Raw genomic sequence first — 288358 nt, 5'->3', positions numbered from 1 at the left:
CAATGATCAATAATTACTAATTTGCTTTTCACCAAATTTCTTTTACCAATGTATTACATTTATAACATGCTAACATATACTTATATATACCCACTCCTTCAGAATTAGTGTATAAGAGCAAATTTGAAGGGAGTTTAGCAGAAAATATGCTCTTTTTCAACAACTTTTACTCTTAAATAATGTTAGCACAGGTGGAATAACAATAGCGATAGGAACGATAGTAATAAAATGCTAAAAATGTTTAAAAGTATGTTAAATTCCCCCTTAATAAATCATTAATTAAAAATAACAAGGCATTTTTATTTCTATTATACAGATGGAAAATTTGAGGCTCTTAGATTCTCAGTAGTTTATCCAAGGATGCAGAACATGCATATTAGTAAGTGATGCATATAGGATTTTAATCAGAAACTTATTAACATCAACGCTTTAGGACTTGCTACTCACAATTTCTCTACTACAAAAACTTGTTTAAAACTTTAAGACTGTTGGTAGCTCTGTGTGTGTGTGTGTGTGCGTGTGTGCGTGTGTGTATGTGTGTCTAGGGGAGGTGGTGCGTGGTTGGAAGGGAAACATCTAAACTGGATCTAGCACCTCAGTGGGGCAACAGCAAGGCAACTCTTAATAGGGTTTGTTCCTGGGGAATACCCAGGCATCTCAGTAAATGTGTCTCGTCCCATTAAGTGGTTAAAGATTAATATATTACTGAAAAGCTTTACCAATTGGTGCTCCATCTCCCAGTTGCTATGACTGTTGCCTGATAACAATTCACTGCTGTACCTTTCCCTTCACTCTACCCCACCCATGGGGTGAACCTCAGCCAGTGAGTAATGCTGGGGTGCAAAATTTGTCCCCTTTTTCCCAAGTTGGGACAATTCTGGTATAATTTATACTCTAAAGCTCCCATACCCAACTGTATTTGTTCAACCAGCTCCCCCACCCACAGTTGCATGAAGTCAATAATATGCAAGAGTTATATCTAGGTAGAGACCGTGCAAATATGGACATCAAATAGAAAGTGTCGTTATAGGTTTATTTCTTCATTCTTGTATTCATTTATTTGCTCACCCACTTGCCCATTTATTCATTCATTGGATTGTTAGTTTGTTCAAACTATTACCTGTGTTGTTTTGTTTATTTGTTTTACTGTACAAGTATTTAGTGTACTGAGTCCTGAGAGTACAAAAAGGACTAATACAGAGTCTGTCCATACAAAGGACCCGGGGTCTAATGAAGGAAACAAACTTGTAAGTATATCAGTGCACTAAAGGGTCTGCTGTTTTCCGGGAGAAACTAGGAGTGACCAAAGAGCAATATGGTTGGGAGAATCCAATGCCATCAGAAAGGCTTTATAAAGGAGGGAATGCTTGATTTATTTTTTGTTGAGGAGGGGATGGCGTGGGTGCTTCTCAAAGAAGAGAAGAAAGGAAGGAAGGGGCATTCTAGACAGATAACAGGTGAGGGGAAGAGTGATGACACAGTCAAGTTAATTGGAACAGCGAGAGCTCAGGACATGGAAGAAGGGTCAGGAAGGTTCCAGACAGAGGCGTCAAGTGCTGTTTTAGAGCTGAGAATTCACAGGGCACAAACAGCCACTCACTAAAAGGCTTTCTCCGGGAGATTTGGCAACCGTTCCACACGCCTCTTGTCTACTGCACTGTAGAGAGTAGGGTGGAGGGCTGTTGCAATAGTTGAGGAGAGAGGACCCTTCATCTTTCACCTTGTCCTGGGAGAGAGGAAACAAGGGAAGCAGTATTGGCAAGACATGGTCTCCATTTGGAGGTGGGGTGAGGTAACAAGGGAAGAGGATTAATTGAGGAAAAAGAGAGAAATCAGGTTCTCTGTAGAATGAGTGACAGAGCCTTAGTGAACTGGCATCATGTTCATACACTCTTTGAAAACTTTTCTCCTGAAAGAAAGACATTGTTTAAATTCAAGGCAACTTTTTTTTTTATAATAAATGTTTGATAATCCATTAAGTAGGGCAGTGACCATCCTGAGAGACACTGTACATCTCCCACGTCAGCAGGTTTTCAGTGAATTTGATCACAGGATACAAATATCTCCCTTTGTGTATATTCTCACTTTTTAATAGGTTAGCAGTTTTGAAGCAGACTTTTCTACTCACTCAGCCTTAATTAAACCTGCAAATATAAAAGTGGGATATTTCTAAAGGTTGTGTGATTCCATCTAAATACCATAGCTTAATGCTCTTTCTAGCTCATGAATAATAAAGTATAGAGATAAAAGGAAAAATCTTTAATATATTTGAGGTATATCAACAAGGAAAGTTGTAGATATAATAGTTCACTCAATCCAAAACTCTATCTTTAATATTTTTTAAGGAAAACTTCTGTGGAGTGTTGGGGCGGGAGGGAGGAGTGACAAAACTGTCCTCTATCATCGCATGAAAATGGTCCAAGATGTATGCACCCAGAGCATCAGCAGTTAATTTTAACAAGCAATTATTAAGCTTTTCTTAGTACCCAGTACTTATTCATGTATTCAGCCTACCTTTTATAGTAATACAGGGAAGGGAATAAATATTTTTAAGTACCTATTAAATGTCAGATATAATCCCGGGCAGCTTTGCGTGAGACACTTCAACTAATCCGCACAACAGCTCAATGTGCTCAAATCTTGCAGGTGAGCTGACAGAGGCTCAGCGAGGGAAATGCCACACAGAGCAGTGCCAGGATTCCAAAGGGAATTCCAAAAGGACTTCCCTCCAGGGCCAAGGCTCACGTCCTTGTTAATCTGCTTGTGTCATATTTCAATGTATCCCAAACTATCCTCTCGAAGTTAGATGGACCACTCCTCCTGCTGGGATTCTGTAGGTGAAACATACTTTCTACTGAGAATCAGATTGTTGAAAAGTAAATAAGAAAAATAAACTGACTTGACTTTTGCCATTGTTTAAAGGAAGACAGAAAATAAAGACTGCAAATGTCAATTCCACTTTTGCTTGGAGAGGGTGGGATTGCTTACTGGAAATGAGATGATCCTAATATGGGGAAATAGTTTGAAGCTGAAGTGAATAGTTAATGACAGATGCCTAGAAATGTGCTGAAGACATAAGGAGGTCTCTGAGCTTCCTGAGGATATGTTTAATTAATGGCCATCTGACCACTTTTTAGCTCAGGGGCTAGAAGACCCCCTCTGACATCTTGATTACATACATATAACATGCAAGTACACATACACATGTACATCGACACACACATATATACATGTATTTCTGTTTATTAAGAGCTATATCTTTTACATGCCTTATTTAATCCCCATAATCATTTTTCTTTCTTTCTTTTTTTTTTTTGGTGAGGAAGATTGGCCCTGAGATAACATCTGTGCTATTCTTCCTTCACTTTGTATGTGAGATGCTGCCACAGCATGGCTTGATGAACGATGTGTAGGTCTGCTCCTGGGATCCAAACTCGTGAACTCTGGGCCGGCGAAGTGGAGCACACAAACTTAACCACTACACCACGAGGCCAGCCCCTTCATCATCTTTTTTGAAGTAATTTTTGTTTATATACTCCCTTTACCAAAGAAAAAAAAAAACAGCACTTAGAAAGATTAGCTACTGTTTTGCAAATACAATAAAGTTAGAATATAATGGACTCTAATGCAGAAGTGTCTGATTCCAAAGCTTGTGATTCCAAAATTCCTTGATATTTACCGCTAAATTTTCCTGATTTAAATAAATTAATAACAATAATCACAGCAAACACTTTTTATGTGTTTTATGCACTTACTATGTTCCAACACTACTTTTAAGAGCATTTTTTAACTCATTAAGTCTCAATAATCATGATATATTACTCATCTCCTCCTTTTCCACAAAGTGCAGAGAGATTCAGTAATGGAGCCAGGTCACGATGCCAGTAAGTGAAGGATCCAGGACATTAACACACGCAGTGTCTCTGGGGTCTGTCCTTTATCCCTTTGCTTCACAGCATCTCCTGCATGTCACAGAAATCACTTGAAAGTTACATGTCACACAAAAATATCTGTTATTTAAATATTAAATAGTAGTCTCAGGCTTTGAGCCAGAGTCTAACACCAAAGCCAGTGCTTTTTCTGCTAAATTAGTGTTTCTTAGACTTTTGATTTCAAAGATTCATAAAATAAGATTTAAAAATTACCACCTAATAATACTTGATTGCGTATTTGAAAGTTGTTGAGAGCGTAAATCTTAAAAGTTTTCACCACAGGAAAAAAAATTTTGTAGCTATGTAAGATAACGAATGTTAACTACACTTATCATGGCAATCATTTCACAATGTATACAAATATTGAAACACTATGTTGTACATCTGTAACTAATATAATGTTATATGTCAATTATGCTTCAATTAAGAAAAGAGTAGATCAGAGTCTACAACTAAATGTAGATTTTAGGGGTCACTTCCAACAGCCTTTCTTTGAAAACAGAAATTTGCAATGTTATTCTATTAGTTTAATAGATGAGATTTTGCATCCTCTTGAAGCTTCTTGCCCTGAAACGGCTGGTTTCTTCCCATGTGGCTGCTGACTTTCTACGTGGATTTCCTCCCAGTTATGAGTTGGTCATCATTATCTTAAGAGACATCCTCAGGATGAGCAGCTCTTGTCCACCTGTGTGAGGCCTTGGATGTGTCTCCATGACTAAGCAGGTCAAATATCCACCTGTGGTCAAGGCATGAGCAAATTAATTTCATTTCAAATGGTCACTCCAACGGGTTCCTCTTAAAGACTGAAATGTATGAGGACAATTTATTTGTTCTTACTGCCTTTTCTCTTTTTAATTAGGTTATTAAAGGGACAAAATCGTATCAGCCATTTCTGTGCCCATTGTGATAAAGCTGGCAGCAATCAAATCAATTTTAAAATTGCCAATTAAAGAAACACAATTCCTAAGTTCAACACAATTTAAGTAGGGGCCACTGGCTTGCATAATAGAAATAATCTAATTGTTACTTTTCTTCACATCTTTTTTAATTTAATAATACTTATAGATATTGTTCTAAGTGCTTTATGAATATTAACTCACTTAATGTTCCTAACAGCCTCATTCCTATGGCAGTCCTAAATTATTATCTATTTTGCAGATGAAAAACTGAGTCACAGAGAGTTAAGTGACTTGCTTAAGACTACACAGTTTGTAACGGATGGGGTACAGATTTAACCCCCAGTTAGTCTGCCCTACCCCCATCAGTGAACTAAGGCATTGGTTTCATCCCTTCTAACACCTTTATTCTTGTCTCCTTCCCATAGTTGTGCTAAGAGTGAAGAGAGAGAATACAAAGACTTAGTCAAGCACAGTTGACCTACACTGAAAAATGTGCAGTCCAGATGAAATTCTACCCAAAGTCATGATGATGCCAGACACATAGAGGAGAGAGACACTCCTGCAAAGGAATGTAGCAAGAAAGTGAAGGGAGGAGGTGCCCTTTTTAGTAACTATATTGGGCAAACATGGTGCTGGTTGAAACGCAACTGTGTTAGCAGTAAAAACTACTTCTATCATGTCCTGGACCGGTTACTTGCTAAGGAATAAACTTGGATTCTTTCTAACTGAAGGAATGAGCCAACATAAATTTCCATTCATTTCAGAGCATAACAGCAGTGTTACATGAAGGGCTGAAATCTATTCACCTGATGACCTCATAAGGTATATTTATTTTTCATGTCCACCTTCCAGATGGGTCCACTGAGCTTTAGAGATATGATGTTGTTGCTTAAAGGTACACAAGCCTCTGAGATAAGACTGAAATCCTAATATAAATGTAGAGCTTCTTTTTTGGAGCTATCTCCTTATATGCCGTTTTGAAAACAACCAACATGAAAGCACAGTTCACTAAGGAGAGGATGATTTTCCATATAAAGTTAAGTGATAGATTACCTTTGGTTACCTTTCATGGCTTCTGCTTTCGTGTCTATAATTATAAAAGTAAAGACATTACGTTTAAAATTGACTCTTGGCCAATTACCACCATTCTGTGCCTATATTCAGTTTTGAATTATCCTAACGGGAATGTACAGCCAGCCCTGGTGGTCTAGAGGTTAAGAGCCGGCACTCTCACCATGGCTGCCAGGTTTGTTTTCCGGTCAGGAAACCACATCACCCATCTGTTGATTGTCATACTATGGCGGCTGCAAGTTGCCAGGATGCTGAAAGCTATGCCACTGGTATTTCAAATACCAGCAGGGTCACCTGTGGTGTCCATCCACGGTGGACAGGTTTCAGTGGAGCTTCCAGACTAGACAGACTTGAAAGAAGGAGCTGGCCACCCACTTCCCAAAAAATTGGCCATGAAAACTCTATTAATAACAGCAGAGCATTGACTGATATAGGGCCAGAAGGTGAGAGGATGGCACAAAAGACCAGGCAGGGTTCCCCTCTCCTATGCACAATGTCACTAGGAGTCAGAATTGACTCGTGGGCACCAACAACAAAGGGAGAGTGGGTCAAAGGAATAATTTTCCCCAAAGTCTTGTAGTTTTGTCAGAAGTGTAGTTTTCAGCAAAGCTATTGTTTGATAAAATACTCCCCTTTTTTCATACATTTTTCCCCTTGACATTCATCTGTGCCCTGAAGCTAGACTATAAATGCTGCATCTACTTTGAGACGTTGGTTCCCGATTATATCTGCAATACTAAAAAGAAAGGAAAACTCATTAAGAAGCTTCACTTGTGATTCTGTCATTATTCAAAAATTACGAGAGGTAATGCAAACAATTTCAGCTAGACATTTTCTTTTTATCATCTTGAATGCGTAATTAATTACAGCGAACTTGAGTTATATAAAAGTTGAGATTTTCATAGTCTTTTTTTTTTTTAAGCAGAGATTACTAAGACTTGAGTATTATAAAAATGCCTACCATTTAAAAGATCGACATGTAATTTGGCCAAACTTTTCCGATTCTGAACAATAATGAAAGGAATAAGAGGTAAATAAACGGCAGATAATGTCTATGGATTTGTCTTTTAGAGCTTATACTAATCTTTTCTGGGTTGATAGGTACTTAAAAATATTAGTCCAGATAAACATATTGCCAATCCTGCCTTTCATTTTAAATGAATCCCATTTCTTTTGTTTGCATTTAAATCCACTGTAAGGAGTCACAAATAAAATATATTATATCATAAGAGTCATAAATGCAGGTGTTGGGATGAAAGAGCATCTTAGCACCTGCATTTTATGGGGATATAAAGGAGATATATATTACAGTTAAAAGAAAGTTTTCTTTGCCTTTGTTTCTTCTGAGAAGGAATTTTAAAGTATTTGATCCATCTAGAAAGAAACAAGTGAACTAGCCATGTGTTTAAAAACAAAAAGGGAAAAAAAGAAAGCCTTACTTCAAAGTAGGAACAGCCGTGTATGAATGCTGTAAGATGCTTTAATAAATGATATTATAAATACAAAATATGAAAATAGTTAAGACTGTGCATGCCATAACTGCCACTTATTACTTTCTAGCTTGTTTGTGTTTCTAAGAAATCAAAGTGAGCTACATATCTAATGTAGTCACCACACCCAGGACTCCTGCCTTGGCTTTGTGCCCCTGAGTTACAGGTGTACTTACAAACCCTGTGGAGAAAATGACAGATGAGCCCTGGGTCAGCTTTGGCATCCTCCAAGACTCCAAACAAATGCAAATTTGTGGATCAAAGGCAGCCGCAATCAATCCAAGTCTGTTGCTGGCAGCCAGGGCATTAAAGTAATGTTAAGAGAACGTCTCCAGCAAAGCAAAGTCTGCTCCACCAGAGGGGAAGATCCATCTGTCCTTGAAGGTGCTTGACACACAGAGTCAGGCTCAGGGACCAGGTAAATATCTGCGGGCTTTTGAAGTGGATGCTTCCCTTTGAGTTTGCATTTATTCATACCTTGATTTCAAATGGCTCTGAAGGCTCACTCAACCTTTTCCCCAGACAAGGCAGGTAGAAATGGGCTGACACTGAACTTTCTTTAGCTCCAGGAAATGGTGCCTTCACAAACGGCTTTTCACACTTGCTGCCGAAAGTCTCCAACGTTTTATGTGAAAAAGCGACTGGCAGAACTCATCTTCAGTCCATTCTTCAACTGAGCTCTTCCAAATTTGGTGCTTAAAAATGTTCAACAAAAAAGTTCTCTGCTAGAATAGTGCTTTTCTTATTCAGAACAGAATTTATTTACTAACAGAACTGATTCAAGAACAAAATTGCAAAGCTACTGCATTTGGTCAGTAAGACCTTTTTCTCCAAAGATGTTCTCATTGGGGGCCTTCAGATGTCCTACATGCCCTGGGCAACAAACTGCCAAGGATCAAATGCTATAGGGGAGAGTGGTAGCAAGGGCTAGACTAGACAACTTTTCAGATGTGAAAAAAGCAGTGGAATAAAGTCAGCGTATTCAGCTTACTTTCTGGAGTAAGAGGACCATTAGAGAGGAAAGTCACACTTTAGGGTCGAAAATGACTGTTTCTAAAAACTAATGAGAAGAAAATGGGGGGAGAAAAACCCAAAGGAAAGGTGAGTAATTGTGCAACCAGGACCTGCCAAGCCTTTCCCTGTGGTTTGTTTCTGTTATCTTCTCTAACGCTCATGGCCATCCTGCAAGGTACTGCTATTATCTCCTCTTACAGGTGACCGTCCTGAGGTTCAGTAATACATATTTTAATTTCAGCTGAAATTAAGTTCTGAAAGAGGATTGTGTATCCTTTCTTGTGCACGACTTTTACCACACTGCACTTTGGTTGTGTTTACTCATGCAGGAGTTTGCATTTTCCTAACAGCCACACTGGTGCTCACTTTCTACATGAAGGAAAAAAAGGCTCATTCTCATGTAGCTTATCATTGTCCTACCGCTTAGACACACTCTCAAAATTCTAATTTGTAGCTCTTGCTGATGTTCATATTTGGGTCACAATGGGCCTCATATCATTTCTAATGCGTATTCACTAAAGAAAAATAAAATAAAGTCAATCACATGATAGTAACTGAGTGAACATTTCTCATCTGTCCAATTGTGGTAAAAACATTTAAAATGTAAAGATCTAAAATCTCTTCTTGAAACAGTTACAGTCATGTGGCTTAGCATTCAGAATGAATGAAAAAAATAATTGTGTTCCCTGGAGCCCTGAAAATTTAATTTGAAGTTTGATATATTATTTATATTTTTGTCATACCATTCTAAACATTACCTCCAAATGTAGTTAAAATCTATTAATCTATTCTCATGTCATGAGGTAACAAATGAATAGATATTAAGACAGAAACATAATTTTATCTCTATGCTTTGGCATCGAAACTCTCCAAGACAATAAAATTCAGCCAGATTATTTTGCACGAAATAAAGTGAGACCTTTTATTTTGGTTCTGAAGATAAGGAGAGAGAAGAGATGAGAGGAAAATTTAAAAGTGAAATAAAGCCAGAGAAAAAAGTGAGGTAAAGAGGAAACAGACAATTCCACAATGGGATTGCAAAGGATTTTTTAAGCAAGATGTGGTCCAGTGCTCCATTTGAAGCTGCTTGTCTTGCTTTCCAGTCACCAGATCCACTTTGTGATAATGTTGAATTCATATTAATGAGGGGACTGAATTATCTGTTTGGGGTAAATGCAGCATATGATGATGAGACGACCCTAATACAGGAAGGTAGCTTGAAGCTGGGTGAACAGTTACAGAAAGAAGCCTAGAAATGTGCTGAACACCAAGGGGGGCTCTGAGCTTCCTGAGGACGTGTTTAATTAATGGCCATCTGACCCTTTTTTAGCTCTGGGGCTGGAAGACTTCAGTTGACATCTTGATTACATACATATGACATGCAAGTACATATACACAATTACATCCACAGGCACATATATACGTGTATTTACATGTTTATTAAGAGCTATGTCTTTTACATGACTTATTTAATCCTTGTAACCATTTTTAAGTAATTTCTGTTCATATCCTATGTTTACACACGAAAAATACAGGGCCCAGAAAAATGAGTTTTACAAATACATATAGTTAGAATATTATATACGTACATATATATATATATGTTACATGACAATTACACTTCAGTAAAAAAAAGAGTAGATTGGAGTCTCAAACTAGATGTCGAGTTCAGAGGTCAATTCCAACTGCCATTCTGGTTAGCAAGAGAGAGATCAATATTTTTATTAAACTTCAATCTTAAAATTCATAACAATTTAAAGTCTGAAGCTTTTAAATTCTGTTTAATCCAATCAATTCAAAGTTAATACATTAAATGTAGCTAAGAGACACCTGACACAGAAGGGAATAAATTCTAATAATGTTAGTATCAATAACAGTCCTTTAATGCTACTATTCTCTTCAAAAGGTAGTGAAAGAGCTGATAATTTTCAAATAAATGTTTTCCTCCCAAAGTACAGTTCTGTGGTATAGCTGGCTATAACACAAATACAAATCTAATAGAAATTTAAAAAACCTTCCCTGTCACTTTTTTCCCTGTCAAATTTAAACAGAATTTTAAGTAAATTCTAAAAATGAATTTATAGGAAGAAAAGCAATAGTATACAACATATAAATATCCCTCCCACCATCTAAATGGACTATTCAAATACTTAAATCAAGAGTCCAGAAACAAATTAAAGTACTATATGGTAAATGTAATAAAAAGAACAGGAAACTTCTCTTTACTGCAGCCTTCTGTCTGCACTAAAATAGGAGCACTTCATCTCAAAACAGAAAATATAAATCCTTCACTGTTAAAATAGTATTTTAATGTATAGCTTAATGTTGCAGGGATTTTTCAAACCTAAAAAAAGAAAATACCACCATCTCTCTCAATAATTATGTAAAAGAAAACCACTTGAACACCAAAATATGTGGAAAGGCATTTCGTTCCTTGTATTTTTCTCATTTCATTGTACACTGGTATTCTTGATCATCAACTAGCCTTCTTTAGAAGCGAGCAACTTGATTAATGTCTGCTGATTGCAAGGGGAGGTGACAGACACCTGGTGGAATATCAAGAAGCACAAACAGCATCCTTGCCCTTAGAAGACTCTCTCTGAGACTAAGAGGACGATGCATCAGATGTGAAAAGTAAGCTAGCGTGATGGCAGTGGGAAAGACCCTGAGGAGGGGCTTGAAGAAGCGAGAAAAGGAGGGAGCAGAGTGTGGACGCTGTGAAGAGGCCCTGAATCCTCAAGGACGTGCATTTTAATTGTCCCCCATTTATAGCCCTCCTTTTCACGTGCTTTAAAGCAAAATGTGGTTTAAATGTAGTAGATGGTCAACGGGCACATGGAAAGATGCTCAACATTGCTAACCATCAAGAAAATGCAAATCAAAATCACAATGAGATATCACCTCACACTGGTAAAAATGGCTATTATCAAAAAGACAAAAAATAACAACTGTTGGCAAGGACGTGGAGAAAATGATCCAGCAATTCCACTTCTGGATATTTATCTGATGGAAACAAAAACAGTAATTCAAAAAGATATATGCAACCCTATGTTCATTGCAGCATTATTTACAATAGTCAGGATACGGAAGCAAACTAAGTGCCCATCGATAAATGAATGGATAAGGAAGATGTGGTATATATAAACAATGGAATGTTACTTAGCCATAAAAATGAATGAGATCTTGCCATTTGTGACAACATAGATGGGCCTAGAGTGTATTATGCTAAGTGAAATGTCAGACTGAAAAAGACAATTACTGTATGACTTCACTTATATATAAAATCTAAAAAATAAAACAAACAAATAAAACAAAAACAGACACATAGATAGGGAGAACAAATTGGTGGTTGCCAGAGGGGAGGGGAGTTAGGGAGGTAGGTGAAGGGGATTTAGAGTACAAACTTCTAGCTATAAAAGAAATGTCATGGCATTGTAATGTAGGGCATAGGGAATATAGTCAAGAATATTGTAGTAATTTTGTATGGTGACAGATGGTAACTAGACTTATGGTGGTAATCATTCCGTGATGAATATAAATATCAAATCACTATGATGTACACGTGAAACTAATATGATATTGTATGTCAATTATACTTCAGTAAAAAAATTTTAAAAAGACAGTAAGCAAACATCATCCTGCTGCATCTTAGACCTTTTTCTGGAGAAAACAAGTAGCGCATTTGCTCATCTATGTCTTTGCACATGTTCAATCTGAGGTCTTTGAAGACAATAGGCATATTGATTCCTCTTCAAAGAAGGTTCATTCATTACCCTGTGGGTTTGATTATTAGACTGATACCGCAAATTCTGAAGTTTGTTTATTAATTTTTAAAAAGAGTATTTCTGCTCAGCTTTAGAGTAGAGAAAATTCTTTTCACTAAATGTCACAGGAGAATGGGAAAAAAGAGGCATAATTTTTAGATCGCAATGCCATAATTATTTTTTCTCAAATATAGATTTCTTAGAAAAAAAAATTACATGGAATTCTTCTCTTTTTATGTTTCCTTTCAGAAACACTAAATTTAAAGAATTTAAAGGGAATGAATTTAAACATTGTTCATTAAACCAAAGAAATGAATACCTGTAAGTGTTTAATTTTCAATTTTATGAGTAATACTGCTATGTTCTTCTTTTTTTTTTCTTTTATACATATAAAGAGTTTACTCAAAAGTCGTTAGCCATAGATTTCCATAAACACTATTCTCCCATTCGATACTAAATGTCTACCTTGATCTTTATGTAGCACACATTCTGTTCTCCTTTTTTATGAGCCCTCTTCATCTAATCCTTTGGATTCTCCCGCAGATCAGCACTGTTTTGCACATTGTGCTGATGAGATTACACAGTTTACCACTTTTGAAAATAAAAGTCACATTTTGATTGGGGTAACAATTGAAAGAAATTACCTTATTAATGAACCCTGTGACAGCAGATCCTTAGGAACACCAGTGCTTAACTCCTCATGTCAAGTATCTGATGGGAAATTTACGTTCAGTTACAGAGCCCTCTTAAAAATCCTGAAGCCCCTCTGCCATCTTTCCCTCGTTTTGAGCTCCAGAGTAGAATTAAGTGACAACTAGAGATTCCAATTCAATATCAGTTTTGTGGGAGAATTGCCCTTATAATAAACTGTGTCTCTTTCACTTATTTGTTATTATGTGTTCATGAAAATATCCGTCCACTCGTCCATCCATATATCCTTCTATGCATGGTAATAAGACTTGATCTGATCTTCAAATATAGTAGAATCAGGATAAAAATGGAGAAGCCCAACTTTCTACTTGTAAAAAATAAATCTTTATTTTATAGCCAGGACAGACTTTTTGCTCTATGTAAACTTACATTTTAAGGAGACATAATATCATATCCTTGAAATGTCACACTCTATATTGTTATTTGTACATCGTCTTAAATGTAATGAAGTTTTGCAGTTATATCTTTATGCCACTTCCATGATAATAATCTCCAGTGTTTTCCTCATTATCGACTATGTTTTCTGCTGGGTGGGCAGTTTTGTGTGCATCCATTCATTTGTTCATGTATTCATTTGACATGTATTTGATATGAATGAATGAATGGAATAATTCAAAAACCACACACTGAGTTGCTACTGTGTGCCAAACATTATCCTAAACATTGGGAATATGATGGTAAATGATATGCCATCTCAAGAAGCTTTGGACTAGTGGACACAAGACAAGTGATGATTAAATTTTACGTGTCTGCTGTTATACTCTGTGCAACTCAAGGCTTTTTGGGAAGTGCTTCTCCACTATCAGAAACCATAGATGACTTCCTAGGAGAAATGAATAACACAACCTTGGACCTTGGAGTCACAAGGTCTAGGTTTGAATCCCGGCTAACCAAACATCTAGTCTTAGAACTATCTGAGCTTCCTCATCCGTAAGTAGTTGTTAATACCATCTGTTTTAAGAAGATATTCTGAAGAGCAAATGACACAATTGTAATTAATTCCTCCTTTTAACAATTCTTTATGGAACCCCTAAACATGCCAGGCACAGCAACGAACAAAGTCCCTGCTCTCACACTCTAATGGGGACAAAAAACAATAAACAAACAAGCAAATAGTTATACAATATAATGTTAGGCAACTAAAAGTGCTATGAAGAAAATATCAATGGATGAGAGCTAGAGAGTAAAGAAGGCAATTTTAGATATGTAGTTAGAGACCTCAATGATAATGTGACACATGAGCATAGACACGAGTGACTCCTCTATGTATAAAAGGTTCTAAGATTAAGTCATTTTAGACAAATTCAGAAAGGTCCTGGAGTGTTAACCTGTTTAGTCTCTTAAAGGAAGAGTAAAGAATCCAGTGTAGTTGAACATAGTGAGTGGAAGGAGAAAAAATCAGACATAGGCAAGTGTGCATCACATATGGCCTGGCAGTGCTGCCTTTCAATGCTTTTTTAAGTGTGATGGGAACTATTGGTGTGTACTGAACATGGGAGTGACCTGATCTGACTCAGACCTCTCTGGCTGTTGTGGGGAAGAAAACTCTAAGGATGAGGGGCACAGTGAAACAAGATGAGTTAGGAAGCTATTGCACTTAGGTTAGATGAGAGGTGATTGTGTTTTGTAAAAAAGGTCAGTGATAGGAAGTGGACACTTCAAAGTGTGTTTGAAGGTGGTGTTTACAAGATATGCTGATGTGTTGGATGTGGTTTGTAAGTAGTGGTTTGCTGGTAAATGTTTAACAACTCTCTGAAGATGAAAAAGTCCTTATTTGTCACATTTGCCAGTTTTACTGGTGTGCATACTCCCAACATGGTTGATTTCAAGCTATGAATGTGGCGTCACCGAACACAGTCGGAGAGAGATGTGCACAATCCACTCTTCTGAGTCAATGCCAACCAGGGGAGCACACCCCTTGTGGTAGGCAGCCTTGAAGATGGCCTTCAATGATCCCCATCTACTGGTATTAGTTGTGGTGGAACAATCCCCTCCACTTGAGTATGAATAAAATGTGGCAAAAGTGATGGGATGTCACTTGGAAATTAGATGGCCAAAAGATTGTGACTTTGATCTTGGGCACACACTCTTGTTCTCTTACTGGCTCTCTCTTGACATGCTCGCTCTCCCCTTCCATCTCTTGTGTCACTCATATTGGGGACAGCAAGCTGCCATGTTGTAAGAGGCCTGTTGGAGAGGTTCAAATGACAAGGAAAGGATTGAGGCCCTCAGTCTAACAGCCCATGAGGAATGGAAACCTGCAAAACACCACAGGAGTGAGTCTGGATGCAAATCCTTCAGTCCCAGTAGAGTTGGAGCTGACGGCAGCCCTGGATGAAAGTTTTACTGTAACCCCATGAGAGACTTTGAGCCAGAGATCCACAGCTAAGCTGTACTCTGACTCCTGACTCACAGAAACTGTAAGATAGTGAGCCATTTAATTTACACCATTACATTTGGGCCAATTTGTTATGCAGTAATACATGAGTAATACATACTGTTTGTAAAAGAAAGAGAGAGGTTAGGATAACTCTAAGTTTTGGTGCCTGAGCATCAGGGTAAATACTGTGGTCATTTAGTGAGTCAGGAAACACTGACTGAGGAAAAATCAGGTTTAGGGACAGAAATCAAAGATTTGGTAAAACCAGGACAAGCTTGTGACATCTTGTAAACATCCCAGTGGAAATGTCAGGTAGATAGTTGTTTATCTGAATCTGATGTTTAGGGAAGGCATTATGGATGAAAATACAAATTTGGAGACCATCAGCTGACATTTAACTCCATGCAGTTAGTTGATACCACGTAAAAAGTTAGAGCAGATTGAGAGGAGAGAACGTCAGAGGATAATTCAGTGAGGAGAGAGGAAACAAAAGGAATGTAGAATGTGTGAGCCTGAGCGAAGGAACTGTTTGAAGGAAAAGTGTGGTCAACTGAGCCAAATATTGGCTCGGAGGTGAGTGAGCTGAATATGGCGAATGCATCATTAGATTTGCCATTGTTGAGGTAGTTAGTGACTCTGATAGTGTACTCGGAGTGTACTCGGAGTAGTGGTAAGAACAAAGGTTCAAGAGAGAATGAGGTGAGCAAGAGAGGAGGAGGTGAGCAAATGGAGGTAATAAATACTGACTAATTTTTTAAATAGTGTTGCTATAAAGATGTGTTCAGAGAAATGGAGAAGTAGTAGTGGGGATAGTGCATCCATTTTAAAGGATCATTTTAACGAGTCGGGGAAAGATTTAACTGTGAAGATGAAGAAGGTACTTTCTGTTTGCTTTTCCTTCCTCAGTGAAACAAGAAACAAAATCAACAGCTGAAAATGAGAAAGGGTGATGGGTGGTGGAAGTTTGAAGATTTGTTCACAGTGTAAAATAGCTTTCTTCAGAAACTGGGACAGTGTTTTGAGAAGAGATATATATTAGACTTGTTGGGAAATGCAGAGATCCCATTTGAAGTTTTCCCGTCAAGCATTTTAAGTGACAGCAATCAGCATTTTTTGGTTTGTTTTCACCCTCATGAAGGCACACGGTACACAAAGAGTGTATATAACCAAAGGTAGTTTTCTTGGAGAATACGATAAAAGGAAAGGTTATTAGGGTGTGGGAATGGTAGATTATTTGGAAGGACTGGCAAGGAGTACCCCACTTCCAGTGACAGTAGAGAAATAGATGTCCCAGAGAACATGAATAGCCTCTTCTTTAAGTAGAAGCACTGTCCTCAGAGTCAGTTAGACTTATGTTAGAGCAAGAAGGTGTAGGAACTACTTGGAGAAAAGGTTAAAGAAACAAGGGATATTGCTGATAGACCTGAGTTCTAGAAGCACAGTTGAAGAATTTAAGGGCATTGGAAGAGATGCAGGGGGGCCCAATTAGAGGGTGTACATCCCTGTGCAGATGATGAAGATGCATGGATTTATTGTGTTGTCTGAGACAATAGAGATGAAGGACATGAGAGAATTAATTTTGATAATGTGTGTGTGTGTGTGTGTGTGTGTGTTGAGGGGAGGCTGTTATGTGCGGACGGTCAGTTCCAAGTTTTACCTCCTCCTAGGGAATGTTTCTGGAGGCAAGGGGTGGGGAGATGGGATCTTGCCAGAGGAACAGCGAGTTCTGTGAACCCCTTCAAACTTGCCAGTGAAAGTATAAAGGGACCATATTTTAGCGCGCCTAGCACAGTAAAATAAGTACCTCAAATATAATACCAGCGTGAAACGTTTGTAGAGGAGCATGCACTCATCTTTGAAAGAATCCTGCTTAACTCCTTATGTGGGTGGAAGATAAAAAAGGACTCAGCCTGTCTTTTGTTTTAACTCGGATGACGAAGGTCTCAGGCAGTGCCCTTCAGCAAATTGTGTTTGTGTTAAGAAGACATGAGACACTCTCAAAATGCCTTTTCCACACATTTGGTTCTCACTGAAGTAAAAAAACCAAACAAACATCATTTTGGAAATCTTATCAAGTTTCTATCAGCTAATTAATATTCTTTAATCTTCCATTTTCTGCAGTTTAATTTAGTTGATGTTTCTAATTTACAGAGAGACAACATTCTTAATTGATTTAATCCCAGTTTCTGTCTTTCTAGCAAGCTTATTGCTATTTATTGATTGTTGTTAATATATGCAGACCTAAGATTTCAGCTTTGAAAGCCAAGAGGTCTGCTTTTGGGTGGTCTTTCCTTTTGAACTGGATTATAACAATTTTCTCTCTTCACCTGCTTATGGCAGCCTAACCTGAATTCATTAATTTATTCATTAATTTATTCAAAATATTTGAGTACTTATTATGTCCAAAGCAATATACTGTGTTTGTTTGATAAGAGAAAATGATAATAAGCAAATAATCGCAAGGGAAAGGGAACCTCCTTATATGGAGTGGTGAGTGAACATATCTCTGATGAAATGACATTTAGGCTGAGACCTGAAGACTGAAAATAATCCTTTATAGAAGAGTAGAATGCGGGTATCCAACAGGAGGGAACTACACATGCAAAATTCCTTGTCATATATAGAGGCTGGTGAAGCACAGGGGGAATGGAATGGACAGTATTGGAGAGGTTGGCAGGGATCCGTGTACGTGGAACTATAGAGACCATGATGAGGAGTGTGGACATTATTCAATATGCAAAGGAGATAAATGGAAAAGTTTTAGACAGGAAAATAACATGATCTTGTTTATATCTGACGAAGAATGCTCGGAATGCTAGTTTTCCTGTCAGTGATCACCACATGTGATAGCACATGTGCTTTAGAGCCAGAATGACCTAGTTAGAAACCCCAGTCCCAATACTTACCATTAAGATGTATTTAAATCATTTGATCTTTACATATATTGTCTACAGAAGGTGAATGATGATATAATTCTTGGTGTTGCTTAAATGATTGAGGGTGTTGTAAAGAACACAGCATGATGCTGGCACAAAGTAGACAAACAATACGTGAATTTTCTTTACTTTCTGGAAATTTCATAATTTATATTAGCTAATTCTAGCTTTTAAGGATGTAATGTAAATAATGAATGCATAGGACATTTTATTTTATTCAGGGAGGAGAACAAAACACATTTATTCAGTCCTTTAACCACAATCAAAATATAAAACAGCCCCATCACACTAGAGAAATTACCTCATGTCTCTTTTTAATCAATCCCTTTCCTCCACCAGAGGAAGATCCTGGCAACCTGACTTCTGTCTGTATAATGCTTTTGAAATGCATCCCTATTGTTGCATATGTCAATGTTCATTTACTTTTATTGCTGAGAAGACTACATTGTATGGATATACCATAATTCCATTCACCAGTTGATGAACATTTAGGCTATTTTCAATTTTTGGCTCTTTTGAATAAGGCTGTTATAAACATCTGTTTATAGGTCTTTGTGAAGGCATATGTTTCTGTTTCAACTGAGTAAATTCCTAGGCGTGAGATTGCTGAGTCTTATGATGATGTTTAACTTTATAAGAAACCGTTGGAGTGCTTTCCAAAGTGGTTATATCATTTGGCATCCACACAGGTGCTGGGTGAGAGTTCCAGTTGCTCTGCATACTCACCAGCACTTGGCATTATCTTTAAAAAAAAAGTTTTTAGTTTTAATGAATCTGGTGGATTTGTAATGGTATCTCATTAATCCAGTTAAGATGTAGGTCAATTTGTGACCCTGCCAAATTTAATTATTTGAGTCAAACTACCTAACACATTCTCCTTCCTTTCTATTCATTCTAACTTTTATTCATTCTGTAAACATTTACTCAGTACCTACTAAGAGTTCCTAAAGAGTTCATGGTCTAACAATAATAGAATGTGACAATTGCCAGAAAGAACCAATGGCTTTATGAGAATATAATAGTTACACAAAAGAAATTTGCCTAATTCAGACTAAGCTAAATCTTAAAAGATGACAGGGAGTTTGTCTGTGATGTAGGAAGATGAAGGCAATCCAGATAGATGGTAGCAGCGAAATGTCCAAAATCATTAGCCTTTTTTAAGCTACGTGTAATTAAGTTCAAAATTGAATAGTATAGATATTGCTAATGGTGACTTGGTCCTTTTTTTCTGAAATGTGGGAGTCTGGAGCAGTTGAACATCTCCTAAAAATGGGAATTATCCTTGCAAAATATCCTTCTAATGTATATGCCTTTTTTCATATTACAAAAGAGTTTTCCATTATAGAGTAGTTATGTATTTCTCTCAGTGGCAGTTGAAAGAAACTGGCATTATTCAATCTCTCCTTACTTTCCAAAATTTGATATCTGATGCAGTTTATTCATAGTGAGAATAGAGTCCCAGATCACCAAAGACAGGCTAATACATTTTCTGTTCCCACTTGACTGATTTCCTAATCGCCCACCGCCCACCCTCAGACTTATTGAACTCATTCCAAGTTGGCTTGACAATTTGAGCCACTGTCGATCACTTCTCTGCTTGATAGTATACAAACCTTTTGGTTATGATCTCTTTTAGATAAGCAATTTAATACAATGGGTAAATTATTTATACAAAGTTCTTTAATTATGCCTGTAAGCCTCATCTCTGAAACAGGAATATAGACGAAACTCACAACTGTAGAGGGGGTAGAAGGACTTAATTAAAGTCAGAAGAAAATTGGGCTAGAACAGTGTCCAGAAATGTGATAGACAAGACATCAATTGAAGTTAGATATAAACAGAAATCAAAATTCAATCAACTTATCTTATGGAATTTTGAGTATATAAATTCACAAGCATATGCTAAATTTAGTAATATCTTTCAATTCAATTTACTTCAATTACTAAATTAAATTAAATTAAATTAAACATACTCATGGGAAAAATGGTAGCATAGAAAATCTTGCCAAACTCCTCCCTAACACCAACAGTGTAACCAAAATAAAGCAAATGTAGAGGAAAAACTCCATCAACACTGATGCTGTATCAGTCAGATTAGGCTGCAGTAACAAACAACTCCCAAATTCAGTGGCCTACAGCAACAAATATTTATGTTCTCATTCACATTAAATATTGGCTGCAGTTTAGTGTGGCTCTGCTCCACATCATTTTTACTCTCTAATCTAGGCCCATGTCTGGAGATAACAGAGGAAAAGATCAAGAGAAAGATCTGCCATGATAGTGGGAGAAAAATTTTATTATGGCTTCTTAGATATCTGCTTAAAAATGGTCTTGAGACAGTTACTAAGCTAATAATCCTTTTATTTTCATTTCATTGACTAAACCAATAAGAAAGTCAATCTAGAAAATAGAATATTCTAACAACCATGGGCCTGGAGAAAGGAGGGTTTGGGAGGATAGTGAATATATTGAATGAATACTCTACCACAGACACACACACACACACACACACACACACACACATCTTCAAAATTCAAAGAATTTTTTTTTCTAAATATGGTAGAGATGGATCCAAATTGAAAATCTCAGGATTCTTTCAACTGAATTCTTTCAATTAAAAAAAAATTCTGAAATCCTAAGACACAACTACTATCACTGAAAGGGTAATTAACTATTATAAAAAAAATCAAATGTAGAAAATTAAAAATGCCACTCATTACCTGTAGTTTGGAGGGGCAAATAAAAAAGAAAAAAAGATTTTAGGAAATACTGAGGTCATTTCCCTTGAAACAGAACTAGATGTTTGACGAAGTTGCATTGCTCTTTTCTGATTAGGATTCTTAATATAGGGACAAAATACACTAACCTTAATAAGGAACATTTTCTAATCTAGAGGACCAAGATCAGGAAGTGAGGAAGACCATGACAGAGGCAAGAATTCTGAGCTTAGAGTCATTTTCACCTCTCTCAACTGATGATAGTGCAGGGAAATTATTCTGTCTTCACCCAATGGAAAACCGGCTGGCTAACGGGCTTTCCAGCAAACAAAAGAAAACCACGGAAACAAAGTTTCCTTGTGGAAAAACTCACGAACCCATATCATTCTCATTCTTCTAGATTAATAAATTTAAAATATAAACCCAAATCATTCAGGCCTTCGCATTAAATTCAAAATGAAGAAGTCTAACAGTGACCAGGAAAATAGAAAGGGGGGTCCAAGAGGAAACCACCAATATTTTGGGACAAATAGTAAGTTTTGTTAGGCCTGGGCAATAAAAATTTGAATAAACAAAACAAAAGCATGATCTTATGGAGAAATTTTATAGCGTAAAAGAAGAAAAAATAAATACGTATGCAAGAGACAGATGAAAAGAACTCTTGGAGATGAACTCCATAAATCAGAGTAAATTTTTACACAGAAACTGCTTGACATATATATCCAAGAAGCATGGCCTTGATGATTAATGAGACAGGACAACAAATTGAGATGAATTTAAAGTCAACTGAGTTTGAAAAAAAAATAAGTTATGAAAATATTTCCAGTGAAGAATTTACAACTACCTGAAAAACAGTAAAAGGTGGACTTGACATGGCAGAAAATTGAATTAGAGATGTGGAGAAGAAGGACGACTTGAAAGAAGATAGATTCTAAAACTCATGTTGAAGTGTAAACCGATAGATTGAGAAGTTATGATGATGACATCATTGCTTGAGCATGTGCAAAGTTAGCCACGTATCTAGCGCACTAGCATAGACTTTATGAATCTAGGAATGGTTGATATAACTGACTGATATACTGAAAAGGACCTATTGCCCAGGACCAGATACGTATCTTGCAAAAGCTTTTGACGTAACTTTCAAGATAAGTTAATATCTTGCAATATGCAATTCTATTAAGAAGAAAAACCAATGAATTTAATCAAATACAAAGTCAAAGATCCTGCAATATGACTCTAACATAAGCTTGTCCTTTGCTAAGATTTTAAAAGAGAACAAAATCCTTCGTCTATATTTAAAAAGGCAAAGTGCTACATTTGCCCTGTAAATTACTGCCCATAGCTTATTATGATTCAGAAGACACTGTATACTCTGAATCTGAAGAAGATTTAGAAACCTGCACGTAGGTAATATAATTTGAGAAAGTAGTATGTAACTGTAAGATTTCTTTAAAGGCTAGGTAATTGTAAGATAAATGCCTGTTATTAAAGATCATTTGGTAACTCTTTTTTTGCCATATGCATTGAATGTAGTAGAGTGTTTTTCTTTTTTATTTTTAATCCATTATAAAATTAATGAGATATTAATTGAAACACTATGAGTGAGAAGAGAATGCCAACATCTACAGATTCCTGAGGAAAATAAATCTGTAAGCCATGAATCCTAGGTTCAGCCAGTCTAAATTCTACCCTGAGTTCCAGGCTCATACATCTAACTGTATGTTTGACAGTTTCCTACTTGGATGTCCAATAGGCATTGCAAATTAAATATGTCCATGGTAAACAAATAATCCTTCCTCCTATGCTTGCCCACCCACAGTTAATAACAACTTCATTTCTCATTTTCTTGGACCCAATCCTTGGAGTTCTTCCTGACTCCTCTCTTTCTCTCATACGTTATATCCAACGAACCAGAAAATTCAATCCTTTCTTCCTTCAAGATGGATTTAGGGTCCCACCATTTCTACCACCTCCACTATCACCACCATGATCAAATTACCATTATTTCTCATCCAGATGACTGCAATATCTTCTTAATTGTTCTCTTGCTAGTTACCTTATATTCTTTCTCTCTGTTTTCTATTTGGTGGCTGGAGAGATCCCATAAACATGTCTGATCATGTCATTCCTCTGCACAAACATAGTCACTTCTCATTCAAAGTAAAACCCAAGGAGCTTATAATGGTCTCTGTGACTCCACTCGCTGTGACTCAGTTTTCACTGCTTCTCCACCATCGTTGCCTGTTACTCTCCCCCATACTTCTTATGCTCCAGCCCACTGACATCCTTGGTATCACTCAGCGTGCCCAGCACTCTTCACATGGAGCAGGACCTTCATACCTGCTCTCCTCCTCCTTCTGGAACACTCACCGATATTGGTGACTCTCTCCCTCATCTCCTGCAAATATTTGCTCAAAGGTCATCTTCTTAGCAGCAATGTCCACAATCACCATATTTAAAATAACCACTCCCCAATACTCCCTGAGTCCCTTTGCTGTTTTATTTTTCTCCATTGTACTTGTTGGCATCTGCCCTATTTAACTCTTCAGTTGTTCATTTAATTTCTGTCATAGACAATTAAAATATATATGCTAGAAGAACAGATCATTTCACCCATTTTGTTGTTTGCTATACTCTCAAAGCTTAAAATGGTAGCTTGCACATAGCGGTACTCAAAAAAAGTTGAATTGAATGAATAAATAAACTTTTGTAAGGCAAACACAGCCAAGTTTTAGACCTGCAATGCCTCAAAAGAATAAACTTCATGTTCTTATCTAAAAAAAAAAAAACACAACCTGTGTTCACCTTTCTCCCCCAATTTAGTCCACACGAACTAAAGGTACTTGAGACCAAGGTAAAGAGGATGAACAAGAGAGGAAAGAATAGTAGAGAATTAATTATGCTAAGACTAAAAATATGATAAAAATTTCGTTAGGAATGTGCAATATAAATGCCAAAAATGAGTTAAAGAACATGGGAACCTATTGTAACATATGTTAATAAGAGCTGAATATAATATTTTAAATTACTCAAGCAAAATACATGAAGTTAGAAAGTGGGAAAGTTAGTGAGGAAGTAAACGTTACACAAATATTTCATCTTAGACCAAGGGGAGAGTTGAGTAAATAAAATATAAGCATAGTATATAAACAAAGTATAAATATAGACACACAGTTATTTTATGTCATTGTGATCATTTGATCTGAAAAGTCAACAACTACTAAATTTTTCAAGCACTGTACGATCTCAAGTTAAGAGGCAAGAATGGTGTTTTCATGTGTGTGTGCAGGCGGTAGGGGAGTCCTTGATAGGGGAAGAGGAGAAATTGAAGAAATGAATTGATCATGGAAAGCTAAGTAAGAAAAATAAAACAGAAAGATACAAGTTAAAAAGTGTAATAAATATCTACTATAAAATAAGACAGAGGAGACAAAATAAAATATTTCAGTCATATTAAATATGAAAGGATAGAATTATTCCATTGAAGATAAGCATACTGAGTTAAAATTATAACTTGTGTATGTAGTTATAAAAAATTATAAATGAAAGATAAAAATAAAGGATGAACAAAGCTACAATAGACCCAATATTAAGATCAGAATATAGCTTAAAATCTCCAACTATGAAAAGTAATATATTACAAGGATAGAAAACAGAATTCACGAAAAGTTATAACAATCCTAAATTTTAACACGTCAAATAACAGGAGACCAAGTATATCAACTAAAGGAGACTTTGATTAAAAAAGAAAAGTGACATTAGTAAATTTTCAAATAAATCTTCAAGAATTTGATAAATCATGGGGCTGGCCTGGTTGTATAGTTGTTATGTGTGTGCGCTCCGCTTAAGCTACTCAGAGTTCGCAGGTTTGGATCCCAGGCGGGCACTGATGCACCGCTTGTCAAGCCATGCTGTGGCGGTGTCCCATATAAAGTAGAGGAAGATGGGCACAGATGTTAGCCCAGGACCAATCTTCCTCAGCAAAAAGAGGAGGATTGGCATCAGATGTTAGCTCAGGGCTAATCTTCTTCACAAAAAAAAAAAAAAAAGAATTTGATAAATCAAAGATCCCCACAACAAATATTCAAATGAATGTTTATAGGTTATAGGCTTGATGATAAAAAAATAAAACCAGAAATAAACAAGGGAAAAGGGTAAACTAAAATTGAGAAACAAACAAACAAAAAGTGGCCATTTGGAAATTAAGGAATATTTTCCTTAAAAAAATATTCAAGGGCAAATATTACTTGAAAAGTTAAAAAATTAGATCATTTTACAGGAAAACCTTCAGGACAGAGCCTGAATTTTTGTGGAGGAAAATTCCTCATTATAAATATTTTCATTACTAATATAAAAAAAAATAACAAATTTACATAAAAGCACAAATAAGACAAAAGAAATTCTAAAGAGAATTTAAGGAAGATAAGAAATTGTTAGTAAAATTAGGAGAAAAATATTTCAAAGGATAAATAAACCAAGAGCTGTTTCTTTGAAATGGCGAATTAATAGAAAAACTCCTAGCAAGACTATTTAAACCACGGGAAGGATGACAAAGAAGCATCAACCATGTATTTTGAAGAGAAAATAATAATTATAAGAGACTTCAGTGTCCTGACAAAATGAAGAACAAACTCTAGCTGTGAGGGCTGCCCACTCCTCACCCTCCCCACTCCACCCCAGCTGAGTCCAGGGAAGGGAAGGACAAAGATCTGGAGTAGCAAAAACACTGTGAGAAGCCAGTGGTCTGAAGAGAAAACACAGTCTGGGATAAGGGACATAAATTGGGGGAAGCCTTCACTTTGGCATCTTTCGTTTGCTGTGGAACATCACTCTCCTAGGTACTGTTAAGAAGTAGAGAAACCACAGCTCCTGCTCAGCCTGATAAAGGAAGCTTCCCTGCTGCAGTCAGGAGCCCTTTCTTTCCTGTCCAAATACCAGGGGCTGGGGGACTGCCCCTTGGAAAAGGCTAGCATTAAGGAGGCAGTAAATAGGAAGCCAGTCGTCTTATTGAGGAAAGAGCAAATTCCATCTGCCCAGTCTGTCCTAATGAGGGCTCTCAGAAGCTGGCTATGCCCCTTCCTTATGTTGCTTGGTGCATACTGCCAGCCAGTACAGCTCTTAGTCTGGGTGAACTTGAATTCACAAGGAAAGTGATCTACCCACTTATAAATAAAATAAGAAACTAAACAACTGTTATAAACCCAATAGAATTAATGCCATTGATACACAATTTAATTAAACAGAATGCATGTACTAAAATAGACATGGAAGAAAATTGTTACTATGAAGCAGAAACATGCAGATAAAAAGAGGAACCAAGTGGAAAAACTGAGGCAAATACATATGTTAGCTTTAATAAAGAGGCCTGCAGCTAGAATTAAATAGCAGAATGGAAAGAGCTGAAGACTACATTATTGTACATGAAGACCAGATCAGAAAGTTCATCAAGAAAACACGAGAGGAGTCAAGATGGCGGCGTAAGCAGACTCGGAACTCACCTCCTCCCGTGGACACAGCCAATTTACAACTACTCGTGGAAAAATTACCCCTGAGACAACTGAAAACTGGATAAGAGGAACTCCTGCAACAACGGACAATCCTAACTGAGGTGGAAGAGGCAGAGACTCCCTTCTGGAGAGGAAAAATGCCACCTTCACAAGCCGCCAGCTTCACGGCCGCCGGGAGCAGCCCACAGGTACGCAGCCTCCCTGGAGGTGTGGGGCCCTGAGCTGGGGAGCGCCCTCGCTGTGGGCATTTTGTGGACCCAGCACAATCGAGACCAGCGGCATAATATCTGACTTTGCCTGCTACTAAAGCATTGGGGAGTACCCCCAGAAAACCCGGTTCACAAAGAAACTAAAACTGGCTCTTAAAGGGCCCACGAGCAAACTCACCCATTTCAGAAAGCATCCTAAAATCACCAGAAAGAAAGGTGCACAGTGCTGTGGTGAAAAGGGACTCACCTAATAGGCCCTGAGTGCATCTTGGTGAGGGGTGAGACCTCTCCAGGGACTGGGACATTGGCGGCAGCCATTGTTGTGGCCTGGTGTGGGTGTGCCAACACAGACACCATTGGAGTTCTTCCTGGGGCCTGCTAGCCCAGGGCTGCCCCACCTGCTAGAGCACCGACTTAATCCAACTCAGCCAGGGCAGGCAGCCCACCCTAGAGACTGGCCCCACCCAACAACAAGCCCTCAGGCAACTTGTGGGCCTGCATAGATTGGTGACTGGATTCTCTGCAGCCTGGCAACTGAGCTGACCTGAGCGGGGCAGGGTGTGCACAAGGAGCTGGTGGAGAGTGTCAGGTGGTGGTGGGGTGTGTGGGGCTCCTGCCATGGAGAGACTGGGTCCGCTTGGGGAGGTCGAGGCGCTCACACGGGGCAGGACTGTGTTGACTGTGTGTGGACCTGTGGGCAGCAGAGCTTGTCAGCTGCAGAAGACTTGTGCTTCTCAAAGACCCACATAGGAGGTTTGCCCCACCTTCCAAAGCCTGAAACAATTGGGTGCTCCTGTGCCTGAGGCCAGCCCCACCCAGCTGCAATCCTCAGAGAGCTGACCAGAGACCTAATAGGCTAGAAGCTTACAGCAATTGTAAGGCCCTGAGCCTAACAACCTGCCACGCTGGGGGCCTACTCACTTAAAAGAAATACTGCAACACAAATGTGGTATTAGAACATGCAGCCAACTGTGCTGGGGCTCCCCACACCTGATAAAGAGACTGAAGGGCCCACAACAACTACAAGCAGCTGAGCATTACAACAGCCGGCCAGGAGCATAACTCGGCCTCCCTGGGTGCCTACAGGGAGAGCAAACAGGCCACAACAGAAGGACACACGTAGCCCACATAGGGGTCACCCCTGGAACATTGAGAACTGAGGGAAGCACACTACAGGCCTCCTAAGGCATCACTTACATAAGGTCACCTATCCAAGAGCAGGAGACGTAGCTGATGTACCTAATACGTAGACACAAGCACAGGGAAAGAGGCAAAATGAGGAGGCAAAAGAATACATTACAAGTAAGGGTAAAGGACAAAACCCCAGAAAAGGAACTAAGTGAAACAGAAATGAGCAACCTACCCGACAGAGAGTTCAAGCTAAGAGTGTTAAGGATGCTCACTGATCTGGGGAGAAGAATAGAGGAACTCAGTGAGAATGTCAACAAAGAAATGGAAGATGTAAAAAAGAACCAATCAGAAATGAAGAATACAATACTGGAAGTGAAAAATTCATTAGAGGGACTCAAAAGCAGAGTAGAGGGTACAGAAGAACAGATCTGTGAGCTGGACAGAAGACTAGAAGAAATTACCCAAGGTGAACAAGTAAAAGAGAAAAGAATTAAAAAGAGTGAGGACAATCTAAGGGACCTCTGGGACAACATCAAGCACACTAACATCCGTGTAATAGGTATCCCAGAAGGAGAAGAGCGAGACAAGGAGGCAGAGAATCTATTTCAAGAAATAATAGATGAAAACTTCCCTAACCTCAGGAAGGAAACAGACATCCAGGTACAGGAAGCGCAGAGAGCCCCAAACAAGATAAACCCAAAGAGGCCCACACCAAGACACATCATAATCAAAATGTCCAGAATTAAAGATAAAGAGAGAATCCTAAAAGCCGCAAGAGAATGTCAAGTTACACACAAAGGAAACCCATAAGGCTATCAGCTGACTTCTCAGCAGAAACCTTACAGGCTAGAAGAGAATGGCACGATATATTTAAAGTGCTAAAAGGAAAAAACTTACAGCCAAGAATACTCTACCCAGCAAGGTTATCATTCAAAATGGAAGGAGAGATCAAAAATTTCCCAGACAAGCAAAAATTAAAGGAGTTTGTCACCAAGAAACCAGTGCTACAAGAAATGTTAAAGGGACTGATTTAAGGGGAAAAGAGAAGACCACAAATAGGAAAAATTATCTATTTCCATGATTAGAACGTAATGGATACAAATCCACAAAAAAGAGGTTAGATATGATATCAAAAACATAAAAGGAGGGAGGAGGGGAGTTAAAGAGTACAGCTTTCAGACAGAGGTCAAACTAAAGTGACCATCAATTCTGTATAGAAGAAGAAAGGAACAGAGAAGGACTGCTAAAACACTGAGAAAAAAAAAAGTTAAAAAATGGCAGTAAGTACATACTTATCAATAGCTACTTTAAATGTCAACGGACTAAATGCTCCAATTAAAAGGCATAGGGTGGCTGACTGGATAAAAAAACAAGACCCATATATATGCTGCATACAAGAGACACACTTCAGACCTAAAGACACTCACAAACTGAAAGTGAAGGGATGGAAAAAGATACTCCACGCAAATGGCAATGAAAAGAAAGCTGGGGTAGCAGTACTCATATCAGAAAAAATAGACTTCAAAACAAAAACTGTAAAAAGAGACAAAGAAGGGCATTACATAATGATCAAGGGAACAATACAACAAGAGGATATAACACTTGTAAATATCTACACACTCAATGTAGGTGCACCTAAATATATAAAGCAATTATTAACAGACATAAAAACAGAAATAGACAGTAACAAAATAATAGTAGGGGACTTTAACACTCCACTTACACCAACGGATAGATCATCCAAACAGAAGATCAATAAGGAAACATTGGCCTTAAACGACACACTAGAACAGATGGACCTAGTAGATATATACAGAGCATTCCATCCAAAAACCGAAGAATACACGTTCTTTTCAGATGCACATGGAACATTCTCCAGGACTGATCACACATTAGCCACAAAACAAGTCTCCATAAATTTAAGAAGATTGAAATAATACCAAGCATCTTTTCTGACCACAGTGGTATGAAACTAGAAATCAACTATAGGAAGAAAATCAGAAAAGACACAAATACGTGGAGATTAAACAAAATGCTACTGAACAATGACTGGGTTAATGAAGAAATCAAAGAAGAAATCAAAAAATACCTCGAGACAAATGAAAATGAAAATACGACATGCCAGAATTTATGGGACACAGCAAAAGCGGTTCTAAGAGGGAAGTTTATAGCGATACAGGCCTATCTCAACAAACAAGAAAAATTTCAAATAATCTAACAATGCACCTAAAGGAACTGGAAAAAGAAGAACAAACAAAGCCCAAAATCAGTAGAAGAAGGGAAATAATAAAAATCAGAGCAGAAATAAATGAAATAGAGACCAAAAAAACAATAGAAAAAATTAATAAAACCAAGAGCTGGTTCTTTGAAAAGATGAACAAAATTGACAAGTCTTTAGCTAGACTCACCAAGAAAAAACGAGAGAAGGCACAAATAAGTAAAATCAGAAATGAAGGAGGAGAGGTTACAACAGACACCTCAGAAATACAAAAGATTATAAGAGACTACTATGAAAAACTATATGCAAACCAATTCGACAATCTGGAAGAAATGGATAAATTCTTAGAATCATACAACCTTCCAAAACTGGATCAAGAAGAAGTAGAGAATTTGAATAGACCAATCTCCAGTAAGGAGATCGAAACAGTAATCACAAACCTCCCAAAAAATAAAAGTCCAGGACCAGATGGCTTCCCTGGTGAATTCTACCAAACATTCAAAGAAGACTTAATACCTATCCTTCTCAAACTCTTCCAAAAATTTGAGGAGAAGGGGAAGCTCCCTAACTCATTCTACGAAGCCGACATTACCCTGATACTAAAACCAGACAAGGACAACACAAAAAAAGAAAATTACAGGCCAATATCACTGATGAACATCGATGCAAAAATCCTCAACAAAATACTAGCAAATCGCGTACAACAATACGTTAAAAAGATTATACACCATGATCAAGTGGGATTTATTCCAGGGATGCAGGGATGGTTTAACATTTGCAAATCAATCAATGTAATACACCACATTAATAAAATTAAGAATAAAAATCACACGATCATCTCCATAGATGCAGAGAAAGCATTTGACAAGATACAGCATCCATTTATGATAAAAACTCTGAATAAAATGGGTATAGAAGGAAAGTACCTCAACATAATAAAGACCATATATGATAAACCCACAGCTAATATCATCCTCAATGGTGAAAAACTGAAAGCTATCCCTCTAAAAACAGGAACCAGCCAAGGATGCCCACTGTCACCACTCCTATTTAACATAGTACTGGAAGTCCTAGCCAGAGCAATCAGGCAAGAGAAAGAAATAAAAGGGATCCATATTGGAAAGGAAGAAGTGAAACTGTCACTATTTGCAGATGACATGATTTTATATATAGAAAACTCTAAAGAATCCACCAGAAAACTTTTAGAAGTAATAAACGAATATGGTAAAGTTGCAGGATACAAAATCAACATACAAAAATCAGTTGCATTTCTGTACACTAACAACGAAGTAGCAGAAAGAGAAATTAAGAATACCATCCCATTTACAATTGCAACAAAAAGAATAAAATACCTGGGAATAAAGTTAACCAAAGAGGTGAAAGATCTGTACACCGAAAACTATAAAACCTTTCTGAAAGAAATTGAAGAAGACACAAAGAAATGGAGAGATATTCCCTGCTCTTGGATTGGAAGAATTAACATAGTTAAGATGTTCATACTTCCTAAAGCCATCTATAGATTCAATGCAATCTCTATCAAAGTTCCAACAACATTTTTCACAGAAATAGAACAAAGAATCCTAAAATTTATATGGAACAACAAAAGACCCCAAATAGCTAAAGGAATCCTGAGAAAAGAGAACAAAGCTGGAGGTATCACACTCCCTGATTTCAAAATATACTACAAAGCTATAGTAACCAAAACAGCATGGTACTGGCACAAAAACAGACACACAGATCAATGGAATAGAATCGAAAGCCCAGAAATAAACCCACACATCTATGGACAGCTAATCTTTGACAAAGGAGCCAAGAACAGACAATGGGGAAAAGAAAGTCTCTTCAACAAATGGTGTTGGGAAAACTGGATAGCCATATGCAAAAAAATGAAAGTAGACCCTTACACCATACACAAAAATTAACTCCAAATGGATTAAAGACTTGAATGTAAGACCTGAAACTGTGAAACTTCTAGAAGAAAACATAGGCAGTACGCTCTTCGACATCGGTCTTAGCAACATCTTTTCAAACACCACGTCTGACCGGGCAAGAGAAACAATAGAAAAAATAAACAAATGGGACTACATCAAACTAAAAAGCTTCTGCACAGCAAAGGAAACCATCAACAAAACGAAAAGACAACCTAACAATTGGGAGAAGATATTTACAAACCATACTTCTGATAAGGGCTTAATCTTCAAAATATATAAAGAACTCATGCATCTCAACAACAAAAAAACTACCAACCCAATTAAAAAATGGGCAAAAGATCTGAACAGACATTTCTCCAAAGAAGATATACAGATGGCCAACAGACACATGAAAAGATGTTCAAAATCACTAACTATCAGGGAAATGCAAATCAAAACTACAATGAGATATCACCTCACGCCCGTCAGAATGGCTATAATTAACAAGACAGGAAACAACAAGTGTTGGAGAGGATGTGGAGAAAAGGGAACTCTCATACACTGCTGGTGGGAGTGCAAACTGGTGCAGTCACTATGGAAAACAGTATGGAGATGCCTCAAAAAATCAAGCATAGAACTACCATATGATCCAGCTATTCCACTGTTGGGTATTTATCCAAAGAACTTGAAAACACCAATGCATAAAGGTACATGCGCCCCTGTGTTCATTGCAGCGTTATTCACAATAGCCAAGACTTGGAAGCAACCTAAGTGCCCATCAAGGGAAGAATGGATAAAGAAGATGTGGTATATACACACAATGGAATACTACTCAGCCATAAGAAATGATGAAATCCAGCCATTTGTGACAACATGGATGGACATTGAGGGTATAATGCAAAGTGAAATAAGTCAGAGGCAGAAGGTCAAATACCGTATGATTTCCTTCATTAAGTAATAGATAATAACAACAATAAACAAACACATAGGGACAGAGATTGGATTGGTGGTTACCAGAGGGGAAGGGGGGAGGGAGGAGGGTGAAAGGGATAATTCGGTACATGTGTGTGGTGATGGGTTGTGATTAGTATTTTGGTGGTGAACATGATTTAATCTATGCAGAAATAGAAGTACAATGATGTAAACCTTAAATTTTTACAAAGTTATAAACCAATGTTACTGCAATAAACAAAAAATTAAAAAAAAAAAACACGAGAAGGGGTATATAGACGTTTTTACAAGCTAAGACATAAAGAGATACAATAAATGGAAGCATCTATAAAACAGGAGTGGAAGTAACTGAATATATACCAATGGAATTAAAAGAGGAGGAGAAATATTTTAAATAATATTTTTTAATTAAAAAAAGTTGAGGGAGAGGCTGGCCCGGTGGCATAGTGGTTAAGTTTGCTCACTCTGCTCCTGTGGCCTGGGGTTCACGGGGTGGATCCTGGACGCAGACCTACACACCACTCATCAAGCCATGCTGTGGCGGTGTCCTACATACAAAATGGAGGAAGATTGACACAAATGTTAGCTCAGGGACAATCTTCCCCAACAAAAAAGAAAAAAAGTTGAAATACCTCAATTTGAAAGGAATCATAGAATATCAAATATAATAAGAAAAAGATATATCCAGTGAAATTTAAGATGATTAAATACAAAGGTAAAATTCTAAAATCCTCCAGGGAGAAAAAATCAGATCTCCATGAAGGTTCAATAATCAGATTTAATCAGACATCTCATCAGCAATATTAGATGTAGGGGGAAAAAATATAATACTATCTTCAAAGTTAAAATATCTTTAAATCTAGAATTGCACATTCAGTTACAAAATATTTTAAACGAGGGGGAAAAATAAAGATATTTTCGGGAATTCAGCACCTTAGATTGTTCATAATATAAAACCTCACTTTGAAAATGCTTTGGTGACATTTTTCCAGCAAAATTAAAAAAAAAAAGAAGGCTCTGAAAATGTAAGAATGAATAAATAAATTAGTAAAACATGTTGTTATTTAAAAGAGCAAGGATTTAAAAATGTATATTGTGTAACGTATAACAATACATCGTAAATCAAGCAGACAACTCCCATGTAATGGTGGAGTGGAGAGGGTGGGAGGAGGCAGTGCAGACTGAGAAGAACACTCTGAAGTGCTTGGTATGTTTAGGACGGAAATATAAAGTTTATTAAATATAACAAATCAGCAAGGAAAAGATAAATAGAATAACCACTGAAGAAAAGAAGCAAAATATAAAGCTTCCAAATAACCACAGTGAAATGTTTCTATCTAATGAAAGTCATAAAGGGAAAGAGAAAAACATGACAATTCAAAAATATATGCAACAAAAGGGCAGAAATGAGTTCTAATAGTAAGAGAAATTACAATAAGTATAAGTGGGTTTAACTTACCTCTCAAAGAACTCTCAGTATTATATTGTTTAAGAAAAATAAGATACAACATGTTGTGTACAAAAGAACATTTAAAAAAAGAATACAGATAATTTGAAAAGAAAAGATAAAGTAACTCAGTAAATATGAAATAATTTTAATATTTTATGAAATAGAATGCAAGCAAACATTATAAAAATGGGATTGATAAATATATATTATTAAAATAGCACGTATGTACCTAACAATATAATCTTCATAGAGTGATAACTGACAGAATATATCAGTAAACAAACTATTTGAATATGGTACTAAGATTATAAGATAATCTTAGAAAAGGAGAGAGAAACAAAAAATAAGCAAATGAAATTGAAAATTACAATAGCAAGTATAGTAAGATTTAACCAAAAACTATAGAAATTAATATACAATAAATAGAGAATATAAGTTCTTTTTGAGCACATGATGAACATTCATCAAAAGGAACTATATTCTAAAACAGAAAAAAAAGTCGCAATAAATTTCATAGACTCACATTCACAGAGAATATATTTTCAAACCATAATTTAAAAGTATAAATTAGAAACAAATGAAGATATAAATAATCCTCATGTTTGAAAAGTAAAATGCATACTAGAAAGTAACTCTTAGTTTAACAAGGAAAATTATAATGAAACCTCTTCTCATACAAATACTGAACCACAGCTAAAACAGTCTTAGGAAAAAATATATATATACTGTAGTTTTAAATATTATATTCATTTATCAGAAAAAAAGAAAGTCTGAAAATAAATGAGCTAATTTTGAAGGAGACTGCTAGTTTTCTAACAAAATTTGTTCTTACCTTTGTAAGGACAACAGAGAGGTAGTTTGAACATGACTCCCCACTGGGACTATAATTCCTGATTCCCCTGGCAGATCATGAGTCATAGAATGTGAGTGGGAATGACCTGGACTATCAAACCTTGTGGTTTTATACTTAATTTTTAATTTATTCTTTATTATTATTCATTTTATCCTTTATTCTTGTTTTCTGTCAAACCCACTCCTGTCATTCTTTTGAGCTCACAGATGCACCAAAATTGTTTTTGCTGTGGTCCCCAATACCTTCCAGATTGATAAATCCGATGGTCGGTTTTGTGTCCTCATATTGCTTGAGGTATCGGTAAAATTGTCAGTTGATCACTTCCTTCTCTTGCATACACATTCTTCATTTGCATTCCATCTATCACTTGTACTGCACTGGCCGGCTCTGCGGGCTTTAGACACTCAAATTCAGCAAATTTATGAGGAGTCTTATGAAGTGCATCTAAGGACCATTCATCTGGGAGATGTTGCCCAAGAGTGGTCTCTTTTGGGTTCAGCACGATGAATGCAGACGTAGTTCCCAAAACTATTTCAAGCTATGAAGGTAGAGAAGTCTCTGGAGCATGAATTGTGAATTATATGGCATGAGCTTTAGGCAACACACTGCCAGGTTGCACACACACAAAGATGGTTGAAATATGCATGGAACTGGACACTGCAGAAGTGGCTGGAATAAGACGTGGACAAAGCAGATTGAAATGCGGACAAAATCTGTCTAATAGACCTTCCAAAAAACAAGACTAAAACTCACTTTGATCTTCTACAAGATCATAACTATCCCCATCTCAGTAATGGCAACTCAGTCCTTCCAGCTGATTAGGCAAATATTCTAGCCAACACCCTTGGAACATTCTAAAATTATATATCCATCAGGAAATCCCGTTGACTTTACCTTCAGAGTGTACCCAGAGCCTTGTCACTTTTTACTGCCCTCCGCAGGCTGAGCCATCCTGATCTACTAGAGAACTCCGCCGCCCCTTCAGTGACCTCACTGCTCCCACTCTTGCCCTCTGACACTGTATTCCCAACACAGCATCCAGAGTGATCATTTTAAAATACAACAGTCAAATCAGGTCACTCCTGGCTGAAAACCCTACAGTGACTGCCCATATCACTTAGTAAAACAGCATCTTTGCAGGGGCCCAAAGGACTCACATGTTGTAGCCCTCCCCTTCCTCCATTTCCTCCTGCACCTTATCTTCCTGTCTTTGCCTCCTTTCTCCTTCTATCTCTGACACTCTGGACTGTTATTTTTTCCATATAAAGAGCAAGCATTTCCTTGCTTTAGGACTTTTGAAGCAGCTCTTCTATCTATAATGTTCTTTGCCTAGATATCTACATCTTTCAGACTTTTGCTCAAATTTTATGTTTTAGGGAAACATGTCCCAGGCACTCTGTCTAAATTGCAACCTAAAGTGTGTTGTCCAGCTTAACTTCCTCTTATTTTTCGTAGCACTTACCCTGTCTGACCTGCTTTATATGGTAATAATTTACTGTGTTCACTGTTTACTGTATGTCTCCCTTCACAAGGACATAAGTTCCATTAGGAGCAGGATTCTACCCATTTTGTTCAGTGGTTTATTCCAAATACCTTAATATTTTCAGTAATATAAATGTAATATCTGAAACAGTTACTGGCACATAATAGGTAATTACTAAATATCAGCTGAATGAATAAGGAAATGGTAAAATGTGCAGCTTCAGGAAATAATGTTGGGGAAGTTGGTTATTAACATGGAAAAAAAAACCCAGGAAATAATACTGTGACTTCACACTGTTCCAAAAGTTAATTACCATTGGATTAAAGACTTAAATATAAAGAGCAAAACTTCAAGAGTTTTGATAGAGGATATAGATATAGGATTTCCTAAACAAGACAAAATTGCACTAACATAGAAACTGAACTATAGAAAAGAAATAGGCTCCATTAAAATTTAAAAAAAAATTAAAGAATAAAACAGAACAAAATTAAAATCTAAACCACAAATGGGGAGAATATTTGCCATGAACACATCCTGAAGCAGGGTTAGTATTCAGAATGTGAAATAAATTCTTACAATTCTATAAGAAAACAAACAAAAAACATCAATCCGATATAAAAAACAGAAAGCCATGAATTGGAATTTCACAGATGATCCACGAAGGCCCATAAATGCATATAAAGATGCTCAACCTGACTCATAGTCTAGAAAATGCAAATTAAAACAAATTAATATCATTTTAAATACTAGTCTGTCAAATAAAGAGAAAAATATGTAAAATAGAAAGCCCACAACAAATGCTGGCCAGGATGCAGAATGAGGGGAACTCGCAGGCAGTGTTAGTGGTTATATATGTAGCTGATTTTTTTAAATATCCATGTTACCTCATTACACGAAAATAAAAGTTTCAGAGTGATGAGAATTATGTAATCAATTTTTATTCTTAAAAGTGTCGGAAAAAGCAAACAGAAATAACAATGACAAAAATCCTATAAACTCAAAATACCAGAAATTTTAATTTGATGGGTACATTCCAAGCAGTTAACATTGATACCTGTACTAGATTAGGTTTAAAGCAGGGCGCAGAAGAAGAGTTAATTTTTTTTGTGTGCAGTTTTGTTTCACTTGCTATATAAACTTATTTTTAAGAACAATAAAATGTATTACTTAAATTTCTTCAAAACATTTTATTTTCGTACTTAGAGAATAAATTAAAACAGTGGCTTAATATATGAAGAAACACAGATTTTTAAGGAAAATTCTTTGAAAATTGATGCATTAGCTGGACAAAGTCAGCATATACACAAATATGAAGTTTATCACATCTATTTAACTTGTAATGAATCCAATATGTATTTATAACAAAAGTATAAATAAAAGACCCAAACCATTTGAAAATTAGGATTCTTTTAAGTAATTCTTGCATCATACAAGAATTTGCAATTATAGAATATTTAAATTATATATTATAATTATAATTGGAACAGCACTTTTGGAATTGGAATCAATACTTTTGTTATGTGCTCCAAACTATACTGTAGTAAAACCTATATCCTAAATTCTTTTAGTGCTAAATAAGATGTAATTTGAAACATAAGTAAACTAACTATCACATCTATGACGTTAGCAAAAGAACAAGTGAAAGTAATTAGCATAGGTGAAAGCAGGAATTAACATGTTAGAAAACAAAATAACATTCAAATTGATAAATCTGAGTAGTTAAACTTTGACAAAAGTCAAGAAAATAGACAAGGAAAACCTAGTATAAATAAGTAAAAGAAAAACTAGAAAAAATACAAAACAATAATCAAGATAGAACAAATAGATTAATGGAACAGAATAGAGTCCAGAAATAGACCTACACAAATACAGTCATGTGCCCCATAATGTTTCAGTTAACAACAGATCACGTATACAATGGTGACCCCATAGGATTAGTACCATGTAACCTAGGTGTGCAGTAGGCTATACCATCTAGGTTTATGTAAGTATTGTAGAAGTGGAAGAAATTTTCCTCTACCCTTCTAGATTCTTCCGAATGGTCTAAGAATTAACATGACATAAGACACATTCACATGTGAAAAAGAAACAAATATTTAATAACACATATACATGGGAAAAACCCAGGAAAACTGAATAACTCACCAAAATGGCCAAAGCCTTCACCTTAAATACCATCCTTAGCTAAAGACAAAAGAAGATGCTGGGGGTGGGGAGAGTCAGGGACTTCAAAGGGAAGGAAGGCAACTCACAGGTAGTGAAAATGAGTAAATGTTTGGAAAACAAGTGTTTGCCCACACAGAAACAGAACACAGAGAGGAGCCCAACCGACAGGCTTTTCTAGGTTTCTCCCCATGTACCACCTAGTTCATGTTATGCTAAAGGGATAGCTTGCTTCCTGAGACAGGTTTTTTTATCTGAATTATTGTAGGCAGTTAAGGGGGAGGTAACAAGAAAAACTTTCCAAGTCTTTTGTGTCTTAAAAATAATCAGCCTAAAATAATCCTCATGTTAAACAGATGCATTTTGGGTTGGCAGATTTTGTTCCTCTTCATACACTATGTGATGTTCACACAACAAAATCATGTGAAGATGCATTTCTCAGAATGTATCCCCATTGTTAAGTGACGCATGACTGTATAGTCAACCAATCTTTGACAAAGAAGCAAAGGCAATACAACAGAGAAAACACAGTCTCTTCAACAAATGTTACTGGAACAACTGGACATCCACATGCAAAAAAAAATAATAATAATATAGACAGACTTCACAAAAATTTACTCAAAATGAATCATAAACCTAAACATAAAATGCAAAACTGTAAGACTTCTAGAAGATAACAGTGGAGAAAACCTAGATGACCTTGGGTATGGTGATGCCCTTTTAGATAAAACACTAAAGACACAATCTATGAAAGAAGTAATTGATAAGCTGGACTTCATTAAAGTTAAAAACTCCTGGTCTATGAAAGACAATATCAAGATAAATGGAAGACAAAGCACAGACTGGGAGAAAATATTTGAAAATGAAACATCTAATAAAGGACGATTGTCCAAAACGTACAAAGAACCCTTAAAACCCAACAGTGAGAAAACAAACAACCCTATTATAAAGTGAGTCAAAGACCTGAACAGACACTACACCAAAGAAGATATACAGATGGCAAATAAGTATATGAAAAGACGCTCCACATCATATGTCATCAGGGAAATGTAAATTGAAACAATCATGAAATACCAACACATATCTATTAAAATGGCCAAAATCCAGAACACTGACAATGCCCAATGCTGGCGAGAATGTGGAACAAGAGGAACTCGCATACATTCCTGATGAGAATGCAAAATTTTATAGCCACTTTGAAAGATAGTTCAGCAATTCCTTACAAAACTAAACATAGTCTTATCCATAGGATCCAGCAATCACGCTCCTTGGTATTTACCCAAAGGAAGTGAAAACTTATGTCCACACAAAAAATTGCACATGGATATTCATAGTAGCTTTGTTCATGATTGCCAATACTTGGAAGCAACCAAGCTGTCCTTCAGTAGGTGAACTGACAAATAAACTGTGGTACATCCAGACAATGAAATATTATTCAGTGCTAAAAAGAATTGAGCTATCAAGCCATAAAAAGATATCAAGGAACATTAAATGCGTATTACTAAGTGAAAGAAGCCAATATAGAAAAGCTACATACTGTATTATTTCAACTATATGAGATTTTGGAAAAGGCAAAACTATGGAGACAATAAACTGCCAGGACTGGGGTTGGTGGGAGAGATGAATAGGCAGAGCACAAAGGATTTTTAGGACAGTGAAAATACTCTGTATGATATTGTAATGATGAATATATGTCTTTATACTTTTGTCCAAATGCATAGAATGTATAACACAAAGAGTGAACCCTAAGGTAAGCTATGGACTTTGGGTGATTATGATGTGTCAATGTAGGTAAATCTTTGGTAAAAAAATATACAATTCTAGTGAGTGATGTTGATAAATAGGGGAGGCTATCCATGGGTCAGGGCAGAGGGTATATGAGAAATCTCTGTACTTTCCTCTCAATTTTATTATAAAGCTAAAATTGCTATAAAAAGTCTTTTAAAAAATATAACTAGAAGTTAATATACAATTAAATGATAGCACATACTATCAAATAAAAATATTCAAAAGGAACTTTTCATACTAATTAATGTTAATGAATTTTAAGATTGATATGAAAAGAACTACTCTATGAAAAATATAAACTATTTACGCGAAGTGAAGAAAAAGTGGAAATTCTGAAAGAAATGTAACCACAAATGAATTGGAAAAAAATTAAAAACTAACTCCCAAGAAGCCTTGACAATTGAGTTTTTATAAGCTTTTAATAAAAATAAATATTAATTTAGTATTTAAGAGTTCCCAAGTATAGAAGTTAACTTCATATCATTTTTTTGAAGCTTGTAAAATCTTATGCCACAACCTTACAAAGATGTGGAAAAAAGAAGAGAAAAATATTACACTATTTTATTTGTTAATAGAGATTCAAAAATTCTAAATAAACTAGTAGAAAATAAAATCCATTAATGTATAAAAGTAATAATGTTTATTCTGGAAGAACAAATGATTCATTATCATAGGATCTGTTAATAGCCTTCGTGATATCTTCAGGCCAAAGAAGAAAGAGCAGATGTTATGATTGTCCTAAGAGATACTGAAAAAGCATAGTGACATTCAATATCTAATCTTATTTTTAAAATGCACTTGTAGTAAACTAGTAAAGTGTTCCATAATGTGATTTAAAAAATAATTATCTAAGAAAATAATAATAATAATGATAATGATAATTAAGATTGAATAATTATACAGAAGTGCTAGCCAATCCAATTACACAAGTAAAGTTAAAATAAGAAAAACAATATAAGCAAATAGAAGGAAACATTATTATTTAAAAGAAATGTAATTCCCCATTGAAATAAACGGAAAATCAAGTGGATAACTGATACACAATTACGACTTCAGCAAGGAAGTCAGTTTCAAAGCAGAAGTACTCAAAAAATTCTATTTCTGACGTGTCCTTAATAACTAAGCAGACAAAAAAATGATAGAAATAGACTATTTTTAATATAAACTAAATTATAAATTTTTTTTGAATCTTTAAAAATATGCAAGACTTAGAGTTATGTTCATCTAGCTTTTTTTCTGAGGGCATGCTTTAGAACATGCGTTACAGAGCCCTTCTCTGGGGCTGCCAGAAAGCCGTGAATGAAGAGGTAGAATTCCAGAAAAGTAGGAAGCCACAAAGAGAGAACACCTGAAATCTGTGTGTAAACTGCTCTCATATCCATATCTGATCCATGAACCGTGCATGCATGGGGAAGACAACAGAGAGCCTGATGGAAAGTAATAGCTGGAAAACAAAAATACGAACAGAGACTTCAACTGTCACCCATCAAAGAGAAGATAGAATTTGTAGTTTTAATCTCAACAAGTCAGAGGAGCAAGTTGCCAAGCTTCCTACTGAAATCCAAGAAAAGCCACACTTAATGAGTAAAGAATATATCCTATGCCTAAAGATTTTCCCTGAGACAAAGGGCAAACCTAAACATAGCCTCACTAACAACATAGAAACCAAGCATCCAGAAGTTCAAGGTTGTCAGCCAGTAATTTATCTGCCTATTTAAACAAAAAGCAATATTATTCAGGGAACAAAAACAGGAAGCAGAAACTTTATAATATATATAAGTATAATGTTTATCATATAATCAAAACAACATATATGAGAAGAAACATGAAAATACAAAGTATAGTTAAGAGAAAAAGAGTCAGCCAATACAAACAGATCTACGGTTCACACAGATGTTGGAATTACCAGGAAAGCACTTTGAAGAACCTATTACAAATATGCTGTATAACACAAAAAGATAGTATAATGAATGAACAGACGGTAAATAGCAGTGTAGTAATGCAAATGATAAAAAATAGACCAATTTTGAATTCCTAAATTAAAAAGTAAAATATCTGAAATAAAAGTTCAATGTTTTGGTGTAACAGCAGATAGATGGCAGAAACAAGAATCAAGGAACTAAAAGATGGAACAATAAACATTATGTAATCTGCATCACAGAGACAAATAAAATGGCAAAATAAATTATCAGAGCCACAGTTAGCGATAGAACAACATGAAGTCATCTAACATATGTGAACAAAGTTCCAAAAGGGAAGGAAAAGGGTAGAGAAGGAGGCGGAAAACATACTTGAAAAGAAATTGCTAAAAATTTGTCAAATTTTTTCATGAGGTAAATAATTAATACATCTAAGAATTTCAGTAAACTCTGATAAATCCAAAGAAGACCGTTCTGAGACACATCACGGTCAAGATGCTGACAAGCAGAGATACATACAAGGTAACAGTTATAAGAATGATGGTGGTTTCTCACCAGAATCAATGGAGGCCAGAAGATAATATATGACGTTTTTAAAGTTCTGGGGGAAAAAAAAGAATTCTATATCCCGTGAGCCATTCTTCAAAAATGAAGTTAAATAAAGTAATTTTCACATAAAAAATGTAAAAGAGTATTTTCAGTATGAAGTAAAGTGACACTAAATGGAAACTTGGATCAACCAGAATAGATTAAAAAAAAAACAGAATTGTTTTGTTGTGATGAACTAAAGAAACTAAAGATCTACAGGTTTCACCAGTGAATTACATCAAATATTTAAGGAAGATACTAATAGTATACAAACCCTTTCTGTGAATACAAGCAGCAGAAATATTTCCAACTCATTTTTAGAAGTCAGCAGAATTTGATATGAAAACCTAACCAAGACATTATAAGAAAAATAATTATAGACCAATATTCCTCATGAACACAGACACAATTATCATTAATAAAACATTAGCAAATTGAATTCAGCAATATGCAAAAAAGAGTAGTGCAAAATGGCCAATTTAAATTGATACAAGGAATACAAGTTATCTTTAACATTTGAAAATCAATTACATTATCCAGTCTAATAACAAAATAATTTTTAAAATAATAGAATATTTTAATGTTATTTTTAATTTAAATAATATTTATATTGAGAAGAGTACTATTTGAGAAAATTCAACACCTATTTATGATAAAAATTTTCAGCAACTAGGAACAGAAAAGAACTCCCACAATCTGATAAAGGGTTCCTATGAAAGCCCATAGTAATACCACAGCTGATGGAGAAATACTGAGGAGTTTCTTTTCCTCACGACTTTTATTGAGCATTTTAGTGGAGATCACCATCAGTGAAATAAAGAAAAAAACCCACAAAATGCATTAAGATTTTAAATAAAAAATTAAAACTATCCTTATTTGAAGATTACATGATTCTTTTCATAGAAAAACTTGACAATTATGTAAAACAACCACTAGAAATACTCAGTAAATTTAGAAATGTCACAAGATACAAAGTCAACATACAAATAATAATTTTATTTTATACTGGGAGAAAGGATTCAAAAATAAAATATAAGAAATATATTTCTTGGATAGCATAAAATAAACTGGAAATTAATAATCATGCAATACCTGGACCCTGAAAGATAGGAAATTTACTGAGAGAAATTAAAGAATGTAATTTGGATTAGAGTGTAAATTGGCATGTAAGACTCAATATTTTCAAGATGTCAGATTTTCACAAATTTACCTATAGATTAAACACAATTTGAAACATTATATTGAAAGGTTTTAAAAATATAAATTGACATGAATATTCTAAAAACCATATAGAAATGGAAAGGACATAGAAGAGCCAAATCAATTATAAATAATAAATTTGGAGGACTATCTGATTTCAAAATAATCAAGACGAGGTTATACTAGTACTATAAAGATATAGAAATAAGTAGACGAGACAGTATAGGAAGATAAAAAATAGATCTACATTTATGCTATCAATTAATATTTTAAAAAGAAGACAAAATAATTCTAGAGGAAGAGTAGAGAAAGAAAAGAAAGAAGAGTCTTTCAAAAATTAAACTATAACAACTATATAAATGTACAGAAAATAATGAACCTCAATACTCTCCTATTAACACACATGAACATTAATTTACAATAGAGTATAGATCTAAATATAAAAGCTAAAAGTATAAAGTTTCTAGAAGAAAACAGAAAAATATTTTTGGGAACACAGGCAAAAAAAGTTTTCTTAGACAAGACACAGAAAGTACTAAATGTAAAGAAACAAAAATTGAAAAACTGATTTCTACAAAAGTAAAAACTTCTGATGATCCCAATTTACCATTTAGAAAATATGAAGGGAAATCAAAGAATGGGCAAAATATTTGTGATACATATATCTAAAAAAGTACATGTATCCAGGGTGTAGAAAGAACACACATAAACTAGTAACAAATAGCAAAAATTAAATAATTTAAACAAAATTTTTAAATGGGAAAAGGGCATGGAAAAAGGACTTCACAAAAGAATATATAGAAATGATTAAGAAGCACATGAAAAGGTTCTCAACGTCATTAGTCATCAGAAAAGTTCAGAATAAACTTTACCGTAATGATAAAGCATTTCATACCTACAACAAATCTTCATGAAGCAGTAGAGCACCCAAATTTTCATACATTGCTAGTGTGATTGTAAAACGATGCAGCCTCTTTGTAAAAGTTTCAGCAGTTCATAACAAAGTTTGATGCACATTTACCCTATGACCCTAATTTAACATCTAGATGTTTTTTCCAAGAGAAATGAATACATATGTACATGAAAAGACTTGTCCAAGAATATTCACAGCAGTTTTATTCATAATAGCCCAGAACTGGAAATAATCCAACTGTCCAACAAGACAAGAATAGATAAACAAATTGCAGTAAATTAAATACAATATAATTCTACTGACCAATACAATTAATGGAATATTGATACATGCAACAACATGGATGAAGCTCAAAAAGATTATACTGTGTTAAAACCATAAAAGGAGTATATAGTCTATAATTCAACTTATAAAAAGTTCTATAGCAGGCAAAAATAATCTATAGTGATAGATCAGAGCAGTAGTTGCCTGTGGAGGGTTGAGACTGACTGACAGGGAGTATGATGGAATTTTCCTATATTTGACATTTCATATAAATGGAATCATACAATATGTAGACTTTCATAACTGACAATTTCACTTAACATAATGTTTTCAAGGTTCATCAATGTGATAGCATGCACAAATACTTGTTTACTTTTAATTGCCAAATAATATCTGTTGCATGTATATATTATATTTAATTTATCTATTCATTTGGTGATGGAAATCTGAATGATTTTCAACTTCTTGGCTATTAAGAATAATGCTGCTATGAAAATTCATGTAAAAGGTTTTGTATGGTTATATATTGTCCTTTCTTTTGGTGATATACATAAGAGTGAAATTGCTGGGTCACATGATAATTCAACTTTTGAGGAACTGCCAGAATGTTTTCCAAAATGACTGCATCATTTTACAGTCCCACAAGCAGTGGATAAGAGCTCCATTTTCCACATCTTTGTCAACACTTTCTACTCTCTATTTGATTATAGCCAACACTTGCTACTATCTATCTTTTTGATTATAAGTACCCTAGTGCGTATAAAGTGGTATCTCATTGCGGTTTTGATTTGGGTTTCCCTGATAACTAATGATATCACACGTCTTTTTGTGTGCTTATTGACCATTTGTCTATTTTCTTTGGAGAAATGTATATTTAGATCATTACCAATTTTTAAATTTATCTGCTTGTGTTTTTATTATTAAGTTGTAGGAGTTATCTATATATTGTGTATGGGATGCAAGTCCAGTATCAGATATACAATTTTTCAATATTATCTCCCATTCAGAAAATGGTCTTCCCACTTTTCTATCCTTTAAAGCAAAAAGGTTAATTTTAAATACAATTTATCTATTTATTCTTTTTTTTTAATTTACCATTTTTTTAAAGATTTTATTTTATTTATTCCCCCCCCACAAAGCCCCAGTAGATAGTTGTATGTCATAGCTGCACATCCTTCTAGTTGCTGTATGTGGGACGTGGCCTCAGCATGGCCGGAGAAGCCATGGGTCGGTGCGCGCCTGGGATCTGGGCCCAGGCCGCCAGCAGCGGAGAGCATGCACTTAACTGCTAAGCCACGGGGCAGCTCTTATCTACTTATTCTTTAGTTGCCATGTACTTTTGCTGTCGTATTTAAGAAATCATTGCAAAATCAGAGGTATTGAAAATTTATCCCTATATTTCTTCTAAGAATTTTACAATTTTGCCTCTTACATTTAGATAATTTGTTCAATTTAGAGTTAATTCTTGTATACTATGTGAAGTAGAGGCCCAAACACAATTTCTTCACATGTGGTTATTCAGTTGTGACAGCACCACTTGTTAAAAAGCCTATTCTTTCCCCATTTAATTGTTTTGGCACCCTCATCAAAAACCAACTTATCACGAGGAATTATTTCTGGATTCTCAATTCTTTCCGTTGATCTATATGTCTATCTTTGTGCCAGTAATACACTGTCTTGACAACTGTAGCTTTGTTTAAATTTGGCTGTGTAAGTTCACAAAACTGTTCTGTTTTTTTCAAGACTAATTTAGCCATTCTGCATCCCTTGGATTTCCAAATGAATTTTAGGATTAGTTTGCCAATGTCTGCAAGGAAGCCACCTGTGCTTGTAATAGGTATTGTGTTGAGATTTTTGATCAGTTTGGAGAGTATTGCCATTTCCATATATTGCATCTTTCAATTCATGAGCAGTGGGTATCTTTCCATTTATTTAGGTCTCTTTTAATTTCTTTCAAGAATGTTTTGTAGTTTTCAGAGTATAAATTTTGCATTTCTTTTATTAAATTTATTCCAAAGTATTTTGTTTCATTTCCATTATAAATAAAATTGATTTTGAATTTCATTTTCATTTTTATCATTGTTTCTGTAGGGAAAAACAACTTTTATGTTGATCTTGTATCTTCATTTCCATTTAGCTCAAAGTATTTTCTAATTTTTTTTTTCACATCTTCTTTGACATATCGGTTACATAGAAGTATGCTGTTTAGTTTCCACGTATTTATTAATTTTCCTAAAATGCTTCTGTCATTGATTTCTAATTTTATTCCATTGTTGTCAAGAACATACTTTACATGATTTCAATCCTTTTAAATGTATTGAGGTTTGCTTTAAGGTCTAACATACGGTCTATCTTGAAGAATATTCCATGTGCACTTGAAAAAATTATGATCTTTTGTTGAATGGAGTGTTCTAGAGATATTTCTTAAGTCTACTGAATTTATAATGTTATTCATGTCTTCTACTTCCTTGTTTGTCTTCTAACTAGTTGGACTATTCATTATTGAAAGTGAGGTATTGCAGTCTCCAACTGTTATTGTTGAATTGTCTATTTCTCCTTTCAATCTGTCAGTTTTTGCTTCATGTGTTTTGAGGTTCTGTTTCTAGGTGCAGCTACGTTGCTAATTGTTGTATCTTCTGGTAGGATTGACTCTTTTATTATTGAAAATGTCCCTCTTTATACCTAGTAACATTTTTTGTAAAGTCTATTATATCTGATTCGTATAGCTACTCCACCTTTCTTACAGTTGCTGTTTTCATAGCATCTTTTTTCCATTCTCTTACTTTCAAGCTACTTGTATATTTTAATCTAAAATGCCTCCTTTAGACAGTGTATAGTTGGATCAAGTTTTGTTGTTGTTTTTTAACCCAGTCTGACAACTTCTGCCTTTTAACTGGACTATTTTATTCTCTTACATTTAATATTATTGTCAATATACTTGGATTTATGTCTGACATTTTACTTTTTTTGTTTTCTTAATGTCTTTTTGTTCCTCTATTTGTCCTTTACTCCTTCAATTCAAGTGAATATTTTTTATATAAATATTTTAATTGCTTTAACGATGTTTCTCTTTCTTAAGGTATTTTTTAGTGGTTAATTTAGGACTTTCAAAATGCATCTTAACTTATCACAATCTACTTAACCTTTATATTAATTTAATTCAAGTGAGGTAAAGAAACATTAGTCTTATATGGCTCTATTCTCTTTTCCCCATTTTAGTGCTATAATTAATATGCATACTACAGTTATATATGTTACTAGCCCCAAAATATATTATTTTAATTATTACTTAATATAATTTTACATTTTTTAAAGAAATGGAAAGAAGAAAGGAAATCAAGTATTCATGTATAGTGTTTTTATATTAACCTACTTATTTATCATTTCTATTTTTCTCCTCTTGTTCCTGTAAATTTGACTTACCATCTAGTGTTATTTATTTACTCTAAAACAACTTTGCTCCCACCTTCCTTCTTTTTGATGTTATTCATCAATATATTCATAGGCCCAACAATCATATATACATATATTTTATACAAATGTTTTTTAAGTTAATTAAGAGAAGAAAGGAGAAAAAATGTGCATTTATATTGTCTTTTATAATTACATAATTTCCTTTACTGGTGTCCCTTTTATTAATGTGAGTATATTTGAATTACTGTCTGGGGTTACTTGATTTTAATTTGAAGAATTTCCTTTAGTATTTCTAAGATGAATCTGCTAGCAAAGAATTCTCTTATTTTTTGTGTATCTTTGAATGTCTTCATTTCACCTTCATTTTTGAAAAATAGTTTTGTGGGATATAGGAATCTGAGTTGACAAATTTCTTTTCCTTTATCTTAGTATAAATGTCATCCCACTGCTTTCTGGTCTCAATTGTTTCTGATGAGAAGTCAGCTGTTAATATTTTGTTTTCTCTTGTATGTAAAACGTTGATTTTTCTTGCTACTCTTAATATTTTATTTTTGTCTTCATCTTTCAACATTTTCACTATGATATGTCTCTGTGTCGATCTCCTTGTATTTATTCTACTATGAGTTTGTTGAGCTACTTGAATGTATTGATGAATGTTTTTCATCATATTTGGGAAGACTTTAACCATTATTTTTTTTTAATACTTTTTCTTCTTTCTCTCTCTTCTCTCCTTTTGGTATTCCTTTCATGCATATGTTGATGTACTTAATGGTATCTCACATTTCTCTGAGACTTTGTATTCTTCCTCCTTCTTTGTTCTTTGAATTGCGTAATCTCTATTGATCTATCTTCAAGTTTGCTAATTCTGTCTTCTGCCAGTTCACAACTCCTCTGAGCCCCCCTAGTAAAATTTTCATTTCAGTTGTACTATTCAACTCCAGAATTTCATTTTTTAACAACTTTTATCTTTATTGATATTATCTATTTTATGAGACATTATTATAAATTTTTAATTATTAAGCATGGTTTCCATTAGTTATTTGAATATATTTATAGTGTCTACTATGAAGTCTTTCTGTGTTTCTTCATATCTGGACCTTCTCACAGGGAATTTCTGTTGATTTCTTGTTTTTTTTTTTATTTTCCTATATTTGTGTCAGACCTTCCTGCTTCTTCACATACTTCATAGTTTTTTATTGAAACCTGGACATTATAGATAATATATCGTAGCAATTCTGATTTCTTGTCTTTCCACTTCTGCCTTCTTATTTTTCTGTACTTTTTTATTTGTTTAGTGATTGACAGCTACTTTAATTATGTCTATTTCTTCTCCATTGTCAATCTTCTGCTGTTGCTCCTCAAAGTACACAGACGGGGATATTTGCAAATTCACCCTGGGATGACAGTGGTTTTAATAGGACTCTTTATTCCTCTCTTTTTCTGACCACATCCAGCTGTTAAGTTCCACTAATTGCCAGCTGATTGCTCTACTATTTTCAACAATACTCTGTGGCATAACTTGTTCCATAGTCTATTTGGCATCCTTTGCAGTGGGAGTTTTTCAGATCAGTCTCTGTGCTTTCTTCTTAACTCTGGGGGACTCTTGTTAGCTCTCTTTCCCTGTTCTCTCTTGTAAACTAGCTAGTTCATGATTTAGATTGCTTACTACCAAAATCCCCATTGTTTTTTATAGTTCTCTAGGCCTGAAATTCCCATTATTTGGCTTTAAATAAGTTTAGCTTCTTAGGCGAGAACTTCAGAGCTCTCTGTTTTATGACCTGCCTCTACCCTTCATCAAAATATCTGACCCAGAGCTCTGGAGATTATGTTAGGGACAATGGCACACTTCTTTCTGATTGACACTCCTGCTTTAGGTCCAGGTTAGGCCAGAGGCAGTAGACCCTGGTCTTTTCAGCTTTTCTCTCGTGTGTAGGACAGTTCCCTATAAATGCATTAAGTACTTCATGAATGCACTAAGTGCCCCTTGAATACATTAAGGTGAGAATGATTTGGGTTCCAGTATTCTCACCCTGCTGCACCTCGGGTGGAACTACTGCCATGTGACTTGCCAGGGAGTCGTCAACCTCTCAGCCTTACTACTAATTAAGCCTCTGCAACTCAGAGTTGAAAGGAAGAGGAATTTGTGGAGGCACCCCCTCTGGGGAGGATACAATAGCTCTTGCCTGTGAGCTGGGGGTAGAGGGAGTGCTGTGTTCTTGGCTGCACCCACCTGGAGTAGAGTTTCCGTCATACTGATCTGGGAGGAGGAAAAGGAGGGAGTGAGTCATGGTTTGAATATCATAGACTCTTGCTACTTTATTGAGTTTTAGTAGATTTTCTTGAATAAATGTTTCTTCATTTTCTGTGGGTCCTTATGACAATTTTCAGAGACTTTAAGTGGTTGGTTTTTAAATAATTTTCACCAGTCGTGCTTATTTTACTGGAAAGTGTATCTGCAGAGCCTTAGAACTCTGGAACTTTCTGGAGTGAAGAAATGTTCTATATCTTAACTGGAGTGGTAATTATAAAGTTGTATACATTTATCAAATCAATAAATTGTAAATAATATTTCTGCATTTCTCCATATGTAAATTTTACCTCAATTAAAACCATGCAGGGTCTATATGAAGACTGATAAAATTCTACTATAAAACATAAATGACACCGTGAATACACAGAACAAACACACTATGATCTTGGTTGTTTTTTCCGGCTGCAAACAGGGGAAAAGACATTACACATAAACAAAAAAACAAAGGGAATTTAACATAGGGTGTTTTTTTGCCAAAGTGACATAAATGCTGAGAAGCCAAATGGCAAACAACAAACAAACAAAACCAAAAGTCCCTACTACCTCCAGATTAGAGGGAAATGATCCCAAGATGGAAGCTGGGAACACAACGGGCTCTTGACACTGGACCTGGGGCCAAAGAGGAGATATAATCTTCACCAGACATACAATCTAAGGTGCAAAGAACTAAGAGAAATATTCTGGCTTCTCTCTTCTTCTCACTGCCCAGTTTTCCACCAGAGCCTACCATTGGCAGATCCCAGAAAGAAGTTAAAATGGAAGCTTGGGACACACAGCTTGCAGGGATTAGTTCTATAGAAATGAATAGAAAAAGACGTTAATATTCAAAATATATAAAGAACTCCTACAACTCAACAAAAAGTGAAATAACCCAATTAAAAAATGAGCAAAAGGTGGGGGCCGGCCCAGTGGCAGAGCCGTTAAGTAACTGCGCTCTGCTCTGGTGGTCTGGGGTTCGCAGGTTCGGCTCCCAGGTGTGCACTGATGCACTGCTTGTCAAGCCATGCTGTGGCAGCATCCCATATAAAGTAGAGGAATATGGGCACGGATGTTAGCCCAGGGCCAATCTTCAGCAAAAAGAGGAGGATTGACATCAGCTGTAAGCTCAGGGCTAATCTTCCTCACACACAAAAAAAGAACAAAAGTCTTGAAGAGACATTTCTAAAAAGATGATATACAAATGGTCGATGAGCATACAAAAGGATGCTCAACATCCCTGATCATCAGAGAAACACAAATCAAAACCACAATAAGATATCACTTTGTAACCATTAGGATGATTGATATTAAAAAAGGAAAAGAAAAACAGAAAATAACAAGTGTTAGTGAGGATGTGGAGAAATTGGAGCCCTGGGCACTGTTTGTGGAATGCAAAAGACGTAGAACTGCTCCAGAAACTATGGAGCACCCTTGAAAATATTAAAAATAGAACTACCATATGATCCAGCAATCCTTCTTCCAGTTATATATCCAAAAGGATTCAAGGCAGGATCTCAGATATTTTCACAGTCATGTTTATAGGAGCACTATTCATAAGAGCCAAGAGGTGTAAGCAACTCAAAGTATCCAAATGAATGGATAAAAACCTGTGATATATACATACAGTGGAATATTATTCAGCCTTTAAAATGAAGGAAATTCTGACACATACTGCAATATGGATGAACTTTGATGACATTATGCTGAGTGAAATAAACCATTCACAAAAAGACAAACGCAGTATAATTCTGCTTACATGAGATATCCAAAATAGTCAAACTTACAGAAACAGAGAATAGAATGGTGGTTAGGAGGTCCTGGGGGGAGGTGGAAAATTGTCATTTAATCGGTTTAGTTTCAGGTTGGCAAGGTGAAAAAATTCTGGAGATATGCTTCACAACAATGTGAATATACGTAACATTAATAAGCTGTACATTTAAAAATAGTTAAGATGTGCTCGCTTCGGCAGCACATATACTAAAATTGGAATGATACAGAGAGGATTAGCATGGCCCCTGCGCAAGGATGACAAGCAAATCTGTGAAGCATTCCATATTTTTACAGACATCCAGGTACAGGAAGCACAGAGAGCCCCAAACAAGATAAACCCAAAGAGGCCCACACCAAGACACATCATAATTAAAATGTCCAGAATTAAAGATAAGGAGAGACTCCTAAAAGCTGCAAGAGAAAGACAAGTTACATACAAAGGAAACCCCATAAGGCTATCAGCTGACTTCTCAGCAGAAACATTGCAGGCTAGAAGAGAGTGGCACGATATATTTAAAGTGCTAAAAGGAAAAAACTTACAACCAAGAATACCCAGCAAGGTTATCATTCAAAATGGAAGGAGAGATCAAAATTTTCCCAGACAAGCAAAAAGTAAGGAGTTTGTCACCAAGAAACCAGTGCTACAAGAAATATTAAAGGGACTGATTTAAGGGAAAAAAGAAGACCACAAATAGGAAAAATTATTTATTTGCATGATAAGAGGGTAATGGATACAAATGCACAAAAAAGACGTTAGATATGATATCGAAAACAAAATGAGGGAGGAGGGGAGTTAAAGAGTAGAGCTTTCAGACAGAGGTCAAACTAAAGAGACCATCAAATCTGTATAGAAGGAGAAAGGAACAGAGAAGGACTACTAAAACACTGAGGAAAAAAAGTTAAAAGATGGCAGTAAGTACATACTTATCAATAGCTACTTTAAACATCAATGGACTAAATGCTCCAATTAAAAGATATAGGGTGGCTGATTGGATAAAACAACAAGAGCCATACATATGCTGTATACAAGCGATACATTTCAGATCCAAAGACACTCACAAACTGAAAATGAAGGGATGGAAAAAGATACTCCATGCAAATGGCAATGAAAAGAAAGCTGGGGTAGTAATACTCATATCAGAAAAAATAGACTTTAAAACAAAAACTGTAAAAAGAGACAAAGAAGGGTATTACATAATGATCAAGGGAACAATCCAACCAGAGGATATAACACTTGTAAATATCTACGCACCCAATGTAGGTGCACCCAAATATATAAAGTAATTATTAACAGACATAAAAAGAGAAATAGACAGTAACACAATAATAGTAGGGGACTTTAACACTCCACTTACACCAACGGAGAGATAATCCAAACAGAAGATCAATAAGGAAACATGGGCCTTAAATGACACACTAGAACAGATGGACCTAGTAGATATATACAGAGCATTCCATCCAAAAACCGAAGAATAAATATTCTTTTCAAATGCACATGGAGCATTCTCCAGGATTGATCACACATTAGGCCACAAAACAAGTCTCCACAAATTTAAGAAGATTGAAATAATACCAAGCATCTTTTCTGACCACAATGCTATGAAACTAGAAATCAAATATAGGAAGAAAATCAGAAAAGCCACAAATACGTGGAGATTAAACAAAATGCTACTGAACAACGATTGGGTCAATGAAGAAATCAAAGGAGAAATGAAAAAATACCTGGAGACAAATGAAAATGAAAATACAACATGCCAGAATTTATGGGATACAGCAAAAGTGGTTCTAAGAGGGAAGTTTATAGGAATACAGGCCTATCTCAACAAACAAGAAAAATCTCAAATAAACAATCTAACAATGCACCTATAGGAACTGGAAAAAGAAGAACAAACAAAGCCCAAAATCAATAGAAGAAGGGAAATAATAAAAATCAGAGCAGAAATAAATGATATAGAGACTAAAAAAACAAAAGAAAAAATTAATAAAACCAAGAGCTGGTTCTTTGAAAAGATAAACAAAATTGACAAACCTTTAGCTAGACTCACCAAGAAAAAAAGAGAGAAGGCACAAGTAAGTAAAATCAGAAAAGAAAGAGGAGAAATTACAACAGTCACCTCAGAAATACAAAAGATTATAAGAGAATACTATCAAAAGCTATATGCCAACCAATTCGACAATCTGGAAGAAATGGATAAATTAATAGAATCATACAACCTTCCAAAACTGGATCAAGAAGAAATAGAGAATTTGAATCCACCAATCACCAGCAAGGAGATCGAAACAGTAACCAAAAACCTCCCAAAAAATAAAAGTCCAGGACCAGACAGCTTCCCTGGGGATTTCTACCAAACATTCAAAGAAGACTTAAGACCTATCCTTCTCAAACTCTTCAAAAATATAGAAGGGGGGAAGCTCCCTAACTCATTCTACGAAGCCGACATTACCCTGATACCAAAACCAGACAAGGACAACACAAAAAAAGAAAATTACAGGCCAATATCACTGATGAACATCAATGCAAAATCCTCAACAAAATACTAGCAAATCGCATAGAACAATACATTAAAAAGATTATACACCACGATCAAGTGGGATTTATTCCAGGTATGCAGGGATGGTTCAACATTCGCAAATCAATCAACGTAATACACCACATTAATAAAATGAAGAATAAAAATCACATGATCATCTCCATAGATGCAGAGAAAGCATTTGACAAGATACAGCATCCATTTATGATAAAAACTCTCAATGGTATAAACTGAAAGCTATCCCTCTAAGAACAGGACCCAGACAAGGATGCGCACTCTCACCACTCCTATTTAACATAGCACTGGAAGTCCTAGCCAGAGCAATCAGGCAATAAAAAGAAATAAAAGGAATCCAAACTGGAAAAGAAGAAGTGAAACTGTCACTATTTGCAGATGACATGATTTTATATAGAGAAAACCCTAAATAATCCACCAAAATACTTTTAGAAGTAATAAACAAATACAGTAAAGTTGCAGGATACAAAATCAACATACATAAATCAGTTGCATTTCTATACACTAACAATGAAGTAGCAGAAAGAGAAATTAAGAATACCATCCCATTTACAATTGCAACAAAAAGAACAAAATACCTAGGAATAAACTTAACCAAAGAGGTGAAAGATCTGTACACCGAAAACTGTAAAACATTGCTGAAAGAAAATGAAGAAAACACAAAGAAATGGAAAGATATTCCGTGCTCTTGGATTGGAAGAATTAACATAGTTAAGATGTCCATACTTCCTAAAGCCATCTATAGATTCAATGTAATCCCTATCAAAGTTCCAACAATATTTTTCACAGAAATATAACAAAGAATGCTAAAATTTATACGGAACAACAAAAGACCGCAAATAGCTAAAGGAACCCTGAGAAAAAAGAACAAAGCTGGAGGTATCACACTCCCTGATTTCAAAATATACTACAAAGCTATAGTAACCAAAACAGCATGGTACTGGCACAAAAACAGACACACAGATCAATGGAATAGAATTGAAAGCCCAGAAATAAACCCACACATCTATGGACAGCTCATCTTCAACAAAGGAGCCAAGAACAGACAATGGGGAAAAGAAAGTCTCTTCAACAAAAGGTGTTGGGAAAACTGGACAGCCACATGCAAAAAAATGAAAGTAGACCCTTACACCATACACAAAAATTAACTCCAAATGGATTAAAGACTTGAATGTAAGACCTGAAACTATGAAACTTCTAGAAGAAAACATAGTCAGTACGCTCTTCGACATCGGTCTTAGCAACATCTTTTCAAGCACGATGTCTGACCGGGCAAGAGAAACAATAGAAAAAATAAACAAATGAGACTACCTCAAATTAAAAAGCTTCTGCACAGCAAAGGAAACCATCAACAAAACGAAAAGACAACCTAACAATTGGGAGAAGATATTTGCAAACCATACATCTGATAAGGGCTTAATCTCCAAAATATATAAAGAACTCATGCATCTCAACAACAAAAAAACTAACAGCCCAATTAAAAAATGGGCAAAAGACCTGAACAGACATTTCTCCAAAGAAGATATACAGATGGCCAACAGACACAAGAAAAGATGTTCAAAATCATTAACTATCAGGGAAATGCAAATCAAAACTACAATGAGATATCACCTCATGCCCGTCAGAATGGCTATAATTAACAAGACAGGAAACAACATGTGTTGGAGAGGATGTGGAGAGAAGGGAACTCTCATACACTGCTGGTGGGAGTGCAAACTGGTGCAGCCACTATGGAAAACAGTGTGGAGATTCCTCAAAAAATCAAGGATAGAACTACCATATGATCCAGCTATCCCACTGCTGGGTATTTATCCAAAGAACTTGAAAACACCAACGCGTATAGATACATGCACCCCTGTGTTCATTGCAGCGTTATTCACAATAGCCAAGACTTGGAAGCAACCTAAGTGCCCATCAAGGGAAGAATGGATAAAGAAGATGTGGTATATATACACAATAGAATACTACTCAGCCATAAGAAATGATGAAATCCAGCCATTTGTGACAACATGGATGGACATTGATGGTATTATACAAAGTGAAATAAGTCAGAGGGAGAAGGTCAAATACTGTATGATTTCCTTCATTAAGTAGTAGATAATAACAACAACAAACACATAGAGACAGAGATTGGATTGGTGGTTACCAGAGGGGAAGGGGGTCGGGGGAGGGCGAAAGGGATAATTCGGCACATGTGTGTGGTGATGGGTTGTAATTAGTATTTGGGTGGAGAACATGATGTAATCTATGCAGAAATAGAAGTATAATGATGTACACCTGAAATTTATACAATGTTATAAACCAATGTTACTGCAATAAACAAAAAATTAAAAAGAAATAGTCAAGATGGTAAATATTATGTTATATGGGTTTTTTTTTTTTAAATCACAATAGAAAAAGAGCAGGAAACAGGCTGGGAGGAGGGTAAACAGGCCAAGGTCAGCAAAGAGTGACATACAATTTTGAAAATTTCTACCATTACTTTGATAATGAGCCAAATGAAAACTAAATAAAATTCACACATGATTATATAATATCTCTTTCTCTTTTTTAATGGAAGAATAAACATACATGAATGTCTGAGATTATACCTAGTTTCCTATGAAATCTGCCTTGTTCATCAGTCTTCACTTAATGTTTTCATTGTAAGAATTTCTGCTTTGCTGCAAGTTCTGTTTTGCTGTTGTGTCCTCTCTGCAGTGGTTAGGACCACAGCTCTTCTACTGAAAGGCAAAGCGTACAGTAGTCAAGAGGGCAGTTCTGGAGTTATACCTGGCTGGGAACATAGCCAAGATCCATCACTGACCAGGTCTGTGAATTTACATGTAATTTATAACCTCTGTGGCTTATTTTCTCTCTTCTATGAAATGAGATTAATTATAATGGCAGACTCAAAGAGCTGTTTGGTAGATTTTATGTTTGGGGTTCATTTTTTACTTATCATTCTAAGTTAATTTCTTTTTTAAAAAATATGACAAATACATTATTTAATTAATATTTAAATTGTATTAGAATAGAGTATTTGCTATCATCTGTCATCTTCTCAGAAGTCTCACAGAGCAATATCATTTAACATTTAATTAAAAATTTAAACTTTGACTTAAAAAACATCTGTATAAACTTATATCACTCATAAAGAAATTTTATATTTACCTGTCCTTCATTTTGTTTGTGTTCAATTTTAAAATTTTATTTTGTTTAATTTTTTCCAGGTTTATTGATAAATAATTGACATGTAACATTGTGTAAGTTTAAGGTATACAATGTGTTGATTTGATACACTTACATATTGCAAAATCATAATCACTATAGCATTAGCTAATACCTCCATCATGTCACATAATTACCATTTCTTTTTCCTGGTGAGATAATTTAATATATACTCTCAGTGACTTTCAAGTTTATAATACAGTATTATTAACTATAATCATCATGCTGTACTTTAGATCCCCAGAACTTATTCATCTTATAGTTGGAAATCAATACTCTTTGACACACATCTCCCCACTACCCCCAACACCTAGCAACTGGTATACACTTCTTCTCTCTGTTTCTATGAGTTCTGCTTTTGTAGATTCCACAAATAAGTGACATCACACAGTGTTTGTATTTCTCTGTTTGACTTATGTCACTTAGCATAATGCTCTCAAGGTCCATCCATGTTATTGCAAATGGCAGAATTTCCTTCTTTCTCATGAATGAATAGTATATGTATGCCACAGTTTCTTATACACTTATTCACTGACAGATTCTTACATTGTTTCCATATCTTGGTTTCGTGAATAATGTAGCAATGAACACAGGTGTGCAGACTTCTCTTCAAGATCTTGTTTTCATTTCCTTTGGATACATACCCAGAGGTGGGAATGGTGGGTCATATGGTAGCTCTATTTTTACTTTTTTTAGGATCCTTCATACTGTGTTCAACAGTGGCTGCAACAATTCTCATTCCCACCAAAAGTGCACAAGTGTTCCCTTTCTTCCGCATCTACTCCAGTGCTTGTTATCTCTTATTTTTTGATGATAATCATTCAGACAGGTGTGAGGTGATATCTCATTGTGGTTTTGATTTGCATTTCTCTGATGATTATTGATATTGAGCAACTTTTTCATGTATCTTTGATCATTTGTATATTTACTTGGAGAAATATCTATTCAGGTCCTCTGTCCATTTTTTAAATTGTATTGTTTGTTTTTTTTGCTATTGAGTTATATGAGCTCTTTTTATATTTTGGATATTACCTCTTCTCAGGTATATGATTTGTAAGTATTTTTGCACAATTGGTAGATTGTCTTTTCATTTTGTTCATTGTTTATTTTGCTGTGCAGACGTTTATTTTGTAGTTTATTTTGTAGACGTTTGCTGTGCACTGTTTATTTTGTAGTTTGACATAATCCCACCTATTAATTTTTGCTTTTGTTGCTTGTGCTGTTGGTGTCATAAAAAAAAGTTGCCAAGACCAATGTCAAGGAGGTTTTCCCCTATGTTTTCTTTTAGGAGGTCACAGATTCCATACTTATATTTAAGTCTTTAATCAATTATATGTTAATTTTTGTGAGTGGTGTAAGGTAGAGGTTTAATTTAATTCTTCAGCCTGTAGTTACTCAGTTTTTCCCAACACCATTTATTTAAGAGACTACTCTTTCTCTATTGAGTATTCTTGGCTCCCTTGACAAATATTAGTTAACCGTGTATGCAAGAGTTTATTTCAGTGTTCTCAATTCTGTTCCATTGTTCCCTATGTCTGTTCTATACCAGGATCATACTGTTTTGGTTACTGTAGCGTTATAGTACAGTTTGAAATCAGGAATTGTGATGCCTTTACCTTTGTTCTTTTTCCTCAGGATTGCTTTGGCTATTTAGAGTCTTTTCTGATTTCATATGTTTTTTCTATTTTTGTGAAAAAATGCTATTGGAATTTTGATAATGATTGCACTGAATCTATAGACAGCTTTGGGAAATATGGAAGTTTAATAATATTAATTCTTTGAATTCATAAAAAGGGGACATAATTCCGTTTGTTTGTCTCTTCTTCAATTTCTTTCATTGAAGTCTTGTAGGTTTCAGTGTTTCATTGTACAGATCTTTCACTGCCTTGGTTAAATTTATTGCTAAATATTTTATTGTTTTTGATGCTACTATAAATGAGATTTTTAAAATTTCTTTTCCAGTTATTTCATTGTTATTGTGTAGAAATGCAACTGATTTGTGTATGTTTATTATGTATATTTCAACTTTACTAAATTTCTTCTGAGAGTTTTCTGGTTGAGTCTTTAGGATTTTCTCTATATATAAGATCATATCAACTGCAGAGAAAATTTTACTTCCATTCTGATTTTTTTTTTTTTTTTTTTTTGTGAGAAAGATCAGCCCTGAGCTAACATCCGTGCTAATCCTCCTCTTTTTGCTGAGGAAGACCGGCTCTGAGCTAACATCTATTGCTAATCTTCCTCCTTTTTTCCCCACAAAGCCCCAGTAGATAGCTGTATGTCATAGTTGCACATCCTTCTAGTTGCTGTATGTGGGACCCGGCCTCAGCATGGCCGGAGAAGCAGTGCGTCGGTGCGCACCCGGGATCTGAACCCCGGGCCGCCAGTAGCAGAGCGTGTGCACTTAACCGCTAAGCCACGGGGCCGGCCCCACTTCCATTCTGATTTGAATGCCTTTTATTTACTTTTCTTGTTCTGGCTAGGAATTACAGTACTATGTTGAACAGGAGTGGCTGAGAGTTAGCACCCTTGTCTTGTTCCTGATCTTAGAGAAAACACTTAATCTTTCACTGTTGAGTGTGATGTTAGCTATGGGCTTGTCACACATGGCTTTTAATATGTTGAGGCAAATTCCTTCTATACACAATTTGATGAGGATTTTTATTATGGAAAGATGTATTTTGTCAGATGCTTTTTCTGCATCTATTGAAATGATCATACAATTTTTCTCTTTTATTTTGTTTATGTGGTATATCGCACTTATTGATTATGTATATTGAACCATCCTTGTATCCCAGGGATAAATATAACGTGATCATGCTGTATGATCATTTTAATGGGTTATTGAAGTAGGTTTGCCAATATTTTGCTGAGAATTTTTGCATCTATACTCAGGGATATTGGTCTCTTGTTTTCTTTCCTTGTAGTGTTCTTATCTGGCTTTGGTATCAGGATAATGCTGGCCTCATAAAATGAGTTTGCATCTTTTGGAAGAGGTTGAGAGGCATTGGCGTTAATTCTTCTTTAAATGTTCAATAGAATTTACCAAGGAAACTATCCAGTCGTGGGGTTTTCTCTATTGGAAGATTTTTGATTATTGATTCAATCTCCTTACATATTATTTGTCTGTTGAGATTTTCTGTTTCTTTGATTCAGTCTTGGTAGGTCGTATGTTTTGGGGAACTTATCCATTTCTTCTAGGCTATCCCATGTGTTGGTATACAATTGTTCATAGTAGTCTCTTCTCATCCTCTGTATTTCTGTGGAATCAGTTGTAATGTCTCCTCCTTTGTTTTTGATATTATTTATTTGTGTTTTTTTTTTTTAGATCATCTAGCTAAAGGTTTGCCATACTGTTTATCTTTTCAAGAAACCAGCTTTTACTTTCATTGATCTTTTCTGTTCTTCTTCCAGTCTCTATTTCCTTTGTTTCAGCTCTGATCTTTGTTATTTCTTTCCTTCTGCTAACTTTGGGCTTAAATTGTTCTTTTGCTAGTTCCTTGTGGTGTAAAGTTAGGTTGTTTATTTGAGATATTTATTTTTTCTTGAAATAGGTATTTATGACTGTAAACATCCCTCTTTGAACTACTTTTGCATCATCTTATATGTTTTGGTATATTATGTTTCCTTTTTTGTCTGTTTCAAGATATATTTTTATTTCCCTTTTCATATTTTCTTTCACCTATTGGTTATTCAGGAGCATGTTGTTTAATTTCCACATATTTGTGAATTTTCCAACTCCTTCGATTACTAATTTATGATTTCATACCACTACAGTTGGAAAAGATATAATTTTAATCCTCCTAAATTTGCTAAGACTTGTTTTGTGACCTGTAATATGATCTATCCTTGAGAATATTCTGTGTGCACTTGAGAAAAATATGTATTCTGCTGCTGTTGAATGGAGTGTTCTGTATATGTCTGCTAGGTACATTTGGTCTAAAGTATGGTTCAAGTCCAATGTTTCCTTGTTGATTTTCTTTGTTCATTGTTGAAAGTGGAGTGTTGAAGACTCCTCCTATATTGTAATATTGTCTATTTCTCCCTTCAGATCTGTTAGTATTTGCTTAAAATATTTAGATGCTCTGATGTTGAGTGCATATTTATTTGTGATTATTACATCTTCTTGACATTTGACCACTTTATCGTTATATAATTACCTCCTTTTCTCTTGTTATCATTTTTAACTTAAGGTCAATTTTTCCTGATATAAGTAGAACTATCCCTGTTCTGTTTTGGTTTCCACTTGCATGGACTATCTTTTTCCATCCCTTCATCTTGAGCCTATATGTGTCCTTAAAGCAAAAGTGAGTCTGTTTTACAGAGCTTATATTTGGGTCTTGATTTTTATCCATCTAGCCACTCTATGTTTTTTGACTGAAGAATTTAATATATTTCCATTTACAGTAATTATTGATAGATAAAGATTTATTAAAGCCATATTATTGTTTTCCGGCTTTTTTGTAGTTCCCTTATTCCTTTATTCCTCTCTTGCTGCCTTCCTTTTTTAATTGATGATTTTCCATAGTGGTATTCTCTGGTTCCCTTCTCTTTATCTTTTGTGAATCTACCATACCTTTTGGCTTTGTGGTTACCATTAGGTTTATATAAAACATCTTATAGATATAACCGTCTATTTTACACTGATAACAACTTAACTTTGCATGTAAAAACTCTAAGTTTTTACTCCCCCCTTTTATGTTTTGTGTGTGTGTGTGTGTGTGTGTGAGGAAGATTGGCCCTGAGCTAACATCTGCCAATCCTCCTCTTTTTGTGCTGAGGAAGACTGGCCCTGGGCTAGCATCCATCCCCATCTTCCTCTACTTTATATGGGACGCTGCCACAGCATGGCTTGACAAGCAGTGTGTCAGTGCGCGCCTGGGATCTGAACTGGCGCACCCCAGGCCGCTGCAGTGGGGCGTGGGCACTTAACTGCTTGCGCCACCGGGCAGGCCCCCCCTTTTATGTTTTTGACATCACAATTTACATCCTTTTGTATTGTGTATTCACTAACAAATTATTGTAGCTATATTTATTTTTAAAACTCTGATCCATTAACCTTAATACTAGAGTTAAGTAGTTAATACTCCATCACATTACAATATTCGAGTATTCTGAACATGAATACATACTTACCTTTACCAATGTGTTTTATATTTACAAATGTTTTCATGTTTCTAATTAGTAGATTTCCATTTCAGCTTGAAGAATTCTTTTCAGCATTTTATAAGTCAGGTCTAGTCATGGTTAATTTCCTCAGCTTTTGTTCATGTGGAGAAGTCTTTATCTCTACTTCATTTCTGAAGGACAGCTTTCCCAGGTAACATTTTCTTGGTTGGCAGTTTTTTTCTTTCAGGACTTTCAATATATCATCCCACTGACCTGTAATGTTCCTGTTGAGAAATGCACCAATAGCCTTATCGGTTTGCCCTGTAAGCCACAAGTTTTTTGTTTTTTTATTTTTTCTCTCATTGCTTTTAAGATTTTCTTTCTGTCTTTGCTTTTGACAGTTTTATTATACTGTGTCTTGGAGAGGACTTCAAGTTGATTTTGTTTGGTGACCTATATGTTTCATGAACTTGAATATCCAAATCTCTCCCCAGGTTTGGGAAGTTTTCCGCCATTATTTATTTAAATAAGCTCATTTGCAAATTGTTTCTTTTGATTGTATCCCATAGACCACATAGACTTTCTTCACTTTTATTTATTTATTTTCTTTATGCTCCTCTGATTGGATAATTTCAATTGATCTGTCTTTGAGCTCACTTAGTCGTTCTTCTGCTTCATCAAGTCTGACGTTGAAACTCTCTGAATTCTTCTGTTCAGTCGTTGTATTCTTCTGCTCAAAATTTCTGTTTGGTTCTTTTTTATGTTTCCTATCTCTAGGTTGAACTTCTCATTTTGTTCTTGTGTTGTCTTCCTGATATCATTAACTTGCTTATCTGTGTTCTCTTGTAGCTCTTTGAACATCTTTAGTATAATTATTTTGAATGTTTGATAAGATAATTTCTGGATCTCCATTTCTTTGAGACAGCTATGAGAGGTTTACTGTACTCCTTTGTTGGAGTCATGTTTCCCTGATTCTTTGTGATCCCTGGAGCTTTGTGTAGGTATCTGTTCATTTGAATAAGCAGTCACCTCTTCCAGGCTTTATGGATTGACTTTGGTATGGGAACACTTTCACCTGCAGGTGAGGGCATGCTTGAGTGTGATATGACCAGAATCTAGTGTTGCAGGGCACCAAGTGTGGGGGCATGTAGCAGCACAAAATCCAGGAATGCATGGGTCTCTTCAGCTCAGACTGCTGGGGTCCACAGCATCAACAATTGTCTGGTCCTTGGTGAACACTGCAGGGGGTCCACAGTGGCTGCAAGGGCTGTTGGGTTCCTTGGTGGCATCCCTAGGTCCAGAGTCTAGGGACAAGGGCAGGCATCAGTGTTGGCCAGAGGTGATGGTGTGCACATACTAGGCTGTGGGGGCCAGTTGCAAGTGCATGTATAGTGGCAGGGACTGGTTACAGACACACACAATGGTGGAGGCCCTGACTGTTGGTGTGTACTACCATGGTTGCTGTGTCTCACCACATGTGCACAGCACTGGAGGATAGTGATGGAGGTTAGGTTGGAGGTGTGCAGGGCCACAGCTGGAGGGGCTAGCTGGATGTGAGCCTAGTGGTTCAGACTACTGACAGAAGACAGGGCCTGATCCAGGGCCACAAGCAGCTGTGAGGGCCCTGGCTGTTGTGCATGCTATCCTGTGGCTGCACAGTCTCCCTTGGGTTTGGGTACAGCAGTGGAGGCTGGTGATCGGTGTCAGACCAGTGGTGCACAAGTGCACAGCTGGAGGGCCAGCCCCAAGCATGCACTGGCGGTGAGGGTCAGCTGTAGAGGTCTAGTCTGGCATTATGCACTTGCACAGATGCAGAGGCCTGAACTGGCTCCAGTCCCACTCTTCCTTTCCCAATAAGGGGAACTCTTTCCAGTTAGGGAGTTCCCCCTTGGTGCTGAGCAATGTCAGCCTAAGGGATGGGATGGTGCAAGCAAAATGAAGCTGTCTTCCTTCCATTTTTGTGTGGTTACTCTCAGGTTTTGTATTCTACAGTATTATTGAAGTTTCTTAGTAGACTCCAGAGCTCTCCCAGAGCTGGTTTTGTTGGTGGACGGCTGTCTAATGTTGATCTTTGTGGGGGATAAAGGCTGGGGTCTCCAAGGCCACATACTTGGTGACGTCATCTTTGTTTTGCAGATTAAATGAAATAATGCTTGTCAATATTTAACAAAATATCTGACAAATGGAAAGTTCTCAGAAAGGTTAGCTGCTATTAGGATTCCAATTGCTAATGCTTTATCTCTTGATTTAGCAAAACTTCCATGGACTATCTTAAGGATGTTCTCCCCAGCTCCCATCTGAACCTAAGCGCTTTCTACCTCTGTGCTGTCTCTACAGGTAAACTACTAACTTCCCTTTTATCAAACTTGGGCAGTCTGACTCTGACTATTTGTTTGTATACAAAGTTATAGAAAGGTAAGATAAAATATGCTAATATTTTGACCTAAGAAAACTAAGAACCAGAGTATTCTTTCATATGTATTAATTTTAAAATACTAGCAAACAGACATAAACATATGGGCTAAAATAAGCAGCATTTACTTTTTGAGAATGAGAACCATGGCCATGGTTAAATTAACATACAGTATGTATAACATAATACTGCATACAGGAATAGTATCACATTGGTTCCCAGTATAATAATAGAGGTAAATTGTGGTAAAACTTATGTATGAAGGAAAAAAGTTGATAATGTTTCCCAGAGGTGGAGAAGCATGGGATATGTATAAATCTATTTTTCATTTTGTAATCAAAACTTGTGATTTTTTTAAAGTGATAGTTGAATGGAAAACACTGTCATAATCTGGAAAATTTATTTATGAGAAAGTATCTCTCCATAATGCAAAATAAATAACTGTTAGTATATTAAGTATTTATCTTTAAAAGGTAAGAAAAGCTTTTAAGAAAAGCATTTCTTTTACTTGAACAACAAATCTCTGCTTTGTACTCTCTGAACAAGAATCTTTGGCTCTTCTCAGAAAATCATCTGCTTCTTTTGAATTTACAAATTATTGAAGCAACCTAAATTCCCCACTAGCAAGCTCTTAGCCAGCTTCCTCCTGCGCATTTGTCCCCTGTTAGTGAAAAGCATACTGCTTTCATTTCATCTTGATGTTTACGGTTCGCACTTGCGTTTGCCCACTTAACTTTGTATTCCTCGACCTTTTTCTTTTATTTTATTTTCTTCTTTTTTTTCACTACTGTTTATGTATTTGCTTACCAGCGTCATATCCATGTTGCATATTCTTCAGCTGGCAGGCTAATTTAGATATGTACAATTAAAATCTGCTCTGCAGGGGGGCCGGCCCGGTGGCGCAAGCGATTAAGTGCGCGCGCTCCGCTGCGGTGGCCCGGGGTTCGCCGGTTCGGATCCCGGGCGCGCGCCGACGCACTGCTTGGCAAGCCGTGCTGTGGCGGCGTCCCGTATAAAGTGGAGGAAGATGGGCACAGATGTTAGCCCAGGGCCGTCTTCCTCAGCAAAAAAAGAGGAGGATTGGCGGATGTTAGAACAGGGCTGATCTCCTCACAAAAAAAAAAAAAAAAAATCTGCTCCGCAGGGCCGGCCCCGTGGCTTATCGGTTAAGTGCGTGAGCTCTGCTGCTGGTGGCCCAGGTTCAGATCCCGGGCGCGCACCGACGCACCGCTTCTCCGGCCATACTGAGGCCGCATCCCACATACAGCAACTAGAAGGATGTGCAACTATGACATACAACTATCTAGTGGGGCTTTGGGGGGAAAAATAAATAAATAAATAAAATTATAATTGATGTTAAAAAAAAGATAAGCTGGAAATGGCAGCTCCTCCTCAAAAAAAATTCTGCTCTGCAGAGCTCTCATTTGGGGAGCTTCTCCCCACGTCACTTAATCAGCTTCCCTTGGTTGGCCTTATTGTTCACTCACCTGTCCTTTGGACCTACTCCATCTGGAATCCATCAGCCACCCAGAGTCTGCATATTTTAATAGTGTTCAATGCATCCCTCATCCATTATTCATAAGCTTGCTTTTCATCTGCATTTGTTTATTATGTTTATGGTGTGCTAACACAGCTTTGTAGAATCCATGTTTGATCTCCTCCCTTAGTACTTGTCAATCAAATGTGTCGCCTGTCACTGCCCATTTAGGCCATTGTGTTTATGCCAGGCAACTTCCATTTAAAACATAAAAGTAAGCAGGAAGCCTGTTAGGACGAATTTATTTTAAGTAAACCGAGGTCACTTTTATTAATAGTTAAAGAGAAAGTTAATCATCCAGCAGGCGTTTTGTCACTAACAACAGAAGCTCTACAATTGCCTGAGTTTTCTTTCATCCTCTCTGAAGAAAAGGTATAATATACACGTAAAATCTTCAAGTTATTGAGAGGAGTTCTCCCTCAATCTAAACTAGAACACATACTCAATCTGATCTTGGTATTTTACAAAGTCTTATGCATTTGTCCAGTGCCTGAGATTTATACATCATTGAAATCAAACATAAATACATTTTTAAAATCTTGCCTTAATAGCAAGCAAGTTGCATATGAATACAAGAAATTTTGCGTGTTAAGGGAACGGTATTTCAAAAAATACTCTTGCTCTCCATTAATCATCTTCATTTTGTACTACTTTTGTCAGTTAAAGAGAAAAGGATATACCAAATCTTGAAAGGATTGCCCAAGTGGGATACTGATGTATCCACTCGTCTAGAAGTTCTTATAGGAGAAATGGGCAAAAAAATCATAATTAAGGGCCATGTTGATTTGTTGACTGTCCAATAAGCATCCAATGCCCTGAATTTCTTTTTCACATTTTACAATGCACGTTGGACCAGGCCTCTGACGACAAAATAGAGAATACCAGTGCTCATGGCTGCTTTTTCGTGTGAGGGCAGTATGCTTAGCATTTTACATAGATTATCACCTCAGTAATTTATTTCAAATTAAAAATATATATTTTTATTTCTAGGGGACACTTAGTGGTCGAAAGTTTCCATTTAGAACTTTAGACTTTCCTGACCCATTATTTCAACCCTCTAACATGAGCCCCATGGTTACTGTTCCATTTCCCATTAATTATTCCCTAGTGCCTTACAATTTGCAAAGCCTCTACACAGACTGATCATCTGACCCTCATAAAACCTTTGTGAGTAGAGCAAAGCCTCACTTAACTGAAAAAACTGAGGCACACCTAGATGAGATGGCATGGCCAAGAAGGCATGGTTAGTGCAAAGCTGTGGCAAGAGCCCACAGCAAATGACTGGCTGATTCGGGAATAAAAAGGCCCCACTCTATGTTCTGATTGGGAATGCCTCCACCAGACTGTCCCGCTCCAGAGCTTCCTGTAGGATGCTCAGAGGCCTCAGCTGCAGCCTCATTACGGTTCAGCTTCTCCCTGTCTTCCCCCATTCCTTGCCAGTGCATGTCCCGAGAGTTTTCCCCAATAAACTCTCTGCAGGCAATGTCTGGTTTCAGAGCCTGTTTCCAGGGAAACCAATCTAAGACACCGTATAAAACAGTGTCAGAGTAACAAAAACAGTATGGCTACAATGATTTGAATAATAATCAAAAGTTTTTAAAACTTCATTTAAGTCGTTATTTTATTACTCCATGTCACTTTCTTATGAACTCTGTGTCTTCGGAGGGTGGGGATGTGCTCATACTGGTATCCACTATCACTTTCTGGTCCAATTTAGTAGTGATAAGCTTGGTTCGTAAAAGTAAATCTTATTATTTTCATCTCTTTGTTTCCACTTAAGATGTTAATAGAACTCAAGTATATGTAGTAATTTAGGTGAGCTAATAGCACCAGTAAAATCTGAGACTCATGGTCTTCCTCAATGAGGCTGCCTACTTGACCATCTTGAGAGATTCTCTTGGGATGATCAGCCATGAATCACTCGGCTGACATTGTTAATGCTTCTGAAGCCTTCAGACTTGGATTTCAGAGTGCAAAAAGCAGAATGCTTCTAATTTGTAACAGAATGAATGGACTATAGCTAACTATTAGCTTCACTCTACATATTCCATCCCAGGAGATTTATTTTTCTGAGAAAACACGAGTACTTTTTCTTTTGAGTTTTACTGTTCTAACTGAGAGGCCACTTTGCTCTGAGAAGACAAAGAGGAGAAAAGTCTGAGAAAAGAAGCGGCGTTAATTTAACTTGTACTCTCCATGTAAAAGAGGAACAGAGAAATTAAACAATCATCCCCAAAATATAGGGAGATGAATGTAGCACCTGGACCAAAAGCTGTGCCCATTTCCTGATGTCAGGGGCCTCGGAGAGAACCGTCCCTGCACCCCACCCTGGACACCCACCTCCAGCACCTCTGGCCCCTGCTCTAGTCATGTCTGGTGTGCCCTGCACTGTACTCTGCTTCCAAGCCTCTGCTCACTCTGTTCCCAATGCCTAGGAAGCCCTTCCTCCCATTTCTTTGTGGAATGACTTCTCTTTATTAAAGCATGGAACAGAAGTTAGAATTACAAATATCATTGAGTTTGTCATGTAATAAATGTAGTGACTATTCCAAAAGAACTAAGCTTCCTTCCCTTTGTATGAAAGCATGACAGTTTTTTATTTAAAAAATAAATTAATTAAGATAAAAAAGACTTTAAGATTTACATAAATAGAGAAAAGAAAGAACACCTTATCACCTCTATAATCCCGCCTCTCATGGATAGCCATTATTGATAATTAGGTGTCTATCCATCTGCCCGGCTACCTTCAAAACAGAGTGAGTGTGTGTCACCTTTACCAGGAAGCTGTTCCTCAGCCTAAATTTCATGTTCCTCTGGGTTCTCATCTTTAGCTGTGCATACTTCTGTCTTATCCCATATCATAATATATTGAGAGCAATGGTTTCCAGAACACTGATGGTAAAAAATGAAGGCTGAGACCACGCATTATTCATTTTTCTGTCACATGAATCGAGCAAAGCTCTAGACTTATAGTAGGTGCTTAATAAATGCCCTTTGAACTGAACTGAGTTGATGTGGAAGGTTTTATTCCGCTTATATTGTGCAATTTAAGTTGGGGGGATTTGGGTTAAAAGCATCCTGGAAAATGTTACCAAAGTCTGTGAATTCTCTTCCTTATAAACCACGTGGGAGTCCTGCCCAGCCCTGTCGGTCACTATCGTATCGAAGAAAAACTGCAAGAGGAGGAGACATGAGAAAGCAGGGCAACAATTCAGGCCAGTCGAATGATTAAATTAAAAATAAAAGGCTAGAGAGGAAATGCAGAAGGACATTGGATCCTTGGGGAAAAATCTATTATTTCTTCAAACGTCCTGCTTTCATTAACGACAGCCAAGCTCAAACAGCTTCCGCAGATCCGTTTTTCCTCCGTGATCAAGTCTTTACACCTGTGCTGTCTATTCCACGCTCTCGCCTGTTTTTCCAACCTATTGACCCTCTTTCGCAGCCCCAGAGCTGTTGTGGCTTTGCACACCTGTTCTTCACTCATGCTTTCCCCTTTGGAATATCCTCTCCATTAGAGTATCAAACTCCTCCTGCGAGATCCAAATCAAATTCTACTTCATTTGGGGAAGCAGATATTCTGACATTATATAAATGTATTACACATTTGACTCACAGCTAATTTTGACTTGTGCATTACTAGTAACATTTCCTGTGTGTGTACCTACTTGTCTCTTTGCACATCTGTCTTACTTTCCAATTTGATTGTAAATCCCTTGAGGGCAAGATCACTCCTAGTTCTGTGTCCCCCAGAGCTCTCAGCACAGTGCCTTTAGTCGTATGTATTCAACACACATTTCCTGCTTGGTTGACTGACTTCCCTGGAGGGCTCATTTCAAATTAGTTCATTTTCAAATTGGCCTCATTTTGTTGATCCTTCCTTTCCCTCTCAACCTCGATGTTCAAGTACCCCAGGGCCCAGTCCATGCTTGGTTCTTTTCCTTTCTCTATTTATAGGAACCTCCCTTGTGATCTCATCCCATCTCGTGGTTTAAATGCGATGAAAGTGCCAATTTCTCTCAAATTTGTGTTTCTATCTCAGAGCTCTCTCCTGGCATCCAGATTCATATTTCCTACTACTTTATTGACATTCCACATGGATATGATAGACATTTCAAGCTTAGTATGTCCACAAGTCAATTCTTGATCCTCTTCTTTCATGTGTGGAAATGGTCCTTTCCATTCAGTAAATGGTGAATCCATCCTTCCAGTTGCTCAGGACAAAATCCTTAGCGTCATCATTGGCTCCTCTCTTTATCTGTCACCCCACATAAGGTGTCCTATTGACTCCATCTTCAAATATCCAAAACCTGAACCCTTTGTGCCATCTCTCTTGCTGCCACCTGAATCTGAGCCTTTAGCATCTCTCCTTTAGATTCAGCTATAGCCTCTTATGATCCACTCTATCCTTGCTTACTTACAGTCTGTTCTCAACACAGCATCCTTTAGAGACACAAGATAAATCACGCTACTTTTCTTTTCAAAAGTCTGCAGTGGCTCCCCATTTCCCTAACCATCAAGGCAAATCCCTTATAATGACCTACAAGGCCGTACACAACCTATCCTCCTTGACCCTTTCCCCGCACATACCTCTAGTGCTTCTCCAATATCAATTTGCTGTTATTCTAATTCTGCTCCAGCTGCGCTGGCCTCCTTATTATTCCTTAAAATTTCCTCACGTACCTGCACTGTCTGTTGCCTCTACCCGGAAAAATCATCTCCTGGACATCATTACGCCCAACGTTGTGTCTCTAAAGTGTTTTCTCCAGTGCCACCAACTCAGTGAGGCGTGTCTTGATGAATCTAAAATTACAATCAATCAATCCTTACATCTAACACTCCCAAACACCTTTACATTGCTCTATTCGTTTGTCTTTTTTCTCCATAGCATGCATCACCCTCTAGCATACTAACCAATTTCCAATTTATTGTTTTCATTCTTTATTGATCTGGTCTATTGTTAGACTGAAAGATTCACCAGGGCAGGGATCATTGATATTTTTTCACTGATATAGCCTAAGAACGTAGAACCATGGCTGACAAATAGTCCTTTCTTAAAAAATATGTTTGACTGAATGGAATTTTAAAATAAATTGTATGAGCTTTGTATCCCTTACCATTTCTGTTTAGTATGTTTCCTGCTACTACCGAAACAGGAATTGGTTTAATTCTGCTCAAGTTCAGTAAACCTCTTTGCAGACTTACTTTGTGTAGTTATATTTGGTCCTGCTTTCAAGAAGCCTTGGTGGAACTCTCCTAGTGATAAGAAAAACATGCAAATGAGGAACATAGAGCAGAAGGAAGTGTGCTAAAAAATAGACGTAAGCAAAGACACAGAGAAAATGATGGTTAATCCAAATGATGACTGACTGGAGTGTGTGTCACAGGGAAGACAGCATATGAGAGCAATCTTTTTTTTTTTTTTTTTTTTTTTTTGTCAGGAAGCTCAGCCCTGAGCTAACATCCATGCCAATCCTCCTCTTTTTTTTGGCTGAGGAAGACTGGCCCCGGGCTAACATCTGTGCCCATCTTCCTCCACTTTATATGGGACGCCACCAGAGCATGGCCTGACAAACGATGCGTCAGGTGCTCGAGTGAGCTCCGAACCCAGACTGCCAGCAGCAGAGCGCGTGCACTTAACCGCTACACCACGGGGCCGGCCTGAGAGCAATCTAATTTTGATGGAGAAGAAAAGAGAGATGGGGTTTACAGGGACAGGGATGGCATGATTGCAGACTCCATGTGAGGAGCACCTAGCATTTGCTTAGCGCAGTGGTTATATGGAGGTTTCCGTCAGAGATGAAACAGAATGGGGCTGACACAAAAGGTCCTCTATTCCATCCTAAGGCATTTGAGACTCATCCTGTAAGCAGTCAGGGAAAACTGGATCTTTTCAAAACCAGGGGTGAGAACAAAATTCTTTCATTCAAGGAAGTGTGGGATTTGAGCTCACTAACCTAACTCAGGAGTGAAGTCTGCTCACGGCAGCCTCACCCTGGACTGGCAGGTTTGTCCTGTTGATGGGTTTATGTACTTTGACTTGATTTCCTTCAGATGGATCTGAGAATAGGCCATGCTTGTGTGGTCTTATATAAATTGCAGTCTTAAGTTTGTTAATTAAAGAGATGAATTTGTTATGAGAAGACATGAAGCCATTATCACATATCAACATTGAATCAAATGGGTCAGAGGTATTTGAGATTTTTTCCCCCACCTAACGGTTGTCTACTAATTACTTTTTATCTTGATCATAAACAACTATCCCTCAGGCCCCAAGAAATAATTCCAATTAAGCATCACATAATACCAATTTAAAAACTTGGAAACCGGTCTAGGTGCCCTTTGACTGGGGCTGCCTTTCCCTCACTGCCGCAGGGAAACGCAGAGCTTGAGAGGCACTTTCCTGCCCCTGAAGCCCCAGCTGGAAAGAAGAACTGTTTTGAGAAGGCAGTAGGTTGGGCCTGCTGCCAGGTCTCTGTGAAAATGAGCTGTACAAAAGAGTTGTGGGCTGTGGAAACTTCAATAGGCAGGGTCAATGTGGGCTTCAGTATATTTATTCCCGTCAAAAATAGTGCACTTCTTCAGTCTGCAAGGTGGAGTGCCAAGCAAATGTATGTGTGGCACATACACCAAGCAGCTCATTATTTCCCTCCTTGGAGGCTGATCTTGCAGTGGGACAGGCAGTGTGGCCATGTTCATAAAAACAGAGTTTAGTATATAATAAGTACTCTGGTTTCTTATTTTTTGGCATCATGCTTTATTCTGATGTCCTCACAATTGTCTTCGAAATCATCCTAAGGCAAGCCATTCACTGTCAAATAACTTTGCTCCCCTCAGCACAGATCTCATTCCTCAATTCTCATGAAAGGGAAAAAGAAGGATTTTATAATACTAGACAAATAAGAAGGCCAAGTAAGTCATCCTCTGGGACCCTTCTTACACACATTTTAATCACGTAAAAGCGAGTATCAGAAGCATCTTAGAAGGATAAAGAGAGACCTGAAAGTGCAAAATGTGATGAGAGGTCTTTTGGGAGTGGAAAGCCAGTATCATGGGGGGACTAGTGAGCGTTTGTTTGTGGGGGCAGAGGGGCAGACTTGTAAGTGTACGAGCTACAAACATTGACCTAATTTCCTTCCTGCCTGGTGACCTTGTGACTCTAATGAATCACCAACATTGGTTATGCTCAAAATAGTGTCCAAGGTAGAAATTTGAAGACCTCCACCTCATCCCTTTTTTCTTCTGATTCTATACCCTCTCTTTGGATGAACCTATCATATCCTCTCTGATCTAATCACATTTAACTACTGACAACAAAATCCATGTGCAAAATCCAATCATGGCTCAGATCTTCTACTAAATTCCACACTCATAGATCCCATTTTCTACTCTAACATTTCCCTTGGATGTCCAACAGGCAAAATCACCTTGAACATACACAGCTGAGCTGACTTTTGACTCTCCCTGTGTCTCACACCCCTCCCCCACCCTGCCCCATGAAATCTGCCTCTAGATTCCCTTCGATTCTACCTCATTGATGTCTCTGGTATCCATCTCCTTCTCATCACCCTGAATATACCACACTGGTTCTGGCCTCACCTGGATAACTGTTACAATCCAGGGGTTCTCACTGGCCTCCCCATCGTTACCCTTTACCCAGCCCCCAAATTTACCCTTTCATCACTACAGGAGTGATCTTTCAGAAACAGAAATAGGGTCACTGCATTCCTATGCTTGAAGTGTATCCATAGTTTCTTATTACCTGCATGAATGTTGCCCATTTAAAATACAGTTCATGAATCTCACCCCAGGCCAACTAGGTTAGCAACCATTTCTGAAACCACTCCCCGTCACGGTCTCACATGCCTTGCACAATCTGGTTCCGGTAACACTTGCACTAGCTCTCGTCACTCCTCTCCTTACACCGTATCTCCAGCCATATTAAAGTAGTTTCAACTCCCTGAAGATGCTCAGTCATGGACTCATGTTGTCACCTCTGTAAGGAATGCCTTTATGTCTATCTTTGCCCAACTAAACCCATTTCCATGGTGTTGTGGCCTCATTCCCTAAAATGTCTCTTTCTGGTGGCATTTGGCACATAAACTAGCTATGATCTGTTCATCATACAGTTTTCCCCACTAGACAGGGATCTGCGGGAGGACAGAGCTTTACCTGGACTTCCAACTATGCATCCCTAGCATCAAGCACATCACTTGGCACATAGAAGATGTTCAGCAATGTTTGCTAAGTGCATGTCCCCATGAATGCAAGCCTCCCTCTCCTCTTTGCTGGGCATAAGCACAGGGTACATATTGCAAATGCACCCACATTTGGTTTTGCCCTTTTACATAGTCTTCAGCCTCAACTTCTCTCTTGGCCTTTGAGAAACCAAACAGCCTGATCCTAACATCAGTACCTGTTCTGGCTGGCATATCTAAGCTTCTACGTGATCAATGACTATGTGATCATATAGATAACATCATATCTAATTACCATGACAATATCAGGATTACAAACAAGCATGTGATTCTGATTTATTGTTAATATCTCAACATTCAATTTTAAACAGAGGAAAGCACCATAGACAAACTTTAAATGACATCTTCTTATATGATTTATATGGAGAGAGAGTATCAGTCAGATGAATTATTTATCATTGCAAAGAAAATAATTCAACCATTAATAATTACAGTAAAAATGATTAGATTTATGTGCTAGAGTCATTCTTAAGAACTTTGAAATTGTTACAAATGGGGAGAACGAATGATAGTTAAATCTATTAAAATTATTAATGTATTAAAACCATTGAGAGTTTACGCTAACTAGATAACTTTAGGAAGAACATTTTATTCTTTTTGAGCCAAAAAACATTTCTGTAAAGATTTAAAAGTAGTGTAGGATAGAAAAATAAGAAATAAGTAATCTTATAATTTAATATGTATAGAATTGAATGGTGAATTAGGTATTATAACTTTCACCAAAACAATGATGAAGATTATGGTTGTTTGATTACGTGTAAACCAGAATTCAAACAATTAAAAAAAGCTGTTTGAGGCACCTTCCCAGTGGTGTAGTGGTTAAGTTCACATGCTCCACCTCAGTGGCCCAAGTTTCGTGGGTTCAGATCCCAGGTGCAGACCTACACACTGCTCATCAAGCCATGCTGTTGTGGCGTCCCACATGCAAAAATTAGAGGAAGATTGGCAACAGATGTTAGTTCAGGGCCAATCTTCCTCACAAAAAAAAAAAAAGCTGTTTGAGAATTTTATCATGAAACTAATGTCAACTGTGTCACCTTAAAATTTTAGTACTTGTAACAACTCCCAACTCATAATATATAACAATACTTATGGTAAATCATACTTTTAGCTTTGAGTCTAAATATTTAAATAAAATGTTTAATGAAATAATTATTAAAGAACTGCCAATCACTTTCAATAAAGACAAAGCTTTTTTGAATTTTTCTCAAGATATAAGTCCCAGGTAAAATATTCTTTCTAGAAAACATACTAGTAAAACAATGTTTTTATTTAATGATAATATACTGTATACAAAAGACAAGTGATTTATTCAGTGTGCTATTTCTGTCTAATAGATATTTCAGAGAGAAACAAAAATATTTTTTCAAAAAACTTTGGAGCAAATTAATGATTATACTTTTGGTCTACTTGCTTGGCAAAAGATTTCAGAATCTGAAGCCAATGGCAGTATAGTGACTATTTAAAGATATGCTTTAGAATGGCAAATTGAGAGGTAAATGTGCTGTGCAACAATATTGACAATGGAACAAGGCCGTGAGTAATTTAGGAATCCCAAGGATATACTGTCTTCATCACATTTTTCATGGTGTGTTGAGCATTGCTAATATAAAAGAAATACTGACCATAAGCAAAAAATATGCATAGAGCCATGTTTATCATTCTTCTTTATTCAAAGACAAACTACATGATTTTTGACCTTCCTCATCATATACAGAATGTTTAACCAATATGGAACAGCAGCTATTACATTTTATAAAGGCTGCTTAAACAAAAGAAAGCCTTAATATTGTACCATGCAGATAACAGTAATGCAGGGATTGCAGAGAAAGAAATTCATTTTCTGGAGCCTGCTGAATAAGTAATCAAATTGCAGTGCTTCCAGAGTGCAAGTATTTCCTGCACAAAATCTGCTGTAAAGCTGTACAAATCATTCCACTCCTGGGAAGAGACTGAAATTGGTGTCATGCAACAAAGGCTGACATGCGGATGGAAATTCAGAGGCAATATTTTGTGTGCCAGTTACATTGTTTCATCCTCATTTCTAGATATGAGAATTAAGGACAAATTTGCTTCAAGTCATTGTGAGGCAGCAATTGCACACACAAATATTACAAATAAAAAAGATATGAGAGCAACAATCCTAATTCTGCTTCTGTAAATATTCAGACACCAATTTTTTTAAACAGTGCACGAATCTTCTATGTATGGAATGATTTCAATGAAATTATATGGCTACCATTGATCAAAACTTCAAATCCAAGATTTGAAAGTAAATTCATCTTTACTTTAGTCATAATTAGGGAGGAAGAAAAGTTTGATGCCGGCCCTGATGTCAGTTCCCCTTTGTTAAACCCAGCATATACGAGGTTAAAACCAAAAGCACTCATCCCCTTTCCCTGCTGCTCTCAGTTACATTCATATGTAAATATTGGTTTTTTAAACCTTCCTATCCCTGAACTTCATAAGGCAAATAGAAGTTACAAATTGTTAGAGCCCAGGTGGCCTCATGCTAACATTTGGGCTAGTTACAGTCCTTTGAAGTTTTGTTGCAGGGAAACTGACATCCAGAGACTATCAAGAAGCTGAAGCCTCCCAGACCCCAACTCCTTGGCTTCCTGGCACCAGAATCCACCCTCCACCATGGAGGCAGACAACCAAGGACATCCACCTGCAGATTCCCTTATCTCACCCTCCTCCTCCCTGCCAGCAGCCTTACAAGGCCAAAGGCAGGCTGGTGGGAAAGCGCCAACCTGCAAGGTCATAGCTCCCCCTCCCCTACCTAAAACCTCAAATAAAAACCTCTGTCTTTTCTCCTTCAGGGAGGTGGATCTGAATTCTAACTAACTCCCATCTCCTCATCTGGCTGCCTTTTGATAAAACTCTGTCCTTGCCATAAGCCTGCGTTCCTGTTTTTATTTTCGTCTCTCTCTTGTGTAGTGAGTAAAGGAACCTGCGTTTGTGGCTGGTAACAGTTTCGTGACTTGGTTGGCAACAGCACCATCAGCAGTGTCTTACACCAGCCAAGCTAAGACATCATAGTCAGATGCCCCACTGACCTTAGTGGAAATTCTGTTTAGTTTTACAAACATGTCATACCAACAGCGTGGGAGCCATCTAGCCACTGACAGTGCTGAGAAATAGTAGAAAACTTTGATAACATGACTTTTGAAATTATAATAATAATGGTACCATAATAATTATCGGATAAAATTTAGGATTTATCCTCGTATTCCAGAAGTTTAATATATGATGGTGATATGCAGCGTTTGTCTTGGATTTGGCTGAATATTGACTTTAACACTCGATCATTAAGCATTTGATCAAAATATATATTCTTTTTCACTTTCTGTCTCTCTAACAGTTGCTTGATGTATGTAGAAGTAGAAGTAGGCAAGCTAAGCTATGCTCATTTCAAATCATCTCAACAGTACCGTGTTTACAATTTCCTGACAATACTAGATTCTGTAAGTGACACAAAATAAGGAACTAGGTTAACTAGGGAGACCTGAGGCTCTCGTCTGTCATCCTCTCCTCTCACACCATTCCATTTGTACCTCTTTGTTGCCTCCCGTCTTCACTCACTCTAAGACCCATCATCTTTTTCTTATTTTCAATTAAAATTATATTATTTAATTTTTGAACTACAAAATATTGCATGCTGATTGGAAATAATTTGGGAAAGAAGAAATTATAACTTAAAAAATGCAATGTTTCTACACAGGGATAACCCTCTAGTGCTTTTCTTTTTGCCGAACATAGAGACTCATAGATTTGTGTTTTGAGTGTTCATACGTTATAGCTTTTTATTTTCAATTTCTATTAAATCATCAATATTATTCCATGACCTTAAGTATTTCTCAAACTGTTTTTAATGTTTATAAATTATTCCAATATCCACATATGCCATAATTTAAAAAACTTATTACGTATTTTTGGATATTTGGCTCATTTTTTATTATTTTTCTCAATTGAATAATGCTGTCAAGAAATTCTTTTGCCAAAGGCAAACAATTAAACAAACTAGTAGGAACTCATGTCTATATTTCTGTTTTCTCTTAGATTTCAAGAAAAGAAAGTGGGATCAAAGGGTATGAACTTCTGAAATTATGCTTATGGTTATTCTCATTTTATTTTCCATTTTATACACTCCCAATAGTATATTAGAATGCTCAGCTCATTAAGTTCCAACATGTTAAAAATCATATTTGCAATTACTATTCCTTCTCTTGTTTTCTGCTCTCTCTGCTTTATGTTTAAAAAAAATTAATTTAGACCTTGCAAATTCCTCTCATGTTATAGGGCTATAGCAGGCACTTGGACTTTTATTTAGTGATAAAATGTATATCACATGTTGCATTAGTCAGGGTTCTCCAGAGAGATAGAGAGAGAGAGAGATTTCTTTTAATAAATTGACCCATGAAATTGTGGAGACTAGTAAATCCAAATTCTGCAGAATAGACTGGCAGGCTTGAGACCCAGGGAAGAGGTTACATTGCAGCTCAAGTCTAAAGGCATTTTAGAGGCAGAATGTCCTCTTCTTCAAGGGCTCTCAGTCTTTTTCTTTTATGCCTTCAACTGATTAGATGAGGCCTACCTACAATATGGAGGGTAATCTGCTTTACTGAAAGTCTACTGATTTAAATGTTAATAATTCCATTTTAAAAACTAGCTTTGCAGAAACATTCAGAGTGGTATTTGACCAAATATCTAGGTACCATGGCCTAGTCAAGTTGACATGTAAAATTAACCATCATAAGTATTCCAAGAGATCAAACCCAGAACTAGCAAAAAACAAAACAAAACAAAAAGCTATTATTAATTCAATCAAGCTACTAAGAAAAATACTTCTTGTATTTCTTTGAGAGAAAAATTTGGAAACTTGGCCATTGGGCCATGACAAATATCAGCAACCACCTAAGTGATGAAGGTGCTCTATCCTAGAAGTGTCCTTATGAACCAACACGTTCCAAAGGGTAATGTGAGGCTTTCATCTAAAGTTCATCTTAAATCAAAATGCAGTCAAGCAACATCGTAATGATACCACCATAAAACCCCTGACTCCTCCTTTTGGGGCACTTTGGGCCACAAATTTAACTTCTCAACTCTGGGATCCTCAGAGTAGAGGATTCTCACATCCACCTCTTGGATTCTCATGAACTTTACATCATGGAAATCAGGAAAGCTTCTACCATAGCACATGGTGCAGGGTACGCATTTAACAAATTGTATTTCCCTCCCCCTCAAAGTCACCATTCTAAAAACATCTCTCCCTTAAAATTGAGTTAGAAGCAAGCAATATGATTATTTATTAAAAGTTGGCCTAGGTAGGTTTTCCCCTGCTCTCTCTTGATCTTCCTGTGCTTGAGTCAAATGATTAGAAGAATATATTTCCAAGAAATAGTCACTAGTCGAAAGGGTGGGATAACTTTATCTTTCCTTACAACAAAGTGGAACGGACAGGAGGCTAACTGGATATTTTAACTCGATATTTTTTATCATAATAAAATATTATTTATTTTTTCATAACACAGCTAATATTTGGCTACTGCCTAAGCTGACTCTTTAAGTATATTTACATTAATATATAAAATATATATGTATATAACTGATACACACATATAATAAATATTTTCATTGTCCTATAGCCAGGTGGAATCACATAGTAGCTGTTTTAAATCTGTCTCCACTTGGAACTTCATCCTAGAAACACTTTTTTCATCCTTCATTAGAGGTGGAAGGCCATTGTCAGATGACCAACTCACAGTTTAATAACTATGGTGTAAGCAGGGTAAATGGAAGTTATTGAGAGGCAAAACTTTTCGTTGGAAAGAGAGTTTAATATTTGACTTGAAGAACCAAAGATGTGCTTTATTTGTATGCTCCAGATTTACTGGAATATTTTGCTGTTTGCCTCATGAAACAGCTTATAAAAGCGACTGATTAACAGAGAACATTGAGGCCATCCCAACACTGTCCAAAAACAGCTATTTTAGATATATTTGATTTTTTAAAAAATCACTTGCCTGCAGGTTAGTGAGGGATAAGGAAATCTCACATATCCCTTAGGTGCTTGGAGCTCAGGTTACTAACCGATCTAATGGGTACTCTAATATAATATGATTTTGCTGTGGTTTAACCAAAAAAAGTGCTCCTGGAATTTTAGTTCTTCATGCTGATATATTACTCTAAAAAGTAAAAATCAAATTAGATTTGACTTTAGCTAGTGAAGGAAAAAAGTTTTTTAAAGTTCTGTTTATCTGTTGGTGGTACTGAATTAAAAAATAGATAACTAGATAGCAGAATGCATGCTGTTAGACAAAAACCTAGAAAGTTTAAAGGTTATAGAGTTGATATATGTAGCAATTTGTAACAGGTAGTCCAAAAAGTTCCCAGAAAAAGAGAAAGTAGCAAGCAGGCAATAGTAGCATCAGGATCTCAGCCAGGTTAGGAAAGAACACCGATGAAACCCTACAGAGAAAAGCTGGCTAGCTGAGTCAGAAACCAGGTGGCAGGGAAGCAAAGAAACAGATGGCACTACTGGCCAGAGAGCAAGCTAAGTGTGAAGTGATCTAAAGATCTAGAAAATACGTGTAAATTACAAGACAGTGTGTGTTCCGTGCCTGGCCCTGTGCCAATACACAGTAGGTGCTTGTTTTAGGTTGCAGGCCTCTGGAATGTCTCACCTCCTTTCCTGATGGTTGGCCACTTCTCTGCTCAGTCACTGCTGTGGCGAGTGGTCCCGTGGCCTGTGAGTTTCCACCATGTGGAGACAATGGCCCCGAGCTTCTGGCTTCTTCTACCACTTCCTGACACGGAAACGCACAGTACAAGATAGAATGTGGTTTCCTAATCACTGCCCGAGAGGCTGTGTGACAGCACCTGGAAATGTGTGTAGGTCTGTGTGTGTGTGTGGGGGGGGTGTTGTAGTCAGAAGATAAGAGGAACTCAATGGATAAATTGCCTCTCCAATGTTCCCTCCACTGGGTAGTCCTTAAGCTTAATTTCCCATAAACCTGTTAGAAAGCACGCTGTGTCTCCTGATGAAATAAGGACCAACTTCATAACAGACCATCTTGTATTTTTTTTCCTGTCCTTTCCTGCCTCACTTACTTTTTCCCTCATTCTTGCTGGTCTAAGATTTTTCTTTACAATAATGCTTTCACACATAAGTTTTGCTTTGAGCTGTGTTTTCTAAAGAACTTGAACTAACGCAATAGTTTTAGAAGTAGTTCTAAAAAGCAGACCCTGAGGGTGAGATTTTGGACTTGATTACCTACTTGTTTGAGATCAGTAAGATCCCATTTTTGTTGGTCACCAGAGTCATTATCATCAACATCAAAGTTACGAAACCTTTCACCTGTGGTTAATTGGGATGAGAGGCAAGTGAAAGATGGGTTACTGGGAGATCAAGTTTAATCAGTGTGGGGGAAATTTATATTTATTAACCTCCTTTTGACAGCATTGGAGTCTTGCAAAAGGAAATCGACAGGTTTAGGGGAATTACTTGCCAATTTAAGGCACACTCTGCAAGTCAGAGCCCCTTGATGGTAACCTTAAAAGAGGCCCTATTTTCTACAGCTTCAGGAGACACTGAAGCTAGAAATGAAGTCCAGGCTTTTATTTTAAGGATAGCAGGACTGTAAAGGAGACAAAAGTATGCATCCTCAACTTATCTCCTATATCAAAGGCAAAGCTTTAATAGAAAAGAGTGAGACCCTTAGATCTGACATGAGGACATTATAGTGGATGAGCCCAGCTTTATTGACATATAATAAATATAAAATATTACACACTTTAAAGTGCACAATTTCATAAATTTTGATCCACACATAGACTTGTGAAACCATCACCACAGTCAAGAAAATAAACATATAGATCACCTTCAAAATTTTCCTCCTTTTGTAATCCCTGCTTCCTGCCCCTTCCCCATGCAATCATTGATCTACTTTCTGTCATTATAGAAAAGATGGTAGTTTCTAAAATTTTGTAAAAATGGAATGAAATATTATAAACTTGTTTTTTTTAGGCTTCTTTTACTCAGTGAAACTAGATTGAGATTCATCCATAATTTTATGTGTATCAATAATTCATTCCAATTTATTGCTGTGTAGTATTCTATTGTACAGATATGCCATAACTTGTTTATCTATTCACCTCTTGATGGATGCTTAAGTTGTTTTCAATTTGGGGCTATTATAAATAAAGTGTCATGAAAAGTCATGTATAAGTCATTGTATGGACACATGCTTTCATTTTTCTTGAGTAGATGCCAAGGAATAGAAAGATTGAGTCATATAGTAGGAGTATATTTAAACTTTTAAGAAACTGGCAATCTAGTTTTGAAAGTAATTGAATCATTTTTTATTCTCACTAGCAGTGTATGAGAATTCCAGTTGCTCCATATGCTTGCCAAAACTTGGTATAGTCAACTTTTAATTTTAGATATATGTGTGCAATGACCTATTATTGTTATAATTTGCATTTCCTTAATGATAATGATATTGAGTATTTTTTCATGTGGTTATTTGACATAAGTATATCTTCTTTAGTAAAAAATCTATTCAAAGCTATTGTCCATTTTTATTGGGTTTTCTTACTATTGAGTTTTGAAAGTTTTTCATATAGTTTGAATATAAGTTATTTATTGTATATGTGATTTGTAAATGCTTTCATTCAGTCTGTTGCTTGTCTTTTCTTTCTCTTAACAGTGTATTTTGAAGAGCAAAATTTCTTTGTTTTAATAAAGCCAAATTTTTATTCTTTTTTTCTTTTATGCACAGTGCTTCTAGTATTGCAACTAAAATATCTTTACCTGAGCTAAGATTGCAAAGATTTACTCCTGTATTTGCTTCTAGAAGTATTATAGTTTTAGACTTTCATTTAGGCCTATCATTCATTCTAAATTAATTTTGGTACATTGTTAGAATTGAGTGACTTTTTTTTTCATGAAGTAGCCAATTGTTCCAATTCTGTGGAAAAAACTGTCTATTAACCAGTGGAATGTAATTTTTTTCCTTTAACAACAATCAGTTGATTATTTCTATTCAATCTATGGCTGCACACTCCATTCCGTTCCAGTGATCTATTTGTCTATCTTGATGCCAATGTCACGCTGTCTTGATCATTATAGCTTTATAATGAGTGTTAAGTCAATGTGATTCTTCCAATTATGTTACTTTTATTAAATTTTGGTGATTTTAGGTCCTTTATGTTTCTGTAGGAATTTTGAAATTGACTCCTCGATTTTTATAACAAAATCCCTGCTGGGATATGGATTGGCATTATATTGAAACTGAAGATACATTTGAAGAAGTCTGACATATTAAAAATGCTAAGTCTTCCAATCCATGGAATCAGTATATCTCTTTATTTATTTATGTCTTCTTTAATTTCCCTCAGCAATGGGTTTTAGTTTTCAGTGTTCAGGTCTTAAACATATTTTATCAGATTTATTCCTAATTATTCCATAATTTTGATGCTATTGTGAATGGTATAGTTTTTATTTTAATTCAATTTCTGATTGTTTATTGTACTATATAAAAATATAGTTGTTTTTTGTTTGTTTAGTGGTCTAACATCCTGTACTTCTGCATGCTAAACTCAGGTATTAATTCTGGTAGTGCCTTTTTTTGATAGATTCCACAGGATTTTCTACATCAACAATTACGTTGGCTATGAGAAAGGATAGATGTTGAATTTTATCAAATAATTTTTCTGCATCTACTGAGATAAATTTCATTAACATTGTGTGCTCTAGTGATAGATTTTTGAATGTTGAATTCATCTTGTAGCTCCAGGATGAGCCTCAGTTGGTGATAGTGTATTACCTCTTTACAAATTGTTGTATTCAATGGGATATATTTTGTTAAGAATTTTTTAATTTGCGTTCCTGAATTCTTTGAATTTGTGTTTTTGATGCTGATATGTAGCTTATTTCTTTGTTTTTATTTTTCTTGTAATCTTTTTGTCTTATTTTGGTATCAGAATTATGCTGGCCTTATAGAAAGAATTGAGAAATCCTCCCTCCTCTTCCTTTTTTGGAAAAGTTTCTATGGAACTAGAACTATCTATTCCTTAAGGTTTGGTAGAATTGTGTAGTGAAACCATTTGGACTTGGAGTTTTCTTCGTTGGAAAGGTCTCCCTACAAATTCAATTTCTTTAATCAATTTGGGACCTTGAAGGTTATCCATGAAGGAGACTTGAAGGTTACCTCTTTCTTCCTGGGTAAGCTTTGGTACTTAATGTCTTTCAAAAGATTTGTTCATTTCATGTAAGTTGTTGAATTTATTGGAATAAAGATGTTCAAAACTCTCAACAAAAGGGGTAGGGAAGGAAGATACCTCAACATCATAAAGGCCATATATGACAAGCCCACAGCTAACATCACACTCAATGGTGAAAAGCTGAAAGTTTTTCCTCTAAGATCAGGAACAAGACAAGGATGTCCACTCTTGCCACTTTTACTCATTACCCATATTGGAAGTCCTAGCCAGAGCAGTTAGGCAAGAACAGGAAATAAAAGGCATCCAAATTGGAAATGAAGAAGTAAAACTGTCACTATTTGCAGATTTCATGATATTGTATATAGAAAACACTAAAGACTCCACCAAAAAACTGTTAGAACTAATAAATGAATTCAGTAAAGTTGCAGAATATGAAATCTATATACAAATTTTGTTGCATTTCTGTACACTGGTAACAAACTATCAGAAAGAGAATTTAAGAAAGCAATCCTATTTACAATTGCATCAAAAAGAATAAAATACCTAGGAATAAATTTAACCAAGGACATGAAAAGATCTGTACACTGAAAACTATAAGACACTGATGAAAGAAATTGAAGACACAAACAAATGGAAAGATATTCCATGCTCATGGATTGGAAGAATAAATATTGTTAGTGTCCATATTACCCAAAGCAATCTACAGATTCAAGGCAATCTCTATCAAAATTCCTACAGCATTTTTCACAGAAATAGAACAAACAATCCTAAGATGTGTATGGAACCACAGAAGACACTGAACAGCCAAAGCAATCTTGAAAAGAAGAACAAAGCTGGAGGCGTTACACTTCCTGATTTCAAACTACATTACAATAATATAGTAATCAAAACAGTATAGTTCTGGCATAAAAACAGAGATATAAATCAATGGAATAGAATAGAAAGCCTAAATATAAATCCATGCATATTTAGTCAATTAATGTACAACAAAGGAGCCAAGAATATGCAATGGGGAAAAGACAATCTCTTCAATAAATGTTGTTGGGAAAACTAGACAGCCACATGCAAAAGAATGAAACTGAACCACTATCTTACACCATATACAAAAATTAACTCAAAATGGATTACAGACTTGACATAAGACCTGAAACTGTAAAACCCCTAGAAGAAAACATAGGCAGTAAGCTCCTTGACGTTGGTCTTGGCAATGATTTTTTTGATGTGACACCAAAATCAAAGGCAACAAAAGAAAAAAATAAACAAGTGGGACTACATCAAATTAAAAAGCCTCTGTACAACAAAGGAAACCACCAACAAAATGAAAAGGCAACCTATAGAATGGGAGAAAATATTTTAAAATCATATATCTAAGGGGTTAATACGACAAAGGAAACCACATACAAAATGAAAAGGCAACCTATAGAATGGGAGAAAATATTTAAAAATCATATATCTAAGGGGTTAATATCCAAAATATAAGAAGAACTCACAACTCAATAGCAAAAAGATAAACATTCTAATTAAAAAATTTGCAGAGTATCTGAATAGACATTTTTCCAAAGAGGACATAGAATTGGCCAACAGGTACATGAAAAGATGCTCAACATCACTGATCATCAGGGAAATGCAAATCAAAACCACAATAAGATATCACCTCACGTCTCTTAGAATGACTGTTATCAAAAAGACAAGAAATAACAAATGTTGATGAGAATGTGGAGAAAAAGGAACCCTTGTTCGCTGTTGGTAGGAATGTAAATTGGTGCAGCCACTTTGAAAAACAGTATGGAGGTTCCTCAAAAAATTAAAAATAGAAGTACCATATGATCCAGCAATTCCGCTTCTGGGTACTTATCTGAAGGAAACAAAAAGACTACCTCAAAAAGGTATACGCCCTCCCACTCTCATTGCAGCATTATTTACAATAGTCAAAATGTGGAAACAACCTAAACATCCATTGATGGATGAATGGATAAAAAAATGTGATAAATATATACACACATGCACACACACACACATACACACACACACACACACACACTCACACAATAGAATATTACTCAGCCATAAATAAAGAAGGAAATCTTGCCATTTGCAACAACATAGATAGACCTTGAGGGCATTATGCTGAGTGAAATAAGTCAGACAGAGAAAAACAAACATTGTATGATCTCACTTATATGTGGAACCTAAAAAAAAAAAAAAAAAAAAAAAAAATCCTACAAAAATCTGAACTCATAGATGCAAAGAACAGGTTGCTGGTTGCCAAAGGTGGAGAGTAGGTGGGTGGGGGAAATGGGTAAAGGTAGTCAAAAAGTACAAACTTCCAGTTATAAAATAAATAAATCATGATGATGTAATGTACAGCGTGGTGACTATAGTTAATAATGCTGTATTTTATATTTGAAAGAAAGTAGATCTTAAAAGTTCTCATCACAAGAAAAAAAGATTGTAATTGCATATGCTGATGGATGTTAACTAGAATTACTGTGGTGATCATTTTGCAACACATATAATTATTGAATCATTATGTTTACATCTGAAACTAATATAATGTTATATGTTAATTATATCTCAATATTTATTGAAGATCTAATTTATGCCAGGCACTTCTCTCAGTACTGTGGATGTCAAAAATATCTTCTTCCTGTATACCTCTGCATAATCACTTCACTTTCAAAGATTTTTTCAAAATGTTAATTACTAAACCGGCTGTGGGGTATATGGAAACTTTATAATATTTTTGCAACTTTTCTGTAAATCTTGAAACTATTCGAAAATATTAAGCTTATTAAATGTTAAAAAAGATGTTCAAAATAGTCCCTTATTATCCTTTTAATATTCTTAGAATTTATGTTGATCTTACCAAAGGACCAGGTTTTGACTACAGAAATTTTCTTTACTATTTTTCTGTCATCTATATAATTCATTTCCACTCTCATCTTTATAATCTCTTTTCTTCTGCTTTCTTGGGGTTTCATTTCTTTTTCTTTTTCTAGTTTCCTCAAGTAGAAGTCAGGGCTATGGATTGGAGACCATTCTTTTCGAACATTGCGTTTAAGTGCTATGAATTTCCTGTTTGGGTAAATTTTGCTTTACCTGCATCCCACAAAGTTTGACATGATTTGTTTTTATTTTAATTTAGTACAAAATGCATCCTAATTTCTGCTTTGAATTTAAATTTGTTTCATAGATTATGTAGGTGTTTTTTTAGTTTCCAAATATTTGGGGACTAGATTTCTCTCCCTGCTAATATATTTTCCTCTATTATGTCTGACAGCAATATAGCTGTATAAGCTTTTTTCTTTACATTAGGGTTAGTATGGCATATCTTTTGCCACCCTTTTACATTTTTCTATTTCTATCTACATATTTCCTTATATTTCCTTATATCATGTAGACCGTATATTGTTCTTAGTGCCCTCAAGTCAATTCTGGCTTCTAGCGACCATGTGTAGAGTAGAGCAAAACCCTACCCAGTCTTTTTGCACCATCCTCTCACTTTCTGGTCATAGAGGTTTTATGGCAATTTTTTCAAGAATGGATGGCCAGGTCCTTTGTAGGAATTCTTAGTCTGGAAGCTCTGGGGAAACCTGTCCTCCGTGGGTGACTCTGCTGGTATTTGAAATACTGGTGGCAGAGCTTTCAGCATCACAGCAACATGCAGCCACCACAGTAGACAACCCACAGGTGGGTGGTGTGGTTCCCTGACTGGGAAACGAACCCGGGCCTCAGCAGGGAGAGTGCTGAATCTTGACTACTAAACTACCAGGACTGGCCAGAGAGTGTACAGATTTTGTGTAATCTGGCAATCTTTGCCTTTCCATTGGCCTGTTGATACAATTTGCATTTAATGTGATTATCAATATGGTCATTCATGTCTCCCATCTTGCTATTTGTTTTCTATTTATCCCATTTGTTTTTTTGTTTAATTTGTTCTTTTTTTCTTCTGCCTTTTTTTGGATTGATTGATAAAGTTTATTCCCTTTTATTTTTCATTTGCTTATTACCTATAACTCTGTGTTTTATTATCTTAGTGGTTGCTTCAGAGTTTACATTATACATTTTTAATTTATCACATTCTTCTTCAAGTTATATTATCCTACTTCATGTACAGTATAAAAGCCTTATTTTAGCATGCTTTTATTTTTCCTCTCTTGTACTTTGTGCTACTTTTTACAAATAGTTTACTTTTAGATATGTTATAATCCCCACTATAGAATTTTATTAATTTTGCTTTAAAAATCAATTATCTTTTAAAGAGATTTAAACTATAACAAAACGTCTTTTATATTTATTCACATACTTACCGTTTTTAGTGCTTTTCATTCTTTTGTGTAGATCCAAAGTCTATCTCTTATGATTTTCTTTGTGCTCTAAGGACTTCTTTTAATGCATATTATTTTGTGCTCTATATCTGCTGGTGATGCAATCTTTCAGCTTTTGTATGCTGACAATATCTTTCTTTCATCTTTACTTTTGAAAGACATTTTCCTTGAGTAGTGGACTCTAGGTCGCAATTTTGTTTTTCACCAGTACTTAAAGATGTTCCTCTACCGTTTTCTAATTTTCATTGTTTCTAATAAATTTTCTTCATCCTTATCTTTGGTCCCTTGTACATAAGGAATCTTTTTTTCTCAGATTCTTTTTAAGATGTATCTTTATCAGTCATTTTAAGAAATTTGATTGTAATATAACTTGGTGTCTTTTTCTTTTCCTCTTGTTTTTTGTTCTTGGGGTTGAGTTCACTGAACTTCTAGTTTCTGTACAGTTATATTTTTCATAAATTTGGATGTTTTATCCAGTATTTTTCAAAAAAATTTTCTATGCTATTTGCCCTCCCTTGGACACTCCAATTATAGGGATATTAATACAAATTAAAATTGTTCTACAGTTCTATTGCTCTGTTAATTTTTTTCCAATTTTTCTTTTTTTTATTTCATATAGTTTATTTTACTATTTCTTCAAGTTGAGTATTTCTTTCTTCTGCAATGTCTAATCTGCCATTACTCTCATCCGATGGGGTGTTTCATATATATACATGAATTATAAATATGAATCAATTATCAGTCATCTTTTCCTATTTAGCACACCTAGTAATTTTTTACGGCTGCCAGACATTGTGAATTCTACATTGTTTTCTCCTCAATATCTTTGTCTTACTGCAGGTATTCGTTTGCTTTGTTCTGGAGACATTTAAGTTACATAGAAATACTTTTATCTTTTCAGGCCATACTTTTAAGCTTTGCTAGGCAGGACAAGAGTAGCATTTAGTCTGGAGATAATTTTTACCCACTGTTGAGAGAAAACCCTTCTGAATACTCTCCCCAATGCCTCATTAATTATGAGATATTTTACTCTGACTGGTGAGAATCTGAACACTTTTCAGCCAAGCATTCAAGCAGAAAGATATAACCAAAAGTACAATAGAAAAACAGACAATAAAAGCAAACCCACTGTTGATTCAAATAGTGGAGTTGGCAGACAGGATTTAAAATAACTGTCTTCAAGAGGCCAGTTCCACAGCCTAATGGTTAAGTTCTCTGTGCTCCACTTCAGTGCTCTGGGATTCGGTTCTCAGATGTGGACTTACACCACTCATCAACAGCCATGCTGTGGCAGCAACTCACATGTAAAATACTGGAGGATTGGCACAGATGTTAGCCCAGGACGAATCTTCCTCAGCAAAGAGATAAAAAATAAAATAACTGTCTTCAATATATTTAAGAATATTTATGAAAACAGGTACAAAAATGGATACAATATGGATATTTTCAACATAAAATTTCAATAAATATGAGGGGATTAAAGGTACTTTCTATAAATTAGAAATATATCTGAAATTAATAACTCAAAGATGGATTTAACAAGATATTGGGCACAGCAGAGGCCTGGTTTAGCAAATTGGAAACCAAATGAAGCACATATACAACAAATTAAGAATAGAAAATATACAAAATAGCATGAGAGACACATAGGAAATAGCGAAGAGATAAAATATAAGTTTTTGGAGTCTCTGAAGAAGAATAGACAGCAAATTGGGAAAAAGTGATATTTGGAATGGTAATGGCTAAGAATTTTTCAAAATTGATGAAAAAATTTGACCAACAGAATCAAAAAGCCCTCTAAAACTTAAGCAGAATAAATAAATGAAATCCATCCCAATACACATAGTAGTAAAATTTCTAATTCCCATCACTAAAAAAACACAGAAAGAATATAACAGATGAGTTAAATAGGAAATGAGTGGTAAAAAGTTAAATATAAACCCAATTCAATCAATAAATGCATTAAATGTATTTTGACTAAATACTTCAAATAAAAGATTAAATTGTCAGGCTGAATAAAGATTGAAGAAAATAAACAAAATTCCTCTGAATACTGCTGATAAAAGACAAACTTGTAAAAAAGCCACAAAAATATCAAAATAAAGTGTGGTATACCACACAATCATTAACTGTGCAACCATTAACCAAAAGAAACAGTGCAGCTATGCTAGTATCAAAGTATATATTAATTCCATGGAAAGCTGTGCTTACAATATAGCATAGAGTTTTTAATACATATATTAGACTAGAAGAAATACTAAAAATCATAATCAATAATCTGTTTCATTCTCAAAAAACTAGAAAAAGAGCAGCAAATTAAAACCCTATAAAGTAGAAAGAAATTATAAAAATAAAAGCTGAAATCATTGAAATAAAAAATAATCTCAAATATGGAAAATCAGTAATTCCAAGAGCTGATTACTTGACAAGATTAATAAAAGTGAACAACTCCTAGCAAAACTTAGCAATGAAAAAAATGTGAAATACAACTTATCACTATCACTATAAAAAAAGGTACATTACTAAAAATCTTACGAACAACACTATATGAATAAATTTAACAAATTAAACAGAGTTCTCGATAAAATTTACCAAAAATTTCAAGGAGATAAAATATGTGAATATTCCTATATATTTAAGAAATGAAAAACATTACTAAAACCATTCTTGCAAGAAAACTGTAAACCTAGCCACCTTAACTGGTAAATTCTTCCAAATATATAAAGAAGATATACGTATATTTATATATAAACAAGCATATAATACAAAGAATCATAAGTAGGAAGCCAAGACAGGAGATAGAATAAAATACTTAACAAAATTGATTAACTGAAATGAACACAGGAAGTGAGCATCAGAGGATGGAAAGCAGATGGGGAAAATGCTAGAGAAATGGAAGCATGTAGCTTCCCCTCAACCCAAACATATGAATATTCATATTGAGTGTAAGTGGATTAAGCATTCCAATTGAAAGGCAGAGATTGTTTCATTTGGGGAAAATATTTAATAGTGTATATTTATTTGAAATGTACTTTAAATTTACAGACAGAAACAGATGAAAGTAAGCATATGGAAAAAGAGACGCCATAAGTAGAGTGAGCATCAAGATGGTAAGGTAGTATACCAAGTAGACATCAAAACAGAGTATTACAATAGTTAAATGGAATCATTTCGTAATGATAACTTAGAAAATTCTTGATGAAGATATAAAAATTCCAAATATGTACGCATATGAAGAGCTTCAATATAAATAAAATTTAAACTTATAGAACTAAAGGGAGAAATAGACAAACGCAAAAATCATAGCTTGAGACTATAACACTCCATCAGCAGCAGTAAAAGTCGGAAAATTCAGTAAATATATAGGAAATCTGAGCAATACTATTAATCAATATGATCTAATTAGCATCACTGAACCCCACTCTACAACTTTCAGATACATATTCTTTCCAAGTGTACATGGAATAGACATATGCTAGGCATAAAATAAATATTAACAAATTTCAAAAGATTGCAATGTTCAGAATTTTCTCTAAATACAGTAACATTAAATTAGAAATCAAAAACAAGTTGTCTAGAAAATTTTCAAATATTTGGAAATTATATAACACAATTCTAACTAGTACGAGTCAATAAGAAATCACAAGAGAAATTAGTAAATATTTCAAACAAAATGATTAATGTGATACAATTAAGGCAGTAGCTAGAGGGAAATTTATAGTTTTAAATACCCACATAAGAAAAGAAAAATGTTTAAAAGCAATTATCTAAGTTTTTACCTAGAGGAGGTAGAAAACCAAAGCAAATTGAACCCAAAGTAAGCAGAAATCAAGAAGTAGTTATTATAAAATCAAAAACGAAAGAAATAAAAAATTGACAAAATTTGCAATGCCAATAGTTGGGTTTCCTAAAAGATTGAAAATTGATAATCTTCTAACAAGATTGCTCAAGAAAAAAAGAGAGAAAAGATAAATTATTAATATCAGAATGATATCACTATAGATGCCACAGATATTAATAAATGATACGGGTATATTATGAAAAATTTTATTCTAGAAATTTGCAAATATCAAATGGGCATATTCCTTGAAAAACACAACTTATCAAAACTGACTCAAGAAGAAATAAAATATCTGAATAGCCTATATCTAGCAAAGAAATTGATCACATATGAAAGATTCCAGGCCCAATGATTTTTTTTGAATCTATCACAAAATTAAAGAAGATATGACATTACTTTTACAGAAATAACCATCCTGCTTTTCGCCAGGTTGGAAAAGACTGACTGCACGTGACTGGTGGGAGGATGTGGGTCTCTAACTTTTCTTTACTCAGATTTCAGCTTCTCCTTCTGTTTTTATCATCTGTGCTCACTCTTGCTGTTGAGATCAGTAACAACCAAAATTCTGGCCCTTTTTGAGGGCATGTTTATGTTGCTCCCTGCAAGTAGGCACTTTAGGTTTCTATGTTGTAGCTTCTACTAGTATAGATAACAATTTAGTTAAGTATAATAATCTAAGTTATTAATGTTTTAATTTATTTATTTATTTGAAAAAATTATCCATCTCGTTTTCTTTCTCTACTAATGTCAATCATAGTAATATCCTCTTTCTCTAATTCACTCTTTCTTATAATTCACAATTTTAACTTTACTTTGTTAAATGCGATGTTTTTATTCTCCACTGAGTTTATTTCTGTGTCTGTTTTCATTTTTATGTATGTATTAATCTTATTTAGTTTGTTACTTTATTTCTAAGGTTTTGGGTTTCTTTAATATCTTTATATATCTTAAATATTCATTTATTATACATTACAGATTGTTCTACTAATATTTCAGGATCTTGAAATTATTAATCTGTCTTAGAGGGCCTGCTGATATATACTTATATAAGATTGTTTCTTGGTGTACTTTGTGACTTTTTCTTTTTTTAGTTCCTCATCACTGGAGGTCTTCCTGTAGGCATCCCGGAGTGCATGGGTTGTAGGTGTTTTTCTACAAAAAGTTTCACTTTTGCATTTACCAGGCATTACAGGCTTCTCATAAATGCAGAACTATTTGAAATATTAATAATTTGGTGTAGATATTTCCCAGACTTCTGTGTCATGAATATTGCAAGCTAAGAATCTGTACCCCCTTTCCTTTTTTTAGTTTTTAAAAATTTAATAGTATTGAATTTTTTATTGTATCAGTTTATCAATTGATTTATCAATTTATTGTATTGATTTGTCAATTGAAGCAAATATAAAATATTACCATTATTATTGACCTTTTAATTCTTCATTAAGACACTGGTAAGTTTTCATTACTTTAAGTAGAATTAAGAATATCCAGATAAAGACATGGTCCCTGTTCTAAATAGAACACATGTACACAACTATATTCACCCAAATTCGTACACACACACCCAAATATTGTAAAGGCAATGTTGGTTATTAAATAATTAATGATGAAAATGTGTGTTAGAGATAATAGGGATCAAAATTTATTACTACTTAGGACATTTTTCCAAACGGACATATCTGGATCATTAAAAAATGACCAAGATTTAGTTGGTGGTAAGTTTCCTTTTAAAAAGTCAGCCTTAATGGCGAGATTAAATGATCTTGTTGAGGCCTAGCTACTAGAGACAATGTATAGACTCTGAGATTAAAAAGTCTACTCTTTACTCTTAGTCTGTATGTTCAAATAGTTTGTGAATGGTAACAAATTTACTTTTGACTGTGTTTTTATCGAGATATAATTGACATACAACATTGTTTAAGTTTAAGGTATACAATGTGTTGATTTGATACATTTATATATTACAATATGATTACCACCATAGCATTAGCTAACATCTCTAGCATGTCACATAATTATCATTTCTTTTTTGTGGTAGAAACAATTAAGGTCTAGTCTCTTAGCAACTTTGAAGTTTATAATAAAGCATCGTTCTCTATAATCACTATGCTGTGCATTAGCTCTCCAGAACTTATCTATCTACTAGTAGCAAGTTTGTACCCTTAAACAGCATATCCTCCATTCCCACATCCCCCAGCCCTTGATAACCATCATTCTGCTCTCTGTTTTCACTTGTTCAGCTTTTTTAGATTCCATATATAAGTGACGTCATACAGTATTTGTCTTTGTCTGACTTATCTCACTTAGCATAATTCCCTCAAGGTCCACCAATGTTGTCACAAAAGGCAGGATTTTCTTCTTTCTCATGGCTGAATAATATTCCATTGTATAGATATCCCACATATTCCTTATCCATTCATCCATTGATGGGCACTTAGATTGTTTTCATATCTTGGCCATTGTGAATAATGCTGCAATAAAAATGGGAGTGCATATATCTCTTCAATACCCCCTTTTCACTTCCTTTGGATATATACCCAGAAGTGGAATTGCTGGATCATATGGTAGTTATATTTTTAATTTCTTGAAGAACCTCCATACTGTTTTCCATAGTGGCTACACCAATTTACATTCTCATCAAAAGTGTACAAGTGTTCTCTTATCTCTTCATCTTTGCCAACACTTGTTATTGCATATCTTCTTAATAATAGCCATTCTAACAGGTGTGAGGTGATATCTCATTGTGGTTTTGATTTGCATTCCCCTGATGATTAGTGATGTTGAGCATCTTTTCATGTACCTGTTGGCCATTTGGATGTGTTCTTTGGCAAAATGTCTATTTTGATTCCCTGCCCATTTTTTAATCACATTGTTTTTTGTTATTGAGTTGTATGAGTTCTTTATATATTTTGGATATCAATCACTTATCTGATATATGGTTGTTGCCGGGTTTTGTTATTTTTCCTTTGTTGTGCAGAAGTTTTTCAGTTTGGTGTAGTCCTATATGTTGATTTTTGCTTTTGTTATTTGTGTTTTTGGTGTCATATCTGAAACATCGTTGCCCAAGCCAATGTTCAGGAGCTTCTTATCTATGTTTTCTTCTAGGAGTTTTATGGTATCAGGTATTATGTTTAGTCTTTAACCATTTTGAGTTAATTTTTGTGAGTGGCATAAGATAGGGGTCCAATTTTATTTTTCTGCATGTGGTTATCCACTTTTCCCAACACCATTTATCCTTTCCCCGTTGAATGTTCTTGGCTCCCTTGTCAAATATTAGTTGACTGTATTCGTGGGGGTTTATTTCTGGCATCTTGATGTTGTTCCGTTGGTCTGTGTCTATTTTTATCCCAGTACCATGCTGTTGTATTTACTATAGCTTTCTAGTATAGTTTAAAATGAAGAGGTGTGATACTTCCAGCTTTGTTGTTCTTTCTCAGGATTGTTTTGGATATTTGGAGTCTTTTGTGGTGCTATACATATTTTAGGATTGTTTTTTTCTATTTCTGTGAAAAAAAGCCATTGGAATTTTGATAGAAATTGCATTGAATCTGTGGATGGCTTTGGGTAACATGGACATTTTAACAATATTAATTGTTCTGATCCATGAACACAGGATATCTTTCCATGTGTTTGTATCTTCATTTTCTTTCATCAAGAGCTTGTAGTTTTCATTGTACACATCTTTCACTTACTTGGTTAAATTTATTCCTGAGTATTTTATTTTTTTATGCTATTGTGTGTGGGATAGTTATTCTTTATTCCTTTTTCAGATGTTTCACTATTAGTGTATTGAAACACAACTGATTTTCATGTGTTAATTTTATATCTTGCAAATTTACTGAATTTCCTGATTAGTTCCAACAAGTTTTTGGTTGAGTCTTTAGGATTTTCTATATATAAGATCATATGATCCGCAAATATGACAATTTTATGTCTTCCTATCCAATTTGGATGCCCCTTATTTCTTTGTCTTACCAAACTGCTGCAGCTAGGACTTCCAGTACTATGTTGAATAAGAGTAGTGAGAGTGGGCACCCTTGTCTAATTCCTGATCTTAGAGGAAAAGCTTTCAATTTTTCCCTGTTGAGTATAGTGTTAACTATGGATTTCATATATATGGCCTTTAATATGTTGAAGTATGCTCCTTCTATACCCAATTTGTTGAGAGTTTTTATCCCAAAAGGATGTTGTGTTTTGTCAACTGCTTCTTCTGCATCTATCATGATGGTTATATGATTTTTATCTTTCATTCTATTAACACGGTCTGTCACATTTATTGATTTGCATATGTCAAAGCATCCTTGCATTCCAGGGATAAATCCCACTTGGTCATGGTGTATAATTCTTTTATTGTGTTGTTGAATGCAGGTTGCTAATTTTATTTGAGAATTTTTACATCTATATGCACCAGGGATATTGGTCTGTAGTTTCTTTTCTAGTAGTGTCCTTATCTGGCCTTGGTATCAGGGTAATATTGGCAACATAAAATGAGTTTGGAAGTGTTCCCTTCTCTTCCATTTTTTGAAAGACTTTGAGAAGGATTGGCATTAATTCTTCCTTACAAGATTCATAGAATTCACCAGTGAATTTGTCTGGTCCTGGGGTTTTCTGTATTGGGAGGTTTTTGTTTGTTTGTTTGTTTGTTTGTTTTGTGAGGAGATCAGCCCTGAGCTAACATCCGCCAATCCTCCTCTTTTTCTTCGCTGAGGAAGACGGCCCTGGGCTAACATCGGTGCCCATCTTCCTCCACTTTATATGGGACGCCGCCACAGCATGGCTTACCAAGCAGTGCGTCGGTGCGCGCCCGGGATCCGAACCAGCGAACCCCGGGCCGCCGCAGCGGAGCGCGCGCACCTAACCGCTTGCGCCACCGGGCTGGCCCCTGTATTGGGAGGTTTTTGATTACTGATTCAATCTCTTTACTCATTATTGGTCTATTCAGATTTCTGTTTCTTCCTGATTCAATATTGGTAGGTTGTATGTTTCTAGGAATTTCTCCATTTCTTCTAAGTTATGCAATTTTTTGGCATATAATTGTTCATAGTAGTCTCTTATGATCTTGGGTATTTCTGTAGTATTAGTTGTAATGTCTCCTCTTTCATTTCTGATTTTATTTATTTGAGTTTTCTCTTTTTTCTTCATTAGTCTAGTTAAAGATTTGTTGATTTTGTTTATCTTTTCAAAAACCCAGATCTTAATTTTGTTGGTTATTTTCCTGTTGTTTTTCTGGTCTCTCTATCAATTATTTCCACTCTGATCACTGTTATTTTCTTCCTTCTGCTAGCTTTGGGGCCTAGTTTTTCCTCTATTTCTATTTCCTTGAAATGTAAAGTTAGTTTTTTTTTTTATTTGAGATCTTTCATTTTTCTTAATATATGCATTTGTCACTACAATGATGATGGATTTAGCTTTAATCTGAGACCCCTTATTCTGCTTCATGCATTTTACATGTTGTATGTGGAGACAGATGTAAACAATGACTGCACGCTTGGCACAGGTGAAAATAGGAACTGACTTTATCCCCAAAAAACTTTTTGTTTACTTTTTTAAATAATGAAGGAGTTAAACATGCACACAAGTGATATACTTCATTCACAACTAATGAAATTGCATAAGTTACTAATTTCCAAGATTTTTCAGGGTATAACATAAACAATTTAAAGAATATTTTTTTTATAGTTTAATATTCTTCTTAATCTCTAGAACAACCAAACTCCCCCTCTTTTCTCAGGACAGCATCCAAGCTCTTCAGTACAAATCCAAAATAATTATTGAATACTTAGTCCAGAACATGCTGCTGCAAGAGCCCAGGTATGCATGATCTCAGCTCTTTTTCCTGTGGCCACTTTATGCCCTTTGTGGATAAATGAGGATGTGTGAGGTCAGTTGTGTGTGTATAAATATACATAACTGTAAAAAAATTTACTGAATTCAAACTTTTTATGAACTCAGAAAATACTGATGGTGGCAGCGGAAGAAGATTTGAACTGAAAAAATAATTGAGACTGGCCATGAATGAGGAATAACAAGTAGTAAGACATGAGGGTAGAAAGTGAGAAAAGTGATTTGGTGGTAAATGATAGTGAAACTTCAGAATTCTGAACTTAATTGTTGGAGGAAAAGAAAATATGATGATGCTGACTCTTCAAGCAGTCAAGATTCCTAATGAAAACAGCTTATTTGAGGCATCATACAATTGGAAACCATAAAATCAGTCCTGTCTATCAAAATTAATCAGTTTTATGGAGAAATATTCTAATGATTCAATGCTTCTACTCACTGGAGGAGATACTGGCAAGAATCTGAAATAATGCTATAAATAATTCTCCAACTGCTGAATTATTTTTCTAATAAGTTTAGTAATTATTGAACATACTTCATACTTTTACCTTCACTTAAATCAGTTCTGCTCCAAATATGACATGAGGGAAGATAGTGCTGAACATTAGTCATTACTGTGCTATGATTTATAGCAAATGGTGCTTAATATCCCTATAATAGCTAATAAAGCTCTTTTATTTCATTTTTGTATTCCTATGAAAGAGAGCTAGAAAATCCTAATGGGATTGATTGTGAGAGTTATTTCCAAATTCAAAAATATAATTTCTCTAATATTAACTCTCTTTAGTTCTCTATATTTTACATCTTCAGTGTAAAATATAAAGAACTGAAAGTATCATTTTTTTATAAAATTGCCTTTAGTTTAATATTTGTGAAATAAACTCTGTTATGTGAATACCATTTCCCACTGACCAACATTGTGCATCTATATATTAGTTTTCTTATGGATAAAATATTTCTGTAATTTTATTATATTTAAGATGAAATAAGGATTTCTGGATTGTATATTCATACAGGAAAACACCAACTATTTGAGAAACTTGGCTGTAAGATAGCTTTATATCTTCACACTATCAATTCAATTCACTACTATGATAAATATTGACTTCAATTATGAGTAATTCAAAAGTCAATGTAACATAAAAATTCTAGTCTACAAACTCAAAGAAAAGTAACTTTCTTTGTCTAAACTTTAATTTCTATTTTGACCACCTCTACCCCACTCTCCCTCTTTGGGCTTACCCACAATACATAAAGAATCTTCTCCTACCTTCTCAGACCCTAGGAAGTGAGGAAGCCTCTTGCAGAGGGCGAGGCTTGGGCACAGGGGGAGGTGCATTGTCCTTGTTTGTCATCCATCCACCATAGTGTCTCTTGAGATGCACAGTGTTCCCATCAGGCTTCAACGGTCAATTCACAGACACCATTCCTGAGCCCTTCGTCATTGTGATGTCAAGCCTATCCACATTTAGATTTCTTCCAGCAACATTTGCTTTTGTCCTTCTTGGCCACATAGGATTATTCTGGTGCTCCCATGCTGCTTTGGAGGCACATGAAATGCTTAGAGACTGTTTCTGCCCATTTACCTAGACCAGCCGTTCTCAACCAGGATTCCTCATCTGAACTACATACCAATAAATGATTTGAGTGGCTGTTTTCTCAATTTTCCAAGACTGCTACATAATTAGTACCATTCTAGATGTATAGGACATTAAGGCTTAATTCTGTAGTGAAATCACCTATTTCTAGACTACTTAGGGATGTGGTAGTATTTTCAAACCTGTCTGGAAAGAGTATGGGAGCCTGACCAGGGTTAAGGGGACTGTACAATGCCTCTTCTTAGCAGCCCATTAGTATCTAAATCCTCCTGGCTTTCCCTCTGATTTACTCTCTCCCCCTGCCCAGGATTTCATATGTAGTAGGGAAGATTTGCTTTGGTTCATTATTGATACATATAAAACTCTTCTCTATGGTTAAGCCTAAGCTCTTGAACTTGACAAGCCAATAATTTGACACTTTCTTATATCTTTGTTGTGCTGCATCATTCTTTTCCTCTAACAAATGAATGCAAAATGCCAAGTCAGTCTAATCAGGTTAAGGATAATGATAACTGGAGAAAAAGGGGGTGGAATGAAGAGTAAAGATTAATATTTCAAAACTGTTTTTAAACCAGAGATAACACAAAGGTGAAAATATAAAATACTTGTCCTTATGGAGTTAACAATCTAGAAGAAAACACGTAATTTAGTAAGTGGTTCACATAAAGTTGTTTTTAATTGAAATGTGCAAGGAATGAAAATAATTGATACCTATTGAGCCCAAATCATGAAAACGCCTTTTACATTTGGTATGGTGTTTCTGTTTGTTAGATGGTATAACCAGCATGTTATAAATAAGGAGACCAGAGCTCAGAAAGGTTAATAGATCACGATAATTAAGCTAATTAATGATGGAGATTGAAATTGAGCACACATTGTTAGTCTTCCAATATTTTATATGTAAAGACAGAAAATATTTATATGAGCTAATGAAATCAGTATTAAAAAAGAAACGTTTAATTAACATTAGTATTAGATTCAAGGATCAAGTGGGACAGAACACTTGGATGCCCTCCACAGCGTCTACAGATTTGTCCTAAGAGTGACAAAGATTGACAGAAGGACAGCAAATTTTCTGTGCAAAAAAGTGAATAAAAGTTTCTATAGTATAATTGTACACAAATGCACAGATCAGCAACAGAGTGCAGAGAACATAGTGGCAAATACCCCTGGGTACGCACCTCCTGAAGATCCCTCTGATGAAAATGAGGATGTCGTTAAGGGAGGATAGTATTGTCTGGGTGTCCCTTTACCCCTGGTCTCCCTCAGCTCTTTTGGAGACTCAGGCTCTATCCTCAGGTACGGGCAGCAGCCAATGCTTGTTTATGAGAGTGTACCGCTAGGCTGGACCAAAAGACCAGTTTCCCAGGAAACTCAGGCTTGTTTGAAACACATTCCTGCAGGTCCCCTGTCAAATGGTCACCCAGAGTGTCCTCAGTTACTGCCCACAGAGACAACTCATTTTGTCTCCAAACCATTCTCTATTAAGAAATGTTTCTGATATGTAGCTCAAACCTATTTCTCTATAAGTTTGCTGCATAGAGCCTAGAATCGGGGCTGCTGGTCATCTATAATTTTACGACACTCCACAGCACTACAGATAATTCTCTTATGGACTCAGGTTTAAGAATCATTGATATAAAACAGTAGATCATAACCTTGGCTGCACATTCTAATTACCTAGGGAGTTAGAAAAAACGATGACGTCTGGTCCCACTCCAAGAAATTCTGATTTAATTGATTTGTGGTATGATCAGGAAATCTGGATTTTTAAAAACTCCCCAGGCAATTCTAATGTGCAGCCTATATGGTAGACAACAATCTAGATGAGGAGATGAACACTTTGTCCTTCAGTCTAATCCTTCAAAATAGTCTTTCTTTTTTTTCAAAATTAATATTTTATTCATTCTTTTTCCATCATCACATTTGATCCAGTGTATCAGATCAAGTGGGCTGAGATTCAAGATTTAGTATCTTGATTGGATAATAATCAAGAATAATAAAAAAATTATAATAACCATTTGCCTCAATGAATAATACTGAAATGTAAACATGATCCATCTATTTGAAATAAAACGGTCTCGTATTTCAATTCTCCTCCTTCTAGGCTCATGGTAGAATTGCTTTCCTCAAGCCCCTCAAAGTTAAGGATGACCGTAGTACTTGCTTTATCCAAAGAGATGAAGGTTAAAAGGCCTAAATCTTTTCTGGTCTGTGACGTAGTGAGAAATACATATTTGGTCTCTGTCCCCAGTTTCTAGGGCAGAGCTTCTAAAATCCTCATAACTTCCTGAGTGATAGGGGTGAGAGAAACATCTTTCATCTTTCCTAATAAGCCCCTTTCAACTACACCTGAATTTATGCTAATGAGGGGACTCTTGGTGGGCTCCAAGATACCTTCAGGATGGGGACTGGTTGCCAGAAGAATCAACCATGGGATTAGAGAATTGGAACTTTCAGTCCCATCCCTGACCTCAGGGGAGGGAAGACAGGCTGGAGACTGAGTTAATCACCAATGGCTGATGACTTAATCATGCCTATGTAACAGAATCTCCATAAAAACCTCAAATGGCGGGGTTCAGGGTTCTGAGAGCTTCCAAGTTGGTGAACACATCCACAAGCTTGGAGTATGGCACACCTGAAATGCCATGGGAACGGAAAGTTTCTACACTTGGGATCCTTCCAGACCTCACCCTGTGTACTTCATCTGGAGGTTCACTTGTATCCTTCATAATATACCTCGTAATTAACTGATGATAGTAAGTAAACTATTTCCCTGAGTTCTGTGAGCCATTCTGGCAAATTTTCAAACCCAAGAAGGGGTTGTGGGATCCCGTGATCTGTAGCCTGTTGGTCAGAAGTACGATGGCCAGGACTGGTGATGGCATCTGAAGCGGAAGGCAACCTTGTGGGACTGAGCCCTTAACCTGTGTGGTCTGCACTACTAACTCTAGGTAGTCAGTGTCAGGATTGTTTAGTGTGAGAACAATAAAACTCCATGTATTTGGTGTCAGAAGTGTTGAAAGTAGAAAAACAGTTATGCTTTAGGCTGATATAAAACTTGCTATATCTAGGGCCAGCCCGGTGGCATAGTGGTTAGGTTTGCATGCTCCGCTTCACTGGCCCGGGGTTCACAGGATTGGATCCTGGGCACGGAAATGTGCACTGCTTATCAAGCCATGCTGTGGCAGGTGTCCCACATATAATGTAGAGGAAGAAGGGCATGGATGTTAGCTCAGGGCTAATCTTCCTCATCATAAAAAAAAAAAAAATCTTGCTATATCTATTGTCCACCCAACCCCACCAGAGGTTTTCCAAATTGCAGACATTCTTTCAGCCTAGGTCTCTAGTGAAAATGTTGTGAATCAGAGCCCCCAGCAAACTCACAATGGACATAAATCATGAAAAAGAAGTTAAACTTTGTTGTTACTGTAATACAACTTAAACTATACTGACCATTTCACAGATGAAACTTCTAGGTTACAAGGGTATTATTCCATTGATTAGTATCTTTTGCGTATAGACATTGCACCATTGAATAATCCACCCAACTAATTTTTGCATTCAGCTTTACTTATCTGTCTTCTTCACAAAGATACCATGGTACATCTCATTAGATAATTCCCTGAAGTCCAGGAAAGTCTAGGATTTGTACAGCTTTCCCTTACTTGAGTAATCTACTGGTACTCTTAGAGAAAGAAATAAGTGTAAGTTGTTTTAATGAACTTACATTAGACCACACTGACAATTTATTTATTTTGTATGCCAGTGGCTTCTAAACACTGGGTCTTGGAAAAGTCCCCAGGTAGCAGGATTATAGCCACCTGATGAATTTAATAAATATATAGGTTCCTAGTTTATAACTCAGGGAATCTGTTTCAATAGATCAGATCAATTTAATTATATTGCAATCAAATGTTTACCTTTTTTGTTTTTATTTTTTATTTTTTGGTGAAGAAGATTGTCCTGAGATAACATCTGTGCCAGTCTTCCTGTATTTTGTATATGGGACTTTGCCATAGCATGGCTTGTTGAGCGATGTGTAGGTCCATGCCCCGGATCCAAACCCACAAACCCCAGGCCACTGAAGTGGAACGCTCAAACTTAACCACTACACCACTGGGCCAGCCCCACTGTTTACCTTTTGTGCTCTGTATAGGACTGTCACATCTGAGGAGGCTCTGGTATACCAGATGTATAATAGAATGTTGAGATAAAGTTTGGTAAGGGAATGAAGAACAGTCATTTGAAAAGTTTTCTCAGGTAACTCTGAAATCATCTATTTTTTTTCATTAAGGACAAACTTTCTAAGCACTCACAACTATATAGGGCAGTTGTTTTGATAAATGTTTTAGCTGTAAAAAGAAAATATATCATTAATAGTATAAAAGACAGTGATTTCTTTTAGGGTATTTTGTAGCTTATCAAATTTCTAAAGAGACATGGAACAAGATTGAATACTCCCCAGCCAAGAACAGTGCAGTTGACAGAAATGCTCACGGTGGGACTGTGCTGATAAGAATGCCTCCTGCCTCTGACTCTGCGTACGTAGATGCTTGGAGACCATAGGTAGAAACTCTACCATAGCCAGTCCAGAAAATGAAGTCTCTGCCCTAGATCTAGTCTCCCTGTTTCTGGAACTAAGCCAAGCTGCTCGCTTCTACCTTCTAAGTCTCCTACACGTGCATAGTAAAATCCATAGAATTTAAATGAAACAGAATCTGGAGATATGTAGTTCTTTTTTTTTTTTTTTGTAGTTTCTATAGCACAGAAATGACAGCTGGGATATAGTTGGAGAAGGCATTCCCTGAGCTAGTTTGTAGTATCAGCCCTGTCAACCTAGGTCATAGACTTTTGTCCTAGATTGAAATCAAAGAGAGCACCTTTAACATGTATTTATTTTTAAGAGCTTGTCAGTTGTCGGCATCCAGGCTTTCAGCATGGCGTCTCTGTCTTCAAGATGCCTTAGTACCTCAGTCCTCTAACATCTTAAAACGCATATCCTTGGATTATCCAATAATCTTTATAATCAAGGAAACTCATATTCATGTTAAAGAGCTAAATAATGGTGTTTGTTCCCATGCTAGAGAAATCGGCACGTGCTCAGTTTTTAAATATACGTTTACTTACATATGTCACGTTACATGTGTACACATATTGTGTATGATTTAGAACAGTGACCGGAGTCCTAGAGGTTTTGCAGAGTTGCCTCAGTTATTATTATCTCTAAAATTTCAATTTATTTTTTTCTGATTTACATGGTAGCCTTCTTTTAAAAGAAGAAATGGTCCTGTTGCTTAATAAATTCATTAAATTGATAGATTTAAGCTTTTATATGGGTCAAAACTTAGCATATAGCTGAATGATTTAATACTTTAGTCATCTCATGACCATGAAAATATAATCTTTGATAAACACATATGTGAGCAAAAATGGCCCTTCTAAACAGAATTAAATAAATAAATAACTACACCCATGTACATGGGGCCACTGCCCTTTGGTCCTGGCCTACTGAAAGTGGTGACAGGGTGACACAAATGAAATGTGAGGTTTCTATGGCAATCCACATTCCTTGAAACTTTAAAAATCGTTGTTGCTTCTGGGGGTTCCTTTGGTCAATTTCTAATAACTGATAACAGAGTTATGTTCCTGGAATGAATCAATGATGCACTGCCTATTTATGGAGGAGAATAATTTGGTTCTGATGTTGAAGTTGGAGTTATCTAGAAGGTGTCTCTGGTTTACATTCCAGGAAACTTACTTATGAAGGACAATTCACTTTACTGTCAATTTTTAAAATTTTATTATCCATTTTACTGAGTGATTTCTTAGGTAGAAATTTATACAAATGTCACTTAGCAGAATAAGTTGTTTAAAGTGTCCATGGCAACCACTTCCTGTACCAAGCAATCATTTAGTCTAAGAATTTACAGATAAAGAAAAGTGGAAAAGAGAAATAAGTTAAAGTGACTTCTTTGGCTGGTGATGCAAAGCTGGTTAGTTGCAGTAAAATCACCATCTCTTTTGATTAAAAGTTAATTGCGAAAGCAAGACTGTACAGTCAAATGTGAAGGTCTAAATTCAGGAGGCTTTATTGAGAGTGCTGCTTTGTCCTCCTAATGCCTCCTTTTAGATTCAAGTGAATCTAGGGAATTCAACATCCTCAGAAAGGAGAGAGAATTACAGGGCGTTACATCTGCCTATCTTTTCAGAGACATCGTGTTATTCTCATTTGAATGGCACACTAAGCTGGTTTGCAATTAAAGGAAGCCTTTACCAGCTAAGCCCTTTTGGAATGCATGTACTGCATGCATGTCCCTCCAGCCCCATTCTGGTACGTCCTGGATGCAATATGATGTTTAAATCGCCAGCAGGATGACACATGTGGATAGTACTCATGCAACACGACCTCTTAAATGACAGAAAATTACAAAATACTACACTTAAGGTAATTTATGACACTGAAAATGGCCTGATGGAATGACCCAGAAATAAGAGAGACAGGGGCAGGCTGAGATTGAGGGACAGAGAGATAGATAGGCATTGTAGCAACATCTTACGGAGAAACAGAAGTGTGAGGCAGCTGGGACAGCTCGTGCATGGAGGGAAATAGAAAAGGGGTGATTGACTGATTTCAATTGTGTGCATGATTTTTAGATACTCTTTTGAATTACTCAATTATTGATCATACACAAAGTCCCTGACACTTAGTGAGCAGCTCTTTTGCTTTCTTCAAGTTCATCTCATTGTCAGCGTTTAATAACAGATGGACAGTTAGCTGACATGCTGCCAGAGATGAGATGATGTTATAAGTGCCTTAGCTGATAAAATGAAACCCAAACAGCAAAAGTGGGATTTTAAAACCCAAGCCCTTACTTCTCCCTTATTTAACTTTTAATTGGAAACATTTAGCTTTTATTTACTCTAAAAAGTAATGATTTTTGCCAGACAATTATCTATCTCTTTAATGTCAAGGATGACTTTCTTCTTGCAAAAAAGAAAGCAGGAAATATTGGATCTTGGAGCGTTCATTTATTTATGAGATTCAATTTGCTCAGTTCTTTAAAGTGTACTACATTCCTGCTCTGCTCCTGGACATTTACATAAAATTCAAATGTCCATGCTAATTACATTCATTAAATCTTCCTCAAGGAGAAAGTCTGAAACTATTTTCAAGCTTTCAAATTCCAGGCTAGAGATGACCAAAAATTTTCTTTGAAAACTGAGGTGTTTCCGTGTTTGATGTGGTGAACTAAAAGGGAAGATGATCTTACCGTGCTCCTTCCCGATAAATCATTACTTATAAATCAGGCCTTACTTCTGCATCACAAATAATATATTTTCATTTACTTTTCCTTCTTGAAAGGATAGTACCCAAGTTTTGGATGATATGTCTGAGATTTCATGATATTAAGTGCCTTGTTCACAAACACATGCTTAGAATATGAGCCAGGACCTCTGACCCAGTGCATTCTCCACCACTGCCTCCAGGGCAGGATCTGACAAACCTAAACAGCAACTTTGCTTCAGAACGTCATTGCTGGTGGATGACGATGAACCTCCTCACTTGGATTCTGAATATTGTTCCTCTGCTGACCTCAGGTGCCTGCCCACTCTTATCCTTAAGTGTCTGTACCTAGAATTCCAAACTTATCTCTATTACTAGGACAATGGAATTACAGCATTTAGGGTTGGAAATGTCACTAGAGGTTACCAAGTCACACTGATTTTTCGGATGAGAGAATTTAAGTTCAGATGGAAAGAAAGAGTGATTAACCAAGTCACACAGCTCCCTAGAGTTATGGAGAGACCTCTAAGTGTGGTTCTCTCCTCAATGTAATACTTTCTATGAAGATCATGGACCACTTAACACATATTTGTGTTACATAGAAGGGGGGGGTCTGAAAATGTTGCTTTTTATGGAGGAAATATTGATTTGGAAACAAAGTATAACCTTCCCATTTAGCATCTTTTATATGTATGAATACACTTGTGAAACAAACAAGAATTGTATGTGTGCAGGAGGAGTTAAATTTGAGGAGGTTTATTTCGGAAATACTTTAAAAGTTGTTAATTCAAATTATCCATGAATGTGTTCATTTGAGTTCCTGTAGAACTTTAAAGGATTCCAACCTTCTTTATTTTTGCCAGTTTGTGAGAAGCAGGTAAAAGCTTGTAAACACAAGCATTCATCAATACTTTTTTTTTTTTTAATTTTTATTTATTTATTTTTCCCCCAAAGCCCCAGTAGATAGTTGTATGTCATAGCTGCACATCCTTCTAGTTGCTGTATATGGGACGCGGCCTCAGCATGGCGGGATAAGCGGTGCGTCGGTGCGCGCCCGGGATCCGAACCCAGGCCGCCAGTAGCGGAGCGCGTGCACTTAACCGCGTGCACTTAACCGCTAAGCCACGGGGCCGGCCCTCATCAATACTTTTGAATAACAAAGAACTTTGTTGTCTTCTGAATGTAAGGACTTCTATAGAATAAAGCATATACAGAAACAACTCATTTCACAAGGAGGAAAATGAAAGAAAAATACCCTTGAACTTACTAAAAACACGACTTTCCCTCTTGTTGTGGTGTCTCAACAGGAATAAGCCCATAAGCAAAACAGACATGGATACTCTCCCTTCTCCTTCCTCCTGTCTTGTGTTGTGCTGCTTCCTCCTGGGTGGGGGGGTGCCGGAGTGACTGTGCAGGGGAGCATCCCAGTTTCAATTTAAGACAGTAGAGCCGTGACTCAAATTTCCCAAGAGCTGACCCACCACAAAAGCTCTATAAAAGAGCCTCTACTGTTGCTATTGTAGTTGTTCTCAATCAAGATTTTAGAAATTGATTGGGGTGACAAAAGGGTTAGAATAGGCAAACATTATTAGACGTTTAATTGATAATTGTTTAAAGCCATTCTGATTGTAAGAAATACATATTTGGTCTTTGTCCCTGCTTCCTGGCAGAGCTCCCAAAACCTTTGGAAATTCCTGGGAGATAAGAGTGATAGGAGCATCTTTTGTTATTCATAATAAGCCCCTTTCAACCATACCTGAGTTTATGCTAATAACGTGATTCTTGGTGAGCCCCTAGATAGCTTCAGGACAGGAGCTAGTTTCTAGAGGAAGGGAACATGTGATTAAAGGGTTGCAACTTAAAGCCTCACCACCAGGACCTCCAGGGAGTGGAAAGGGGGTGGAGACTAAATTCAATCACCAATGACCAACAATTTAGTCAATCATTCCTGTGTAATGGAACCTCCGTAGAAATCCCTAAACAACAGGGTTTGGAGAGCTTCTGGATTGTTGGTGAACATATTGAAGTGTGCCTGGAGAGGGCATGGAAGCTCTGCACCTATTACCTTGTCCTATGCAGCTGTGCCATCTTGCTGTTCCTGAATTATATCCTTTATAATACACTGGTAAGTATAACTAAAGTGTTTCTCTGAGTTCTGTGAGCTGTTCTAGCAGGTTATTGAACCTGAGGAGGGGGTTGTGAGAATCTCCTGATCTTATAGCCAGTCAGTCAGAAGTACGGGTGGCTGGGACTTGTGATTGGGGTATGGAGTGGAGACAGGCTTGTGGGACTGAGCCCTTAACCTGTGGGATCTGCTAACTCTGGATAGGTAAGGTCATAATTGAAGTGAATTATACAACACCCAGTTGGTGTCTGGAGAGTCGGAGAATTGATTGGTGTGAGGAAAAAACCCACACACTTGGTGTCAGAAGTGTTGAGAGAAAAAAACACTTCAGAATCATACTTTAAGTAAAAAGGTTCTCAGGAAAAAAAAAAGATATTTTGAAACATTTTATAAATCTTCACATCTTGATTTTATATGAAGAAAAACACAGTAGAGTTGTGAAATTTAAATTAAATAAGTCAATGAAAGCATTTTTCTAACATAATAATATTCATTGAATTTTGGTTTATGAAGCTTCTTGGAGACGTTTATTATTCCATTTTTATAATCTTAATCTCTTTCACTATATTTTTCTATCTCTCTGTCTCTCTGACTTTCTGTTTCTCTATCTCTTTCTTTCTCTCTGTCTCCTACATTTAATAAGGAATGACTATGTATTAGTCACTCTTCCAGAAAGAGAGTCTACAGTAATAAGTCCAAATCCCTTAAAAATTTCATAGGTAGAAACAGTGATATGCAAACAAATATCTATAATAGAATGTAATTAAAACAGAAAGTAAGAATTATCTCTACTCCTTAGAGGGATAATAGAAAGCTTGCCATTTTGGGAAGCAGATAACTTTTGAGATGCAATTTAAAGAATGAATGGCATTTTAACAATGCCAAAATTTTAACCAGTGATAGAGACGAAAAAGTGCTTGACAAAATGATGAGTAGTTTGGGCTTCTTCTGATTTGAACTCATGGAGGCTTATTTATGTTGGTAGCATAGGATTGTATAAATTGAGATTGGTAAGGCAATTTGAAATTATATCATGGAAGTTTTGATTAGACTGCCAAAAACTTTGCACCAAGTTCTTCAGTAATGGCAATCTTGTGTGTACTTTTCAGAAAGAGAGTAGATTAATCTGGTTTAGATTAAGAAAACATTCTTTTGGTGATAGAGTGAGGGATGGAGAGGTAAGAGTTTGGGGAAAGGAAAAGATATGATGAGGTATTAATTCATGTAACTGCTGAAGAGTACCAAAAGCAAAAGTGTCATTATGAAGAGTGGAGGTAGAGAACGTGAGGAATAGTTTAGAAAAATAATTTATCATTTATTCATTCATTCACTTAAAAACATTTGTGCTATTGGAGAAAAGGTATGACTTCTTTTCATTGGAAAAGAAGCTAAAAAATGTGCAGACCAGAAGGCATAGAAGTACGCAGGATATTTTCATATTGTAAGACATTTCCTGTCACAAAAGTGGGGAGTGGGAAAAGAGATTGACAATTAGGCAAAAACTGAGTTTGAAGAACTTGGTAAGTCATAGTGAAGAATTTGAGTTTATTCTGTGGTTTATGGGGGATATAAATGGTTTCTAAGCATGAAATGGCTTAATCAGAATAGGGTTTTAGCATGATTTTTCTGGCAGTAACATGGGGGTTAAATTTGAAGGAGTAATGGTATATTTCTTAAATTTATCTTTGTGATTATTTTACCTTGGAGGATAAAGAAAGGAGAGAAAATGTCAGCCTGTGTATTGCAATTTTATAAAAATATATTATAATAATTATATCCTTTGAAAAGTAGTAAACCTTGTCCTTCTGAATATTTTATGTTTAAATATTGAGTCTATTTTTGGTAAAAGGAACTATAATTATTTTGAACTTGGTCAATAAAATCTGGCCATAAAAACATTTTCCTAAATATTACATAATATTGTTTCTCTAAGCAAGATGAATTTGTACCACTACTACGCAGACTTCCCACTCAGTAGAAATAAAATACCAGTGAAAACTAACTCCCACTTCTGATGGAAATGCCTTGAAGGGGACTGAACAGTAATGAGCAAGATTTGCTCTGACAGACACTTCTTTCTTTGTTAAACTATATCCAGCAGTTTTCATTTTTTTACCTAAGGAAGATTAGCCCTGAGCTAACATCTGTGCCAATCTTCCTCTAATTTATATGTGGGACACCACCACAGCATAGCTGGTGAATGGAATAGGTCTGCACCCAGGATCCGAACCCTTGAACCCAGGCCGCCGTAGCAGAGCATGAGGAACTTTAACCACTCAGCCATGGGGCCAGGTCCATCAATTTTTAAAAATTCTTTTAAAATTCCTGTAAAAATGTGTTCAGTAATCAATAGGATAGAATCATAGTGGGTAGTTTGAATCATGGATGTTAGTTTGTTAATTAACAACTAATTAACAGAATTTGATAATCTGTTCATCTATGCTAATTCATCAAAATAATTCAGAGACCTTTTGGAAAGAGACAAATCTGAATATAGGAAAATCTAGTTAGAAATCTGTGCTAATAATTTTGGTGAGTCCTACTGTGTACTTGAAACGAGGGTATATGAATATTTAAGGGACAAAGAAAGATGTTGAATGAGAGGAGGAGTAAGGGTTGAATAGGTGTATTGGTAAGTTTGCAGTGGTGTGCTTGCAAGACGGAGTAGCTTCTGCCTGAAAATTTCTAGTGTCTCAAGAGTGGAAGTCTAGAGTCATCTGCTGAGAATGAGAGGGATCGAGGAAGTTGAGTCATGTGGTGAAGGCTGAAAGTCATCATTATCGGAAATATGAAAACACTCTCCTTGATTCATAGAATTTCCAGGCAACCCAAGATCTAGAGGATTCAATCCATACGGTCTTACCATCTTTAATCTTTATAGACAGACACAGAAATTTAGGTTTAGAAACAATTGATTAAAGACCAAGCAATGGGATTTAATCAGGGATGGAGTTTTAAAGGCAGAGGCAATAAAAGGGGAAGGAAGCTGAAGACATTAGCAAGAGAGCACAGGATAGTAAGGGTATTGAAGATAAATAGGTAGAACAATCATAATCTACAGATCAGAAAAGAACAGGGCTAGGGAAAAAATGGATGTTTGAGACAGAGGGTGACGTTAAAAATGTCTCTCACTTTTCTCACTTAAGTTACTGAAATGCTGCTTATGACATCAGTCAAGATGGGGAGCAGGAGAGGAGGAACAGGTTTGATATGAATAAGATTTTTAGAAGGAATTTTGAGATCCTGTCAAGAAATCCATGAGAAAAAGATAAATAAGCATGGAAATGAGTGATGGAGACAAATGTACATTTGGAAATCATAATGATATGGGTTATCTATGAAGTAATAAGAATAGTTAAGATCACCAAGAAAACATGGAGAAAAAGAAAAAGCTTTACAAGGAGACTGTCATAGAAAAATATTCACGGAAGACAGGCAAAGCAGGAAGTGAGCAAGAAGACAGAAGGAAAAGTTAGAGAGAGAGGAGAATACTCAAGATAAATGGTATTGAGAAAAGAACTTATGACAAAACTGAGTATAAGCATAAGATCAATACTCTAAAGAGTTCAAGCAGATGGCATTCAATAAAAAATAGAATATTTGGTTTCCTAGTAGGCTTAGGTTCTTTCTAAGAATCTCTGAAGCTCTTTTCTAAAACCCAACCCAATGGAACCAAATGAGAAGAAATAAAAACATAAAATTCTTTTTAAAGACAAATTACTTGGATTCTGCATTTGAACAAAGACAAAAGGAAAAACTATACACAAATACACACAGTTATTTAGTCATTCTATGTTTAAATATCCACATCATATTTCATTTAATGATTTTAATTACATGAACTCATAGGGGTTAAGAAATTTGAATTTGAGTTGCTCACATTAAAAAGCTGTGTAACCTTGGATAAACTGCAGAATCTTCCTTATTGGCATTCCTTCCAGTGAAATAATGAAGACATTCATTCTTAATATGACTCAGTTAATTGTCATAAGTTAGAGAAGAAGTTAAGTCAAGTATTCAGGAGTATTACATAACTGGCACATATGCTTGATTAATTTGGCTACATTTTTATATGTCCTTTTAATTGTTTAACACTAAAAAACAAAAGCAAAAATACTCTCAAGTTCATCAGTAATTCTAGATTGTTTTTAAAAAAACACCAAATAGGGGGCTGGCCCCATGGCCTAGTGGTTAAGTTCAGTACACTCCACTTTGGGGGCCCAGGTTTGGTTCCATGGGCACAGACCTACACCACTCATCAGCAGCCATGCTGTGGCAGTGACCCACATACAAAAAGAGGAAGATTGGTGCAGATGTTAGCTCAGTGCGAATCTTCCTCATCAAAAAGTGGAAGATTGGCGGCAGATGTCAGCTTAGGGCGAAATTTCCTCAGCAAAAAGACAAAAACAACAACAACAAAAAACCCCACCAAACAAATAAATAAATACATAACAAAATAAATAAATAAAGGGACACAAAGGGTAATGGAATGGATATAATATTTCTCTTAACTCCTCTTATGACTTTCTCTTAGACCCTTGGCCTTGTTCTGATGCTAATTTACATTATAGAGTTGACAGTTTTCACATGGATCTTGATAGGTCAATCACATAGTCAAAACCCAAAGTATGACAATACTGTATCTGAAATCTATAACCCTTCACAAAGTAGCATCACTAATAAAATACATTGATTTTATACCATGAGAAGTAAAAAGTTCGTCATCATATTGAGATAGATTGGAAGAGGCAATCCATTCCTATGTAGGCAGACATCTGGAGATGTTTGTCTTCACCATACTGATCATCTCTAGCATTGATTATGCTTATTATAAGCATGATCAGAGTACAAAGATAGGGAATATTATTTTAAAGCAAGTCCTTTTTTTTTCCAGAAGTGTAGATACTGCATTTAACATTAAAGAATTAGGCTAGAGGCTGAATTTGAGTTTTATAAAATAAACACCAGCCCTTATTCACCTCCGTCTACTAAATCCAGTTGTTAAGGGAATCAGCAAATTGAAGAACAAGTTAGCATGAAAATGAAATAAAATTACCTTGGCTAATGGTTTGTGAAGGAAGCAAACGCAGGGGCTCATCTGAACCTTAGCTGTGTCAATTACTTAGAAGAAAAGCTAACAGGCTATGTCTCAAAACACTGCAAATGGTGTTAGTGGGCTAAGCAAAGGAAATTGAACTCCAGATGCTGCAGGAGTCAATGACTTTGCCAAAATTTTGATCAGAGGCCTACACTTGGCAATTGGAGTTTAGCATGGGTAAGTGGAATTTGCATAATAAAATTTAAATATTAATTGTATCCTCATGGTAAAAAACAAATAATGCAAACAAAAGATATTAGCTTAATTAAATGAACTTTAATATATTTTTCTTTTAAATTTATATTCTCAAAGACAGCAAATGGATTGGCAAATGGACTCAGAAGAGACAAATCCTAACTAATTGTGTCCTGCATATATTACATTTTTACCAACAGTGTTAACTTTTGTTTGGATTAATTATGTATGGGCTAAATATTTCAGCTCTAATAATAGACACTGATATTTTGACAGGCCTAATAATAAGCCCAATATTTTGAAAGGCAACAAAACATGAAGTCCAAAGATTTTGTATCAGCTCTGCCACGTGTGAGACGTTTGATTTTGGGCAACCTGTTTAACCATTTTTGGTCAGAGTTTTCTCATCTCTATAATGGTAAGTCTGTAAAATATGTATGAGAAATCACCTTACAGATAACTGTCTCTTACTACAAAGCTACAATAATCAAGAAAATCGATAATCAAGAAATAAAGGTACTGGCATAAAGATAGAAATATAGATCAATGGAATCTTACTAATCATCCGTTAAAAAGCTACTCAGATTTATGTTCAATTGACTTTTGGCAAGGGTGCCAAGAAGAGTCAATAAGGAAAGAATAGTCGTTTTAACAAATGACCTTGGAGCAACTGGAGATCCACACACAAAAGAGTAATGTTGGTCCCTTACTGTTGGACTCACTTCATACTAAAAAATTAACTCATCCTGGTTCAGACATAACTGTAAGAGTCAAACCAATAAAACTCTCAGAAGAAAAAATATACTTAAATCTTTGTGACCTTAAATAAGGCAAAAGTTTCTTATATATGATGCCAAAAGTACAAACAACAACAGAAATAGATAAGTTAGATTTCATCAAAATTAAAAACATTTTTGCTTCAAAAGACACCATGAAGAAAATTAACAGACAACCCATAGAATTGAAGAAAATATTTGTCTGTCACATATCTGATATCAGGTTTGAATTTAGAATATAAAAAGAGTACTTAAAACTAATAATAAAATGAGAAATAATTAACAAGTGGGCAAAGAATCTGAATAAACATTTCTCTACAGAAGATGTACAAATAGCCCATAAGCACGTGAAATTTGTTCAAGATCGTTAGCCATTAGGACAGTGCAAAGCAAAACCACAAGGAGATACCATTTCACACTCACTAGGATGTTGATAATAATAAAGACAATAACAAGTGCTTCAAAGGATGTGGATAAATTAGAACACTCACACACTGGTGGTGGGGGTGTGTAAAATGGTAAAGGTTCTTTGCAATACAGTTTTACAAATTCCTTTAAATGTTTAACATAAAGTTACCATGTGATCCAAAAATTTCACTCCTAGGTATATACCAAAGCTAAATGAAAACATATGTCCACACAAAACTTTTACATAGATTTTCATAGCTCTAGTATTTATAATAGCCAAAAAGTGGAAACAACTCAAATGTCCATCAACTGATAAATAGATAAATAAAATGTTTCATATCTGGGGACCAGCCCAGTGGCATAGTGGTTAAGTTTGATGCGGTCTCCTTCGGCGGCCCTGGTTCAGTTCCCAGGCGTATACCTATACCACTCGCCAGTGGCCATGCTGTGGCGGTAATGCACGTACAAAATACAGGAAGATTGACACAGACGTTAGCTCAGGGAGAATCTTGCTCAGAAGGAAAAAAAAAATTGTTTCATATCTGTACAATGGAATATTTTTATAACATTAAACAGAATAAGTGCTAATATATTGCATATATGAACTTTGAAAGCATTATGCTAAATGAAAGAAGCCAGTCACAAAAAACACATATGGTATGTTTCTATTCATAATAAATGTCCAGAACAGGCAAATATATGGAGATTGAAAGCAGATTAGTGGTTGCCAAAAGACGGAGAGAGCAGCCAGGACGACGTGAATTGATTGCTATTGCGGTGATAACATTTTGAAAAATTAGATTTCTTTAGAGGAGAATAAACTTGCATTTCAATCTAAGCAGAGAAGCTGAAGGTGTGCTACTGATCATTTTATGTTTTTGTAAAGTGGAAAGACTCCGTCTCAATAGAAGGACTGCCACTAGTTTGGGGACAGGGAAAGTCCTCATGGATGAAAATCTGTCCCATCCCCATTTTGTGGGAGATTACTTTACCTCAGAGAGCGTTAATTACTTCATTTGAAAAACAGAAATAACAAAACCCTCTGTCAAATCATTATTATGAGTCTTAGAAGATGTTTACATACCTCATAGATTCTAGCAGAATATATACACATCTCATATAGTCTAGTTCCTGGGTCAGGGCCTGGTACTTCACAGCTTTGTGTTTTTGCCTCATCCTTAAATGCTGAGCTTAATTTTTACTCCCTCCAAAGACCCTCCAGACTATCTAGTGATTTCCAAAATCTGCTTTCAGAACGCTTGAAGTATGCAGGATGATTAGTGTAGAATAGCAAATTCACATTTGCATTATTCATTAATTGTTGTAAGTGTATTGTTCTCTCTCAACCTTCCAATGAGACGACACTTGCAGGTACATCATGAGAACGACAGCAGCCATGTTTTACTTTCTCAAGGTCAATATGTGGCTTTGAAGGTAACTAGATAATCACCCAATCAATGTTTCTATCTTCCCAGGTAGAATTAAGTTGTGCGGAGTTAAGTAGATGAGTAATGGAGTTTCAAATTTTCTTCAGTCTCTCACCACTAATTAATTCTGATGCTGCTATTTTGCTGTCCAGGGACTTGTCCTGAAAAAAGCTTAAGAAAGTCAGGTTTATCTTGGAAGAAGGGAGACCTACCTTCTACAGCCATTAGGACTCACGTGCTACAACTTGGTGGATGGACAATGCCTGGAGCAAGTTCAGCTCAAAGGGAAATTCTTACTTTGTCCTCCCACCATCCCCTATTCCCATACACATTTTGGGAAATAGTCTTCATTTTTAAAGGAGAATAATGAGCAAAGTTTACTTATGAGTAATAGGAAATATTCTTGAAAACACTTTGCACTTTCCAGCAAAGCAATATACAGTGTGTTCTCTTAAGCTACAATCTAGCAAGGAGTCTCTGATGCCAGTGACGAGGCTGCCATAGACCCGCTGCAGAGCTGACATCTGGACAGAGAAATGTGAGGCTATTGGTTTTCACTGATTTTTGTAATTCACTTAAAATGACCACTCAGCTGTGCCTTGTTTATAAAATAACTTCTACTCAGCTCAGTTTGAAATCTTTTTCAACTGAAAAGAATATATAGTTTTACACAACCATGCATCTACACTCTTGGGAAAATATTTTATACATGTTAAAACCCTCTCTCTCCTCCATTTTCTTTCAAACCAGTATATATTGGCTCCAATTTATTTTTATGACCTTCTAAGAAAGGTCAAATGGAATGAGAAAATAATTTTCCACTCTTACTGAGGGAGAAATATGTGCTAAAACAAGTTAATTGCAAAGCCAAGAAAATTGCTCTAATTTTATTTAATTACTAACTAATGATGCAATGTGCCCCATAACTTGAAGAAATGTAAATATATGATTATTTTCCCTTGATAATAGAGGAAGGAAGATATGTTACAGAATGGCCAAAAGTTAGATTTCAATATTTATAAATACCTTGTGAATTTTAAGATAGCTGGGTCTATATATTTAACCCTCTCTTTTAACTTCCTACTCTAGAAAGTTTTGGTGGAGGCCGTTGTCGGGAAGAATGATCAAAGCTGCAGGTTGCCACGATAGCTCCATAGTCTGGATGTTCAAGGGTGCGCCTCCAAGCAGGGATACCGACTGTCTGGAGCACAGAGGCAAGGTAAGTCCACTACCCTGTGTTTTGTTTTATTTTATACTTATGCCCTCACCAGTCAAAGGAATGACAGGAATATGCCCTGTCCAAGATGACATCAAAAACACAGACTTAGTACAGCCCCTTTACCCATGATCCAAAGACTATCCCATGTAAGTTCTTTCATTGCCATGTCCACAATAAAACTGGACAGTAGTTTTCTCTTTACTCTTCTTGTGTTGCCAAGTATCTTGCTGACCAAATAGCTCCACCAGTTAAATGAGATATATTGATCGAATAATGAATTCATGCCATTTCATTTCTATAAATAAAGTACAGTTTGTAAGGTATTCCCAAAAACATTACTGATACACAGAACATCTTTCAAGATACGGTCCCCATACATATGACCTAACCAAATAAATTCTCTATATTTTAATATGTGTTAAAGTGATTCTTTCCTTATTAATAAACCTTATCATTATGTACTTACAATTACTCATAAAAATCAAGTCAACTGTCCAAATTTTTACTTAAATAACCTTGTTTAAATTGAAATATCACTAAAATGTTTCCCTTAAGTAAATTACTCAGATATTGGCCCAAGTTGCCATTTCAGGTAATGAGATATCTAAGAAGAGGTCACTTGATTATAAACCAGAGACATTAGTATTGATTTCAATTGTGTCCAAGGGCCTTTCTCTTTGGACCTTAGATTCTTAACTCTAGGATGGAGATGATGATAATAATAACAACAACAGTAATAACTCACATATTGTGTGTCAAATACCATTCCAAGTGCTTGATACAATCCTATTTAACCCTCATAATATCTATGTGAAGTAAGTGCTATTATTGTACATTTTCATAGGGGATTGAGGCTTAGATATGTGAAGAAACGTGTCCAAGGTAGAGTGTAGCAGAGAGGGCCCTTGTGCCAAAATACATTCTTTTATCTACCACACCATAAAGAGAATGAAATCCCATCCACCCTCAGGAACCTCTGAGACTTAAAGAAATATCATCCAATGGTGGCACCGTAGAGAGTATGACAAACTGTGCTGGAGGAAAGTGACATTTTGGGTGAGGTCCCCGGTCATTCTGATCAGTGACTAGACACTGTCCCTTCTTCTTAGACCAGCTTCTCTGAGTGTCATTCCTGAGTCTTCCCTTCCTACCTATGAACTCTGCGAGCTGGGAGGAAGTGAACAGATGTGAAGAGGCAGAAGCAAAGGACACCTGTCAGACCTCACTACTATTGCTCTTCTTTGAAATCAAGAAGCTACTGAGAACTCTGTCATTATTGTGTAATGTAGGGTATCCTTGTTGTACCTATTGATTTGATCCTCTTAATTCATGGTAAGGCAATGCCCCTGGAATCCCAGTGCTTGAAGGACTAGCATGAAGGAAGATATTGTAGATTGAGCCTATGATTTAATGAAAGTCATATTATTACAATGTCTATAAAGAATATTCAGATAGTGCAAAGAACACAAACCATTTAAGAACTGAATTTTAACCTCTATTTGGTCCCATCCTAGGTGCATGTTCATGGGAAAGTCACTGAAGTTATCTGGGCCTCAGTTTCCTCATATGTAAAATAAGAACAATAATGCCTACACTCAGGCTTGTTAGGAACATTAAATGACTAATGGAAGAAAAGTTGCCAGCATCGTGTGTGACCCAAATGTTCTGCTCCCATTAGTTTTATTCTACCCCATTTCCTCTCAATATGTGTGCATGAGCTAATGTCCTTTAGAGAGTAGAGCTGATGCATATGGAATGAAATCATTATTCAAAAGAGAAACATAATAACAGGGAGTGAGGCAGAAAGACTATGGGCTTCCGTGTGAGATAAGCCTTGAGTGGAATATCTGGGTCCTATCTCTTATTTGCTGCAAGGTCTCTAATTCACTGTAACAAACTTCATGATTCTTTGTTGCATATGTTGTTCCTATTAAGGCAGTATTTTCATAAAGTTTCAAAATAATAAATGCAAATGACCCAAGAGGGCCTGGTACACATTACTCTGGTAGACTTCAGCAAATGGTGGCTATTTTTATTAAACATCTCAAGAATTAGAAAAGAGAAGAATTATTGTAGGCTAATAGAGACAGAAGTGGCTTTATGCCAGAAATAAGATTTAAACTAAGACTTGAAAGATCTTAAGCATTTTGCTAGACACAGAAGAATAAACCAGTGTTGGTAAGAGGTAAAGCCTAAGGAAGGGAGCAGAGGTAGAAATGTTGACATTAGTCAGGGTACTCCAGGGAAACAGATCAATAGGATAGATAGAGAGATAGAGAGATAAGTATAAGAAATTGGCTTATAAAATTATGGAGGCTGAGAAGTCCCAAGATTTGTGTTTGGCAGGCTGGAGATCCAGATCCGATGGTGTAGTTCTAGTTCAAGTCCAAAGGCCTGATGACCAGGAGAGCTGACGGTATAAGTTTCTGTCTGAAAGCTGGGAGGCTCAAGACACAGGGAGGTCATATTTCATTTCACGTCCTGGCTCAAACAGTCAGGCAGAAGGTGTCCTCTTTTACTCAGCCTTTTTGTTCTATTACGGTCTTCTGTTGATTGGACGAGGACCACCAACATTAGGGAGGTCAATCTGCTTAATCAGTCTACCAGTTCAAATGTTAATCTTATCCAGAAAGGCCGTCACAGACATAGCCAGAATAATGTTTGACCAAATATCTGGGCATCCCATGGCCCAGTCAAGTTGACACGTAAAATTAGACATCATATGTTTATACCCTCAGTTTGTCACTGTTTGTCTCTGAAAACCTAGTGCTAAATTTGGCTTAATTTTCATATGCATATACTCCCATTGGACAGTGATGCTCAGGGGGTGTGCTAGGGCTGACTTAGAAGCTTCTGAGCCCCGATTGCAGGAATTTTGTTTCCTAGTTGTTAATCCATTGGTACATTGAACCTGAGCATAGACAGAATATTTATACCACAGAATTTGGCAAACACTACAAATCAGAGCCTTTTTTTCACCCAGAGAGCTGATTATTAAACATTATAGCACTGCCATCATGTCTAAGCAGCAGTGAGAGATGAAGATTTTTATGGAATATTTAAGATTTATTAAAGTTTTCAAATATCCCATTTTTGTTCGGTCTGTGATTTTATAATACATGACCTGCTCATTTATATTTCTTATGAACAGATATATCATTATTATTGGTATTATTGGAAAAATTACAAAAAAGATTCATTTTACTCTGGATGCCTAAGTTAAATAAATATATTACCTAGGCAGACATGGATCACAATCAGTGGATGTCACTGTGTAGGCTCATCTTGATAAGATGATTTAGTTTTCCTGCTCACAACCACATTTATTCTTCCAAAAGTAATTTAAATCAAAGTCAATCTTTAGTTACAACTTTGCATGAAATAGGTACACGCTAATTTGGATCTTCCAAAGTGTTTTTTTGTAACCACATGTTTTCAAATAATTCTTAATGGGCCCTTTCCTGCTTATCTGAGGAATAGAGCGCACTTGTCCTAAAATCAGGATGGCAGCATGGCGTTACATAAATGAACCCTGGAACAGGAGTCAGGTGTCAGATGATCTAGATCCATATCCTAACTCTGTCATGAACTTACTGAGTGATCTTGAACAGGTCTTCTTTTTACAAAATAATGAACTGCATTATATTAGTAGATTCCAAATTGGAAATATGGCCATATTTCAGAATCATCTAAAACTTTTTTAGGGGAAAAAAGATATATCCTAAAAACTAAGTCTCTCTTCTACTCTCCTACCACAGACACCACAGGCAACCGCTAAACCCTTCTTGTGTATTCTCCAGATATTGTCTGAAACAGCACACACGCACACACACACACACACACACGCACGCAATGTGTGTGTTTGGAGAGAAAAAGATAGAGTGAGAGAGGAAGAGAAAGAGAAAGAATAATTTAATAAACTGGATTCATCTTTTATTCATTTTCAGTATGCCCAAATATATCCCATCTACATACCCAAACACTTCCCTAGAATATTTTGAAATAATCATCACTGAAATAATCAATCACAATATTATTTCTTCTATAAATATTTCGGTGTGTATGTATAAAGATAAAGTTCATAAAGATATAACCACATGAGATTTAACTCTAGTATTGACAGTGTAGAGGGGTTCCACTGATCCTTTCCCCACTGAGACTAGTAAAAGCTGCATTAAAAAAATTACCACTTAAAAACTCTGAACAATTGCAAGAAAAAGAATAAAATACCTAAGAATAAATTTAACCAATGAGGTGAAAGACACCGAAAACCATAAGACATTATTGAAAAAAATTGGAGAAGACATAAAGAAATGGAAATATATTCCATGCTCATGGATTGCAAGAATAAATATACTTAAAACATCCAAATTACCTAATACAGTCTACAGATTCAATGCAAAGCCAATAAGAATCCCAATGACATTCTTCACAGAAATAGAGCACAGAATCCTAAAATTTATATGGAAGAACAAAGACTCCAAATAGTCAAAGCAATCCTGAGAAAAAAGAACCAAGTTGGAAGTATCGCACTCCTTGAATTCAAAATATATCACAAAGCTATAGTAATCAAAACAGCATGGTACTGGCAGAAAAACAGACACACAGATCAACGGAACAGAATTGACAGCCCAGAAATAAACCCACACATCTATGGACAGCTAATCTTCAACAAAGGAGCCAAGAACATACAATGGAGAAAACAAAGTCTCTTCAATAAATGTTGGGAAAACTGGACAGCCACATGCAAAAGAATGAAAGTAGACTGTTATCTTACACCATACACAAAAATTAACTCAAAATGGATTAAAAACTTGAATGTAAGATCTGAAACAATAAAAATCCTTGGAGAAAACCTAGGCAGTATGCTCTTTGACATTGTTCTTAACAGTGTCTTTTTTGAACACCGTGTCCCCTCAGGAAAGGAAAACAAAAGAAAAAATAAACAAATGGGACTGCATCAGACTAAAAAGCTTCTGCACAGCGAGGGAAACCATCAACAAAATGAAAAGAGAAGCTACTAACTGGGAGAAAATATTTTCAAATCATATGTACAACAAGGGGGTAATTCCCAAAGTATATAAAGAACTCATACAACTCAACAACAAAAAAGCAAACAACCTGATCAAAAAATGAGCAGAGGATCTGAATAGACATTTTTCCAGGGAAGATATGCAGATGGCCAATAGGCACATGAAAAGATGTTCAACATAACTAATTATTGGGGAAATGCAAATAAAATTACAATGAGATATCACCACACTCATCAGAATGGCTATTATTAAATAAGACAAGAAATTAACAAGTATTGGAGAGGATGTGGAGAAAAGGGAACTCTCATACACTACTGGTGGGAATGCAAACTGGTGCAACCACTGTGGAAAACAGTATGGAGATTTATCAAAAAATTAAAAATAAAAATACCATATGATCCAGCTGTTCCACTTCTGGGTATTTATCCAAAGAACATGAAAACACTAATTCAAAATGATTCATGCACGCCTATGTTCCTTGCAGCATTATTCAGAATAGCCAAGACTTGGAAGCAACCCAGGTGCCCATCAACGGATGAGTAGATATAGATGTGGTGTATACATACAATGGAATACTACTCAGCCACAAAAAAAGTACAAAATTGTGTCTTTTGCAACAACATAGATATTGAGGGTATTATGCTGAGTAAAATAAGTCCAACAGAGAAAGACAAATACCAAATGATTTCACTCATCTGTTGAAGATAAGCAAACACATAAATAAGGATAACATATTCGTGCTTCCCAGATGGGAAGAGGGTGAAGGGAAGGCGAAAAGGGGTTAGAGGCACATATGTATGGTGACAGATAAAACCTAGACTATTGGTGGTGAACATGATGCAGTCTATACAGAAGCTGAAGTATAATAATGTACACCTGAAATTTACACAATGTTATAAACCAATATTACCTCAATAAAAAGAAAATTATAAAAAATAAAAATAAATTAAAAATGAAGCTTCTTGATAAGGTCTGAAGGGTAAACAGCCAGTGAATAAACATCCATTCAAAAACATTGACAAAAATTTGGTAAGAAAGGTGAGTGTTTGTAATACTTGACCCAAGACTGCTTTCTTCCTCTCCCATCCCATCTCAGAGAGGTGGAGATGCCACTCCCGGCTGCTTTAGCTAAGAACACAAGGCTCCCTCTCCCCTCATCTCTTTCTGAGTATTTTATTCCTGGGAGGAGCAGAATGGCAGTGTTTCTCACTCTGCCCCCAGCTTCCTGGTTGCTGAGGCTAAATCCTGGCTGAGTGCAGTGAAGAAGTGAGGGTTTCCTTCTGCTGCCCAGTTCCCACTCATATAATGGAGGTTTACATTGAAGCCTCCTTGGGCACAGCATGTTAAGAAGAATAGAGGCCAGATCATCCTTGCCCAGGTGCATGAGGCAGTGGTTTCATGCCAGAAGAGGCAAGCTGAAAGAACTTCTTGCAACCTCCTCCTAGAACGGAGGTGTCACTCAGAGAAAAGCTTGCCATTGTCCTCACACCATACTCCAGAGCTCTGGTTCGGAGATTTTGCCTGCAAGAGAAGGTGGCTGTAAAATAGACAGCTTCCAATCTTCTCCCAAAGGAACTGATTTTTTTGCAACAGAGAATAAAGAAGTTCAAGCTTAAAGGCACTCTTACAAACAGTGGAGGTTATGGTGAAGGACAATTGGGAGGAGATTCAAGGTACAGGCTAAACTCTAGGACAGCTAGTTTGTTGGAGAGAACTAAGGAATGAATTAGCTGAGAAGAGCCCTTCTTGATTCAGAACAAAGATCAATCAAGCACTGACATCAGAAATTATTCCTGCAAAGGACCCACAGTTTGGTTGCATTAGCTTGTACAGCAATCTATGTCACAAGGCAGTGTGGAAAACAGTTGAACAGTCAGTCAGCAATTAGTGGACCCTAAGAGCTAGATGTGATCAGAGAAATAGTGAAAGAGAGCCCTACACAAACCACTCTCTTCCCAGGGTGGCTGTGGGCACCTAAAGCTTTTCCTCGCTGAGGAGCAACAACAAAGGCTTAACACTGTGGGAGGAGAAATAGACTTCACTGAAATAACCCAGCCAAACACACAACAAGGAAACAAGAAAATAACAATAACAAGCCCCCCTTGGCGTGTCAGGTAGTACTCAGAGTTGCTAGAATATGTTATCTAAAATGTTCAATTTCCAACAAAATATTCTGAGGCATGCAAAGAAGCAGGAAATTATGATCCACACACTGGAAAAAAAATGTAGGCAAACTTTAAGAAGAATGGATGCTGGATTTATCAGAAAACAACTTCGAAGTACCCATTATAAACATGTTCAGAGAACTAAAGGAAACCGTAAATAAAGAAATAAAGGAATGTATGATGACAATGTCACACCAAATAAAGAATACCAATAAAGAGATACAGATTACAAAAGATATAGATGCAGATGTGTCTGTATGCATACATACATGAAGGGAAGAGAGAGATTTTATTTTAAGGAGTTGATTCATGTGATTGTGGAGGCTGGCAAGTTCAAAATCTGCAGGGTAGATCAGCAGATAAGAGATCTAGGGAAGAGTGGATGTTACAGCTTGAGCTCAAAGATAGTTTGCTTGCAAAATTCCCTCTGTCTCTGGAGACGTCAGTCTTTTCCTTATGACTTTCAGATGGTTGGATGAGGCCAACCCGCATTATGGAGAGTCATCTGCTTTACTCAAAGTCTACTGATTTAAATGTTAATATTATCTGAAAAATACCTTCATGGCAACATTCAGACACATTTGAACAAATATCTGTGTCCCATGGCTAGACAAGCTGACAGATAATATCAACCATAACCAGACTTTCTGTTGAATATGGAGATTAGAAGACTATAGGGGAGAGAAATGAGAAATAAGGGAGAAATAAGAAATAATGCAAATAGATACAGAAGGGAAGAAAAAACTGAAAATCTGATATTTTTTCTTAGTTGTATATAGAATAAAGAAATTCTCACATAGTGAATAAGAGGATAATGTACAGAAGAGGTCAGCGAAGAGTTGCTCATCATAGTAAAATATTTGAAACAAACTAAATGTTCATCAGAAAGAGAATGGATAAATTATGGTATATTTATATCATGAAATACTACATAGCAGTTAAAGTGGATAAATTTTAACTACAGACATCATTAGGGATAATCTCAGAATAGGGTGAATAAACAGAACTACAGAATAATATGATCAGTTTAATACAAAATGTCTTAATGTTTAAATAGTGTGAAATAATGTATTATTTATAGGCTGACATATGCATAGAAATGATATTTAGCACATGGATAGGAATCAAACACATTAAATTCAGCTTAATTGCTCCATCCTGGAAGAGTGACAGTTGTTTTCTTCAACACTTGAAATATATGGTTCCACTGTCTTCTCTTCTCCGTGGTTTCTGATGAGAAATTCATAGTAATTTGAGTTGCTATTTCCCAATACATAAGATAAAGTGTGTTTTTTTCTGATTGGTTTCAAGTATTTTGGGTTTTTTTGGTTTTCAGCAGTTTGGTTATGATGTATTTGTATGTGGTTTACTTGAGATTTATCCCAGTTTGGCACTCATTTAGCTTTTTTAAAAAATTATTATTATTATTATTATTTATTTTTTATTGAGGTCACATTGGTTTATAACATTATATAAATTTCAGGTGTACATCATTATATTTCAACTTCTGTATAGACTGCATTGTGTTCACCACCAAAAGTCTAGTTGCCCTCTGTCATTATGCACACGTGCCCCTTTACCCCTTTCACCCTCTCCCTACTCCTGAGTTTCTTGAATATATAAACTTATGACTTTCATAAATTTAGAAAGTATTTAGCCATTATTTCTTCAAATAATTTTTGCATCACTCTCTTCTCTTCACTTTCAGAGACTCCAATTCAAAAATGTAAGAAGTTGATATTGCACAGAGGTCCTGGAAGCTGTGTTCATATTATTTTCCAGTCTTTTTTTTTCTGTTTTCTCAGATTCTATAATTTCTATTGACCTATCTTCAAGTTCACTTACTCATTCCTCTGCCATCTCCATTCTACTACTGAGTCATCTCGTATTTTGTCATTTTAGGTACTGTATTTTCCAGTTGTTTAATTTACATTTGTTAAAAATAGTTCATATTTCTTTGCTGACAAGTTCTATATTTCCATTTGTTTCCAGAGTGTTCCCCTTTACCTTATGAACCTGGTTATAATAGCTGCTTTAGAGTCTTTGAGTAACAATTAAAACACCTGGGTCATCTCAGGGTCAGTGTCTGTTGATTGTCTTTTCCCTTGAGTGGTTTTGAGATTTTCTCATCTTTTTATATGTAGAGTAATTCTGAATTGTATCCTGGACATTTTGAATACTCTATTGTGAGACTCTGGTTCCTGTAAAAGTCTGAGGAATATTGATTTTAGTTTTATTTTGTTTCATTTTATTAGGTAATCAATTTGGTTAAGTTCAAACTGCAAGTTCTGCCTTATATTTTGTGGACCGCGGTCTCAATGTTAGTTAAGTTTTCAGACTTTGCTTTGCTGTTTGGTCTGTCTCTTCCATGTGCCACTCAGAGATTGCTCTGGGACTTGTGCAGTGGTTTATATAGCAGTTCAGTTATCAAAGCCCTTGCTGTTGGGTTTTTTTGGGTATGTTCCACACATACGCAGCTTGAGAGTAACCCCAGGATTTGTGTCAGATTATACACAAGATTAGGGATCTGCTTTTCCATCTCTCTGATTTCAGGGAGCCAATAGAATCTCCCTTCCCCAGTTTTTATGTCCATAAATGTGGGTTTCTCTAAGAATTTTAGCCTCTCCTGCTGTCACACATTTCTGCATGAACTGTGGGCTTTCTCTGGGAAGTGTGACAAGAAAAAGCAATGGTGATTCCACTCATACTTTTTTCCTGATTTCCCTATATAGAGGAAAAAGTTTTCTCATAGTGTTTTAGGTGCTTCTGCTGCCGTTGCCACGCAGTGCCATGAAGTGTAGTTCTATGAATGTAGTTGACCTTGGAGCAGGACTAGAAGAGAGAAAATGTTCTTAAAAAGAAAGGATTTTCCTCCATAGTCTATGGGATCACTTTTTCCCCTCTGGCAAGAAAGACACCTTCTCTTAGAGATCTTACCCACTATCTCTATCCTGTATTTCTCTGATTTGGCCTGCCCTCAGAAAACAGCTGGAAAGTAAAGGGAAGGGAAACAGGAAATTCACCAGTACCCTATTGGTCATACTTCAAGTTTTAACTTCTCTTCCCAATCTGTTTGCTATTGTTCCCTTGAAGAGTCCCCAGATAGTTCTTTTTGCATTCATCCAGCTATTGTTTTGATCAGTTAGAGAAATATGATGCAGTGGGCTTGCTCCATCTTGGTTGTAGCCAAAAGCTATAATTTATTTTTTAATAAACTTTTTATTTTGGAATAATTTTAAATTTATTTAAAAAATTGCAAAAGCAGTACAGGGAGTTCCTGTATACCTCTTACTCAGCTTCTTCTAATATTAATATTTTCCACTTCTATAATACATTTATCTAAGCTTAGAAATCCACATTATTGTTAGTACATTAATATTAAGTAAACCTCTAGACTTTACTTGGATTTTCTAATTTTTTTATTAATCTCCTTTCTTGTTCTGGGATTTAATTCAGGACACCACATTGCATTTAGCATGTTATGTTTTGAACACACAAATTCAGAAAGGGAACATGGCTTAATATTCCAAGCACTGATGGGATATTCAAAACCACTATTAGCAGAGGCTGGGGAATACACTTACTGCTTGCTATGGATCCAAGATGGGCTCTGTGCACATAAAATTTTTTGATCATTTAGGCTAGGCTAAGATTACTGCTAGTGATCCTTTGATAGTGTGGGAGATCAAGATTTGGCCACCCTGAAATCTATCTCTTTACCTTGGTTGTTTTCTCTGAGGACATTTGACCTCCCCCACTAACTGCCTAAAGAATTTGACATGGTAGCTCCTTCCTGGAACAGATCTATCATGATGGCTGTAAAGATAACGTAGGGTAAATGTTACAATAAGAAAGGCACCAACAAGCCCCTCTTATCAGAAGTTCTGTCTCTCTGGCCACATTCTCTGGATGACCCTGCGAGGAGTTGCCAGACAATCATTTACATTTATAAGGGAAATCTCCATTTATAAAGGTATCTCCCTCTCTGTTTGGAAAAGAGAGGGAGATGAGCTCATTTCTAGTGACTTATCAATGTGGAAAGTGAGGCCTTGAGCTACATAATAAACCTTACTCTTGTTTACTGTGCTTTAGTGGTAATCTCCTGTAACTGACTCCCCCCACTGCCAAAATCCTCCTTTGTCATTGGCTGCAAAAGATATTTAAGACGAGAATTTCTGCTATTGTGTTGAGAAAACGCAGTGTCCCTGCTTTCTCCCATGTATACATGTTATTAAACTTGGTATTATTTTCTCCTGCTAACCTGTCTTGTTGATTAGTTGGCCAGCCATAAGAACCTTAAGGGAAAGGGCAGAGGGAGATTCTCCCTCTTCCCCCGACAGTTTTGGCGAGCCAGCCAGGAGTCACACTGGCTGGCAAGTTGCCTTCTCTGGCTGGAAGACCTGCCTTCTCCCTGGACTACTGCAGATGATGAGATACCGGAACGCCTGACGAAAGCCGGCAAAAGGTAAGACTTCTTACCACGTCAGCCTCCCGGAATCTCTATCTGCGGAGTCTGGCGGAAGGAAATGGTGAGAATTTTTTCTCTTTCTAAATTTAGATTGGCAGGAGAAAATATTTGGGAAACTAGTTTCTTGGGCTTTTAGTGACTCTTGGTTTAAATTTGGTAGAGTACTCTTGGTTATGATCTTGATCCCTTTTCCTCTCAGAGGTAGTCTCTGTTTTTCTCTTTTGTCTGTGTCTTTTGTCATAAGAAGGAAATACCATAGGGTAGGACGCAGGCATAGGCCCTATAAGCCTGCTGTCCGGGCCGGCCCCACAGACTGGTGAGTTTGCGGGTCTCACCAGACCGGCGTCTACAAACTTTGCTGTGGGTTATTATGCACATGAAGTGAAGGCCATTGCCAAGGGCATCTTGGAAGCCAAAAAGGCCGCAAATTTGGTGGGCGCGGGTCGAGCAGTTAAGAGCCATTAGGGCGCTCGCCACTTTCAGAAGACTCCCGTGTCAAGATAAATTGGGTCACGGAACGGGGTAGATGACACAGGTCCCCCGCCAACTGCAAGAAAATGTCCGTGCAACGACGAGGTACTCTGTAAAGCACACAGCCCCCAACCCCGCGGCACCTCCCCCGCTAGGTATTATTCTGGCTCCAAGAAACCTAAGGCGTGGCTAAAGCTGTCATTGTGCACAGGAAAAAAAAAAAAAAAAAAAACCGGATGAGGTTTTTCCTTCTGTCTTGTTCTGTGTCCTGACAAAACTTGGCTTTGTGACCAGTGAGAATATTCTCCTTGGTCTCCACCATACGGAAGGTGCATTTACCGGGGTGCACGTTGGTGGCCAGTCGAGTAGACTGGGGTTCTGAACTGTCTCTTTGTCCGGCTGTGCCAAGCTCTCAGGGGAGTTTGTCATAAAAGGCCCAGTCCATAAGGGCTTTTGTCGTCTTAACCTTCGTTGCTTGTTAGTGCTGGAAAAATCCCATTCCAGTATCGCCTGCCCGGTGTCACAGATTAGCGGGTCTGTGACTAGAGGTGGGACACCTCTAGTGTCCCACACTATTGTGGGAGACCGGAGACACCATCCTTACCGCCTGTGCAACGAAGGTCTTTACTTTCTCTGAATATCTTTGGGAGTGAATTCTGTGGATCACGGGGGCTACATCATCTGCACCCTCACAAGGGATGCCTCTTTGCGTCCATGGTAAATTTCTTCTAAGCGTGGAAAGTTACCTCCGGGTCTTTCCTTAAAAAGGCTTATTGGTTTGAGTCACTATTGGAATAAATATACAAATGAAGATCCTACTCGTCAATGGCCAGACGACGGATCCTTTGAATTGGAAAAACTTCTAAATTGGGGGAAAAAGAAATGTTTTGAGAGTTCTCACATAATTATTTATTTGGTACCTAAGAAAAGGCCAAAAAAAAAGAAGGAAAAAAATTTGACTAGCCTTAAGACCTTGACTCAGGTTACAATTGAATTGAAAACATGTAAAAGTGTAAGTGTTGATAAGATTATAAAGGTTGAAATGTTTGAGCTAATTTTATATAAAGAGGTTACATCAACTTTGCCTGAGTATGTTTTAAAATGTCTGACTGGGAATGCTTCCCTTGTCCAAAATTAGAAGACCAAGACCTATTGATAAAAATCTTAATGATAACTATGTTTAAAGGTATAAGAAGTGATGAAAATTACATAAAATTGTGTAGGAAAAAACTGATGTTATTTCTATTACAGAACTGGTTAACAAAAATAGTAATTTAAATGATGGCTAATTTTATCTGAAGTCTTATGAAGTCTTATAGGCAATCTAAATAATTATTGGAAACAAGTAAATAGTTGTGAAAAAGATAAATGTTGGATGAACTTTAAACAATAATTATGTGTTATGGTGGTTACAGCTTCCAAACTCTTTTTGGTGACTTAAAGCTTTAGAGTTTTGCTAAATTTTATAAAAAAAAAATTCTCTATCATCATTTCCAAATAAGATAAGATATTAGACATTGATTGCTAAATGTACGTTTGTCTACTTTTGGCTTTTCATTACAAGAAAACTAAAAGGTGTTTTGGGTCTATTGGTAAACATGTGTTTTATTAAAAGATTGTACTATAAAGTAACATGTTTCTAGAAGTTATGAAGTGTTTATAAATTTTCCAAGCCACAAGATACTAATGTAAAAGAAAGTTTATAATTGTTTAGTTTTTACTTACAAATTGAGGTTTCTAAAGGTTAAAATTTCTAATTAGTATATGTGATTGAAGCTACTAAAAATTAAGAAAAATATGTCTGTGTGCAAGGAAAGTAAGATGTATAAAGGGTACAAAGAATGGAAATATTTTGTTTGGTTAAAAAAGATAAATTTGTCCTCAAGTACTAAGAGAGAAAAGAAAGACATGGGACAAATTCTGAATGTAAAAAAAAAAGTTATAGGTTTGTGAAAGAAGAATTCTAGAAGAAGAGTTTTATGCATAGTCAAGTTGGCTAAGATTAAAATGAATTTAATTAAGTAAATGAGTTTTAATAGCAGAAGTAAGCTGGTACAAAATTATAATTTGGTCTTCTGTCTCTCAAAAAGATAATTTGCTTAAACTTGATAAAGACGTTATAAAAGATTTTCTTTACCTTTGAGTAAGTCTACCTAAAAAAAAAACTGTTAAAATAATTTCTTGTGTTCAAAAGAACGAGGTCTCTCTATTAAGGCTTTTTGGACTGTTAATGCTCTGTTTGCTTTGACTTTTTATATTTTTTACAAGCTCCCCAAAACTCATATCTTAAATAAAGTCTTTTTTTTTTACTTTTTTTCTTTGAAAATTTTCAAAGGGCCCTGGAACTTCTCAAAAAAATTTGCTCTCTTCCTATAAGGGGAAAGATACTAAACTTATTAGGCTTATTCAGTATGTTAAACTACGTGAGAAGCATTGTCAGACAAGTGATGATAAGCCTGCTTAGGTGCTATTATGTGGGCAAATGTTATTGACATAGATGTTTTAAAATTGTATATCATTACTGAAATTCTGATCTGTCCTGGTTATCAGTCATAATTCTGGTTATTATTATTTTAAAGTGTTGTATGTCACAAAATTAACCAAATTTCTTTGTCAATTGCCATTTTGAGGTCTTGTTGTTTACAGACATTTCTTTGCTCTAATGCTTTTACAAAATGTTTCAACTTCAGAAAAATTCTTGGAAAGGACTCTGATATTTACACTGGAATACAGGTTTCTGACAAACTTTCTGATCACAAAACTGAACTTGGTAAGAAATTACAGAAACCTGATGGAGAAACTGATGACTTCATGAAGCCGCTCACAAAAAGACTGGGATCGAGAATGGATTACACAAGACTGAATGAACTGATAAGGATGATTATAATTTTCATGATTTTTCATTTGAAGTATTGCTGAATTTTTAATGTTTTGTTTTTTCAGATTTAAGGAAAACTTTTTCTCTTTTCTCCCGAGATAGCTATGACTTATAACAATTTGGTAAATGATACTTTTGTAAGTAAAATGGAAATATTTATCTTTTTCTCTCTACCTGATCCCTCGAATTTAAAAACTCTTAGTAAGTGAGTATTGTTGTTTTCATGGCAATATAGTTATTTGCATAAGTTCAATAAGAATCTGTTCTCCTTATAACAGGACACAATTAAAAACACTGGTTATATTACCAAGGTTGTGACTAGAACATCATATTTGCGATATAACCATACAGCTTTTGAGGAATGAAGATTGGACTTTATAGAATAAAGCCACGTGGAACTATTGGCCTGGTACCTTATGTTCCAAACAGCACTTACCAGGATAAATAAAGAATGTCACTTATCTGGCAGGTACAAGGAACCGCGAAATATTTTGAGAGAACCTCGGAAGAGAGGAATTCACCCAAATCTGTAGGTATTACAGGCAAAGTCTGATGACAAAATCCTTGGCTTGGCTTTCCTGGCCTCAAGAGGCCTTTGAAGTTCAATCTGAAATTGCTTATAAAAAGTTTCAACAAAGCAGATTTAAAAAAGCTTATATGATTAATTGCTATTCTTGCTGTACTTATGTAAATAATTGGGCCAACTCTATTAGAACTAGACTTATTTTGCAAACTAGTTAGTTTTAATTTGGCTATCTTTGATAAAAATGAGGGTGATTTTAGAGAAAAAAATTATGTTTCTGTAAAAACTATAGTATACATTTGCGGATATTAGATCCTAGTTTTGTTAATTGTCTTTTGAGGTTTTTGTTTTATATCTGTTGACTAGACTGGATCCTGATTTCTTCTAGTCTCCTGAAATATCTGGCTACAGATATCCAAACTAACGTTTTTGATTTTTCCCATCATTTTCATTTAAAATCACTGAGAACTGAACCTGCCCTTTTTCCTGAAGCCTTACAAACTGAAGCTGATGGACTTGATAGAAACTTGAGATGACCTGACGACACCATCCGAGATATTTTAAACTGCAAAAGATGCTTTGACGCTGACATCTAAAATTCTTCACTGGCTGTCCTCTGAACTCAAAAACTGCTTTACAACTTGCTCCAACCATTAACCTTGTTTTTCTTTTATAAAAATGCTTCTATTAAATACTTGATTGCTTGCTTCCACAATATAGGCGTAACCTTGAGAGCCCACCTGCATCACCACCTTCCAAAAAAAACATAATTGAACTGATCTATTATCAGGACTAAGAAATGGGCTCAGTGAGATGAAACAATCTACCAACTCAGCTTCTGGACTATGAAACTTCTTTAAGTTTCAAAAGGACTGTGAAACTTTTAGTTTCAAAGGCGGGACTGTGGGAGATCAAGATTTGGCCACCCTGAAATCTATCTCTTTACCTTGGTTGTTTTCTCTGAGGACATTTGACCTCCCCCACTAACTGCCTAAAAAATTTGACATGGTAACTCCTTCCTGGAACAGATCTATCATGATGGCTGTAAAGATAACGTAGGGTAAATTTTACAATAGGAAAGGCACCAACAAGCCCCTCTTACCAGAAGTTCTGTCTCTCTGGCCACATTCTCTGGATGACCCTGCGAGGAGTTGCCAGACAATCATTTACATTTATAAGGGAAATCTCCATTTATAAAGGTATCTCCCTCTCTGTTTGGAAAAGAGAGGGAGATGAGCTCATTTCTAGTGACTTATCAATGTAGAAGATGAGGCCTTGAGCTACATAATAAACCTTACTCTTGTTTACTGTGCTTTAGTGGTAATCTCCTGTAACTGACTCCCCCCACCGCCAAAATCCTCCTTTGTCATTGGCTGCAAAAGATATTTAAGACGAGAATTTCTGCTATTGTGTTGAGAAAACGCAGTGTCCCTGCTTTCTCCCATGTATACATGTTATTAATCTTGGTATTATTTTCTCCTGCTAACCTGTCTTGTTGATTAGTTGGCCAGCCAGAAGAACCTTAGGAGAAAGGGCAGAGGGAGATTCTCCCTCTTCCCCCGACAATAGCTAGAGAACCCTAAGTGTGTGTCCTGATGTACAAGTTCGCATTGTCGCTGTTGCCCCACAGTCTCTCCCTCCCCTATCCTGACCCTATGAGTTAAACTCAGCCTGATGTTACTGAAGTATGACCAGCACCTACATCTTGGACTAGGCTGAGAAAGAGATTTGTAGTAATCAGAGAGCATTAGTGGGAAACCACTTCATATGAAAAGATTCAATGTAATTCTCCCCAGAAAAATATTAAGAAGCCATGGTCTGTGGAAGATGGGACAAAGTCAGGAATTAAATAAGCTGTCTGAGTTCAGAGGACTAAGGATGTTGAAATAGAAGGATGTCTGACCAGGTTATACCCAAAAGGATCAGTATCCATTAGTCTAGTCCAGGTCGAAGAACATGATTAAGAGAGTAAAATCTACTTATATAAAAATAAATACAGTTTTTAACTATCCAAAAGAAATAAAATAGATAATAAATGAAATTGGAAAAGAATATAAAAATTTAAATGGGAAAGAGGCTATGCATACAAAAGCACAACTGGGTTCTGACTTCTGGTGAAGAACAGTCAAGACAGACATGTTCAGGACTCTAAATACACACAGTGAACCATGGGCTCCAGCTCCCTTAGGGAAGCCTTCTAACTCTCATCTAAGATGCACATTAGTGCCTATCTCACTATCCATTTTGTTTTTCTCGTTTCTTTACTAGATTCACATTTGTTATCCCAGTTTATTTTTCTTTCTTTCACTTTGTTTTCAAAACTCGCTTTATTTTCTGTCTTCTGCTATCGTACATCCATGGCCAGATAAACTGATGACACACTTTTCCGGCAAAACTTTCAAGGTCTCCACCCACCTCCCCATCACTTTTTTTGGGCAAGTCTGACCAGGTATTCCTGTCCTGGAAGCATATTAACTGACTCCTGAGGGTGACAATCTGCTAGCCATATTTCAGTTTGATTAGTCTGACAGGACACAGTGAGGAGAATATTGAGGGGTATGATGTGGTTAAATAGCTACTATTTACTGAAGGTTCACCATGGTGCAGGTACTGTTAAGTTATCTCATTGATAGTCAAAGAGCCCTAAAAGGTATCATTGCTCAATTTTTAGATGAGACAGCTGAGACTTAACAGGTCAAGTGACTTGCTCAGGTCAGAGCTACAAAGTGGAGAGTGACTCTACCAGTGCTTTTTGCACTGCGTCCTCCTGAACCTTCCAAATCATTTAGGGAACTCCTTTTACAACTCCGATATAAAAACATCTGCTCTGAGTTTTTCTTTTCTGACAGACCAAAGATGATAATATTCCCCAAATAGAAAATCACTGTAAATTAATTCATTTCCCATGTGACTGTTTAAGAACTATCCATCAGTTTTTCTCACCCACTTGCCATTTAGTCAGACTTCCTGGGATACAATAGAGCAGACAAAACATACTTAAGTGATAAGGCAGGGTGGGTCGTAAGCATTGGGGTATTACTTGCTTTAGGTGCTGCCAGAAGGCACAGTAGCTATAGACTCAGGAATTTTAACTACTTGGAAAGTGTCATAATCTCTGCAGAGAGCTCTGCTTGTCATGTTTTACTGAGATTTTGAAATAGAATTTATAAATTAAAAATAAGGCATACAGCATGCAATGCCACAACATGGACGTGGGCATGACCTTAATGGCAGCCAGCCAATCAGAAACTTCCATTAGGCAATACTTGAGTTCCAAAGACAGTATTCCCAGGAGATCTTAAAACTCTATTTTGAAAAAACTATATATGTATATCATATTCTAGATGGAAAAGAAAAGCATTGGGTCTGAAATAGGTTTTCTCTGTGTCATGCAACTATTAATTTGCACAGTAGCTGTTTAAAACGCCAAATAACTTCCAGACCATGCCTATTTTGTAAAAATTACCCTGCAATTTAATCAAAAATTTGGTTCACAGGAAAACGTGATTTGACTCCAAATAATGTGGTCAATTGTGTCCTTTCACAAATGGCCTTCCAAGCGTTGTCTATCTCCACATCATCGGGTGTACACCCCTTTGCTTATGGATCTCCCTCCTCTAGCTTCCCAACATGATCACTCCTCATGTGAAATACAAATCCTGCATAACATTCAGGTCAGTCCTAACTGTCAGTACTTCAGGAATATTCAATTCCCATTCCCACTTCTGTATCTTCACCTGGGTTTTTTCTCCTGCTGGGGATGTTTATTCATCTTTTAACATAAATACTGAATGAATAAAGCACATATCAATGCCTTCCCCTTCTGTATGTCCTCTGTGTATATCTAAAACAGTCATCCCATGCTTCCCTACTGCTAATGCACTCTCTTAACAGTTCCTTCTTGGAACACGTATTTACTGATCTCCATTATAAATAAAGCTTTGTGGAAGGCAAAAAATAAATTTGACAGCACCTCTCCCTTCAAGAAGACTAGAGTCTAATGGACAATCATCCTTCTCCGAGTATCTTCAGTGTGATGGAGCTTTAGAAAAGGGATTTGGAAGGCAAGAAAGGCTTAGAATTAATTTGTCTACTTTAGTGCTTAATTGCACACTTTCCACTTGATATGCAACCTCCGAGAAAGCAGAAATCAGATAGTGGTTCTCTCTGCATCCACATGACTATACACGCAGAAGTGGAGAGTAACTACATTAAAAATATTGAACAAGAAATTGCACTGATTAAATTAGAAACGGTTGTGTAGTTGAAGCCCTGGGTTTTGAAGAAAAAGGAAAGAAGGGACTTGTCACTGAAACATTAGAGAATTCCTCATGCTTTGTCTGATAGGAAGGGCCTCAAAGGTCATCTGTCTTAGTGCAAATAGGCTAAAACAAAGACGTGGAGACCAGAAAATGTCTAGTGTGTTTTAGTGGCAATCGTTAGGCATTATTGTGGTCGGACTGAAGTATGTCATTCCTTGTAATTCTCTATATTTTTGTCACTTAGAGATCTCACTGGTATCTCAATCTTAATATCTCCAGAAATGAATGTATCTTCTTATTAAAATTTATTCATAAATTCAGTCATCTAATTGGTTTTCCATGCAGTACTAGATGGCACTCATCGCTCAGAAGTCCAAAACTTTAGTTCTACTTGATTTGACGCTTGACTTTGAGTTTCACATCTAATCAGCTACTGAGACCTATGATTCTACCTCTAAAATAATTATCTCATCAGATCTTACATTTCTATTTTTATTAATATCACCCTTGTATAGACTGATAACCTTCACCTAAATATGTACAATTAGTGTTGAAAGAATAGATGGTTGTATGGAGGGATGAATTAATGTATGTATTGGTTGCTGGTGCCAGACTTCTGCCCTGTAAGAGTATAAGCATTGGAGGAAGGGGTCAGTATCTAGGTTTTCTTCGTGCTCCACATACTATTTCCTATAGAGCCTTGTAGATATAATCACTTAAATGATTTTGTTTGTTGCTTTTCTTTGGTTAGCTGAGAATGGACATCATAAGTACTGTATAAATGCACATTGCTTTAAAGAGGATAAATCAGTGTCCTTGAGCACACAGGTGTAAGAGAGAATATGGGAATGTATCCATATTTAAAATGGTAGCACTCTGAATGGGAGAGAAACAAATTATATCCCATGAAATTATGGCTTTAAGTGGTCATTTGTCTGCTGAAATTGTTATTACAATTGAAACAAAAAATAAGCCATCTGCCTGGATTCTTTTAATAAACAAAAGTTATTTAACAACACTATAAATTACATAGCTGTGGAAGGAAAATAGGATTAGCCATGCTGAAATGATCCAGCTGTTTTTGGTTTTGTCATTTTAAAACATTTTGTTTCTATTTCTCCCCACATGTATCTGTATTTGTTTAAATAGAGTTCATTGTGGCACTGATTCAAAGAACAAATTCCAATTCTTTCAACCCTGTGATTACGCAGTTTCTGTGTTAAGTTCTGTTTGGTTGTCAAAGTAGGCAAGACTTTTTGTGTTGAACTGTTTCTGTACTGCAGACTTAGAAAGGATAACATGGATTTTATCAGCTCTGACAAAATGCCAAGCACTTCACATCTCCAAGTTCATCAAGGTCCTATTGTGTAGCATGTCTTAACTTCCAATATATGTGTGTTGCCTTTTCTCACTTGTGTTCCCCCAAAGTATTTCCATTTCTTTTTTCTAACACATGAATAGAGTTGGCTTTAACATTTGCATAATGTCTCCAAAAAGGCTGATGTGATTTGAAACTGATTAATTCATTCTGCCTGTCAGGAAAGACAGACTATGACCAGAAGGGATTGCTCACAAGAGGAATTCTTGGGTTTATCAGATTTAGAGCAGTTTATTCATAAATAAGTAGGGTGTCCTGCAGAGGTATCAAACAGCATCAGAGTGTCAATGGCTTTCCTCATTAAATTATACATAGATAATGTGTCCCCAAACCTGCTCTTTTAATTGAACCTAATGACTAAAATCAGGTTCTCCTACATGGATGGATTACTATGGAGGACTGAACTGAGAGGTTTTCTTCTTCTTTGGAGGAATGTGGCCCATAGAAATCAATCCTTCTATTTGTCAAACATCGAGATAGAACTCCTTAGAACCCACCAGTACTGTCATTTAGAACTCCAGAAATAGTCAACTCTACAGTGGGACCCATCAAACAAATAAAGGCTGAGAAATTGTCAAAATGTGACTTCAAAAAAAAAAAAGACTGGGGATATAGGTATACTTGGCAGGGATGTGAAGCCAAATGTAGAGTGGTAATTAGAGCTGGAGGGAGGGGAAGGTGGAAAAGAAAAAAGCAGGAGTTAAGCAAAAGGGAATTAGGCAAAAGGGAGGAAATATAGAAAAATAGTGACGTAAGGTAAGGAAAACGAGAACTCTCCAGAGAAAGGTATGAACATAGAGCTTCCAGCGTGATATTGCATTTATCATATACAGGGAGCATGTTTCTTAAAAGCTGAGATGAGCATGTAGAGGTGAGGTGAGGGTTCCCTTGGAGTTTCTGTGCTGAGCTGATGTAAAAAGAAATGGTGCTAATTTAAGAATCTCAAAATCAAACCAGGGTCTTCACAACGTTTATCCTACTTTTTCTATAAACAAAGCCACCTCAAACACAATTGACACCTTTTGGTGGGATTTTAGCATCTACTTAATGTTCCTTATTATGGGGAAGAGGTGGACTTACATGATCAAAGGGTACTAAGGCATCTTGATCCAGTTTTTACAGCACTTGATGTAAAGTCTTCCTATTTTAATCTTCCTCTTTGGGAACTACCTACCTTAATTTTGAACAAAATTATTTATCATGTAGTCTTACCAGGAATATTAGAGAAAATGAGTCTTCAGTCTCTAACTGGAAGAGCCGTGAATTAGTTTACATGCAGGAGTGCAGGAAATAAATTATTTCCCCTCTGCCTAACTAGACATTCCCCTACTTCATGCTATTGATGTCATATATTACATTTAAGTTGTTGAAAAGAACAAAAAATGAAGTTACCAACAAAAATTTAAATTATACTAGTTTTTATATTTGTCCATATGTTTACCTTTCCTGGATAACTTTATATTTTCATATGCTTTTGAGTTGTTTTCTAGAGTCCTTTCATTTCAACTTGAAAGGGTCCCTTTAGAATTTCTTGTAGGGCGGGTCTAGGGGTAATAAACTCCTTCAGCTTTTGTTTATTTGGGAAGGTCTTAATTACTCCCTCATTTTTTGAAGAATATTTTTGCTGGATGTAGTACTCTTGATTAACAGGTTTTTATTTTCTTTTACACTTTAATTATATCATCTCACTGCCTTCTGGCCATCAAGGTTTCTGCTGAGAAATCTGCTGATATTTTCTTGAGGATCCCCTGCACATGATGAGTCACTTTCTCTTGCTGCTTTCAAGGTTCTGTCTTTGTCTTTGACTTTGACAGTTTGATTATAAATGTGTCTTTGTGTAGATCTCTTTGAATTTTTCCTGTTGGAGTTCATTAAGCTTCTTATATTGGTATACTCATGTCTTTCCTCAAATTTGAGGAGTTTTTCGCCATTGTTTCTTCAAATAAGCTCTCAGCCTCTTTATCTCTCTCTTTTCCTTCTGGAACTCCCATAATGCATATTTTCGTCAATTGAATGGTGCCCCATATGTTCTTAGGCTCTGTTGCTTTTCTCCATTCTTTTTCCTTTTCCTCTATAGATAGAATAATTTCAAATGATTTGTCTCCAAGTTCATTGATTACTTTTTCTGCCTGCCCAAGTTTGTTATTGAATCCCTTTGTGAATATTTCAATTCAGTTATTGTATTTTTTAGCTCCAGAATTGCAGTTTGGTTCTTTGTTATGATTTATATCTCCTTGTTTATTTTTTCGTTTTCTTCATATATTGTTCTTCAGATTTACTTTTGTTCCTTTTTCTGTATTCTCCTTAGCTTTTTGAGCCTATTTAAGAAAGATGTTTTAAGATATTTGTCTAGTAAGTCTGATTCCCATGATTTTTTTTTTTTTTTTTTTTAGGGTCAGTTTCTGGAGATTTATTTTCTTCCTTTGAATGGGTCATGTTTCCCTGTTTCTTTGTATGTCTTGTGATCTTTTGTTGAAAATTGGGTATTTGAAAAAATATCAGGCACATCTTTGTAGATTGGCTCCATCACTAATCAGCTCATCATGAAGGTTTAATTTCTCTTCAGGCCTTTCTGGGCATGCATCATCTCTGGGCCTGCATGTGTGTTTGTTTTCCCAATTCATCCATATACACAGCTGCTTTTAAATGTCTTAATTTCCCTAAGAGTCTCACTCTTGCTTGTTCTCAGGGCCTTAAATGTTCTATGTATTCCTCTCTGTAATCTCTTACTCTCAGGCACCCATGGGTCTCCAATCCCCCAAGAAATGCAATTTTTCACATGCTGTGACACCTTCCACTGCTTTTAGTGTCCTCCAACCTGATATCCAAACAATGCTTCCATTCCTGTCTAAACTCCAAGTTAGGGGAGAGAGACATCAATCCCTTGGGCAGCCCTGAGACAAGCCAAATATTGCAAGTGAGTTCCACTCTTTTTCTTCTATCTTGAGGGAGAAACAGAGAATTGGATGGCTTTCCTCCAACAGTGCCAAGCTGGGTTGCACTGAAGAGGGGATGGAGTAAGAGTGAGAAAAACACCACAAAATTTCCTACTGTTTTGTGTATGTTTTTTTCTTGCTTGGGACTTCATTTAGTTGCTGCAGAAACTTGACTGGTTTCTAGAGCTCCCACAAAGCTATTCCAGCTAATGCATTTTTGTCTACTGTTTTCATGTGGAAACAAGGGCCTGGAGCTTCAGAGTCTGCCATCTTGCTAAAGTCATTCTCCTAGTGCAAATTACTTCTGAAAGTACATGAGACCTTGGAAAATGAAAGGCTGCCCTTCAAATTGGCAAAAGACAGATTCAGTGGTTCCACTTTTTGTTGAGAGCAGAGAGAGAATTTATGATATTCTATATGACCTATAGTGGAGTAAAATTGAAGCTGCAAACTCTCTTGGACAGAAAAAAAGGAAAAGAGTTAGAACTTCCCATTTTTCAGGAGCTTCAGACAGAATGAACAGGTGGAGTTGTCTGTGCTTCTGATGTAGAATATGAGTTTAAATTGTTGCAGCCATGAAAATCCTTCCCACAAAAAGAGCTTGTTCAATTTAACAGAAAAAATCTGAACCTCTATATAAAGTAAAATTAATTGTGACAATCATTTTGGTGATGGTATATGATAGAATGGGACTCTCATTTACTGAAAATGGCAGAATAAATTACTTTCCCAGTATATTTCCCAGGAAATATACTTTCCTGGGAAACATTTTACAATAGAGAACATTATCCACTGGCTCATCCATTCATTCATATATTCATTCATTTATTAAATATTTACTTATTTCCCTCTGTCGGTTAGGACCTGTACATAACAAGTGGAAATAAATGATCTCCACACTATCCTTATGTATCTTCTTACATGTATCTTCTATGGAAGAGATAGATATATATCAAGTAACCACCCAGTTACATATAAAATTACAACTGTAATGTGTAAAATGAAGGAAAGATACACCACCTGAGAAAGTGTAGAATACAAGTTTCTTCCCTAAACTGAGAGATCAAGGAAAGATTCCCTGAGAAATCTATGAGAAAGCAATGTTTGACCTGAGATCTAAAAGAGGAATCATACTGTGGTAAAGGATTGGGGAAGAATTTGGGATAAAAGGAATAGCACAAACATCCTGAGATAGAAAACAGAACAGCACACTGAAAGATTTTAAAGTGCAGAGTGACTGGCGATACGATGGGGGTTAGAGGAGTTGCTCCAGATGAGACGAGATTATTTGGGGTGTTGTATGATATATTAAGAATTATGGAATTTATCCTAAGGCAAATGATTCAAAGGTTTGAAACTGGGGAGGAAGATAAATGTGAGGGTAAGAATGGACCAAACACAATGAGATTTTCATTTTGTATGCACTAACAACAGAGTGTAGAATGGATTTGATGGGATGTATAGTTAACATAGCAAGTGAAAATAAAAGGAGACTGCCTCAGTCTAGGTGAGACTTATTGGAGACTTAGGTAGGACGGAAACGGTGAAAATGGAAAAAGGTGGACATACTAGAAAGATATGTAAAAGGTAAAATGAGGACGTGGTAATAGAGTGGATATGGGAGCTGTTAAAAAGGAAGTGTCAAGAGTGATTCCTAGGTTTTTGGTTTGCACCACTGATAATATGAAGTTGCCAATTATAAGATATGGGCACTGGAAAAGTACCTGATTAGGAGGAAGAGGTTTACTGTTTTGCATTTGAGAGGCAGCAGCTGAGACAATATATTCACCACATTTCCTTTTCCTCCTGAGAAACTAAGAAAACTACATTTCCCAACATATTAGGGTCTAGGGAATGCCACTTCTGGTTGACGGAATGTGGTAATCCATTTTGGGTGCCTGTGAGGTCCTCTGTGATCTTGCACTGTCTTTTCTCTTGGGCACAAGTTTGAAAGCCTAGAACTTCAAAATAGCAGAGGGAAATTGTGAAAAGAGACTGAATCCCTCAGACATTACTTGAAGGACATCTGTCCATTTTTTTTCAAACTTCACGTGAGCTATGAATAGACATTTATAATGTTAAGTGGCTACGACGTCTAAGTGCACTTGTTACCTCATCATAGACTTAGAAGGGCCTTCAAGACAGTCTTGTCTTATATGCATAAAATGTATACATCAATGAGAATTTAAGGTTGGAAAACTATTGGGAGTTGTCAATATGTGGATGATGATTAAAATTATGAGTTCAGATGGGATGCTGGTAAGGAGAAATAGAGTGAAAAGGCAGGAATTTGTGTTTAATATTGTTGAATGTTATTGCAAAGGCAAGTGAGATGGAGTTTAAAGAGAATACATTACCTTTATGGGTAGGGAGACAATTGATGATCTTTGGAAAAGCTATTACTGTCTGGTAGCTTGGACAAAAGCAAATTGGAGTAGGTAAGGAATGGAGAGTGAGAAAATAGAGACTGTATAGACAATGTTCAATGAATTTTGACTTGAGAGGATATTCCCATTTGTCACATAAGAAGAAAACTAGGGAGATTTAAGTATTGAATATTTAAAGTGAATGTAAAGAACATAGAAGGGATAGTCAATATTTCAGGTTCCTGAGAGAATAGGGAGTAATGGGCTGCAAGGCCTCGTGGAGGAATTGAGTCGGAAAGGAGGAAGAGCAGCTCTTCCACTGTAACCAGGAGAGAAGAGGAGATTGGGCAAAAGCATGACTCCATCTAGGCTGGTTAGCCAAAATGGAAGATGTGCCTCCTCTCTTCTCTGGAGGTTTGAAGGTGTGGACATTTGCTGAGTGGCGATGGAAAGAGAAGCATGATTGAAGACCCTGAAAACAGAGAAATGATGACTTGACCAGAGAAGTATGGCTTATAATGTTCAGGGGGAATAAAAGTATTGATATAACTTCATCTGGAAATTTATCTCTTAAGAACTAATTCAGGGGAAATAAATGCGTACAAAACTTCCTCAATTATGCTTTTATTTTGGTATTATGTATAATCGCAAAAAATGGAAACTATCTAAATATTGAAGAGGATGATTCAATGAAATGTAGTGCATGTGAAATGTAGAACATTATACATTTATTAAAATATATAAGAATGTTGACCAACATAGAGAAATAAGTTTTTTTATTGAGTCGAATGTAAGTTCAGTACTGAAATTTTGTATGAATGTGTGTGTGTGTTGTGAAAAATACGAGACTGGAATACAATTGCTGAAGTGTTAATAATTACTGTATCTTGGTGGTGAGATAATGGGTGTTAATTTTTCTTTTACATACTTTTTATAGTTGAAGTTTTTACAATGAGCATGCACTATAAAAGTCAAAACATGAAAATATACTTCATGTATTTTTTCTTTCAACTTTCATTTTGATGTAATTTCAGACTTGCAGAAAAGTGCCAAGAATAGCACAAAAAATTTTCTTATGCTGGGCAATCAAATGCTCCCAAATTCTAATAGCTTATTCCATTTTCCTTTTCTCTATATATCTGCATATTTTTTCTGAACATGTGATTTCCCTTAATCCCTACATACTTTATGTTTTCTAAAACGGAAACTATACAAAATTAGAGTAAAATTATCAAAATCAAAATTAATATTGATACAATACTACTATCTTCCAAAGAGAGATTATCAAAATTTTACCAGTTGTCTAATGACCTTTATAACAATATTAAATCCTAGTATGTGTTGCATTTAGGTTCCACGTCTTTTTACTTTTCCTTAGAACAGTCCTCCAGTCTTTCTTTGTATTTAATTTCTTTGATTTTTTTTTCAGGGTACAGACAAGTTATCTTGTAGAATGTCCCTCAGTTTGAGAATGTCTATTGTTTCTTCATGATAAAACCAAAATTATATATTTTGGGCATAGATACTACAGAATTGATATTGTGTCTTTCTCAGTGCGTTGTACCAGAAGGCGTGTAATGCTGGCTTAATAACTGGGTTTGGGCAATGTCTGTCTGGCTTCTCTAAAGTTTCTATTTTCCATTTATGATTAATAAACACCCTGTGGAGAGAGACTTTGAGACTTTGAAAATATCTTGTTACTTTTCAAACTTTTACCCATTAGAATAGTACACTGTTGATTCTTGACTCAAACAATTATTACTATGATTGTAGGCAAAATGATCATTTTCTAATTCCATTATTCCTTCTAAATTGCCTATATCCTAAAAGGCAGAATATTATTATCTTATGTATTTATGTATATATGTATATGTGTGTATGACAGTATGGACTCATGGATTTGTATTTTATTTGGTGGATTATAATCTATTCGTATCATTATTTTGACACAATTTTTCCCATATTTGATGAGTGGGAGCCTTTTAAAGAGGTTATATTGGCTCTTGAGTCCTTCCAGCAAGTTTCCATTGTTTTTTAAGCAATCTTCAACTTTCTGGAACAAGGTCTTCCAGACTTGTATGTGCTTCTCAGATGCAAATTGGAGCTGGCCATTTCTCAAAAAGAGCTCTGGTTCCTATTAGTGAAGAAGGATATTAAGAAATTAAATTTTGAGTGTTAGGTGTGCTCGTTGCTTCTAGGCCCTCTAAGCTGACAGAGGTAGGACATTATCTCTCTCTCTATCTATCTATCTATCTAACTATCTATCTTTCATTTATCTAATTTCTATCTTAAAAACCCTGAGCACATAATGATATCTTCAATTCCAATCCAACACCACAACATTCCTTCTTTGCTCTATCCCACACTTTCACACAGGTATTAAAATACGTGTAATTCCCTTCTCTGACAGTACGAGTTTTGTTTCCTTCCTAACCTGTAGGAAGGTAAACATGGGCTGAGATTCTGGTCAAGTAACTACTGGGGGCCTGAATCTCACCCCTTGATGATGGCTCTCATGAGACCCCATCTTATTCTCCTTTGTATGTTCTGGGAGGTCCTCAGGCAGAAGAAACATGGTTCTCATTATTGTGAATAACGTATTTACCTATGTGAACGTTATATATATTCAAATATTTTAATTAGGTAATACAATGGAGAATACCAGAATGGTGTGCAAGAGGTAGTCCTTGGAATTATGCTTGTAAGTGAATAAAGAAACAGAGATCTCTATTTACTAACCATGTTTGAACAAGCTGTGGCATAGATAAGATATCTAATGTTCAGTTTAAGTAATCTGGGCTAGGTTGAGTTGGTTGGGCTAAGCTATAACATATTTTATATCCTAATTTATTCTCCTCTACTGAATTAATAAATATATAAGCATTTCTCAAGATTTTCAGCTCAATTCTGTTCCTCTATCCCTACCATATTCACTAATGGTATCATTATCCATTCAAGTTTCCATCTTACAGTTTCCTCTTTTATATTCCTAATTCAGACCTCTCCTCTAAGTTCCAGACTTTCAAAATCCTACTCAAAAACTTTACCTGAAATTTTCATAGGTAACCAAACTCTATATGTTCAAAGCTGAACTCGTATGAAAGGACAGAAGAAGCTTAAATGCCTATTACTAAGTGAAGAAAGCCAATCTGAAAAGGCTACATACTGTATGATTCAACTATATGACTTTCTGGAAAAGGCAAAACTATAGAGACAGTAAAAAGATCATTGTTGCCAGGGGTTAGGGAGTGGGAGGATGGATGGATAGGTGAAGCACAGAAGATTTTTAGGGAAGAGAAAATACTCTGTATGATAACATAATGTTGGATACATGTCATCATACATTTGTCCAAACCCATAGAATGTACAACACCAAGAGTGAACCATAATGTAAACTGTGTGACTTTGGGTGATTATAATGTGTCAATGTAGATTCACCAATTGTAACAAATATATCTCTGGTGGGAGATATTGATAATGGGGGAGTCTGTGAGTGTGTAGGGGCAGGGATATATGGGAAATCTCTGTACTTCCCCCTCAAGTATGCTGTGAATCCAAATACTGCTCTAAAATAATAAAGTCTTAATTAAAAAAAAAAAAAACTGAACTCATGATCTTTACCCCTAACCCTATGTTCTCTATCTCATTGGTACTCTATCCACCACAGTCTCACAAACCAACAATGAGGCTATGGTCCTTCATATTCTTCTTTATTCTCTTATCCAAAAGGAATATTTACTGTCAAATTTACCTTGTAATGTTTTTCAGTTCTACCCATTTTCTCCATTTCCAGTGCTACATCCTTGTCTAGGATAAAATATTTTCTCTCGCACTGTAGAACTATTCCCTTGTCTTTTTTTCCAGCATCAGCCTGTGCACTTCCCAATTCATGTTAATCTCCATAGACAGTGTATATATTTTTAAAATATAAATGTACCTCAAATCATCAATAAATTAAATTTCATTTGAAATAAAGACCCTTCAAGCCCTAAGCTTGATCTACAAGACCATGTGCAATCTAGCCTCTACCTTCTTTACAACTGTAACCTTGAGTCAGCCATAATCACCACCACCCCTTTCCCATAATCACCACCACCACCATCAACCCTTCTTATGGCTCCTCCAATCGATCCCTGCCCAAGGATCTTATCACCTAGTGTTCCTTCTTAACCGACTTCATCTCAATTTATGCTTCAGAGCATTGTCCAAATGCTACTTCTTTAAGGCATTTATTCCTAACTCTTCATATATTAGCACCCTCTCACTGCACACTGATCTTCTTCATAGCACTTCTCACATTTGTCATCAGATAATTGTGTAATAAATGACATGATGTTTGAATCCACCACAATTAAAAAAAAAAGTTCTATTAGTACAAAGACCAAGCAGTCTGGCTCATCTCTCTAATTCAAGAGTCTAGTACTACACTTGACACATCATCTAATTGTCCAATAAATATTGCTTGAGTGTTAAACTAGATCTTTGTGGGCTGGTGAGATTTAGATAAATATAGAGAAAGGTTTCCAAACAGAAGTTAAAGCATAAGAAAAAATGTTAAGGTAGGAATGAATTGTCTTATTGTCAAAAGAATATAGTTGAGTATGGAAAGTACATTAAAGACAGAATTAAAGGAAATTTTCTTGGTTGATTCAACAGGGATTTTTTTCTGAAGGATTTGTTTAAAACAACAAGTACAGGCAATGGAATCTGGCATAAATATTCATATGCATTTGTCCCTTTTTATGCTTTCTTCTTTTGCACCTCTAGTCCACCTCCACACACACATAGAATATAAAGTTTTCCTTCTTTCAAGATACAGAATAAGTCTGATCACAACTTCCATGATCTCCATTTTCAGGAAAATCTTAGATTATCAGGTTTCTATTTGATGATTTAGCATTTAAGAATAATGTACTCCAAGTTAGATGATATTTTTGTGAGGTGCATTTTGTTTTGTTTGCTTGATTTAGTTTGTGTGTTGAACAGCAGTAAGGAAATGTTTACACTAATATTAAGAATTTCCTCCTCTTTCTCTTATGTATTCTCACAGCCACTGTGCTTCTACCATAGCCCTCATCACAGTGACTTGTCAAACTTGATTCACTTGTCTGTACTTTTCTCAACTGTGAAGTCTTTAAGGATAGACAACAGCTTTCTCTTTACCTCTAGTGTCTAACTTGGTGCCTGGCCCATAATGGATGCTCAGGAAATGTATATAGGCAAGATGGACAAATCGATGAATGACTCTAGTACAGCAAATAGTTCTGATTTATTTGCCAAGGGGATAACTGGAGCTGAGTGGAACAGAAAAAGAAAAGAGATAAAAGCCCATGATAAGGAACACTGAAAAGTAGATTATAAGAATCTGGATGTCATCCATATTGCATGATAGGAGGTGACATGGTCTCATGGTGCACTAAAAAGAGGAGCATAAAATTGTGCTAGATAGATTAACATTCAAATGCCAGCTTTGCCACTTCCTAGCTTTCTAACTAAGCACTCACATTTCCTGATCCTATGTTTACTCATCTAGAGAATTTATTAGAGGGGGTAATGCAGACTTCATCAGTTTATTTACATTGTCAAGGTCAAACATGGAAAGAGGTGATACAGCATGACAGAAAGTACAAAGAAAAATGTTTCACTTTAAATTAATGATTTATTTCTAATGAATATTGGTCATTCAAATAACTGACTAAATTTATTATAAAGTACACACTGAATTAGGTCCCTTTTAAAATGAATAATACAGGAGTAAAGAATTCCTGATCTAATTGCTATAAATGGGAAATGAGAACATGTTTAGTGTCACCCTGAAAGGATCTGAGACCTGATGCAGAAAGGTAATGTCTTCTTCATTCATCTTATGAAATGACAGCAATCTAAGCAGTGTCCGTTTTATGAGGGTTGGAGGGGGGCACGCCCATAATTATTCTTCCATGGACGTGAATTCTAGTTCTGAATTAAATCAAACACAAGACTTAATCCAATTCACTTAAGCTCTTGGTGTTTCATGCTTACTTATATCAATTTCATAGAATCACCACTTCCAGGACTATGTGGAACTTAGATAAGAATGTATTGCGGGTGGGCAAACTTCCGGAGGCTCAGGTAGCACATAAATCCAGAGGGGTGGTGGTCATACTTGCAGCAGGATTAGGACGTTCTGCTAGGAGAAGATTTTGCCGTTTGAGTGCATGACAGAAAGCTGATGCCCAGAAGCAATTTGGGAATTACTCTTAAAGACCTGGTGAAACTATGACCAAAATGACAACTCTTTCACATATATCCATCCTAACAATTTTTTAACAAAACTTCTCAACATATATATCTGATAATCAGTAGCCCCCAACATAAGAGGGTACATGATACTAATGCAACCACGCAGAAGACATACACGCATATAAAGTACCCTGGGATAGCATATCCTAACTATATTTGCATACAGCATTCACTTATCCTACGCTAACCCTTAAGGCTGACGTTATAATTATTACATCCATGTTAGAAATTAGAAAAAAGGGGCTAGAAGGGAATCTTTGGTTCTTTCCTCAAAGCCTCACAACTTGTTGTGACTAAGTAACAGAACTGAGATAAAAAGCCAATTTGCCTGACTCAAATATAATCATTGTACTGAGGTGATACGCTGATATATGAATTGTTTGGTTTTTCTATTTTCCCAAATATATTAAATACTGTAATATTTTCAGTATAGAGTTAAAAAAATAACATAAAAGCTTATCTACTTATTTCAAAGTGCCTCTATAACTCAAAATATTTTGGAATTCCTGTTGACAATTGCATTCAGATTCAACAACATGCCTGCCTAAACAGATCAATGTTATGAAGGAATTTGATTTTGGAAATAGATGACATTTAGAATGAAGACTGGAGAAAAAGATTGGTTGCAAAAGTTAGTGAAACACATTTTGTAAAAAATGAAATGTGACTACAAAGCAATGTCTATTTTTCTTTGTGTTTCTATTTCTCCAATTGGCATATTGTCTCTAAAATCCTGTTAAAAGGGGTGATCACAAATGTTTGAATAAATTTGTTTTGCCAAAGTAACATTCTTTTTTTGTTGTTGTTTTTTCTTTTTTTTGGTGAGGAAGAGTGGCCCTGAGCTAACATTTGTGCCCCTCTTCCTCTATTTTGCATGTGGGGCACTGCCACATCATGGCTTGATGAGCGGTACATAGGTCTGCACCCAGGATTCCAACCTGTGAACCCTGGGCCGCCAAAGCTGAGCGTGCAAACTTAACCACTACGCCAACAGGCTGGCCCCCAAAGTAACATTTTTTAAAAGAAAAATATCCATGGATGTGTAATTTCTGTTTTTTCTTTTTGGGGGAGTGTGGGGAGGGGTGGGGGCAGCAGAATCTGTGTAATGAAAAGAGCTTGGGTTTTTAGACACAGTGGCCTGGGTTCATATCCTGCCTGTTCTGCCTTCTGCCATAAGCTCCAGTTTCATCTGCAAAGTGGAAATAAATACTGTAATGTCTATTTAGAGGCTGTGGTGGAACTTAGTGACGGGACTTGTGAATCACCTAAAACACCACGCAAATATGTGTCATATTTTAGGAAGTTTAATTACAGTATTTGAAGAAAGGAAGACTATGTTATGCTCTTATGCTTGAAAGGCGACCCAGCTGTAGAAACAGTGAGTAATAGAAACTTTTGTTTAACCAAACTTGGAAGTCATTTCATACGGCATCTGGTTAAAAAATGCAACTTGGTTAAAAAATATAACTTCGGTCAATCTCTAAGACAAATGTGATTTGGATTTTTTTTATTCTCTCTCTGGTAAATCTGTTAGTATATTGTACTGAGGGTTAAAAATTGACTGAGCTGAATGTATTGTAATTGCCTATATGAAATTTTAATGGGAATTCAAGAAAATTCGCTTTTCGTTAGCATACATGAAGAAGTTACCTTAGCAATAAGCTCTCCTCAGATAATAAAACACTGAATTATTCTTGGTTGTTTTAAGTGTCTTCTTGATGTCCAATATGAAGTTTTACTGTAGGGCTAGTGCTAACGTTTACATCCCATGAGATTTTCTGATGATGACAATACTGCTTAAGCAAAAGGGAGTTAATAGAGAATCAGATAGCATCACGCCCTTGAGGGTATGAGAAATACTCTTTGCGTCAGAATATAGTAGTATTCTTCCATTCTGCTTAACTTTAAATTCTGGGAGAATTATGCTATCTTTGATTTTAGCTTCAGTAGAAACATGCATGATAATACAGACATGAGATGTAATTGAGACATGAATACATTTGTTAATATTTTCATGCTACACTCAGAATAAAATCCAGTCTTTTCCTAAATTTAATATACATTCCAGTTAAGTAAACATTTATTGGGAGTCTGCTATTTTCCAGACATTCAGTTATAAGTTTAAAATAGAGAAATGCAAAGCCTTACTTTTGTGGTGGGTAGAGAGGGTTAATTAATAGTCAGATATATTATATTCATGATGAAATATCCAAGGAAAGAAGTTCTCAGATGGCTGGAAGAAGTTTGGGCTAAAGATATAGATTTGAAATATTTTATATGTAGGGCTAATTCAAAACATGAAAATGGGGGAAAGTATCCAAGAGATGTAAGAGATGAGAGGAGAAGAGATCCTACGGCAAAACTTGAAGAAAACCTACATTCAGGGGCAAGTAAAGTATATAGAAGTCTAAAAAAACACATTGAAAAGAAATGGTATTAACTCAGTAGTGTGACTTGACAGATTATTTGAAGTGGAAGGAATTTTAAAAATCCACTCCAATTCCTTAATTTGGCTCAGAAATGACCCAAAACCTTAAATAGTTTATGTGATTTTGCAAAGTTCAATCACCAGAAAGGAAGAAAAGGATTAAAACTCACTGTCTGTGCATTGCTAGCCCCGTGTTGTTTTCACTACATCATAAGATCTCAGCTCCTTTTCCTGTCATCCAAAATGTAATGTATCTAAGTAAATGAACTATTAAGGAATCCAGTATCATGAATTTAGTTTAATAATTATTGCATGCTCCAGTTTGGCAAAAATTGTGTCAAATTATTCTTCCTAATCTTTACCCAGTCTTCAGAACCAAGAATATTTTTCAGTTTTCCCCAACATAAAGGCCCTTCTCTACGTAGATTGCACTCTCCGTTGACTCTGTTTAGTCCTCCATCTGAAACATGTCTACCGTTGTTCATCTACCCAAAACCTGTCCATCCATCTCTATCCACATATGCTCCACTTTTCTCCATGCCTTACATCCTAAGACTTTTGTTATCTAGACAACGTGTGCTTATATATTGTGTTTCCTCACCCGAATGTCATTGAGAACAAAAAAACATATTGTCTGCTTCTTCACAATGCATATGAAATAGGATTTTTTTTGCATATTTTGCAAACATGTCTTTTGGGGCTCCAGGTTATTTATTCTCAGCAATCTAATTCCACTTTCTTTTCTTGACGGTCTGAATGCATATTCTTAGATACTTTGGCTTTCTTAGTCTTAGGTATTTTTAAGGATTTAAAACAAATTAACTTCACTTGAAATCCATCTGTTGGTTGCCTCATTCCCATTGCCACAAGAGGTGCCACGGATTTCTTGAGTAAGCTCATGTTACCCTGCTCTATACTGCTTCCACAGGAAAGATTTCCTAAGATGTATTAATTAACAGGGACTTAAAAACCCAACATCTTAAATAAAGCAGGATCTTGGAAAGTCATTACTTTTTAAAACTGAAGTAATATTGAGCAGCAATATAATTGCTCTTTGTTTTCAAAAGACTGGAGCATCATGACCAGCATATCTATCAACACTATAGTCTTAGGATCAAGTGATGCAGGGCTTGTCTGCAAGACTGTTTTATATTTCCATCCTCACTCCATCTCTAAAACATGTCAAGGCAATTAGGCCAACTTGTCAATATTTTCTATAGTTTCAGGCTAATGACCAATAATGAGGACAGCTGAATAATCAGCAGCCTTGTACACATACGTTTGAATATGACTTCCGGGCTGGGTCATTGTTATTGGTTATTGGTACCTACGTAGTCTGTTGCACAGGACTGCATGCTTGTAGGTCCAGGAGTCTGAGTTTCATGAAAACAAGTTTTTGTTCTTTTCTTTTTATATCCCCAAAGAATAATGCAGTACCAGATACTTAGTGTTTCTTCAATGAATGCTTGTGTCATAGAAGTTTATTGAATCAAATTTTTGGAAACAGTTCTGTTCGTAGAGTAATAGGTTTTTGGACTCTCTGGCACTCCCTAGCAATGTCTTAGGTACCCCACTGGTTATGAGCACCTTTTTCCCCAAATATCAAATCAAGGACCATAATGTGTACTTCCTTTATAACACCACTAAAGGTCTTAGTAGAAAAAAATAAGGTTGATTTATAAAATGCAATGTAACAGATATCTTTCTTTCTCCTCCCTCCCTCTTTTCTTCCTTCCTTCCCCCCTTTCTTCCCCCCATCCCCCTTTCCTTCCTTCCTTCCTTCTTTCCTTTACAATTCTTTCATCCTTTCCTTTGCACAATAGTAAGTCTATGATTTCCGTGATTAGGGAATTCAAGACCCAGAATCAAAATACCAGGTGTAGATTTTTGCTCTTTGATCTTAATTATCTGCACGACCTCATCTAATCTCTTCCAGACTGTTTCTTCTTTTCTAACATGGAGAATATATTATTCTCACTTTTAACATGAAGAACATATTATTAACTCACAGGCTATCTATGAGGACCAAAGGTGAGACTATATATAAAAATACCAAATATCTATTAACTTAATAAAAGTTAGAGAATCAAAATAAATGACTCATAAATGTTGAAACTAATACTATGAACAAAAATTTATAATCTTATATTTGTGTTTCAATAAGTTGAAACTCAAAAGAATAAATTAAAACATTTGATAATGTGATATGTTTTTCATTAAACTTATTTTGAGATAATTGTCGATTTTTAGCAGCAGCTGTATGCAGCAATACATAGGGATCCCCTGTTCTCATTATACAGTTTCCCCTAATGGTTACATCTTGCAAAACTGTAGCAGGATATCACAGCCAGGATATTGGCATTGATACAGGCAAGACAGAACAGTCTCATCACCACCAGGACACCTGATATGGCCCTTTTACAACCGTAGCTACATCACTCCTGCCTAACTCCCTCACCTCTGACAACCACTAATTGGTTCTCTGTAAGTTTGTCATTTTAAGAATTTTATATGAATGGAATAATACAATATGTAACCATTTAGGATTGGCTTCTTCTCGCTCTGCATAATGACCTGGAGATTCATCTATGTTGTCCTGTGTATTACGAGTTCCTGTTTTCTTTCAGGGTAGCATTCCACGGTATGGATATACCAGCTTGTTTAACCATTCATGTTGAAGGACTTGTGGGTTGTTTTTGGTTTTGGGTTATAATGAATGAATTATAACTATAAAATGGTAGTTGGATCTTTAGATTATAAGAAATTCACACAAGTGTTTTTCATGTTGGCTGTACTATTTTACATTCCTACCAGCAGTGTATGAATGATATAGTTTCTCTGAATGCTCTACAGCTTTTGCTGTTTTCACTATTTATTTTTGTTTTGTTTTGTGTAGTGATATCTCATTGTGGTTTTGATTTGCATTTCCTTAATGACTAATGAAGTTGAACATCTTTTCTTGTGCTTATTTCTTGTGCTTATTTCTCAACTGGATATTCTCTTTGGGAAATTGTCTTTTCATGTCTTTTTCTCATTTTCTAATTGGATCATTTATTTGTTTTTACTGTTAAGTTTTGCATTCTTCATCTATTCTAGACACTAGTCCTTTGTCATATATGTGGTTTACAAATATTTTATCTCAGTTTTTGGCTTATATGTTCATCCTATTAAGAGAGGTATGTAGAGAGCAAAAGGGTTTTTTTTTTTTTGACTTTGATAAAGTTTAATTTATTAATTTATTCTTTTATAGGCAGTGCTTTTGGTATTAATTTGAAGAGCTCTTTACCTAGCCCTAGATCTCAAAGATATTCTGTTTTTTCTAAAATTTTTATAGTACTAAGTTTTATATTTGTCTGTGATCTATTTGGAGTTAAATTTTCTTTGTGTCAGGTTTAGATAGAAGCTCACTTTTTGTAGACGTGAGTCCAGTTCTTCTAGCACCATTTCTTTTTTTAAATTTTTTTTGTGAGGAAGATCAGCCCTGAGCTAACATCCATGCCAATCCTCCTCTTTTTTTTCCCCGAAAGCCCCAGTAGATAGTTGTATGTCATAGTTGCACATCCTGCTAGTTGCTGTATGTGGGACGCGGCCTCAGCATGGCCGGAGAAGTGGTGCGTCAGTGCGCGCCCGGGATCCGAACCCGGGCCGCCAGTAGCGGAGCGCGCGCACTTAACCGCTAAGCCACAGGGCCAGCCCTAGCACCATTTCTTGTATCTCCTCCATTGAATTGCTTTTGCCTCTTTGCCAAAAGTTAGTTGAGTGTGTATGTGTAGGTCTATTTGTTGGTTCTTATTTCTGTTCCATTGATCTATGTATCCATCCCTCATCTCGTAGTACACTCTCTTGGTCACTGTAGCTGTATAGCATTAATATCAGAGAGACTGATTCCCCCCACTTTATTCTTTTGGTATTTTAGCTATTCAAGGGCCTATACCTTTCCATATAAATTTTAGAATAAGCTCATCTCTCTCATGCCACTGGGGCTCCCACTGGTCACTGCTGACAGCTGAGGACCCTGCTTTGGGGGCAGAAGGAGGCTCCTCAGACTGGGCTGCCTTTTCCTCTAGGTGGGGAAAGGGAGTCTCTAGGCTGTGGGAACAAAGAGCACTTCCTGGACCAGGAGCTTATTTTGGTAAGATCTCCCCTTCCTGTCTGGAATAAAGAGCACTTTATGAGATGGATTTTTTTTTTTTTTTTTGTAGGAGAAGCCCCCTTCCCTGTGTCCCTAGTCCTGCAGTGTCTCTGGGTGGGGGAAGGGAGTCTTGGGCCTAGCAGAGATAAATGTGATGGCTTTTTTGATGTGTCAATTTGGCTTGGCTATGGCACTTAGTTATTTAATCAAACACTAATCTAGGTATTGCTGTGAATGGATTTTGCAGATGTAATTAGACCCCCTAATCAATTGATTTTAAGTAATGGTAATTATCCTGGATAATCAGGTGGATCTGACTGAATCTGTGGGAAAGTGCCAAAGCAAGGCTATTGTGTCCCTGAGAGAGAGACACCCATGCCTATGGGATTCTAGTTCACCCATGCCCATGGGGTTCACTGTGCCCATGGGGTTCACCCATGCCCATGGGGTTCACCCGTGCCCATGGGGTTCACTGCCCATGGGGTTCACCTGTGCCCATGGGGTTCACCCGTGCCCATGGGGTTCACTGTGCCCATGGGGTTCACCCATGCCCATGGGGTTCACTGTGCCCATGGGGTTCACTATGCCCATGGGGTTCACTGTGCCCGTGGAGTTCTAGTCCTGCTCATGGTCTTCCTTCCTGACTGCTTGTGGATAACAGCTTCAGCCTGTGCTGTGGGTGTGAGCTTGACTGTGAGCTTCTCTTCAGACTACCTCTCCAACTAGCTCTGCTTCTCTGGCTAAACCCTGACTGACCTAATCAGTGACTCTTCAATTCAGTACGTTAGGTCAAAATGAATCTTAACATGATCAAACATTCATTTAATGGCTTAAAAAGGAACCTATCTCAATTAAATAAATAAAAAGCAATTGATAAACAATGGATTTAATGACTATATTCCTGTGAATTTGGCCTACAAAGGACCACTGAGTATCAATATGGTGATTTCAGTGTCAAGTGCAAATTTAGATCATTGCACTGTCAGTCTAATTGGTAATGTGACAGGCAGGCGGCCATTAGAACAGCTGAGCAAGTAAATCAAGCACAATTGTCACATTGATGAATCCATTGTTGTCCTGCGCCAGAGTCCATTATCCTTTTTGAGTCTAAGTATCTACCCATTCAATAAGTAACTGACCTACCACTGTGAGTCGGTTCTTTAATAGAGGCTTCCCAGAAAATAGAAGCTAAAAAATAGATTTCTGGCTCCATGGAGATTTCCTTCTAACAGGAAAAGATTTAAAAAGTGCACAAATACAATGCTAAATGATTTCATTATTTAGATAAAAACATGCATTGAGTATTTGCTCTGAAGCAAAAATGTCATTCTAAATGCATAAGTATAATGAGAAAGGTAGAAATAAAATTACACCATACTTATGCACAGTTAATTATTATTTTTAGCAGTGCAGTAAGTTACTGAATCATTCATTCATTCGTTCAACAAACTGTTACTTCTCTCAGATTAATCTTTGCATAGCCATGACACCTGGGGGCTTGTGCAGTATAAAGTAAAAGAGACAATTCTGGGTTTTCAATAGCACAAGAATTTTAATTACCCACATAATTTCTGGTGGAATCATGGAAACTTTATGGTTGCATCAAGCTAACTAAAAAGATAAATAGACCAATATAATTTAAAAATTGCTCTCTGCAACATTTTGTAATACTCGTCCATTTCAGCACACTTCTACCCCTTCTCCCGAAACCCTCTCATCATAGTCAAGCAACTGACGTCATATGGCAGTGGCCAAGGGTGTTATCAGCAGACACAGGAGCATCAATATTGCCAATAAATCTCTGACCTCAGCTTAGCCACGGAGATCTTATAATGCTGTCTTCCTTTGGGCTCTCAGTTTACCCACTAGCGTCCACCCCAGAGTAGCAAAAGGACTCCACATGACTCTGGGCTATACTTAATAACCACCAGGTGACAAATGCAAAAATTACACAAATCTGCATAACCACCAGTGGGGAACAGTGGGTACAAACAGCATGAGAACATGCTGATTTGTCTTGGTGGCCCTAGGAGGGGAGAGAGCTGTGACAACAACTAATCTTAGAAAATATAGTTGAAGAAATATTGATCAAAAGAGGATGAACTCCATGTATTGCCATATGTTTGGAAAGACCGATATAGTTGCCCTAATTCTATGGGAAGCCACATAAACATTTACAGAACACATTTTCAAAACCAAACATTGATCTGATATGTGAGGAATACACAGATTAATAAGACAATTCCTGCCCTCAAGAACCTCTCAGTACAATAGGGGAACGACAATCTAAATTAAGTAATTCGAAAGTGTGAGTGCTGTTATAGGTACGTGCGCAGTGGCAGAACCAGGCGTAGCTCTTGACTGCGTGGCAAGGCTCAGGGGAACCTACACAGAGAAGGAGTTGCTGGACCTGTGTTTTGAACAGTGAGCAGGATTTTGTTGGGAGGATGGTTCAGGCAGAGGAAATGGCATGAACAAATTCACAGAGGTGGGAGCAGAATAGCATTGTAATAATTTAAAAAGTCAAACAGCATAAAAATATTAATTTTCCCCCTTTAAAATTTAAGTAAACATTTTGAAGAGCTCCAAACCTCCTTGAATTAGAGTGTTTGGTATAACAATTTTAGCTATTGTAGGGGAGCAGAATTTGCCATCCCAAAATGTGTCTCTTTGGCTTGAGGATTATTTGGGGCTGATTATTTTTAAGAAACAAAAGACTCAGGAAGAAACTTTGACCTTCCCTCTAACTGCCTAAAAGAATTTAAGATAGAAAACCTGTGCTAGGAAGGAGCTGTCACTATAGATAAGTCTGTCATATGAACTAGATGTGGTAGATAGGGAGAACCTAGGAAGGCCCATTTCATCCAAGTCCCCTCTGTGCCCCCTTGTCTCTACATGGCGCACAAACATTTGTTTACCAAACGTCAACTCTTTTCATGTTCTTGTAAATTGCCTCCTTTCCCTTTGAGGTCCCAGACCCCTGCGCCCAGAATGACATATATACCTCAATTTGCCTGTCTTTGGAATTGTTCATGCTTACGTGAATTCCCCATGAACATACATTAAACTTTGTTTTATTTTTCTCCTGTTAACCTGCCTTATGTCATTTTAATTATTCCATCAGTCATAAGAACCAAGAGAAGAAGAGGGAATTTTCCCCTCCCACACACTATGATACTCAGTTTGATTTTTTTATAAGTTATTTGGCAAGTGAGCTTTATTATTTGTTAAGTAAAATTAATAATTTATGATATTATTTATAAACACATTTGCCAGTCCAACATGAGCGAATAATACACTTAGGCAAGAAGAGATATATCTATATTTAATCTTTCTACCTGAAAGATATAAAGAAGCTCATGAAGTACTAATCAGGTAATACTTTTTATTACTACCAGGTAGAATGTGAATGTGTAGTGTAGTGTAGAATGGTGATCAGTCTCCAAATTGAATATTTATTTTTGATAATAAGAGGAAAGAGTTTGAGAAAGAATAATTTAAAAAATGCACAAGTGATTTGATAATATATAAGTAATAAGTACAATTATAAAATATTCCTGAATTAGAATAATAAAAACAATGACCCCATTTTCAATGATGAAAAGGTATTGATTTGAGAGAAATAAATATAATACTCAGTCCTTGAGAGTGTATTTGAGAAAAATACGCTTAATGCGTTTTTGATGTAAGGAACTGATTGATGAACTCCTTAAGAAAGCAAAATTCACATGCATTAAGATAAAGTAAAAAGAGAATAACTGCAAACACAACAATCTCACTTCAGGGAAACTATCTTAAGGAAGTAATAAAACATAACACAAGTGAAGTGATAGATAATATTTTAATGATAGTTTTTAAAAGTGGAGATTTGATATGATTTACAAGTCTCACATTAGTGATTTGGTTAACTAAATTGTTACACAGTCACAGAATAAAATAGATGTATCAAATAATATTATTTTTTGTGTGTGTGAGGAAGATCAGCCCTGAGCTAACATCCACGCCAATCCTCCTCTTTTTGCTGAGGAAGACTGGCCCTAGCCTAACATGCATGCTCATCTTCATCCACTTTATATGGGACCCTACCACAGCATGGCCTGACAAGCGGTGCATTGGTGCGCGCTTGGGATATGAAACCCTGGCCGCCAGCAGTGCAGCGCGCGCACTGAACCGCTACGCCACGGGGCCGGCCCCTCAAATGGTATTATTTTTAACTAACTTTTACTAACTACTTACTATGTGCCAGGAATTGTGATAAGCATATTATATGCATTTTATCATTTGATCCTCCCAATAATCCTATAAAGAATATATTTATCATAATAAGAATTCTATAAGAATTATATTTATTCATCCTACCAGTATAAAATGAGAAAACTGAAATTTAAATTAGTTAAAATCTTATCCAAGGTTAGGCACAAAGTATATGAGAAAAACTAGGATTCAAACCGAACTTCCTTATCCCCATGGCCTCCACCATTACAGGAGACTTTGACAATATAAAGGAAATGCTTTCGCTTCAATGAGAGAAAAAAACTGGCTATAAACCAGGGTATGTGGGATGATCATAATTTTGTAGAAAATAAACATAGAGAAATACCGAAAGGAAGTAGCCTTAAATGTCAATACATATTGTTTTTAGAGGGTAGGATTATGGATGATACTTTTTTGTCCCTCACTTTTCTTTTTTCAGTATTAAAAATGTGTTTGCTTTAATGGGAAAACATTTGAATGAGTTTCTGTTAAGACTTAGAATTGCGCAATGTCTTTTAAACCTTCCAAACAGATACTCTGGTTCATGCTGTATCATTAGGGCTAAAAGACACGTTTTTTCACTCTATTTGTCTACCTTTCCAAGATTTTGAACCATTCTCCCAAACACTTACCCCAAATTTCCTTTATTTTCTCATTCTCAATCACTACTGTAAAGGCCCAGGCTCTGCCCCTGCCAAAGAAACTCATTTCTGAGCATCTCTGGGCAGCCAAGGGTCCTTTGCCTCTTCAGAGAGTGAAAGGATCAATTTTCTTTCAGAGCTCTGGCTCAAAATAGGAGAATCTTTCCACTCACAAAATCTCAAACCATGCATTCCTCCTCCTCTTTTTCTATTATCACTGAAGCCTTTCAGGGTCATGGGATTAAATACAACGGGAGAAAAGTTGATAGTACCACAGGACGGAAAATGTATTACGTTTTTAATTATGTGTGGAACACGACAGAATTGCCCTGCTCTTGCTGTGTGTATATTTGTTTGTGTCTCTTTCCCCTTTGCAACAAGGCCATCTCCAGAAAATAATGAAAGTAGATGAAATGGATTTTACTTGAGGAAGCATATAAGAAATAAACAAAACTTTTTGGCCATGGAAAGAATTTATTTTATTTGCCTTCAGAATCTAAAATATTCTAAGAATATAAAAAAATATATGTATATATATGTGTGTGTCTGTCTGTATGTGTATACACATATAAATATATATGCATGTCTATATGTACACACGTATGTATACACACACGTACATGCACACACGCGCACACACACATGCGGGCACACACACACACACCAAGGGTCCTGAACATACAAGCATTTTATTTTTTAACGAGCAATGTGTTATGTACTTGTGCAATTAAATTTGTGAGACTCACTGGGGAAATGCTGAATGTCCGGCTTCCCTGAATCTGGAAGATAAACATGAACTTGGATGTAATTTTGTTACTGGAGGGAGATACTATGGTACTATCATGGCGAGTGTGGGTACCACAGAGTTAGTGAGGCTGGCAGGGTAGTGGTCACATGGTGTTCCTAGAGAGAGCCTGGACCTAGCCCTGCTACATCCCCCAATAAAGATGACCTTCACCTAGATTATACATTTCCAAACTTATAAGGGACCTTGTGGGCCTATGTAAGGGTTTTCTTAGCAGTCAGTATCTGAAAGACTAGTGAGGTCATCCTCAATGTCATGCTCAGCCAGGGACCACAGAGATTTTCCCATGAACTCTGGGATTCATATCTATTCAATAGTCTTAGACATGGAAGATACCTTTGTTTCTGTGCAGTACAGTAGTTTTCAAACAATGATTCACAGAATCCTAGGGACTCTGCAAAGTAGCTACGCAGGAGCTGGAAGACCCAAATAGAAGGTGACCACCCTCTATATGAGTCCCCATACCTGCTGGCACACACAGATTTAAAAAAAATCGTTTACTCTATCTATTATAAACACTAGATTTTTTCTCCCAAAATATAAAGTTTTATTGATCTTAACACTTTTTTTCCTAATTGCAAAAGTGTGGATGCTTATTGTAATATTTCAAGCCATACAGAAATGTATAAGAGAAAGATAATGGGCCTTTCTCCAATAATCCCATTCTTGAAGAAGCCAATGTTAACAGTCTGGCTTGTAACCACTTATACAAATGTATACACACATAGTTTACTACGTTTTCTGTCTTTTTCTTCTAATCAGAAATGAAATCACATTGTGTATATTACTCCCGTTTGCTTTTATTTACTAATATAGCACAAATATTTTCTAGATCAATATGAAGATATTTAAATTATTCTTTTTTAATTGAACTCTTTATTTGGAGATAATTGTTGAGTTATAGGCAGTTGCAAAAAATAATACAGAGATATCCCATTTACCCTTTACCCAGTTTCTCCAACGATAATGTAACAACCTGCAAAGCTATAGTACCATACGACAATCCTAATAGTGGCATTGACAATGTCGAGATACAGAACATTTCCATCACTACAAGGATCTCTCATGTTGCCTTTTATATTTATATCCCTTCCTTCTTGCCCTCAGGCCCCCCAACCTCCCCTTAACTGCTGGTACACTGATCTGTTTTATAATCTTGCCATTTTAAGAATGATACACAAATGGAATCATAAGCATGTAACCGTCTGGTATTGGCTTATTTACTCAGCATAGTTCTCTTGAAAGTCATTCAGGTTTGTTGTCTGTATCAATAGTTCATTTCTTTTTATTGTTGAGAGGTATTCCATGGTATGGATGTAGCACAATTTGTTTAGCCATTCACCTATTGAAGGATATTGGCATTATTTCCAGTTTTTGGCTATTGTAAATAAAGATTCTATAAACATTCTTAAACAGGTTTTTGTGTAAACATAAGTTTAAATTTCTCTGGGAATAACTGTTTCCAGGAATGCAACTGTTGGATTTTATGGTAGTTACACGTTTAACTGTATAAGATACTTCCAAACAGCCTTCCAGAGCCACTATACCATTTTACATTCCTACCAGCAATATATATGAGTCATCAATTATCTCTGAATCCTCTCCAGCATTTGGTGTTGCCAGTATTTTTTATTTTAGCCATTTTGATAGCTGTGTAGTGATATCTGATTGTGGTTTTGTTTCCCCTAATGATTAATGATCTTTACATGTGGTTGAAATGTCTCTTCATGTCTTTTGCATATTTTCTAATTGGATTGTTTTGTAAATGTTGAGTCTTTATTCTAGACACTAGCCCTGTGTCAGATATGTGGTTTGTAAATATTATATTCTAGTCTGTAGATTATCTTTTCATTCTCTTAACAGGGACCTACACAAAGTGAAAGGTTTTAATTTTGATGAAGTCTAATTTATCAATTTTAAGGTTACACTTTTCATTTCAAGACTAAGAATTCTTTACTTTGCTTGAGAACTGGAGGATTTTCTTCTATGTTTTTTCCTAAAAGTTTTATAATTTTATGATTTACATTTAAGTCTATGGTCCATTTTGAGTTAATTTTTATATAAGCTGTGAGACCAGGTCAAGGTTCATTTTTTATGGATGCCCAATTGCTCCAGCGCTTTGCTCAAAAGGCTACATCTATCTCCACTGAATTTTTTTTGTTCTTTTGTCAAAAATCAACTGAGCATATTTCTGTGGGCTATTTCTGGATTCAGTAGTCTGTCGTATGGATCTATGTGTCTATCCCTCTGACATGACATGTAGTATTTTCATTTTCATTTAGTTCAATATATTTTTTAACTTCCTTTCAGACTTATTTGATCCATGAATAATTTAGAAGGGTGTTGTTTAGTTTTCAAATGCTCGGAGATTTTCCTGTTTTCTTTCTGTGACTGATTTCTAGTTTGATTCCATCATGATTGGAGAACTCACTCTATATAATTTCAATTCTTTTAAATTTGTTACTGTTTGTTTTTTGACTCAGAGTATGGTCTATTTTGTGTAGTCCATATTCCATGGACACTTGAAAATAATGTGTATTCTGCTGTTGGGTGGAGTGTTCTATAAATGTTGATTAGACCCTATTGATTGATGATGTTGAGTTCTATATTCTTGTTGATTTTTTGCACAGCTATCTTCTCAATTGTTGAGAGAGAGGTGTTGAAATCATCAAAATCATTGTGGATTTGTTTATTTCTCATTCCACTTCTATCAGTTTTTTATTCACATACTTTTCAGCTCTGTTGTCTGTTGCACATACAATTAAGATTGTTATAACTTCTTGATAGATTGACAATTTTATCAGTATATAATGCCCCTCTCCATCTCTTGTAATTTTTTTCCTTGATGTTTACTTTATCAGGTATTAATATAGTCAGTTCTGCATTCCTTTGGTTAATACTTTCATTATCTCCCATACATCCTTTTACCCTCCCCCAATTACAATGTGTTTGCCTTAGAATTTTTATCTATATACATTTAGAATGGTTTCAGACAATATTATAATTTTTGCTTGAACCATCAGACACACAAAAAAGGAGAGTCTACTGTATTTACCTGTATGTTTACTTACAATGTTTTTCCTTCCTTCCTGATATTCCAAGATTTCTTCTCTTATTGTTTCCTTTCTAAAGAGAAACTTCCTGTAGCCATTCCTTTAGGGTAGGTCTGCTGGCAACAAATTCTTTTACTTTTCCTTCATCTGAGAATTTCTTTATTTCTTCTTCATTCCTAAAGTATGTTTTTGCTGGACATGAGATTATGAGCTGACAGGTCTTTTTTTCATCAGCTGGCATTTGAAAGATGTTTTGCCACTTTCTTTTGGATTCCATGGTTTCTGATGAGAAATCTGCTGTCACACAGATTTGTGTTCCTTTAATGGTAACGTGTCATTTCTCACTGACTACTTTCAAGTTTTCTTTGTCTTTGGTTTTAAGAAGTTTGACTATGTTGTGTCTTGGTGGTTGTTTTTGTTTATTTGTTTGTTTTTTTCTATTTTGAATTGACTGAGCTTCTGGAATCTCTAGCTTTATGTCTTTTGCTCAGCCATTTTTCTTTGAATACTTTTTCAACCTTGCCTTTTTTTCCCTCTCTTTCCAGAATTCCAATAACACTAATGATAAATATTTTATGGTAATCCACAAGCCCCTGAGGCTTATTTCTATTTCTATTCCGTCTCTTTTCTCTCTGTTTTTTTCAGATTAGGTAATTTTTATTGTTGTATCTTCCAGTTACTGATCTGAATCCATTCATTACGTTTTTTACTGCATTTATTGTATCTTTTAGTTCTAACACTTCTGTTTGGCTTTTCTTCATATTTTCTTTTTTCTTTTTTTTTTTTTTTTGCCAAAACTCTATTTCTTCGTTGAGATTCTCTATTTTTTCATTTGTTTCAACTGTGTGTGCAGTTGCTCATTGAAGCATTTTTATGATGGCTGCTTTTAAATCTTTATTAGATAATTCTAACATCTGTCATTTTGAGGATAGTATCTCTTAATTGTCTTTCTCATTCAGCTTGAAATCTTCCTAGTTCTTTATATGACAAATGATTTTCGATTGAAACCTGGACATTTTGGATATTATCTCATGAGACTGTGAATATTATTTAAACCATCTGTTTTATCTGATTTCCCTTCACACTGGTCTGGCAAAGAAAGAGGAGGTGCCATGGGTAGAATTCCAGATTCCACATTCTGCCTCTACTGACAGTCGAGGGGCAGGGATGGGTGTTTTGGCCCCTAGTGGCCTCCACTGACACAACAGGGAGGAGTGAAAGTCAAAACTCTCCTCTGACACCACTCCAGAGGGAGGCGGAAGGACGTCTCATTACTCCTTGGTGAGACAGGAAGTCCAGGTTCCCCTAGTAGTCTCCACTGACACCAGAGGGATGCAGTTCTTGTTACATCCTGGTAAAGATGGAAATCTAAGCTTCCCACTTGGACTTAGCTGGCATAGCGGAGTGTGGGGCCAATGGTTTTTTGGGTGTTTGGCTGCAATAGAATAGTTATTTTCTAAAAATTTTCTGTCTTGCTAGCCTGACCCTCTTCTGGTCCTTTGCACCCATTGGTGTTGTCATGTTGCTGGCTTCTCCAATACCAAGTCTAGAATATTTAAAGCAAAAAGAAAACCCAGGAAACTCACTGTTGTGTTAGTCTTTGGGTTCCAAGGTCCCTGGCTTGTCTGCCTTCTTTTCTCCATCTTTCAGAGTTTTGCTATATTTCTTTTGTATATAAAGTCCAGAAATTTTAGTTGCATTTATTGGGATGAATAGGGAATGTACATCTGCTCCATCCTCTCAGAAGTTGAATTACATTCAGTATTTTTACAAGAAAAAAATTATTTTTAAAAGTTGGAAACATCTGGTTTTACAAAAGAAAAAAAATGGAGACATGAAGTGAGTGACTTGCTGGAGACCTTTCAGCCAGTTAGGAAAACAGCCAAGATTGGAACCAGGTCACTCATTCCCAATTTAATAACTCTGTACTTTTCTTTTGTCATAATATATGGTGACCACTGCTGTGTCTTCATATTCTTCTTTTCAGTATGTTTCCCCCAGTCCTTCAAGGTTTGAAGACTAGACAAGACCCTGGGTTAAAGGACTGACCAAGAATCTCAAGAATCACTTATCTTAACTAATGAGAGGAACGTTCTACTCATCTTTGAGAAAAGAACTGCTAATATACTATACCAGTCTCACTGCCTGGGAATATGGAGTTCACAAAAATCTGGATAATATTTTAAGGATTTTCCCATCATCTTTACCTCCGTCCACTTCTAGCTATTATCATTTATTTCTTCTTGTTCAGACCACAGTAATTGCCTTTTATTTTTTGGTAGTTCCCCATACATGGTTTTCATCCCCACTTTTTCCCAAAATTATCTATTCTTTTTATTTCAGCCATAGTCAATTTTTCAAAATGCTGAAGTATTACTGATTTCTCATTCTTCTTAAAATAAAGATAAAATACTTAGCCTGGCAACCAAAAATAAATTAACTAATTTAAAAAAAGGAACCTCAGTGTGGTCTCATACCTAGTTCAGCTTCATCTTGCACTGCTTCCTCTAGCTCGCTGTTCTTCAACCTCACTCTCCCTTTTCTAGGCTCTCATTCATACTCTCTCACCAACTTAGGCCATTAGGCCTTTGTACCTGCTATTCAGTCCTCTAGAACTCATCTCAAACCTTCAAACATCTATCCCTTTTCCTAGTAAATTTGCTCAACTTTTAGATATCAGTTAAATTATCATTTTCTAAGGATGTCTTCTTTAACCACGCATTTCTTTCTGCTACAGAATCATATTCCTTCTTTCATGACACTTCTCTGATGTGTAATTTTACACCGATGGATATAATAACTTGATTTATGTTCATCTCTTCAACTTTAGAGCCACCTCCACTGGAAGAGTCCAGGGAGGTTTTCACTCCCCCATTTGATCTCCAGCAACTAACTCAGTATCCAGTTATGACAAGTGTTCAGTGATTGTTGATTAAATTAATGCAGAAATGTAGGAAGGAGAGAAGAAAGGAAAGACAGAGGAAGCAAAGAGAAAGGGTGGGAGAAAACGAAGGGGGTAGGAAGGACAACTGCTATGCAGACCTCTTTCTCAATCATAGTTCTATTACAATTGAGCTTCTGCAAATCTCAATATCCTCAACCACAAAGTTAATAAATTAGCTCTTATTGGGCTGTTGTGAGGATTATATAAGGTAATACGTCTAAAATACCTGTGACACAGCCTGGAACAGTGAGTAGATACCCTGTCGATGTTAGGTCACAACCGTTTCTACCTAACATTAGCTAACTGATTTTCTCTTAGGTGATTTTTAATTCAGTGTGGGTTTTTCTTTAATTTGAGGACCTCATCCATCAAATAAGTTATTAAATTGTTATTACTTGATGATTTACTACTGCTAAAGCTATTTGTCTTTCACACACACCAGCAAATACACTAAGATAACTCAGGGATGAGCACTAAAATTTGCAGTGGTAGTGAAGTCTTTAATTACGGAATCATGTGCAACTTCATTTTTAGCTTGCTTTGAAAAATTGAGAAACCATTACCCCTATTTTGTATGCATTACACTGAATCCCATGAAATACTCGATTGATTTTATAATCTTTGCCATTAACAGTTAAGTGTTTATATTATTCTTCTCCCTGATAGTTAGAAAACTTGTTAGGACATTATTTTCTGTGGCTTTGTTCTGCCCCAAGAGTTGTTGTCCCTCAACCATGTCTGGGTTTTAGTGGATATATTCCTTATTTTTGACATTTTACTCTTGAGGATTTTTTGAAGTGAGGTGCCTGTGCCCTGCAAATTAGCTTTTTCCGAACATATAGCTGCATACACAGAGTCATTTCATTGAACCCAGATGGTGTTATGATAAAGTGGATATGCCTCAAGCTTTAAATGCAGACCACCAGGGCTTAAATGCTAAATATACCTCTTACTAGAGGTGTAGTCTGGGAAAAATTATTTTACCTCTCTGATCTTCAGTTTGCTTATTGCAATACCTATCTTCTAGTATTGTTTTGAAGATCAAATGAGAAATATCTAATGTATATTACTCGCCAGACATTTTTCTAAGTGCCATACCTTTATTAGTTCACTTAAACTTTGCCAAAATCCTGTGAGGTTGAAACTATTATTGTTTCTATTGTTTGGATGGGACAATTGTACACAGAAGTAACTTGCCCAAAGCCATACAACTAGGAAGTAGTGGCACAGGACATGACGCGAGCAGCGGGACTCCAGAGCCTGCTCTAGCACCTCTCAGAGTACTGACCTCTTATGTTCTCACATGGAACACAACTACCATGGAATCTTCATGGCCTCCTGGGCCTGATACCGGCTGCTGTGGGTATGAATGGTGTGTGGACAGTGCTTCATGTCTCTGCACATCTCCCAGATTTGGTAGGAACCAAGCTACGGAGGCATGTCCTTGTTTTCTGGCTGTACTTTGTTCTGAGGGGCTGATGATGTACATGCACATGCCACCACAATGCACCTTCCTCTGGATTAGGATGAATTAAGCACAGAAAATCAGACAACAGTAAAAGGATCAACTATAGGGGTTCATAATCAAGATAGAATCATGGAATCTAAGAGCTGGATGGTACCGTGCAGATAGTAACTGGAAATTCTTTCAGTTTTAAGACGAATAACTTGCATCTCAAAGACTTGTTTTAGGTCTTACAGCACATTCCAGGCCATAAAAGTGCTTTCATTCACATTTCACCGTCAGGATAGCCCTTTCAGAAAGGCATTATTAGCCCATTTTATAGCTGACAGTGCTTGAGATCCCTAGAGGTTACAAAATTTGACAGGAAGTCCGAGGTAGTAATGGCAAAACTTGGGTTTGAATGGATTTTTCTTGTTCTAAACTGGAGACATCTTGACTTAACAATGTGTCCATGTTTCACCATGCTTTGTTCCTATGTGTTCAGGGCAATATAGCAGAGCAGAAAGAAATGGGGCTTTGGTACAAAACGGACCTGAGGTCAAATATAGAATGTTCTACTGACTTTTCAATTGGCTTAATATCATCATTTCTCTGGGTCTCATGATCTCCAGTTCATAAAGGAGAACCTACTCAAATAAATGCTTAGAGCATATGAAACCTCTGAAATGCAGCTTAATCAGTGGCAGTGTTGTTATTTATTTAAATATATTTATTTAACTTTAAGTTTCCAAAATGGAGAAAGAAAATACAAGGATAGAAAATAGACTACAACCACAATCTTAATTTTTGAAAGGAGTGAAGGAAGTATTTAGCTCCTTAAAATCTACCTTTGGGGAAATTTCTATACGTACATATTTTACCCAAAACCTTCTAGGGAAGAGCGTGTTGTAGGAGATACTTACATACTTTGATTCTGAGAGTGAGAAAGAAAGATAGTGAAGGCCATGGGCTATAAAGAAAACCAGGTGAAATGTTGGAGACCTAATCTCAACTCTGGCACAAAACAGCTACATAACGTTAGCCAAGGGATAAATGCCCTCCACTGGGCCTCATGCATAAGGCGTTCATCATAATACTCTCTTTTCTACCTCAAAAGACTATTCAAAATACATCTGTATGATAAGGGTAATCATAATAATGATAATAACACCTGTCATTAGTTTTAAATGTATTTGCTATAACTTCTCGATTAACATGCACATGGAATTTTCGGGACATAATATCCCATTTCAAGAAATCACAGAGATGAAACTACCTTAATAAATTATGGGGAGGACTGAAACAAAAAACTTTAGCAAGTTTTCATAATAAAAGCTCAATAAAGAACATGGTCATGTGAGTTTTGATTCATATACATAACTATAGATATCATTTTTCTTTGGATTCAGAAGAAATTCAGTGCATAATGACTGCTTCGTTAACATAAACTTTCAGAAGAGAAGGCTCGTTTACTCTCTTTGAAACATAATCCATGAGATTATTTTTGAAGATAATTAGAGCTGACTCTTGGGGCTAAGTAGAAAGTTCCCAGAGATCAATAGGGGCATAATTTACATTTTGTTTTTATATGATTCTCCAATTCTGGGTCTAAATTTCATCAAGACAACAGATAGAAAAGTGAATCAGTTAGTCAAATTATTGATATTTTTCCTCTTGATTTTTTTTTATTGTGATAAAATACACACAGCATAAAATTTACCATCTTAACTATTTTTAAGTGTACAGTTCAGTGATATTGAATACGTTTCTAATGTTATGCAACCATCAACAGCTATCTCCACAACTCTTTTCATCTTGTAAAACAGAAACTCTATGCCTATTAAACAATAACTCCCCATTCCCCCTTCCTCTAGCCCCCCAGCAGCCACCATTCTACCTTCTGTCTCTATGATTTGATTACTTTAAGTATCTCATATAAGCAGAATCACACAGTATTTGTCTTTTTTGATTGGCCTATTTTACTTAACAAAATGTCCTCAAGGATCATCCATGTTAGTAGCATATATTAGAATTTCCTTACTTTTTAAGGAGGAATAATATTTCATTGTTTATCCATTCATCTGTTGATGGATAGCTGGGTTGCTTTTACATTTTAGCTGCGGTGAATACTGCTGCCAGGAACATGGCTATACAAATATTTCTTTGAGACTCTGTTTTCAGTTCTTTTGGGTATATATCCAGAAGTGGAAGCGCTGGATTATATGGTAATTATATTTTTAATTTTGAGGAACTTCCATATAGTTTTCCATTGCAACTCTACCATTTTACATTTCTACCAACAGTGCACAAGAGTTCAAATTTATACACATTCTTGTCAACACTTGTTTTCTGTTTTTTTTGATAGTAGCCATCCTAATGGGTGTGAGGCAATATCTTGTTGTGGTTTTGACTTTAACTCCCCTAATGATTAGGGATGTTGAGCAGCTTTTCATGTACATATTGGCCATTGGTATATATTTGGAGAAACAGCTATTCAAGACTTATGTCCATTTTTGAATCAAGTTGTTTTTTTGTTGCTGTTATTAAGTTTTAGGAGTTCTCTCTATATATTAATCCCTTACTATATATATGATTTCCACATATTTTCTCCCATGCTGTGAGTTGCTTTTTCACTGTTGATATTATCTTTTGATGTATAAAATGTTTTAAATTTTCATGAAACCCAATTTGTCTATTTTGTTTTGTTGCCTATACCTTTGTTGTCACTTCTAAGAAATTATTGCCAAATCCAATGTTGTGGAGCTTTTGCCCTACGTTTTCTCTATAATAGTTTTAGGTCTTACGTTTAGATCTTTGATGCATTTTGAGTTAATGTACATCGTGTTAGGTAAGGTTTCAATATCATTCTTTTGCATGTGATTTTCCAGTTTTTTGAGGACCATTTGTTGAAAAGACTTTCATTTCCCCATTGAATGATCTTGGCAACCTTGTCAAAAATCATTTGACTGTATATGTGAGGGTTTATTTCTGGGCTGTCTATTCTATTCCATTGGTCTATGCGTCAGTGTTTATGCCAGTACCACATTGTTTTGATTATTGTAGCTTTGTAGTAAGTTTTGAAATCAGGAACTGTGAGTCCTTCAGTTTTGTTTTGTTTTTTGTCAAGATTGTTTTGGCTATCTGGGGTTGTCTGAGATTCCATATGAAATCCTGATATCTTGAAGCCACCTTATTTCTATGTGATTGAAACGAATGTTTAGCCTTCACTGCATCACCCATATGCACATGTGCAGACACACACACACAATAATATTCGATAGTTCATATGAATGAAGCTCAGAGTGCATCTGGAATGCAGAAGATATTAAGAAGATACAGGGTGCATAAGAATATCATAGAGGAAGAATCTTGTATACTGTGCTGAGGAGTTTTTCTCCCCACCCCCCCCATGCCTACCTCTTCTACCAACCATGTCCAAAAGACACCAAATGTTTCGTGGTGCTGTGCCCCAAAAGAAAAAGATTACCCTCTCAAAGAATAAGACACTGACTGGGTTGTGGATAGGAAGGAGTATAAGACATAACTATGTAGAGATGGTTCGCTGCCATCCTCACTTCCATGACTTTATTGTCTGTTTTCACTTTATCTGATTAATCAGATGACCCTCAAGTTTTGGCAGAGAAGTGTCTTTATTGTTTGCTTCTCTTTACTCTCATCTAAGCACCAGGGTCGTGTCTTGTGTTCAGCAGGTACTCAAAATGTATTTGAGGAATGAAAGATCAAGAAAACCTCAGAGACGGAGCATAGTGACTATCAATTTGTATTTGAAATACTAAGTACTCTTCCCAATCAGCAGTGGACCCAATCCATGCTATGTAATAAGTGCAGTGAGGAATAAAATATTTAGGGAGAAGACATAAAGCCTACTCTCAAGAGAGAAAGGCAGGAAAGGAGGACTCATGGAACTCATAAATTCAGCCAGGAACTAGGCTAAAGATTCTTCACATGGTGTCTCATTTAATCCTTGTAGCCATCCCATCAGATGGGCATTGCTAACCCCATTTTACAGATGAGGAGCATAAGAGTAAGAAGGTAAAGTGACCTGTCCAAGGTCATGCACTTAAGAAATATCAGAGGGAAGATTCAACATTTTATCTTTCTGATTCCAAGTCCAGTGCTCTCTTTTGTAATAACAGATTTACCTTTTGGAAGATTTCAAAATTCTTTGGGTAACAAGAGCTATAGAATTGATCAGAAAATGTTCATTTTGCAGTATAATGAGAGGTCATCTATTTTTAGACTAGATGGAGGCAGGGAGAGGTAAAGAGAATTAGCGTTTTTTTCAATGTCTACAGAAATGCTTAACCCTACAATACCCTATCAGGTGATAATACCCAAGAAACAGAAAACTTAAGAAATCTCCACTGTCATAAAAGTCAGATTCAAGTTTTGAAGTACAAAATTCATACCCTTCCATTACATTGTTTCTGTGAAAACTATGGCAGAGGAGAAAATACTGAGATAAATCAGTATGCTTGTTGTATAAGTCCTTACACAGGTGTTATGAGAGGTTCAGGGATTCGATCGGAGACGTAAAAGACACTTTCCACTCCAAACAAATGGACTGAAGGTATATTTTATTATATAGAGGATAGTAAAGGTGACAGTCTTCAAACAGATCCAAATAGGTCAAATATTAAGAAGGAAAAAAACATCAGCCCGACTGGAAAGGGAAAACACCCACGTGGGCTGAAGAGAAATGACACAAATCAACCGGAAAGAGAAACACCAGGTTGACCAAAAAGAGAACACATCAAATCAATTACTTCACATCAAATCAATTACTTCACATCAAATCAGTTACTCACAACATCCACCCCCCACTGCCAGGAGAGCCCTGTCAATCGACGCGGCTGGGCAAGGATCACATGTCCTGGGCAAGGTGTCCCTTCCACAGGTGGAACTCTCATCAGGTCTCAGTTTCCAGCAGTTTTTATACCATCAGTAATTTTCAGAGTAAGCAATTACAGAGTTTGCAGAGCAAGCATTTAGTGTTCCCATGCACAAAATGGTTATCAGTGGCGTACGTGCACTGAGCCCCCTGGCTAACGTCCCAGCCCAGTAGTTGTGTACGTGCATTGTTCTCTTTGGTTATCGTCCCAGCCCGGCACAGATGGCCAGTCCATCCCGTGCTACGACGCTCCAAGAGCCTTGAAATGTTACAACTTGCAACTCTCTCCGTGAGAGAAGGGCCAGTTCCCACCACGCAGAAAGCAGATTTTATATTTCTTTTTGTGCTGGTGGCTGTAGGTCAATGGAGCGGCCAAACACGGCTGTACTCATGTCAAGACAACAGGTAATTCTACGAAAAACACAAAAATAAACAACGTAATAAATGTCTGATTGTATCTTAGTGAGATTAGAGAGAAACCGCCAGATACCACAAAAGACAAATATTGAATATGTTTTCATATTACAACATTGAAGGATATTACTATCTAGAATGAATTTAATGAATAGATAAATAAACAAACACACGAACAATAAACAAATTTGGCATGAAATTTCACTAAGATATTTGGATGTCTTTAAATGATGCTGGATTTTGATTAATATTTTTCTTCCAAATTCTCTATCAGATGTTGTAGTGTCTGTGAGCCAACAACAGTAACAAATTGCATTGCATTCTGATTACTACAGCAGACACTAAAATTCCTAAGTAAAGTTATTTTAAAATGATGCTTTATTTATAATTATTATGCCAAATAATTGCCATTTCAAATAGTTAGGCAGATTTGAATATTTCCTATTTTGGTGCTTTCTTCTTCTCTGAAATGTATTCAAAGCTTTATTTATTTATGCATTGATTCGCTTATCTTTGGGCTAGATGCATAAATTTCTAAAAGCTGATATACTTCTCATTAAAAAAATTACACGAACAAATACACATAAATGCACACAAAACTATAAGTTCTGTGATATTTTCTACTCACTTTCTAGATATCCTTGCCATTTTTTAGTTTATCTGCTCAATATTGCAAATAAAAATTTGTCGAAAGAAATATATTTTACAAAAATATAGTCATGAGTTAAAGACTTTAAATAATTCAGCAAGCATAAAATAACTTTACTCTTTTTTCCAAATTAATTAATGGTCTTCTAGGACTTCTGAGAAGATAACTAAAATAGTTTATCTATGTCTGATTGATTGCCTAATTAATTAGTAATAAACTGAAATTTTAAGTGTTGTCTAAAAAAAAATCAGAAATAATTTGAAATTGAAAAAAATTAAGTTGTTGCAAAGGCAATTTACTGGTTTTGATGAGCCAAATCACTTGAGTTCAACACTATAGGACATATATACACTCTGCTAATTTCCTTAACAAATTGAGTCAGATACTCCTATTAACAGCTTACTGCATAAATTGGCCCAATTCTCTTGAAGAGAACAACTAAACCAAAAGAAAAAAAGAGTAAAACAAAATTAGAGTAAAATATTACTGGATAAGAAACAGAAAAATATCTTGGAGACGTAAGCTATTATGTGGGATTCCATTAACTTTGGAGGCATCTGTCAAAATTGAAAAATCTACTGAGACTGTGAAAATATTGAGAGTTAAACAGAGCAGTTGAGAAAATCATGGGATAGGGACAAAAATCAGAATTTAGGAAATACCAAGAAAGGGGGTATGCCCTGACAAATCTTTAAGATATAGTCAACACATAAGGCTAAATTGGAACTAAAATTGAAAATTATCAGAAGAAATACAATCCTATGAAAAACAAAATAATGAAATCAGTTTTGAATAAGCTCAATAACTAAAAATTGGGTTAAAATGATCATGGAAAACTGATACTTCACTTTGTTACACACAAAGGTGAATTATCTCCAGAGGAAGATAATATCATCCTGGATCTCAAATTATTTTCATAGTTTTTACCTCATCCAAAAGAAACAGGCTTGGGGCCAGCCCTGTGGCATAGTGGTTAAATTTGACATGTTCTGCTTTGACAGCCCAGGTTCATAGGTTTGGATCCTGGGCATGGACCTACACCACTCCTCAGTCATGCTGTGGCAGTGACCCACATATAAAGTGGAGGAAGACTGGCACAGATGTTAGCTCAGGGCTGATCTTCTTCAGCCAAAAAAAAAAAAAAAAAGAAGAAGAAGAGATAAGATAATGTGACAGTAAACCAAGAAAATAAATACAAAGCAAAAATAGACTTACGGAGTATCCAGATAATGAAGTTATCAGCATTATTTAAGATAGCTAGACTTAGTATGTTAAGGAAAATTAAAGAAAAGATTGAGAATTTCAGTAGAGGATTGGAAACTATATAAAAGTTAACCCAACTCAAATTCTAAAATCAAAAAAGAAATAAATAAAATGGCTAAAAGTAAGAATTCAAAGAATAGTTTTAGCAGCACAAATGACATAGATTAAGTGAATTACTAAGCTGGAAAATGGGTCACAAGAAAATATATAGAATAAAACATAGAGGAGACATAAAGAGATAGAATTAAAAAAGTGAAGATATGTTAATTAGAGAGGAAAGAGAAATGGGGAAAATCTCATATTTGAAGAGAAACTGGCTAAAAATTTTTCAAAACTGATGAAAGGTATCAAACTATTGAAAAAAGAAGCACTATTAATTCCTACCAGGGTAAATACAAAGAAAATCATGTTCAATACGCTGAAAACCAAAGAGAAAAAAGAAAAATTAAACATAGATTATGAGAAAGATTAATTACAGAAAGGTAAATTAAGATTACAGTTTTATTAAGAGAATGAATGGAAAGATAGATTCAAAACATATTTTTAAAAAGATTGTCTACTTAAAATTCTATAACCAGAAAGAATTACATTCCAAATGAAGACATGATAAAAACAAAACATGGTTATATGTGATACCAAGAGACCTATGCCATAGAAAACAATAAAGGGTGTTCTTCCAGCAGAAAAAAATGATTTGAGACGGTAACTTGGAAATTTGGGAAAGAATGAGGTGCAAGAGAGAGGATAAATACATGGTTAAATATGAATGACTATTAACTGTATAAGTTAACAGAGTCATGTCTATAAAGAATTAAATTTTTCTAGAGTTTGTGCATTTATTGTTCAGGAAGTAGTAAAATTACCAAATTTTATTAGATTTTAATCAGCCAATGTTGTATGCTGCATTATCTAGGGTAAAAATTAAATAAATAGTAAAATAAGGTATTGAAAAGCTAATAGAGGACAAATACAAAATGATAAAACACTCATCACTGGAGAAGTGGCAAGAAAGAACATGAAGAAGAATATGGAATAAGTGGAGCAAACAGAAAGCAAGAAGTAAGAGAGCGGATTTAAATCTACATTCAGCAAAATTTAATAAAACACAAACATTGTCAAACTGGATAAAATATCAAAATATAACTGCATGGGAGTGTAAAAATTAAAAAGAAATGGGTTTAAAGAATGGAAAATGTTATACGAGTACTAAGCAAAAGAGTTAGAATAACTATATTATTATCAGATAAAGTAAATTTCAGGGCAAGCAGCATTACTAAAGATATAGTGTAACATTTCATAATAATAAAATTTTCAATTCAAGAGCAAAATATAACAATTTTAATTTATGCAATTATTAACATAGCCTAAAATATATAGATATAAATAAAATAATAACAGCATTAATAAGAGACATACACCTACAAACATTTAAACACATAATTAACTCAAAATAAACAGACCGTAAATAAGTAAGGTACAGAATACTTCATCAAAATTAACTATGCACTAGGCCAGAAAGCAAAGTCTAACGATATGAAATAATTTAAATCATAAAAAATATATTCTTTGATCGAAAAGGAATTAAATTTAAAAAATAGCCAAAAAAATATTGAGAGAATCCCCATGAATTTAGAAATTAAGAAATAACCTTCTTAATGAACTATAGGTCAAAAAAGACATTACAATGAAAATTAGCATATGTTTTGAGATATATATATGTATGTATATATAAAACAAAATTTCACTTCCAAGGAAACGTATAACTGTAAAAGTGTGTGTATGTGCATGTTTCTTAAAGAAAGGTTAAAAATGCATGCTCTTAATATCCACTTGAAGTTAGAGAAAGAATGGCAACCAGAACAGCAAGTTTAATACAAAGAAATTAGAAATAAATTAATTACTTAGAAAACACACGGTAGAGAGGATCAACATAGCTAAAAGTTGGGTACACAGAAAGGTTAATACAACTGATGAAACCTTCGTAAATGTGTGTGTTTAAGAGAGAGAGAGAGAGAAGGCACAAATAACCAATATCAGAAATGAAGAGCATAATGTCATATTCTGTAGACATTACAAAATTAGGCTAGAAAGAAATTTATTCCAATCATTTGAAAATGTAGGCAAATTGGAGAAATATTTAAAAACACACAACTTACCAATAATGAACTCCCACCAAAATAACTGAATAAGTCTACAATAGTAAAGAAATTATAATAATTGCAAATGTGCACCAAGCCCACTTTCAGCCCACAAAAAGAAAATAACCTTCAAGCCCAACTGGTTTCACTAAATTTTGTTGAAATTTAAGGAAGAAATAACTTTAATATAAAAACGTATGAATGAAATTATGAGAAAGGAAAACAGCAGTGAAATGTTTCTCCTTAATCTGTACTCAAAAATCCTATAAAATATTAGCTTATCAAACCCTGCAATGTATAAAAAATCACTCATCTTGACAATGTCAGATTCTTTTCAGAAATGCGATTATTTTAATATTCAAAAATCAATCAATGTATTCTACTGCATTAGCAGAATAAAAAATTTAAAAAACACATAAGATAATCTCAGTATGAGGAGAAAAATATTATATAATTCCACACCAGTTTTTATTAATACGAAACTCTTAATGAACTAAAACAGGGAATCTTACTCATTCTGATAAAATGTATATAAAAAACTATAACAAACATTATTCTTAATATTTAAATATTTAAAGATTTCTCTTTAAAATGAGGAACAGAAAAGGATGCTAATTACTACATCTTCTATCCAGTATTGAATGGGAAGTCACAGGAAACAGAAAAAATGAGAAAAATAAGTAACTGTTAAAAGGTTTGGAAAGAACGAAAGAAAATGTCGCATTCACAGATGACATGATTGTGTTCATAGAAATTTCATTGTAATCTAAAAATTATAATTAATAAATGAATTCAGTGAGTACAATGGCTATAAGGTCAGTTTAAAAATATTAACTGTTTCTGTATTCTGACAATAAGCAATTAGAAAAGAGACTTAATAAACCATGACAATTAGAATAACTTCTGCAAATATCAGATATGTAGGAATAAATCTAATGAAATATGACTGAAACTCTATATGGGAACCGAACAAATGTTATTTGGATAATGTTTTAACTAATTGAATAAATGGATTAATTTAACATAATTATAGATTGAGAGACTCAATATTGTAGAGATGTCAATTCTCCCCAAATTGACATACATATTAAACACAAGTACAGTTAATGACCAAGTATGGTTTCTGCATAAATTGATAAGATGATTTTAAAATTATGGAGAAATCAGAAAGCTAGAGATTTCTAAGAAAAACTTACCAAAAAACAGAACAAAAGTTGAGGAATAACACTTACATATACATAATAATATATTTAATACACAATATTATTTATAATATATGCATATAGAAATGTAATGTTATATATAATATAAACATAAATAATTATATATAATTACCATAAAGCTACAATAGTTAAGACAATGTGGCATTCTTAAGAGGATAGACAAAGAGACCAATGGAACAGAATAGAGAGTCCAGGCATTGACCGACACGTGAATGATCACTTGATTTATGAAAAAAGTTCTTTTATAGTTAGTGAGGAAAGAATGGTCTTTTTAATAAATAATGATGAGTCAATTGGATACCCATATAGACAAACATAAATCTTGATCTCTACCTCATATGATATACACGAATGAATTCCAAGTAGATTTAGATTTTTATCTATGTTTAACTAAGGATGTCTGTTCATTGAAAGGTATGATTTGAAGTGAAAAACTACAGAGTAGGAGAAGATATTTTTAATACATATGTTTGGCAAAGGACTTATATGAGAACATATAAATTGAAATTCCTAATATTTGATTAGAAAAATGGAAAATAAACCTTTATTCATCACAAAATGCAAACTCCAATGACCAAAGAACATACCAAAGATGTTCAACCTTAACCTTTAGGGAAGTACAAATTAAACCACCACCAGAATGGCTAAACTTAAAAAAGACCGACTTTGCAAAGTGTTGATGAGGATATGGAAACGAAGCTCTAATACTCTGTTAGGAGCATACATTGGTACAACTTCTTTGGAAAAGTATTCGGTAGTATCTACTAAAATTCTGTATACCCTATGATCCAGTAACTCCACTCTTAGGTATATTTCTAATACAAAAGCCAACACGTGAAATAAAAACTACGTAACAGAATGAAAAATTAGTCAACCTGTACCTTTATGATTTGTGCACATTTTTTTACCTATTTTATATTTCAATAAAAGTTTACCTAAAAATATTGCAATAAATACATAATAAAATGTAATAAAATAAGGAGAAATATGTCAAGAGATATAAAGACATATTTAATACATATAAAATATATTTTAAAAAATTTCAGAAAACTAGAAAGAACACAATTTCCTTAAATTTGGTACCATGTAACACAGCAAACATCCTACTTTATGGTGAAATGTTAATTTTTCCCCTTGAGTTTGGAAAAGAGTCAAAAATGCTTGCTATCTTGGGATCTATTCATTATTATACTGGGGGTTATATACTAGGGGGTATTCTACCCAGTGCAAATAGGCATGTAATAATAAAACTATCAAAATTTGAAGAGGACAAGGTTGTATAAACAAAACTACTAGAATATAGACACATGTTATTAAAATTAGCATGTGAATTTAGAAAGATTACTTGATTAAAGGTCAATTACATATCTATACTTCAGCAACAAATAGAAGCTGAGATTTAGAAAATAAAAAATTTAAATTAGCATAATAACATCATAATATCTAGGAACAAATCCAATGAAGGATGTGCAAATCCTCCACATAGAAACTATAAAATTTATTACCAATAGAAATTTTAAAACACTTAATTATGTGGTCCTTTCAAAAAATGTTGCTGACTAAATTGCAAATATATACAAAAAAGATAATAGCAACAAACTGAAACAATTTGCTTAAAAAATGAGAAGATCTGAAGAGACATTTTTCCAAAGAAGACATATAGATGGCCAACCCGTACTTGAAAAGATGCTCAACATCACTAATCATTAGGGAAATGCAAATCAAACCACAGTAAGATATCACCTCACATCTGTTAGAATAGCTATTATCAAAAAGACAAGAAATAACAAATGTTGGCAAGGATGTGGAGAAAAGGGAACCATTGTGCATCATTGGTGGGAATGTTAACTGGTACAGCCACTATGGAAAACGATATAAAGTTTCCTCAAAAAATAAAAAGAGAATTACCATATAATTCAGCAATTTCACTTCTGGATATTATTCCAAAGAAAACGAAAACACTATGTCAACAAGATATTTGCACCCTCATGTTCATTGCAGTATGATTTACAATACTCAAGATATGGAAACAACCTAAGCGTTCATTGATAGAAGAATTTATCAAGAAGTTGTGGTATACATAAACAATGTAACACTATTTAGCCATAAAAAAGAAGGAAAGCTTACCGTTTGCTACAACATGGATGGACCTTGAGGGCGTTATGCTGAATGAAATGTCAGGCAGAGAAAGACAAATACTGTATGATCTCACTTATACGTGGAATCTAAAAAACAAACAAAAAAACACAAGCTCATAGATGCAGAGAACAGATTATTATTGGTGGTTTCCAGAGGCAGGGGATGTGGGGTGGGCAAAATGGGTGAAGGGAGTCAAAAGCTATAAACTTCTAGTTATAAAATAAATCAGTCATGGGGATGTAATGTACAGTATGGTGACTATAGTTAATCATATTGTATTGTATGTTAGAAAATTTCTAAGAGAGTAGGTCTTAAAAGTCCTCATCACACACACATAAAATTTTATAAATATGTATGATGATGGATGTTAACTGGACTTATTGTATTGATTATTTTGCAATGTATACAAATATCAAATCATTACATTGTACATCTGATCTAATATAACGCTATATGCCAATTGTATCTCAATAAAAAAAAGACAATAACAATCTACTTCAAGGCCCACATATAAATCAATTCCAGAGGAATTGTAGATTTAATTGTGAAAAAAAGGGGATAAATTGTCTACAAGATGACAGGATAATAGCTTCATATCTTTGGAACAAGAAGAGACTTTAACAAAATATAAAGAGCACTAATCCTAAAGAGAAGGAATTAATAAATTATACTACATTAAAATAAGGAATTCTTAATAAAGACAGTATCAAGAAAGTGAAAAGGCAGGTCAGAGTGTAGGAAAATGTTTCTGAAACATATATAATTGACATAGGGTTCATATATAGGATATATAAACGATTCCTTCAAAAACAGTAAGAAAAAGAAAGATAATCCAATAGGAAAAAGAACAAACAATTTAGCAGGAATTTCATAAAAGAGAATATCCAAATAGCCTATAAATATAGGAAAGAACGTTTTATATCATTAAAAATCAGAGAAGCAAAAATTAAATCCAAAGTAAGATACAATAAAAACTCAGCAGAATGGCTAATGTTAAGTATTATGTAATACCAACTTTTGGTGAGGATGCAGAAGTAGAAGAACTCCTATTTACTGCAGTCAGGAATAGAAATAAGGATCCCCACCTTACAAATCCATTTGTGAAAACCTGCTAACATTGAACACACACACAATCCCTGCGACCCACCAATTTCGTTCTTAAGTATATCTTAAGTATATACCCAATCTGGTGCAAATATGCACCAGAGTCTACAAAAATACACATATAATTTATTATAAAAGCCCAAATCAAGAAACAACCCAAATATCTATCACCATAAGAATGGATACATAAATCATGGTATATTTATATAATAGAAAATTTACAGCAATTTAAAGGAACAAACCCACAGCTTGTACTCTGTTTATATAATGACGCCATTAAATGAGTAAAAAAGGCAAGCCATGTAGATAAAAACTATAAACACTGGGTTGAGAGAAGTAGGCACACACATAGCACAAACGTATGCCACTGGTGAATACTGTAAAATTCCGTATATACAAGGTTCAAGTCATGACAAATAATATAATATTATAATCCAGGCTGCGGATTACCTTTGGTGAGATGTGGGGGGCTATTTTGTAGAGGTCAGGGGGATGGGTTCTTGTAGAGATGATATTTTCTCTTTCTTATCCTGGTGGGTAGTTACGAAGATCTCTTCCCTTTGAGATGATTGTTGAACTAGTCACTCATGATTTATACACTTGCTGTATTCATGTTTTACTTCATTAGAAAAATGCTAGAAAAAATAATCCAGAGATACTTGAGGAAAAAATAGACTGACAAATAAGTTTGGAATATGTCTCTTGCTCTACCTCTGTTATCTATTTGTCTGTCTATCCATCTACCTCTGTAGATTCATTTACTATAACAAATGTTCCAGTAAATTTGAAACTTAAATAGAAATAGATTGATTCATAGAAAAATATAGCTTACCAGACTTGATATGAAAAGAAATAGAAAATCAGAACTGTCATGTTTCTATTTAAAAGATCTGTAATTAAAATTTTCCCTCAAAGGAAACCCCAGGCCCATTTGTCTTTATGAGTGAATTCTATTGAATATTTAAGAAAGAAAAATATGAGTCTTATGCAAATTTTCCCAAGAATAGAAAACTAGAGAACCCATTTTGTGAGGTTAGCATATTTTTAATTGTAAGACTTGACAGGAGCATTACAACAGAGAAAATTTCAAGCCAATATCACTCAAGAATGTAGACAAGAAAACTTGAGCAAACAAAAGCCAGTAGTATGTATAAAGAATAATACATGTTGAACAATTTGGGTTTATTCCAGAGATACAAAGTTGATTTATATATGGAAAATACACGTAATCATTTCCATAAATGTAGTAAAGGCATTTGAGAATATATAACATTCATTGTGTTTAAAAAAAAATGTTTTTCAAGCTAAGAATAGAAAGAATGTATTTAATCTAAAAAAACAAAAATAAAAACAGACAAACAAAAGGTATCATGCTTAATGGTTAATGAGGAAAAAAAGGAATCTTCCTCTTTGAGATTAGGAAAACACAAGAATTCATAACACTGCCTCTTGTCTTCATTATTGTACCGAAGGTATCAGTCAGTGCAATAAGCCAAAGTAAAATAAAACAAAATAAAATATTTAAGATTTAAAAGAAAAAATTGAAAATGCTACTATTTTGAATCAATTAATTTAAGCAAGAAAATCCAAAAAATAAGCAAATAATTATTAGAATTACTGAGTTTAACAATTTTTCTGGATTAAAAAACTAATATACAAAATTCAATTGTTTTCCTATATCAGCTGGCACTAGTTAGGATATGAAATAGGAGTAAGAAAAATATTAAAGACCTGGGAATAGATGTAAGAGAGAAAGTGTATGAGAACTTTCTCCCTTTAGAAAGCTATGAAACACTCAAAGAAATTTTAATATACTTTATTTCTTAGAGCAGTTTTAGGTTCACAACAAATTGAATGGAATGTACAGAGAGTTCCTGTATACTCCCTGCCCCAACACAAGCAAAGCCACCATCACATCCGTCACCAGAGTGGCACATTTGTTACAATTGGAAACTACCTTGACATATCACTAGCACTCAAAGTATATAACTTACATTAGGGTTTATTCTACAGGTTTTGACAAATGTATAACAACATGTATCTACCATGATAGCATCGTATAGAATAGTTTCACTATCCTAGAAATGCTCTATGCTCCTTGCCCCCTAATTCCTGGCAACCACTGATCATTTTACTGTCTATAGAGCTTTGCCTTTTCCCAAATGTCATATAATTGGAATCATACAGTATGTAGCCTTTTCAGATTGGCTTCTAACACATAGTAATATGCATTTAAGTTTCCTCCCTATCTTTTCATGGCTTGATAGATCATTTTTTTTTTTTTTTTTTTTACTGCTAAATGATATTCCATTATCTGGCTGTACCGCAATCTATTTATCCATTCACCCACTGAAGGACATCTTGCTTGTTTCCAAGTTTTAGCAATTGTTTAATGACTGAAGCTGCCATAAACATCCATTGACATAAGTTTTTTTGCATAAGCATAAGTTTTCAATGTATTAGGGTAAATACCAGGAAGTGAATTTGCTGGAAAAAATGGTGTTTAGTTTTCTTTACAAGAAGAGTATGTTTAGTTTTAGTTTTTTAAGAAACTACCAAACTATACCAGTTTGCTTTTCTATCAGCAGTGAATGAGAATTCCTGTTGCTCCACATCCTCACCAGCATTTGGTGTTATCAGTGTTCTGCATTTTGCTCATTTTAGTGGGTGTGTAGTGGTAACTCGTTGTTTTAATTTGCATTTACCTGATGACATACAATGTGGAGCATCTTTTTATTTGCATATTTGCCCTCTGTATATTTTCTCTAATGAGGGGTCTGTTCAGGTCTTAAGGCCATTTATTCATTGGGTTGTTTTCTTATTGAGTTTTAAGAGTTCTTTATATATTTTGGATAATAGTCTTTAATCAGATATTTATTTTGCAAATATTTTCTTCCTGTCTGGGCTTGTCTTCTTTATTCTCTTAACACTATATTTCACAAAGCAGAAATTCTTAATTTTAATGAAGTTCAGCTTATCAACTATTTCTTTCATGGATCATGCCTTTGGTGTTTTATCTAAAAAATCATGGTCATACTCAAGGTCATGTAGGTTTTTTCCTGTGTTATCATCTAGGAGTTGTGTAGTTTTGCATTTTACATTTAGGTCTATGACCCATTTTGAGTTAATTTTCATGAAGGGTGTAGGATCTGTTCTAGATTCTGTTTTTGCAGTTTTTCTACGTGTGTGTGTGTGTGTGCGCACACGTGTGTCTACGCGCATGTGTCCAGTAGATCTGACACCATTTGCTGAAGAGACTATCTTTGCTCCATTGTATTGCCTTTGTTTCTTTGCCAGAGATCACGTGACTATAATTACGGGGGTACATTTACCACATTGTTTTGATTACTATAGCTTTATGGTAGATCTTAAACTTGGGTAGTGTCAATCCTCTGATTTTGCTCTTCTCATTTAATACTGTTGGCTATTCTGAGTCTTTTGCCTCTCCATATAAACTTTAGAATCAGTTTGTTGATATCTGCAAAATAACTTACTGAGATTTTGATTGGGATTGCATTGAATCTAGATTAAATTAGAAAGAACTGGCATCTTGGCAATATTTAGTCTTCCTTTCCATCCTCCTCATTTATTTAGTTCTTATATCAGAGTTTTGTACTTTTTCTCATATAGATCTTGTACATATTTTGTTAGATTTATATGTAAGTATTTCATTTTGGGGGATGTTAATGTAGACAGTATTGTGTTTTTAATTTCAAATTCCACTGGTTCATTGTTACTGTATTGGAAAGTAATTGACTTTTGTATATTAACCTTGTATCCTGCAACCTTTCTATAATTTCTTATTAGTTCTGAAGTTTTGTGTGTGTGTTGTTGATTCCTTTGGATTTTCTACATAGACAAATCATATCATCTGCTAACAAAGACAATTTTATTATTTCCTTCACAATCCGTACACCTTTTATTTCCTTTTCTTATTCTGTTATATTAGCTATGACTTCCAGTCCAATATTAAAAAGGAATGGAGAGAGGGCTAAAATATTTTTGAGAGGAATTGATGAAGACCTGTACAAATGGAGGACAACATCATGTTCATACATTGCAAGACAAAATGTCATAAAAATATGAATTCTTGTTAAATTGACTGACTTACACATTCAATACAATCCTAATCAATGCCCCAGGCCTTATTTTTGTGTGTACGTAAGTGTGATTATAACATGTATATGGAAATGTAAACTTCAAAAAATCACCATGTTAAGACTATTTATAAAGTTACGGTAGTTAAGACAGTGTAGTATTGTGACAAAAATAGATTGAAATAGATACATGAAATGAAACGAAAAGAATGAGCCAGAAATAAGTATAAACATATATAGAGTCATTTAATTTATGATGCTCACGGTACTACAAAAATAGCAAGGGAAGGACGATCTTTTCAATTTATGATGCTGAGAAATTTCTATATACATATGGAAAAATAAATTTACATCAAACCATAGCATACAAAAATCAGTTCCATGTGTATTGTGGTTCAACATATGAAAATCGAAACCACAAAATTCTTAGACTTTTAAGAATGATTTTTAAAATAAGACAAAGACAAGGAAAATTGGGAAAATATTGTTAAATTGGGCCAAAAAAATTAGAAAGTCATATCATCCAAAAAGAGTGAAAAGAATGTCATAGGGTAGAAAACAATATTTGAAACACACAATTGAAAATGGCATATATAGATAATATAAAAGTATTCTTACAAAAACAGACAACCTAACCAAAATATGGGCGAGAAACGTGAATAGTCATTTTGCAAAAGAAGATGTCCTCTTATCCATTTAACCTATTAAAAGTCCTTATTTTCTAGTAGTCAGGAAAACATGAATTATACACACTGAGATACTGATACACATCCACTAGATTGGATAATATTAAAAAAGAGTGACAACACAAAGTGTGAGTGAAGATGAGGAGCAATGAGTAACTCTTTTCTGCTGGTGGAAGTATAAACTGATTTCTTCGCTTTGGAATACTATTTACTAAAAATGAACAATCATGTACTAATGATCCACTAATTCTGCTGCTGGGAAACATTCAACAAAAATGCATGCATAAGTATATGAAGGTAAATGTGTAACTAACTCTATAGTAGCATTATCTGTAATATAAATGCTGTAAAAAAGTGTATCAATGTTAGAGTGGATAAATAATGATATACTTAATCGATAAACTACAGTTTTTTTAAATAATGTAGTTAAATTTTGTTAAAGTACCACACAGGGAGAGAAGATAGACAGTAAAGAATAAATATAGTGGCATTCCATTTATATAGATTTCAAAAACAGGACAACTGCTCTATTGTATTAGAAGCCAGGGTGGACATTACCTTTGGCAATAGGGGAACAGCAATTGGATTGGAGCAAAGATGTTTTTGGCTTTTGCTGCCATTATTCTATTTCTTGATCTTGACGGTAGTTATGCTGTACATCTGTGTTTTGTATACTTCTCTGTATGTATTCTCCTTCAATTAAAAAATCCAAAAAATGAATTAGTCTAATTGGGATAACTAGTTTAGTGAAATTTTTCCTCTAGTTGTCTGATTACAATCTGAATTGTTGCTGTAAGAAATAATTTTAAAAATTACAACAAAAATGCAATCTCTAATGTATAAAAATGTAAAGGAAAATTGATGTCTGGGCCTCAATTTCTACTTTTCTGAAATAAGAAAGAAGAGGTTTAGACTGAAGAAACTTTCCATTTCTTCTAGGTCCAAGTGTCAAGGACTCATCATTTTGAAATATGTTTGTTCCAAACTCAGATCTCAAGGGTCTGGTTTCTTCCCTATACATAATATAAAACTGCTTGTTGTTATTCTTTTTAAATTGAGATCAAATTTGCATATAGTAAAAAGGTCTTAAGTGTACAATTTGATGAGTTTTGAAAAATGCGTACAACTATGTAACCATCATACCTATCTAAATATGGAACATTTCCATTACCCCAGAACGTTTTCTGGTGTCCTCTTTCAGGCCGTCCCCACTCCCCATAGGTGATCACAGTTGTAAATTACTATGACCATACATTAACATTGACTGATTATGAATTTCTTATAAATAGAATTAAACAGTATATGTACTTCTGTGTCTGACTTCTTTCATTGAAAATGAAGTTTTGAGAGGCATCCATGCTGGAGCATGTATCAATATGTCTTTTTAAATCAATGAGTAGTGTTCCATTGTTTAAATATAGCACAATCTGTTTATTAATTCACCTAATGAAGGACATTTAGGTCACTCCCACTTTGGGGCTATTATGAATAAAGTCACCTTATATATTTTGTACAAGTGTTTTTTATAGATATATTTTGAATTCCCCTGATTAAACACCTGAGTAGAATTTTTATGTCAAAAGATGGGTATGTTTAATTTTATAAGAAAATTCCAAAGAGTTTTTCAAAATGGTTTTACAATTTTACACTCTCATAAGCAATATTTGATTTCACTTATGTGAAATACCCAGAATAGGCAAATCCATAGAGATAGAAAGCAAATCAGTGGTTGCTGGGAGATGGGGGAGGAGGGAATGGAGAGTGCTGACTTCACAGGTGCAGGGTTTCCTTGGGAGTGATGAAAATATATTGAACTAGATGGAAATGATTATTGCACATCATTGTGAATGTACTAACCACCACTGAATTGAACACTTTAAAATGCTTAATTTTATGTCACGTGAATTTTACCTTAATAAAAAAGAAATTATGACAAGGAAAAATAAATAATCACACTAATAAAGAAGAAGAAAAACTATATGCTGAAATTTTAATTATATTCCGTTCACCGCCCCCCATTGGATTTTAGATATACCTCTTTGTATTTTTATATTGGTTGCTTTAAGAATTGCAATGTGCAGCCTTAACTTTTCAGTTTTCTTAGAATTCATATTGTATCACTTTGATGTTTTTATTGTGCAACAGTAAATTTGATTTTCCATCTAGATATTTTTGGGTTTTTTGTCATATTGTACTTCTACTTATATTATAAATCCTACTGTACTGTATTGTTATTTTTACTTTAAACAGTTAGTTGTCTTTTAAAGTGATAAAGAGAGAAAAAAAGATCATATTTCATAGTTACCCGTCTATTTACCATTTCTGGTTCTGTTTATTTCTTCTTTTTTATACTTTCCAAAATATTTTTTCCAGTTTTATTGAGATATTATTGACATGTAACATTGTATTAGTTTAAGGTGCACAACATAATTATTTGATATACATATATATTGCAAAATGATCACCACAAAAAGTTTAGTTAACATCCATCACCTCACACAGTTACAATTATTTTTTTCTTGCGATGAGAACTTCTAAGATTACTCTCTTAGCAACTTCAAATATATAATAGAGTATTGTTAATTAAGGCAATCATACTGTACATTACATCCCCAAACTTATTTATCTTTTAACTGAAAGTTCGTACCTTTTGACCCACTTCACTCAGATCCATCACCCCCAAACCCTGAAACCTCTTGCAATCTACAATCTGTTCTCTGTTTCTGTGGGTTTGAAATCATACAGTATTTCTCGTTCTCTATCTGACTTATTTCACTTAGCATAATGGCCTTAAGGTACATCCATGTTTTCACAAATGGCAGGATTTCTTTCTTTCTCGTGCCTGAATAATATTCCACTGTATATATATACCACATGTTCTTTATTCATTCATCAATCAATGGACACTTAAGTTGTTTCCATGTCTTGGCTGTTGTAAATAATGCTGCTATGAACATGGGAGTGCAGATATCTCTTCAGGGTAGTGATTTCGTTTTCTCTGGATATAACCCGAAAGTATACTTACTAGATAACATGGTAGTGCTATTTTGAATTTTTTGAGGAACCTCCATACTATTTTCTCTAGTGGTTGTACCAATTTACATTCCGACAGTGTACTAGGGTTCCCTTTTCTTCACATCCTAACCAACACTTATCTCTTGCCTTTTTGATAATAGCCATTCTAACAGACGTAAGGTGATTTCTTGTGGTTTTGATGTGCATTACCCTGATGATTAGAGATGTTGAGCATCTTTTCACGTACCTGTTGGCCATTTTTGAATATCTATTTTGGAAAAATGTCTGTTCATGTCCTGTGCCCATTTTTTTTGCTGTGGAGTTATATGAGTTCCTTATATATTTTGGGTATTAACCCTTCATCAGATATATGGTTTGAAAATATTTTCTCGCATTCCATAGACTGCCTTTTTGTTTTTTTGATTGTTCCTTTTGTTGTGCAGAAGATTTTTAGTGTGTTGTAGTCTCATTTATTTCTAATTTTGTTGTGTGTGCTTTAGATATTGTATCCAAAAACCATTGCCAACACTCATGGCAAGGTTTTTTTTTTTTTTTTTTTGATGGGGAAGATCAGCCCTGAGCTAACATCCAGGCCAATCCTCCTCTTTTTGCTGAGGAAGACCGGCTCTGAGCTAAGATCTATTGCCAATCCTCCTCCATTTGTTTCCCTTTTTCTCCCCAAAGCCCCAGTAGATAATTGTATGTCATAGCTGCACATCCTTCTTAGTTGCTGTATGTGGGATGCCACCTCAGCATGGCTGGACAAGTGGTGTGTCGGTATGCGCCTGGGATCTGAACCCAGGCCGCCAGTAGCGGAGCGTGCACACTCAACTGCTAAGCCATGGGGCCAGCCCCCAAGGGGTTTTCTTCTATGTTTTCTTCTAGAAATTTTATGGCTTCCAGTCTTACATTTAAGTCAATCCATTTCCAATTAATTTTTGGAGTAGTGTAAGATAGGGGTCTAGTTTCATTCTTTTGCCTGTAAATATCCCATATTCCCAGCACCATTTATTGAGGAGACTGTCTTTTCCCCACTGAGTATTCTTAGACCCCTTGTCAAATATTACTTGACCATTATGTGCATGGGTTTATTTCTGGGATGTTAATTTTGTTCTATTTACCTATATGTCTGTTTTTATGACAGTACCATGATGTTTTGATTACTACAGCTTTGTAATATAGCTTGAAATCAGGAAGTGTGATGCCTCCAGCTTCGTTTTTCTTTCTCAGAATTGCTTTGGCTATTCAGGGTCTTTTGTGGTTCCATACAAATTTTAGAATTGTTTTTTCTATTTCTGTGAAAAATGCCATTGGAATCTTGATAGAGATTTTATTGAATCTATAGATGGTTTTGGGTAGTATGGACGTTTTAACAATATCAATTCTTCCAATCCATGAACATGGGATATCTTTCCATTTATTTGTGTTTTCCTCAATTTTTTTCATCAAGTCTTATAGTTTTCAGTGTAGAGATCTTTCACTCTTGGTTAAATTTATTCCTAAGTATTGTATTATACTTTATGCTATTGAAATGGGATTGTTTTCTTTATTTCTTTTTCAGATAATTTATTGTTAGTATATATTTTTTACAATAGATTTTATATCTGAAACTTTACTGAATTTGTTGATTAGATATAACAGTTGTAATATTTAGGATTTTCAATATATAAAATCATGTCATCTTCAAATAGAGATAATTTTACTTCTTTCTTTCTGATTCTGATGCCTTTTTTTTCTTGCCTGATTGCTATGGCTAGGACTTCCATTACTATGTTGAATAGGAGTGGTGAGAGTGGGCAACATTGTCTTGTTTCTGATCTTAGAGGAAAAGATTTCAACCTATCTCGTTGAATATGAAGTTAGCTGTGAGCTTGTCATATATGGCCGTCATTATACTGAGATATGTTCTTTCTGTATCTAATTTGTTGAGTTTTTATCATGAAAGATGTATTTTGTCAAATGCTTTTTTTACATCTATTGATACAATCATATGAGTTTTATTTTTATCTTTCATTCTTTAATGTGATATATCAAATGTACTGATTTGTGTATGTTGAAGCATCCTTGTGTTCCAGGGATGAATCTCACTTGATCATAGTGCCTGATTCTTTTAATGTCTTGTTGAATTTATTTTACTAATATTTTGTTGAGAATTTTTGCACCTATATTCATCAGGAATATTGGCCTGTAATTTTCTTTTCTTGTAGTATCCTTAGCTGGCTTTGATATGAGGGTAATGCTGGCCCCATAAAATGAGTTTAGGAGTATTTCCTCCTCTTCATTTTTTTGTAAGAGTTTGAGAAGGATTGGTGTTAAATCTACCTTAAATGTTTGGTAAGATTCACCAGTGAAACCGTATGTTCCCGGATTTATTGTTGTTGTTGTTGTTATTGGAAGGTTTTTGTTTACTGATTCAATCTCCTTACTTATTATTGGTCTGTTCAGATTTTCTATTTCTTCGTGATTCAGTCTTGGTAGATTGTATGTTTCTAGGAACATCCATATTTTTCTAGGTTGTCTGATTTGTTGGAATATAATTCTTCATAATACACTCTTATTATTCTTTGTATTTCTATGGTATCAGTTGTAATGTCTCCTCTATCATCTATAATTTTATTTATTTGTGTTCTCTCTCTTTTTTCTTGTTTTTTTGTCAATTTTATTTAACTTTTCATACAAGCAACTCTTAGTTTTGTTAGTCTTTTCTACTGTTTTTCTGTTCTCTTTTTCATTTATTTCTGCTCTAACCTTTATTATTTTCTTCCTTCTGCTAAATTCATCTTAGTTTTTTCTTCTTTTGCTAGTTTCTTTAGGTGTAAAGTTAGATTGGTTATTTGAAATCTTTCTTTTTCTTGATGTATGTTTTTATCACTATAAACTTCTCTCTTGGAACTGTTCTTCCTGTATCCTGTAAGTTTAGCTATGGCGTGTTTCCATTTTCATTTACTTTTATATTTCTCTTTTAATTTCTTTTTTGATCCATTTGTTATGCAGAAGTATGTTGTTTAATTTCCATGTATTTGTAAATTTTCCAGTTTTATTCCTGTTATTGATTTCTAATTTTATATCATTGTGGTCAGAAAAGATACTTGGTATAATTTTAATCTTATTAGATTTGCTAAAACATGTTTTGTACCCTAACATATGATCTATCCTAGAAAATGTTCTATGTTCACTTGAGAAGAATTTGTATTCTGCTATTGTTGCATGGAATGTTTTGAATATGTCTGTTAGGTCCATTTGGTCTATAGTGTTGTTCAAATCTGCTTTTTCCTTATTGATTCTCTGTCTGGATGATATATCCATTGTTGAGAGTGGAGTATTGAAATTCTCAACTGATATTGTATTGCTATTTATTTGTCTTTCTATTTCTCTTAGCATTTGCTTTATGTATTTAGTGCTCCAACATTTGGTGCATAAATATTTACAATTGTTACATATTCTTGATAGATTGATCCCTTTATCATTATATAATGACCTTATTTGTCTCTTTTAACCATTTTTATCTTAAACTCTATTTTGTCTGATATAAGTATAATTACCCCTGCTTTCTTTTGTTTACCATTTACTTGAAATAGGTTTTTCCATCCATTCTCTTAGCCTCTGTGTGTCTTTAAAGTTCAAGTGTGTCTCTTGTAGGCAGCATATCGTTGGATCTTGCTTTTTTTTAATTCATTCAGCCATTCTATATCTTTTGATATATAATTTAATCTTTTGACACAAAGTAGTTATGGATAGATAATGACTTATTATTGCTGTTTTGTTAACTGTTTTCTGACTGTTTTGTAGATTCTGTGTTCTTTGCTTATCTTGCTGTCTTCTTCTGTGATTTGATGACTTTTTGTAGGAAGTTTGCTTTCACTACTTTATCATAATCCTGTGTAACTTATTCAGATATTTCTTTTGTGTTACCATGAGGCTTACATAAAATATCTTATATTTATAACAACCTATTTTAAGCTGATAACTTACATAGCACACATTAACCTTACACTTTTACTTCTTCCCACCTCACATTTTAGGTTATTAATGTTACAATTTACATATTTTTTAATATGTCAAATAAATTATTGTGATTACAGTTATTATTTTTCTTTTTCTTTCTTTCTTTTTTGTTTGTGAGGAAGATTGGTCCTGGGCTAACATCTGTGCCCATCCTCCTCTACTTTATATGGGATGCTGCCACAGCGTGGCTTAACAAGCGGTGCATCAGTCAGAGCCCAGTATCTGAACCTATGAACCCTAGGCCGCCAAAGCAGAGAGCATGAACTTCACTGCTACACCACTGGGCCAGCCCCTTTATTCTTTTTTTAAAACTGATTTAGGTAAATTTTATTTTATTTTTATTTATTTATATTTGCTGGGAAAGATCCATCCTGAGCTAACATCTGTTGCCAATCTTGCTCTCTTTTTATTTCCTCTCCAAAGCTCCAGTACACAGTTGTATATTCTAGTTGTAAGTCCTTCTAGTTTTTCTATGCGAGCCACCACCACAGCATGGCTATTGACAGACCAGTGGTGTGGTTCCATGGCTGGGAACCAGACCCAGGCTACCAAAGCAGAGCATGCCAAACTTTAACCACTAGGCCATCAGGGCTGGCTCAACTACAATTATTTTTAATTCATTTGTTTTTTACTTTGAAATTAGATTTGTAAGTGAATTAAGCACCACCATTGCAATACTAGAGAATCTGACTTTGTATATTTATCATTACCAATGAGTTTTACATATACATTAATAGGCTTTTACAATTTACTTAACATCTTTTTATTTCCACTTGAAGAAATCCCTTTAGCATTTGTTGTAAGGTGGATCTAGTGAAGATGAATTCCTTCAGCTTTTATTTGCTTGGGAAAGTCTTTCTCTTGATTTCATTTCTGAAACACAGCTTTGCTTTGTTAGTATTCTTGATTGGCAGTTTTTTTCTTTCAATATTGTGAATATATCATCTCATTCTCTCCTGGTTTGCAAAGTTTCTGTTGAGAAATCCACTTATAGTCTTTTGGAATATTCCCTTGTGTGTTGTGTCTCTCTACTCTTGCTGCTTTCAACATCCTTTCTTCGTCTTTGACTTTTGACAATTTAATTACAATGCATCTTGGTGTAGCTGTTGTCAAGTTCAACCTATTTCAGGTCCTTCGGGCCTTATGAATCTGCATGTTGATTGTCTCCCCAGGCTTGGGAAGTTTTCAGCCATTATTGCTTTAAATATACTTTCTTTCTCTTTGTATTTCTCTTCTCTTTCTGGGATTCCCATAATGCATCCCATAGGTCATAGGCTTTCCTCATTCTTTTTCATTCTTTTTTTTCTTTTTGTTCTTCTGATTGAATAATTTCAAATGACCAATTTCTAGTTCACTAATTCTTTCTTCTGCTTGGTCAATTCTGTTGTTGAAGTTCTCGATTAAATTCTTAAGTTCAGTTATTGTATTCTTCAGTTCTAGGATTTCTGTATGTTTTTAGTTTTTGTGTTTTTATTGGAGAAGGAGTATGGTTTCTATTTCTTTGTTGATCTTCCTGTTTTGTTAACACATTTTCTAATTTTATTTAGTTGTCCCTCTGTATGTTCTTGTAGATCACTAAAATTTTTTAAGAGGATGATTTTGAATTGTCAGATAGTTCATAGATACCATTTCTTTAGGGTCAACTACTGAAGCTTTATTAGTTTTCTTTGGTTGTGTCATGTTTGCCTGATTCTTTATTATCCTTGATTCCTTTGTTGGTATCTGAGCGTTTGAGTACGCCATCTCCTCTTCCAGAATTTTCAGGTTCACTTTGACAAAGAGACTCCTTTGCTTGTCATTTCAACTTGGGGTTTTGGATGAGTCAGCTGTAGCATTCTTGGGCAAGTGAGGCTTGCTATCAAGCTCTTTATTTGGACAAGGCCACTGCCTAAATTCTGAGGTCAGGGAGATGCTGCTGGCCAGGAACAGTTGGAAGTTTGATAGAACTGCTGGCTTGGTTCTTTGCTGAAGTGCAACTGTAGCATGGGCTCTGCAGTTGCTTGGATTCTCTAGTCAGGTTTCCTAGTCAAGTGGGACTGGGTACTGTACTTAATTGGATGGGGCTGAAAATTTGCTTCCTGACCTGAGCGAGGATATAAAACGGGTTCCACAGTGTTATGGCTTGATTGTTGGGGATTTAAATCTGTCAGAGCTGTCCACCAAGCTTTCTGGCCAGGAAGGACCACCAGTTTGGCTCTGCAGATGAGCAGAGCCACTGGCTGGGCTCTCTGCTCAGGTGCCACTGTAAGCACGGCTATAGGATGGGCTACACAGTCTCCCTGATACTCTGGTTAGTTTTCCTGATCAGGTAGGGCTCGGGACTGTATTCAGCACTAAGAGGGGCTATGAACTGCTACCATGCCTGAGTTGAGCGGCAGAACAGGCCTTAAGGCTGGCATGGCTCATTGTTTGTGGATCCAAATTAGGCAAAAATGCACACTGCATTCACTGGCGAGACGGGGCTACCCATTTAGCTCCGCAGATAGGCAGGGCCGCTAGCTGGGCTCTTTGCTCAAGTGCTGCTGTAAGTGGAATGGTAGAATGGGCTATGTAGTTTTCCAGGTGCTCTAGTTAGGTTTCCTGATTGGGCAGGCTGGAGGGAGTATTTAGCAGTAGGTGGGGCTACAGATTAGCTCACTTGCCTGAGCAGGGTAGCAGAACAGGCCCCAAGGCTGGCAAGTTCTGTTGTTTGGGGTCCTGAATCAGGCAGACCTGCACATTACATTTCCTTGCCAGACAGGGCCACTGGGTTGGCCCTGCAGATGGGCAAATCCTCTAGCTGGAGTCTCTACTTGGGCACCACAGAGGAGGAACTGAGTCAGCCAAGATCCAAGCACTAGTTAGTGAAAGCCCCACCTCCTTCTCTATCACAATCTGATCTCCAGTGGTCAAGCCCCACAGAATCCTCCCTTCAATCTCTGTGATGCAAGACCCAAGCAGGCTCCCGGAAAGTGACCCACTATGCTAGGGGAGCTGGATGTCCACCTTGGGATTCTTTTTTCTCACTGGAGAAACCAGAGGCTCTGGAGGCCCTCTCACTGCAGCCCTGTGCTGGCCTGGTGCAGGGGCAATGCAGTCAGAGTGTAGCCATTCCTTTTACCCTTCTAATGCATTCCTTCTCAGTCTCTGTTGTCCAAGGGGGTACTTCAGCCTCACTCTCGTGTTCTGGGATTCCCACAATGGTATTTTGTTTATAGATAGTTGCTAGTTGGTCTATTGAGGAGGACAGAAGTCAGGAACAACCAATATTTCCATCTTGACGATGTCACCTTCTTTATTCCTTCTTATAGATCCAAGTTTCCAGGATATTATTTTCCTTTTTGTTGCTGGGAAAGATTTTCCCTGAGCTAACATCTGGTGCCAATATTCCTCTCTCTTTTTTATCCCCCCCAAAGCCCCAGTGCACAGTTGTATATTCTAGTTGTAAGTCCTTCTAGTTCTTCTATGTGAGCCGCCACCACAGCATGGCTACTGACAGATGGGTGGTGTGGTGCTGCGACCAGGAACTGAACCTGGGCTACCAAAGCAGAGAGTGCTGAACTTTAACCACTAGGCCATCAGGGCTGGCTCCATGATATTATTTTATACATTCTGAAGGAAGAAGTTGGTTGTCTGTTGTTTTTGATTAAATGAAATGCAATGTGACTGCCACATTTCAATATTTAGCATGACTGTGAAGTTAAGTTTAAAATGGAGATAGAGAAAGGTAGAGGGTAAGAAATGATGCTGGAGGAGTAGGAAAGAAAGGAACGAAAAAATTAAGGATTTATATCATGCCAGGGAATGTGAAGTCTATCACTTGTGTACTGTGTGATGGGGAGCCTTTAAAGGTTTTACTCATAATCAGTTTTAAAATAGCTGGGTATTATCTTAAGAGACCAACACAGGGTTGACTTCTGACTCCTTCACCTATGAAATGTGTGACTTTTAGTAGTTACAGACCTTCTATAACCCTCAGTCTCTTTTTTGGTAAAAAGTAGTAATATATAATGAAGTATGTTGTTAGGATTAGATGACCATTATACATCAGATAATGACGTTGCATTTGTCTCATACACACTGCTTCTTTTTCTGTTAAGGGCAAAAAAAATAATTTGTTGTGTGCCCTTTCCAGGAAATGTGTTTATATTTAAGAACATTCTGTATGTATTGTGAAGGAAACTGACTTCAACAGTGGATTTTCAGGCATCACATTTGGCCAGGAAGGGAAGAATAATTGGGAGAAAAAGGACTCAAAAAGAATCATCACATGACCACACTAATATCAATTGTCATTATTGTCTTCACATAGTTTAGGTGCTATGGATGAGTTTTTGTAACTGTCAACAACTTGGAGGCATATGAAGCAACATAAAATAAAAAGATTATGCTTTGTTTAGAAAGCCATGGATTAGAATCCTAGTGATAACACATAGCTTTATAAGGAGGAACAGTTACAAATTATGAAAAGCATTTATTTTGTTAGGATATGTAAGACATCTAGTCCAAATACATGGCATGTTATAGGCTTTTCATAATTTAAAAAGAATGGAGAAATAGAAACTTAAATACAAAGAACTTCCAAGGTATAACTTATAATAACCTATTTGTGTTTGTGGAGGTTGGAGAGGGGGTTCTATTTTAAACCACTCAGTTCAATATGACAGACTCAATATATCAGAGGATGTGTTATTAAATAGATTGCTATAAAATTAATTTTACACTACAGCACTTTTGAACGTGTGTGTTTGCTGGAAGAACTTGGTGCTGCTCTTTGAATAAAAAGTAACTTTTTATTCTTGGTATTCTACCAAGTTTGCATCCTCAGGGAAATTAAGCAGACTGGTCACATTTTATCCATATGTAAATTCATGTCACCAAACACCCCTGTGTTATCTCCAACAATTTGACAGGAATATGAGCCTCTAGCATCGTTGGGGGCCAGTAGAGTAAGCACAGGTAAGTTGATTTTAGGTTTAATTGGAATCTTACAGAAATTCTTAATGTTAACTTAAGAATACTTAAAAGTCTTCTCATTCTTACATTTGGTTTGTTATTCCCAAGTGAGTCCTTGCCAAAAAAAAAATAAAAATTCTAAACGTAAATTCAGTATTATATAGTTTTTTGTTATATTTTGGGGGAAAGTTGATAAATCAGTGGTTTTTGTTTATCTCAAAGGACAATGACTATTATTTTAGATTTTGTGGAAAGATGTGCTTTATCACTGAAATGACAAATATCCCCAGTGGAGATCTTCATCTTTCCTCTAACACACTCTGTCATGGCGAGTTGTTTATTGTATTATTTATCATCACATTATAAACTGTTATAGTTGTATTAAATAACTTTGCAAATTGTAAAGCAAAATGCAAATATTTGCTGTAATTGATATAGCATAATTTTCTTTGCAGGAACAAATTGATGGCAGTATGTTAAACTCTCAAAACTACTGTAGATTCCTATTCTAGAAGATTTCTTCCCATACCTCCCTCAATTCCTTTCCTTCCTTTCTTCTTTCTTTCTCTTCTTCTACTTTTCCCATCCTCTCTTCCCCTCATTTAAAATTTTTCTGTCTCTCCCTCTTCCCTTCCTCTCTTTCTTTCTGTCTTTTCTCCCACTGCCTCAGGGTTTGGGGATAAATGAGACATAGTCCCTGTCTTAAGGCAGGTCACAAAGATCTTCTAAAAAATGAAAAACAAAACAGGTTTACAACTCCAGGAACACCACTGTTACTCAGCCCTTTACTAAATACTGCTGGGAATTTATCTATTTCACCCTAATTAGCCTCCCCATTGCAGACTCTCCATTCTAGAATCTCATCTACTTTCTACTAACTTCTAAAATATTGTAGTGTGCGTGTATGTGTGTGTATGTGAGTGTATTCCGCTACTCACATCTTTAATGGCTCCCGACTACTTAAAAAAACGTTATAATTTTTATGTAATGAAAAGTCACCCAATCTTGGATTCTAATACCATTTTCCAATAGAAGAAAAAAGGGCTCCTTGGAGAAATGGCTGATTCTAGCACCGGAGAAAGAAATATACCAGATGAGCATAGAGCACCTTGCAGTGCTAGAAAGTAAGGAAATGTTCAAAAAACAAACCAATGTGGGTACATCAAAAAGACACAGAAGCCGCTTAGAAGAGCTCATAAAAGCCAAAGCTGTAACAGTATGAACGACGGAATAAATGCCATAGTACTGCATTATAACTCAGTGTGAAAGAAATATCCATATGTCTATACTGATGTAAATAAATGATTGAATAAATTAGTGATGGAGAAGAATAGACAAATTTCTTGGCCAGAATTTCAGACAATTTGTATAAATTCTGCCTCCTTAAGGAGAAGAAACATAACTCTCCACCCCTTAAGTGCGGGCTGCAGAAAGTAACTTTCTTCTAAAGAGTAAAGTGTGGAAAGAGGGGAAAAGAGTAACTTTACAGTGGTGAAATCTGGTACACACTACTCAGCCAAGAAATCAAGGTCAACACCAACAGTGATAAGTCATGTTAATCATCAGTGTGCATTGATCTAACGAGAATGGCACTGTACCTCTGTGGTCTTCCTCTCAAAACCCACAGACCCATTCTAACCCTGAAAAAATCATTAGACAGGTTGAGTGACAGCTTACGAGACCCAAATTGAGAATCAATCTACAAAATATTTAATCACTATTCCTCAAAATTATCAAGCTCATCAAAAACTAAAGAAAGTCTGAGAAGCTGTTACAGTCAAGAGGAGCTTAAGGAGACATGAAAATTAAATGTAATATGATATCCTGGATGAGATCCTGTGACAGTAAAAGGACATTAGGTAAAAACTAAGGAAACCTGAATAAAGTGAGGACTTTAGTTAAAAAACTAGCAAACAAAAACAAAATTACTCTGATTGTATTTGAAATTGCCAAATTAATACATGCTTATTTTAAGTGAAATGCTACAATAAAACAATATACGTATATTTGAGTAAAGCTATTCATATTTATCCATTCCACTTCATGTCCTTGAGGTAAGGAACAAACAACCAGGAGTGAATTCAATCACAAATTTTTTCTTACTCCTACAAATGTACAAAGCCACATTTAAATACAAATGTGAGTTTTACAAAAATAGAATTATGTTTTATACATTGTTCTCCATCTTGCATTTTTCTCTTAAGCATGCCCTCACATGTACAGACTGCGCATCACTCTGAAATGAAGTAGTTTCCTCTTTTGCTTCCATTACCTTCTCCCTCTCACATCTTCCTACAGTTCTCCCCACCCCCCCTCAGGTAATACATGTTAACAATCTGTATTTTTCTCCATACTCTTATAACTATGTTTACAACATATATTGATGTTTATAAGAACACATATAGAAGGGTTATTTTTGTTATTTTGTTATTTGTTTTATAAAATAGAATTTTATTATAAATTACTTCTTTATATATTACATTTATTACTCAATAATACATCATGAAAATTCCTCCAAGTAAAACTGGTTACACAGTATAAGAGTTGAATAATATGCTTTGGTATAGATAACCATAATTTAGTTAACTATTTAATGGATCTTGACTTTATTTCTAGTAATTTAATGCTACAAATAATTCTCTAATAAATATAGCTATATGTTGATATATCCTAATATAATGGTGCATCTATTTCCATGAGAGAGATCTCTAGGAGCGAAGCTGCTTGGGAAATTCACATGTAATTTTAATGGTAATAGATATTTTTTCAAATCACTTTCCAAAAGCGTTGTAACAATAATATGCATATCTATCGACAATAGGTATTACAGGTCTCCTCAGTTTTTCCAGTGTGACAGATTCAAAGTCACAGCTCACTCCTACTCTAGTGTGCATTTACCTGACTCCTACTGAATCTGAGTGTCTCTTCAGTAGTGTGCTGGTTATCTGAGTTTGCTCTGTTTACCTATTTATAGATTTTCACTAATTTTCTATTGAATTGATTGTCTTTTCTTCACCATTTTTTTAAAAGTTTGTTGTACTTTATGGGTATTAATATTTTGGTTTTGTAATGCACATTGTACACCAGTACCTCCTGCTGTATAACCAATCATCCCAACACTAAGTGGCTTAAAGCTGCAACCATTGCTCTTAGGTTTAGGTGTAGATGAGGATCCTTAGAGGAGCTCCTCTGAGGATCTCTTGCACCAGGACATCTGTCAATAAAAGATTGGCTTAAATGACAGAAATTCATTTTCTCTCAATTCTGGAGGCCGGAAGTTGGAGGTCAAGTTTGCTGTCAGATTTGGTTTCTTCTGAGGCCTCTCTCCTTGGTCCACAGATGGCCGCTTTCTTGCTGTGTCTTCTTCATATGGTCTTTCCTCTGTTCTCAGGTATCCATGATGTTTCTTTTTGTGTGTCCAGGTCTCCTCTTCATATAAGGACACCAGTCATATTAAATTAGGGCCCACCCTACAGTCCACATTTTAACTTAATCACCTCTTTACAGGCCCTATCTCCAAAATGGTCACATTTCTAGGTATGGTTACTGGAGCTTCAACATATGGATTTGAGGAGGAAGAAATTCAGTCCATAATACTTGATCTTGTCAATTTTTATACTAATACTTTATTAATTTTATTATAGTGGTATTATAATACGTATGTCATCAAGTTTCCCTCCAGTATATTTTCAAACTTTTCTTTTCTTGACAGTGTTATAGCATAGATTCCTCTCTATGAACTTTAAAATAATTTTGTCCAATTAATAAAAACTAAAAATATAAATTCTAATCAGAGTTGCATTAAATGCATATATTAATTGTGAGATAATTTATATTTATGATAATAATTCTTTCCATCTGATAACATAAATACCACTTGTTTATATCTTGTAAATTTGTTTCCATAAGATTGTATACTTTCTTCCAATAAGTTTTATGTTTATTATATAGGCATATTAAAACATATATGTTACATAGATATCATAATAAGACTTTTATTACATAATAAGTCTAGATATAGGAGGTCAATTCCTCAAACCAATAAAGGATGTCAACAAAATCTCTGCAGGTGGCATCATACCTAGCTGACAGAATAGGCAAGAATATTCCCTCTCATTACTCCTATTTAAAATTGTACTAAAAGTCTTTATCAGTCCAATAGCTTAAGAAAAATGAATTGCATACAGATTGCACAGGAAGATATAAATCTGCCTTTATTCACAGACAGCATGATTACATACATGGAAAATCTCAAGGACTCTACCCCCAAAAAACAAAAACAGAAATAAAAACCTCCTAAAACTGTTAAGTGAGTTTAGGGAGTTTAACTAGTTTACAGGCTATAAGGCCAACTCACAAAATTTTTTAAAAATTAATATTTCTATAGGTAAGAAACAATTGTAAACCAAAATTTAAAGCACAGCATCATTTATAATTGCTCCAAAAGTGCAAGACTTAGTTTTTTTAACACAGATGTCCAATTATTGCAAAACCATTTCTTGAAAACATTATCATTTCTCCATTGAATTCCTTTGCCTCTTTGCTACAAATCAATTGGCCCTATTTTTGTTGGTCTCTTTCTGGACTTTCTCTTCCATTCCATTGAGCTAAGTGTCTATACTTTTAAGAGTACTGTTATTACTGTCTCAATTACCTTAGATTTTTAGTAAATTATAAAATTGGGTAGTATGATTCCTTAAACATTACTCTTCTTTTTCAGAATTATTTCTGCTATTCTAGTTCTCTTGACTTTCCACATAAATTTTAAAATCAGCCTGTCTATATATATAAAAAAGAATCCTTCAAGGATTTTGATAGAAATTGTATTAAATTAATAGATCCATTTGGGGAGGATTTGATAACTTTACTATATTTGTTGCTGAGCAAATCCTCGCCACCTGAGGTGCACAGAAGCTGATACCATGGTACACTCATCTTTGAGAGAAGAGGTGGTTTATTATGCAATCGATTGGTAAGAACACAGAAGGAAAGGCTCTCAACTCTGTTTCCTTGATCCAGGGTATGGGGTAAGATTTAAGGGATCAGGGAGGGGAGCTGGTATGTGGAAGCACTGGCAGAATGAGTTTGATTGGCAGATCAAAATTTTCTCTTCTGCACATTCTCCTGGTTGGCTCACCACCCTTGAAAAATAGTTTTTAACATCCTGTTGTTAAGATGAGGTTGGTTATTGGAGGTTATCAGGAGAAGCACAGTAAACAAGGGTGAAGTTATTATATAGATTTAAGTCATTGCCTTCTCTATTGATAAGGGTTTCCAGAGATTTAGAGTCATCCTCCTCTTCCTGGCACAGAGAGGGAGGCACCTTTACAAATGGAGATTTCTCTTATAAATGTAAATGTCTCTTACAAAAGGGTGAGTTCTCCTCAGTTTTCAGAGCTTCTCCTACATCTGCAGTTTCTTAAAAATAATCAGCCTAAAATAACTCTTATGCCAAAGAGACATATTTTGGGGTGGCAAATTCTGTTCCTGGTCCTGTGGTTACATATCGAGTCTTTCAATTAAGGAACACGCATGTCTCTCCATTTATTTATGTCTTCTCTGATTTCTTTCATCCACATTTTGTGTAAAAGCAATTCAGTTATTTTTTTGATGTGGCTGTACCATTTCAAATTCCCACCAGCAATGCATGAGAGTTGCATATGCTTTGCATCCTCACCAGCACTTGGTATTGCCAGTATTTTTTATTTTAGCCATTCTATTAAGTGTGTAGTTGTCTCTCATCAAGACATTAATATGATAACTTCTTATAAAAGTAAATATACATTTACCATATGACTCAGAAATATCACACTTGATATTTATCCTAGATCAGGAGTTTGCAAACTCCTGTACAGGACTAGATAGTAAATATTTTAGGCTTTGTGGGCCATACTGTGATTGTTGCAACTACTCAACTCTGTCTTTGTAGAGTGAAAGAAGCCACAGACAACACTTTAACAAATGGACATGGCTGTATTCCAACAGAATTTTATTTAAAAACAAAACAAAACAAAACAGGTGGGATTCTGGGTTTGGCCTGAAGGCTATAGTTTCCCAAACCCTGACCTAGAAAAATTAAAACACAAAACCTACACAAAAACTACACTAATATTTACAGAAATTTTCTTCATCACTAAAACCACAGACAAAGCTGTTGATGCAAATAATCCATAAGCAATCTATAAATCAAAATTGAGGTGAGTTTATTATGAGCCAACTCTGAGGACCATATAACCTTGGAGAGTCCTTTCACAAAGGAATGGAGTACTCCAAAGAAGTGGGGTGTACAGAGTGGTCATATACCATCAAAGCACACACATCAAATATGATTGGAATGCCCCTTTTACAATAGTCACGAGATTGCTTTGCTGGCACAGCAATTTGGTGAACACAACAGGTCTGTGGTCACAAGGTGAGCGCAGCAGGTCAGCAATCAACCCTTAGTTTAGGGAGAGATGCTTATCCTTAAGGAAATGCGGATGTGGGGAAGTTACATCCGTATCTTTAAGGGCATTGTTCTTGTCTTTGGGACATAGTAAATATTTAAGCAGATATACAATGCATGCTTAATGGCCACATCAGGCGCTTTTGGAAAACCAAGTTCAGGTTGAATCAGTTTTACACCAAATGGCTCCCTCATATACTCCAATATATCCTATTGCTTGTCATTTATTTATCAAACCAAATGTCTTTTGATTGCTGAATGGATAAACAAAATGTACATCTATACACTCTACCACTACTCAGTAGTAAAAAGGAGTAAATTGTTGCCACATACAACAACTTAGATGAATCTCAAAAGCATTATATTAAGTAAAATAAACCAGTCTCAAAAGGTTACATATGGTATGATTCCATTTATACCATCATGAAACGACAAAACAATAGTGATGTAGAACACATCAGTGAATACCACGAGTTAGGGAAGGTGTGTTATTGTGATTTATAAGAAATAAATTTTTGGTCATTCAGATGACCAAATGTGTTTCTCATATGTATTTGGTTTTTGTCAATGGTTCTTGGCTTACAGCTCCCAAAACACTTGGAATTTCCTGAGTAATAAAGAGCAGTGAGAACATCTTTTGTTATAATATTTGGTTTCTTCTCCTCAGTTCCTGAAAATGCTTCAGAGCCATAAGGTGAAATGGGTGTCTTGTTATTCACAAGTCCCTTTCTGCCACAATTGGGTTTATGTTAATGAGGTGACTCTTGGAAAGCACCTAAGGATAGGGGCTCTTTGCCAGAGGAAGAAACAATGAGTAGAGGGATGGTACTTTCGGTACTGCCCCAATTTTCAGGGAGGTGAGAGGGGCTGGAGGTTGAATCAATCACTAATGGCCAGTGATTTAATTAATTATGCCTATGTAATGAAACCACCATAAAAATTCAGAAAGATGAAGGGCTGGCCTGTGACCTACTGGTTAGGTTTGAGTGCTCCGCTTCGGCGGCCCAGGGTTCACAGGTTCAGATCCCAGCCTCGGATCCCCACCGCTCATCAAGTATGCTGTGGCAGGATACCTACACATAAAAAATAGAAGAATATGGGCACAGATGTTAGCTCAGGGCTAATCTTCCTCACCAAAAAGAAAATAATAAAACATTCAGAAAGATGGGATTCAGAAAGCTTCCAGGTTGGTGAACCAGAGCACTTACACGTGCCACTGTGCCAGGCCCCAAACTCCATGGGAACAGAAGCTCTAAATGTTCAAGACCTCTCCCTATGTACCTCTTCATCTGGCAGTTGATTCTTATTCTTTAACATCCTTTGAAATAAACCAATAATCTAGTTAGTAAAAAAGTTTCCTGAGTTCCGTGAACTGCTCTAGCAAATTAATGAAACCCAAGGAGGGGGTTGTGGGAACCTCTGATTTATAGACAGCCAGTCAGAAACACAGGGGACAAACTGGACTTGTGATTGTCATCTGAAGTTGAGGGCAGAACCTCTCTCCTTTTGAGAGTTGTGGGACTGAGCCCTTAACCTGTGGAATCTGATGCTGTCTCCAGGTAGATAGCGTCAGCATTGAGTTGAATTGTAGGACACCAGCTGGTGTTGGAGAAATGCTTGGATGTGTAGGTAAAAACCATCATACACTGGAATTGCATAAAGAATCACTAGAAGGGGAATAGTGTGACTTTAAAGGTGAGCATGAGGAAGATCTTTGGGGTGATGGATCAGTCTGTATCCTGATGATGGTGCTGGTCACACAGATCTATACATGTGTTAAAATTCGTAGAACTGTAGACCAAAAAATTCAATTTAAAAAAAAAGAACATCATTACTCAATTCAGCCTACATTCAAAGGGAAGGTAACTAGAGTCTCCCTTTCAGTGGAGACAGCAATAGAGAATTTGCAGCCATCTTTAATCTATCGCAGTCGCATAGACTTCTGTGCACATACATAAATGCACGTTTCCTACCTCCTGCCACTCGATTCAAGTTTTCTGTGTGATCTGTGATTCTTTATATTCTTTAATATTTTTTTGAGACCTACTAACTCAGTCTGAGTTAATGGATAAGCCCACTGGATTGGGAATCAGAATTTCCATATTCTAGCTTTTTTTGCCACTGGTTAATGTTACGGAAATTGCTTTATCTCACTGGATGCAAAATTCCTTATGTATAAAATCAGGCTTTTGGAATAGGCATCATGTCCTGAATCTAAGGGCATGCATCTAACTTCATCATCCATCAGTTGAAATAGAAATAAATGGAAAAATGTAAGTATATGTTTGAATAGTTTTCCTAAGTAAATCGCATTATAATTTAAAAGTGTGACGTCTATAAGGACAGAGTGATTTTATTTTGTGCTTACTGATATAAGTATAAAAGGGGGGAAGTTTACTCTCCCTTTAGCATAGGCTTGAATTAGGCACCATAACTTTTAACAGATGCAGACCAATAAGAGTGAATTCAGAGAAGTGGAGCCAAGAAGATTTATGACTCTAGTGACACTTCTTTGATGAAATGTTGAAAATTGTTGAACATGGGTGATGGCTACTATGGGTATTTATTATATTATTCTGTCTATGTTTAACTCTGCTTAAAAATTTTTCACAGAAAAGAAAAACCCTCAAAACACACACATACATCACCTGAGGTACAGTGGCTGAAGGAACTCGCCACATTTAGCCTAGAGTAGTTCAGACTCAGAGTGGCCTTCAAAGTGTTTTAAAACTGGTAATGGGGTCATGTAAAGAGAGAGAAAATTTGGCCAAATAAAAGTTTTAAAATTGAATATTTCAGCTAAATAAAGTTATTCAATTTCTAATACAAACATTCAAAGATAGAATGGTCTGTTGAGGAATAACATAATGAGCTTCTTGTCATCAACTCAATGTCTGGATTTTACACGAAGTTACTGATGTCAAATAATTTTGTCAAAACATATAGTGATGGGGAGGAGGGACAGATGGATAAGAGGCTATTGTATGGTGCAGAGACACCATGCCATGCAAATGTGGACATAAATACCCCTCCCTTGCTTGGGGAGCAGGGGTCAACTCTATACACTATACCTCTTATGGACCTTTTTTTAAACAGGTGATTTTATCCTATTATATTGATGGAGAAACTGAGGCTAGAGTAAGAGGCAAGATCTAGATGTGAAATCAAGTATGGCTGATTGCAAAATTAATATTTTCCTTTCTATGCTCACTGTTCCAAAAGTACAGGGCACATCATGATTTAACGGCAAGAAGGACAAGAATGAGCAATGCGAAAACTGCAGGGACCCACAGCAGGCTCTGCCCAGTGCTTCTACTCACCAGTCAAGAATCTGCTTGAGCATGCAGACGCTGCACTTGAAAGACTTGTTTTCAAAATCCGGCTCTGACATGTAATCTTGGATAATTTGTTTTTATTTTATCTTTCTAAGCTTCAGTTTGAAAACTAAAAACAGGATTTTTATGTAAGAATAATCCATAAAATAGGGAATAACTTTTAGCTCTCATATTGTTCTTATTATTACGAATATATCTGGCCTTGACATAGATGGTCAGTTAGGTACAGGAGCAATGGTGGGTCTAAACAGTCTGTTCCATTCGAGGCTTTAACTATGCATTTTCCTGAAAGCCCTGATCAGGTTAGTCGCTTAATAGTAATTTCTTCTGGTGTAATAAGATTGACTAGATTCTCTTGACGTGTTCTGTGTAGCTAAAGAAGCCTAGAGGGAGGTGGCAGCAACAGTCCTTGCTTTTTCAACAACAAAGAGAAGAGACAATTTTCCGGGGTGATTTTTTATTTACTTTATCTTGTAAGACAGAGGCTGAGGCCTCACTAGCACATAGTGTACTGGTTGGCTCCATGAGAGGGAGAGAGCCCAGTATTCTTTGTCAAATTTGACTGGAGGCTGACGTTATTGAGCTTCTGATTTTCACGTGCCTGGTGGTCAGGTCCCATGGCAGGTGCTGGCGTTTCTTGCTTGGATAATTACTTAAAATACATTTATGGGACTTAACCAAACTGAACACACACGGCAGCCCACAGGCTCATGTCAGCACCCCAGGCTGTGCACAGTCAGAGCAGAGCCCATTAGGAGCTGACAAAGGAAGAAAGGTGAGGTGGGAACTAGGAAAACGTCATTTAGGCATGAAAATCAGGAAGAACCAAGTACTCAAGCCCAGGGCCCCAAATAAATTAGAGTGGGCCTAATGAAAAGCAGGCAGCATAGCTCAAGGAAATTGAATCCTCGGCTCCCTGCCTGCCTCTGTTTATGCGCCCCTCTGATAATTGACCATTTAGGCGCTAATTTGAGTTTTACAGCCGTCATAACTGTCAAGTGCAGGGCAATCCATCATCCCATTTCAGTCTAAGTCAGTCAGGTTCACTTTGGATGCTCTTGATTCAAAGCTGCACAGGCAGAGCCTCCAGTGCTTCCCCGGCCCTCCTGCTCAGCCTCCCCCATCCCGCAGCCTGCCGCTGGCCTAACAAGATCACAGCCTCTCGCTGGAAAGGAAAGGAGCAAAAACTCCAGAGGAGTGAGTCCATTGCCAACAGTATCTCAGGTCGTGTGTGTGTGTGTGTGCGTACACGTGTATGTGCTCAGATGAAATGAAGAGCCTAGATAGATAAAAGGAAGCTGTTTCACTTGAGGTGTGTGACTCTATGCCATATTTCACGTTTTGAGTAATTACTTCAGCACGTCATTTTTTTCACATCTCTGGCACCCATGAACCTCACATGAGGAGGGTTTTTCTTTTCTCAGAGACTTCTCTAGCTCACAAACTATATAAAAGAAATCAGACTCTCTTTAACATCTGTAATGTCCACATGTGGTGCTTTCTTCCTAAAATGCCATTCCCAGTGTCTTTTCTCTGCCCCAGCCTCCCCCACGCCATAGTCCACATATCACCACCTCTGATTAATAGTTACCTGGTACATCCCTCCACCGGCCCTAGTCCACACGTACATGCTGGACAATGCAATCCACAACTTTTCTACAAAAATATGATGATGACCTTTTTTATAGACTCTCTGCTCACAGCTGGCTACTTTGAGCAGCATCTCAATCAGACGTACCCAGAACTGATGCTTCACCACCACTCCCTCCCTTCCACATGCACACTCCCAATCTGTCCATACTCCGTGTCTCCTCTCTCAGAGCTTATGTCAACATTCAACCAAGAGAGAAATCTTACCTCATCCTAACTAGTCCTTATCCCTTTTCCCTCATATCCTTCAAGTCCTGTCCATTCTAACTCCTTAGCCTCAACAGAATTCCTCTACTTTTCCGTAAATCAATCACCAGTTCCCAGATTCAAGGCACTATGACTCTCAAGGTGTACTCTGCCAGGACTTCTTACCTGCAGGCTTGGCCATAGGTACTGTCCATAGGTGCTGTCCAAGAGTTTTTCTAATGCACAGACCTGGCACTGTCATCCCTGGGCTTTGCAAATGTTAGTCCTTTCCATGGTTCTGAGGACAAATCTCAAACGTGGTTTATCTGGCCTGTCATGGTCTTAATCCTGTTTAACTTTTTAGATCCCTCTTTTACTTTATGTCTTCTTAACTCCATGATACATTTACAGAGAAATTATATTGTATTTTCTCTCTCTCTTTTCTTTTTTTTTTATGTTCTAGATCTTTCTGCCTCGAAGACACTTACTTTCCCTTCCTGACTTGCTAACTCCTGCTCATGTGCCAGGTCTTGGTTTGGAGGTCACCCCTTTTGGAAGCCATCCCAGTTCTCTAAGACGTTTTTTATTTTTTTGGATGCCACTCAATTTACCCTAACATGACCACATCTGTCTCCTGCCCCAGCACCCATAACTGGTCAGCGCTTTTGCTTATCTCAATATCTATGTTTCCACTCAGTCATACTCTCTCTAAGGGTGAGGACAGGTCTTTATTATTTACCGTTGCAACCTCAGGGGTTGGTACAGGGGTAATTAGGTGCTTAATTAACGGATGCTGCTGTAATTATTCTTTCTTTATATTCAAAAACTCTGTAAGACATTACATCCATTTTACAGAGTGGAAGTCTGAGGCTAAAGAGAGGAACTTCCCAAGATCAAGTGGTTGTTAAGTGGTGGAGTTGGAATTAGAAATGAGCTATTTCCGAGCCTAAATTACATACTCTTATACTATAATAAACTGCCCTTCTAATCCATAAAGTGATATATAGTAAATAGTCTGTGTGGTAGGCTGAATAATGGTCTCCCGAAAACATCTACATCCTCATCCCCAGAAACTGTGAATGTGACTTGATACGGGAAAGGAAATTTGCAGATGTGAACAATGTGAGGATATGGAGGTATGAAAATTACCCTGCGTGATCTGGGTGAGTGCTAAGTGTAATCACAAGTGTCCTTAGCATAGGGAAGTGGAGGGAGATTTTACCAGAGAAGTAGCAGGAGACATATGAGGTTGAAGTGATGTGGGGAAGGAGTCACGAGCCAAGGAATGTAGGCAGCCTGCAGAGGCTAGAAAAGGCAAGAAGACAGGTGTCCCTTGAGCCTCCAGAAGGAACCAGCCCTGCTGATGCCTAGCCTTCAGCCTAATGAAACTGATTTTGGACTTCTGGCCTCTGGAGCCGTAAGAGAATAAATTGTGTTATTTTAAGTTACCATGTGTTGTGGTAACTTGTTATAGCAGCAATAGGAAACTAGTACAGTATGAAACTAAGAAAAATGCAATATACGTAATATATATTAGATACATATGTGAATAGTTGTGCCCTCATTAAATCCAACCTCTTGAGTGGCCATCTGCTCACTTGTTTAAGACAGATTCAGCTGTAATCATTAATTGGTTTGAAGGCCACACAATTCACTGAAAATCCTGAATCAAAACATTTACTTAAAAGAAATTAATTTTTAAAAAGAAAGTTATTTTATGACTTTCTTCTTATTGTTCCTAAATAATCAATTCTAATGGGAAGGGGAAATAGAGTTGGCCCATGTCTTCCAACAAATCATGTAAATAAGATGATAGAATTAGTCCTTTTTATCTCAATAATCGCTTAAACACAATTTGTTGCTTTAAAATTGCCGTTGACCTTCACACTTAATTAGGTTTCATATTATAGCATACAAAGGGCACTTAGTGAACTTCAATTAACGAGCTGTGTGCTGGATGTCACTTAACCACACATGCCTGACTGGCCTCATGTTTAATAGGGATAGAAATATTTCACATCGCAAAAGCCTAGAGCCAGGACCAGTTGTCTGCCATCTTCTTCTAGCTGTGGGCACTCATTTTTGGTCAACCTCCTGCATTTCCTACATTGTCTTCCTTATGTGGCTAGAAAACCAGTGGCATGCTCACCGTTCTTCAGAAACTCTTCTCACGCTTTTTCCCCTCCTAGTTACCTCATTGGTCAATGTCTTAGTTCAGAGTCACTTCCCCTCTCATGTGGATTAGTGTCAAGAATGTTCTCCCTGATGCCCAATAGCTCCCTCTGCCTTTAGAGTAAATGTCAGAGTGCTTTCAGTTACCTACAAAGCCCTGTACAATGCGCTATGCAATGTGTTCCCTCTCACACATTTGCGGTCACGCATGTGGTCTCCTCTCTGGAGTCTACGGGGCGTGCTCCTGCCTCAGGATGTGTGCATTCACTGTTTCTCTTCCTGCACGTTCCTCCCACAGATGTCCACATGGCTCACTGTCTCACTCCTCCAGGTCCTTCCATAAACATCACCCTCTCAGTCAGGCCTCACCTGGCAACCGAAGCTAAAATCACAACTCCCTCAAACACTTCCGATCTGCCTGCCTGGCTTTACTTTTCTCCTTAGCACTTATCACCACCCGATATACTATGCAGTACTTGTTTATCTGGTTTACGTGTCTGCCCTCTCACCAGAAGCTGAGCTCTCCGAAGGCAGGGATTTGTGGCTGCTTTGTTTAATGCTGTGCTCCCAGTTCCTGGAGCAGGGCCTGGCACATAATAGGAATGTAAAAATTTGGTTAAATAAATAATTTTGTAACCATCTCTCCTTAGTCCAATCATCATATAGTGCATTTTATCTTTCAAAAAAATTCAAACATATCATCAGTTCCACATTTGAATTCATTAGTGGTTCTTTGTTAGGAACAAGGTAACATCCATATTTTTCACATGGATATATAAGTTATTCTGCAACCAGACCCCAAGTCCACCTTCTCACCATCCGTCCCTATCACACACACCAGAGTCCACTACACACCTGCTACACTTGTCCCCATTTGCTCTGGCTGCCCCAGATCCAGTACCTGATATGCTCCTGCCCAGTGCCTTTGCCTAACAAACTCTTCCCTCATCATACGAATCAAAATTTGAACACTGACTCCTTTGCAAAAATGCTCAAACTCCAGAATATTAACTGCAGTTCTCTTTATTATTATCTCTGCAAGAACACTCTCAGATTGCAAGGTAATGTATCCGCTTGTGCCTGACTCTCTCAATAGGCAAAGTTCTACTTTAAAGATCAGATTAGAACTTATGCAGTTTGTCAGAAAAATGCCTGGCATATGTTCAATAAAGAATAATTGATTGAATTGCATGAAAGAAGTTAGGAAAGAATTACCTGGATCCTGGGGATTCAGAGCAGTTTCCCCACCTCCCACTCCACCAAACTTTTCCACGTGCTGGCATACCTAGAAACTTTATGTGTACTGTCCCAAGAATAAGTGGAGGAGGCTATTTCTGGAGGAGGAGACTGGCCTGGGGATTTTAGTCACCCCAATGCCCGGAACACTAATGGAATCAATGTCTTCGTCCATCTGGAACTCACTTGAGGCACAACAGATGAAACACTCTGGATCAAGGGACTGAAACTCCAGTGGGAGCTAATTTCTGTGCCCTCTGTGCCTCACTTTTGTTTAGTGAGGATGGAAATCTTTCCTCTGTCGGATTTCAAGTCTCACAGTTAATAACAATAACAGGACTTTCCTCGCTCTGCTCATTCAGCCCTGGGCTCTGTGACTCAATTCTCTTGAATGATCCCCCTTCCCAGGGAATTATATAGGTAGACTTTAATGTCTGTGTAAATGTACTTTTATACATTATGTACATTCAAATAATTTATAAAATATATTTGCAATTATGATATCCAGACTTAAACAAACAACACAGTTAATAGTGCTGTTTATTGTTAAAAGCAGAGATTTATAGAAATATTGTGGAGATAGGACAGAAATTATTTTGGTTCATAACATGTTTGTAAAGAATCAATCATAAAACCGTATACAAGGGAAGACAGAAGTATATCATTATTAAAGAATGAGCCAGAAGTAAATAAAGGGTAAAAACACAAAAAGATAAATAATTACTCAACTCTTAAGAGATCTGGTTTAGATCAATTTCAAATGTTACATTTTTTTTGTGATTAAAAGTAACCCCGTTTTCAGGCAGAATGCAACCTGGTTTCTGTGTGAATCCTGCATGTGAGTTGGTGAGTTGTGGTTGCATTTGACCCTGAATTTCATTTTTATTTGCGTTTAATGCCAAGCAAATGATGCTGTTTATGTTGCATCATTCCTTTGCTTCCAAATGAGATCTGTGACATTTACCAGAATCTTGAATACCTAGACTACTATGTACTTCACTACTACATTTATAAACAACATTGAGTCTCCCTCCTAAAAATATGGCTTCTTTCTCCTAATTTCCGTATTCCTTATTAGTCTAACTATATTAATGAAAAGGAAACCCCTCAAAACTCTAATTACATTCACACATAATACTTCGCTCTATAGCATCTAAAGAGGTCTCATATTTTTCTTTAAGATCCTGAACCTAAATTTATAAAGGACCAATTTTTCCCCTGGAGTAAGGATTTTAGTTTTTTAATAGTATTACCTAAATTTCAACCAAAACATGGGGAGATCTAACATATTTTTAAATTTTTCTAATCAGAATTGCTCTGGTCGATGCAGATGACTACACCTGGAGCTGGTCTTGCTCAGGCTGCTCTTTGCCTATCCTGAGGCCCCTTGCTGAACCTGAGGGCTCCACGAAGCATGGTTTGAAAACCAAAGTGCTAGACCCTGCTCCGCAATGGAAAACCTACAGATATAGAAGGCGAGTGGAGACCTTATGTAGCCTTCACAAAATTGCCAGACCTGGAGTGACACAGTGGGTCCCAGGGGTCAAAAAGCGGAAAGGACCAACGAGGAGCCCTCAGCCTTGGGCAGGAGCGTATATGTGGTCCAGAGCAAGGAAAGAGCCGAAGGAGACTGACCCCAATTCCAGGGGCACATGGAAATGGTGTGAAGATGACCAAGAGGGGTGAGAACCAGGAGAATGCAAAGGGTCCTAACGCAGGAGCCATAGGTGAGCACAAAAGTGCAGCTGAACAGATGAGAGCAACATCGGGCTAGCAGGAAGCTTACCTGAGTTTATGAGGGGGGAGATGTTGTATCATGGAGGGAGGACAGGATAAACATGTACACAGTTTTCTGCTTTCTTTACATCCTCAGGCTTCTGAAGCTCAGACATTGCTTTGCTCCCATCGACTGTTGCATTGGCGTGCGAAGTTATAGTACAGTGGAGGTACATCTTAAAACTGCTTTAAATTTTAACGTACAAAAATGCTTTGTAGTCAAAGTTAAAGTGAAAAATTTTAATGAATGTGCCATATTTGAGACTGACATACTTTATCTTAGTAAGCTCAACCAGACTGATTTATTCCAAGTGTTGGACAGACTCCTGTTTCTTCAATTATACATCAGAACAAATAGTTGCCTTGCTCCAGTACACACGCTCATAGTTTTCTCCATCATCTAAATTGTTACTTTTATATCAATTTTTTTGAGGTAGAAACCTTGTAACTTAACTCTCAAAAACTACATACTAAAATATGTAGAATTGTACTCTAAAACTATAATTGAAATCATTTCTCAAAATTCAAAACTATCTAATTTAGGATGGCCCATTTTGGGGATCACCTGTCTCTCTACTATTGTCATTTACTTATATTAATCTGTGTCCGGCTTAGGATATCATTAAGGAAGTGTTTCCTAAACAGCACAATTCCAAACTAGAACCATGAGCCCTAAAGCAAGCAGATCATGAGAGATGTTCAAAGATTGAGAGAAGCTATCTCAATCGAGGAATCAAGAGTGGCATCCAGTGAGAAAGGAATGAAGTTATCAAGGGTAAGAACCAGGACAGAAGTGAGTAATCTGGGACCACGAGACCCTAGAAGCACGTATCTGTGAGAAGTGAGGTGTGAAAGGGTCCAAATTCAGGCCAAGTGAGGGCAGGTGATCTAAGTAGGCCAAAGACTGACATGCAAGATGCCAAGTAGCCCAAAACAGGTTGAGCTCAAATGGCTGAGGGTATTCCCGGGGCCAGAGATTGCTGTTGACGATCTAACATGTGTGATCACAGGATGTAGAGGACCCACAGTGAGCCAGAGCTCAGGTAAGTCAGACCCAGTGTTCCTAGCCTAAAACCCTGGTGGGAATATGTTGTTGACATAGAGTATGCCTGGACATAAAAGCAATGTGGGGCAGGCCCCGTGGCTTAGTGGTTAAGTGCACGCGCTCCGCTGCTGGCGGCCCGGGTTCGGATCCCGGGCGCGCACTGACACACTGCTTCTCCGGCCATGCTGAGGCCGCGTCCCACATACCGCAACTAAAAGGATGTGCAGCTATGACATACAACTATCTACTGCGGCTTTGCGGGGAAAATAAATAAATAAATAAAATCTTAAAAAAAAAAAAAAAGCAATGTGTCTAACATGAAAATGTCTTCATACAGCAGTGATGGGTCAAGGCAGAGAACTGAAAGTTCTGTCTGATACAAGGACTGAGTCTTAATCTTGTGTTAACAGCACTGGTGCTGAGTGGAAGTCCAATGAATGAGAATTGAAAGCCAGCAAATGTTCAGCTCATCTTCAGAAGAGCTTGACTACAGAGAAGTCCACATTCTCAGGAGACAGTAGCTTTGGATGACAATGTGACTCCCCAGAAGTGTGTGTGTGTGTCAGTGTTACAAAGTAAGTTGACACGTTGAAGCTGCACACACTTGGTGTCCATAGACTTACTATGAGACTTTCAGGAGAAGGTGATTTGGAAGAAGTAACAGAAGTGACGTAATTCAAGTACGAAGAATCGTACTGAGCTTCATCTGAAGTCACCTATGCCAGCGTTCTGCACCTCACTTGATCCTGCTATTGCAGAAAGTCCAGGTCCTCCACAGCCCCAACTCCCCCAAGACTCCCAGGTTATTTCAGAGAGTCTCTAAGAGTTTCATGTTTTCCTATGTCCCCTCAGCTGCCACATGGCACTGACACTTTTCATTCCCTCCTGTTAAACAGTCACTTTCATTGATGTAGCCCGTGAAGGCCTGCAGCTACTTCCATCTGAAGGGCATGATTATAGACTGTGCTGCTACTGCACTGAGGCCACTCAGCTGAGAGTCAGCACACCCTGCTGCTGCCTCGCGCCACACCACGTGCAAACACACATGCACACAGACACACACAGACACACACAATCACATGCCTTTGGTCTACCTTCTGTCACAGTCCCTTTCCGAGAATTCTGCCATGTATTCATTTCCGGTCTACACTTTATTTTTTGCATAAAATTTACCTTATTATTCTTTTTTTGTGTGTGTGAGGAAGATCAGCCCTGAGCTAACATCCAAGCCAATCCTCCTCTTCTTTTTTGCTGAGGAAGATTGGCCCTGAGCTAATATCTGTGCCAGTTTTCCTCCACCTTACGTGGGATGCCGCCACAGCATGGCCTGACAAGCGGTGCCTCGGTGCGCGCCCAGGATCAGAACCTGGTCCGCCAGCAGCAGAGCATGCGCACTTAACTGCTACGCCATGGGGCCGGCCCCTACCTTATTATTCTTAACCCTCCTCCTCCCATGATTATGGACAGGACTCTTTTGGAGTGGGAAGGGGGTGTGGATAAGAAGACCAGTCACTGTGACGGTTACCAATGCTCTAAAACCCTCCACATCCCTTGTACCGTGTACTGTTGGCAGTGTAGGTCCAACTTCTGGTTTTCCTTTTCTAGACACTTTCCTATTTGCCTAATTCCCCCAGGCCACCAACTACATATTATAAGGCAATTGCGTTGTGCCCAGCAGTCATATTTATATCACTATTTCTCAGAGCCAGGTGTGAAACCTCATTTGAATTGAGCCAGTCAGAACCCGTCCCTGGGAATTTGGAATCCAGACCAAGAGGATCCAGGCTAACCCTGAGCTTCTCTCTCACATGAAGGAGACGTGAAAACCCTGGACATAGAGCATGACACTCTGCTGCCTGGGGCTTGAGCAGCAGAGAAGGCTGGTGTGCAAAAAAAGAGGAGTGTGCAACATTTACAGATGGAAACATCAAAGATGGATGGAAGGAGATCCTGGAGACCTGTGAGCTCTGGTCATTGTTTTATGAATCTGCTACATTCTCACATCTGGGTTCCAGGAGATACCCATAACTTAGAGGAAAATGTTCTACAAAATTAGATGAATATGCTTAAGGTACAACCAAATCATTCAAATTCAGAAAAATCAGGACGTGAAAAATTTCTCCCCAAATTAAATACATACCTCCATATTTAGTAAATAAACATAAATCTATCATATATCTATATCTATACCTATATCCATATGTCAGTGAAGAGTTTTTAAGTCCTAGAAGCTAAATATAGGTAAGCTAAATGTCTAAATATTCTGTCCTTTATGCTGACATTATCTTGTTCCTATTTGTCTAGTTTGCAATACCATTTTTCTTTTTAATTTTCTTTAACTGAAAAATAAAGATCTGTAAATTGCCATTGGTTCCAAATTTTTTTGTCTTTTAACTGTAGTAATGAGAGAAAACTTAAGTTCTAAGAACTTACTAATATACTTTGAGGTTGAGGGACTGGCCAAATGGCACATCCTAGTCATCTGGTCATTCTTTACTTAACAAGCAACCATCCTTTGAGTTCCTAGCCTTTTGGATCTGCTAATCAGCTGTGGTCACTTGCTTCTCATCCAAAGCTGAAAAAAGGCAGATTTTTCTTCTTCTCAACGAACAATGGAGCACCTCCTAGTATGAAGCCAGACAGTGCATGGCAACATGGAGTGTTTGGAGTCTGAGCACAGGATTGCAATCTTGACTGGCAGAAAGCATCCGAGGTTTTGAGCCTCATCTCACATACCTTGATTACACAGTGCTGAACTGGAATGTTCTAGTCCAGCTACCTTTTCCCTCAGCCATTTAAGAGAAGTAACTTATTTCTCCGATCTTTACATTCTTCATCTGCAAGAGCAACAGTGCTTTCATTTTCTATATTTTCTCCAGGAAGTACTTCTGAAAATCAAAAAGGATGCTAGAGATGTGGAAGAAATCGTACCATTGTACTTAGTAACTAATCAGTTGAATTTGTTCAGAGAATCAGATTTCTCAAAACCTCTGCAAATGTTAAATCACTCGCCAGATTTTCATATAAGCAAGGATCCTAAACCAAATCCCACTGTTTTTAAGCAAACCTGATGAAGCTAAGGTAGGCAAGAGGGAGAGGAGAAAGGTGAAGAAGAGAATTTGGATACACACAGCTCTCTATGGCTTCACTTATTGCTGATTGAACAGAAAGTGTTGGAGACCTATAGGATGGAAAAGAGGGAGTCATCAGCTCCCCATTTCGTTCAAGAAAAAGGAGGACAGCCTAGACTAAGAGGTTAGAAGCTTAAAAATGTAAATAGCTAGGAAGTAGAAGTTTTTGAAAGATAGCCTTTAGTCAGAAAAATATGAAATGACTATGATTGGTTGAATGTTTTTATCCAAACAAGGAAAGTTGCTAGAAATTCTCTTGGAGGTTAGAAAGACTAGAGTATGCAATGGAGAATATATGTTCAGTTTTCACCATGATTAAGACTAAGAGCAAAATGAATGAGGAGGTTGTGTTCTGCTTTATTTATGCTTTTGTTATTTATTTCACGACTCTGAGAGACAGCAAGTGGCTGGATACATACAAAGCTAATTTAAAAGTTGTATTTTGGTTAAAGAGTTTATCTAACTAAGAATACACAGGCTCCTTTATCCTTCAAATGTATAGAAGACAAAATCAGCCCTTCTACCGCTAACACCATTTAGTAGCAACTAAGAGTAACCACTCTTACCTAGCAGTATACCTACCTGTACGTACATGCTCGATTCTAAGATATTTCAGAAATGTGAAATAAAGTACTAGTGAACAAGCGTATTCAATGAGCACTTTGGAAATTAAGAAAGAAATAGATCCATAGAGATATAATGGTTAACTGTACAATGCTCTATAAAAATAATAATATTAATAACATTCAATGACATCTGTGGGTCACCTATTTGGTATCAACTTGTTACGGTTTTCATGTGTCATCATATTCAATGTCCTCTAAAAACTTATGAGCTAGATAGATAACTGTTTTCCTTTCTGAGATAGAGGAATTGAGATGTTGAGAATTTAGCCCTAGCCAACACTACCAAGAAGTCACATGGCAGAGCTGCATTTCATACTCGGGTCTCTCTGACACCACAGTACACGTAGTTTCACTCACTGGCTGGTATGGGCCGAGCACACAGGAATCTCTGTACATCGAGCAGGGACTGTACATCATACGTACACATTGTACGTCAGACCTAGACCCAGTTCTATTTAAGCCTCACTTTGGATATAATGACTTTCCACTATGAGGCCAGATGTTTGCCACCAACTGTTGCTATCTGTGACTTTCTTCTGACTCTAGAAATCCTCTACCTGACGCTAAGTGACCATCAGCAAATGAGTGGCAAGTTTGGCGAGAGGATGGCTAAAATTTCTTTCAATGGTTTTGTTTGGTAAAACTACCATTCTGGTCCTTTATACATGCCATGATACACTAAAGTTCACAGAAAATAGGGAGATACACTCAATGGAAAATTTTAGGACACATCAATTTATTTCAAGAGAGTAAACTGAAGCATGACTTGTGATAAATATGAAGAAAGAAAATCCCATATATGGAAGCTCTTTCAAATTGTGGGATACACAAAGACCAAGTGAAGGTGTGAGCCGCCAATTTGACCTGGCCAGCGTGTGTAAAGAATTAGTTAGCAATAGAAGTTGGCATTTTTGAAAACCATCAGGGAGGAAATATCTGGCCGGTAGAAAGCACGGAGCTCCCAGGAGTCAGCAGTTATGATTTTACATTCATTCATTCATTCATTTTTTCAAATATTTATGGCCAGATATTAGGTTTGTATTTAAGAGAGAACAATACATAAAGCAAACATTTGGCTTAAAAGCTTCAGTGTATAGTAAAAGTGACAGATACATATATAAGCAATAACAGTGCTGCCTCAGAAGCATTATTATGGAGGTAAGTCCAAGTACCAGGGCATCTAAATTAGGGGGTGGCAATATTGAAGGAGACTGATTCTGTACTCCTCATGAATTACTCTATCACACCTCTGTGGAAATCAAACCATCACATATAAGGCTTTAAAGTTATTTTTTTTAATCCTGAGTTTTATTGCAAATATTAACGTGCTGCTTTGCCTTCCTGCGGGGTTGAATAAGAATGATGGCAAATGATGAGAAAATCACTAATGTTCCCCAGATGGCAGGGGTTTTCTTGTACACTCGCTATTGTAGTCCATACGCCACATTTATCTGTGCCTTTTTTCTAGTAACTATTAGGACAATTTACTAGGGGAAGAGTGAGCCATAAACTGAGCATTTCTTAAACCACAGCCCCACGCTGAGACTCTGTGGGAATGCTGTGTCTACATTCATAACAGATTTCAGAACCAAGATGCTTAGGAGATATACACTTGCTGTGCACCCACAGCTGGCTGCACATTTGTCCTGGCAGGGAAAGGAGGAGGTGGGACTAGGAAGCTTCAGTGCAGGAGCTTCACTAGAGGTGCATGGCATAGCGCTTAAGAGTATGGGCTCGTGAGCAAGTCACCTGACTTAAAAAGGGGTGCTGCCACTTCCTACTTATGTGAGCACGAGCAATTCACTTAACTTTGTCCTCAGTTACCCCATGATGAATAATGATAATAATAATAACCATATACCAAGATATATGTGTGAATTAATTCAAGTAAAGCCTTTAGAACAGTGCCTGGTACACAATAAGCTGTGCATAAGAATTTGCTATTTTTACTGCTACTACTACCATTATCATCATTATTACTAATACAGAATCAAGTAAAGAAGTAAATATATATTTATATTTGTATTTTCATATGTATATGTGTGTTTAAGCCAGGTCCTCCTACTACCTTTTTTCTGAAACTATTCCCTCCTCTATGTACGCACAAGTGCATTCTTCTCTTTTAGCTATTGGGACGTATATCTTCATTTTAAAAGACAACTGCTGGAAACAATGCTAGAAAAGGAAAAACAGAGGGGCTGTAATTCTCTAACTGGATGAGATGTGGTTGAGTCAGGACCTTTCATTACAAGCACTAGAGATTGGCAGAAAAGAGACTCAGCATTGAGTCCTCAAGTATGGATTCTGCCACCAATCAATCCCTCACCCATGGGGAGCGCCCCATCCAATTGTCCTGTAGTTGCCTTTTGACTAAGGTGAGAGAAATAGAACTAGTTGACCATTTCCTTTGAGCCATGGTATAGGATAACAAACCACCAAATTATAGACCTCAATATCGATCACAGTTTCCGGCTTGTGGGAGACGCTTAGAAATTTATTATGGCTGAATGAATGACTGTATGTCTCCATAACCCAAGTTTTCCTCAGTCTGAAGCTTGGTAAGGATAATTCTGTCCCCGGTAAGGACAGAAACCAAGCCTAGTGTGCCCATCCCAGGCCCATCTTGTCAAGAGGAACCTCTGGCTCAGGAACATGGCTTGCTTTTGGACCAGAAAGCAGATAGCAAGCTGGATATTACTGTAGTGCTGAATGTGGCAGAATTTCAGAGTCTCATGTCACCAGATATCTCCAATATTTAGCCTGTCCACTATATTCAGAGCCCATGCCTTTAAAACAGCTTTCTAACAGTCTGACCACCAACCTTGTAGGGTTGGGTAACAGAGTCCAAACTCCTACAGTTTCTGAGATATAATGATACATTGTTAATGAATAAATCCATATTCTGTTTCATGTATGACACTCTTGTGAGTTGGGTCAGCTCTTGTGAGTTAGGCTGGCATGAATCAACCTCCTTACATCTAGTTTCCTCTGGGACACTAAAGAAATAAATAAAATAAAAAATAAAAATTTAACTTACAGGGGCCGGCCCGGTGGCGCAGGCGGTTAACTGCGCGCGCTCCGCTGCGGCGGCCCGGGGTTCGCTGGTTCGGATCCCAGGCGCGCACCGAAGTACTGCTTGGTAAGCCATGCTGTGGCGGCGTCCCATATAAAGTGGAGGAGGATGGGCACCGATGTTAGCCCAGGGCCGTCTTCCTCAGCAGAAAAAGAGGAGGATTGGCGGATGTTAGCTCAGGGCTGATCTCCTCACAAAAAAAAAAAAAAAAAAAAAAAAATTTAACTTACAAACTTGTGAGGCTTAGAGCCAGACTCTCAATCTTAGGGATTATATGGCGACGTCTCTTGTCAATCATTTTGTTGCCCTTCCCCCTGGCAGCACCTGGCCTTGCTTTCAAAACACACACTAATCTCTCAAGCCTATGCTCATCTCCATTGTTGCAGGCTTTGTGCAACCATTGTTTTTTTTTTTTTTTTGAGGAAGATTGGCCCTGAGCTAACATTTGTTGCCAATCTTCCTCTTTTTTCTTTTTCTTCCCAAAGCCCCAGTACATAGTTGTATATCCTAGTTGTAGGTCCTTCTAGTTCCTCTATGTGGGATGCTGCCTCAGCATGGCTTGATGAGCAGTGAGTAGGTCCACGGCCGGCATCGGAACAGGCGAACCCCAGGCCACTGAAGCAGAGCGTGCAAACTTAACAGCTCTTCCATTGGGCTGGCCCCTGTGCAGCCATTTTTTAAGGGTCTCAAATAGCAGGGATATAACCTCCACTTGGCTCTGAGATCTTCTCTTTCCCAGTAGGTAATGGATACCTTAATGACATTTTGGACAGATTCTATAACTTGTTGGTGACCCATTGGCTTTTGGAAAATTCTCATTTCAATAGTTAGACTCAGGCTTTCTCTGTTCAAAGTTTTGTTCTAAAACATAATTCAAGTTTTCTTATCTCTTCACCCCTTTCCCCGCTCCAGCTCAGGCTCAGCTGTTCTGCAGTCTAGTCTCTTGGATTAGGTGGGGGAAGGGTGGATGTTCGGCTCTTTACCCCCTTCTCCTCCTCCTTCCTTAGGTGTTAGCTCCTCTCATGTATGGGGCAGGGAGAAGTAGAGCGGGAAATGGTGCATGTCTGCCTATAGGAGTGAGAGAGAGTTCTCTCCTTGTTGCCTGACATAAGTTAATCTGCTGAAATTAGATGGCAGGCAACCAAACTGGCCACCTCGAAGGGATGAGACAAAAGTTCTTCAGAGGGTTCTGGTGGGACAACATCTGTTTCAACAACACTGTTCTCTAAGGCATGAGTTCTAGTCCTGGACTCACCTCTTCCACCACTTCCTAAGTGCCCACCGTGGTGTTCCATTGCGGACCTTCTTTTGGCTGCCCCTCCTTAAGCTGGAAACTAACTCTCCTGATTGGGGTATATGCTTGCCGAGCTTCTGCAACCTGGGAAGCTCAGTAGGCAAAGAAAAGGGCAAGACTATGTTCTACACCACTGCTACTCTCCACCTTAGCCCTGCTGTCTCTTAGCAATTCCATCTGCTTGCCAGATAGTGCAGATGAGCAAGTCCATAACTATACAGATGTCTATCCAAAATGTTATCAGTCTCATAATTACTTTATGTATAATCTTGTTCATTCCTTTCTTTGGCTTTGGGGAGGGAAAGATGCCTTTTCTCAGCCAAGAATGCATTGGTGCTTCTGTTTCCTGTTCCACAGGAGCTGTCCCTAACTGTGTATATCTTTATAAACTCAGAATTTGGTGTACTTAGTGCCTTTTATCCTCAGATTTAGTTCTTAGCTGCAGTTCTGAGACAAAAAAATCTCTCCTGAAATCCTGTTACCATTTTTGAGACTTTCAACTCTCTCATGGAGCCTTGTCTTTCTTACCATTTCTAACAACCAAATCTTTGGAAGTGTGTGACCCTAGATGTGCCCTGGCCACATATGGCACCGTTATGGTGTTATATGGGCTATATGGAAAATAGTTTATGAAGCACTAGAACTTATTCTTGTTATTGGCAAAAACAAGTCAACATACCCTTTTACTCATTTATTTACTCCACAAATATTTATTGAAAGCCTGCCATGTACCAGGAACTAGTGCTTAAAAGATGCAAGAAGTTACTACCACCTAGTTTGAAAGACAGATAACTCAGGTGTCAAGAGGCCACAAAGTGGGGGGGGATGTACAACTCCTGAGGGAAGGGACAGGCAGAAAGATTCCTTCCCAGAAGATGCACACATCATGCTTAATATTAAAAGAAAGAGAGAGAGGACTTTAAAGAAAAAATCTTAGGTGAAGCCAACATTTTGGAGATTTGAAAAGAAACTGAAACCGATGGAAAGAAAGAAAACAGAAACGGTGGCTATCCAAATAAGACAGCACAGTGCTGCAAAAGTCAGTGAAGAAGAAAGTTCCAAGAACCAGAATGGGAGTTAATAAAATCAAGTGACATAGAAAAGTCAAGGAGACTGAGAAATGAAGAGGAAACAGAGCCTTTAGGAGGCTACAGCTGACCTTTGAGAGAGCAGTTTCATAGTAAAGGAAAAAAGAAGTCAGATTGCAGTAGATTAAAGAGTAGAGTGGCCAGAGAGAAAACAAAACACTCGTTTAAGTTCCTTTGAAGAGTTTGGCAGGACAAGAAGGGAAGGGGTAGCACTAGTGAGGACCTTTTTTATTACTTTCAACAATGAGGAAACCTAACATGTTTGAAAGCAGAGACGACGGAGCAAGTGGAGATGAAGAAATGAAAGCTGGAATTGAAAGAATGAGGTTCTAGAAGGGGCAGGAAGGTGCGAGTGTGAGTCATGTTAAGAGGCAGTGCTTCAAACTACCAAGAAGAAAATAAAATCATCTGTTTTTCTGTTCAATAGAGGTAATCCTTGCATTGAAAATTAGAATTCATTGACATAATTATCTTCTCTAAACATAAAGTAAAATACACCCTCAGTGCTACCATGCCACTTAAGATTTTGACTCCCAAGAGGGGAATTCTTCCTTGTTTTTATTCCTTTAAAATAATGTTCATTTAAAGTGTGAGTAAATTTATAATGGGCAACAGGCTTCTAGAAAAGAGCCTGGCTGAAGCAGCCAGAGTCCAAAGTCAGAGACAGAGAGGCAACAGAGACGCCCCTTCATGTCCAAGTTTACCAGGATGCTGTGCTGTTTTCTCTGGCTCAGAAGTTTCCAGTTTCTGTGTGGGTGAAGAGAGGTAAGTGTTCACCAGGCAGCCAGTGAAAGACGGGGGTATCCCATGACGACATTTTCTCTTTTCAAACAGCTATGATCGAGCTTTCAGAAGGTTTCACTTCACAGAGCTTGGTAAAAGCAAACAAGACTGAAAAATAGGTCCAAGGTAGACTCTCCTGCATAAACATTTGTGAGAAGGAAACAAACAAGAATAGAGTGTTTTTACCAATAATAACAGATCAGAAGTATCTTTTTACTCTCTCCTCTACCCCATGATGTATTCTGCTGTTTTGAGGGCAAAAAGCATGAGATAAGACAAATGTGTAATTACTTCTTGACCCACTCTTCCTGGTTTACCATTTTCATGAGATGCCACAATTCATTATTTGCACTGATATATACAGAGGGATGGGGACGCTTAGTTGATATTCATTTATTCAGCAGTATGTAATCTATATTTAATGGAGTACCAGACTGTGGCATAATAAACCGTTTAGAAAGATAGCTGCTGCGTACACAGGGGTTATTGCTTGCATAACCTGTACTTATTTTTCATTACAAAACTAAAAGAGCAAAGCATAATTCATACAAGCAAATGAAGTTAACATTTAATGGCTTGAAAAACGATAGTATGAGCTTGTACTATGGCAGGCACTGAGTGGCTGTAAAATAAAGGAAAAAAGTCCCCCCAAAACTGCTAAATAAAAAGCCCTTTTTTAGCGCACTGTGCAACATGGATGCCAGAGCAAACAATGCGATTCCGCTTCGTCAGGCACTAGGTAGCCCCTTTGTTAGCCTGACTTGTGGCTGCGGAGCTGTTCGCCCCTCAGACGCAGCCTCGACACAAGAGCACGCCGTGTGCTCGGGAGTCTGAAAGGGTCTTCCTGCTGGCTGAGACCCTCACACCTTCAGCCTGCCCACCTTTGCTGAATACGCACCGGTGCCCTGCGAGCCTAGGGAGGCGGGTGTGGAAACTCACGTCCCCGGGAGTCAGTGAGGTAAAGCCCGCTGGCCTCGCAGTGCTGAGCGTCAGAGGCCGGCATCGCGGGTCTCGAATGTCCCCGAGGAGCAGTGCACGTCTCTGTAAACTTTTATGAGTCTGCAGCAAAATTAAAATCATAAAGACAACATTATGAGTCTTTCAGATACTTAAATCTATTCTTTTCAAAGGATTTTCAATTTTTCTGAAATTATGTTTTTCCAAGTTTGTTCTGTCATCACTTCTACTATGAAATAATAATGATAATAGATGGTAGGTTTGATTGTCTTTTTTTATATTGTGTAATCAAATTACAAAATTGGCCACCCAATGTCAGTTCTCAGGGAATCCAAAATTCTGGAAACCATGAGTTTAGATTTCTCATTCTCAAAGGGTGATACAAATTAATTCCTATATGCAAAAGCCATCTTAGTATTCATAGAAATTACTAAGAATTATACTTTCTTGAACCTATGTCCAACTTCACTTATGAGGTGCCATTTTTTTCTGTCTTCTGTTACCATTGGGTCTCCATTTGTAAGAATTTGGCTGACATTTTATGCATTTTCTGGCACCTCATTTTCTCTACACACAAGCAATTTCCATTGATGTAATATATCAATAAAACGTATTATTACACCATACATTATAGCTCTAGAGGGGTAGGAACAATAACAGCAATAAATCTTTGGTTTTAATCCTATAACAGGGTTTCTCTATCTTGTGGTCCAGGAAGTAGGAGTAAATGTTTGCTTGTGACATAGGTTAGCAACAAGCTGGATGTGCCATTACCAGACATCTGTGGTAATTGAAATGCCCACAGCCATGTATGACCAAAGACCACCAATAATGCTCAAAAACAGGATTCCAGATGCCTTTAATTATTATCAACCAATTTATTAGGCCTTTTTATTTGTTCTTACATATAATTCCAACCACTCATGCCACTGTTTGAATATGTGGGATTAATCATTTATATTAGTCCTGAAGGTAAAAGGAAGGGGTGCTACAAGTCACACCATGACTTTTACAACGTAGAACATGATAAAACTCAATGTAAAGATGGCTGGATGAGGAAACAAAAAACAGAGTCTGGTCCATAGCAAGCGACATCAATAAATGAACAAAAGCCTGCAGATTAAACACAGGGATCAGAAAGGAGGGATGAGCACATTGCCAAATCATGTTGAAGCGTCTTGGTCTCAACTCTGTTGTGCTGTCTAAGATGGAAGTCTTACTTCTGTCCCCATGTTAATATTATGATTGGCTGATAAAACACAACTTTCATATACTGTGTAAAGGTCTTGTAGGGATATCGTGATTTGTATGGGACAAGAGTGGGATTAAGAAGTGCCTATTAAGATCTCCAAATAAGGAGTCTAGAACGTGAAATGTCTTTTTGCATGTACTCTGAAATTTTTTTTTTTTTTTTTTTTGGTGAGGAAGATTAGCCCTAAGCTAACATCTGATGCCAATTCTCCTCATTTTGCTGAGGAAGATTGGCCCTGGGCTAACATCTGTGCTCATCTACCTCTGCTTTATATGGGACGCCGCCATAGCAGGCTTGACAAGTGATGCGTTGGTCCTCACCTGGGATCCAAACCTGCGAACCCCGGGCCGCCAAAGCAGAGTGTGGGAACTTAACTGCTACGCCGCCTGGCCAGCCCTGTACTCTGAACGTTGAACAGCCCAAGCCCATACCTCCTTGGCCATGCCAGGCCACATTGTAAATAACATCAATGAGATTTAGTCTCAAACAGAGTCATCAGGATTATCGTCATCATCATCATCACCACCACCACCAATGTCATCATTATTTCAATTAATATTTGTTGAGTTTTCATTATGCAACAGGCACTGTGCTATGTGCCTTACAGTTATTATTTCATTTAATCTTTAGAAAACCTTATAAGCTATTTGCTAATATTTGTTCCCATTTTACAGAGAAAGAAATCAAGATAAAGAAAATTTATATGACGTGCCCAAGGACATAGAGAGAGTAACAGAGCCGGAATTGGAATCCAGATTTGCCTGACAACTAAAGTCTATCCTATTGTTCTCTACTTTATTCCTGCAGTCACTGCAATTCTTTACAATTTGGAGAGGGAGCCATGGTGTGATCCCATGGTCGAACTTAATTCTCTTTTGCTCCCGTTGGAAATAGATAACAATATGTGAGTATATGTCACAAACATAACCCTAAACATGCTTACTCTTCCCCTTTTCCCCTTCTCAAAGGGCCAGTATCCTCATCTGAATACCCTGCTTTGGTTCTCCTCGTATGTTCCTTAACTCTTCCAGGAAAAGAGACTTCAATTACCCTGATACAGATTCAGTTCCTTGCAGTTCCTGCAGAACAATTGTCTTTTGATAGATTTCAGTATCAATAATACCTTAAAGAAAGCAATAAGTATTTATTGTTTACCTTATAAATGCTGGGGCTGAAAGGATCCTTAGATTATTCAATTTGTTGTAGAAAATTGAATCCAAGAGAGGCTAAGTAACTTGCCTTAATTTATAAACTGGTTGGTAGGAGAATATGTACTGGATGTCAGTCTTTGATATTTGCCGTCTTCTGCCTATGGTACCATGGACAAAGGGAAATACATTATTCACTACAAGTCTTCAGTATGGACTATCTATAGAAAGAGGGCGACTTCTTTTGGTTATATTTGGTACCAAAAGTAAAGTAAGTCCTTGCCACACCATGCATGGGGAAGAGGAAAATCAAAACAACCTGCCCCCCAAAACTAAACACAAAAAATAAACATACAAACAAAAACCCTTCCTATCTATCAGACTTGTCTGCATGAGATTGCTGAACTCTTCCTTTGCCTTGGTTTTCCAGGGTAACGCTTCCTCTTGCTCCTGATCTTCACTTGAAATGTATGCTCTCTCCAAACACACAGCAAGCTCAAACCTTTATAGCTCCACGCCTCTTTTCTCTAACCCTGCTGGCTTCAACAGGTTCAGTAATGTTTCACTTGAGCAATTTCTGTTTTTAAAGATGGAGAGAGTAGAATGTATAGCACGTTCTCTACCCACTCTGTTAGTGAATTAGTGATCAAATGTCACCCACAAACAGGATGGTTAATGATTTTCTCTGAGCTGAAACAGAAGTTGATCACTGGAAAATGGAAACAATGTTCTTTTTACTCCCTGCTCCTGACGTGATGCAGGGTTGACAGAGGACTCTATTTAAAATTCAGCAACACAATTATCACAAACGCTGGGCAAAGCAAATCTTCAAGCCTAGAAAATGAGAAATTCAGAAAGTAATGACTAAATCAATAGTATCTATAACCTGGGTTGGAGGGAATGTCTTATCTGCAATATTGATAGTTATTTGTAATACACAGAGACTTACTTAATATTCAGATATAGATGAGAACACAGGCACTCATCAACTGAATTGGTTTAGAAATATAGCTGAATGAAGGACAGAAAAACATATGTAACAGTTTACTTGGATAAAGGCAGTTAACATAATTTTCAACCCTGTGATGAGGCACGATTGGGAAAGCAGTATAAATAGTAGATGGGTAACAGTAGCCAAGCCCTTCTTGAACATGCTGGGTTGAACTGCTGAGAAGTGTGTTCTTTTTGTCAGAAATTGGCACAGGAACCTGGCAGGGGTGGGGGTGCGGCAGGTGGAGAGTCTTTGGCTGTGAGCGTCAGCAGCTGGCGTGGCAGAGGCAGGAAGAGGAACGAAAGCGGACTGGAGAACAGGCTTAATGAAATCAACTCATCTCTCGGGAGCAGAGCAAGGAAATGGACCACTTACCAAATGTTGCCACTTAAGTTTGGTTAATTAACATTTATTGAATTCTGTATGGAGGTGTGTCCTAAATTTTTTGAAAAAGAAATGAAGATATAAAATAAGTATCTCTAATGAGTAAAAGATACAAAATATTTATTACTAGAGTGTAGAAATCATCTGTTTCAAACCTCTCAAATGAGTTAAGACATGATGAGTTTTTGCACCCCCGCCCCCTCAATCTAGTTTAAAACCGTCTGAATCAGAGGATGCCTAATTAAGAACCTCTGTGAGAGAACAAATCATTGCAAATATGGAAAGAAGAAAGAGAGCTCCAGGTGACTAGCACGCAGCTGGGGCACCCTCCACGTGGCCTTGTCATAGGGAGGGCAGCTGCCTCTCTGTCGATGGCCTTTGTGCACACTCTGCTTTTATTGCAGCTTGAGCGCATTTGGCCTATTTCACTACGGGAAGAAATGTGATTTCCCGCTCAGCAGCAACTAGTTAAGTGAAAAATGCACAATACCAAAAGACAGAGTGAAGAGAAATTAATGACGGGCAGATTTTTAGTCATTAAGGCAGCAATGCCTCATGATACAAGGGATTTTGAGGATTTAGACTTCCGAGGGAGACACCTATAAATGATGAGATGAGAGGCATGATGGGGTTAGTCTGGCTGGACTCTGGGAAAAAGGTGGTTACTATCAGATTGCTGTGGCCCTAACTCTGTGTTGGAGGCTCTCTGCAGCAAGCATGGAGGGCTGCCTCGTGAGGGTGTACGTGTGTGCGGTGGGGCAGGGAGTGCCTGAGCTCTCACAGAAGCACGTTGAACTGCTCCTTGTAGCAGACGAAGGTGGAAGGCAAGGCACGCAGTGGGCCTGCAGAGGATCATTAAAGAGATTAAGAACTGACAGTGACTTCCTCCTAAGACAGGATTGGGGCTAAAAATATGAACCACAATGTTTATTTTTAATTTCATAAGCATGTAAATAAATATATCTATTTTAATGATTGCTAATGCTCTCTATATATTTGGCCGTAATATGCTCTCGTGTTTTCCCCAATTGTTTTCTTTTTTCCAAATTTTCAATTAAGAATCACAGTCAGAGTTAATTCAAAGTAAAATGGTAGGGATTACAGTGCACCGAAGGAAATAACAATTCACAACTTGGGAGCCTGGTCACAAATAAAATGGGGCAGTGGCTGCTGGAAGCAGACAGTGACAGCTGACAATCTGAGGAAGATACTTTAAAAGACGTAAAGTAGAGGCAAGAATTTCAAAGGCGTGGTCCCTCGGGGTCATTTCGTAAAGAGATAAATAATCCCTTAGCTCAGTTTGGGCCCTTTTCCTTATAGTATAGTTAAAAATGATCCAGAACCATCAAGAATAAGTAAACACATACTCGGGAGGCTTGTGTTAAGAACTGGGAAGAGTATAATGTATTTTAAGAAGAAAATTGCAACTCCTTTCTAGGCACTGACGCTGAACCATTCATCATCCCTGTGTCCATTCTTTTTCTTGCCCAGCCTGGTTTCAATTCATCTGTAAACCCTGTAGGCTCTGCCTTTAAAACATGTTCAGGATACTCTTCCATCCCTCTACCTCCTCTGTGGTCACCCAGAGTAAAGGAGCAGCTCCCTCCTCACCAGTGCTCCCTGTCTGCCTTGCCATGGCTATCCCCCAGCACACCATTCACTGGTCAGCTGTCTGAGAAGTTAATATAGGGAGAATCTACATTTCAAACTGTGCTGTGTTGATGAGTTGATACGATAATTGAGGAACAGCAATGAACTGTAGGTTTCAGATTCACGAGGCTTGGAGACTGGCCCTGCCTCCACCTCCAGTCACTATGTGATTTGAGGAGAATCCGTAAGCATTGATCTTTCTCTACATTTTCCCAGCACTCACACCAGTCGGGGCCAACATCATCCCTCACCTGGACCACTGAAATGGCCTCTTACCTGCACTTTCTGCCTCTACTTTTGCCCCCTTGAATTAGAGTGACTGTGAAATAAATGTATCACCCAAATTTGCACTTTTGAGAGTGAAAGGGTAACATTAATAATTACCCCATGACAACAGTCACAAATTGAAGCCATCTCTGGCAAACTGGGACATTTGGACACCCTGCTTTATTCTATTATTCTCCAAGCAGGAAGAGTGATTTTTAAAAAAATCTAGATAAGATCACATCAGTCTCTTTAAAATCCTCCCATAGCCTTCAATTCCGTCAAGAATAAATTACAAACTCCATACTGGGGTTTTCAAGGCTCCTTCTCAGACCTCATCTCACTTTGCTCCCTGTGCCCAGGCTCCCTAGCCTCTGTTCTGATCCTGAAAATTCCCAGCTCGGTTGCCTCCTGAGGCCTCTCCATGTATTTACCCACTCTGCCCACAACGCTCTTTCCTGCTGCCTTTGCACAGCTGACTTCTTAACCTTCAAATTTGCTCACACATAATCTCCTCTAAGTAGCCTCTGTTGATTATTCTACAAAAATATCCCTCTGCCCTTTTACTCTCTATCATGTTAACCTGATCAATTGCCTTCTTAGTACTCAGCCTCATTTAAATTTCTATCTAGTTCCATTTGTATTGGTTTACTCTCCCTTCTAGAATACAAGCCTCATGCAAGCAGGAACCTTGTTGTATCCTCAGTACTTAGATCAAGGTTTGAAATTATAAGGGAGGAAAAATAATTTTCCGTCTACCCTTCTAAATTCTTGGGTGGGAAACTTGTAACAAAAGACGGATTAACAAGAGAAAAACAAACAGAAGTTTATTAACATGTATACCTTCTGTATACGTGAGAGATTCAGGGAAAAATGAGTAACTCTCAGAGATGGCTAAGAATTCAGGCTTAAATACCATTTTCAGCTAAAGACAAGAGAGAGAAGGGTGTGAGGGAGGAAAATTTATGAAAGTGACCAGGAAAAGTAAACAAGAGTAAGGTTTGTTATGCAGATTTAAGTCAGTGCCTTCTCCACAATAAGATTCTTGTGTTTTAGAATCATTCTTCTCTTCTTGTTGCAGAGTGGGACGTACCCTTACAAATGGAGATTTCCTTTATAAATGTAAATTTCCCTACAAAAGGGTAACTTCTACTGTTTTCAGAGCTTCTCCTGTGTTTGCTGTTCCACAAAACAATCAATTCAAAATAATCCTTATGCTATAGAGGCATATTTTGGGGTGGCATATTCTGCTACCCTTCAGCACATACATAGTATTTTCATAAAGAATGAATAAAGCTTTAAATTATGCTCAATTACAGGATTATTATAACCAACAAGATAAAATGTACTAAAATTCTTAGAAAATAAGAAGTGATATGCAAAAGTGAGACACTAAAATAAATATATTTATACACCTATTTATCTCTCTTTATATAAGTATATACATATATTTAGCAAGAGAGAGGCTATTATAAAGTAATAAGTCTACACTTCTACCATTAACAGGCTCTACTCAGAGAATATTACATATTTTACTCTCTGGTTGACAGAGTGCAGCGGTGAAAGAGTTAAACCTGTTTGGTGAGGAAGAAAAGTTGGAAAGGACCAGAGATATGTAATCAGACGCCTGATCTCTGGTGGAGGCAGCCTCTATATCACACCTATTATGAGTGATACAGATGCAGAAAACCGTATTCTTCATATCATTACATTTATATACAGCATAATTTTCCTTCCAGAAATCCTAGGCTGCATAGCCTGAAGATATTCAATAAAACTGAGAGGGAACTCTAGATGTGAATCATAGCAGTTTGACATTTCCAGTTCTGCTGTGACCGCCAGACCAAAATATAGTCTGCGGGCCTCTTTTTCATTAGCGTGAAACTGCCGGGTTTTAAAACAGTTTATCCATTGAATTAATCTCCAACCTGTCTTTCACACAGGGCAGATACAGCTCCCTGCATCAGTCTTCTTATTCTGTAACACTCTTATTTTTATTTGTATGCACTCTGGGTAATGAATAACGATCTTTTGTGCTTAGAGAATGCCATTCTTTAAAATAGCTCCTAGCATTTTGTAAATGTTAACTCATTAGATCTCATACGGTCCAGAGCCATCTGTCACACTGAGGTAGGTCAAAAGCATCATATTTCACATTTTACAGATGGAGAAATTTTAGGAACTTCAACCCAAGGTCATCTGTAGTCAGCAGCCAAACAGAAGACAAGGCACAGAAATATAACCCAGAATCGGACAAATCTTACTCTGCCCTCACTAAGCCAAGCTGGCCCTCAGGGTCACATGAGGACAGAGGTGTTTGCATTCTGCTCAGAGATCAAGATCAATGTGGTGCTGGGGATATGAGGCTAATTACACTGCTTGCCCCCTACTCACTTTATCCTGGCTAAGGGTGATTAAAATGCACATCAAAGCAGACCTCGAACTCCGTTATACCTGAGGCAATTCAATGCAGTTCCATGCAAATGCTCTGCTCCAGGCATTTTGCTGAGGTTTCCTCGCAGTTTCATTTCTCACACTGTTCGCCATCCAGGAAGAGGTGGTGCTGCTCAAGGCATTGAAACCTGCAAACAGTTAGCCAATGACGATCGAGGAGCTAGTGACTATGGAGGATTGGAATTGGCCACCTCAAAATATGTCTCTGCCTGGTGGACATTTTGGCCCCCACCCTCACTGACTGACCAGGGGAGTTTGGGATGGGAGGCCTGCCCCGGGAACAGGCCATCACCATAGACATCTCCAGGTATCTGGGAGGGTCCTTGCTAAGCCCATTCTTAGTTCTGGTGACTCTTTATAAGAGACATTTACATTTGTAAAGAAAATCTCCATTTGTTAAGGCATCTTCTTCCCTGTACCAGGAAGAAGGGGGGGATGGCCTTACTTAGAAACTTATCAGAACGGAAGGTGAGGACTTAAATCTGTGTGATAAACTTACCCCTTGTGAACTGTGCTGTTTAGGCTATATGCTATCTGACTCCCACAAGTTCCTATGAGTGAAGCTGGGTATCTGAGGGGTACTGTAGATATTAAACCAATTTGCTGTTTTTCTTGTTTAACTTGAGGGGTGACTCAGGGGTCTTAAGGATTTGTGAGCTTGTTTTGCAGGAGAAAGAGAATGCCTTCGGGGAGGTTGTGATCGCCAGATGGCCAATCACGAGATGGCTGGCCCTCAGCAGCTGTTGAAGCTGAGAATTCAGATTGCCCAGAGGCTTAATGGAAGTGACCCCTTTGTTTCCCTGAAGCCCCTCCTGCCCAGCCCCTTAGTTCTATAAAACTCCCCTGCTTTCTCTTCTAGGAAAGGTGGATTTGCACCAACCCGGGCTCCCGTCTACTCATTTTGGCCAATTTGAATAAATCTTTCTCATCTCCAAGCACAGATGTCTCAGTGTTTGGCTTGCTGGGCATCAGGCACATGAACTTGAGATTAAGAGGTTCAGTATCATAGGTAACATCCCCCTGGAGCCGGGGTCACCATGGTAATGGGTGTTTGAGCTATTTTTTTCAGGAATTGAAACCCTTGTCCACTTCAGGCTGGATTGAGACCACCAACCCATCAACAGGGCCCATGTAGACATATGTCCGATGAGCGACCTTTTGATGTCAAGAGGTGGGAACTCCACCCTCAGGGCATGCTAAGGCCACCATTCTGTGAACATGCGTCCTATGAAGAGGCATGAAGCCTGACTACACTTGCACAGATTATCAATTACCTCATCTCTCCTCACCTCCAATCATTTCAGACCACCCTGGCCCTTACCCCATAAATATCCCTGAGTCCCTATTTTCGGGGAAGTGGATTTGAGATTCATTCTCCCATTTCCACACTTGACTACCTTGTGATTAATAAACCCTTTCTCTCTGCAATCTCGTTGTCTCAGTGATTGGCTTTCTGGGTGGCAGGTAAAAGTGGACCTGGTGAGGTAACAGCATCTTCCAGCCTCAAGGAAGTGAACTGCTCTCCGTGATTCCCAGCTCCAGCCTTGAACCCCTTTTTGCCTTTCTAGTGAAGCAAGTGGCCCAAGCAGCAACACACTGCATCCTAGGGCTCTGCAGTTTTTCTGGCCCCTGTCCCTTTTTCTCACCATCACAAATAAAGAGCCAGCACTTTAATCCTCGCCTTGTTCTCCGCTTTCTAGAGAGTCCAGTCAAAGTGACTAGCTAAAGGGGAAACATCCAAGAATGGTGAGAGATGTTTCTCAGTGCCTTTTCCTAAGACAAAAGCAGACGTTGAAAAATCCATGGCAGAGTACAATAGAACCTAGAAGTGTTTTATTTTGGCTCTATCAGCTTGCTCTGTATATCTTAGTTTCCTTACCAAGAAGGGTACAGTTTTGTTACATTTCCTGAAGTATTGAAAGCAGGCTGGGGAGAATACGCATGTTCCAGTGTCTCAATTTTATGTCCTGTGTCTGTTGTCAGGAGTGTTTCAATTGTCAGAAATATAATAGAACATGATAGAAGTTATATTAGTTATAACTTATGACATAAGTCACAATTATATTTATTTTGACACAATGTCAATATCAAATTTTTCCTTTTAAATTGTGAACTACAACCGAACAACAAAATTCCCATCACTTGAATGGGAATATGTACTGTTAAACATACAGAGTATACACACAAACCATAAGAACAGCAGCCACAATGTGGTAACAAATGTGCACAACTCTGAACGCAGTGGGAAGTGGCAGCCACTTGTCTGTGTCCTCCCAGATTCTAATTCCACCTTTGCCTACTTACCACCCACAAATAGAGATGATTTGTAGGGGAATGAGAAGACTTTTTGGCATCCCACTGACAAGAGATTCTGACATATTGAGGTATAAGGGGTAACTATTCAGATTCAGAACTGATTCCGCTTGAACTAAAAAGCCAGACTTATGGCCTATCAAACATACATTGTACATCCGCTTAACCATTAAAGTAAAGAATACACTCTCTTAAGAATGCACACTTCCCCTCCTATGCCCTATTGGTAACGCCCAGATTAGTCCCTTTCCAGACATCATGGTCCTGTTGACCTGCTAATTTGCAACTGAATACCTTTTGAAATTTTGGTGAAAATGTATCCTGGGTGTGTTTAGTGTATGTTCTTTGTTCTAAAAAGATATAAGGCTGTACTGGAGACCATGCTTCTCCAGAACATTTTCTAAGGCCTTCCTGGGTTATAATCCTCACTGTGGCTCAAGTAAACTCACCTGTTCCTCTTGTCTATAGAACGGTTAGTGGTTATTTTGCATCAACACTGCAAACATCAACCTCTACTCCCTCTTTCACTTTTACTGCAGGAGAAAGCTGTACAAATGAGCTAGTCCTTACAACTCAAGGCCACCACTGGAATGCGGTTGTACTTAAAAAGAAACCAGCCTGCGGGCAAGAAACCGTGCGAGTCAATACTAATTTAACCAGCATTCCTCAACCTAATTCACTCTATTTAACAGCCTAATAGAATTCCATAAAACGGGTGTACAGTCCTCCTACTGATGTATTTTTGGTTCATTTCCAATTTTCTGTCATTGGAAGCAGTTTTACATACAATATCTCTTACCCATATTCACACCTCACTATATTTTGGGGAGAGAAGTAGAAGTTTTGGATCTTTTTAAAAATTTTAATAGAAATTGCCAATTCATTGTCTAATTAAAGTGTATAGAATGTCTATTTTTCTACCCCATGGTCAATACTGGGCTTTTTTCAAAAAAAATAGTTTTAGTTTTTTTCCATTTTGATAGATGAAAAGAGTAATTCTTTTAGTCTTTATTAGTATCAGTGTCATGGACTCAGAAGCTTTTTCTAAGAGTAATGTACAGAGTTTCCTTGGGTTTTATGATTGGAGTGGAAGTGGAGAGGTGAGTTGAGCAAGAAAAACTTAAAAATCCCACCTATGGTCGTATGTGTATGGATTACAAAATGGTCTTCCATGTGACTTTAAATTAACCTCAAAGCTCTGGGGCTATTGAATATTTGGAAAATTCACTGTACTAGATGATCACTAAAATCTCTCCCTGCCTATATCAGTTAGAGTTCAACCAAAAAAGCAAAATCAGAAGGATATATATATTAAGAGATTTATTGCAGGGAATTGGCTTACACAGTTGTGGAGGATGGCTACAGAAGTTCCAAATCCTTAGGGCAGGACTTCAGGAAGGGCAGGCTGGAACTGCTGTCTGGCATGAGCAGAAGCTGCTGTCTACAGGTAGAATTTCTTCTTCTTTAGGGAAGCCTCAGTTCTGCTCTTCAGGCCTTTCATCTGATTAAATCAGGCCCAACCAGATTATTTAGGATAATCTCCATAACTTCAGTCAACTGATTATGGACTTCAATCACATCTACAAAATACCTTCACAGTGACCCCTAGATTAGGGTTTGATTGGATAACTGGGGTCTCTAGTCTAGTCAAGTTGACACCTAAAACTAGCCATCACTCCACCTTATCTCATTTTATATCTATTTAGTATGAAGAGAAGTAAGGCCTTAACAATTTTAGCATTTGTATTTGCTATTTCTGTAGCTAAACTATGTCATTCGTAAGGACAAATATTCTCTCTTATTAATTAATTTTTAATGCTTATAACTGCTTTATTTGTAATAGCCAAAAATTAGAAATGACTAAAATGCATGAATGGCTAAACAAACGGTGGTACATCCATACCATGGAATACTGCTAAGCAATAAAAGGAAGAAATTGTTGTTATACTCAGCACCTTGGATGGATCTCAATGGCATACGTTGAGTGATAAAAGCCAATCTCAAAATGTTGCACACTATATGATTCCACCTATACAACATTCTGGAAATCACAAAATTAGAGAAATGGAGAATGGACAAGTGGTTGCCAGCTGTTAGGGATGGCGAGGGGAGAGTGGCGATGTGACTGTGAAGAAGCAGAGTGAAGAAGATTTTTGTGGTGATGGAACACTTCTGTATGTTGATTAGGGTGGTGGTCACCCATCTACACACCTGATACAATAACATAGAACTACACATGGGACCTCTGTCTACAATATTTGCAACTTATCGTGGATCTATGATTATTTCATAATCAAAAGCTTAAAAAAGAAAGAAATGTACAGAATGTATACCTAACATTGAGATTAGGAAGCATTTGCTAAGGAAGACAGCAAATGGAATAACTATAAATGAAAATAAAAGACAATTGAAAAGGTAAACACTTCACAATTTTTGTATGGCAAAGGTCTGTATAAACAAAATCAAATAAAATGAGAGAATCGGAAAATTATTTGCAATCCATTGGCAAATTGTTATAGTATATTGATAAGATATTAAGTATCGTTAAAAAAATTGGAAACCTAAGTAGAAGAGATTGAGATGCAAAGTAAGAGGCACTAGAACCATTAATTAATACCTACTTTTCCTCAGCACACATATTTTTAAGCACTATGCTTGGATCTCTCTGAGATAAAAAGAATAATAATGATGGTGGTGATGATGATGACAATGGTTGACAACTATTGATTTTAAAAAACCATGAGGGGCGGCCCCATGGCATAGCAGTTAAGTGCCCGTGCTCTGCTGCTGGCTGCCCGGGTTCTGATCCCAGGTGTGCACCAACGCACCACTTGTCAGGCCATGCTGTGGTGGCGTGCCACATAAAGCGGAGGGAGATTGGCACAGATGTTAGCTCAGGGCCAGTCTTCCCCAGCAAAAAGAGGAAGTTAGCTCAGGGCTGATCTTCCTCATAAAAAATTAAAAAAATAAAAAATCATGGAAAATCTGTTTTCAAAACGGTGTTAAACGTGGTCTAATGTTTTTAGACATGAGTATTGACTGGTCTGGGGCTCTGAGGTTAAGCTAGCATCCAGATTGTCATGGAGTCCTAATGTCACTGGCACCCGGATTGATGAGGTGGAGCTGGTTTTGATGGATGCTGAAGAGACTGGAGCCATAGGGGCTGCTGATGCAAGAGACCTGGAAGGTGCCTGGGCTGGGTGTGGGGTGGGGCAGCAGTCCAGAACATGTTACGCTTCTCCAAGCCCTTCTCCTTCCTCTATTTTCTGAAGCGAAAACTGTGGAACACTGTAAGCTTAAGAAATATGAAGCTAGGAATTTTGGTGAATTGTTAGAAGCCAAGTGTGGGCTAGCAGGAGAGAGTGAAGCTCCTAGAGCCCACAGTCATAGAGAAAGATCCACTTTTACAGATTTTTTCTCCAGGATGTCCCTAAGATCTCACAGAAACGATAGGAGTGAATCCAGAGAAAGCTCCCCTACCTTCTGAGCTGACAGAAGGTAGTCCAGACAGAGGGAGTGGAAGAGTCTCCTATTAATTTTTGTATCCTTTTTTCCTAACATAGGACTTGGTGCATAATAGAGCTTCAGTAAATATTTGTAGAACTGAAGTACATGGAATGTTTGTGTCCATCCCCAATTTCAAGAAAGCACAATGTTTACCTTCATCTCCTACCAGTGCATAACATGGTGATGGCATATTGAAGGCTCCCAGTAATGGCTTATAGCTAATTAGCTATCAGTTATTAGTTATCAGTTAGCTAATAGCTCAGCTAGAATACTCTGTATTTTTATGTATTTATCCCCACCAATAAGTCCTTTTGCCTCTTACAGTTGTTTCTATATATATCCTGCTGATTCAAATTGCACCTTTATAGTTGAACTTTTTCCCTGTAAGGTGTTTATGCCTGTTACAAGGTGCATCCCCTTAGGAGAGATAATATTTGCTGGTGTGATCAGTCTTTTACATCCTTCTTTAAAAGAGGATTGGATAAAGAGATAGCACGAAAGCTGCTGATGATTGAGAAGCAGCTAAGATAAATGCCAAATTTGAAAATCTTTAGTGTTGATATAAGATTCCATTGGGAAGTAAAAGTAATTTCATTTATTGAGCACTAGTGAGTGTCAGGCTTTGATGTAAGACGATTTTGAAACATGACCCAAACGGCCTCTAGGGCCCTTCGCCTTGTATTTGTGCATATAATTGCCTCAGACTCAAGCAAATTCCTTAACCCTGTTTCTCCATGTTTCTGTGTAGTCCCAAGTCATGTGTCCATATGTCATCTCATGAGTTTACTTCCTCTGTTCTTCTGGGAACCTTAATCTCACAATGTCCTGGTGCATGTAACCTGAGTTTAATTTGAGTGGAAACTTGGAGAGTTGCTGGTTGGAGCAACTTCAATTTACTTGCAGTGTCACAAGGAACTTGCTGAACCTGGATTCAGAAGACACACATTTAAATCTTGACTTTGAAACTTGCTCTGTAACTCTCTTAGCCTCTATGTACCTGAATTTCATCATTTTTAAAGCAGGATAATGGCTTCTACTTTAACAGCTGATACCTTCTGGAATTTTACAAATATACATGATTGGAATTTCAGGTGGCCCATTTCTTTTTTTCTGGAATCGAATTTTTATTTAGTTTTTTAATTGTGGTAACATAGGTTTATAATATTATATAAATTTCATGGGCCGGCCCCGTGGCTTAGCGGTTAAGTGCGCGTGCTCCACTACTGGTGGCCCAGGTTCGGATCCCGGGCACACACTGACGCCCCGCTTCTCCGGCCATACTGAGGCTGCGTCCCACATACGGCAACTAGAAGGATGTGCAACTATGACACACAACTATCTACTGGGGCTTTGGGGAAAAAAAAGGAGGAGGATTGGCAATAGATGTTAGCTCAGAGCCGGTCTTCCTCAGCAAAAAGAGGAGGATTAGCACGGATGTTAGCTCAGAGCTGATCTTCCTCACAAAAAAAAATATATATATATATTATATAAATTTCAGATGTACCCCATTATACTTCAATTTCTGCATAGATTACATCATGTTCACCACCCAAAGACTAATTATAATCCATCACCACACACATGTGCCTAATCATCCCTTTCACCCTCCTCCCTACCCCCTTGCCCTCTGGTAACCACCAATCCAATCTCCGTCTCTATGTGTTTGTTTGTTGTTGTTTTTATCTTCTACTTATGAGTGAGATCACATGGTATTTGACCTGCTCCCTCTGACTTATTTTGCTTAGCATAATACCCTCAAGGTCCAACCACGTTGTCACAAATGGTTGGATTTCATCATTTCTTATGGCTGAATAGTATTCCTTTGTGTATATATACCACATGTTCTCCATCCATTCGTCCCTTGATGGGCACTTAAGTTGCTTCCAAGTCTTGCCTGTTGTGAATAATGCTGCAAATGAACATAGGGGTGCATGCATCTTTATGCATTTGTGTTTTCATGTTCTTTGGATAAATACCCAGCAATGGAATAGCTGGATCGTATGGTAGTTCTATCCTTAATTTTTTGAGGAATCTCCATACTGTTTTCCATAGTGGCTGCACCAGTTTGCACTCCCACCAGCAGTGTATGAGAGTTCCCTTCTCTCCACATCCTTTCCAACACATGTTGCTTCCTGTCTTGTTAATTATAGCCATTCTGACGAGCGTGAGGTGATATCTCACTGTAGTTTTGATTTGCATTTCCCTGATAGTTAATGATGTTGAACATCTTTTTCAAGTGTCTGTTGGCCATCTGTATATCTTCTTTGGAAAAATATCTGTTCAGGTCTTTTGCCCATGTTTTAATTGGGTTGTTAGCTTTTTGTTGTTGAGATGTATGAGTTCTTTATATATTTTAGATATTAAGCCCTTATCAGATATATGGTTTGCAAATATTTTCTCCCAATTGTTAGGTTAGCTTTTCATTTTGTTTTGTTTCCTTTGCTGTGTAGAAGCTTTTTAGTTTGATGTAGTCCCATTTGTTTATTTTTTCTATTGCTTCCCTTGCCCGGTCACACATGGCTTGAAAATATGTTGTTAAGACTGACGTCAAAGAGCATAGTACCTATGTTTTCTTCTAGAAGTTTCATGGTTTCAGGTCTTACCTTCAAGTCTTTAATCCATTTTGAATTAATTTTTCTGTATGGTGTAAGATAATGGTCTACTTTCATTTCTTTGCACGTGGCTGTCCAGTTTTCCCAGCACCATTTATTGAAGAGACTTTCCTCTTCCATTATATGTTCTTGGCTCCCTTGTTGAAAATCAGCTCTCTATAGATGTGTGGGTATAGTTCTGGGCTCTCAATTCTGTTCCATTGATCTTTGTCTCTGTTTTTGTGTCAGTACCATGCTGTTTTGATTACTGTTGCTTTGTAGTATATTTTGAAATCAAGGAGTGTGATATCTCCAGCTTTGTTCTTTTTTCTCAGGATTGCTTGGGCTATCCGGGATCTTTGGTTGTTCTATATAAATTTTAGGATTCTTTATTCTGTTGCTGTGAAAAATGTTGTTGGAACTTTGCTAGGGATTGCACTGAATCTGTAGATTACCTTAGGAAGTATGGACATTTTAACTATGTTAATTTTTCCCACCCAAGAGCATGGAATATCTTCCTATTTTTCTTGTGTCTTCTTCAATTTCTTTCAACAATGTTTTATAATTTTCAGGGTACTGATCTTTCACCTCTTTGGTTAAGTTTATTCCTAGGTGTTTTATTCTTTTTGTTGCAATTGTAAATGAGATTGTGTTGTTAATTTCTCTTTCTACTACTTCGTTGTTAGTGTATAGATGCAACTGATTTTTTGTGTGTGTGTGTGTGAGGAAGATCAGCCCTGAGATAACATCCATGCCAATCCTCCTCTTTTTGCTGAGGAAGACTGGCCCTGAGCTAACATCTGTGCCAATCTTCCTCCACTTTACATGGGACACCACCACAGCATGGCCTGACAAGCAGTGCGTCTGTGCGTGCCCGGGATCCAAACCCAGGCCACCAACAGTGGAGCACAGACACTTAACCACTACACTATGGGGCCAGCCCCTAGACGCAACTGATTTTTGTGTGTTGATTTTGTATCCTGCAACTTTGCTGTATTGGTTTATTATTTCTAAAAATTTTCTGGTGGATTCCTCTTGGTTTTCTATATATAAAATCATGTCATCTGCAAATAGTGACAGTTTCACTTCTTCCTTTCCAATTTGGATCCCTTTTATTTCTTTTTCTTGCCTGATTGCTCTGGCTAGGACTTCCAATACTATGTTACATAGGAGTGGTGAGAGTGGGCATCCTTGTCTGGTTCCTGGTATTAGAGGGATAGCTTTCAGTTTTTCACCATTGAGGATGATATTAGCTGTGGGTCATATATGGCCTTTATTAAGTTGAGGTACTTTCCTTCTATACCCATTTTATTCAGAGTTTTTATCATAAATGGATGATGTATCTTGTCAAATGCTTTCTCTGCATCTATGGAGATGATTATGTGATTTTTATTCTTCATTTTGTTAATGTGGTGTATCATGTTGATTGATTTGCAGATCTTGAACCATCCCTGCATCCCTGGAATAAATCCCACTTGATCATGGTGTATGATCTTTTTAATGTATTGTTTTATGCAATTTGCTAGTATTTTGTTGAGGATTTTTGCATGGATATTCATCAGTGATATTGGCCTGAAATTTTCTTTTTTTGTATTGTTTTTGTCTGGTTTTGCTATCAGGAAAATGTTGGCTTCATAGAATGAGTTAGGAAGCTTCCCCGCCTCTTCAATATTTTGGAAGGGTTTGAGAAGCATAGGTATTAAGTCTTCTTTGGCTGTTTGGTAGAATTCACCAGGGAAGACATCTGGTCCTGGACTTTTATTTTTTGGGATTTTTATTACTGTTTTGATCTCCTTACTGGTGATTGATTATTCAAATTGTCTATTTCTTCTTGATTCAGTTTTGGAAGGTTGTATGATTCTAAGAAGTTATCCATTTCTTCTAGATTATCCAGTTTGTTGGCATATAGCTTTTCATAGTATTCTTTTATAATCTTTTGTATTTCTGAGGTGTCCATTGTAATTTCTCCCCTTAATTTATGATTTTATTAATTTGAGCCTTCTCTCTTTTTTTCTTGGTGAGTCTAGCTAAAGGCTTGTCAATTTTGTTTATCTTTTCAAAGAAGCAGCTCTTTTTTCATTGATTTTTTTCTTTTTTTTTTTTTGTCTTTATTTCATTTATTTCCACTCTGATTTATATTATTTCCCTCCTTCTACTGATTTGGGGTTTTGTTTGTTCTTCTTTTTCCAGTTCCTTTAGGTGCACTGTTAGATTGTTTATTTGAGATTTTTCTTGTTTGTTGAGGTAGGCCTGTATTGCTATAAACTTCCCTCTTAGAACCACTTTTGCTGTTTCCCATAAATTTTGGCATGTTGTATTTTCATTCTCATTTGTCTCCAGGTATTTTTGATTTCTCCTTTGATTTCTTCATTGACCCAATCATCGTTCATTAGCATTTTGTTTAATCTCCACATATTTGTGGCTTTTCTGATTCTCTTCCTATAGTTGATTCCTAGTTTCATACCATTGTGGTCAGAAAAGATGCTTGGTATTATTTCAATCTTCTTAAATTCATGGAGACTTGTTTTGTGGTCTAATATGTCATCAGTCCTGGAGAATGTTCCATGTACATTTGAAAAGAAGGTGTATTCTTCAGTTTTTGGATAGAATGGTCTGTATATATCTACTAAGTCCATCTGGTCTAGTGTGTCATTTAAGGCCAATGTTTCCCTATTGCCCTTCTGTTGGATGATCTATCCATTGGTGTAAGTGGAGTATTCAAGTTCCCTACTATTATTGTGTTACTGTCTATTTCTCCTTTTATATCTGTTAATAATTGCTTTATATATTTAGGTGCTCCTATCTTGGGTGCATAGATATTTACAAGTGTTATTTCCTCTTGTTGGATTGTTCCCTTGATCATTCTGTAGTGCCATTCATTTTCTAACTGAATTATATCACTCCACTTTCCTCCTCTTTGAGGTTCTCAATCAAAAAAAGCACAGGAAGTAGAAACAATAACAGAATGAGAAAACAGAACAAACAAAAATTATAGCTTTATTCATAGGGGAGTGGTGACCCCTTGGAGAGATCTGATAGATGTCATTCTGAAGACTAAGATATGGGTCAGAAGAACTAAGGGAAACTGATTGCCTGCTGTCTCCTCCTCTGCCAACTCCCCAATCTATATTTCACGATAAACACGTACACAAAAAATAAGAAATATAGCAGGTGCCAAGTGGAATGCTGAGCTGATCACTGAGTGAATTATTAAAGGAGAATGCCTTGCTGCTGAGAGGAGCCAGGCCTGTGCCAATTACTCCTCTGTGAGCAGGAATTTCAGGAGCAAATTAACACGTGTAGACAACAAGCTGGAAAATAGAAATAGCAACTAAGCCCATGTCCTTAAAAAGTCCTTCCTAAAAAAGTCTAGAGCTTGCTTCTCACATTGCAAATCTGGCCCAGGGGGATTTTAGGGGCATTTTATATCAGTAGGGCAGTCCTCTTCTTGTGGACTGGGAGGGGTAGTAAAGGAGAAAAGGAAGAAATGAAAGATCCTCTCAATATTTGACACAGGGAGAGGGGTTAAAACCTCCCCATTCCTACAGGCAGTGGGGAAGAAATGGATAAATAGCCTGAAATATATATACCACATCTCTAGCCATTCTTCCATCGATGGGCACTTAGGTTGTTTCCAAGTCTTGGCGATTGTGAATAATGTTGCAATGAACATAGGAGTGAAGATATCTTTTCAAATTAGAGTTTTCATATTCTTTGGATAAATACCTAGAAGTGGAATTGCTTGATCATATGGTAGTTCTATTTTTAATTTTTTGAGGTATCTTCATTCTGTTTTCCACAGTGGCTGCACAAATTTTGAAATCTTGCTGTCTGTGACAACATAGATGGACCTTGAGTGTATTATGCTAAGTGAAATATGTCAAACAGAGAAAGACAGATGCCATATGATTTCAGTCATATGTGGAAGATAAAAAAAATCAACAACAATAAACAAAAAAACACATAGATACAGAGAACAGATTGGTGGTTATCAGAGCAGAAAGGGGGTGGGGGGAGAATGAAATGGGTAAAGGGGATCATTTGTATGGTGACAGATGGAAATTAGACTTTTGGTGGTGAATATGATGTAGTATATACAGAAGTGGAGTTATAATGATGTACACCTGAAATTTGTACAATGTTATAAACCAATGTTACCTCAATTAAAAAAAAAAAAAAAAAAGCCTGAAGAGCATGTGGCTCTTCCCCTAGCCCACCAAGAGGAAGTTGTTTGCACAATTTTTCTAAAGCGGGTGGAGTTTTGACGCAGATTGCATACTTTCTAAATTGCTTTGGCTTTCTTCTACTTTTTCCTTTTAATTTTTCTAGAAACAGCTCTTCAGATTCATGAGCCTCTAAGAAGGCAGAAAGCCAGTTCAAGAAGAGTATCTGCTTTGGGTCTATATTGCTTAGACATTTTAGATAACCAAAATAGGAAATATCTCAATTTAACTTAAGGAAACAAAACTGACTTGAATCACATAATAAAAAGTCTAGGTTTTAGGTTTGACTTTAAGTTCAGCTTGGTCTAGGAGCTTAAATAATGCATCTAAGCTTCCGTTCTCTGTAACTTTTGTTAATTTTTATTCTTTTAAATTTTTTTACAGCTTTTTTTTTTTTTTTTTTTTTTTTTTTTTGTGAGGAGATCAGCCCTGAGCTAACACCCGCCAATCCTCCTCTTTTTTTGCTGAGGAAGACGGCCCTGGGCTAACATCTGTGCCCATCTTCCTCCACTTTATATGGGACGCCGCCACAGCATGGCTTACCAAGCAGTGCGTCGGTGCGCGCCCGGGATCCGAACCAGCGAACCCCGGGCCGCCGCAGCGGAGCGCGCTCACCTAACCGCTTGCGCCACCGGGCCGGCCCCTTTTTTACAGCTTTATTGAGATATAATTGACATATAACATTGTGTGAGTTTCTGAATCTTTTGTCTCTGTCTTCTGCTGCCTGGCCTTCATTCTTGGACTCCGTGTCTTGGCTTTAGGCAACTGTGGGTTCACATCTTCCTTGTTGTTTTACATCCAGTAGGAGAGACAGATGAAAAGAGAGACAATGCCTCTTCTCAGCAAGTCTTGTACAAGCCCTGGATTTACTCTGATTGGGATCAACTTGGGAGAGATGCCCCTGAACCAATCATTGTTACTGAAGTCCTTCCACAAAAGTCAAGGGCTACTGTCAGAAGAAGAATAAATACTGGAGATCCTAAAACAGATATTTTACTATAAAGCCATAGCAGAGTTTCATTTCAAAGGACATATTTCTATGTTCAAAATTCTTGAATGGGAAAATTAGATCATTGCATTTGTGGGAAGGAAAACCACTAAACTGACATAAAAAATAGTGTACACATAGAATGGAAAGAAAATTTCCCTTTGTGGGAAGAGTTTCTGAGGGAAAAGATGCCAATTTTAACACTGTTTCCTCCTCCAATCTATCTCCTGGTGGCAGCAATTGCTATGTCCCCTATGTTTTTCCTTTTTCTTCACTCTTAAACGGTTTAGTAAAAAATATACATATATGTTTTATATACATATATATAATGTAAAAAATATATATTTATAAAATATGTTTTAAAAAATATGTATGTTTATGTGTGTGTATATTCAGTCCATAAGACCATTTATGTTGGAAGAATCTAACTTCTCAACTACTATATAACACTGTATCATTTAGCTTCCGCTAGAACACATTTAAGGACAGGGAGATTACTGTTTTGCAAAGCTGCCTGTTCCCTTTCTAAGCAGCTCAGGTTATTAGAAGTTACATGACACAATGATTAAAAACCTGTGTACCAAAGTTTAACCCTCTCCCCCATGACAGCCTTTCAGATATCCAAAAACAGTGTCCATGGGGCAGTTTGGAAAACTGACTTCGTTATTCCCTTATCTACCAGTGTTTGTGCTCCCAAGAGTAATCATGGGAGGGGAGTAAATAAACCGAGTGAGAACGCAGGAATCAAAAGGTCACTTTTACAATCGAAGGTTGATTGAAATCATGTATGGTGTCCACTCAGCAGCAATATTGAAGAAAGTCAGCAAAAATCACTGTGGGATCACTGGGAAATGTAGGAATCTGCTTCCCTCTGGGGGAGGGAGAAAAGAGCACTCGCTGAACTCAGAGAATGTGCAAGAAATGTACCCCTGCTTCTCAGAATTTCTTTGTTTGATTAATCAACCTTGGTTTCTTTTCTTTCTTTCTTCTTCTTTTTTTTTTGTTGGTCACGAGTTAGATTTTCATACAGATGGCTTGTTAAAATGCAAATGCTTCAAGTCTCTTTTTCCCACTATTTCAATTGAAGACAAAATAGCCAATTTTGTGGTTTTACCTCATCTAAATGGGATGCATTTATTCGTTCCATAATAGGGAAAGGCCACTCATTCATTTTTAGGTAGTACGTGTATGCTCATAAGAGAAAGATAGGGTTTTTATTTAAGTGGCTGGCAATGCTTGACATTTTTATACTAGAAATGAAAGAGTGTTGCTCTGTGGTCCGAAGTCCCAGGACTAGACCCCAATATATCAGCGTAGCATCTTGCAGATCTTTTAGGCACTGCAAGTAGATCATGAATGTGAAGGCAACTTTCCCCCAATCCCTGCCTTGTAGAAAAAAGCTAAGATGGTCCAGTAATATTTTATGAGGATTCTGGAGGAGCTAACAATCCTTGCTCAAGCATCTTACGTCAAAATATATATTAACCCCAATTTATGCATGACCACACTGAACCTCACAACAACTCTATGACAGAGGTATAATTATAGCCATTTCATAGGTTAGAAACTTAGTCTTACAGAGTCAGTAACTGCCTAAAGTAACACAGAGTTAGGAAACATGAAAAATAGATTCAGGAGAATTCAGAATGTCAGCCTTCTGAACTAGGAGTCAGTTAGCACTCAGGTGATCTCTTCATGCCTCATTAATGATAAGAATCAGATCTGTCTGTGAGATGGGGCAGGTAGCCTTGGAGTATGTGTGGAGAGGGAGAGAGTATGTGTGGAAGACCTACTGTGTGCTGGCCCTTTGCACATGTACTATCTTAAAGAAACTGAGTGCTTGGAAGGAAGCGTAACCATGTTGATTTATGAAAATGAAGGAACTGGGCCTCTAGAGCATAAGTGATTTATCTAATTTTATATAACTACTGCAAATATTGAGGGGAAGAACTGGGATTTGGCTTGAGGTATTTATTCCTTCAAAAGGAAATGTTAGGAAAGACGAGTGAGTGCATGAGACAACATTTTCACCCAGACCCAATCTTCATATCACATCCACAAATCCCATCCATGAAAAACTCAAGCTCTTCTGTCTTTCAGGCTGAAATAATTACCATCTATTCTCTAGAAATCCTATTAAAATTGAAATACCCTTTGCTTCAACAATTTTGCAATCACTTTTGATTGATTGATTGATTGATTTGTTGATTCATTCATTCATCAAACACACAGCCTTGTAAGCTGCGTACCTGACGTAGAGTAAAGATAAATAAAGCAAAAATCTTGCTCCCAAGGAAGTCCTAGTCTCATCAGGGACAGAATGTGTTAAAACAGCTGCAAAGCAATGGGACAAAGTCATCTATGAGGATAGCAGAGGAGGGGAATCTTTGCCTGACTAGATCAGCAAAAGCTTCACAAAAAAGGGTCAGAACAGAGTCCTGAGGGACTATTTTTAAAAAGAATTAAAAAATCATTTGATCAACAATGTTATCTAATACCTAATATATGTAGGAAACTATGAGTTGGTAAACATACAAAGAAATTTAATAATATGAATTTCTTCATCTATCGATCCCCTACTCAAAGCCAGGTTATTTACATGTATTTATTCTTCATCTAATATCAAATTTATTAATCTTCTTTAGAAACAAATAAGGTTAACCTAAGAATCTGAAGTTCAATAATTTACACAGAATCATAAAACATTAAATTTGGAATTCTAATTCACATCTTCCAGGAACTAAGACCATGATTCTTCTACTTTTCCATAGTGTCTTTCATGAGAGCCCTGAATTGAAGGGCTTTACATACCAGTTGGGAAGATAAGACTTATAGACAGATAAACAATGGCTAATAATATGACACAGTAAATCAAAAAGAATGATAAACGTGATTTATAGCTGGAGAAGGGAACCACTCCTGTGGACTATAAAAGCTCTACAAGAAAGCAAAACTTTGAAGTCAGCCTCAAAAGACATCAGAAGAAAATAATACCCACATCCTCCCCTGTAGTCCAATGTCTTGTGTATGGAAATTGGAATACTGTGTTCTCCTCTGATCATCCTCTGAGACCATAAGGCCTCCTGACTCTGTAGGGATTGTTGATTCAGCTGAAAGTTATGGACAGGCTTCTGGGCATGGGTTGGTTGGTTTTTCTACTGAAGATTTCATCATGCTGAAATCAAAATGTCCTCTGAGGCTGTGATCTCATCTAAACTCAGGTCATCCTCTAAGCTCACTGTTTGTTAGCAGACTTCAGGTCCTTGTTGTTGTAGAACTGAGGCTTTTAGCTCCTAGAAGCCACTCCCCATTCCCTGCCATAAGGCCCTCTCTGTAACATGGTAGCTTGCTTCTTGAAGGCCAACAGAGCATCTTCCCCGTTTCCTGACTTTCACCTTGAGACATTCTTTTAGCGTGCTCATCTGATTAGATAAGGCCCACCCAGGATAATCACTCCATTGATTCTCAAATTGAACCCATTAGGCTCATTAATTACATCTGCAAATCCCTTCACCTTTGCCATGTAACATAACCTAATCGTTGGAGGGGTACCCCAGCATGGTCACAGGCCCTGCTGACACTCAAGAGAGAGATTTACAGAGTGTGAATCTGAGGGACCATCTTAGAATTCTGTTTACCACAGATAGGATAAAGAAACTTTATTCACTAACCCATATTTATTGAAAGCCTATTGTTTCAGATGCTGGAGGCTAATAGCATACAAGGCAAATAAATCTCTAGACTCATAAGGCTATGGGAACCCTCATGGGAAACAAAAACAATTAAATAAATAAATAATAGGATCAGTTACATGACACCAAAGTACTGCAAAGAAAAATAAAACAGTATAAGAGATGGAGATTGGGGGTTAGTATTTTAGATGTGTTGTTTGGAAAAATGATAGCAGATCTGAAAAGGAAGAGAACTCCTTCCTCCCTGAGTCTTGCTCTCTTGGGTCTGAACCCTGGGAGAGAGGAAAATAGTTTATTTCACAGGGAGGCAGGAGCCCCCTAGGTAGGAGTGCAGTGCATAGGGAGCCAGGGGCAGCCCTGTAGCTCACCAGAGGAATATGGGATGGGTCTGGATTCCATTATCTGAAATACCAAGTGACTCTGGTTGCAATTTCCCTCAGGTTTTCAGGCCTCTCCTATGCGCTATCTTGGTCCCTGCTGTGCTGTGGGAGTTCGGGGGTAATATTGGGGTTTAGTCTGGACCAGAATGGTTAAGGAGGAGCATGTGTGGAGGCTAGTGTGGTGGTGGCAAGTCTGAAATGTGAAGTCCTTATGGAGAAGTGAATCTAGGGACTGCAAATTCTAGCTGTCCTTCCAACATGGAAGTCCTCTCCACCACCTTCCTTGGAGAAAGGGGTCATTAATTTATTAGGCAGATTCTAGATACACTGACCGAAAAGGTAATAATACATGCAGAGAATGGTGTGCGCCAAAGCGTGGGATAGGCACACAAAGCAGTCTCGTCCAATGGCACATACAGAAGTCTCTCTGGGAAAGCTGTCAACACTAAAAATAATACAGCCAGTTATTTTACCAGCAAGATGAATTTTTTAGGGAATACTCAAAGAGTTGCAATTCGGGATGTGCACACTATGGCAGGCCACAGGCAAACCCAACAAATGAGGAAGAGGAACATTATTTTATAGAGAAAAATTAGGAAATTGGGAGGGGTTGTTTTGAACAAAAGTCTATTGCAGAAAAGCAAGAGTTCCGGGTGGTGATGGTTTCTCCTTAACTGAGTTGCTGGGGTAGTCAATTTCTGTTTGCAATGCAATGTACATTTCTTCCTGTAATTGGCAATTCTTTCCTGTTGATTTCTCTCTGTTGGGGTTTGCAATTGACTATCTTTGCTGTAATTGACCTCGAGTGGTGCTGCATGGTACTACATGCAAGCTCTCGTTCCTCTTCTAAATAGGTGATAGGCTGAGACCTGACTGCACAGGTTATGGTGAGTGGCTGCTATGTAGAGTTTTCTATCTTGCGAATTTTTTTTCATAACAGCTTCATTGAGATACAATTCACATACCATAAAATTCACCCTTTTAAAGTTTATGATTCAGTAGTTTTTTAGGATATTCACAGAGTTGTATAACCATTACCACTATTCTCTACCTTGTGAATTGCTGTGAGTTAACAATAAAAACAGGGTCAAGAAAAATTTGGAAAAAATCTTGGCGGACATGCCAATAAGTCAAGATGGAAGATGTGGAGTAGGTCTTTAAGGAAATTTCTGCATCAATCAGATTAATAGGGTCATGGTTAGAGTCCAGAAGAAAAATGTTCATTTATTTCATACCAATTTTAAATTCTTGTCAATTTTCACGTTGTCTTTGAGACACAGTACCTAGTATGGTGCCTGGTACATTGTTGGAGTTCATTAAATATTTGTTGAATGAATAAATAAATAGTTCACATATTTCTAGACAGGGAATAAAATTTTAGTGCATGTTTATGAGTATTTTTAAAATGCAATCAAATTGAAGATGGGTAGAAACTGCTCTCTACTTCCTCTCACCATACACCCTGGGCCTCTATTGTTAATGACAATCTATTTTGTAGATTTATTTTTCCCCAATACAGTTAAATTAATTTTATAATAATGATTTATAGTCTTCTTTATTAATTCAACACCTCTTGTGCCAGATATTTCCTCTGAGATTGATGGTGTCCTGATTTTCTCCCTCATGCATATGCATAGAACCCTACCCTCCTTTATTTTCAGACCTGTGTCTTTGAATACACACATCACAGATGCTAGTGTTGAATTTTGCTGTTTCTTTTCTAAGATCTCCTGACTGTTTTTATTTCTTCAAAGCTCAGTATCTTTGAACTCATAGGTATGGGATTCCATGTAATCCTTATTTCATATCTTTGTTTTGTTTTATTTTCAATACATTTTGTCTTGGATTAAGTGCTTACGGATGTGGGAATTAACTATTAAGTAAGTGCAAATGCGCAATGGAGCGGTTGCTGTTGATTGCCAATCTAACCTCCATTTCCACCTGTTCCTCTTCAGTTCCAGAGGGAAGGCTCACATATTGGCTGAGGGGAGGATTTTATCAATCTCTGCTATTTGGTAAAAATAAAGTGCAAAGCCCCAGTTGCCACTGTCATCCACATTGTGACTAGGAAGAAAACCAGCCTTCGGATGAAACAGACCCTGAGTAAAAAATGAAGGCATCTGGGCCCTTTTTACATAAATAAATGGTTTATCATATCAGGCTAGGAGTCTGCTCTATCTATCCACTTTTTGTTACGTAAAATAATCCAACTTTTATTATTTAAACCAGAAAGTAAGGAAATGCTCAAAAAACAAACTGACAGAGTTATGTCAAAGGGACACAGGCACAAATGAAAGAGCTCCAAATGGCCAACGCTGGAACTATTAGAGGAACAAAATAAATGATGTGGATTATAACCCAAAGAATAAAATAAACATCCATGAGTCCATATTTATATAAATAAATGAATGACAGCATAAATAAGTAAATAGAGGAGGAAAGACAAATCTCCAAAATAACCAACAGTATAAACCCAAGTAATTTACATAGATACTGCCCCCCCATACATAGAGTTATGTAAGCGTAACTCTACACCCTTTTTTTTTTTATAATTTTATTTATTTATTTTTTCCCCCAAAGCCCCAGTAGATAGTTGTATGTCATAGCTGCACATCCGTCTAGTTGCTGTATGTGGGACACGGCCTCAGCATGGCCGGAGAAGCAGTGCGTCAGTGCGCGCCCGGGATCCAAACCCAGCCGCCAGCAGCAGAGCGTGTGCACTCAACCACTAAGCCACGGGGCCGACCCAACTCTACACCCTTAATTGCAGGCTGCACATAGTGACATCTTTCCCAAAAAGAGGGGGAGGAAAGCCATTTTACTGCGGAGAAACGAGGCAAACACTACCTCAGCCATGTCAGCAATGATATCATTTTGATAGTAAAAACCCTTAATATGATGTGAAAGATATGGTACTTCATCTCTGTGGGCCTTCCCAAAACCATTACTCCAGTCTAATCCTGAGAAAAAACCTCAAACAAATCCAAACTGAAGGACATTCTACTAAGTTCATAACCAGTACTGCTCCACGCTGTCCAGGTCGTCAAACAAGGTAAGTCTGAGAAACTCTCACAATCTAGAGAAGCCTAAGGAGACGTGATGACTCAGTGTAATGTGGTTCCTGGATGGGATTCTGGAACAGTGAAAGGCATTAGGAAGTCTGAATAAAGTATAAACTTTAGTTAATAATAAGACATCAATATTAGTTTATTAGTTATGACAAATGTGTCATATTAGTGGAAGATGTCAATAGCAAGGAAACTGAGTGTGGTGTAGGGGTATACACAAACGCGCTATACTATTTTTGCAACTTTTCTGTAAATCTAGAACTATTCTAAAAATTTTTAAAACAGTGCAAAGAGTTTCCATATATCTCTAAAAGTCTCTTTCTGTTGAATAACAGTTCTTATTTTTCACATAATCAAATTTATTGATCTTTTTCTCTGTCATTAGGAATTTTCTTTCTCATTTTTAGTAAACTTGTCTGCTTGTCCTTCTCGATGTCAGGAAGATATTCTCCCAGGTCTCCTGGATGCTTTATTCTTTTTGTTGTTTATATTGAGATAGGTTGTATGCCTGGAATTAATTTTTGGAATTAATTAATTTTGATATGAGATGAGAATTATCTGATTTTTTTCTATTTTCATTATCTATTGAAATTTTATCTTTTCCTCACTCTATGCAGTGCCAATTTTAAGTTTCTTCATGTGGCATGGTTTTACCATTTCTGAACTAGAGGCCTAACTTTCAGATGGCCCCTCGTCACTCCACCCAGTCAATAGGCAGCCTAGAAAGGCCATCCATTGAATGTTAGCAAATGAACAGTGTGATCAAGTCAGTTCTTGACTGGACTCAGACAGTGTTCAGACTGATTCATTCTGTTGCAGGCAGGCCCTGTTCCTGAAAAGGCACATGAGGCGAGCCGATGTAATTATTCCAGCCCTTATTTAATATCTCTCTTTCCTCTTTAGAAAAAAATATCTCAGGCCCAGCCAGACAGCGTAGTTGTTAAGTTTGCGCGCTCTGCTTCGGCAGCCCAGGGTTCACTGGTTCGGATCCTGGATGCGGACCTATGCACTGCTCGTCAAGCTACGCTGTGGCAGCGTCCCACATACAAAATAGAGGAAGATGGGCAGGGATGGTAGATCAAGGTGAATCTTCCTCAACAAAAATAGGAAGATTGTCAATGGATGTTATCTTAGGGCCAATCTTCCTGACCCCCCCCCAAAAAAAGAAAATCTCTATAAATCCTCAAAGCTTTTCATAACATGCCCCCAACATACCTCTCTAGTCTCATGTATCATGACTCTTACCATGAGTTCATATTAACCTTCTACCATTCCTCAAAGATATCACATCAGTGACTTGATATTTCTTCTACCAGAAGACGTGTCCTACTGTGACTTTCCCTGTTCTGGAGATTTCCTATTCCATATTTTCCCTGGCTAATTCTTATTTTTCTTTAAAATTTCAAAATATATAATATTTCTGAAGAAAAGCCTCCCATAATCCATAAGTACACTTTCCTATTATAAGTCTCATGGCACCATCTTATTCTCCTTTGTAGTCTCTATAACAATCATCCTTGCTTAATTACTTGCATATTTGTCAGATTAGTCTTTCTCCCAATAAATTGAGAGTTTCACAAAATATCTGGTTCAGCAATGTTCCCAGAATCTATCATAGAATTGGACACACAGTGGAGTCTTTAAAAAGACTTACTGAATAAATGGACAAGGGGCTTATTTAAGCAACTGTCACTGGAATTTATTTTAAAGAATTAACTCTTTAAGAAAACTCTTTAGGAAAAATTAGTGCCTGGAATAGCAAGTGACTCTTTAAAGGCTTAAGTACTTTAAAACTAATAAGTGGTTGAGATGAATAAACTGCGCTGAATCACGATAACAGACGTGAGGGTGGAGAGAGAACAGAAATGGGGAGGAGATGTGGAGAGTAAGGTTGAGAAGCAGAAGATAGCAGATTTTTCTAAAGATCAAAACTATCTAATCAGGTTTTCTCTTTTCTTTCTCCTCCTCCTCCTCCCCCTCATCCTCCCCTTTCCCTCTTCATTTTTCCTTTTTGATGCAGCTTTAATTTAGCCATCCATCCAAACTGATGCTCACACTGCAACATCCAGCTGACGCCCTGGTGCAGTGGTGTGGGTGTGCCTGCAAACATGGAAATCAAAGAACGGGCCCATGGCCCATGCCCTGCGAGGCCCACGAAGAGCAGCGCAGGATGCTCAGCATACTGTGATGACCCTCGATGGGCCTACTTCTACATCAGTGGAAGCAAGGACGTGGTATATTGGCTGATGTAACACTCCCGGAAATTCACAGAAATCCTGGAGGAGAGAGGATATTGGATTTCCAGAGAAAGTAAAATGAGATCATGAACCAATCTTATTTTAAACATTAAAGGGCAGGAAGACCCTGGCGCTATCTCTTTCAAGTCCTAATGTGATTCGGCCCCTCCTCTGACTCTCTTCCCCTGACCTTGTGACCGCTCAGCCCTCCTTACTCACTCTGCCCTGTTCCATGCCCACTTCAGGGCCCAGCACTTCTTTCTCTCTGCCCGAAATGCTCCTCCTAGGGAAATCCTCAGGGTTGGCTCCTCGTCGCTCAGGCCTCAGGTCATCTCAAATACAGGCCATTCTTGACCACCAGATTTAAAAGTAGTTTCCTCCCATCCCAATTCATGCTTTTTTGTCTCACCCTGTTCCGTTGCCTTTAATGCATTTACTAGCATCTGACATTATCTATTTTATATATGTGTTTCCTCATGCATAACAGACAACATATTCTATGACGACAGGGACTTTTCTGTTTTATTCCCCACAGTATGCCCAGAATCTAGATAAGTGCCTGGTAAGTAGTAGATTATGTGTGAGTAATTGTTGAATAAATGAAATAATCTAGATTACAAATGAATAATTGAATAAATAAATGAGGAGGAAAGGAACCGACTAGTAAGATCCTGGATAATTCGGAATTATTTGAAAAACAAGAGAAATGGAACTCAAGGCAGTAATGCATTTGTTTTTCGTCCTTTCTGATCTTCCTTTCCTCTCTCCGTCTCTTCCTGCTTGCAAGCACACGCACCAAGACTATAGGCAAACTGGCCTGCCATCCGGAGCACTGAGCAGGAGACCTACATGGGGTGGAATGTGTCTGTGTCTCACAGAGGAGGGTGTGTGTGTGTGTGTCTATTTGGCAGTCAAAATGTTTATAACAGGACTTCTGGATGACTCGGCACTGGAGAGTCATGTTCAGCTCAGCCAGTGAGGGCCCCATGGTTTTTAAGTGAGGGATCATTTGTGTGTCTGTGCTGGGATGGAGACCTGCTTTCACATGTCGGCTGGAGACAAAGGCTGTAGAGGTAAGCAGTCAGAGGCCACACCCTGTCAACACTTTGAGTGAGTGAAAGCACTGCATGGTTACAAAGTCAAATTATTTTTAAAATTGCAAAATGTTTAATATGGATTTCACTAAATTAGTGGCATTAAAGACACATATGTCAGCCCCATATGTGTATAACTGAGCTCTTTTGGGCTGTTAAAAGGGAAATTACATTTGATTTTTTTACATCAATTCTCGAAAGCATATAGCTCTTTAGCTGTGATATACGCAGAAGGTTTTACTTTTTCCTTTTGTGATATTGCATTTTAAAACCTTCTGTTTCCTTAATTAAGGAAGACAAGGGCATTAAAATGATGGAGTGTTATTTTGACACACTTTTGTTGCTTTATTAGAAACAAAATTTGAACCTCAATACAAACATACAATTAAGGATATTTTCTTAGTTTCTGCATAGTAATTTAGGAAAATACACAGGAAAAAACATGCGACAAAATGGAATCTGTCAATATTTTTAAGCGTTTCATTTTGCTATATTACACTTGTATTCATAATTATTACTCAGATAAAGTATTTTTAAGAAATCTATTTTCTTGACCCTGTCCTCTTAATGTCAATTTTTCATTTCCTTATCATCAAGTGGAACCTAGTTTAAAGATGATTTCAACAGTTTTATTGAACACCACAAATATATACAATAAGTATCCTTTGCCATAATTACACATAAAAATAGGAGCTCAAATGGTTGCTCAATTTTTTATAATTCTATTTAATGAGCAAACTTATCATCAAGTTTGCAGAGCCATTTAAACTTCCGAATAGGAGAAAGGGAAAATCGGTGAGAAAAATTAGAAAATTAAACAGCCCAGATGACATAACATCTGCGTAATATGAATTTTGGAAAATGAAAACAGCATATGGATGGGAAGAATTATCAAAGAAAAAATTTCAAGAACGTTACTCCATCATGGAGAATATGAAAGTCTAGCCCAGAGGTCAGCAAACTTTCTGTAAAGGACCAGATAGAAAATATTATAGGCTTTATGGGCCACAGTTGGTCTTTCTTGCAGCTACTCAACCCTGCATTATCAGCTACAGACAATCCATAAATAAAAGAACCTGGCTATATTCCAATAAAATTTTATTTATGGCCATTGAAGTTTGAATTTCATATAATTTTCACTTGTCATAAAATCTTTTGTTTCTTCTCTACCTCCTTCTGCTCCTCCTCCTCATCCTTCTTCCCATTTAAAAATGTAACCACACTGTGGGCCATAAAAAATCAGGCGGAAGGACAGACTTGGCCCATGGCATGTAGTTTCCCAGTCTCTGGTCTAACTCTAAGGGCCCACGGAGAGCCCAGCACAGTATTCAGAAGTATACTGACACTTGGACCCACCCTTGTGAAATATTAGATACTAGGGACTAAGGGAGGGCATTAAAACCTGCTGACTATGTTTATATATAAACAGAATGGAGCATCTAAAGATAAACAAGCAGAAACAAGAGTTTACTAAAAATTGCTATTAATCCCATAATCCAACTGAAAATTCTTATTGAATTTTTTAATTATTCATTACAAAATTTTGGCTTTGGTTTGGTTTTATTTTTAGAAATTCAATGCAAATGGTTTTCTCTTTCTCTTTCTCTCGCTCTCTATAAATGTGTATATATATACATAGATAGGTAACTTGACTAACTGATTCTAAAATTCATATGAAAGCATGGAGCCAAGAATAGGCAACACAATTTTGAGTAAGACTAAGGAAACATACACAGGGGTAATAAATCAGCATAATTTCTAATAATTGAGACTGAATATACAAATGGATAATGGCCAGATCATGTATAAAACAAGAACTCTGGCCCACAATCTGCAACAACCAGCCTGAAAGCCAACCTGCTATCGACAAGCCAGAGTTGCAGAAAATCAAATCACTATCTCCAGCAGCCAGTCCAAGAAGCCCGATGATAATCCCTGGAACAATCAGCCCAAAATGGCCAGGACTTGATTAATAACTAACAGCTTCCCTAATTTTTGTCCCAGCTTCCAACCAGAGACCCAGACCCAACCAGAGAAAGCCAAATATGCCTCCCAACCAGTCGTATAGGATGCCCTGCTTCTAGTTAGTTTACCAACAGCCTCCAAGCAGGGCACACCAAAAGCCTCTGTTCTGTCCTCTACAAAGCTTCCCGCTCTTCTGCTTGCCATTGAGTCTCTGCCAAAATGCAAGTGATGGTGGCTGAGTCACTTGCTATAGCAAACTCTGAATGAATAGCCTATGCCCGTTCTCACTTGGTTGGTCTTTGTTTATTTCCACATAATGAAAATTTGGAAATACATCCTTTGATAATTTGTAAATAAATTGTGATAAATCCATACAACAGAAAATAGCTGAGAGAGGAGATTTCTGTGGTCATTTCAGCCCAATAAGACACATGTGATTTTCCACAAATTTGCCTTAGAATATCATTGAAAATAAAAAAAAACTGATATTTTCAAGACGCTTCATTGCCCTACTCCAACCATGGCCATTGTGGACAGCCAAGTAGTCTGCTGAGTTTCACTGTGGGAATTTGAAGTCCAGCTGTGGGCTCTATACTCTTTCTCTACCTCCTACCCCACCTCAGTGTTTAGAGAGTAAAGAATCTGTAAAGCAAGTTAGCAGGAAGGCTGCAAAATTGTTTCTTCTACTCCACAGCCAGATCTCCCACAGCGCCCAGAGTCCAAAGCTCATGGCTTAGTATTTTTACAGTCAAAAAAGCAGCAGGCAAAGAAAACAGTGAGGTGGAGTAGTGGTGGCGGGTTAAATACAGTTAAATTTGAATTTCAGGTAAACAGCAAATACCTTTTAGGATAAGTATATCCCAAATATTGCACTGGATATACTTATACTAAAAATTTTTATTTGTGTGTCTGAAATTTAAATCTAATCGGGTATCCTGTTTTTATTTGTTAAATCTGGCAACTATAGGGGAAAGGGTAACACTGATCTTTTTCTCCTCTTTTTATGGGATATTTACAACCAGTGTTGATATTCTCACCTTGGGTTATTTAGAGCTATGCTGTTTAATTTTCAGATGTTTGCTTTTTCGAGATATCTTCTATTGCTATTTTAATAGAATACTAATGAGCCTTCAATGTTGTTTCAAATTAAGCACCTCTGTAAAGTAAAATATAAAATGAAATTAACAAATATTTAATGAATATCTGCTATTATGTAAGGTGTAAACTGGGACAATAAAGAAACTTCCATGGTGGGAGTTCTGGATCCCGTAGTGGTGAAGTAACTTGTCTAGGACGAAAGCTCACAAAGGTAACAGAGGCACTGAGGAGCTCAGTAGCAGGCAGAACCGGAGTGGAGTCAGCCCCGGAAAGAAGGGAACCACACTCACTCGTCTTTATGGGCCTTTTCCCCTAGATGCACACTGCAGTGCCGTGCACGGCACAACTGCAGCTCGTGAAGAAAGCCACAGTCTGGACGTCTTGAGATGTCAGAAGGCAGAGTGCAAGGATACTGGAGCAGCTGGAAATTGAGAGAGAAATCCTGGAAAGGAGGGAACCACAGACCGGGAAACATGCAGGCAAAACTCCAAGGAGGCCAGAGGAAAGCAAACGTTTCCACAGAAGGAAGAAAGAGCTTTGAGTCTAAATTCTGCCGAATTAGAGATTCTGGGTAAACATTTTCAGCTTTCCACTGACCTGCCCCATCAAAGTGTAAAACCAAGCCTCCACAAGTTCAAAGTGTGTGACCAGTAATAAAATGGCATCTTTAAAATTCTGAAAGAAAGAAAAAATCAGATTTCTATGTTCAGTGAAAATATCCTTCAAAAATCAGGGCTAATAAAAATATTTTCACGTAAGCAAAAACTGAGAGACTCTATCACCAGCAGACCAATTATCAATTCTTCAGGAAGGCGTAAAAATCATAAATATAGGGGCAGGCCCGGAGGCATAGCAGTTAAACATGCGTGCTCCACTTCAGTGGCCCGGGGTTCACAGTTTTGGATCCTGGGCGCGCACTGAAGCACCACTTGTCGAGCCATGCTGTGGTGGCATCCCATATAAAGTAGAGGAAGATGGGCACAGATGTTAGCCCAGGGCCAGTCTTCCTCAGCAAAAAGAGGAGGATTGGCATCAGATGTTAGGTCAGAGCTAATCTTCTCTCACACACACACACAAAAAATCATGGATACAAATGCACCTAATTATAGAGCTTTAGAATACATGAAGCAAAAACTGACTAAATGGAGGAATAGACAAATTCTCTATCACTGCTGGAGATTTTAACATTCCTCTCTCGGCAATTGATTTAGCATTTGTCCCAAAATCAGTAAATATATGAAAGATTTGAACAACACTACAACCCAATTAGACCTAACTGACAGTTACAGAGCATTACATTCGATGGCTTCAGAATATACTTTTTTTTTCAAGTGCACATGAAATGTTCACCAAGACAGATCATATGCTGAGCCGTAAAACAAGTCTCAGTAAATTAAAGAATATTTGAAATCTTACAGAGCATGTTATTTGAACATAATTAAATTAAATTAAATATAGCATTATAAGATATCTATAAATATTGGAAATTAAATAGTACACCATGAAGTAGCCCTGTTTAAATAAGAAATCACAAGGGAAATTACAAAATATTCTAAACTGAATATTAATGAAAACACAGCATATTAAAATTTGTGAGATAGCACCAAAGCACAGCTTAGGAAAAGATTTTACCTTGAAATGCTTATAATAGAAAAAAGTGTTTTAAAACCAATTAACTAAATTTACATATCAACATCATCACTATTCAGGGAAATGCAATATAAAACCACAATCAGATACTATAAAGCCACTAGTATGGTTAAAATGGAAACAATTGACAATATCAAATGGAGGTGAGACTACGAAGCAACCAGAACTCTCATAACATTGCTGGTAAGAATGTGTAATAGTAGAACCACTTTTGAAATCTGTTGGGCAATTTTTTATAAAGATAAATGTCCACATACCCTATGACCTTGCAATTCCACTGTTAGATATTTACCTAAGAAAAATAACAATATATGTCTACCAAAAGATACATACAAGAATGCTAATAGCAATTCTATTTATAATATCCAAAGTGGAAACAAACCAATTATTTATCAATATAGGATAATGAATAAACAAATTGTAGTATATAATAGAATACTACTCAACAACTAGAAAAAAATGACCTACTCACGTAATACGACAACACGGATGAATCTGAGAAACATTACATTGCAATGTCAATAAAAAAATAAACTAGACATAAAAGACTACGGCAATTAAAACCAGTAAATGGCTGTCCATGGGAGACTGGGATTTATTGAAAATAGACATGAGAGAGGCAACTTTGATGCAAATGCTTTATCTTGATCAGAGTGCTGCTAACAGATTCAAGAAAACAAAATTCTAGTTGATGCCTATTTACTGAATGCAAACAGTTCTTTGAAATTTCCATAATTCAGAACTTGTACATTCTTTTCTGAATAGTCCATTCATATAGGGCTCTAGTCTGTCTTTTCTGTTCATTTCACCTTTCTTTGCCCACCCCTATCTCAACATCACAACCAACAAAGGCTTCTAGATTCAGCCACATCCTGCTCCATCACTCCTCCAGAAATTTATTTTTATTTAAGAACGAGGTGAAAGAAAATAATGGAAAGAACACTGCATAGCATTTAAGGGCATTTATTGACTATTAGTCTGTAGAACTGTATAGCAGCAAATGGAGAGATGGAAAAAGAATAATAAAGGCAATAACATTAATGATAGCAAACTTTTATTGAGTACTCATTATATGCTAAGTATTTTCTAAGCACTCTGCATAAATACCACCACTTAATCCTTACAATAGTCCTATGAAGTAGCTATGAACATTTTCCCCATACTACAAATGATGAAATTAAGTTATGAAAAGGATAAATTGCCCAAAGATACAGAGCTAGTATATGGTAGAGCTGTTTTTTATGTCTTGGCATCTAGCTCCAGAGCCTATGTTCTTAACCTGCTCTGTTCTAAATGTGTTAGCCCAATATAACATGCACTGCTCACAAGTGACTATTTAAATTTGAATTAAGTTAATTAAAGTTAAGTAAAATTAAAAATAAATTTTTAGTTACAATGTCCACATTTCAAGTGCTCAATAGGCACATGTGGCTAGAGGCTGCCATATTGGATGGCGCAGATTTAGAACATTACCTAAAATATAAGGTAAGCCCTTCTCCCAGAACATTTCATTGAGTATGTCTAGTTCATAGTGAAAGTAAGATCACATTAATGCACTAATTCAAGACTGACTGATAACCGTATTCCCCTGCTCACGCAGGACCTTACCTCCTCTGTTAGTGTCCCTTCACATCTTGCTTCTTGGAGGTGCCTCCCATGTGCTGCTGGTAGATGACCACCTTAAAATTACCACTGATTTTATGGGAGACATCGTTAATTTTGGGGGTTCCAAAGCTTGAGAGGATCAGCGGTAAATGAAATTTAGAGGGATAGGCAAATGAGAAATGCATGGAAAAGTCTATGGCTTGCTCGTTTTTGTATCCTATTCTGTTCAAGTCATCCTAAAACAATATTCTTAGATCAAACACATTTCAGAGTTAACATCATTTTCACTTTCTTAAATTTCTCTCCCTTTGATTTTGTGTTTCTCTCTCTCTCTCTCTCTCTAGTTTCTTCTTTTCTCACAAACGCACACACACATAAACACACACACATATGTATCAGCCTTTGGTAAACCTAGGATGATCTGAGAAAAGATGAACATGTTGTTCTGAGAATCCTTTCCTCTGAACACTAAGCTGCAGTCTGGGTCATAGGCATGTGCTGCTGCAACATCCCTTAATGTGAACTTTTTCTTGAGGACCTCAGTTCCCATGTGCCAAGACTTCTGCTGGATCTTTCCCACCAACTCACTAGATGTACACTGACACACCACTGGCTAGAGCTGAGATATCCTCTTACCATTAGGATTATTGGGCTTATAATGACATAATTCCATCCAAACCCATTAGAAGAAGGCTTACTATACTTCATTCTTAGCCAGGCTGATAGTATGTCTTTAAATGAGATTAACTCATGCATGTCCTACAGGTCTGATAGTCAATACAAACGAGCATTTATACTTCAGTACCACCCGAATGACAATCATCTTGGGTCCTTTTACTTTGTACCCATCTTTATTTATTAACCTAGCCTTCTTTTCATTTCTCCCTTGTGGTCAACCAGATGTCTTCTCTTCCTGGAGCTTGCTCCACTTTGAGTTTGAGAAAGATTACAGCATCCGATTTGTTTCTTAGTTCTTCTAAGGATACAGCTTATAATCTTTCTTCTTTTGATCCACCTAATAACCCTGTATTTCCAAAATTTAGTACCCAGTATCCCACTGGAGAATGATACTCCACGCAGCATTCCCCTGGTCCCTTCAACTGGGGAAGTGGACAGCAGACACAGTTTGTTGCCAATGACACTTCCTCAAGAAACGTGCAGGGAAGCAGAACAAGCACCCAGGAAGCAAAAAAATAATATCAGTTAGTTTTCTTCACACATCTACCTGTGTGGTCTGGACAAATGTGAGAGACTCCAAGGAAACTCAGTGACTAGTCAAAGAAGATCCTCTCATCTGGGCAGAGCTTGAATGGGCAGACGATCCATTTTGCAATTGTATTGCCCATGGCTGACAAGGGTTAACAGGAATCCACAGGACTCATTAAAAAAGGCCAGTGTTCTAAGTTGCTTGCTCCTCAGCAAGCAACTGAGGGAAGAGGAAAAATGCATCTCATAATGAAGACAAGGGGATACAGTTTGCAAAAAGATTCTCAGTGAGAAAACGCAGAAAATAGGGAAGACTTGACTTGAAGAGGAAAAAACCAAGGAGCAATTAAAGAGATAAAGTTAGGAGTGGGAGTCCCTTGTGTCAGACATTTTAGGGATATTTCCTCCTTTCTTTGCCTGTAATCCTCAGAGCAAAACCATTCCATAATAGGTAGTTCTCTTCTCATTTTATAACAGAGAAACTGAGATTCAGACAGACCAAGGAACTTGCCCAAGATTCTGCAGCCAGTGAGCAATGGGGCTAAAACGAACACTCTCTCTTCCATACCCCAATGCTCACACTCTCTTCACCAATCACTGTTGGAACTACAGCAAATAGAAGAGGTTTGTGGACAAACGGTAGAGTGGACATATCGATTTCATTGTGTCCGAATAACAATTTCCTTTGTGCACATTTTACAGTGGTTTTTAATCTTCTGTGGTAATAGATATTTTTTGAGAGTACAAAGAGAGGAACTTTTCCCCAGAGAAGTGCACTTATGTGCACACAGACACACACACACACATGCACAAATCCTTCACATACAGTACTGGAGGTTCTTACATGCCCTGAAACCCATTCATGAACCATGTAGAAGGCCATGGTAACTGTCTCTTTTCTTCTTTGCAAACAGCTACGGCATTAGGTGTAGCTTCATTCTAAGTTGAAAAAACCAAAACTCTGAAATGTTAAATGACCTTCAGAAATGCACAATTCTGACCCAGCTGGTAACTTAACTTATTTCTATCTCTTCACATTAAAACGTCATGTCCTTTTCACTGTTTTCTATTGCAGTCACTAAGAGCAGTGGTGCGCAAATGTTTCTAGCTTGGAGAAAATGTGTATGTGGAATATGTAACATTTTATAGGAAAGCACAAAATATTGACTTGATGAGATGATATCTTATCCTGGATTTGCAAATAGCTAGATGTCAGGGTTAAGAAAAGATATGAAAACATTAAAGTCAAAATATTCTATAAATTAACTTTTTTTCCTATATGGGAAAAGTCATTATTCAATTTTAGAAGGAGAAAATCATCAATGGTTTATACATATTAACCCGGATAATTGATACATGCATGTGGCTTATCTTGGTCAACCATGCTTCCCATATTCATTTTCATTTCTAGAATATATTTTCACCATAATAATGAAGAGGACATCAATACAAAATAATCTTAAATCCTTAGGAAATTGTTTTAGACGTGTGTGGCATTCATTCATCCAGTTGTTCCATTAACATTTGTTTTTTTTTTTTTTTTCCCCCCCCCAAAGCCCCAGTAGATAGTTGTATGTTATAGCTGCACATCCTTCTAGTTGCTGTATGTGGGACTCGGCCTCAGGATGGACGGAGAAGTGGTGCCTCGGTGCACGCCCAGGATCCGAACCCGGGCCACCAGCATCGGAGCGCGCGCACTTAACCACCAAGCCACGGGGCCGGCCCTCCATTAACATTTGTTAAGCACTTACTATGTGCCAGTACCATGATAGATTCTGGGGATGGAAGAAGTAAAGGATATCTTCCCTGGTGTCAAGAGTTTTGCGGTCTTGTAGAAATTCTTTAAGGAGGAGATATGGGCATATAGACAAGAGAAAAGTTATGGTAAAATCCACTTGCTGTTGAGGTGATCATCACTGCTTGTAACAGAAGTGGCTCCCACTGCAGGGTCATTTGCAGGTAGGAGACAAGATGGTCAGCTGAAGAAATGCCGTGCTGGGGGTAGGCCTTGTGGCACTACACCCACATGAGGAATCTGTGTAAAGTGAAGCAGCAAAAACCAAAGGGACCATTTAAATCTTGACCACAGCCTTTTTATGATCTGTCTTACTCACGCTCTCGTTTCTCCTTAGATAGGCTACTTATGTGGAGCTCTACATAGAGGCCATTTTACTGGAAAATAGCACATGTAAATACATGTGGCTGTGGAAAAACATATGGAGAAGATCCTGCGTAGTGCCCTGTGGGGCTGCGTCTTACTGAGATCATCTATCGTCATTCTCCCCCTCCTCTTCCTCACTCTCCTTTAGTTTCTGCCTCTGTTCCTCCTCCTTTCTCCTTTATAAAAGTTATATATTCTTCCTTTTTTATCCTGCTTTTTTCTTCCAGTCTTTTTATTTTCAAAAATTTCAAACCTCCAGGAAAGCTGAAAGAAAATACAATGAACACCTGAAAATCCTTGACACTTTTGCTCCTTTTTAAATCTCTCTCCATCTCCTCTCCCTCTTGCCCCCTCTCTCCTCATTTCTTTAGGTGGCACACCTTTCAAAATTAAATTGCAGACATCTTCATACTAAATACTTCAACATGCAACTGCTGAGGACAAAGACATTCTCCTGCATAATGTCAATACCATTATCAAAGAAATTGAATATTGGTAAATAATATTACCTAATAGACAGTCTATATTACCATTCCACCAGTTGTCCCAATACTGTGGCTTATAGCAGGATTCTTTGCAGAGGCATGTTCAAAATCCAGTCAAGACTCTCACCTTGCATTTGCTTGTCGCATCCCCTTAGCTTCCTTTAATGTGTAGTTTTCATGACATTGACATTTGCGAATAGGCCAGTTTTCTTGTGGAGTGTTTCATATTCTGGATTTGTCTCACGATCAGATTCAAGTAAAACTCTTTTTCTGGCGTATTGTGTGCTTTGCATACCAGAACACACCAGAAGGCACACAACTTCAGTTTGACCTGTTACTGATGATGTTTCCTTTGTGCACTTGGATAAAGTAGTATCTACTAGATACCTCCGTTGAAGAAGTACCTCTTTCCTTTGCTATTAATGAACAAAATTTGAGGTGATACCTTGAGCCTCTGTGAAAATTTTTTGGCCCCAAAATCTTTCACTCAATCATTTGGCTTCAGTTACTAATCTTTGCTTAAATCAATGATTATAGTGGAGGTTTAAAATGGTCATTATACAATTCTATCATTTCTTCTACATTAATTAGTTATCATTCTTCTGTGAAGAATAATCCTCCACTTTTTTCTTTTCCTTTGCTATCTCTATAGACTCATATTTTTAATACTTCTTATAATTCGTTAATATCATTATCCTTTTTAATTCTTAAGTTGTCAGAATTTTGATGAATTGGAGTTCCTTCAACTAAATCTCATGATTTTCTTTTTTTTCTCACATCCATCATATTCTCTTACTTTTATGCACAATATGTTCCAAAGACACTGTGCATTTTCCCTGAGCCAGACTTGGAATCCGCATTTTCTTTAAGAAACGTTGATTCTTTTTAGTGTGTTATTTAAACCATGATCTGAACACTAAGCATGCTCATTGCAATTGGAGTTTCTTCTAGGCTCTTTTCAGTGACTTCTTACTGATACTTCCAATTCCAACTTTGCTCTGTATTTGAATCTCCTTTTTTACACCCGGAGAACATGGGTACACAGCAACATCTGTCTGTCTGTCTGCCTCTCTATCTCCATTATCTATTTACCATTGATCTATTGCTTTATCTCTCCATCTGCTCTATCATACAAAAAATGAATAGTTTGAAAATTACTACATCATGACCACTGCAAACAACAAATCTACTCAATAAAGTACTCTATGATTCAGCAATTATTTTGGGTCCTTTGACTATCTCCCACTGATGGTGGGCAATAAAAATACTCTGCTCAAAATTAACACTAATTAATTCTTTTTTGTGTGTGCTAATGCTATCAATGTGACATTCAGTTCAATGTCTTTTGTTTGATTTCAATATAAGGAATTTCCTTATTCATCTTTTTGCATTTGACTTTTTAACAAAATAGTTTAACATTAATATAGTTCAAAAGTCAAGACTATAAAAGTGTACAGTGCAAGAAGTTTATTCTTATTCCCTTTACTCCACCCCCACTCACCTATCTCAGGGAACCATTTTAATATTTTCTGTTTTATCGTTTGGTGTTTATTTTTAAAAAATAAAAAAGTCTCTTTTTTTCTTACACAAAATTTGCATCTGTATGTGTATACATGTATGTGTGTATGTGTGTATCCTGCTTTATTAATTTAATAGTATATCTCTTAAATCACTACATATCAGTTAATAGAGACATTCTTCATGCTTTATTCTTTTAACAGTGAAAATGTCTCCTAGTTTGTTTACCAATTTCCCAGTAATGGGAATTTTTTGTTTTTTGCAATATTTTGCCGTTTGACACATCACAATGAATAACTTTGTGCATATCATGTTTCATATTTCTGTAGGTGCATTTTTAAGGTAAATTCCTAGAAATGATAATGCTTGGCCAAAAGCTCAATGCATAGTTTTTTAAATACTGCCAAATTCTCCTCCTTGGGGTGGTTTTACCTTGCATCCACATCAGCAGTGTATGAGAATGATGATTTCTACACCAAATCCCAAACGGTGTTGTTGAGCCTTTGAATATTTGCCATCTTATAGGTAAGAGATGGTATCTCAGGGTAGCCATAATTGGCACGTGCATATATCAGTGAAGTTGAACACTTTTTCCTATTTAAAGTATTTGTATATCTTTTTCTATAAATTGTCTGTTTTTGCTTTCCCCCCATTGTTTCTATGGTGTTATCAATCTTTTGTTATTTTAACAGTTTCTTTAGGTATTTGGGAGCTAGCTTTTTATATTTGATACAAGTTGAAAACATTTTCTCCCAGTATATCCCTTGTCTTTTTGACTTTGCTTATGTTTACACTCAAACACACACAGAAACTTTTCTACATGGTCAAATTTATCAAATTTTTTAAATGATTTCACAGGAATTCCAGATCATTAATATAGCATCCAGGTAAGCTAAGAGGATCCCTAAATCTAAGGCATTCAGCCTTGAACCAGAAAGCCCTGGAGACCACAGCAGCAGACATTCAGGTCAAATGAGTGAGGGGCCTGGAGCGAGTATCCCTCTTGTGCTTAAGGATGAGAAGGATGAACAGGTCTGTGCAAATGAGGTATTTAGCATGTTAGAGAAGTTCTAACCAAAGGTAGAATTCTGTGCATGAAAACACTCTGTGGATGATAGTAATGGAAATTAGATCATTAAGATGGAAAACAGATCTATGCACATCTTAACATCAAGGACCTAGGCATTCATCTTTGTAGTGCCTACATATCTAGCAACCGAAAAATGCTCCATAAATATTTTCAGAAGTGAATAAATTGAATCTAAAATGGAACAATAAGGAACAATCACAGCAATGGAGTGAAAATATTAACAGTATTAATTTAGATACATCCTTGTGCATGTACTTTTAAGTAAATCTGTGTTCTTAAAAGTTCAATACCAATTTCACTTAAAAAAAATCAATTACCATGTTAATTCAAACTGGCTGTGCAGAGAACAAGGCTTTGTTCTTTTAACAGTAAAATATCTCTCAAATGTATCAGGGCACAGAAGTTGGAAAAAGCTATTGTTTTTCTTTATTTTCACAACACTGAATATTTTAACTACCTACAAGAGACTGTCAATATCTACTCATGGATTACTAAACCGATCATCTCATCACTAGAGAAATGACCAGTCACCTAGATTTTGAGCTCCTGCTTATATCCTCCTGGCCGTTCTGTTGAAAATCAGGCCGATTTCCTGAGGACAGACAATAGGCAGTTCCACTTTAGGGGACATAGCATTTTATGGGGGATTGTAAACAGTGCTGAAAGGGGAACGTTTCACAGAAATACTTTTTCCTTCTAAAGGCAAGTGCTTGGATTTTGAAATAAGAAGAAGAGAAATTTTTGTTCGGTTGTTTCCTTTTGGTCAAGTGTCTGCATCCTTGTATGCTGGCCCCAAGACCATTTCAAGATACAATCAGCACAAACACAAATATTTGCCAGCCCAGCTCATAAGCTAGAGAAAAACAGAGTACCTCCCTGTCAGAACGTGGCTTTTGTTCTTCATTGACATGGTTTCTTACTAACAGACAGAGTTCACTGCTGTGCCCAGCTGGTTCTTATGTCCTTTCAACATGCATCACAGAGAATAAACATGTGATTAACCAACCCTGACAGCCTTCAACAAAGCACATCAGATCATTTTTTGCTCCTTTGTGGGCATCAAAGAGGCAGCCCCATGCTGCTGACTTGAAATATCACCCTCCAAGAATAGGGAGTGGGGAAAAAAAGAAAAGTTCCAGCCTGTTTGTGTTAGCAAGCCCTATCAGTCCAAACGTCCATATCTGCAAACTCTTACCTTTGCAGACCAGATTCCATCTCACAAGACCCCACTGTTCAAGTGTTAAAATAGAGGGGAAGAGAATAGGCATGGAGCATTCATCATTCTGGAGAAGCCTTTCCTCTATTAGCATGGATCAAGCTATTAGAGAAACAGCTCTCATTATACACTTGATATTTTATTTTTTCTATGAAGAAGTAGAGATTCAGGAATTCAATTGTGTTATAAAGAAATTGATTGATTTGATATCTGCTATTTTCATGAAATGTTTTATTCATTGCTGCCCTGAGATCTACTAAGAATAGATACTTGCTTCCAGGTTGATGCTCCTAAATACTTACTGAGTGGAGCTCAGAGTATGAGTCCTGGATCCACAGAATGAGTACCACTAGAAATGCAGATTCCTGGTCCCCTCCAGACGTGCTGAATCAGAAATGTTAAGTGAGGCCCAGGAGTCTGTGTTTCCACAAGTCTTCCAGGTGGTGCTGATGCATGCTTGGGTGTGAGAACCACTGGTTTACCAAAAGAAAAAGAGAGCAAGGAGGAAAGGGAGTGGGTGAACATCTTCATTAAATTTTGAGGTACATACTTTAATACTCCTCTCAGGCACCAGCTCTTCTGGGAAGCTCTCTCTAACTCCCCTACCTGCTCCCAGCCTGCTAGCTGAATTAGTTGTTCCTTTCTGGTGCTCCCATAGCCCCTTGCTATCTAACTATATCATTTCTTAACCAGAGTATATTGACTGCTTGATTATGTGTTCTAGTTTCCATAACAGATCATCCCAACAACTCTATTACTCTTTGTAGTCTCAGACTAGTACAGTTCACAAAGCCTGATGAGTATATATATTTGTTGAATGAATGAATGATGAATGAATGAGTCTACCCAATGTTCCTTCGTCAATATGAATGTTCACAGTGATCTCCCTAGTTTTTGGTGTAGGAGCACGTATATGAATGAGAAAAGGCAGAAAGAGGAGTGTCCCTTTAGAATTACCACATGGAAAGTACAAAAATATGCCAACACATATTTTTGAAATGTGTTTTTTTTGTCAAATGGTCATATATGAAATACATAGAATCATGAAGACACAACCCTCCTTCAAATATGTGGAATGGCATAATAAACCTATTGATAACTAAATGTTCATAACATGCCTTGTATACGTTTGCCAGGCTTACCATAACAAAATACCACAAACTGGGCTGCTTAAATAACAGAAATTTATGATCTCACAGTTCTGGGGGCTAGAATTCTGAAATTAAGGTGTTATGAGGGTTGGTTCCTTCTGAGGCTGTGAGAGAAGGATCCATTCCAGGTCTCTGTCCTTGGCTTGGAGATGGGCATCTTCATGTTCACATGGCGTTCTCCCTGTACGCCTGTATGTGTTCAAATTTCCCCTTTTTGTAAAGACACCAGTCATAGTGGATTAGGGCCCTCTAATGACTTCATTTTAACTCGATTACCTCTGTAAAAACCCTCTCTCTAAATAAGGTCACATTCTGAGGTACTGGGGATTAGGACTTCAACATATGGATTTTAGGGGGACACAGTTCAATCCATAACATACCCCAGTTGTTCTCTCGCTCTTGTGGTATCCGTGGCCTGAGAAGAAACAAGTACGGGACTCAAAACCTGCTTTCATGTAGGAAAGTGTCAGGATTTCCATTTCCTCCTTGACAGAAAGCATCAGAACTCATGACCTTCACAAGCGTCTGCTGTTTGCCCATCTCCTGGAACCACTAGGCCTCACCTGCTTTACGCCTTGCTCTCCCCTCTTCTCTTGACTCCCTGGGCTTCCAACCTCACTACTAAGCTACCCTCTATATCATTCTCTTGGCCCACAGGCCAATCTTTCTCAGTTATGAATCAGTTTCCTTCTCAATTCAGTTTTCATGCCCCCTCCCTGTGAACCCTCAGTGTCCCCTCCCTGATGTGGTCTGGCCACCTTCCAGCAGGCAACTCTGGGGAGTGCTGTCTGGTGCTGGGGGCATGATCCTCTGAGCCAGGCTTCCCAGGTGAAATTCAGGCTCTGTAACGTTCTAGCTATGCGGTCTTAGCCAATTCACTATAATATTAGTGCCACATTTCCCTTGTCTATAAAGTGTGGATGTCAATAGGACCAACCTGGTGGGGTTCTTGTGAGGACTAAATGTTTGATGACAGTGCCTGGCACATGACAAGCTCAAGAGAAGCATTTGCTGCTGGTCCTCTGATTGTTCTGGTTGTCCATGCTGGACCTGATGATGTGCCACTTCACTTATCTAAAGTACACTTCTTGTTCACATTTTACAATTTCTAAAAGGTAGACTCATGGTACAATGAGATGTACATTATGATGAAGGGTTTTTTTCCTCCTGAAAACTTTCTATTAATTCAAGGGCGATCCTAAAATCAATGTCATTTTAGAATTGAAGAAATAATGTCACAAGTCTTGCCATTTAATGAGAACCTATTAAGCACCAGATTGTAGACACAGCTTCATAAATCTTAAAATAGCTCTGCAAGGGAGGTTTTAGTCTCCTCACTTTGTAGGTGGGAGCTGGGATCTGCAGACATCAAGACTCTCTGGAGGCCACACAATCAGTCGGGTGGCAAAGATGAGATCTGCCACTAGGTTTGTCGAATGCCCTTCCCTTGCTCTTCATACAGTGCTGAGAAGGTAGAATGTTTGGTGTTTGCTTGGTTTTTGTTGTTGATGTTGGCTGTGTTGTGTTGTTTTGTCTTGTGCTGTGATGGTTGTGAGAGAACCCAGCTCCGTTCAGCGTTGGGTGAATCTGTTTGCTCCAGTGCCCTTTGGCCAGAGCAGCATCTGGTGTACTGTAGAATTCACGTCTGTTCCTCAGACCGCATAATTAACAGTTTACTCTCTTCATCATCTTTATTATATCAGTACATAATTCTGTCACAATGAGTAATGCTGTGCCTATTAATTGTTGCTTGCATATATATTTTCTCTCCCTAGTAAGACTATAAGCCTCTTACTATCAGGAATTATGTCCTGTGTTTTCTGCACCCATAGTGTTTTATGAAAGGCAGAGAAAACAAAAGTTTTAAAAAAAACAATCTATATGTACTTAATAAGTGCTTATTTTCTATGACTAGATTTAAAAGGCCTTCTAAGATAATGGTTAATTACCTAGATAAACCTGATACTTAAGATGCTAATAGAACAGGCCACCATGTGTAACGTGCGTAGATGAATAAGGTCATCTGAAAAGAGTTCTCTGCTTTTGTTGGGTTATTCAGAGATGGCAAAACCTGTCCCACGTTCTGCCATTCCTCACTGCTAGCACCCACGGCAGAAATTATTAATTGATCGTGGAGCTTTTAGTGCTGGGGTCAGATTCAGACTCTGACTGTTTTGCAACACAGCTCTCTAGGCAATCACTACTAATCTATTTGAGGTGACATGCAAAAGAAATCCAATGTGACATCCCTTGCCTCACTTACCTGTGTGGTTTTGAAAGTGGACAACACAGAGTATTTAGGAAGAGAATTATTGCACTAGAAGGTGGTCAGCAGAGATTTGTGACCTGGGGGTCCCCCAAGTGGCCACAATATAAAGTCTCTTGCTTCAGCTAAGGTAAGCCTAGCCCTGATTTTAACATCACACTAATGCTGCAGGAGGCAGAAATTTGTTCAGAAGTTGCCCAAGAGGAACTCACCTCTTGTGAGGTTCAAAGTAAACTGCTCCCAAGATTTGTTCCTCTCACCGCTGTGGATACTCTTCATCATGGCATTGCTTTCTCAGCAGTGGCTTCTCCTGCACATGCGCTAACACAGTCCGGCAGCCACCAAAAGAAAGCAACATGAGCTTAGGCCACAGGAATAGAAGTGCAGTGTCCGGTTACGGACCCCTTCCTTTCTTGCTGTGGCTGTATCACCCTTACTCCACCACCAATACCCTCTCAAGATACCCTAATCCCATCTCCTATTCCAAATGCCCATAGACAAGGATATTTACCCTTCTTTCTGTCATCTTGACATTTGCCTCTTCACATAATTTTGATCCACCTTCCACCATCTTGTCCTTGTCCTTAAAATGCTTGGACAAATGTTTTAGCTTAAAATTGGCAAACACTACAAATCAGGGTTCCCTCTCGGCCCCTGGCCCATGCTGGTTGGTAAACACTTACCAGCACATAATCCTGAAAGAGGCAGTGCAAATTTTGGAGTGGAACTCAGAAACATAGCTAGGGCAGTAAGAGGGGACAGCAGATGTTGGAGAAAGGAAATAGGGTAAATAATGTTAAAATTATTTTGCCTAAATATGAGCTAGGATTTGTGTTAGGTCTAGCCACTCCACAGCAAGGGGGTGCTTTTTTCCTATTTATATGCCAAGAGGATCTCAACAATTTCTTGAGGCTGAATTTACACAGCCCCTGAGATAAGTGACTTCCTACAACCAGAACTGTTTACCAGAAGTGTGTAAGTAGAGGCTATGGAAGTTCATTAAACCAACTTGCCTGCTGGTTTGGAGATGCACTGGACAGTTATGGGCTTTGGAGTCAGTGTAGGGGCAAATTCCAGCTCTCACACCTATGACTTAATCTTGCAATAGTTGATAAAATATCTCCACACAACTCTCAAGGAAAGTATCCATGTGATTTTTGAGTCACAGTACCTGGTCAAGGAGCTCAAAGTCTAATGCAGGACTATGATTAATAAACAGACATTTGCATGCGGAGAAGTGCCTGATATAGAAAAGCACGGGACATTGTGTGCACCCATACGAGGCACTTGTCTTACACTGGGGTCTAGAAAAGTTTTTCAGAGGGTATAGACACTGGTCCAGAGTTAGGAGGACAAACGACAGGTGCAGGGCCCTCTGAGCAGTCCGCACTTCAAATGCAGATGCCCCAAAATCTGGATCTCTAGAACAATATGGAATTTTCTGAGGGCTGGGAGACCTCGCAGGCAAGTCCTGCTCAATGGTACTGCGCAGCTTTTCTCTCCTCGTTGCTTAAGCACAACTGTGGCAAAAGTACGAAGACTTTATTTTTTCGCAGAAAATGACCCTGAAAAGAAAGCCAACTGCTAATGTGTACAGTGGCAATGAAGAGAAAAGGTGATTCTTAACCAGAAAATAGCTTTATAAATTACTTTGGTTCTGTATTTACAGAACAATTCAGGGCCTATAGGGTTCAGCTACATTTTCCAGTTATATTTACTGCATCTAAGGTTGGAATTACATGCTACAGTGTATGCAAATTTGGGGAATCTAGAATGTTGTAGAACATTTCGCGTAAATGACAAGTCTTCTCTAGTTCAAATCATTATGGCTGAGGTATGAAGAAAATCATGCGCTGAAGCCCAACTGCCAGCAGTGCAGCTGGTTCTGATGTATTATTCCGCCACTAACAGCACAGCTTCTGTGACGGTCTGAGGATCACGGTGGAGAACACTGAGGGAAACAGCCGGGCTCACGAGCTCAGACCACGACGGCTTTTGCTGTTCTTCGCACTTATGTCTCCTGAATGAACCCAAAAATAATTTTCTGAAAATAAATGGAGATTCATTCAAGTGAGTTATTGACCAAAAAAAAAAAAAAAAACCTATCAAAAACATCCATCATGATTTCAAGGTTTAATGTGACATCATATCAATTTTCATTGGTCTCTAAAGGTTGGATGTTTAATGAGACTAAGTACTTACAGATGATACAAGGTGAGTTCTTTGTGCAGAAATCTTTACATCTGCAATTCTTTTTCCTATGGTGCACTGAAGGAATTGCAACCAGTTTCCAGTCCCAGGGCTTGAGGCCAACCCAGTGGGACATTGGATTGTGGCAGCTGGGGTCTCTGAGCCTGGGATAGACTGTGGGTGAAGTCAACTTGTGAAGCTCAGTACAGAAGTAATCCACAGGGCACGGGTGAGAAGAAAGGGAGGAGATAACACTGACAGAGGCAGCGGTGAGAGAAACACCTGTGCGCGTGTCGATTTGGAGTACAGAGTGAAACAGTCATCACTCTGAATATTTTTAGCACGTGTTCAGGGCCTGAAAAGCCACTTTAGGATTTCGTCTTGCTATGTGGGTGAGGGTAGGTTTCGTAATTTTAACTCATCATCTCCCTCTCAGAGTTACTAGTCTAAAATGATAGAAAAAAGATCTTTTAGAGAACTTGGAATACCGGATTCTGTAAAGTCCTCTCCTAGCTACTAGCTGGTTACAAAATTCTATCCTCCCTTTGTGGGAGCACAAAGTAGTCTTCGTTGCATTGCATTCCTTGTAGTTTGGTGTGGAAATGTAACCAAATTGTCTCCAGAGAAGGGTGAGTATGAATGATACTTGCCGATTCCAGGCATGGCCCATAAGAAACCTACCATAGGCGCACCTCTATGTTTTTTTTTTCTTCTGATGGTAGGATGCTGACACTGGTGACACCCTAGGAGGAGGTAGAATCATAAACTGGAGAGTCTCTGAGTCCCTGAATCACTGAGTGCAGTAGAGGCACCTGCGAAGCAGGAAAATCCATTCTGGACTATTACCTGAGAAAGAAATAGATTTCTGTTGTGTTTGAATAATAGCACACTGGGGTTGATTTTTTCTGGCAGCCATGCTACTGTGACGGTAATGCTTTGATTGCCTCTCAGATCCTCAGCTGGACCTTCTGTTCCCTGCTCTATGCCCGGAGAGTCTCATCTGTGGAGACTGCTTTCTCTGGACTCCCTTGTTTTCCAGCTTTTGATTGACGTTAGCCAACAGCATGCACCAAGAGCAGATTAGAAGATGGGAGGACCCAGCAGGAGACAAGCAGAGAGAAGAGAGGGAGGAAGGTGTTTATCCTCATGCTCCCTCTTCATTTTTTTTAGGCAGCTATTCTAACATGGATCCAACTATCACCGAATGCTGGTGGCACAGCTCCTTTCCATCCTCCTTCAGACCAAGAGTGTTAACGACTTCAACTGTCACTAGTGCCTGGGTGAATTGTCCTATATCTGTTCTCTTAGCCCTGCCCACGCTTGTGTAAATAGGGTCTTTCCTTAAAAATCTATTAAATTAAACCATGTTGATAATGTCATCTATTCCTTCTGGACTCTCATGGATACAAATACTGTAACTATCTCACTCTCTAACCATATCCTTGCCTTGCCACCTCCCTCAGCCTTCAACCCCATACTGCTAATTTCCAAAGAAATATAGAATAAGAATGCTTTCTAGTGTATTCCCATGCCCACCATAAAGAATATGGAAATAAAGTCCCAGAGAAGGAAAGAGACTTTCCCAAAGTGTCCCGCATTTGAAGCATAGAACCAGGATTCTGGCTGAGAAGGAGTGAGCATGAAGGGGACAACTTTCTAAAGAAAGGAGCTGGAACTAGAAACATCATAGTTCCTTTCCCACGGTCACTTCTTTGCTTGGCTACCAGCAAAAGGTCGGTTACCCTGGGAAATATTCCTTACCATCTGCTCTCAGCCAGTTAGGAATTACGTAGGCGTGTTGGCAAGAAGTGTATTGGGACTCCCATCCCCAATCTAGGAACCTAAGCTGAATCCACAGGGGTTTCTCAGAGCCCCCAGCCCCTGCATTGATCTCCTGTGGCAGATGTGCCTGAAATCAGCATGTGGACTTGACTTAGATTCCTCCCATAGAGAATGCCCCATTCACATCGTGGCAATAGAGCATTCCTGCCATCATCACCAATAAACTTCACAGATGGAGTCTGCTTTGGGAAAACGTGATACCTGACCCAAGGCTATCTTGGTTAGCTGGAAGGAGAGGTGGTGGGGTTTAGGGTCTCCAGCTCTCTTAGATAGCTGCATGCAGATAGGAAAGCTTGGAATAGGGATGGAAACCCCATCCAAGGAACTGTGATTGCTTTCTCTCTCGGCCATCCTCATCACTAGCTTTATCTCTCAGAGGCTCCAGGGCAGTGGAGAGGTACATGTGGCCCCTTAGAGAGGTATCTCTCCTAAACACCTCGGTTTTCTGGTCCTGTTTCCCTGACATCTTCCAGATAGCACTCTAGGTAACTCCTGAGAGAAGGCACCATGGGGTCTGTGAGGGAGGGGCCTGTGATTTACGAGGCTCTGTACCTCCATCACCCATGCTGGGCCTGGCATGCTGGTGTTCACAGAATGTTTGCCTTCTTCATGACATCCAATGAATGGGGTTGTGGATGCCCAAACCCTGAGGAGGCAGGAGTCATTGTAGCGTATGTGCTCCTCAAATTGTGAATTTTGAAGTTTGCCCATCTTGAAAACCACTTTGAGAAAATTCCTTAAGAAAAAGAAAGATCTAATACCCTTTTATGTGAGATTTAATGCTACCATAAAGTGTAAATTCCATTGCATTTATAGGGATCAAAATTGCAATAATTTTTGTGGTGAGTTAAGTTGTGAAAAATTATATTACACCTAATGTACCAATTAATTAGCCATTGAGTCAATCATCAGGTATTCTTTTATTTTTTGAGGTCCCCCAACACTATGAATTCCTTGCATCTTTATTATACTTGTCAGATAATTCTGTTCTGAGTGACCCCACTCCTGATCACCTGCCCCCCCACCCTGCCCTCATGAGATTTTCTGTTTCTAAATCTTCACCAGAATAAATAATTTAAGCTTTAACAAACCTTAGCAATCTAAACAAAAATTATAACTGATCTCCCCTGACCTGTTGGCTCCTTCCAAACTTCCATCTAAACCCCTAATCAAACAGCTGTCCCTTCTGTTAGCTTTAGGCCTGTCTTCTGTTGGGGTTTACCTGTTCATCTTCCCTTCTCTCTGGAATAGCACTTAGAAACTATTCCACTCCAATCTTATCTGAAAGCTTAAATAATATTTTTCTTGCTGAATTTATAATAGATGTTCAGCTTTTCTAAATAGAAGATGGGATGAGAGTCAGAGAAAGAGATTTTTTCCCTGTTTATAAAGACAAATCATATTTATAATGTAATTTTATTTATTTATTTATTTTATTTATTTATTTTTGCTGGGAAAGATTTGCCCTGAGCTAACATCTGTTACCTATCTTCCTCTCTCCTTTTTTTCCCCCCAAAGCCCCATTACATTGTTGTATATTCTAGTAGTAGTTACTTCTAGTTTTTCTATGTGAGCTGCCACCACAGTATGCCTATTGACAGATGAGTGGTGTGGTTCTGCACCCGGGAACCGAATCCAGGCCACCAAAGTGGAGCGTTTGCCGAACTTTAACCACTAGGCCATCAGGGCTGGCTCTATAATATAATTTTAGAACTAAAATATGACTGAAGGATTAAAGAATCCAGGCCCCATTAGATAAGGAAGCCAAATTTCAGAGAGGTTAAATGATTTACCCAAGCTCACACAGCAAGTTATTGCAAATTTAAAATTATACTGTGGTATACCAATCAAGTCCTCATTCCATCTTTTGAAAAGTCTTTTTATCTAATGTTTGTTTGGTAACTACCACAAATTAGAATTATAGTCTAGTAATTGGAGATATGAAGCAGATAATATAGGACTTTGTCCTTGAAATGCATGCAGTCACCTATAACTAAATAAGACAAAAAAGTATATTGCTTTAATATAAAAATAATTTATACTAATATCAAAATCAAAATTTCCAGTTAAATGTATAGAAATTTATAATTTTCAAAGTTTGTACAAGCCTATTAGCTCCTTGGTTTCTTTTGACCTTGTGGGAAAATCATTCCATATATAATTCCTCTTTTGGTCTTTTATCTCTTTGTAACTCATTCTCACCTGGAACTTAAAGCAATAATGCTGACAATCCTGACGATCTCCAGAAAGAATTGTGTATGCAATCATGCAAGTCCCTACCGTGATGTCATTTTGGATCAGTTTATTTCCCCCCTCGGGGAATCTAGGGTAAATCATACTTTCCCAGACTCTACACCTTCACCCACTACACTTGCTGCCTAAAGCAATAGTCTCAAACTTCAGTATTCATCTGAATGCTGATCTCCACCCAGAGAGTTTCTGATTCAGTAGGTCTGTTTG

General features: G+C 36.9%; 2 long non-coding RNA genes and 1 other non-coding gene across 7 annotated transcripts; all 3 read left to right on the top strand.

The window, feature by feature from the left end:
• Positions 1-53118: 53118 nt before the first annotated feature.
• On the top strand, positions 53119-53225 carry LOC131411069 (U6 spliceosomal RNA). The gene has a single exon (XR_009221467.1). It is a non-coding gene; the product is annotated as a U6 spliceosomal RNA (small nuclear RNA).
• Positions 53226-111073: 57848 nt separating this feature from the next.
• On the top strand, positions 111074-223634 carry LOC131410632 (uncharacterized). Of its 5 annotated transcripts, none has more exons than XR_009221366.1 (6): positions 211937-212140; positions 213090-213258; positions 213576-213651; positions 215502-215693; positions 219757-220173; positions 221678-222460. It is a non-coding gene; the product is annotated as an uncharacterized LOC131410632 (long non-coding RNA). The 5 variants fall into 5 exon arrangements; XR_009221367.1 differs by lacking the exon at positions 215502-215693 and adding an exon at positions 222971-223634 and having other exon boundaries at positions 211945-212140; positions 221678-221842; XR_009221368.1 differs by lacking the exons at positions 211937-212140; positions 215502-215693 and adding an exon at positions 111074-111256.
• Positions 113630-129653, top strand: LOC131410633 (uncharacterized). Its single transcript, XR_009221370.1, has 2 exons — positions 113630-116967; positions 129286-129653. It is a non-coding gene; the product is annotated as an uncharacterized LOC131410633 (long non-coding RNA).
• Positions 223635-288358: the final 64724 nt, after the last annotated feature.

Source organism: Diceros bicornis, chromosome 10 (assembly GCF_020826845.1).
Source record: "Diceros bicornis minor isolate mBicDic1 chromosome 10, mDicBic1.mat.cur, whole genome shotgun sequence".
In the NCBI taxonomy this organism is placed as follows: domain Eukaryota; kingdom Metazoa; phylum Chordata; class Mammalia; order Perissodactyla; family Rhinocerotidae; genus Diceros; species Diceros bicornis.
The sequence above is the reverse complement of the archived record's forward strand: the minus strand, read 5'-3'. Positions and strand labels throughout refer to the sequence as shown.